The sequence below is a fragment of the Erythrolamprus reginae genome, chromosome 2 (assembly GCF_031021105.1).
Source record: "Erythrolamprus reginae isolate rEryReg1 chromosome 2, rEryReg1.hap1, whole genome shotgun sequence".
NCBI lineage: Eukaryota > Metazoa > Chordata > Lepidosauria > Squamata > Dipsadidae > Erythrolamprus > Erythrolamprus reginae.
Genome location: NC_091951.1, coordinates 117,084,798 through 117,314,570, shown reverse-complemented (window position 1 = coordinate 117,314,570; position 229,773 = coordinate 117,084,798). Strand labels below are relative to the sequence as shown.

At 38.9% G+C, this 229,773-nt stretch overlaps 1 protein-coding gene across 4 annotated transcripts; it reads left to right on the top strand.

The window, feature by feature from the left end:
• Positions 1–39,522: 39,522 nt before the first annotated feature.
• RAPGEF6 (Rap guanine nucleotide exchange factor 6) lies at positions 39,523–220,017 on the top strand. Of its 4 annotated transcripts, none has more exons than XM_070739273.1 (30): positions 39,523–40,417; positions 81,521–81,591; positions 82,104–82,160; positions 82,907–82,990; positions 93,199–93,268; positions 102,952–103,095; positions 148,793–148,924; positions 154,847–155,027; positions 158,477–158,613; positions 159,368–159,526; positions 160,388–160,540; positions 163,458–163,622; positions 167,379–167,486; positions 168,751–168,954; positions 171,412–171,520; positions 172,974–173,217; positions 174,500–174,657; positions 177,797–178,037; positions 179,483–179,866; positions 182,187–182,398; positions 183,295–183,418; positions 184,124–184,147; positions 188,991–189,211; positions 190,428–190,619; positions 192,383–192,517; positions 194,343–194,453; positions 199,600–199,825; positions 203,051–203,568; positions 212,472–212,768; positions 215,040–220,017. In XM_070739273.1, exons 1-30 carry the CDS (start codon positions 40,349–40,351, stop codon positions 215,063–215,065), a joined length of 4,956 nt encoding a protein of 1,651 aa, XP_070595374.1. In that variant the 5' UTR covers positions 39,523–40,348; the 3' UTR covers positions 215,066–220,017. The 4 variants fall into 4 exon arrangements, with proteins under 4 accessions (XP_070595374.1, XP_070595375.1, XP_070595376.1 ...); XM_070739276.1 differs by having other exon boundaries at positions 39,668–40,417; positions 102,956–103,095; XM_070739274.1 differs by lacking the exon at positions 184,124–184,147.
• Positions 220,018–229,773: the final 9,756 nt, after the last annotated feature.

Below are 229,773 nucleotides of genomic sequence, written 5' to 3'. Positions count from 1 at the left end.
TAAATTCAATTATAATAAGAGAACCTCCAATATGAACTTATATCGTTTCCCGTCAGAAGCCAGTGATTGAAAATATTTTTAAAATGTTCTTTAGAAGTTCTAAGCAAGGAAAATAATTTTATTGTAAGTAAATATGTACAAAAAAGATAATTTACCCAGTATGTATCTTCCAAGGAAATGAATAGGATTGTTTATAATAAAAACTTAAAATACTTGTAAGCACTAAAATTATTTCATAATCATTTGCTTCCTTGTACTAAGTAATTAAATCTAAACACTGAAAATTGATTCCTTTAGACTATTCTGAACAACTGCTATATTCGTGACTGGGGACTCTTACCATGATTCTGGGTATGAAAATAATAAGGAATTCCTATAAGTATAAATATATACTGTCCAGATACATTGTACTGGCAAGGAATCTACACAAATACTGACTTGTATGATATCAGGGAGGTAATATTTGTCATGCTTCTTACTTGGACAAAATTACTTATAAGGGTACAGAACTTTAGATTAAAGAAACTCTTGTTCATACTTGGAATTTTTCAGTATGATGAAAGCACACATGAAACACTTAAGCAAAGTTGACACAATGCAACCAAGTTGCAAAATCACAAAAAAATGTCCCATGAACAATAGCTATAAGAATGTAATTTCTTACAGCACGATTCAGAGTTGACACATTTTTGAAGCCTCTCAAATCCCCAGAAACATGAAGAATACAACATCCCATCTGTATTAGATCAAATGCCTTTACCTACCTAATACATTCCATGTGTTTTGAGGCTATTATTCCTAAAATTTCCAGACAAGACAGTCCATGTTGTCCAGCATCCTTGATCCTAAATGGTCTACAAAACGTCTCTTTTTAGATCACAACATAAGGATAATAGTGTTTTCCCAGTAATAATACTCAGAGATATTACCACCATATTGTTTAAATCTGTTAGTCTTTTTTAAAACAAGGTTAATAATAATAATTGCAGCTAGAACTAAGAAAGGTTTTTTTAAATCTGCACGGAATAACAGTAGCAGAGATTAGTAAACTTCCTAGTTTCATTTCATTATTTCATTTTCTGGAATCAACATTTTATTACAGTTATTGACTAGCAAATATTTCCTGTAAAAGAGTTCCATATATAGTACATGTTCTGTCGGGCTCTCTAGTAGACTCCTCCCAAAAATGCACAGGTACAAATTTCAGACACACACACATTTGAAAATTCAAAACAATGTTCTTTATAATGAAAATTCACTTAACCTAAGCCCTCTTTTGGTATAGCAAAGAGCACTCGTCTCCAAACAAACTGGTAATTTGTACAAGTCCCTTATCAGTTCTGTGATACTTAGCTTGCAGCTGTGAGGCAATTCACAGTCCTTCTTCTTTCACAAAGTGAAACACACTTTGCTCTGGTTTAGTTTCAAAGCGGGGGAAAATCAGCACACAAAAGGTCAAAATCAGTAAATCAGTCACGAAACACAACAATCAGATAATCCTCCACAATGGCCAAACCCACAGGCTGCTCTTTATAGCAGCCTCACTAATTACCACAGCCCCACCCAACCACAGGTGGCCTCATTTTCTTTGATAATAATCTCTCAGTTGTTGTTGCCTATGCATCGCTCTCCGCATGCGTGGCTGTATCATTAACTCTTGTTCTGAATCCAAGGAGGAGCTAGATAATTGATCTCCTTCTGAGCTGTCTGCCCCACTCTCCTCCTACCTGTCACTCATGTCTTCTTGGTCAGAGGAGCCTTCATCAGCAGATTCCACCGGGGGGGGGGGGCAAAACAGGCCTGCAGCATGTGGATGTCTCCCCCACATCCACAGTCCTTGGGGCAGGAGCTGGGCCAGAGCTAACCACAACAGTACATATTTGTGAAAAAAGGAAGAAAAATCTTATTTATTTTTTTGTCACTTTTTTCTTTATCCCTTTAAAAATTGTGTTTCCCTTTCGTGGACCAAACAATTTGAAAACTCTGTCAACAAGTGTGGAAAAGTTATAGTCTTATGTAACGAAAAAATATGTGTTCTTTGAATAAAAATCCTGCAGCTGCTTGTGCTAAATAACTCTAAGCTGCTCCCATCCCTTTGTCCTGGCAGCTTCTGAATCTTTAGGCATTTGCCAACTTTTTAATGGGTTGGGATGAAAGGCTGAAATGCTACCTTCACATTACGGAAGCTTGGAATATAATGTTGTTTGGTGCAATCGTTCTTAAAGGCTCTGGGCTAGAAACCAGGAGTGGTCACATCTGAGGCACATAGCCAGTCAGGTGGTCTTGGGTCAAGCCCTCTCTCTCCGCACTAAGCAGTAGGCAAAGGCCACCACTTGTGAAAAAATGTTGCCAAGAAAACTTCATGGATTTGCATGTTGGAATCAAGACTGGCTTGAGGGAATACAGAGAGAGTGAGTGAGTGAGAGAGAGATGAAAGGTAGAATCAATCTTGAGGTCCCTTCAGGATCGAACTTCTAGCTGTGGGCAGAGTTAACCTGAAATACTGCATTTGAACCACTGTGCCACTGTGGCTCTTAAATGAGTGTCAGTTGGTGAAACTAACACATATATCTCAAAAGTATGGAGCTATCTTATCCTTTAATATATTACTAAATCTAGACAATCTGGAGCATCTATTGCTGCATCTTCTTAATTTTGGGACAAGATGATATTTCAACAACACGATGGAGATTTTAATAAGTAAGTTAGTTTATAAACAAAACTTCTATTATAAATCAAACACCTTGATGCAAGCTTATCCTTTCTTTTTCATTTCATCTCCAAAGTTATATTCAGTTTTGAGGAAGAGACAATGCTCTTCAAAGTTTTGAATAAAATTACAATGTACTGTATTAATATCTGAAATTTATATTTAAAAAAGCCCCAATCCCGCTTATGAGCAACCATTTTGAGCAACATGCATCTTGGAAAGTAATACACAGAGGAAAGTTGTTTTAATGTGGTTTTGAGCAGCATGCTGTGGAAATAACACACTGTTGCTATTATTATCTAATCTTGTTACTATTGGTAGCGGGTGGTGGGAAGCCTCTGCCCTGGTGTGAGTTGGCTGCTTCATCAAGTGTTCTTTAATGCAGTGAGTCTCTGGCATCTTAGTAAAACTACATCAGCACATCTGCTACAGAAAATGGGAAATGGCTTGAATCTGCCCACTCAACCATGTGCTCCCACGATACTGGCTCCTCCACTTTTCTGTCAATATGATTTGTAGTTTCATTTCCTATGTTATGAACCACAAGTGTTGTTGGTGAGGTGGATCATCACACTGACTTTCTCCACATCTGATTCATTATCGCTTTCTTAATATTTCCTTTTGTTGTGCTTTTTAACCTCTGTTCCAGAATAGTCACTTCCTTTTTTACTGCTTTGGTTACAGGAATACTAAGCGGAAACTACGTGGAACCACTAGAGGTCAGAAGTTGCATCTAAGATTTGTAAATTGTGGTATCTTTCGTGGTTCAGTTTGGCTCATGCAATATGCTCCAATTCTCCCAGTTCAAAATCAGTTTTGATTGCACGTAGACAGAATGATTGGCAATCTTTATGGTCTTTTTCTGACTTATAGGAAAGTGACTAAAAAAGGAATTTTACTGCTGTAGGAGACTATTCCTGTTTTTTCTCCCTAATGTAAATTCACGTGACTTGAAGTATCTTAGTTGTTTATCACGCTGTTTTCCAGATTCCAGCCCATCTGTTTTTCAAGACTTTGCAATGCATGTTTAATGAAATCAGAACATGCACGCTATTTCTGCAAGGGCATTCTGACATTCCTAACATTTCAGCTGTGGGTGGTATGCTTATTTTGGGGTTGATTGCCTTAACTTAGCTAAAACTGGAAGTTTATTGCAGTTGTCTTGCTCATTGTGCAACTGAACCTGCAAGGATCATAAGTTAACCATAGCTGATGTTCTTTGATGGTTCTTTCACTATTCTCCCAATGAAATGGGAACCTTATTATTTTATTTCTTTATTTCCTTCCTCTAGTGTTATGTTGTCCAAATACCACACTTCACTTCCAAATACTGTACTACACTTCATTTCCTACTATGCTTACAGAGCCCCTGGTGCGACGTCACACATACTAACAAGCTAATCCCATTACTAACATGGGCAGTCTTCTACCCACACCCTTTCATTGGCAATCTCAACCTACCTCATATTAACTGGACCCTAAATGAATTTCAACCGAACCCACACACTCACCTATTTACAATGTTATTACTAATCTTGAGCTTGAACAGTTAGTAACAAACAATACTAGACTCAACAATTGTCTTGATCTCATCTTCTGCAACAGTTCATACTCAATTTATGGACTATAAATAATAGAGCCCTTTTCCAACAGTGATCATAGTATGATTGACTTTTGTCTCAATATACGTCCTTACAAAAATGATCGCAATAACCAATTACAATTTTTAAAAAGCCAACTATGATATCATAGATGCTGCTGACCTCTCATCTCTTGATTGGCAAACATTATAATACTGTAATACTGCTGAAGACTAGTAAAATATCTTTTTGCTCAAAATGCAAAGAGTCATTAAATGATATGTGTTCCGTCCAGCCCAGTTATTTATCAGTAATTAATCCCCAATGAATACTCGAAGGCAAAGCCACTATGTATATTTGTTCTATTTACAAAGAAACATGCTGGAAACAGCAATGAAATTATAGGAATGTCAGTCCGACTGCCAAAAGTCCACCATTATCAGTACAATTAATAACGGGCATCCAACATAAGGTAATAAATTCAAATCATTAGTTTTCGGTGTGGATAGGTACTTACAAATGCCTTCAAAAAGCAAGATTGCAGGGTTGCAGAAGGATTTAAGAGACTCTTCGGCTACTAGTTCTCTCTCTCTATATATAGGAACATTAAACTTCTGCACCAGGGTTTCCCATAATCCTTCCTTTTATATGACCAGTGATGACAAGCTATGCATAGAAGTATTCAATGCCTAGATCTACGTTGCTGAAGATATTCTTGTCTCCCTCGCATTCTTCTTACCCTAGCATCTAATATTGCGTCCACAATATCCCCCTTCTCATCTGACTCAAACATTGCTACAGCTGGGGGTTCTGCAGTCTCTGGGAGTTCCCAGGCCCTAACTCTTCCTCACTCTCACTTTCCGATTCCTCTGGAATGAAACCAGATGGACATTTCTTCCAAAACTATGTACATGGAGATTTTGATTTTAATGGTCAAATGGGCTAGATCGGGGTAGGCAAAGTTGGGTGTTCTATAACATGTGGACTTCAACTCCCAGAATTCCTGAGCTAGCATGATTGGCTCAGGAATTCTAGGAATTGAAGTCCACAAGTCATAGCAGAGCCAACTTTGCCTACCCCTGGGCTAGATTATTGCATTTGATGCTAGTATGAACTACTTTGGTGGTTAAAAACCCCATTCCCTTTTTATCACAGTAGTTGTCGCAATACTGTTTTTTGTTTAGTAGGTTATAAGCTTTTCCTTAACAATAGTATGTACAGTAATGTCAGCTACATATTACCTTCCCTACTAGTTTGGAAGCTTCGCACCAGCTCCTATCAAGCACACTTTTTCTCCCGCCGCGCATGCCCAGAAGGCTTTGCACATGCTCAGAGTGTAAAAAACAAGGAAATGGTGACTTCTGGGAGAGTGGACAGAGCTTGTGTTACTACCACCACCAATTCTCCAAACCAGTGGTGGCTGCCATTAAAGGTACACCGAACCAGGGCATACCGGTAGCATTTCACCACTGGGTAGTGTTGTGGTTAGCTCTGGCCCAGCTCCTGCCCCAAGGACTGTGGATGTGGGGGAGACATCCACATGCTGCAGGCCTGTTTTGCCCCTGGTGGAATCTGCTGATCAAGGCTCCTCTGACCAAGAAGACATGAATGACAGGGAGGAGGAGAGTGTGGCAGACAGCTCAGAAGGAGATCAATTATCTAGCTCCTCCTTGGATTCAGAACAAGAGTTAATGATACAGCCATGCATGCGGAGAGCGATGCATAGGCAACAACAACAACTGAGAGATTATTATCAAAGAAAATGAGGCCACCTGTGGTTGGGTGGGGCTGTGGTAATTAGTGAGGCTGCTATAAAGAGCAGCCTGTGGGTTTGGCCATTGTGGAGGATTATCTGATCGTTGTGTTTCGTGACTGCTTAACTGACTTTGACCTTTTGTGTGCTGATTTCCCCCCGCTTTGAAACTAAACCAGAGCAAAGTGTGTTTCACTTTGTGAAAGAAGAAGGACTGTGAATTGCCTCACACTGCAAGCTAAGTATCACAGAACTGATAAGGGACTTGTACAAATTACCAGTTTGTTTGGAGACGAGTGCTCTTTGCTATACAAAAAGAGTGCTTAGTTTATTTGAATTTTCGATATAAAGAACATTGTTTTGAATTTTCAAACGTGTGTGTGTGTCTGAAATTTGTATCTGTGAATTTTTGGGAGGAGTCTACCAGAGAGCCCGACAGAACAGGTAATATACTAAGCAATGCCTCTTCTATTAGTCTTTCCAATCCCATTCATGGAATTGAATTTTCCTCAGGATACAAAATGCAGTAGATCCTGTGAAATAAACTAGCAGGTTTTAAAGCAGTAGATTTGCTAACAGCGGGGAAGCTGCAAAAACATGTACAACCCGCTTGCTGTTTACAGATGAGAACAAAAGATAAGTAAATGCTCTTTTATTGTATAGATTAGTATGTAAATGCAGATGATTTTTCAGGGAAACATCCAGAGAGAATGCAATAATTACAGCTGTGTGGCTTGGGCTCCTGTTATTAATGAATGTATTCACTTTATTTCAACAATCCACTTTTCTCAAATAGCACAAATAATTTAAATGAAGGCCTTGTGCTTTGTCATTTTAAACTGCATTTCTGGAAAAGTAAACATTCTGCTGAAACTCATCCATCTGCAGTGAACTCTAGGAATATAAATGGAAAATAAATGTGTTAATCACTCCTGGAATTAGAGGTTAATGAAGGGGAAAAACAAAACTCTGAATAAATGTGACATTATTTTATAAAGTTTTAAATCTTTACGGGTAAGGAATCTTCTTTTGCAGCATTAAACTTCTTTGCAATGATTGTGTTTTCTCACTATCTCTATTCCATATAAAATAAAGCACTGACTTGATTACTTGGGCAATGCAGCTGACTAAAGTATAATTAGGATTATATTTGCATACTATATACAGTGCTGAAATGTAATATGGCATAATTCAGTCTCCCAACAGTTGATATCTTCCAGATGTGTAGACTTCAATTTTCAAAATTCTCAGTCAGGGCCACCTCAAAAGTAGCTGAAAGAGGGAAAGTTTTTGTCATGCTAAGTATATGATATCTCTCTAGGATAACCCCCAGAGACATAATCATAATAAATAAAACAAAACATACAGATGTTTTAGAATTTGAATATGTGTACGTGCATGCATGCATGTGTGACATGCGTCATTTGCTACAATTGTCTTTGTTTTATGGGAATTGATCCAACAGTATCTAGATGTTCTGAAATTCTCTAGAGCAGGAATGTCCAACCTTGGCAATTTTAAGACTTATGGATTTGAATTCCTAGAATTCCCCAGCCAGACATGCTAGCTGATGAATTCTGGGAATTGAAGGTCTTACAACCACCAATGTTGAACATTCCTGTTCTATGGTAGAGAATCCTACCTCTTCCAAAGTACTTCCTTTGTGCCCTTTATTTATTCACTCAAACCTGAATGCCCCCTCAGCATATAAATTCCAGACAAAACAAACAAACCATGAACTCTTCAAATACAATCAACCCATTGAATTCAATGAAAAGAGTGTTGCTTTCTTTTGAAATAAATTAACAACTAAAGACAGCTTTTCCCCAAATAGTGCTAATAAAACTATCATTTTGCTTTAGCTACTTGGCTCATTAATTAATTAATTAATTAATTAATTAATTAATTAATTAACTCATTCATTCGTTCAATTTCTATGGCCACCTACGGTATCTCAACAAGTGACTCTGGATGGCAAACATAATTAAAAATGTAATAACGATTACAAAAATAGAAATATTAAAATGCTTTGTAGTCAAAAATAAATCACAGAAGATAATCACTAATATAACCAAGAAGTGGGGCCTTCCACACACTTGGAGCCACAGTCTTGGGTACAAAACCAAGTCTTTAAGTTCCATTACTTTCAAACTGTTTATAATCAAATTATCTTGAAGAAAATAAGATTCAATGCAATGAAGGTCTGGGAGAAGAGTATTATGATCAAACCTCCTTACAAATCAACGCTTTGATTATATTTCTCAGAGCTGCGATCCACATATTACAGAGATTATACATAAAGGCACCAACAAAGTATCTTATCCTTAGCCAGATTTTGTTATTTGAAGAAGCTCTCCTTGAAAACATGTTATTGTTTAAGCATGTCTCCTTACATAAACAGTAGCTCTTCAAGGGAAGCATTCCAAGTGGTTTTTTCCCCCCTAGAGGAACTCATTCGATTGAAAAATTCATTAAATATCAGCTACAATTTTGCAGTATGCCATTTTTGAAACAGGCATGTCAGAAGACTATTTAGTATAAGCAGTCACATGCAAATAATTGCTATTATTACATTTGCTGTTTTTCAAGTTATTATAAAATGCTAAGCCAAGGCCAAGTGCATCACGTTATTACTGAAGACACAGAGATCAACCGTACTTAATGGAATTCCAGGTATCTTTCTCCAGGCATTGACATTTTAACACTTTCCTGCAATGAGGGTGGGATGGGTTAGGGAGAGAGGGAATATGTATAAAAATCAGAAAGGAAGAAGGTCTGTTTCAAATTTGTCCCTCCTACCTAATTTTCCACGGAAAATCCTTGCCCAGTTACCACCACTACATTTTTTTTTAAGGTATGGATATTAGTATACCCCTCCCTGTGGAAATATAACTAAGAAATAAGTTTGCTGAGAATGAGGAAATAGAGAGAAACAAAGAACTTGTACTTTCACACTCCAACATGATATATGGACTTTCCAAACATGAAAACATAGATTCATATCATAAATTATGCTCCCACAGAGACGGATCAGATCAGTCTGCTGGAATTGTTTCCAGAAATATCCTTAATGTTTTATTTTTGTTTCACAAAAGTTGAAATATCTGTCAAGTAAAATATATAAAGGAAGTGGAAGAAGGTAGAAGGAAAGCAGAACAAGCAGAAATACAAGCAGGAGACTAGTTTTGTCTGGAAAATGTTTTTTTTTATTATTAGACTGAGTTTGCCAGTGAATATATACATCTATGTAGACTTCATATGGATCTGGTTTATATGGGTGGGGCACTGAACACTGAATTTGCGAATTATTGTCGGAATATGAGTCATTTAGTCTTATGATCTCCTTCCCATTTTTTTTTTTTGCTGCATGCCCTGTTCTGTTCTTCCATATAAATGACAACTTCATATGCAATATATTTCTATTCTGTACATTTATGTAAAGTGCTACATCTCTTGTTTAGAAATTATGCCATAGGATAGAATTGGTTTACCACCACCATACGAAAGCTCCAGCATTACTTTTTCCTATATAGAAATAGGCTGTGTGAGACCTGAAAGGATTTAAATAGAATAGAATTATTTTTTATTGGCCAAGTGTGATTGGACACACAAGGAATTTGTCTTGGTGCCTCTGCTCTCAGTGTGCATAAAAGAAAATATAGATTTATCAAGAATCACGAGGTACAAAACTTAATGATTGTCATAGGGGGTCAAATAAGCAATGAAGAAACAATCAATATTAATAAAAATCTTAGGATACATGCAGTGAAGGGCTGCCAAATTTTTTACTACCACACTGTGGGTATGGCTTAATGCATTTTCTTTTAACATCTTGCAGTGCAAATTGGGTGCTCTGGGGTGGAGCTCCATTTTTGCTACCCCACTGCGTTCCGCCCCGTCTGGGCAGTAGCCTACCCCTGGATACAAACAATAACTTACAGTCATACAGTCATAAGTGGGAGGAAATTAGTGATAGGAATGATGAGAATGATGAGTAGTAATAGAAGTGCAGACTTAATAAATAGTTTGACAGTTTTGAGGGAATTATTTGTTTAGTAGAGTGATGGCAGCTTTTTCGGGGGAAAACTGTTCTTGTGTTTAGTTGTCTTGGTGTGCAGTGCTCTGTAGCGACGTTTTGAGTGTAGAAGTTGAAACAGTTTGTGTCCATGATGTGAGGGGTCAGTAATATTGTCACTGCCCTCTTTTTGACTCATGCAGGATCTATGTCCTCAATGGAAGGCAGGTTGGCAGCAATTGTTTTATCTGCAGTTCTGATTATCCTTTGAAGTCTGTGTCGGTCTTGTTGGGTTGCAGAATCAAACCAGACAGTTATAGAGGTGGAGATGACAGACTCAATGATTCCTTTGCAGAACTGTATCAGCAGCTCCTTGGGCAGTTTGAGCTTTTTAAGCACATTTTTAAGAACACCTGCCTCAGAAGATAAGACAAGCTGCACCCTAGAAACCAGGGTTCATTGAATGTTTGCCTTCAACAATCTTCCCCTATTAATAATGATGACTGGAAATTGTAATTCTCAACATATAAGAGCCAAAATTTTGCACTGTTCTATAGAGTTGGAAGGTACTGTACCTTGGAGAACATTTAGTCCAATTTTCAACCAAAGCACTGTTACAGCATTTGTGACAGATTTAAAAACCTTCTCTGAATGATATTCTATCATCTCCAAAGACAGTCTGTTGCATCTTTGGACATTTCTTACTGTTAGTGAAATTGTCCTTAGGTCCGGCTAAATTGTACTTCCTTGTAATTTGCACCCATTAGTTCTTGTCCTTTCTTCTGGAACAATGCGGAACAATTCTGCCTTATCTTCTATATGGCTGCTTTTTGAATATTTAAAGACAGTTATCATAGGTAGAAGACCAGATACAGTACTTCTCCAGGCTAAACATATTTAACAATTCCAAAATGTTTTCATATGTTTTCCTTTCTATTCTACGTTTTGTCTAAATAAAGCAGAAGACAGAAGAAAATGACTTGATTTGTGCTTAGTGGCAATAACTTTTAGACACATCCAATAGCACATTCCTACCAGGTGTTAAAGATTTTTTTGCCTCTTCTCAAGAACCATTTTCCACTTAGAAACCTGAGCCTCTGAAACTGTAACCGGAAAAGGCAGGGAGAAGCCTCCGTGGGGCCTTTCTAGGAATCTCCTAGGAGAAGACATGGCTGGAAAAGGCGGGGAGAAGCCTCCGTGGGGCCTCTCTAGGAATCTCCTGGGAGGAAACAGGACCTCTACCTTCCCTGTAGTTTCGCACGCATTACATTGATTCCTTGGGAAAAATTCCTTTGCTTTTACATTAATTCCTATGGGAAAAATTGCTTCTTACAAACTTTTCTACTTAAGAACCTGGTCACGGAACAAATTAAGTTCGTAAGTAGAGGTACCACTGTATGTCCATTGAGTAGAAAGCATTTTTATAAATACATGGAAGTAACCATTCTCTCTAAAGAGAATGTTCCACATTGGAGAGACTAAGTATGCTTTTTTAAAAACACACACATACAGATACACATGACTCATAATCAAATTGATGATTTCATGTCTATCCTTTTGTTTTCCTGTTACGCTTCAGTCACCAGCATTGTTACATCACCCCTAGCTTCCTTCCTCTAGTGCTTCAGTGCAATTGTTTAAACTAGGTTGCCTTCCTATACATGATGCTCCAATTTGTTTTTGGCTTAATCCAACTTTCCCATTTTGGCGGTTCCAGCTGCTTTCAAACTTAAAACTCCTATACTGGCCCAGAAATGCACAAAATATACAGCACATAGTTTAATACATGGTCCCATTTCTTCAAACAAACAAAAAAGCATCCCAATGATTTCCATTCCTCAATAGGGCTTTATACATTCATCCAGTGATGGGATACCAAAATTTTTACTACCACACTGTGGGTGTGGCTTATGCAGATGCCCTGCATTTTTTTTCAACATCTTTCAGTGCAAATTGGGAGCTTTGGGGGGCAGTAGCCCACTCCTGCATTCATCACAATATAAAAAAGATGTTGATCTTAATAAAGGGTGCGGAGAAGAGTAACAAAGTGGATTAGGAGCTGGGAGACCAAAATATATGATGAATGGGGAAAAAAGGGGGGGGGGTTATATGTAATCTAACAAACAGACTGGGGTGAAATGATAGCAATCTTCCCATATTTGAGAGGCTATCATTAAGAAGATTTTTATTACCCAAAGTACCTGAGAACAAACGAAGTAATGGATGGAAACCTACCAAAGAGAGATCGAAGTAAGGAGAGATTTCATGACAGTGAGAACAATTAATCAGTGGAATGGCTTGCCTCCAGAGGTTGTGGGTATTTCATCACTGGAGGTTTTTAAGAAGTGATTAGATAGTCATGTGCCCGGAATGGTATAGGACTGTGATGGCAAACCTTTTTTTGTCCAAGTGCCAAAAAGACATGCATGTACACAATAGCCCACATCCATAATGCAATACCTTCCCCCATGTAGAAACATAGAAAAATAGAAGACTGATGGCAGAAAAAGACCACATGGTCCATCTAGTCTGCCCTTATACTATTTTCTGTATTTTATCTTAGGATGGATATATGTTTATCCCAGGCATATTTAAATTCAGTTACTGTGGATTTACCAAGCACGTCTGCTGGAAGTTTGTTCCAAGGATCTACTACTCTTTCAGTAAAATAATATTTTCTCACGTTGTTTTTGATCTTTCCCCCAACTAACTTCTGATTGTGTCCCCTTGTTCTTGTGTTCACTTTCCTATTAAAAACACTTGTCTCCTGGACCTTATTTAACCCTTTGACATATTTAAATGTTTCGATCATGTCCCCCCTTTTCCTTCTGTCCTCCAGACTATACAGATGGAGTTCATTAAGTCTTTCCTGATACGTTGTATGCTTAAGACCTTCCACCATTCTTGTAGCCTGTCTTTGGACCCGTTCAATTTTGTCAATATCTTTTTGTAGGTGAGGTCTCCAGAACTGAACACAGTATTCCAAATGTGGTCTCACCAGCATTCTATATAGCGGGATCATAATCTGCCTCTTCCTGCTTGTTATACCTCTAGCTATGCAGCCAAGCATCCTACTTGCTTTCCCTACCGCCTGACTGCACTGTTCACCCATTTTGAGACTGTCAGAAATCATCCAGAAATTCATCCAGTGATGGGCTACCAAACTTTTTACTACCACACTGTGGGTGTGGCTTATGCAGATGCCCTGCATTTTCTTTCAACATCTTACATCCATAATGCAATACATTCCCCCATGTATGCACACACAACCATCCCACTCCTCCCTCATGCATGCGTGTAGGTTTCACAGATGAAACCTCTGGACTTCCGGTAGGCTCACTGGACTGTTTTTTGTCCTCCCCAGGCTTCAGAAAAGTCTTCAGAGCCTGGAGAGGGTGAAAAATGGCTCAACAGGCCTACCAGATGTTTGTTTCCAAACTTCTAGTAGGCATGTTGAGTTTGTTTTTTGCGATCCACAGGCTCTGAAGACTTTCCTGAAGCCTGGGGAGGGTGAAAATGACCTCCCCCTGCCTTCCAGAAGGCAGAAAATCAGCTGGAACACAAGCACGCTGGAGGAGACATAAGGCAATATCTCAGATGCCCTAAGATATGGCTCTGCCACTGGTTTGCCATCATGGGTATAGGGTTTCCTATTTGAGCAGAGTGTTGGACTAGAAAACCTCCAAGGTCTCTTCCAACTCTGTTACTGTATTATCTGGAGTCTTCTCAGTCATGAGGCCAGGCTATAGTACTGAGAGTGCATTACTTGCACTTGGAAAACTCAGGATGAAGTGGTGGGTCAATCAAGGTCCTTCTGGATCTCTCAACTCCTTTTGATGTCATCAACCATGTTATTTTGCTGGACCAGCTCCAGTGATTGGCAGTGGGAACACTGTTTTGCAGTGATTTTCCTCTTTTCTCCATGTTCAGTACCAGTCAATACTGGTAGGGAAGAAGAGGTCCAACTGCCCCTATTATGAGTGGCGTGTCCGTGATTTAGTCTCTTTCCCCTTCCATTTAACATCTATATGAAATAACTGGGAGAGGTCATCCATTGGCATGGGGTTCAGAATAATCAAAGGACAGGTGATACCCATTTACACATCTTCACCCCATGTTGGGTATGTGATGGTGTCAGGTGCTATCTCAGTGTCTGAAGGTTATAAAAGCTTGTAAAGGGAGCGGTTGTGCAACTGGTTATGACTCAACGCAAGCAAGATGGAATGATTGTGGGATTACACTTCAAGGTGCTGGTTATCATCTTTAACACAGGGCCAGATGACTTGTGGGATGGCTTGTAGGATGTATTTGCCCATCCTACTAAGTTAGATAGGATGGATATGCATCAGATAGCCTCCCATTCACAGGATCAACAAGCACAGGTGTGGGATCTTACTGCATTTGCCAAACTTTCCCAATCAAGGGCACTGCAGCATTTGTATGTTCAGAGAAAATGATGCATGCATTATCAGTGGAATATTTACTGAATATACAGAGACCAAGAATGCATTTCTACTGATCATGTTCTGTTTTTCGCTTTAGGGTTGCCGTTGGTTTGATTCATGAACTTGCAACACTCCAGAAAACTAGACTTTGAAAATTAGCTTGGGTAGGCCAAGTTGGCTCTTTTATGACTTGTGGACTTCAACTCCCAGAATTCCTGAGCCAATCATGCTAACTCAGGAATTCTGGGAGTTGAAGTCCACAAGTCATAGAAAAGCCAACTTTGCCTACCCCTGCTCTAGCTGAAAGAAAGCAGTGAAAGTATGATTTCATCCTACTTCCTGCTTTTTTCTCCTCTACATTGCCAACTAAAGTACATGCTTCCTTGCATACCAGGTGCATATAACATTTTTGGCTGAGGACCAAATCCCAAGGCAAAGTACAGGAAATCAGAAGGATTTCCATTTAGTGGGTGCTGAGTGAACAGGTCCAAACCTGCTGTATTTGAATTCTGCATCCGAACAAAGCTCCACTTAAAAATCCTTTCTTCAAAGTGCCATCAAGCTGTTAAGCTGTGTCAAAAAGAGGGGGGAAGTACTGAATTGTGAAAGGAAAGTGATAAATGAACAGACAGCACTTTCTTTTTAATTCAGAGGAAGAGTTTTTATCAGACACCATTAGTTGCTCCTAACAGAGCCTTAGGAGAGATCTTGGCATCTTGGAGAGAAAATTCATTGTTTACACCAATTGTCACCAATGTTATTGTTTTGAACAGCTATGCTGTAACATATCCTATAAACTAAATTTTACTAAATTTTAGTATAACTACTTTAACTTTTCATTTCATAGAAAGGATCAGAGAGTTAAGAGGCTTATAGGAAATATCCAAAATACAGTACGTCCAAAATTTGTGTGGGGAACGGAGATTAGTTTTAAACAAATTCTGCTTTGTTCTGGTTTTTCTTAGCAGTCGCTCCACTTAGTTGCAGGGTCTTCTTATTTTGTACTGTGCTCACCTACTGGTAGTTATTATAGCAAAGTTTGTCCCATGTAAAATGCAATGTAGGTTTTTGCTTTTTTCAGCCAGCAGAATTTGAAACTGATCTGAGCAAAAAGAGAGTGAGTGGCACAGGTTCACCCAGCTGACCTCCATGTCAAAGAGAGAACTAGAAACCCAAGTCTTCCTGTTCCTAGTCTAGCAGTTTAACCATTTACCTGCAGCTGAGAATTTGCGAAACATTCATCCTCTTAAATATACACAGACAAGTTCGTGCATCTGATCTATGGCTTCCCAGTCGGAAAGGTGGCCCACTTGGATAGCAATATAAGGCTACAAGCATCTGGAAGACTCTAGCACAAACTAGCAGAGCTGTCAGCTTCATGTGTATGTTTAGAACTAAAAATAATAAGAGTGTAAGCACAGGCCAGAAAGTAATTTATTTTGTCATACTTCAGCCACCAAGTGATTATCTAGAAGGTTTCAGCACCTCAGAACTGAGATGCAGTCTCAGAAATGTAAAAATATTTAAAAACTCCCCAGGGTTGAGATTTTAATAGTCTTACTCTTCCTTTGCTTATTCACATACAGATGCCAGTGCCTGACGAAGTAACCCTCCAGTTAATTACATTATTTTGGCAACAGTTTTAAGCAATGAAAGACAGAGACACAGTTATTACTGAAGAGAATAATGAGGTTGGTTGAAAACAAAGGCAAAGGGTATTAGTTAAGAGTTCAGATGTGTCCATCTGGAACTCCAGAAGGCTGGCTTTTAAAATCACAGAAAAATGCAGTGTGCAAATGGAAGACCCAAGTTTTAGGATTCTAGATTTCATAAATAGTTATTGAAAGGCTTTGGCTCCAAAATGAGAGAATTTGATGTTAAGAATATCAAATATTAAATCTATTCAATCTGGCTCCAAACATGACATTACTCAGCTATGTGATACAACCAAAGATGACTCTAAAATCAAATAATGTATTGTCATAGGCTCACAAACATGCAAAAATATATGCAAAATATTGGTGTAAGCATGCAGAACATATTGAGCATATGACTGTACAATAACATATACAGTTGCTATGAAACCAGGTTATCTTTTCATTAATGTCCTGAAGTAATATTAGCTTTGATTGTACAGTATGTGACTTGCGAATGAAGGGAATTTCCAAGAAAACAAATCCATGAGATAAATACACAAGGAAAAACCATGGCAAAGCATATTGTCTTGGTGACTTGTGTTAATTTGGCCTGAGTTTGCTACAACAGCAGCTGCTATAGCAAATGACAGCAATAATTACAGCAGCAATAAATAAGTCTGAGAGCAATGAGAAGTCTGTTTAGTTGTTTGCTAGAAAATACACAATTAAGGCAAAGTGTATCACATTGGCTAAGGCAAACACATTAACGTCTTACAAAAGTTCTATTCATTCACATTTTACATGACAAATGTTTATAAATGTTATATAAACAGTTATCTGATTCTATCCTTTAACTGGCTCTGCAGAACTTCATCATTTTATCATCAGTTGGCTAAAATAGCATTTGATCCCACAATTTCATTAAATTAAAAATCTACCTGCTAAATTTCTTTGCAACAATCAGAAACATGTTTTTAATAAAGACACTTGCATTGTTATATGACCTAATAGAGGCTTAAGTAAAAAACTAAAGGCACTGGTATTTTAGAGAGCTACAAGGAAATGGAGCACCTCTCTTATGAAACCAGGTCTCTTCAGTCTTGAAAGACGGCGTTTAAGAGTGTTGTGATTCAGCCTGAGGCTCCTCAGGGAACGGCTGGAACTCTGCCGGATCCATGCTCAGAGGGGGAGGACGATGAACAGGAGGGGGAGGACCAGGCGGAAGAGGAGGAGGGAGAGAAGCCTGAGACCCCCGGGGGGGGGGGGCTCTCCCCAGCGAGTAGCCTGGATTCATTAGATGAAGACGCCCAGGCTATCATAGATATGAGACAGAGACGGGCAGCCCAAAGAAGGGGCCAATTAGCAAGGTATTTCCATCCCTGAAATGGTAACAGCTGGGTTTGGGTGTGGTTCTCCTCAGCAGGGTTGAAAAGGCAGGCCCGCCCTTACTGTATTGTGGAGAGTTATCAATTGGGAGTCCTGTGACCTTGCTTCGATTCTTGGCGTCTCTGATCCTGGCTTGTGGCTTCGAAGGCTGAAGACTTGGGGGAGGCATGGGTTTTATTACCTCCAGTGTTGTTTTTGCCAGCAAGAATCCTGTTTTATTGCCTGGCCGTCGTGAAACCTCTGTGAAGCTTCATAACGTTCCTGTCTGTAAGAACAGTTTTTGTTACCTGTGTTTGCTTTCAAATATATAAACTGCCTTTGCTTTGTACCAGTGTGTCTGGCTACTCTTTTTAGTTGGTGTTGGCGTCTGGGGGGACCCAGACAGAACAAAGAGGTGACTTGATTGAAGTATATAAAATCATACATGGGATAGAAAAGGTGGATAGAGAAAAAATATTTTCTCTATCACACAATACTAGGATGAGGGGGTACTCCCTAAAGCTCATTGGTAAGAAAGTGAGGACAAATAAAGGGAAACATTTCTTCACCCAGAGGGTCTTTGGTTTGTGGAATTCACTCCCAGAAGAGGTCGTGGCAACTGTCAGCCTGGATAGCTTCAAGGTAGTATTAGACAGATTCATGGATACCAAGTATATCGATGGTTATTGAAACAGATGTCCAAGTGCCGCTTCTATGTTGGTTGAGGCAGGCAGGATCCCCTTGGGTGCCATTTGTTGGGGGTCAAAGAAAAGGGAGGGTTTTGCTTTCTCTTTCTGCTAAAGATCCCCATGCACAATTGGTGGGACACTGTGTGACACAGAATGCTGGACTCGATTCAGCCTGGCTCGCCTTATGTTCCTTATGTACATTAGCAAAGAGAGGGACCAGGGGAGACATGATAGCAATCTTCCAATACCTCTGGGGCTGCCACAGAGAGGAGGGGTGGTGGTTTCAGGCTATTTTCCAAAGCACCAGAAGGCCAGACAAGGAATACCGGATTGAGAAGCTGACCAAAGAGAAATTCAACCTGGAAATAAGGAGAAACTTTCTGATGGTGAGACTGATCAACCAGTGAAACAGCTTGCCTGCAGAGGTTGCGAGCGCTCCAACGCTTAGGACTTCCAAGGGGAGATTGGACTGCCATTTGTCCGATGTGGTGTAGGATCTCCTGCTTGGGCAGGGAGTTGCACTAGATGACCTACAAGGTCCCTTCCAACTCTAATAAAATTAATGTGCTATCAAGCTTGGGGATCCAGAGAATTGGCAAACAAATAAGATGGCTCTGTTATTAACATCAATTCCACCATTATTTGTTTTGCTGAGTTTTAATGCTTTGAATATTAATAATAACTATCGGCATTGACAAATGCACCATCAGTCAATTGCAAAACATCAAACATCAACATCTGCCTATCCTAGGTCCTTGGGAAGGACTCAATAGGTAGATAAAAACACTCTAAACATCTGGCTGACTGTATGATGAACCTCATATAATTTAGAATTGAAACAGGCAAGACATATAATACCCCAGACTAATGAACTGTTGAGAAAGAAAGACAAAAATAAACAAATAAATAAATCTGAATAGTGGACACTGTAGCCCCTAGAGAGAGCAGAAGAGAAGAGAGAGGAAGATTTGGAGAAAAACCACAAAATAAAAGAGCTGCAAATAGAAGTAGGTGCAATTCCAAAACACCTGAAATACCATTTGAACACCATCATTCAAATACTAAATATCTGGCTGACTGTGCAAGCAGCCATAATAATAAAAATGGATATTTGTGAACTATTGTTTCCAACTTTCTTGCAAACTGCCTGGTGTCATTTGTTCTGTGAGACAGGAGTCTATATAAATTTGAATGAATAAATGAATGAATGAATGAATGAATGAATGAATGAATGAATGAATGAATGCACACACATACACACACACTCTCTCTTGCCTTTAACAGAAGACCCTTTTAAATAATCCAGAACCCAAACTATTTAGAAACTTAGAAGATTGTTCCGGGATGGTAGGAAGCATTAAAAAATGTTGCTCCATTGGCAATTTAGGAGCTGGCTCCAAAATTACCTTTTCCTGGAAATACAGTTTTCCCCAATATACCCAGTGATGGATGATAGACATTTGACTATATGTCTGCTTTCAAAATGTTAAGAGTAAGCAGCTGGAACTTTACAAAGCTAGTGAGGAAACACAAAGTGGCAATTGAAAGAGCAAAACAGACACAGGATGTCCTTCATAAGGAGAAATGCATATGAATCAGGCCTAAAAACCCTTACTGCAGGATAGCAAACAATGCAAAATGAAGACAATAACCTGCTAAGGTTCTAGAAAAAGGATAACTGCTTCCCAGGAGAGAAATTCAGCAGGTTCTGACAGGTGCTGTAGAAACAGTAGTGGAAATTTTGAGTAGTTCAGAGCCATGCCCACAGAAACAGTAGGGGGAAAAAATTGAATTTCACCCCTGCTGCTTCCCAGATAAGCAGGAAAATGTGTGGAAATGCAGTTTATCCAAAGTGTTGGTCAGTCCTGGGAAAAAAGTACAGATTAAAATGCAGTTATTACCTATGAAGCCCTGTATGTCTCAGGGCCAGATTATCTCCTGCCGCATACCTCCCAGAGACCAATTAGAGCAGTGTTTCCCAACCTTGGCGATTTGACGATATCTGGACTTCAACTCCCAGAATTTGCTGGCTGGGGAATTCTGGGAGTTGAAGTCCAAATATCTTCAAGTTGCCAAGGTTGGGAAACACTGAATTAGAGCACACAGAGTAGGCCTCCTCCAGGTCCCGTAAGCTAAACAATGCAGGTTGGCGGGACCGTGGGGGAGGGCCTTCTCTGTTGCTGCCCTGGCTCTATGGAATCAACTCCCCCCTGATGTCCGTACTGCTCCCACCCTGCTGGCTTTTTGTAAAGCCACAAAGGTCTGGCTATGCCGGCAGGCCTGGGGGCCCTAAATCAACCACTAGCTTGACCATGTGTATGAATCTGTATGCAGGGTCGCCATCAGGAATTTTGGGGCCCCATACAGCCGAAGTGTCTGCCCCCCCCCCACCGTTTTAAAACTACTTTATTTTGCGACATACCAATTATGTATTAAATTTACCTTTCAAAAAAAAAAATTAAACCCGGCCACTACAAGGTACACTTGTTTGACAGATTAATAATATGTTAATAATGCAGAAAATATATTCAAGTGACATCAACAGATTACATACATATAAATAAATAAATAACCAGAACAGTGCAAATACACCAAATTAACTAAATATTATTATTTTTGCCATCAACAATATTAAAAGCAGCAATAAGATGGCACAAAGGATAAAGACAAAATACTCCTGCATCACACTAGAAAAATATTTGTTTTCACAATAATACCAATAAATAATAGGTAACCAGAAGATAAATTATATGCAATAACGTTTAAAACTACGTAAACTCCACCATAGGTGTAAAAAGCACAGTGCAAGAAAAAAGAAGAGAAAGAAGAGGGAAGAGCAAAAAACCCTTCCCTCTTCTTTTCATTAACCTCTCCACCTATCTCCTTATAGCATTTTCCAAAGTTTGCAAAATTTTAAAATTGCTTTATAAAAAAGAACATACCCTCAAGTATCATCAAATCCACATTATGAAGCAAATGTGCCAAAAATCCAAGATTTTTTTCTCATACACGTACCTGCTATTGAGTTCCATAACTTAATATATTTAAGCTTTTAAATGTGTAATGTATAATGTCTCTTAACAAATAGCATGTCCGTGGCTCTAAGAGCAACACCTTTTTCCCCCCTCTTTATTATTTATTCTTTTTTTCCTAGGATGTTATCATATCTATTAAACATATGGTGAGATATTACTCTGTATGCGTTTAATATAATTTAGAAGGTACAATGTAAAATAACCAACTCCCGCTTCAGATCTTCTCTGTACAAGTGTCAAAATATGATGGTAGTTTTGTTTTTTTGAAAAGACCATAATAGCATTACCCAGCTCCTCCTTTGCATATTCAAATCATTCCACTTCCCACAATGCTTGCTTCTCGAATCCAGGATGGTGTTTTTGATTCTCAAATCTAAAATGGTGAGACGGCTCCAAAAAACATGTCAACTCCAAAGCAACACATCTTACTCTCACACTTAGAAGGGAACAATTTCGAAAAAAATCTAACGCCATAACCAAAATGTATGCCAAATTAGGTCTGATCCAAACTTCATCTTGAGCAGCTATGAAGCACTTCAGGCAGATTAGAGAAAACTAGGCATTTTTGCTGATCTGTGCTGACTATAACAATTTTGCAACTGAATAATTTTTCAATTTCGCCGGCTCTGTCGGGGCTTCGAGTCCTGCCTCGCGAGGGCCAGAGGGCCCGCCTTTTTTGTTGGTGAGGCCGGCAAGAGAGGGCCGGTACTGCGCATGTGCGATGACGGGCAAAACCGGGGCCCCTCATGGCCGGGCCCGGTACACCACTCCCAGTAGTACCGCCCTATCGGCGGCCCTGTCTGTATGAATGGCAAGTACATGTGTTGCTGAATTTCTTTATGAATTTTAATTAGGGTTTTAGAATTTAGACTGTTTCTTTTTCTTGACTTCTTTTTATTATTGTTGTTATTTGTAATATACATTGTTGTAAACTGCCCTGAGTCCTTTGGGATTGGGTGGCATAGAAGTCAAATAAATAAATTAGTATCAAGGCAGAATTTGATATTGGATGAAGCATCTGGTATTTCCCCCAATCATAGTGTCGCTTAAGAAAAAAAAAAACTTATAGCCCCCAGAATTATGAACAGTGAGTAAGGAGTATTCTATATGTAATTATGGAACATCTGCAGCAGGGGTGAGTTGCTTACCATTTCCTACTGGTACACTGTGTGTGCACCACAACACTGTGCATATGCGCCTGCGTCCCCAGTGCAATTTTCCTTCTATGTGTGCTCAGAGAGCTGAAAATCGTGGGGGAAAAGTATAAAAAGATGGCAGTGCGCACAGACTGGCAAAGACAGATTGGAACTATCATGCTAGAATTGCTCAGTCGGCAGGCTGCTACCAGAGTGGTGCACCCAACCGCATTAGTAAGAACCCACCACTGATCTGCAGATCCTAACAAGCTAATAGGAAGGAAAGAGCTAATCAGTTTCCAATAGCTGAAAGATTATCTCATTCTTAGTTGTCTCAAATAACTAACAAAGGTAAATTTGTATGTTTTCTAACATATACCTCTTTTGCATAGTGAATACAAATTTAACATTCCCTGATATGTGCGTGTGTGTCTCTCTCTGGGTCTGTGTTTGTGTATTTATTTATTTTTCTTGAGCCTTCATTATTTTACTAAATAGCTATTAGCGTTTGCTGCAAAAATCAAAACCAGAAGCACACTCAGATGACTGATTCAGCTGGACTCATAAAACTTCTTTTTAAATGAATTTACAATGCCATTAGCAGATTATTTCTTTAAGTAAATACAAGCAGGAGAGTGAGTTTCGTTTCAGCAGAGAGTACAGAGAGGAGAGTGCAGACTGGAGATGGAGCCACACCCAGCCTTGCTTAAATATTCAGTTTCGATTCTCTGCACAGACTCAGAAGTGGTTAGCTCCCATTGGCTGACTTAATTGCTATGCCTATTCATTGGCTAACCTTGTTGACATGTCTGTCCCAGTTCATAAATACCTTAACAATAACTCATACCTGATATTATTTTCTCTTCCTATTTTCCTCACAACACCACCACGGTGAAGTGAGAGAAAGTGTGATTGGCCCAAACTCAACCAACTGGTTTTCATGCCCAAGGTAGACTAGAACTCACAGTCTCCCAGTTTCTATCCAGTTGCCTTAACTACTTCACCAAACTGGCTCTATCTCTCAGAATGATTTTCATTAGGAAATGTCCCAACATGATATGCTGTATGACCCTTATATTAAAAAAAACCCAACAACAATGTACAAAGTCTATATCTATAGGTGGGGCATGATCCACATACACTCTGATGCATTTGAATAATACTCTTGTGGCAATTCTCCACTGCTGAAAGAAAGCAAATAGGAAATTGGAGAATATGAATTCCTGAATTCTGGAAACAATTTTTTTAATGGCCTGACATCTAACTTGAGCCAGTCCTTCTTCAAAGGATATGTCGCTATAAGGCAAAGGAAAGTTAAAAAAGAAAAAAAAAACTTACATTGATTCCTGTGAAAAGGCATGAGCTTCTTTAGTAGTAACACAAGAGATCAAAGTTATTATTATTATTATTATTTATTATTTATTGGATTTGTATGCCGCCCCTCTCCGCAGACTCGGGGCGGCTAACAACAATGACAAAAACAACATGTAACAATCCAATTTAATAAAACAACTAAAAACCCTTATTATAAAAACCAAACATACACACAAACATACCATACATAACTTGTAATGGCCTAGGGGAAGGAATATCCTAACTCCCCCATGCCTGGCGACAAAGGTGGGTCTTGAGTAATTTGCAAAAGACAAGGATGGTGGGGGCCGTTCTAATCTCTGGAGGGAGTTGATTCCTCCTCCAAGTTCCTCTGAATGTGAAATAATAATATAAAAAAACTGTCCTGAGAGAAAGGGCACTAAGTTCTGGAATTAATACAATGGTGACTTTCCAAGAATTATGCTTAAAGGACAGCAAGCAGAGAGGCTCAAGTAAGGGATGCCCACTGCACATCTCAGGAGGCATAATAATGAATTGTTAGAGATTTTAAACAAAGAAGCTCCTCAGAGAAACTTCTTAGTAAAAGAAAGAGGCAGCAAAGAACACTTGCCACCACAGCATAATATCAAAGATAGCCTGAAGAAATGCCAAAGTCTATGGAAAAGATGTGTCAGGCTTCATTTTAAAGCTGAACTGGAATCACTTAGTTAATCCCACAAGAAGATCGTACAACTGAGAGTAATATTTACTAAGAAATGTTGATAGCAGTTTTCCAAAGAATTTCAGCAGCTATGGTTAATCCTGAATTAGCTGCATGTATAAACTTTTTATTACCGTAGTTCATTCTACCCTATGTAACAGAGAACTTGGCCCTCTCTTTTGAACAGGCTGCCCTTTGCCTTGCTCTTATCTGTTTTCCCCACCTACTGTGAGAATAAATACTGACAAATGCTTTAAGTGAAGTGTTTCTTTAGAGTCCATCTACAAAAATATCTCCATATTGTTTAATGCCTACCACAAAGTGGAAGTTTGAAGACATGTATTCCCCTCATCCATTTATTTGCATGGCCCCTGAAATCATAGCCTACATTGTCACGTAGATATAATTGCCCAATATTCATGTGTGCCGATTGGTTGGGATTATTGTAGGTCTGTGGAGGATGAGTGGGGCAAAGAAGAGCATAAAAATATGCTTGCTTGATTTGAATATCAGGAATCTGAGTTACAAGACAGGACAAATATACCAGCCCTGCTTACTACAGTTAGAGAAAGGAACAAGTCATTGTACTTTTGCCCTCCTTCACTATTAAAAAAAAAACCCATTCAACTCTCCACGGAAACTAGTGTTGCAATCAGATAGATCCAGAATTAGCTTCCAACAGGTTGAACCCTTTGACTTTGTGACCTGTACCTCTTTCAGGCTGTGTCATTCCCGTTATGTGTCATCTTGATAGTTGATTTTCTCTCTACCCCTGAACAGTCCATCCTGATTGCTGCCCAAATTCCATATTTAGCAATGAAATGAAGCAGATTGCTTCCAAAAGAGATGAAGCTGACCACCCATCTTTTGCTAACGCACAGCCAACGGATGATAGTTTATGTTAAGCTAATAACTTCTGCAAAGTGACTTAATGTCTAAAATCCTTACTGAGAAGTGAAGTCTGGGTATAAGTACAGATTTTTTAATTCAATTCTGGGAGAATGGGTGAGAGGTTTAATTTCACTTTTGGTTTGGTCCCAGCAGTATTGTTAATGTGCCTCTCAGAGGTGTTTAGTAGGACTTGATAGGAGAAGGAGTTTCAAAGAGTATGTTTCAAAATGAATATATTTCATTTGCTCTATTTTGATAAGTGAACGTTTAGCCCTATTACCAAGTACAGCTCTGTTGCCCAATTATTTCCCTTTCACTGAGACTGAATTCCAAAATTCTTTCACTGTCTTGTTATTTGACAAGGGCTGCATATGTCTGTATGTTTCAGTAGGGGCAGGAAGCAAGTTCATCTAATGAAACAATCTTTTGCATTTGCCCTTGAGTTATAATGGGCTGCAGAGCAATTCTCTTTTCCCCTCCTCCCTCCTGCTCCCCAATGCAACAAGATGAAAAACCTGATAACAAAGCTAGTAGACTGATTTTCCTTCATTTTACGCTTTTCTCACAGTTTAATCTTATAAAAAATACTGGTATTCTGTGATTTTTTTTTTAAACACCCCCACCTCACCCTCAAAACTTGTTTAGTTTCTGGGGATCAAAAAAAGGGAAACTGTGAAGGAAATGATGGGCTATGAAATACTAGAAGATTACAGGAAGTCCCAAACTACCTTGGGATGAGATTCCTTTTGAGATTCTTCGTAGGGTAGTATTGGCAAGCATCCAGGGCAGACAAATATGTTTATTTCATTTTTAAAAAATAAGAACATAAGAAGAGCCATACTGAATCAGGCCAAAGCTCATCGAGTCCAGGCAGTGAAGGGCTACCAAAATTTTTACTACCACGCTGTGGGAGTGGCTTATGCAGGATGCCCTGCATTTTCTTTCAACATATTTCAGTGCAAATTGGGTGCTCTGAGGTGGAACTCCATTTTCGCTACACCACGGCGTTCCCCCTGTCCAGGCAGTAGCCCACCCGAGTCCAGCATTCTGTGTCACATAGTGGTCCACCAATTGTACATGGGGATCTTGAGAAGAAAGAGAAGGCAAAACCCTCCCTTTCCCTTGACCCCCAACAAATGGTACCCATAAATAAATAAAATTTATTTTAAAAATGTTCTGGTTTCTGGTAGAAAATAACTCTTATTAAATGCATCATTTCATGAATAAAGCAACCCCATTTATTTCTCTGCTCTCCTGTACTTCAAACACATTCCATACAGCCCTCGGTCCGTTATCTCGCTCTTAGCTGCATTTCTCACATTCCTCTTCCTGCTTCACTTAAACAAGATTTATTTTCCTAACCACATAACTTTGAAAAACAGCAGCACTGACTGAATACAATACTAAATACTTTGGCTTACTTTAGCGTGGCAAAAACACATCCATTATTCTTTTCGGCAATGTTGAAACTCCACCCTTCTTCTCCACTGACCCCATGACGTGTCAAATACATCACTACAATATTTAACCCATTCCTCTCCTTAATGTCTTCTTCCAGACCTCTGTTCTCTATGTTTCTGGACCCTTCTGAATTTAGGGTTAATCCAGTGAGCATCTGATTCTCCCTCACTAGATCCTGAACTCATAGCCCCATCCTGTGGCTGGCCTCCTACCTGTTCTACTACCTGTAACCCCAGGCCCCCCACTATTTCATAAACACTATCTGAATCTGAGACCTCAATATCTTCATCATCCTCCAACTGATCAGGAGTATGTACAACAAAAAATATGTTTACTTCAATTTAGAAACTGGTTTTAACAGTGAAACCAAGAAAATAGCAACATGTTTAGGGGAAAAGGAGGATGATTTCTCAGCGAAAATGCAAAGTATTTCTGTGGGTTATACAAAATAATGCCAGCCTCTGAGAAAGGCATGAGGAAACTCATGCACAGCAATTATTTGCATGGTTTCTGTGAATCTTCCATTTAAAAATATGTGACACAATGATTAGGATGCAGTATTACAGGCTAACTCTGCCCACTCTCAGGAATGGATCCTGACCAGTTCAAGGTTGACTCAGCCTTCCATCCTTCCAAATAAAATGAGGACCCAGATTGTTGGGGGCAATATGCTGACATTTGTAAACCATTCAGAGAGTGCTGCAAAGCACTATGGAGCAATACATACGTCTAAGTGCTATTGCTATTTTTACTGGACTACGGCAATTATGCTCAATTATGCTTCTTCCCAAATCAGTTTGCTATCCGAGATGTCATGAACTACTTTGTATGGGTAGAGCTTATAGAAAAAGCAAACACATATGAATCTAAGAATTGCTGTTTACTAGAAAAAAAGTTTATTCTCTTTTTAAGTGAGAAGATGCAGTTCCCACCTGTTATCTACAAAAGGAAACATATATGCCTAATAGTCCTAAAGATACTTTTTCAAGGGGCAACTGGACTTTTTATTTTTTAAAATCTCCATAGACTTTTATACTCATAATATAGTATTTACTACTAGTAGGAGCACATTAGTCAGCGTTCGATCCAGGTACTTAAAATATCCAACAGTCTGAAAATAAAGTCCATATTCCATCTATAGCTCATATAATTTTTAATTTTGAAGATGTCCTCAGGCAGCTATAGTTTGTGTCAACATCTTTTTCAAGAGTAGCCTGAGTGACTGGGATTGAATTCCAAAATATATCGAGGGTACCATATCTTCCATTTTTTGGCTTGGAAACTAAGGGAAATTTCAACTCAGCCATGAAGCTCACCAGGTGACATTGGGCAATCCATCTCTCTTCACTTTTTGAGAAGCTAAAATGAAGCCACTTGAAGTTCCTTAGATAAACAATATAATTGCTATGAAATGAAAAATATGAGATGCAATCATATAGCCACTTCCTGATCTAATGCAACCCAGACAATGAGTTATGAAACAGTACAACTATGAATTGACTATACTGGCTGGCAATTCTGGGTGTTGTCTATATGTACTGTATTTTGGGTGTACAAAGCTGGAGAAATCTGCGATTCACATTTTCTTAAGGGTAATTTTCATTGAACTTATGAGTTTTGAGAACAAATGTACTAAACTGTATTGAAAATGATTTTTAAAAATTAATTTAAATTCTAAACAGGGGAATTGGCTGATGAGTATTGCGTTTTAGAACCAAGATCTGTTTAAATTATAAACTCTGCATTTATAATGAGACGTTTACTTCATGGAATAGTTTTATTATTTTACTGGAACACCACAAATACAAAAAAATATTATCTGCTTCTTGTAAAAGCCGTGCTGAAATTTGGAAGCCTATATAACAGAGGCGGGTTCCTACTGGTTCGGACCGGTTCTATATAATAAGTAGTAACTTGGTGGCCTGGGTCACTAGAACTGGCAGCGACCCGGGTGCCATGCCCCTTAGCCAGTTCTCTTGCCGGCACCATAGGCACCACCATCTTGTTTTTTGCTTCTGGGCATGCACAGAAACATTTTTTTTAGTACTGCATGCCAATGGCACACAATCCACGCACACCCATGCGGCATGCCCATGAGCAAACTGGCAGTAACACAATCTGGAATCCACTCCTGCTATATAAGTATATGAATGTAGCACATAATCTTCTGATGTTCAATTCATTTTTGCCTTACAGCTATGAACATTAAAAAATGTTGTCAACAGAAAACCACATCTAATATCAATAATGGCAAACAATGAGAAACCAGTAGATTCAGCTGCTGTTTCTAAACAGATATTGACCAAATAGAATGTTTCATAGCACAGGAATCACCCCACGATCCTCTTTCAACACATTTTTATTAATCATTCAGAATTGTTGGGGCTGAAACTTTAAAAGAGCAGAAGGAAGTTCATTTTACAAAGAATTCTTTTACCCGCCTTCTGTATTGCTACCGTACTCCATTGTTATCTTCCCATTCTTGTTTGTACATTCCTATGACTGCTGTCATTCATTCATATAAGGATGGTTTATAGCAGACAGTTGCTTGGTTTCAGAATTTGGGGGGTGGGGGAGAAACACTGGTTTGTTTAGGAGCAATTTGCATCATTTCCTCCACATTTGCTTAATTATAACACTGCATTAAGAATTAGCCAATGCTTTTGAGGATGCTACTGATAATGGAGATATCAGATACTGTGGTACCTCTACTTATGAACTTAATTCATTCCGTGACCAGGTTCTTAAGTAGAAGTAGAAACGTTTGTAAGAAGAAGCAATTTTCCCCATAGGTATCAATGTAAAAGCAAATAATGCATGCAGTTGGTGAAACCACAGGGAGGGTGGAGGCCGTTTCCTCCCAAGAGATTACTAGAGAGGCCCCACGGAGGCTTCTCCCTGTCTTTTCCAGTTACAGTTTTGGAGGCTCAGGTTTGTAAGTGGAAAATGGTTATTGAGAAGAGGTAGAAAGGTTCATAAGTAGAGGCATTCGTAGGTAGAGGTACCACTGTATAAGGAAGAGGTGGGTTTTTAAAAAAGATAATAGAACATTTATAAAATAATAGACTAGACTTTTCCATACATATTGGACAAAAGAAGAGTCCAAACTGTGGAGTCCCTGAGGCTATCTGAACTTGGTAGACAATCTTCATTACCAACTGGATTTAAATAAGCACAAATCCCACACTCACTAGACTGATGGTGATTGCTATTTGGGTAACAAAACATCTGCAAGCAAACAACCAAACTCAGAGAACATGAATGTCCCGCATAAAAGAGGAATCATACCAGCTGAAATAAAGTAAAACAAAGTATTCATATTTTAATATGAGGGAAGGGCTTCATATGAAGAGAAATATAACGATGCATATAGAATAAATACTAAGTATTCCATTTATTTAACTAATGTTTACATACTGCCTCAGTCTCAGTGGACAGTGACTTCAAAATTTCAAGACTGTTGCAGTCTTCACAAAATCATATCAGCAAAAACAACCAGATTTTTTAAATGGCTACCCTCCTTTCCCAATAAGCATCCAAAGCAATTTTTCAGAAGCTTACTGAGGAGGTCAAATAAATATTCAGGACATCTTTGAGATAGATCTAGTTCTAATAGATTTGATGCCAGTTGTAACTCCAGGAGGGCTCTCACACGGGATGCACTGCAGTAGAAATCCAGCTGTATGCACTGGAGCATGACTCATTGTTATGAGTGCCTTCTGGTTTAGGTAGGGCCATAACCAGCATACCAGTTAAAGCTGGTTAAAGGCCCCTTGGCTATAGGCTCCATCTGCTGATCCAACAGGAGCTGCAAGCCCATGAGGCTTGCCAAGCCACAAAGCTACTCCTTCAGTGGGAGCATAAACTGGTCTAAAACAACTGGAACCAGTATTTCAGGAGGCTAAGATGCATAGGCATCTATAGGAAGAAGAAAATGATGTGTACTTCAACATCACAATATAAACTCCACCCTTTGGTATTTGTGTTATCTTACACACAACTAAGCAAGATGTAGAGCTTGCATTACAACCTTATGATTCATATGTTATTCTGCTGAAATCTTGGCTTGCTACCAATGCTCCTATAAAGATATCAATGGATGAATAGCAAGTTTACCTTTTGTTTCATCTGAGCTTTTTTCATCCTATCCAATTCCTGACAGTCTCCAGAAACTAGTTCAAGGTCTTCATAGCATCTTCAGCATAGTAACTGAGTGTTCATTGTATTGTATTGTATTTATTAGATTTGTATGCCGCCCCTCTCCGAAGACTCGGGGCAGCTAACAACAATAAAAAAGACAATGTGAACAAATCTAATATTAAAAATAATCTTAAAAACCTGAATTTAAAGAACCAATCATACATACAAGCATACCATGTATAAATTCTATAAGCCTAGGGGGAAGGGAAAATTTCAATTCCCCCATGCCTGACGACAGAGGTGGGTTTTAAGGAGCTTGCAAAAGGCAAGGAGGGTGGGGGCAACTCTGATATCTGGGGGGAGCTGGTTCCAGAGGGTCGGGGCCGCCACAGATAAGACTCTTCTCCTGGGTCCCGACAAATGACATTGTTTAGTTGACGGGACCTGGAGAAGGCCAACTCTGTGGGACCTAACCGGTCGCAGGGATTCGTGCGGCAGAAAGCAGTCCCAGAGATATTCTGGTCCGATGCCATGAAGGGCTTTATATTCATAACTTTGGAACCAACTCCCTCCGGAGATTTGTACTGCCCCCACCCTCCTAGTTTTTCGCAAGGCCCTGAAGACCCATCTTTGCCAGCAGGCATGGAGGGGTCATTAGTGTTAAGAACTAACTCTGGCCAATGTTATCAATGGTTAATTTAATTGAATGAAGGTGAATGATTGTTTCTTAGGAAAATGGTGCTTTATACTTTTTTAATATTAGATTTCTTACATGCTTTGTATTTGTATTTATTTCTCTTGTAAGCCACCCTGAGTTGGTTGAGAAGGGTGGCATAGAAATCTAACAAACAAACAAACAAACAAACAAACAAACAAACAAACAAACTCTTAGCCAATGGATGAACTTTTCTAGGACTTTTACATAGATGTTAAAGAAGAGGAAGAGAGATCTCAGCCCACAGAAAAATTGGGATGCAGGAAGTGTCACAGAAATGGCAGTGGCAAATTAAGGCTTTGTTTGTAACATGACAAGCATGGACTATGCAATTTCAAAAGTATCTCTTTATCTCACAATATCTATTTTTTATATTTCTTCAACCCTTCATTGTTCTTATCTTGGTTTGAGAAAGATTACTGGATTTTTTGGAGTATAAAATGCACCGGAGTATAAGATGTACCTTAGTTTTGGAGGAGGAAAACAAGGGAATTTTTTTTTGCCTCTGCCTCCCAGCAATTTGCCTCCCAGCAAACAGCACAGATGATACACACTGTTTGTTGTGTATTTCTGTGCATGTGTGCAAGACCCATAGAAATAGCAAAGAATTGGAGAAATCTACATTATGGCAGTATATTAAAGCCAGAAAGTTTTCTTAAATGTAGTCACACTATTTCCTCCCAATTATTTAAATAGATCTACTCCAAACATGACTAAATCAGGGTGCCTTATCTTAATACTAAAACAGGACACCATTACATTTCAGACTGTACTTGTACAGATTCTGTTAAAACTGATGTGGCTTTCTGGAAGTATAATTATTCTCTGCTATTTGAAAGAAGATACAAAAGCACTGGGCCTTTTCAGAGCAAGTATTTATTTTTTTTAAAAACTTCTTCATTTTGTTAAGTTGTCTAGAACAATAATAAAGCAGTCTTTAAAAAAGAAAGTCTAATAATTTGAACATTCTATAGACATTTATAGTTATTGACTTACCTCCTTGTATCCAGTCTCAGCACGCTGGTTCTACCTCCCAGAAATTTGCCTTTTTGCAGCATTAGTTTCACTTTTAGTTGTACCATATGGCTGCAGCTTCAATCAGCTGAGGGTCGGGAAGCTGATAATCAGTTTCTTGGCTTAACAGACTCTGTTCTCTTTGCTGCAAGGAGGTAAATTGCTGGAAGGCAGAGTCAAAATAGTGGGGGTAGCTGAGTGGGGCTATATTCTGTGCATAAGATGCATCTAGGTTTTCACTCTCTTTTTGGGGTAAAAAAGTGCGACTTATAGTCTGAAAAATACGGTAATGATATTGAATGTAGACAGCATAATGTAATTATTTAATTAAAAATACATGAAATACTAATCAACCAAAACTATTAACTATCAATAAAGTATTGCTAATAACAAATTAGCATATTTTAGCAAATTAGCATAGTTTACATATATGAAATTTAAAAAGAAAAAAATATCTGTAAAATTATTTTATGCTGCACAAAACTCAAATAAATTTGGCCTTTTTAAAAAAAGTCCCCTTTGTTACTCTTCTTCAAAATTTTAATCTGAACAAAAAACACTCTAAGCCTTGCTAAACTTTAAAAACTAGGGAGCAAGTCAAATACAGGTAGTCCTTGATTTATTTTATTTTATTTATTTTGTCAAGCGTGATTATGATTGCAAAGTATAAACATGATTGTTAATATATAAGATGTACAAGCATGGTTATGAGTACATGCTATTTTATGAATACATGGGGGCGTTAGGACAGGGACGGTAGGCATGCTTGTGCGCTTATGCACGTCCCTTACAGACCTTTTAGGAATGGGGTGAGGTCAACAGTAGAGTGTAAGGTTAAAGTTTTGGGGGTTTGGGAAATAAACTAGAGAGTCAGGTAATCATTGACCACTCTGTTGCTGATGTTGAATTTTTTACAATCAAATTTGGAGTGGTTTAGATTAAGTTTGTGTCTATTGTGAGCTCATGCATTGTTGCAGTTGAAGCTGAAGTAGTCATTGACAGGCAGGACATTATAGCGGGTAATTTTGTGTGCTACATTTAGGTCAGATTGAAGGTGACAAAGTTCTAAATTTTCTAGGTCCAAAATTTCAAGACTGGTGGCATAAGGTATTGTGTTGTAAAGAGAGGAGTGTAGGGCTTTTCTCATGAAATATCCCAGGGCATTCTCAATTGTATTAATGTCCGATATCTAGTTTGGGTTCCAGACAGATAAGCTGTATTCAAGAATTGGTCTAGCAAATATTTTATATGCTCTGGTTAAAAGTACAATATTACCAGAGAAGAAGTTACGCAAGATTAACCACTCTTAATATCTTCTCAGCAATGCTGTTGCAGTGGGCTCTGGCGCTTAGATCATTAGAGATGAGTACTCCAAAGTCCTTAACTGAGTGAAGATCATCAACAAGGTCGTGATCATCTAATTTGTATTTTGTGTTCTGATTATTTTTGCCAATGTGTAAGACTGAACATTTGTTGATTGAGATTTGAAGTTGCCACTTGTTTGACCACTTTGATACACAGTCAAGGTCTTTTTGAAGGGTAGTAGCATTGTTGGAGGTATTACATAGTTTTACATCATCTGCAAAGAGGACACAGTTGCTTTTTATATTTACAGTCCTTTGTTTAGCAACCTTCAAAGTTACAAGTGTGCTGAAAACAGTGACTTATATCCATTGCAGTTCCATGGTTATGTGATCAAAATTTGGGCTTTTGGAAACTGACATGTATTTTGAATGGTTGCAGCATCTCAAGATCACGTGATCACCATTTGCGACTTTCCCACAGGGATTCCAAAAAGCAAAGTCAATGGGGTAAATTAGATTTGCTTAAAAACTCCATGATTCATTTAACAAACATGGCAATTTTTAAAAAGTAAAATTGGGCATGACTCACTTAATGACTGAATTGCTTAGCAATGGAAATTCTGCTAATTAGAGTCTTGAGGACTACCTGTAAAACAGTTATCCTTGGGAAACAGTAATATGAAATGTATAATAGAACTGACTCAAACCATGAGTTAGTGTGCTAAGGTTGAATTTCCAACTAAAGCTTAAAACAATCTAGTTTACCCCATACAAAATTGGGAAAAGTTTAGTCTGTGTTTTCTAGTGTTCAACTGATTTGTTTACTTGTAAATGATGGAAAGTTCTTTTTGCTTTAATTAAGAGTGAAGCTGCCACTGCATGGCTTACACTTCAAGCACGAATTGCATTCAAGCATGAGAGATTGACTAAAGAAACTCATCTGGGACAGACTAATCCATGGACTTGATCAGGGGTCCTCTACCTTAAGAGTGGGGGTTGGCATGTGGGTGGGGTGATGTTGGGCAGGGCAGCCTTGTGTTCCCGCACCTGGGCTGGATTAATTGCTCTTTTCCATATTTATTTATTTATTTATTTATTATTTGGATTTGTATGCCGCCCCTCTCCGAAAACTCGGGGCGGCATATCCAGCCCAGGGGCCAAGATTTCTCCACGGACCACCGAAATTTTCTCGCGGACCACAAGTTGTCCACGGGCCACAGATTGATGACCTGTGCTCTAAACCGCATATGCCCATCTGACTTATTTCAATTGCTGTATTTTGTGTTCATAAATGCTCACAAATAGGTTTACCTTTGTTTGTCTTTGCTCTGGGTCACACATCACACTATACCAGGAGTCCCCAAACTAGGCAACTTTAAGACATGTGGACTTCAACTCCCAGAATTCTCCAGCCAGCTATGTTGGCTGGAGAATTCTGGGAGTTAAAGTCCAGAAATCTTAAAGTTGCCAAGTTTGAAGACCTCTGCACTATACCGTAATGTGGAGTGCTTGGGGCTTGGTTTGACATGCTAACTAAAGCATTAGACAAAAACTCAGACTCTATAGTTTATAGTACAGTATTTAGTTTCTGTCTTTGGGGTGCCTTGTATTTTATGCCAAACCAAGGGAAAATAGAATGTGCTATAGTTATGGAACATTATTGGAAAACAGTAATGTGAAATGCCTAATAGAACAAACTCATACTCTTTTTTCATATTCTTCACTGAAATGGATTCAAATGGCCCTCCAGAAAGGGTACACATTATTCTTCAAGCTTACACTTATCTTTGAAAATACACTGGGCCATACTTTAACTATAGACAGACCCAGGAGATGAGCTGAATTTAATTAAGTAACTATGGCTGTTCCTGTGTATGTTCAAATGTCTTTCTATAACACTGAACATTCAGTTTAAATTAAATTCTGGAGGGAGAGATACACAATATGTTTTGGGGCTCTGGATGAGTCCTAAATACATATGAATTTTTCTGCCCTGTAATAAAGATTTTCTTCCCAGTTCACATGCACATCAGAGAACCAGACTATTAGCACACACCCTTTTTATTTACACTTCATTATCCACATCAAAGCATCAGACTGCTGTTCATATAAATGGAGACACAGCCACAAACACTTCTATCCTTCTCCTGACATCTATGTTACCATCTTTCTCCCACATCTGCATACACTGCAGATTGCAGGAACCCACAGGCTATAAACCAACACACTGTTCTATGTCCCCTGGCCCGTTTGTCCCCGAAATTCATATTATTTCTCGGCAATATAGCTGAAACCTCTGGCATTTGTGGAAAAAAAGAAAACAACTTCAAAACATATTTTTCATCCTGAAGCCATAGGCGCTTCACAGTTCTACCAAATTGTTTTCTTCTTTGAGTCTTTCTTTCTAAAAAGTCTTCCTAGAATGATCACTATTGGCATTCTTTTCTTTTTCATATAAAACTTCTGAAGTCGTGCATATTTTTATTCCTTCCAAAGAACAATGTAACAATGTAATCTTGGTATACAGTACCTATGTGTCAGAGAATTTTTTAATGGGTCTGAAACATTTTTAAATCGTATTTTACAGAGATAATCTATAATGATGAATCAAAAATATATAAGAGCTGATGGATCAGTTCTTTTCAATAAATGGAGGAAAAATTCCTAGAAAGAATTTACAATTTTGAACATTGCTTCTTGCCAATCAATACCAACAGACACCTTCATGTACCATACCAAGGTTGCATCATTAACAGCTATCAGCTATAACCAGTGCTTAAACAGAAAATAATACAAGTTTGAAAAAGCACTTCCTGAACTGCAGGAGGAAAATATGTTTTAAAACTGCAGCATGATCGTTGAATGTAATTTTAGTTGAAAACATTAAGAGATTTTTGTCTCTTCTTGGTTTCATTTGGAAAACTTTATAATAACTCATTGTTCTTTCTCTTGCCATTATTAAAGAACTGCTGTAATTGTGTTTTTTGATATTTTGACAAAGGGATCAGTCTGCCAAGGAAAGTCAAGTATCCCAAATAGGTCCAATGATAAATTTTGAAATGCAGGAGCTTCTCAAGAGTCATTAGATCTTTCTCTGCAGCAACTATTGAATGGCTCTGGAGGTGTCAAAACACCTGCTTCAGTATGGAAAAGTACCCTTACTCAAAAATTTGGTAATGCTCAATCAGGCTCAAGTGGGAATTAATGGACACCACAGATTTCTCTAAAGCACCAACCTTTCAGACCTCAGGGACCACTAAATTCATAATTTTAAATCCTGTGGACCACTAATATGATCTACCTAATGACTGGCTGGGCGGGCGTGGCTAGATGGTCATGTGACTGGGTGGGCATAGCCAACTTAATGTCACTCATATCAACGGGTATATCACCAGCCTCTACTCACCCCTCCCTACCAACCACTCCTCCCCTCACCATCCAAGCTCCTTAGGATCCCCAACAGGAAGCCACCACAAGAAAAAATTGGCAAAAACGCTGTTCAACTTAGATCTGATTGAGAAGGTGGCTTAGTAGAAGCACCTCACTGAGGACTACAAGCATAGGCTTTCCAAGCAGAGGGAAGACCTGTGGGAATGCCCGTCCAGATGCAGGTGCCTGGAGGCTCTGTGAGCTGAGATGGCCAGCCAGTTCCAGGCCATGATGTAGTCCCACTGGAACAAGATCCTCTGGCTCTTAGCCACTAGCAGTGCTTCCCTCCAGCCTTCACACAAAGCCCCCCACCAGGAGACTGAAGCAGACCCCAAGTTGGAATTTCTGTCCTCCTCTGACCCACACAAAAAGACTGAAGGGGGAGACTCTCTGCAGTCACATAAACGTTCATTGCATGTATCTGTCCCAGGGGCCGTAGTTTGAGGACCTCTGATTTACTGCAATATAAAAAATTCATATAGTTTTTCTGTGGACCACCAAAATTTTCTTACGAACCATCTGTTGGTGACCACTGCTCTATAGAAACCCACGCACAGAAACACAATACTTTTTTAAAAAAGACTTGTGTTTTCTAAGAGGAACGAGCTTATTGAAAGAGGCTTCAATAAACCGAAACTCTCCTGAAGATCTACACAATAGTAATAGCCATGCACCCACCACAGTAAGCTCAAAATGCAAATAAGCAGGTTTAATCAGCAAAACAAGATCAGCAGGCTGCTATTGATTTAGTCAGCTGACCCATAGAAAAAAATATTAGGTTTCCTCAACCAGGTGCTTTCCAGATGCATCTGGTCTGCCAGGCCCAGCTATTAATACCGTGCGAACAACCTGAAAAGAAGCGGATGCGTTGGTTAGCCCTTGGGACTCGGAGGGAATCTGCGGTTATCATTTTATTTATTTTATCAAGTATGTATTAGCAATAGCATAGCATTAACAATAGCAATATTGGTAGTATAGATAGATATAACAGGTTATATACATGAGATGGGTATCAATTAGAGGGAAACATTAGGACAGGCACGGTAGGCACACTGGTGCACTTATGCATGCCCCTTACTGACCTCTTAGGAATCGGGTGAGGTCAACAATGAATAGGGTAAAATTTTGGGGGTTTAGTGACATAACTGCAGAGTCAGATAGTAAATTCAAGGCATTAACTACTCTGTTGCTGAAGTCATATTTTCTACAGTCAAGTTTGGAGCAGTTTACTTTGAGTTTGTATCTGTTGTGCGCTTGTGTATTGTTGTGGTTGAAGCTGAAGTAGTCATTGACAGGAAGGCCATTGTAGCAGATGATTTTATGAGACATGCTTAGGTCAGGGGTAGGCAAAGTTGTCTCTTCTAAGACTTGTGGACTTAGAAAACATGCTAGCTCAGGAATTCTGGGAGTTGAAGTCCACATGTCATAGAAGAGACAACTCTGCCTACCCCTGGCTTAGGTCGTTTGGAAGGTGACATAGTTTTAAGCATAGGATTTCAAATCTGGTTGAGTAAGGTATTCTGTTGCGGGTAGGAATGAAGGCCTCTCCTCGTACAGTATCTCTGGCCACTTTCTAATGTATTTATGTTCAAAGTGCGGCGGGTTCCAGACAGATGAGCTGTATTCAAGGACTGGTCTGGAGAAAGTATCATCCTCAAACTTTATTGTTCCGAGTCAATTTCAAACATCAAAGGCTGGGCAACTTCGGAGAAAGTTGCTCCAGCGGATTGCATCACCGCTCCTGCTAGCAAGCCATGCAGGGTTCCCCCATCCCAGGTCCGCCTTCTTCTCACCCCCCTGCTTTTGCAACAATCCCCCCACCTCCAAAGTAACCCTCCTCGCGGGGGCGTGCCCCCCCAAAAGCACAGCCGAGCCCCTTTTACAGAGGCCCACGGCAATCTCGTCCTTCAGGAGGAGCGACTCAAGAAGCGGCAAGACCCCGAACCCCTCACACATTGCCCACCCCTTCCCCCCAACTAACCATCCCTCCCCCTCAGGCGACGCCCCTTCAGGCTATTCGCGCCAACCGAACCTTTTATACCTCTCGCGCTCCTCCCCCCCCCCCCCGCCACAAGGGTCTTGGCGAAAGGGGCGGGGTTCCCGTCAGCCCTGCCTCTCCATCTTAACGACAGCCTGGGCCTAGCCACCCAGCGGCCGTCTTCTGCCTTGCCACGTGACCGCGCAGCCACCGCCTCCCCTTCTCCGACTCCTGCCTGCCGCCCGCCCTTTTGCCCGGCCGTCCCCCCCTCCCCAGTTGAGGCTGGGCTCCTTCCCGAGAGCTCGGCGGTGGGTGGGCGCCTTTGCTAGCCTTTCGGGTGCGGGGAGGCTTGCCGCGAGGTGAGTTTCTCGGCTCCTGAGGAGGTGGTGGCTCCCGGCGGCGTGTTTTTCTAATTTTTTTCCTTCTTTCTCGGTCTCCAGCCGCACCGTCCCAGCCGGCCGGACTTGCAGGCACTTCCTGCAAGTGTGGCCGGCTGGGACGTTGCGGTTAGGGAGGCTGCTTCCCGCGCCCAGCAGAGACGAAGAGGGCGAGTTTGGGACGGAGGAAAGCCGGTGTGCGCCGACGAGGCTTTGGGGGGGGTTCCTCGAGAGTAAAGGAAGAAAGCAAAAGGAGCCGCAAGCCGCCCGCTTGTCGAAGAGAGCGACTGCGGGCGGGACGAGCGGCTGGCGGTGGTGGATCGCTCTCCCAAGTTTCCTCGGCTGGCGACGGCCCTCTTTTCATGAAACCTTTTGAGTTTGCCAGTTGTTTGGGATTAGTTACGAAATTACGAAAGAAGAAGAAGAGGAGGAAGAAGAAGAAGAAGAAAGAAAGCCTTTAAACCAACGTCGTTTTAATTTTTTTAAAACTCGTGAGGTTTGGCTGGACTTGAAAAAAAGGGAGCCAAAAGGAAAAAAAAAATCGCTCCCGAGCTCGTGTGTGTGTTTTTTTCTCCCTCGCTCGCTTTTCACAAACTTAATTCCCAAGAAGTTTTGTAATTGGATAACAAGAGTAATAGGATGACATCCCTTGTAGATCCCAGGATTAAACTAGCTTTGAAGAAGAAACCATCTGAAAGAACACAAGAGGTAACTTACTTTCTTTTCCTGTTGTTTTTTTTTTTGCTTTTATGACTCTTGCCTCTTGGTGTGATAGAAAGAAAAAATTCCAGATATTAATCTGCAGGGGGATTTTATGCCCACATTGTCACAAAACTCAGGACTGTGTGTGTTGTTGGCTGTTGCTGTGTTTCTGACTGTGATATATGGTAAAACATGCATAAATGTTCTGCAATATGGCACGTACTTCAAATTTAGAAAATTGTATTGATAAAAGGCAGAACTTTTGTCATTTTGCAACGGTTGTGATCTTTTTTAAAAAAATAGTGTGCCTGATGCCTTTTTAAAAACGTCGTTTTAACTCTTGAACTTCGTTGGGATTTATAAAAACCGAGGCATGTAAAATCATGTTGCCTTTATGGTCCTCTGATTACTATAGAATGATTGTGTTGTAGAATGACATTTAACAATGGTAGGAAAATTGCATATTTGAATAGGAAGGCACATATATATGTGTGTGTCTGAATTAAGGAGTACAGGATTGCCAGTCAGTAAGAACAATCTAAATGTCTTGTTGCTGCTTCTGATTTGCAGTGTGGAAGAGGGCAGGAGTCTTTCCATCCACTTTGTTTTAAAAAACAAAAAGCTTTTTCTAAGCAGTGGGTGGTAAATTTATTCAGCCCAGCTTGTGAAGTAATCTCTTACTTACTAAGATGTGTGTTTGTTGGAGATTTGAGTTTACGAAAATGGTCTGGTGTCATGCTTTCCCTTTTAGGATTTTGGGGGTTATGTTTCCTAATCTTACAATGAGCAATATTTGAAGAGTGATGATGGTCAGAGAGGGCATTTGCTGTCTGATTCATGCTTCCAATTCAGACTGTCATTGTTATCACTTGAACTTAGAAAATCCTTTCTCTTCTATTGTAAGTTTCATCCATTGGGTTGTAGCATTGGAGTCTTATGATGCCAATATAAATTGTTTGGTAAGTAGATAAATATAACTTAATCAGTATGATTTGGTTAAAAATACCAATGGCCGAACAGCAGAAATTTGCATTTAATGTAAACTATGTTAGGCAAACTACTAATAAGATTTCATATTTTCTTATTAGTATATTTTGTTAACCATTTTGAATTTTTGAATTGTACTAGGCTTTTAGATTACAGTATACTGTATGCAGTAGACTAGATGGAAAACTCAGAATGGGGAGATTTAGCTGGCTCCATGTTATAGTTGTCCTCAACAGGGAAGCTTCTGTTCCTAATAAGCAAAGAATCCTAAATAAAATCCTTTTTTGAAACTCCGATCAAATCGGACACATTAAATACTGAAGTTTCCATGTTTTCCTTTCCTTAATACTTCAATATTCTGATTTCAAAACTTAGCATTATATTCCTTCTTTTTAATTCTTCTTACTGTTTCCAAAACAGTCTTTTTGGAAATGGGAGAAATATTGAAGATCTATCATCTTGCTTGTTTTGATTTTATCATTCTAGATTTTGAGGATGAATGTTACAGAATTTGAATAAAATATATTTGCATGAAATAATCTAGAAATAATTTAGAAGTCCAAACATAGATACTTAAACAAATCAAATCAAACTAAGTTATCATTCTAAAAGCCAGAATTAAAATATTAATCTGTATCTTATTGAAGAAATATACTCTTTGGTAAAAGTTATCTGACTTCATGGCATAAGATCAGACAGTCTTTGGGCCTTTAAAAGTTTCTGGTTTAAGTAAGAATGTTCTAGGAATTTCTGATTTAACACAAGCTAGATATTTCAGGTTAAAATGCAATAAATGAAGAGAGAAGCACACAAGAATTCTCTATTCCTGACACATGTTCATCATTTCATTTTTTTAAAGGAAAGAATTATAAAATATTGTAAATAAAAGTGTAATTTTACCAGTACAGTATTAGTAAGTAGCAGCCATATGCATTGTGATTCATCATTATGAACACCCAGTAATACTTCTGAGAATCAATCCAGAATTGATGTCTCAAATATATTTTAAGAAAAAGAAAATGCTGATTTAGATTCTGAGTATGTTGAGGCAGACTTTTCAAACTCTTTTACCTATATTATTTTCTATCAAAATCACTTTTGTGAAAAAGTTACTTTGAGTAGTATGTAATCCTAGTTTATTAATTTATTGTTTCAAATAAAAAGGCAGTAATCATGTTTGCTTGTTAAAAGGTAAAGATTTCCCCTGTCCAGTCATGAGCTATTTAAAAATTTAAAATATGTGTTTTTCAATGTGCAGAAGCATGAATCAGGTACCTCCTATTTAAAAAAACCTACCATATATCTTTTGCAAGACTTGGGGGTAGCAGTGTTGAAAGTAGTGTCAGTTGTCTCGCATGTGCCTGTGTGTTGTAAAACACCTTTCTAATGGTTTGCAGAGCCCCATAGCTTGCAATAAGGTACACACCCCAGGGCACTTTCTTTCCAACTGGTATCTTAGCCAATTTTAGAGTGCTTTACAGGCATCATTTCAGAGTTTGGATTTAGATGTGAAAATATTGGTCTGTAAACTGATAAGGAATAGAACTATTTTGCCAATATTGCATATCTGTCTTAGTCCCTTTGTCTCTAAAATGAATTTCTCTTACAGAATGGAAAAGAACCACAAAAGTAAAAATGCTGTTACAGAAATGCCTGTACTTTTCCACTTCTCTAACATCATCTCACTTTTCAGAAGAAACTAATCATTGCTTAATTTGCTAATCATTAGAAATGTTGCTCAGACTCTGCAGAGTACTTTATAACATGCAAAAGTGTGCCTAAATTACTCGTTTTAGGATTGTTAAAGCAATTGCATCCTTTCACCACATGATTCTTGACAAATGTATATTTTTCTTTTATGTACGCTGAGAGCATATGCACCAAGACAAATTCCTTGTGTGTCCAATCACACTTGGCCAATAAAATTCTATTCTGTTTTATTCTATTCTAATTCTATTCTATTCTTTCCAAGTTCATGCTTGCTGCTTCAGGAGCAAATCCTGGATGTCATTGTATGCATGTGCATGTACTGACACTTAATTTCATTTATAGATGCTCCCATAAGTTCTGAAAGTTTTATTTCAAAGAACTTGTACATTATTAAGTTATCAGTTTATAATTGCACTTTATGACTAACCCAGGTACACTAACTACTAAACTAAATTGTCCTGGACTTAAAATATTTTATTTAATGATTGTTCAAAGTTAGAACAGCTCTGAAAAGAGTGGCTTTATGATTGTTTTTCACACTTACAGTCATTGCAGCACTTCCATGGTCATGCAAAATGTGGATGATTGGCAGTTGGTCCATATTTATGATGGTTTCATAAATATGAAACCCAGGGTGCCAGAGTCATATTTTTGCAACCTTCTGATAAACAATGTCAATAGGGAAGTCAGATTTACTTAACAACAACCGGGTTACTAATTTAATAGCTGCAATGATTCACTTAATAACCATGGTAAGAAAATAATAAAATGGGGAAAACTCACTTAACAAATGTCTTCCTTAGCAACATAAATTTGGGGGTCTATTGTGGTCATATGTTGAGGACTTGACAGCTGTGCATCTCTAAATGTGCATATACTTCAATACACTTTATATGGATACAAGGTAGTTGTGTTCTGTGTCCTTAATAGGATTGCTGGAAAGAAAGGGAAAACCTATAACCAGGAACTTGCACAATGTAAGAAAACTGATAGCAATGTAAAGCAGTCTAGAATGACCATTGTTTTAACAGAATACAATACAGTGATACCTCGTCTTACAAACCCCTCGTCATACAAACTTTTTGAGATACGAACCCGGGGTTTAAGATTTTTTTGCCTCTTCTTCTGAACTATTTTCACCTTATGAACCCGCCGGCGCCGGTGGGATGCCCCGCCTCTGGACTTCCGTTGCCAGGCAAAGGCTCCCCTCGTTGGGAAACCCCACCTCCGGACTTTCCGTTGCCAGTGAAGCGCCCGTTTGCGCTGCTGGGATTCCCCTGAGGCTCCCTTGCATGGGAAACCCCACCTCTGGACTTCCATGTTTTTGCGATGCTGCAGGGGAATCCCAGCATCGCAAAAATGGATGCTTCGCTGGCAACGGAAGTCTGGAGGTGGGGTTTCCCAGCGAGGGAAGCTTCAGCGAAATTCCAGCATTGCAAAAACACCAAAGTCCTTGAAACCTCACCTCCGGACTTCCGTTGCCAGTGAAACGCCCATTTTTGATTGATGATTGATGATTTATTAGACTTGTATGCCGTCCCGAGTCTCCGGAGACTCGGGACGGCAAACAAGTTTTGCGATGCTGCGATTCTCCTGCAGCATCGCAAAAACATGGAAGTCTGGAGGTGGGGTTTCCCATGGAGGGGAGCCTCAGGGGAATCCCAGCAGCGCAAAAACGGGCGCTTCGGTTGGCAAAAGGGGTGAATTTTGGGCTTGCACACATTAATCCCTTTTCCATTGATTCCTATGGGAAACATTGTTTTGTCTTACAAACTTTGAACCTTATGAACCTCGTCCCGGAACCAATTAAGTTCATAAGACAAGGTATCACTGTAATAGGACCTAAAGTGTAATCATTGGAATACCTATGACACAAGAAGTAATCTCCCTTTTGCTGTTATACAATTATGCATAATCTTAGAAATTTATGGAAAATGTATTAGCAAATCAAATTCAAGCATAGGCTTTTGCATTGTCCTGCACTTCTGTTAAAAATATAAGTTGCTTACATTTTAATTATTTGAGTGTAACCACACAAACGTACTGAAATTAGAATTTCAGAAGCTGTCTGAATTAATTAAGATTTAGTTTTTTATTCTCTTGCCTCTCAATTGCTCCACTAATATTCACTATGGTTAGAGATACTGGAGGCAAGACTTTTGATCACATTAGTTACTACCAATGTAGTATGATTGTCTCTTGTGTAATATAGTAATGGTGGCACGATTCTCGTGGTTTTGCTGTCTCCCAAACCATTGTTTACTATTGAGTTTATCAGTGTTTAAAATGCAGCTTTTAACCCCCCCAAAAGAGGGTGAAAACTTGGGTGCATCTTATACACTGAATGTCCACCCCACCTTTTGGTCCCTGTCTGCCAGCAATTTACCTCCTTGCAGCAAACAGTAGCAGAACCTGCTTAGCACAAGCCACTGATTATCTGCCTCCAGACACTTAGCTGATTGATTGAAGTTGCTGGCAAGGCCACTGTGCTAAAATGAAAGTGAAACAAAAGCTGCATTGAGAGAAATTGCTGGAGGGATCAAACTGCTGAAACTGGCTGTTTGTTTTTTTTATTGATTTTTAGGAAATTTATTATTAATTTTAGGAAATTTAAACATAAAGTGGAGAAAAGATGATGGCTGTTCCTCTGTGATCTGTAGTTGGGGAGGGGAGGGGGAATATTTATTGAATAATTTTTGGTGTTCCCATCTGGATCAGCTAGGAAAGTAATATTTGACTCAAATCAATTTCAAATCAGTTTGCAACTGTTTGTGGAGGGATTAACAAATGAAAATACAGTAGTGAATGTGATCTTAAACTATTCAAGGTTATTTTTTTAATAGATAACCTATGTCATCTTTCTGCTGCAGAACTCTAATAAACATTATTTTGCAGAAACCTTTTTGATGCAGTGCCAATTCTTAACTATGCAGAAATTCATAAAATTGTCCAATGTTAACAGCTGTCCAGTTATTACATCATTGAGCTATTCGACTTGTTATTTGGGATTCTTATTTGTGTTAAAATTTAGGTTCCACCATTTTTAGCATTAGGAGAACTACAGGACAGTTATAGATTAAAGCCTTAGGCTTAGGTGTAGTGGGGTATGGTTCAGACAGGCAAAGGGAGCAAACTGTTTTGTCTTCTTCTGTGTGAATAGGTGCAGCTAGGATAGAAACATCAGATTTTCTGTCTGGGGCTGGGGCTCAATCCTCCTGCCCAGAAGCCTTGGGAAAGCTAATAAGATAAAGTTGGCAGGGAAACGTGGAGAAACATGTTTGATTTTTTTGTTCAATGCTTCTTTCTTTAGTTCTGTGGTTTTACCTTTGCTCCCATTTTATGTCCCTTAAATGTTTTGTTTTGCTGATTACAGATTAATAATACCAATTTTTATATATTATATGTTTTATTTGTTTTGGTGCACTCATGTCAGTCTTCAACCCTCCTGGTGATTCCTTGGATTGTCCTTGCAGTTTTCTTGGGAAGATTTTGGAAGATTTTGCCATTACCTGCTTCCTAGGGCTAGGAGAGAGTGATTGAACTAAGGTCACCTAGTTAGTTTTGTGTCTAAAAGCAGATTAAAACCCATAGTTCCCTTTTTCTACACTGAACTGGTTCCTTATATGTTGGTCTAGCCCAGGGGTCTACAACCTCTGGCTCTGGAGCCCTCTGGGCCCTCTGCGGTGACTCCCTATCAGGTGATCCAATCATTGACTGGCTCTGCCCTTCGCTCTCCCCTCTCAGTCACTCCTTGCTTAACCTGAGAAAGTAAGGGCAATGATAGGGCATGGAGAAGCAACTGGGGCTGATTCTTTGGTGCCTTATTCTTGCTTATTCTTTCCAGCCCTTGTTGATGCTGGGCATACCTTGATCACTTGGGGAGACACGCAACCTGCTCTCTGCCCTGAGACACTGGCCTGACCCAGCCACAATTGAGGCCCATCCCGCTAAGGGCTCGTGGGGTGGGAATGGATCTGAGAGGAGGGGATGACAGAAAGGGGGATGGGCCTGCAGCGCCCAGCTGTGGCTTTAAAACGTGTACAGGGAACTTTCACCGCTGGAGTACACTTTTCAATTAAAGTCGTGTATGTGTGTACCTCTGTGTCTCTTTTCTCTTGGAAAAATTGGGGTGGAGCTTGTGCCCACCATGCTTGGCCGAAGAGTTGCTGGTGTGGGGGGGGCAGAAAGGGGATATGGCAAAGCAATTGTTGGAGCCTTAGTGCAGGAGTAAAGGGGCCCCATATTTGCCTTCGGGTCAAATTTGACTCAAGGCAGCCCTCGCCTCCCGCTGTTTTGGACTCAGAGTTATAAGCTGCATCCTGTTGCTAGGGGCGAGGGGGACAGGGTCACATTGTGGCTTCATGTCATAATGGGCTCCAAGAGGAGAGGACCCCATCTCCCCCATTGTGAAGCACGCTAATGTTCACAGTGCTACGCAAGGCACTGCAAGAGTGCCTCATGGCCTGCTCAATGCCTCATATCAGAATCAGAAAGTAGGGAGAGAGAGAGGTGGGGGAAGAGAGAAATACACACACAGAGAGAAATACTGAGGGGTGAGAGACAGTGAGAGAGATAAAGGTACAGAGAGAGTGGGAGATAGAGAATGAGAGACACACACAGATACAGAAAGAGGGAGGGGGAGAGAGACATAGAGAGAGAGATACACAGAGATACAGAGAGGGGAGAGAGATGGGGGGGAGAGAGACAGATACATAGAGGAAAGGAGAAGGGGAGAGAGAAACAGAGAGGGAGGGAGAGAGGGTAGAAAGAGAAAGTGAGAGAGATGTCAAAAGAGGTTTGTGGCTCTTGGTGTTTTTTAACAACCAGTTATCTACCCTAATGATCGGCTGGGTAGGTGTTTCACGGCTAGGGTCACGTGGTTCCTGATTTTTTCTGTGGGAAACGGGTCCAAATGGCTCTTCGAGTGTTTAAGGTTGGAGATGCCTGGTGTAGCCATTCTATTACTTGGTGAAACTATTTTATTTTATTCCCCAAGTCCTTTTTGTGTAGATATTAAAATAATCCAGTGTTGCATTTGTAGTACTTCTATGGGCTCCAGCACTGTGTGAGTCTAGTAATTCTGGTAAAAAGGGGGAAAAAGTGAAGGTTTAAAAACGGGAAGTTTGGGCCATTAATTTAAAAGCTTGTTATTCTGGCAGCCCAGTACCAGTGCAAGGCCCGTTGGGAACTGGGCCATGCAAGTTGTAGGCAAACATAATAGTGCGCAAAGCTCTATTTGTGTAAGTGGTGGCCATGCCTGTGAAACCATGCCCTGCCCCCTCCCTCACCGATGCCGCTGCCATTCCACAGAGCCAGTTTGGGGACTGCTGAGTCAAGGGAAGCATCCTCCAATTCCAGGAATTGGTAGCGACAACTTCACCAGCTGCCCCAGATGGATTTATTTCACCTAAGCTCCCCCCCCCCCCCCACTCCATAACTTAGGTAGGATAGAGCTCTCAGAAAGGCTTTGGCAGGTCTAGCTTGGAATTACTACCCAATGCTTTATTTTGTATGAATTGCAACTTCCAGATACTTCCTAAATCAGATGTGATTCTCCATGATTCAGAACTCCAGATGTGGTATAACTAAGTCATAGCTAACTGTTGTCAAGTCTGACCAGTTGAGGAAAGGGCTTTAATATAACTGCATAGATCAATGGCCTGAGTTATGATTAATAAACTTTCAGTACTATTTTCCAGACATGGCATCAGCTTTCAAGTGAAATTCAAGGTGTTGATAATTATAATAGGTGTCAAATTCAAGGCCTGGGGACTGGATCTGTTCCAAGGGGTACTTAGATCTGGCCCACGGGGCTGCCCAAAAACAGTGAAGGATTGGCCTGCGGTGCTTCTGTCAGCAAAACGGGCTCTCAAGCTTCATTTTCAGCTGCCACAGCCTCCTGCAATCCTCTGCCAGCGAAAATGGAGCTCCACTGGCAGGTTGTAAACTGCTGTAGGTCTCAGGAGGCCATGGCAGACAAAAATGGAGCCTGTTTCATTGGCAGAGCACTTGAGTTACCACAGGCACCCCCAATATCAGTGATGTTGAATTGGCCATGGCCCCCCCAGCCCCCAGAGGCGAAATACAACCCTGATGCGTCCCTGAATGAAATAGAGTTTAACAGCCCTGATCTATAAAGGCCTTTATGTTTGGTAGCAAGGTATCCCCAGGGCCACTTTCTCTAGCCACCAGGATAAATCATGTCTTCTGTAAAAAAACAAAAATAAAACTGATTGCAAACACTTGTTTATAGATAGTATTCAGACCTTTGTAGCTGCTTCTTCTTTGTGGCAATGCCTATATATTATGGAACAGTCTCCTTCTTGAACCAATTCTAGAGGTCTGTGGTTATGGATGATGCGTTGGTTGGATTTGGAATTATATTATGATGATTAACTATTTTTTTAAATTTTTCCATGAACTTATTTTTCTTACAGTTTACTACTGTGAATTGCTGAAAAACTCTTTGACTGCAGTAAACAAATGAGAGTAAACTTTATGGAACTTAAAAAGATGAGATGCAAAAGAGCTATTTTCATTATTGGAGGTTTTTTATTATTATTGTTGTTGTTATTAATTTGCCACTTACCTGGCCATACAGCTACTCAAGGCAGCTTGTAATAATAAAAAGAAAGAAAAATGAAAGGTGTAAAGAAAAGAGAAGTAAAATAATAGGACAATAAAATATTAACAGAGGAACACAACACGAATAAACACATCAATATGATAACAAAAAAGAGGGATGGGAGGAGAGCAGAGCAGAGAGCAAGAGGAGGCTGGAGGTGGATCTTTTGCCATGGGGCCGCATGAGAAATTGGGGTGGTATTAGAGGGCCGGACTAATATAATTAACTCAGTTCTACCTCTTCCTTGTTTTCTTTCTCCCAAATTACTCCCCCCCCCACACAGACACACACAGAGACACAGACACACACACAAAGAGCGCAAACCTCCTGCCTGTTCCTTATTTATTTATTTGCCCCTCTGCTCTCCTCCCCCTCTCCCTTCACTTCCTCACTCCCGCTGTCCCTCCCCAGCAGCCTACACCCCCACTCCCGGCTGGCCCCATCCCAACATTATCACAATAACACTCACTTATGGCACAATAACCACCTGCCCGCCTTCCTTCCCTCTGTGTCGGCCTGCTGCCGCCTCACCCTGCAGCTCTCTGCCCTTGCATCCTATCCTCTGGGCTGTTGCCCCCCCCCCCCGTCTCGGCTCTCCAGCCTGTTCCTGCCACGGTTGGGCTGCTACTGCTGCCGCCCAGATCCTCTGCAACTGCCCCCCCAACCCGCTGCCTTTTGTCTGGCACTGCAGAGTGGAGAGAGCCATGAGGAAGGAGGGATTGTTGCTTTCCTGCGGCAAAACGGGACTAAAAAGGGCAACCCCTATTTGTCCCGCGACCGTGGGGCTCTAAAAGAGCCTTTTTGGTGAGTGCTTTTTTGCCCTGTTCATTTGAGGCGCTTGTCCCCCCCCATGGCTTCCTCCTCCAGGAAATGGGTCACAGATAGTAGGTGGGCCAGTCACAGACAGCGGGCGGGCCAGATGCGGCTCGCAGCCCGCCCGTTGCCCAGGTCTGCCTTAGAGGGTAACATGGGGGAACTGAAACACCTCCCCCGGGCATGTACAATTTATGTATGGTATGTTTGAGTGTGTGTTTGTTAGCAAAATGGGGTTCTTTTAAATATTTTAAATTATATTTAGATTTGTTATAAATTGTTGTGTTATGCTGTGAGCCGCCCCGAGTCTGAGGAGAGGGGCGGCATACAAATCTAAATAATAAATAAATAATAAATAATAAATGTTCCAAAGAGCAGTACTGCAGCAGAGAAGGCTCTTCTGGAGCCCTTACCATTGGAGTTATTTGATTGACAGGATCAAAAATAGTCCCTGTGAAGCCCAAAGATGTGCGTCTCCTAATGGGACAAGGAGTTCATCAGATATCCTATACTTCTGGCACTAAAGGTGTTAAAGATAATAACTAACACCTTGAACTGCACTTGGAAACAGACGAGATTAGTATTACACTCATTAATATGTGTTTCAGCAACTCTTTTTGGCATGTTGCTGAACTATAACTTGTTGTGGGTTATACCTATTGAAGTTATGAAGAGTTGGAATTTGAAACTGAAGTTTCTTAAGTTCCCCTTATTTACCATATATTAATACAGTCTTAATTCCACATCTTTTTCATGTTTCTGTCCTTGTTTACAAGGGTGTGGTATCAATTTGAACTAAGGGAGGTTTTTTTTTTAAAAAAATAGTTTGTTGTTTGGAACTACTGTACCTTCCCATGCAAAGAAATGCACAGTGACTTTTTGTAACTTTGTTGAATCATAATAATTTCTTGATGAGTAGGGTTGTAAATCCTAATTTGAAAACATATTTCTTTTTTTTATGGGGGAAAAATTGAGGGCAAAAGAAGAAGGGGTTGACAGAGAATCAGGTGGCTCTATGGAGTCACTAAGCAGTAGGCGTGCAATTAAATGGGCTCCAGAGGTTAATAGAGAACAGGAAGGCCTGGAGGAACATCCATGGGGGCACAATGGGTCGAACACGACTTCGCAACTAACATCAACAATTGGGTAAATTGTTCTGATACAAATTTTTGAAAAATATTTTGCATTGGGCTTTTAAAGTAGTTCATGAACAAACCAAACTGAGCCACAGTAAGTAAACCTCTTTTCTATAAATTTCAAAATAAAAGGGAATGCAGTTTTCAAATGTTTAGTTTTTGGAGCAGTCTAGTGGGAATCAAACTCAAATTGCATAATATAATCTGGGATATCCTGGGTCTTGAAACCTTTTTATTATATCCTGTTAAAATATATTTGCTGGTTTGTTACATGTGTATGAGTCTTTTGTCCTTTAAAATCATGGAAGAATATTAATGAAATAGTTCACATTGCAACTGTTCTTTGTCTAAACCATTATGGTTAATTCTCATTTACTATACAGCGTACCACGCACCAGATTCTTTAAGGACAGACATTTTTAAGAAAGGCAGCAATAACATTCTTGCTGACAGCGTAACAAAGGGCCTGTTGTTCTGTTGCACAGTTCAGCCAAACAGAAGAAAACATCTGCTTCTTGTTTCCAGAAATAACTGGTATTTGAAGTAGAATTTTTTAAAAGCTTCCAATAACTTTTGTCCGTATATTTTTGTAGGTGCAGTAAGGCTTAGTCCTTGTTTCCATAAATAAATTTGAGAGCCGCCCTGAGTCTTTGGAGAAAGGCAGCATACAAATCTAATAAATAATAATAATAATAATAATAATAATAATAATAATAATAATAATAATAATAATAATAAATAAATAAATCTTCCCATTGTTGAATAAATCTGATGTACCTTCGTTAACTACCAGTGCAAAGAGAATGTAAACATCTACCTCTGATATTGCATTTCTCTTTTTCACAAAAGGTGAAGGAAAATATGATTTGAAAATTGAGGATAATCTTCCTAGCGTATTCCCACGAGTGCAGGATCCAGTTTTTGGATCATTAAACGCCACTTTGCATAGTCAGCTGTGTCTCCAGGTACAGGCCCATGGCTTGCATATATATGTTGATGGTGTCTTACCATCTCTGTTTTGGCCGGCCACCATGTCATCGGCCATTGGCTTATAGTTAGTAGGCAGTCTTGGCAATGGTGCTGTTCTCAGGACATGTCCATATCAGTGGAGCAGGCCTTCTCTAATCTTCTCTATAATTAGTACCACACATGTTGTCCCAATTGTGTTATTTGTGATTTGTTTAAGAGGGGAGATGCACAATATGAAAATATGCTTGAAATTCAGGATTATTCAACTTTGCCCATGGGAGGCAGGGGGCTGTTTGTTTTGTTATGAGATTTATCTATTTAGGTAATTATTTTCCATGGCTAATGAAGGCTGAGATGTTAGTGAGCTATAACACAGCTTCGTTATGAACATTGCTGTAACTTTCTGACAGTAATTATCCCAATAAGAAACATTGATTTGTGATAATCTTGTGTTTTAGATGTTCTGAACAATTAGCTCTGGAACTTTGTATATATATCCAGAATAATGGAGGCTCTTTAAATCAAGAATACCGAATACATACATGAAAAGTGTTCAGTTGTTGAGGTCATTGTTGAGATAAGAATTTCCCTTACAGAAACTGTAGATTTTACTAGCGATTATTTAAGGTCCAATTTGATTGAAGTCTGCTCCACGTTTTTGAATGGGTTTCCTTTGATTTAGGAGGACTGATGTTCTTGTTAAGGTTTAAAAAGAACCTAAAAAGAGTTTGGAAATGGCTTAGCACTTTTAATTTAATTTAATTTAATTTAAATTGTTTAAATAAATAAATATTTTTGTGATAGGTCCCCTAAATCTATCAGAAGTGGTAAAATTATAATTTTTTAAAATTAAAACTTTCAGTTTGAATTAATTCCAAGATTTACTATACTGTATATCCTACATTTTGTCAGATGACACTGTCCATTCAGCCAATCAGAACTGAGTCTGTCAAATTGTAAATATCCGCCTCTGGCTCTAATTCCCCCTCTTTGACTCAGTCCTCAGAATGAATAGGACACATGTTTTTCTTTTTCCCATTCCCGTGAGATTTATCTTCACCTTCCTCTACTGTCATCGAGATATTTTCTGTGAGTTTCCTCCCCAGCTGACTCCTGTTCGATCTCTGAGTTGCCGGGTCAAGCACAGCACAGAGCTTCGGCTCTAGCCACTCTGCTGAATCTCTAGCTGAGGACCATCTGACAGATGGGGTTCCCCTTCTACCGGGCCTTAGGAGCTTCCACTTCAACCCCCATAAATATTCTGTCTATTTCGTGAGGTGTGGCGGTACTGGCATACGGAGCTTGTGCTCTCTAATATCTGCTCTGAACAGCTGATTGCCTATTGACCTGCGCTTACAATCTGAGCACCATTGGAGCAGAGTTCAGTTGCCTTGTCACAGGAGCCCTGTGTTTGGTTGACCAATAATCAGAGGAGTCTTGCACTCCATTTACTGCTCTTGGCAAGGGATAGACAGCATGGAACTGGAATATCATCGCAGGAACTATCGCACTCGAGCACCTTGCTGTCTGCTCCCTCCAGCACAGGAGTCTCTTGGCTCCATAGGTCAGTAATCCGCCACTTCAAGGCAGAGGATTTTTTCATCACTTTCTGTCGAGCGATTGAGAACCTGGTGTTAACAGACTCTCAGAGCTTCAATAGGGTGAGTTCCCCCTGCTCTAAATTGGTAGATAGTTAAATTGGGCCGTGTAACAATTACCTCAGCAACATCAATTTTGTGAATGCACGAGCCATATTGCCATAGCGGTGGTCATTTTATTGCAGTGGAGGTCATTTTGTGGAGCAATGGCCATTTTGAAATTGAAAGTTAGGTCTTCGTTTCCTGCTCTTTGTTATGAGACAAGATGGTGGACGATTCTCACCCTAATGACACTCTAAAGTCCCATTCTGGGAGACAACAGACTAAGGTTTCAAATCCTCCAGTACAAGAGGCTGTCCTGGGGTTGTCTAGGTCCTCTTATCATAAGGAGAAGGCACATAAGCTTATCCCTCTTCAGGCACCTCAGATCAGCTCAAGATTTCCAGAGACACCCAGCAGGATGAAAGTCGTAGGGACTGGGCACTTGAAAAAAATGTGCTAAATCAAGTCACACTCATTTTGGGGTGCATTTCAGCTGTCAAAATAGCCCTGGCTTATTGTTTACCACTTGCGCTGGTACTAGCCATTCCGACATGGCTCTGCCAGACCAACGTCTGAGATGTTGTCCTTGAACAATCCTGTTCTGGACTCTGACATTTAATAATAATAATAATAACTAATAATTTATTAGATTTGTATGCCGCCCCTCTCCGAAAACTCGGGGCGTCTGACAACAATGTGGGACCAATGGAGCCTCAACCTTGCCAGTTGTTTATATTGGGCTATTGATCATGCGTTAGCTCTCAGCAATCTTTACTCCGACTGCTGCTGGGCTTAGAGCCACTTCCTCTGGGGCACTAGACCCCATTAATATGCAGAGCATCATAAATGAAGCCATCAGGTAAGTCATAAAGGTGCGAATCAAACAGTTGGGCCGACCTCTAGCTTCCTAAATGGGGTAGCCAGGCCATCAGCTCATGCCTTCAGTGAGTGAGGACCCCTGGGGGTGGCGCTATGACAGATATTCCCCTGAATTCTCTCTGGGGTTTCAATCAGAGGTGCCAGTGGAAGAGGGACAGTTAGATCTGGGCCTCTCATCAATCCTGTTTCATCCAGGACTTTTAAAATTGCTTTTGTGCTAAGCAAAAAATACTGCCAACACAGGGTCTTCTACAATGAGCTTTTGGCTATGAAAGATCCTCTTATTTGAGGAACCTACTACTGAAACTGAAATTCTTCTGTCCACTTTTTATAGAAGTGGTTTTCAGTCATTGGAATTCGCCGGTGTCAGGGCCTGTTCCATTGTTGGACAGATGATATAATGTGGTGAATGAACTTGCGCAACATCTCCAGACTCCCTCTGTTGATATAACAATCTCAGCTCTATACTCCACGACCAATATGCCCGGTGAACCTGACTGAGGTGGTGTGGCTGGAGGATAGGCGGCCAGAGGAGGCACTAAAAAAAGCTCACCAGGTGGCTGCCTGGGTGATCTAAGTGTCCACCTCTGTTTCCTGTATCTCTTGTATTTGCTTGAAATGGCTGTGACAAGTCCAGGAGCTGATTCCTGCATCCGACCTCAGGGTTCATCAAGATCTCAATAAGTTGCTCACCGCTGCCTAGTTCTCGGCCGATTTTGTGCTATAGTTGGCTAGATTTGCAGCCAGAGCCATGTTGTCTTATGTGGTGGCGAGAAGGATTGGTTGAGGGACTGGTAAGCAGATATGGGCCATAAATGGTGTCTGTACCTTAAAAGATTAGCTGTTGTTTATGGTTGTGATCCAGTTGTCTTGGGATTGCACCCAAGAGATGCCTGTTACTATTGGAACTATCTTTACTTTCTTTTAGTACAGTTTCTATATTTCTATTTGTAGTTATTTTGTAATTTTCTTCAGTTCTTTCTCTTCTCTTCTGCTATCTTTAGCTATTGCAACATCCACTATTCAGACTATTGGTCATTCTAATCAACGATTCTTACATCTGGAATATTATATGGCAGATGCTTGTCTATTTGTATTTTAAAATTTCCAGAGCACTGTATTGCCTTTATTTTTTATTACTTTGTCTATTTGTGGACACACTAGTTCTTGCTTGCAGGCAAATCATGTTTCTTGCAGTTATTCCAATGCATCATTGTTTGCTACTTTGTCATGCCACTGTTTGTAGTCAGTCTGTGTGATCTTGTAGCAACTAACTAGGTGGTCTATTCTTTCTTCAGCTTCCTTGCAAAGGCGGCATTTGCTGTCTGTTGCTGTCTTCTCAGTTCTGGCTTTGTATGAATTTATTAACTTATTCTTAAGGCTTGGTCTTATGCAGCTTTATTAGCTTCTCTGTCTCATCAACTTTCCAGTTCTTAGCCATTCCCATATATATTTTTTTTATTACTTGATTTGCCTGCTAGTTCTTTCTTTCTTTCTTTCTTTCTTTCTTTCTTTCTTTCTTTCTTTCTTTCTTTCTTTCTTTCTTTCTTTGTCATGTAATATTTTTCCATTCTTCATATGGTCTTTTTTGTTGTCCAGTTTGGTATCTCCAATTCTCAATAAGCTTTCCTAACATTAGCTTCATATCATCTTCACTGTCTTTCAATTATTCAATGTTCTTTCTTCTTCAGTTGTCTGATGTATCTGTAACATTCCATGCCTTGGTAAGTAGAGTCTGTCAATATTCATGGATGAAGGGCAGATTCATTGTTCTTATTATTCTGGCCCAGGGCTTTTATTTCTAATTGAGTCAGGTACACTGTTCCAGCTGTGTATCTAATGACTGAAATTGCCCAGGTGTTAATTGTTTTGGTGGTATTTCCTCCACTGCATCTGTACTTTGAGATGTTTTTCACTCTCATAATGTATTCACTTCTGACTTTCTTCTTGACATCAGTGATGGTGTTACTTGAAGGATGCCTGGGTAGAGATTGTCTTCAACCAGACTCTTGATATTACTTGTTTTATTTGATGTATTTTGTTTCCTTTAGATTTTTCTATTTTCCCCTACAGGTGGTGAGGGCAGCATACTTGCCTAGTCTAAACTCCATTGCAATATCTTGGCTGAACATAAGGACAACATTGAGTAGGGATTTTACTTCAAATGGTGTTTTTTTCTATACGTCTTCAGATCATCTATGTAAACGAGGCGAGATAGCCTGGTAGATGTTTTCGTTGTTTGATAACTATGGACTGACTTGTTCAGTATTATTCACAGAGATATCAGGGCAATACAAACAGTAGTGGTGATAGTGAGAACCTTTGAAAGATTCTTCTCTTGATATTAACTTTTTCCAATCTATTATTATTGACCAACAAGTTTATTTTGCATCATGCCATTGACCTTTGTAAAAAGCCTCTGATGTTCCTTTTGACTCTTGTTATTCATAGGCATCTGATTATCCAATCATGTGGCAGGGAGTCTATTATAATTGACCTGTAATTATCTGGTGCTGCCCTATTTGTTGGATCTTTCATTATTAGGTTTTTTGAAATGTTAACCAATCTTCAATTTCATCTTGAAGTATGTTGTTAAACTGCTTGGCAATGAATCAATCAGATGTTTCAATCAAAAACCATTCATATCTATTACTTCCATACCTCCCATCTCATCTACCTGTCATCTTCAGCTGCTGCTGACCAAAAGGAGCTGCAATGGCTCCAACTGACCATCTGACCCTTGAGCGGAGAGTCCTGAGCGAGGACGATTTTTCCTCCAAGGTAATCCATACCATTCAGACCTCTAGGAAGGCCACCCACCAATAGGATTTTTGACACCGCTTGGAAAGCCTTCTGCCGCTTGTGTTCCATGATTCTAATATTCCTCCAGGATGGGTCGGACAAGGGCCTAGACCCCAATACCGGTATTGTATCACAATCTATACAATATATTTTACTCCCTATGAAATTGAAAAACAATTACCTGCCGTACTGGGTCAGTGTTGTAGATGGTTGTCCATATATTTAAATGAAAAAATCATGCTGTCAGCACTATATACCCAAAAAGTGACAGATCACTTGTATTTACCAAAGAAAATTGGTTTGTTGCAAGTGGAGTTGACAATGAGGATAAAATCAGAGGTGCAAATGATTATGTAAAAGCAAGAAAAGAGACAAGGTTAATAAATATTTTCAAAGAGGCCCTTTTGTATGTTACATAATCAGAGTTGACATATAAAGCTGAACAGTTATAGTGACAAAGGCAAAATTGAAAAGGCAAATCTCTGTATATCTAAAATAAATTGAAGGCACAGTGAATAATAACAAAACTTGAAAATGGTTTCAAATTAGGTTCTTCAGAAAAGAAATGGAAGATTTTATATTTGCAGAGCACGAATGAGCATGAACAACAAATATCATGAAAATTAAAATTTGAAAAACTGGAAAAACAACAGATGCCAAGTATATCAAAAGAAATACAGGATTGTTGACCATATAATCAGCAACATAAATTGCCTGGGCAGATTATAAAACAAGACGACATGATTATGTAGTAAATATGATGCATTGCAGTTTATGCAAAAAAGTATGAATTTATTGTTCTGTTTATAGAGTTTGGGGAAAATGTTCCAGAATGATGACATAAAATGCTTATAGGCTTTCCAAATTCAGATGGGCAGCCATATACACACAGCGTACTGAACATCACTGTAGCTAAAGAAAATGAATTAAAAATATAGACATGTAATATGAAATAACATTTAAAAAGCTCAAAAGGAACTGGAGAACTTTGTAAAATATCAATACTCAATAAGTTTCCCCCATATTTATTGGAACATTAGAAGCTGTTACTGCAAACAAAATCATATAATTTATCTTGCCTTTGTTACTGAGCATTCAAATTGTCAGCCAGCATTACAATATCATTTTTACACAAGTACATCTTGAACCAATGTGCTTTTTAATCACATTCATTATACATTTATCCATAGTTACTTTAAGAGAACCAAGGGAGTGTCACATACCGATCTTCCACTCCTTGCTCGGCATTCAATTTTCATCGTTTACTACTTTCTAAATTCAACCCTCATAATAAATATTTTTAAATTCAAAACCATTCATATTATCATATACTTTACTTTGGTGTTGCAGGTAGATGACAAAATGTCATTTTGTCATTTTCCAGGTGACAAAACATGGACTCATCATTACGGCTCAGGAAGGGTGTCCATAGGATACTATTAAAAAGAATACTGGCCACAGTAGGAAGATTCTTTGGGGACACAGGTGTTATTCACATGGATTTTCTTGAATCTGGCAGCATTGCAACTACATTTGCAATACTTAACACTTTGGAACAAACTTTTTAAATAGAGTTAAATAGAGGAAATGTTGCTATAACATTACTTGGTTGAAAAGACAGTGTGGAATTCTTTTGTGACAGCTTTGAGAAATTTGTCTATCATTGGCAGAGATGTCTAATTATTGATGTTGATTATTTGTGGAAGTAAATATAGGTATATATAAATATATAAGTATAAATAAGTAAATATTATTTGCCTATTTTATTTATTAATCATTTCAAATAAACTTACAAAGTGGCAGTATTTCATTTCTTTTTCTTCATTGAGTGTTTGCCATTTAGTCCTGCTCTCCACTTATTTTTAGTGATGCAGACTTACATGTTTATGTGAAAGATAGCTCACACAGTGGGAAAGCTGGGGTGATGGACTACACTATTTCCCAGGAAGGAGGGAGTACATTCCACGAAGGGAAGGGAGACAAGAGGCAGCACACCCCAGAGCTGGATAGAAGACAGAGGGAGAAAGTACGAGCAACCACTCCCTAGAATCTCCGAGGGATATCCGTTAGGCTGGGAGTAGTAACCTTTTTGTTTGGTCTGGAAAGATGCTGTTTGGTCTGGCAAGATTCTGTCTCATATCTAAGCAGGTAAAAAATCAAACCTCTGGCTGAATTGTTGTACATTGTTCTTGTGCTTAGCTTAACATGTGTGTAATGGGTTGTGAGGATAACCTTGAGTGACAAGGGGAAATTCTGAAGTGTTAGAGAGTAGTCTGATCAAATCAGGATCCATACCAGGAAAGTAATTTCAGTAAATATCCCAGAATTGACCCTACCCAGTTCTCTGAGATGTTTATTATTTATTTATGAAAAATTACTGGTGCCAGGCAACTTACAAGATAAACAATAAAATACACAATCTATACAATATATTTTTTATAAAATGTAAAATATTCAATACATACCCGGAGATTAGAACTGCCCCTACTCTTCCTGCCTTCCGTAAACTCCTTAAAACCCACCTTTGCCGTCAGGCATGGGGGAACTGAAACATCTCCCCCTGGGCACGTTTAATTTATGCATGGTATGTCTGTGTGTGTGACTGTTAGCATATGGGGTTTTTTAAATATTTAAATATTTTAAATTTGTCTGATTGCTTATGATTTGTTTTTTACATGTTGTGAGCCGCCCCGAGTCTTCGGAGAGGGGCGGCATACAAATCTAAGTAATAAATAAATAAATAAATAAATAAATAAACAATATAAAAACTAAAAAACAATAAGAATATAAGGAATACTGGTGGACACGCTTTCAGATGTGTAGGATTATTTTACTTGTAAACTTACAATAAAATAATGGGAGCACTGTGGGACTATTAAAAGTGTTTTGGGGAACTGCCAGACTCGCATTTGTATCTAGGCCTCCGACTTAAGAGGCTGCAATGCTGGAATCTTTGACAGTTTGAAAGCTCCAACACTCATGTGAATCAGACATACATTATATGCAATGTAATGCCTTCTTTAAAGTCTTCAATTATTGGTGGAGGGACTTACCCTTCTTGGATAAACCGTCTTTTTAAAATTAGGGTCTAACATAATCTCAACTAACATCAGTCCAAGGATATCTTCAGAGTTCTGCATATCTGTGCTCACTGTAGCATAGAGCACTAAATAATATGGTTGATCAAGAGCAAAAAGCTATTTAGAACAGAAAAAAATACTTAACTGTGGACTTGGCACAGGCTTTTTGATGTGACATGATGATATTTTGATTTCTCAGTAAAAACCACCACCAGTCCCATTTTTTCCTTTTTGGATTGGATTTAGATTAAGCACAGAAGGCTTCTGGCAGGCAAATTGCCCTTTTTCATTCTTTAAAACTTTCAAATGACCTCTCTGGCCCCCTGTAACATTATTCCCCTGAAATTCAGTGAGAAATTGGCCACATTTTATTGGTGATGACAATTTTTGTCCCAAATTAAGGTGGTTACTTAATTTTTAGGGAACTGCCAGACACTCATTCATATTTAGGCTCATGACTGAAATATTGCAATGTTGGAGTCTTTGGCAGTTTGAAAACTGTTGGTTCTGTCAGTATGTTAGTAAACTTTGGAAACAGATGTGTCCTTATACCCTGAACACCTGCAGATGGTCCTGGCAAGCTTTTGCTTCACTTCATCTGCTGCTTTGAGGAGGATGGGATAACAGTTAAAGTTCTTTCAGCTATCTAGCCTGTAATTCATATCTCTGAATTTATGCATTTATGTATTGATCTTACATATTTTTTTCTGTAGTGACTGCAGTCGTTCTTGACATTTCCTTTCCTTTTTGCATATACAGTGTTCCCACAATTTCCGCAGGGGATGCGTTCTGAGACCACCTGTGAAAGTCGAATTTCCGCGAAGTAGAGATGCGGAAGTAAATACACTATTTTTGGCTATGAACAGTATCACAAGTCTTCCCTTAACACTTTAAGCCCCTAAATTACAATTTCCCATTCCCTTAGCAACCATTTAGATTATTACTCACCATGTTTATTTATTAAAGTTTATTAAAAAATTTTTTTTATTAAAGGTGGATGAAAGTTTGGCGATGACATATGACGTCATCGGGTGGGAAAAACTGTGGTATGGGGGGAAAACCCGCAAAGTATTTTTTAACTAATATTTTTGAAAAACCGTGGTATAGACTTTTCGCGAAGTTCGAACCCGCGAAAATCAAGGGAACACTGTAGTGCACTTTATCTTAACTTTTCATTCATGGCCAGTTGTAAGGCATTTTAATTGTGCTGGTTTGCTGCTGGTTTGGTCTTGCAAATTTCTGGAATAGATATTCTCAAGATAATTGAGCCTTTCTCAGGATAGAATTGTATTTAACATTGAATTGACTACTTTTTGGAATAATGCCATACAATAACACAGGTGGTATGATTCAGGTTTGCTTAACAATTGTAGTTGGGCCTGGTCATCACTAAATAATATGGCTGTAAAATGTTATGTCACATGAGTGAATCCTTTAGCAACGGCAATTGTGGTAGTCTCCATTGCCAAGGAATGTGGATCATATATGTGGCTCTTACATGACCAAGAACTTGAGACTTCTTGCTAGCTTCCAACAAGCAAAGTTAATGGAGAAGCTGGCAGGAAACGTCAAGTCACAATCATGACATGTCTTTCTTTAGGTGGCTTGCAAATGGGCTGGTGAGCAGGTGAGTGCTACAGAGTGCAGATGAGCTGGCTAGTAACGTCCTGGCATAAGTGCAACGGGACATGTACGTGCAGTAGGACAGTGCAACTACAATGGGGTTTGGATACTGTTAAGCTGTGCAAGTGTAACAGGCTGCTTGAGTGGGTGCTGCTATGCAGTGCAAATACATCAAAGACCATAGGTGACTGCTTCAGTTGGAACCATAGAAGAATATTGACAGATACTACAAGGCATGTCAGGAAGTCAGCAGGGAAAATTGCAGGGGATGATCACATGAGTGTTCATTTTATGTAAGGTTTAATGACTCCCTATCTATCAGTATCTAAAGAAACCAGTCTTTACATTTTATTTGTATTACAGTGATCCATCGATTTTCGCGATCTCGATCTTCGCGAAACGCTATATTGCGATTTTTCCCACCCGATGACGTCACTCCCTTCCTTTCTCATCTTTCTTTCTCTCTCTCTTTCTCTATCTTGCTTCTTCCTCTCTCACACTCTCTTCCTCCCTCTCTCATCTTTTTCTTTCCTTCTCTCTCTTTCTCTATCTCTCCCCCTCTTGCTGGCAGGCGGCGGGCGGGCGGGCGGGCGGGCGAGCGGGGGCATCAGCGAGGAGCCGGGGTTTCCCCTTTGCGTGGGCGGCGGGGAAACCTGGATCTTCGTCGGCCGCAGCAGCAGCGAGCAGACAAAGATCCCGGTTTCCCCGCCGCCCACGCAAAGGGGAAAGCCCGATTCAGCTCCTCGCTGCTGCCACCGAGCAGATCAGCTGCTGGGCGGCCGCAGCAGCAGCGAGCAGACGAAGATCCGGGTTTCCCCGCCGCCCACGCAAACTCCACCATCTGCGCATGCGCGGCCATAGAAAAAAGGGCGCGCATGCGCAGATGGTGTTTTTACTTCCGCAACCCTACATCGCGAAAAATCGATTATCGCGAGGGGTCTTGGAACGGAACCCTCGCGATAATCGAGGGATCACTGTATATGTTACTGAGTCATAATCTTTGGTATAGACATAGCTAAATATTTAATGGATTTTGTACACAGTTGATATTCCTTAAATGGATGAATAACAAAATTCACCTAGAGGCATCCTTTCTGATATGTACTAATTAACAGATCATTGTGCTATTTTAATAAGGGCATCAACACTGGGAAGCTAGTATATGGTTTGGAAATAAACAAAAGAATAAAAACAATTTGTGTTCAACCAAGTTCTGTACTACTCTGTAGATCTCCCTATCTTGACCAACAGTGTAAGCCAAGAGTTCCACACAGGTATTAAAAAAATCAAGGGTGACATAGTCAGCAGCATCTTTGTCTAGTTCCTCTAAATAGTGGGAAAGTAGGAAAAAATGGCCAATTAATCTTTACTTTAGAAGCGGGTGACTTATATATTATCTGAATCCATTTTTTGAATTTCAAAGGAATTCAGTATACTGCATATGTATTTTGTCAAAGCTTTTTCATCTTTAATTATTGCATATTGACATTTAATCAAGATTATTAGATCTATGATTAACTAACATCTGTTGCTTGCCTAGTTTTTATAAATCACGCTTGAACTTCTTAATAATGAGCAATATCATTTGCTATAATCCATTTACTAACAACTGTTAAAAACTTTGTTTCATTTATTCATTTATTTATTCATTTATTCATTCATTCATTCACATTCACAACCATTTAGACATAGACAACCTCTGTCTCATGAAGAAATGATAAAAATATGCAACAGACTAGCACTCGATAGAGTATCAATGAAGATCTTGGAAAATAAATTAAGATGTCGTAATGTGCTTTATAGCTACAATTTATCGAAACCATTCACAGATTGGTTTTCTCTGTGACACACTATAAAAGTAAAAGAAGAATATTGATGATTTTTGACCTTTGATGTCAGAGAAGACACCTGAGAATGCCATGAGTGGCCAAGAAAACAAATAAACGGATTTTATAATAAAACAATTCAGGTTCTTACTCAAAGCACAAATGATCTGACACATATGTTGAACCTATTGCAGAAAAATCTATAAGGCTGGTAAGAGTGAAAGAAAGTATTTAATATAGAGGACCCTATAGAATCAGGTGAAAATCTACTAAAGGAGATTACTAAATTTGGTAAAGTAGCAGGGCTAAAAATCAATAAACAAAAAACTAAAATATTAACAAAAAAATTAACAAATATAGAGAAGAAAAATTAGAAGATAAATTAGATCTACAAATAGTAAAAAAAGTCAAATACTTGGGAATAAAACTAACAGCAAAAGCAACTACAATAAAAGAAGATAACTATACCGTCCTAATAAAAGAAATACAAATGAAACTGGAAAAGTGGAATAAATTACCTATTTCACTTATTGGTAGAATATCAACAATTAAGATGTCCATACTACCCAAAATATTGTACCTATTCAGAACAATCCCAATTATGTTAAAAAAAAGCTTTCAAAAATTGAACAGAATAATAACAAAATTTGTTTGGGCTGGGAAAAAACCTAGGATCAAAATTCAATACATGCAAGATAACATCAAACAGGGAGGTTTCGGGTTACCCGACTTTGAAATATATTACAACGCATCGATTATGGATTGGCTGAGGGAATGGTTCAAACTAGAAAACAAAAGATTATTGATATTAGAAGGACATGACTTGAGAATTGGATGGCATGCCTTCTTATGGGAGAACAAAGAAAAAATACACAGCTACTTTAGACAGCATATAATTAGGAATTCACTATACACAACCTGGACAAAAATTTAAAAAATGCATTATCATCAAATTCCAAAATGGTATTCTAGCATGGAGGCGACAATATACCCAAATTCGAGAGAGCTAAATAAAATGCTCAATTATTACCAAATATTGGAAAAAAATGGGGAATTAAAAACAAGAGAACAATTAGAAGAAACTGGAATAAAAAATGATTGGTGGACTTACAATTTAATTAAATCAAAATATCAAGAAGGGAAAAGAAAAGAGATACAAATAAAAGAAATAGAATTGGATAAAATAATCTTAAGCCAAGATAAGAAAATGATTTCAAAATTTTATAGATATATGTTAAATTATAAAATGGAGGATTATATTGTCAAAAATAATATACACAGCTGGGGCAGAAAGTTTGGGCATAGTATAAGCTTGGACAAATGGGAAACAATTTGGTCCAAAAACTACAAATTAACGAGATCAACAGCTTTCAGAGAAAACATATATAAAATGTATTACAGGTGGCATCTCCCCCCGGCGAGACTAGCACAAATGTACAAAGGAATAAATCCAAAATGCTGGAGATGTAAAGGAAAGGGGACTTATTACCACATCTGGTGGACTTGCCCAATAATTAAAATTTTTTGGACTAAAATGCAAAATTGGATAAAAGAAATATTACAAATTAAAATAAACAAAAAGCCCGAAGCATTCCTCCTTGGGATCATAGACCAAAAAATAGATAAAAACAAATACTATCTATTAATTCACATATTGACTGCAATTAGGATAGCAATAGCCCAACAATGGAAACAACCCAAACCTCCGGATGATGATTTGATAATAAAAAAAAATCTAGATTGTGCAGAATCAGACGCATTAACACTCAAATTAAAAAACAAAGAAGAATCCGAACATTATAAAACTTGGAAATGCCTCTATAATTGGTTTAAGAGAAGAAACAAAACTCAAATTGAAATACAAGAATGACAATACTTTATATCCTTTTTATTACATACGGAAAATTATAAAAGATTTATATACAATATTCTTTTTTTAAGAACGATTTGTATGAATTTAAATAAATTAAACATGAATGAAAGAAGGCGGATAGGAAAAAAAATGATTTAAAAAATAAAGATAACCTAAAGGAGAAAACGGTAGATACTGAGGTTATGACACACTTCACCAGAAAATAATTTAAAATTACAAAAATGATTTATAACTTACCCCCTAAAGGGAATTTAAGTACAAATACTATATATTATGCTATATGTTAATTGGTTTTGCTATTATTGTTTAATGCAGTGATTTTCAACCTTTTTTGAGCCGCGGCACATTTTTTACATTTACAAAACCCTGGGGCACATTGAGCGGAGCGGGGCGGGGGGCTAAAAAAAGTTTGGACAAAAAAATTCTCTCTCTCTCTCTTCCTCCCTTTCACTCTATTTCTCTCTCCCTCCTTTTCTCCCTTCCTTCCTCTTTCTTTCTCTCTCTCCATCCCTCTTTCTCTTCCTTCCTTCCTTCCTCTCTTTTTTGCTCTCTTTCTCTCTCCCTCCCTACCTCCCTCTATGTCTTTCTCTCTCCTTCCCTCCCTCTCTTTCTCTCTCTCTCTTGCTTGCTTTCTCTCTCTTGCTCTCTCTCTCTTTCTTTCTCTTGTTCTCTTTCTTTCTCTCTCTTGCTTTCTTTCTCTTTCTCGCTCGCTCTTTCTCTCTCTTGCTTTCTTTCTTTCTCTCTCTCTTGCTTTCTTTCTCTCTCTGAGCTTCGCGGCACACCTGACCATGTCTCACGGCACACCAGTGTGCCGCGGCACACTGGTTGAAAAACACTGGTTTAATGTACTTAAATAAGTAACTATATTATAAGAATTATTTTTGTTTGTTCCTTTTTGTTTGTTTGTTTTGTTTGTCGATATGTGTTGATTTGGCATTGTTTCAATCTACGATGTATACCATTCATTTTGTTTGTGTAAATGTGTATATATGTAATAAAAAACTTTTTCTAAAAAAAAAAAGAAAAGAAAAAAGGGGAGAGGAGAGAGAGAAAGAAAAGAGAAGAGAGAGAGAAGAGAAGACACAGCAAGATTGCTGGACTTGATTACTCCCCTGAAAATCTTCACCCAAACCATCATCCTGCTTTTAATTTCCCTTCCCCTATTTGAATATATTTGGAGAGATGTAGATGGTTAATTAAGAAATCCTACCTTATAATTAGGTCTCACAATAAATTATTACACTTTTGAAGTAAATTAAAACTGGTTTAGCCTGGAAAAGAAGTACACTTGGGCAAGATACGAAATAATTTAGAACAACTGAGGAGGAGTATTTAAAATACAGTACACTTAAAATATATTTTAAGGCAAAGGCAATATTAAAAGCGCAAAGCTTGCTTCATATGCTGCAAGTTTTCTTTTCTCCTGTAACTGAATCAGCCTTCATATTAATTGACAGAAAATGATAATGTACTAGAACTGTTGCCACAGAATATAAATATGCTTTATTATTTCATTTGCATTGGTACAATTGTACCTGGTAGCCTTTTCTATGAACTTAGAATGATATATAAGGTGTTCTCTTATTTTATTCTCGGATGCTTAGGAGGGATGTTACACTGAAACCGAACCTGGAAGTTGTTAATATTTTATATCAGGAAAAAGTTATACATAAACCAAATGCAAATGCCTATTTGAAGTTTATGTAAACATTTTTAAGCTGCCTGGAGTCACTGAATTGGGTGACCATATACATTTTCTTAAATTACAAATAAAAAACGTAGGCTAGTAGAAAGGTGTTGCCTGACTTGCTTGGAAAATGGACTCTTGGTTACAGATTTTGACTTAATCGGCTAAAATGTAAATTCTTTGCGTCTAGCATTAAATATATAGTGTGCTTGTGGAAGATTACATCTTCTCCACTAGATATTTACACTTTTAAGTGTTACACTTCATTAAATCCCACTCAGATTTATTTTCATGTAACGATAGGGTGCTTAGCACATAAGACTATATAATATTAATAATTAAACCAGTGACTTATTAAAAATGGAGATGTAAAGTAGGTTAACTTTAGTGACCCATTCTGTTTATTTATTTAATAATTTATAAACATGACAAGGTTCAAAAGACCAAAATAAAAAATGCAGTACACATGCTTACGTTTTTTGTTTCTTGATAAGCTTCATCATACTTTTTAAAAACTATGATAAAGATAACCTTATATAAGTTACAATGTAGCGCTCTCTCTGTCTCTGTCTCTCTCTGTTTCTCTCTCTGTCTCTGTCTGTCTGTCTGTCTGTCTGTCTCTCTCTCTCTCTCACACACACACATAAAAACACTAGTACTGTATTTCATTCTTTAGAATGTCAGCTTTGAGTGGAGTTACAATGCTTTCCCACTAGATGGCCCACATAATCTGCAGTTCCTTGTACTGTAACAGGAAGTGTATTTTTCTTGGTATCAGGTTACATTTTGTAAAAGACATTGTGGATTATATTTCCTATCCTGTTATACAATGCAAGTATTATTCTTACACAATAGTGGAGCAATTTTGTAATAGATGTTTTCAAAATAGTTATATAATAGCTATGCCAGTAAAGATAAATTTATTTGAATGTTGAAAAGTAAAAAACGTAAGAGTTCTGCTATGAAAAGCATTTATGGAACATGAGCAAGCATGACCAGGTATCCATGAATTTTGGTACTTGCAGAAATGACTGATTTTTCTTCTCCGTTTTTCAAATGAGAGATCTGTGAATGTAGGGGAAAGCAATATTTGAAGCAGAATAACATTGCTTGCTTTCTGTAAGAAATGTTATGATGCTGTTTTTTTAGAGGGGAGCAATTTAAAACAAATAGAACCCAAAATTTCTGTTGCTAAGTGGGACAGCTGTTAGTGGAGTTTTGCCCCATTTTAGGAGCTTTTTTGCCACAGTTGTTTATTTATTTTATTTTATTTATTTGGATTTCTAGGCTGCCCTTCTCCAAAGGACTCAGGGCAGCCTACAGCAAATAAAAACAATACAAATATAGAATTATGAAATCCAGCCGTAAAAACTACGACCTTTTGGGTTTAAAAACCCAAACTTAAAAACCATTCAACGTCTTCATCCAAATCACAGTCATACTGTTGCCCGGAGCAGAAGGTCAACGTTCAATGGCCTCAAGCTTGCCGGCAAAGGTGTGTTTTTAAAATCTTTTGAAAGGCCAGGAGAGTAGGGGACTGCAAATCTCTGGGGAGAGTTGGTTCCAAAGGATCAGAGCTGCCACAGAGAAGGCTCTTCCCCTAGGCCCTTCCAGAAAGCATTGCTTAGCGGATCGGACCTGGAGGAGGCCGACTGTGGGATCTGACTGGCTGCTGGGATACATGTTAAATGAATCACTGCAGTTGTTAAGTCAATCTGTCTTCAGGATAGACTTTGCTTGTCAGAAGGTTGCAAAGGGTGAACACATTACCTTGAGGTCACTGCAACTATCATAACTATGAATCAGTTGCCAAGCATCTGAATTTTGATCACGTGACCATGGTGATGCTGCAATGGTTCTAAGTATGAATTAATTAACTTTTTTGGGAGGTATTGTAATTTTGAAGAATCACTAAATGAACTGTTGTAAGTCAAGGATTATCTTATTCATAATAGCAGGGCCCATTCACAACAAGCACAAGAGAAAATAATTTAATAATTATTAAACTGTGTCCGTGTGTGTATGTGTGTATGTGTATGCGTATAAAAAGAGGTAGAAAAAGAAAAAGGTAGAAGAGGTAGAAAAGCTAGATGTTTAGGAATCTTGGGGTGAAATACTTAAAAGGTGTTAGGCAGTGAGAAAAATAGAATAGAATTTGAAGGAAAGGTGGATTAGAATATGTTTTCAGAGCAAGAGAAAAAGACACAAGAAAACAAGATGATCAAAAAGAGTTCTGAAGAAAAACCTTACTGTGTTTTAGACTAATTGAATACTCTGTGACAGAATGTAGGAATTATATGGAGATAATGTAAAGGGAATTTTTTTAAAAATAAGGTAGACATATTAAGTAGTTTAAAAGTAGGATTTGTGAAATTGGTTAAAAAATGAAAACAAAAATAGGACTTTTGTATAACAAAATGCAGGCCTAATTTATATATAGTTGCTGTATTTTGATCAGGAAGGAAGTGGGCAGGCAAGGCAAAAAAGCTTGCTTTGAGTCTAGACATATAGTCTTTTTTGTTCTATTCTTATTCACATTTATTTTCCTATGGAGCAATCAAAAGTACTGGATTTTCCGAATGAATTTTGCAACTGTCATTTATACGATTAGGCATTAGCCTAGTAAATATTTAAGTTTTTAAAAAATGTGTTGCCTAGATGATGCATTACTTTGGGAGGGGGAAATGCCAGCTTCGAGCCAGTTTTATTTGTAAAAAAAACTTGAATTCTGCAATGAGCATACACACTAGGTGAAGTTCATTTAAAGTTATTGTTTATAAACTTTCCAGAGTTGCTTAGATGAGATGGATAGTGTAGAAATTAAATACATCTCAGAAAGTACAGTTACAATTTGTTGATTGGTGCTAGTCACTGTGATAGTAAATCCATCTTAAAAAATTTGCATTGGTTCTAATGGGTTTTCCAAATATAATTAAATGGTTGTAGTTGAGTAATATAGGCTTGTATTATTTGACACCAGGATACTGCAGGAGTGTGTATTCCCACCCAGTGTCAACCCAGCCAAGGAGTGCCTTGCAGAATAGGTTGATGGTTGGTACCCCTTCTTGTGATGTGAGAACATTGTTTTTAAACTATTTATTTATTGCATTTATATGCCGCTCACTCCGAAATTGACTCCGAGAAGCTAACAATGGTTATAAATACTATTTATTTATTTATTTATTTATTTATTTGATTTGATTTGATTTGATTTGATTTGATTTGATTTGATTTGATTTGATTTGTATGCTGCCCCTCTCCTACGACTCGGGGCGGCTAACAATATAAAAAGACAATGTAAACAAATCTAATATTAAAAACAATCTAAAAAACCCCAATTTAAAGAACCACTCATATATACAAGCATACCATGTATAAATTCTATAAGCCTAGGGGGAAGGGAAATTTCAATTCCCCCATGCCTGACAACAGAGGTGGGTTTTAAGGAGCTTGCGAAAGGCAAGGAGCTTGGGGGCAACTCTGATATCTGGGGGGAGCTGGTTCCAGAGGGTCGGGGCCGCCACAGAGAAGGCTCTTCTCCTGGGTCCTGCCAAACGACATTGCTTAGTCGACGGGACCCGGAGAAGGCCAACTCTGTGGGACCTAACCGGTTGCTGGGATTTGTGTGGCAGAAGGCGGTCCCGGAGATAATACAATACAAGTAAAAACCAGTAAAAAACATCAAAAAAATCACATATCATAAAAAAAAATAACCCATGCATACTAACAATCAATCTTAATTCTAGACCTGCCAGAAAAGCTAGGTTTTGACGGCTTTCTGGAAGACTGGTATGGAGGAGATAATGCGAATCTCTGGGGGCAGTTGATTCTGCAGGGTCTGAGCCACCACAAAAAAGGCTCTTCCTCGAGGTTCTGCCAACAGACTTTGTTTAGCGGATGGGACATGGAGAAGGCCGAATCTGTGGTCCCTTACTGGCTGCAGCGAGGTGGGAGGGAGTAGACGGTCTCGTAAATAGTCTGGCCCTAAGCCATGTAGAACTTTAAAGGTTCTTTGCAATAGATTGCCACTGCCTAGAGCCAAGACAGGTCTTTTGCTGATAGCCTTCAAAAACCTAGCAAAGGCTAAAATGCATATTAATTGGTTGTGAAAATTACATCCTTTGCAGTCAATAATTAAGAATTGTGACAATTGATCCTGGGAGGTCTAATATGTGATGCTTACCTAGTTTCCTTTGGACCAGTAAATAGGTTTTGGCTAACAAGCTCTTTGACAGCTAACATCCAGAATAGATAAATAGCATTTTGAACAGTGAATCTTTAGTAAGATATTGTGTTTTGGTTTAGTTTATTGTAATGCATAACTACATTTCTTATAGCCAGCTATAATTTTGTATTTTGTTTTATCCATATTTCCTCTTTACCAACATTTAGTATTAATTTTTACCTCATTGAATTGGAACCTTCCTCTACTAAGCTTTATTTCAATATAATGCAGTTTTAGGGGATACACGCCCAAAGCATCTTTTGGAGTCATATTCTATGAAGCTGGTGAAGCATGTTCTAACCTATATTTAACTTGCTATTATGAAATGTTTTAAATTTTCATTTTGATTCCAGTTGTTTTATAACTTTTAATTTCTGTGATTTAAACTTTTGTAAAAAAAAATTCCCCATATTCTGGTAGCCACCCAGGGTCTATAGATGTGGATGGGTATATCAGTCTAAGAAATAAGTAGCAGAGTTGACAAAGTTGACAAACCCACAGCAAGGGTTTTCATCCAGTATTTACTCTCAACCCTCTCCCAAGCAAGGGAAATATTAAGCAGAGTGTTTTCGACATCAATTCTAAACTGATATAGTTTTATTGGTTAAAATATTTATTTTGGTTGGCTAAGAACAAAATTGTTGTACCATTTGAAAAATACTTGTCAATGGATTTGACACAATTCTTAAGAAGGGCCTGTGCTAGAGTGAAATTTGAGTTATTGGATTCCCATCTCCAAATATGGAGATCCATCTGCCATCATGAGAGGATGTGTGTATGGGGTATCCCAGCTATCACATATATTGTGCATATTTTGTTTGACTGTCAACAGCATGCCTCTTTTAAGCTTAGATATTTAAAATATTTCAAAGGATAAAGAGCCGGGGTGGCGCAGCAGGTAGAGTGCTGTACTGCAGGCCACTGAAGCTGATTGTAGATCTGAAGGTCAGTGGTTCAAATCTCATCACCGACTCAAGGTTGACTCAGCCTTCCATCCTTCTGAGGTGGGTAAAATGAGGACCTGGATTGTGGGGGCAATATGCTGTCTCTGTTAATAAGTGCTATTGCTAACATGTTGTAAGCCACCCTGAGTCTAAGGAGAAGGGCGGCATAAAAATTGAATGAAAGAATGAAAGAATGAATTAATGAATGAAAGAATGAAAGAATGAATAAATAAATAGCAAATAGACATAAAGCAATTTGAGGAGAGAGTTGGTTTCTAAATTTGATAAATAAAATAAGTGAAACCTCTACTTGAGAGAACAGCAGCCCACTGGGATCTGAATTGCAGATTGCCCTGTTTCCTCCAGGGATATAATGTCTACACTCTGAGCAGAACTGCTAAGTTTATACTTAAGACAGCTAATCTAAGAACCCATTAAACAGAACAGGGCAGGGCATTGTGTTATATTTATCTGAATTTTGTATTTACCACATATCTATTTTATTACTGTATTATTTGTATCTATTTACCCCTGAGTTAAGATCCTGTACAGTGTTTTAATATTTGAATGATAATAAATAAATGGTAGTATTTTTATTTTTTAATATTATTTCCTATTTATTTTTCTTTATTAATAAAAATAAATAAGAAATAATACTAAAAAATAAAAACAATAAGTATATAAATAATAATCTTGATGGCATAGGATTATGCTACTAACTGGATACTTTTTGTTTGACATAATATTATAAGTTGTAAAATTATAAGGTCATTAAAAGTTGATTCTGTCTCTGATTCAACACAGCTGCATGCTTGCGTTGACACTTGCAAAATTCCTTTGTATTGCATTGTTTCTTTTTAAGAGGAAACAGTGTTACAACTCAAGACAGTCTAATTTGAACACCAGAACTCTAGATAAGAGTTTAATGGATTATAGAAGATTGTGGAGTCGTTTCACATTTTCCTCACATACTTGAACAAAAGCTCGTGCACACATTTTTCAAATAGCAGAAAAACAAAAACAAAAAACAGTCCCTTAGCTATTTTTAGATGATGTGTCCTCATGAGGAAGCTTACATTTGTCTTCAGTTGTAGTTCTCACACAATGTCTTTTCTTGTCCAATACCTCATTCACGATCTTGGTGATGAAATGTGAAGGGTTGGTTCTGTACAGGGGAGTATGATCCTGTCAAAACGAATGATGCTTCTTTCTGGGGAACTGGATGGCTTGTGAAGCTAAACCTACTCCCATCTTACTGGGATCAAGCCTTTCCTCTTTAGGCTCTAAGTCTCCAGATGCGATGACAGCACCTTAGTGGGAATCATCTTTTTGCCCAAGGTTAGAAACATAGAAACATAGAAGACTGACGGCAGAAAAAGACCCCATGGTCCATCTAGTCTGCCCTTTTACTATTTCCTGTATTTTATCTTACAATGGATATATGTTTATCCCAGGCATGTTTAAATTCGGTTACTGTGGATTTACCAACCACGTCTGCTGGAAGTTTGTTCCAAGGATCTACTACTCTTTCAGTAAAATAATACTTTCTCATGTTGCCTTTGATCTTTCCCCCAACTAACTTCAGATTGTGTCCCCTTGTTCTTGTGTTCACTTTCCTGTTAAAAACACTTCCCTCCTGAACCCTATTTAACCCTTTAACATATTTAAATGTTTCGATCATGTCCCCCCTTTTCCTTCTGTCTTCCAGACTATACAGATTGAGTTCATTAAGTCTTTCCTGATACGTTTTATACTTCAGACCTTCCACCATTCTTGTAGCCCGTCTTTGGACCCGTTCAATTTTGTCAATATCTTTTTGTAGGTGAGGTCTCCAGAACTGAACACAGTACTCCAAATGTGGTCTCACCAGCGCTCTATATAAGGGGATCACAATCTCCCTCTTCCTGCTTGTTATACCTCTAGCTATGCAGCCAAGCATCCTACTTGCCTTTCCTACTGCCCGACCACACTGCTCACCCATTTTGAGACTGTCAGAAATCACTACCCCTAAATCCTTCTCTTCTGAAGTTTTTGCTAACACAGAACTGCCAATGCAATACTCAGATTTAGGATTCCTTTTCCCCAAGTGCATTATTTTACATTTGGAAACATTAAACTGAAGTTTCCATTGCTTTGACCATTTATCTAGTAACGCTAAATCATTTACCATATTACAGACCCCTCCAGGAATATCAACCCTATTGCACACTTTAGAGTCATCGGCAAATAGGCAAACCTTCCCTACCAAACCTTCCCCTATGTCACTCACAAACATATTAAAAAGAATAGGACCCAGAACAGACCCTTGTGGCACACCGCTTGTAACCTGTCTCTGCTCAGAATACTCGCCATTAACAATAACTCTCTGATGTCTATGCTTCAGCCAGCTTGAAATCCACTGAACTATCCAGGGATTAAGTCCAATCTTCACTAATTTATCTATCAGCTCTTTATGTGGAACCGTATCAAAGGCTTTGCTGAAGTCCAGATAGGCAATATCCACGGCACCACAATATCCACGGCACCACCTTGTTAAAATGTAAAACTGGGTAACGCCAGCAAATTCTGAATTTTTGACCATATTGATTTGCCCAGCAGCTACATGTAGATTTTAAATAGGAACAAGGAGGAAACCAGAAGTGTAATGGCGAGACTGGCTGGAAAATAGTGAAGCTCTGATGAGGTTCATGAAAATCCAGCCAGACATACTGCTGCCTGGAGGTATTTGGACTGAAACCATCCTGGAGGGACAGGGATAGAAGAAGACCCATTTTGGAGATCATGGGGAACAAGGCAAGCTCCCCAGAATTTCAGAAACAAGCTCTTCAAAAACCAGCAGTAGGGGCGGTGGCCATTTTTAATGACTGATTTGAAAGCTGGGGCAACCTGACTAAAGTATTGTGCAGGAGCGGTGATTGAAGGAAGTGTTGGAGCCAGAGAGAAATTGGCCAATTTATGAGAAAAAGAATTTAAAATATGAAATCTAAAAATTTTAAAGATTGAATCAGTGATTGCTGAAATCTGGAGTACAGATTTCTATGGAAAAAAGAAAAGAATGAGTGAAAGCCCAAGTAAAATGCTTGTGGATTAAAAATGGAATTGAAGAAGCTTGAAAAGAATAAAAGAGAAAAGACTTGAAGAACAAAAATAACTTTTTTTGTTTCCCCACAATTAAAAAGGAATTAAAACATCTTGGTACTTTGAAAAGAAATAAAATGAGATGGTACAGAGATTTTAAACAGATATCTACTGGAGGAAAAGGAGTACAACACCTAGAAGAAGTTACAAGAGAATACAGACAAAAGCCGATTTTGGAAAGATGAATTGACTATTGTGAGAATTAAAAAAAAACTACCTGATTCTGGCTCCCCCCCCCCCCCCCCTTGGCTGATGAAGACTTAAGACTTTTGGACTTTTATATTCAAAACTGAATATAAAAGACAAATTCAAAATGGAGTGTTGGGTGTATAAATAATTATTTGGAATGTTAAAAAGTGTGCAAGTAACATTAAAAGAGATTATAGATCCAGAAAAACCAAGGGAGCACATAGAACAAGAGAGAGAAAAATTTGCAAAAAAGGACAAATGCTTTCCAAAAAAGAAACAAATAAAAGATGAAGAGGGAAGCAACGAAAAGAAAAGAAGAAAAGTTCTGGAGAGAGACACACATATACAAAAAAGCTATTGAAAGTTGATTAGAAAGGTCCAGAAGAAAGATCAGGGGTGGTGTGCTCCCGGTTCGGGCGTGCCTGTCGGTGGTCAGGGAATTGGTGGGGGGCAGTGTTGTGGACTTTGCCCTTCTGCCTGAGTGCCACTCTTTGGGTTCTTCTGCCCTGTACACATGCACAGAGGGTTCTGTCTCTGCACATAAGGTGCCCCCCCCCCCGAATGGTATTTTGGTGGGTGGGGCTCACGTTGGCATTACTGCTGGCTCTTTGGCAGTTGGGCATGTCCGGGCCATGACCATTTCACTCTTAGAGAAGATACAATACAGGTAAAGGAAGAAAGAAGCCAAGAGAAAGGGATAGAAGGATAAGCAGAACATTAATACAAAACGGAATAGTAGGGAGACCAAAAGATAATGGTTAAAAAAAGGGAAGATCAAGGAGGGAGAAATAAAACAAGCTTTTGTAGAGGAAGATATAAATAGGATTTAATAGGATTTAATAGTATTAAAAATCCTCGATTGTTAACTATTGGAAAAACGGGTTGTTTTATGTATGTTAAACTGAAAATAGATTAAAATTATGAATGTTATAAACAATAAAATATTTGTAATGATAAAATAGTAAAAAGGAAATGGGATTAATTTTGATTGTAAAATGAAGTAAGCTAATATTGAAAAGTGGGTAAATAAATGGGTTGTTAAAGAAAGTAAGAAATTAAGGATGCATAATGGTAAAATGTTGATTTTGAATATCTATGAGAAGGAAAGGAAGAAAATGTAGTGGACTAGTGCTAAACAATGTAATGGTTTTATATATTCGTAAAAGTGAAAGATGATGAATTAGATGATGGAAAATTTCCTGTCCTAATGTTTCCTCTTTTCAGTATCTATCTTATGTATAAACTATGTTATAGTATCTATGAATATTACCATTCTCCAATGCACTGCTGCGGAGAGTCCAACGTGGGTGATACTTCAGCCTGATTGGTTAGGGACTGAGTTAAATTAGAATATTAATTAGCTCCACCCTGTAGACCCTCCCTTGTAGCTCAGTTTTAAAAACTCAGTCGTAGTGATAGGGACTAGAGTTTTTTCTCTCTCTACCTTTGTTAGGTTAATGAATGTTTTAATGAATATTTTAATAAAGTTTGACTAATGAATTATCTTTTCCCCTTGTCTTTCTCTCCTTTCTACAGAGATTTGAAGAGGACAGAAGACAGAGGACCTCAGGTTGATACCCCCCGTGGGCTAAACCTGCACCCACATACCTCCTAAGGCTTTTTGCCCCCCGTGGGCATAGCCCAGAGGTATAGCTCCCCTAGGCTGGGTCCCTGACCTCCGTGGCCAGACCCCCTTTTATGCCTAGTGATTGGATATGGAGCTGTAAGTAGACTTAAGGTCCCTAGCCTCCGTGGCCAGACCTTAGGAAGTCTAGAGGGGCGAAGGTACATAGCCCCAGAGGCTACCCCTCCTCCTCCTCCTCCTCCACCTTCCCAACGAAAAGGAGAACCTTTGCTTTGGGCTCAGGATCGGCAGCTTCAAAGAACACCGAAGCGGCAAGAAAATCCAACAGCGCTGCCTGCTCCATTCGCGGATCGCCGGAAAGCCGCCGATGCCCAGCTGATTGAGCGGAGGCGTCGCAGGCATTAAAAAAGCTGAGAATGGCGAGCTCAGGGGAGCGAGAGAGCAGATAAGCCCCGCAGGAGAGTTGAGGCTGCAGCCCGCTCTCAGGGGTGCTCGCAGGAAGCGCGGCAGTTGCGCCCGGCATTTTGGGCGCCAACAGAACGCGCCCGGCATTTTTGGGCGCCAAATAAGCCGCCCGCCAATTGGCCGGAAGAGAAGGTGAAGGCTGACCACGCCCCAGGAAATACGAGGCAGCGCCATCTTGGGTGAGACTGCATTTACCTCACCCAGAAACGGCAGGGAGTTTGTCTTCTAATTGAACAGCTGCAGATTTCTAAAGGCAACCTGTGAGTACCGGGATGGCTGAACAATCTTCAATTGCCCCTACTGAAGCCCTGGCCGGGAGGGATGAGGCACCAAAATCAAGTGCCAAATCACACCCCTCTCGTTCTAAGGCAAAGTCTTCCTCTACCCTTAAAGAGGCTGAGAAGAAGATAAAAGCACTAGAGGCGCAGCTAGAGGCAGCCCAAAGGCAGGCATCGCTGATTCTATCGCCTCCAGCCCAGACCACAGCTACCTTTCAAGGCCCAGCGCAATGGGCTCCCATGGGCTCCCCAGGGCCAAGGGGATCAATCAGGTCAGGGCACAGCGCAGAGCTATCTCCTGAAAGACAGGCCTACCAACCTGCTGAGATAACTCAGAGACCTGAGCTCCCACTGCCTCAACCTAGTGCCTGGTTCCAGCTCCCACAGCAGGGCCATGGAGCCCAGGTTCCATCAGCAACATTTACCCCTTCTGCAGCAGGATTGCAAGCCGATGACACCTGGCAATCTATGCCTCAGGCATTACAAGACATGATTACTAATGTCTATACCCAAGGACTGTCCATGGGTGCCCAGCAAAGGCCAGCCACCCAATCCAGACCGGTCAGAAGAGACCTTTGGTCAGTGCCTCTGGATTCCTCATTCCCACAGGAATCAGAGATGGATGAAGGGGAGGTGGATACCGACAACGAGTGCGAGCTATCCGAAGATGAAGGTCCTCCACCAGAGCGACCCATATCTGCTATGTTTTTTAAGCCCGCTCTCTATGACATCATGCTCAGAAAGGCCAAGCAGGTCACCACGGTGACACCCGCTTCTAAACCTGCCGAGGCAGCAGTTGGACTGCAACCGGCAGAGCGACTCTTCACGGAACCTCAACCGGAATCCTACCACATTCCATCATCAAAGATTTTTATGGACAGTGTCAAGCGCCCATGGTAGAATCCAGCTGCGGCTCAGGGACCGTCCATGATGGATCGTAAGTTTTACACCTTTGACCCGGACATTGAAAACTTACTTACCTTCCCAACAATTGATGAACCAGTAGCGAGCCTTGTCTCGAATGCAGTGGTTCCGTCGGAATTGGCTGAAGGCCTAAAACCGGAGGACAGGAGAGCCGAAACCTTGATTCGAAAGACCCATCAAATGGCATCATGGGCTTTCAGGGCGACATCAGCTGCCTCTTACTTCAACAGAGCTTGCATACTCTGGCTGCAGGAAATGCAAACCAGAATTGTTGATGTTTTATTTTAAAACTAATTAAAAATTCAAATGTGGAGGGTTGAAGAATTAGAAGGGAAAGTTAAAACTGTTTAGAAGAACGGACTATAATAATAGGACATATAATGATATGTGTTAAAATATGTATAAAAATGAATAAGGTAACAAATTATGGAAAAAAAGAAGAATATGGCTGAAATTGAAAATATATATTATTGATTTTGTATAAGAAATGATGTAAGAGAAGGGTTCCAGAAAAAATATGTTTTGGGTTAATTTTTTAAACAAAAACTTATTTTTTTAAAAAAAGGAACAAGGAGAGTGTTGAGAATTCATTACTGTCCTGACCCATACCCATAAGCATACAAGGTGTCGGGAAAATCATTAAGCTTGTTATTAATCACATCTTCACTTTCTAAAGTTCAATAGACCAATCTGTAAAAGCATAGGGCTGCAAATTGATTTAAACTGTGAGAGTTGCTTTTCTGGTTTTGTCCCAAGGGACAATAGATATTTTCTTCTGTCTCTGCTGGGATTGGTTTCCCCATGTCTCTTGCTTTTGAAAGTTTTCATTACTTTGAAAATAAAAATAGTTATTTTTTTTTAACATGCTGCTGTCCACCGTCAATATAGATGGCTCTTGACTTTTGGCCACAATTAGGACTGGGATCTCAGTCATTAACCAGTGAAATTTGTTAAGCAGGTCATGGTGACTGGACTCCATTTTATGACCATTTTTATCATAGGCATTAAGCAACCACCATTGTTGTTAAGAGAATCATGCAACCATTAAGTGAATCAGATTTCCACAATTAACTTTATGTGTCAGAGGCCATCTCAGAAGGTCACAAATTGTGATCATGCGACACTGCTAGATATTTCAACCATTGTATATGCGAGCTAGTTGTCAAGCACTCGAAATGCAGCCATGTGACTTCGGAGGTGATTATCTGTAACTGACAGCACTGCCAATTGCTGCAGCAGAAGCTCCTGAAATTGACAGGAATTCTGTAATTGTCCTCTTTTGTCCAAGTGGCAGAAGAATGCGATGCCACTTCACTCCCCTTCAGAAACCAGTCCTAACTAATCACTCAGGCACCCATGCTTTGCACTCATCTAAGGCCACCCCATCACACTTTATTGGGACTTTAAAGGATACAAAATACTTGCGCTACTCTCTTATTATATTACCAACACAATTATTCTGTACTGAGAAACTATCATGATTCAGTTTATTATTGGAAATCAGATTTTTTGGGGGGCTTACATCCTGAAATTGTAGAAAAAGGAAGGAATGGGAAATCAAGTTCAGAAGAACATACCCTTTTCCAGTCTGGTATATGCCTGCTGTAGTAGCAGCAGGAAAAACTGTATTAACCTTTTTGTGTTTCTAGATTGACATTCAATTTCTTACTAAAAATTACATGAATTAATCTGCTGCTGTTTTTTTTTTTAGGAATTAAATACTATCTATTATTATCTTCATGGAATGGATATATTATCTAATCTCAGGGAGCATCAGTTAAGGTAAGGATGGCTAATCAATGAAAATGGGATGTTTAAATATGCTATTACAATGTCCATTTTATACAGTTAGGTTTTCATAGCATAGGTATTTTGATATGTAACTTATTTTAATGGTTACTTTTAAAATATCTCAAGATATACCCTTTTTTCAGTTTTGAAAAATTTTCCAAATCATAGAATAAAGCAGTAACTAATGACAAGAGAAGTTAAAAACAAACAAAATAAAAACCCTTCCTCTCGTTCTGTAACAAATTAGCTGGGGCTGATTCTGGAATCAATGGGGCTGATTTCTGGGCGGTTATAATGTACTTCAGGCCTCACTGCAAAGGTAGAACTTTTGCATTTGCTTTTTGGTGGATTGTTATAATTCTTTTAAGTATAAAATAAGTCTGTATTCTAGATGAGATATTTTGCACGATCCTTTAAGAAATTGAAATATTACAAAACCTAACAGAAATGATGATTTCTAGCAATATGTGAATGTTATATGATGGTTACATTTTTGTTCTCAGAATTATAACTTCCAGTGCTCGGTATAAAAGATATGATGGAAATCAAGTTTTATTTTGGTAAGTACATTTAATTATTACCTGAAATGAAAATATAAGGCAAAACATATAATTGGAATCAGAAGAGTCATATCTATCTCTTTGTAATGCATATACAATTTGTTATCCAAAGTAATTAGACTTAAACTTAAATTTAAATTTCCACAAACTTAAATTTCCAGGTCCTGTCAGCCAAGTCGCCTGGCGGTGCCTAGGGGAAGGGCCTTCTCTGGCAGCTCCGATCCTTTGGTACTAACTCCCCCTGGAGATTCACACTGCTCCCACTCTCTTGGCTTTTTGAAAGCTTTCAAAAACGCACCTTTGCCAGCACGCCTGGAGCCATTGAGCATTGATATTCTGCTCTGGCTGACAGTATGATTGTGGTTGGAATGAATTAGGTTGAATGGTTTTAAATTATTTGGGTTTTAGTCTTAGGTTTATACTTGGGTTTTTAAAACTCTGTATGTAAACCACCCTGAGTCCTTGGAGAAGGGCTTCCTAGAAATCCAAGTAAGTAAGTAAGTAAGTAAGTAAGTAAGTAAGTAAGTAAGTAAGTAAGTAAGTAAGTAAGTAAGTAAATAATTGACACTCAAGATCTAGAACAGAACTCATGTGTTTCACAAGTTTTATCGCTGATTCAGGATTCAAGAGCCTTTCTTCTGCACACGTACATTTGGACAGATAACATAGTCAATAGGAAAACATTCTTGAAGAGCTTCTTGATAGAGGAACCACTTTATGTATATTTGCTTTTTCTTCTTCTTTAGCTCTGATACTATTGCAAGATGCTGGTATATTCTTCTTTCTGGATCTGTGCTTATGAAGGATTCTATGTTTTTGCCACCCTGCAGGTATGTAAGAAATCAGTGTTAACAAGAAAAAATAAGTAACCTTGATAACCCAACTAAATACATATAATTTATGGTGAGAAAATAAGTTTGTTCATTTAAATCTATTTTTTAAAATTCTAGGGAATGTCATAGACAATATTTAGTTGAAAAGAATGAATTATAAAATCAATAGTCACAGTGATAGACCAGGATAGGACTATAATATAGAATAAAACATTCGTGTAAATGTAATGCTGAATTGATGGTATTTGGGGGAAAGTATGTTGCTTGCAAAGTAGTCTCTAGATTAGAGTAAAACACCTAGAATATCATCTAGGTGTACTGGGTAAAACTGACCTTTGATTGGGCTTATGAGATATCAGCAAACTATACCTAAATTTAGTATTATGTCTTGGTTCAGATTAGTAATGGAGTCTATTTATTTCCTATCTTACAAAAAACAACATGAAAATGGAGATTTGCATAATATTGCTTCGCCTCCAAATGAAACAATGTGATTGATATGTATGTTTATATTTCAGTTTTTAAAAAGGAAGAAAATCATTTGATTTAAATTGATATTTTTTCCTGTGGTGTTTTAAAATGAAAACTATGAAAAGATTATAGAAACAGATAATACTTTTGAGCTAAGTCAGTAGAACTAAAATGATTAAGCTTATTAATACAGTGTTCCCTCAATTTTCACGGGGGATGTGTTCCGAGACCGCCCGCGAAAGTCGAATTTCCGCGAAGTAGAGATGCGGAAGTAAATACACCATTTTTGGCTATGGGCAGTATCACAAGCCTTCCCTTAACACTTTAAACCCCTAAATTACCATTTCCCATTCACTTAACAACCATTTACTCACAATTATTACTGGTATTCACCATTAAATAAGACAGTGATCCTGATATTTATAAACATAATTTTTTTTTAACAATAATTCTTTTTTGTGCGATAACACCGATTGGCCTAGATTTCAGCCAATCAACAATGGCAGACGAAAGCTTGGTGATGTCATTGGGAGGGAAAATCCATGGTATAGAAAAAAATCCAGCAAAGTATTTTTTAATTAATATTTTTTGAAAAACTGTGGTATAGGCTATTCGCGAAGTTTGAACCCGCGAAAATCGAGGGAACACTGTACTCTTTTAAAATAGTAACTTAAATACAATTTATAGTAATTATAGAATTATTCTCATTAAGGTAAAGTAAGTTCTTATCTCACTTTGTAAAAAGTTGCTACTATTTGCTAGTGTAATCAGATCATTGGGAGTGATATTTTGTTACTTTCCCGGTTCACAAATTGTGTTAAATCATGGTTTGCTTAATCATGTTTTTTGGATTTTTGGATATGCTAAGTCAAAATCAAGTATATCACATTATGTGTTAGTATAAGTGGTTAACCAATTCTTGGTTTCTTGTTTACATATTCTTCATAAGATTAATCGTCAAGAGGGTTTGCCCCTCTTTGTGTGCAAGTTTATTTTTAAGCTAACATATCTTAGTTTCTCTTTATCACATGGCCCAGAAACTTACTTTATAGCATATCAAAAGGAATGTATTCAAAGGAATTGAGTACAATCCTAAAATAGAATGCCTGCCAAATATAATCGCAAGTAATTAAAAAATATTTATTTAAAAATATTTGTAGAAGCCAGATACCAAAAATGACAGCATTGTTATAACAATCCTGACAATAATTATTTACAAAAAAGATAAGCATGCCTTAAAGTATGTAGCATGTGCTCTCTTCTATTGTAAAGGAAAATAATAATAATAATGATGATAATAATAATAATAATAATAATAATCAGAAATGTCTCCCAGAAATGAAAGACTCAGCATTGTTTCTCTTCTATGATGTCCATGGCGTTTGCAAAATTGACTCTAGCATGAGGTAGTAATGGACTTATACTGTAAATTCACCCCTCCCCAAATTATCTTCATCTAAAACTCTTGGGGATAGCATTGTTCAGTAATAGAATCCATCTAAAATAAGAATGCCCTTATTATTTCTGCCAAAATTTGTTTCAGATAAGCAAAATTTAGAAGGTTATTTTTCTGCTAGCTTGACCTTGGATCTGGTCCAGTGCTTCTTGGCAGGCCATCCGCTCTTTGTATCTTACTTGTCTTAGATATTAGCAGTCATGTTCTTATTTGCCTTGTTCTCAGTTTTGTCTTTTAACTTCTTAAGCTTTCCTTGTTTTATCAATTTTATCAGCATATTTTAAAACAGCATAATTTATTACTTGGATTATCCACAGAATCTCAAAATGCTGGTATATTCAAAAACTGGCTCCAGTTTTTGACTCAGTCTAGCCCAAGAGAGATACAAAAATTGACAGATCGGACGTTAAAGTTTCCATTCTTGGTTTCTATTGCATCTAACAGGTTTTATTTGAGTGTAATATTGGTTCTGAACCAGCTTCCACCTTGCGTTCCCAAGCTGGAGCTTCGGCTCCGTGACTACAGGTTGCACTGGCTAATCCAGCCCTGGCAATGCCACTAACCTATAATTCCCTTAGCTGGGACTCGTGAGGACTGTGTTGGCTACTCCAGTCCGCCTGGTGCAGCCGCTTAACCATGGGATTCGGTTAATTGCGTTTCGCCTCTCTCTCTCTCTCAAAAACACCATTCAGCACTGGCTAGCTGCATTGACTGCCGTCTGTGAGTGTGCTGGCTAGCCCAGTTTGTTTGTTTGTTTGTTTATTTATTTATTTATTTATTTATTTATTTATTTATTTATTTATTTATTTATTTATTTATTTATTTAGTTATTTATTGATTTGATTTGATTTGTATGCCGCCCCTTTCCATAGACTTGGGGCGGCTCACAACATAATAAAACAATTCATAACAAATCTAATAATTTACAATTTAAAGTTCCCCGGCACAGTTGCCACCACCCTCCTGCCATCGACAGCACGAAGGCTGACCATTTATTTGAGCCACTGTCCTTGTTCCAAGGCACACTCCACTGAGGCTGTCTGATTCCAAACCTGTCAAAATGGCGGAGTGCATGCTAGGCGAAAAGAGCGGAGCTGAAAATCGCTCCCCTGTGCCGCAGGAGCCTAGCAACAAAGGCTCAGCCAAACTCAAGTCAGCTTGCAAAAAACAGCCAACTAACTAAAGACCAAGGTGATCCATTCTTCATGGTATACTAGCGCTGAGAAAAATGATGCTAACAGATGTCTGAGAGCCCTAGAATAACTACTCTCAAGGGCTGCTAAAATGTGGGGTCAACAGCCAGTTTCCTTTTGACAGCTCCAAGCAATTTGCACGCTTTACAGCCAGAGTCATTGATTCAGCCTGAAGAGGCAGTTCTGCTGGCATGGCCACTAGAGGAAGCAGGGGAGCTATCTTCTCCTATCTGCTCGCAACTTGACAACAGAGAAGAAAGCCTAGATCTTTTTTCCTTCATGGCAACACCCTGGCAGCCATTAGGCACCAGAAAGTAGCCATTAGCTACTTTCACACCCACTTTGGTGGGGACATGCCTATGGGACAGTCAGGGGCCCGAGATCCCTGAGGACATGAGGCTCATCATTTCTCAGGGTATTGTTGCAGGATTGCAACAAACCTACAACCTGGCACTGGAGATTCCACCCTATTTCCCCCAGCTTCCCTTGCCTTCTGCTGACAGGTCAACTTATCAGGGACCTCGATCCCACAGTCCTTCCTTAGAGAGTCAGGAATCAATCTGGGGAGAAGAAGGGCAGAGGGAGATAGATCTCTCTGAGGATGGGGATCTAGTGCCAGATCCCCCAGTTTTTACTGGCCTCTTCCCTCCAGCCCTCTTCAAACCTCTGTTACAGAAGGCAAGATCTACTACCAAACTGGGAGCATAGTCAGTGCCACCAGAGACTCCCTGGAGTGTTCCCCTCCCCAAGCGGGAATGACAAGAGTTTTTACAATAAGGGTCCTGACCCGATGGAGCTTCTTCAGCTGCCAACAGTAGCCAGACCAGTGGCAGACCTTCCCTCATTCACCTCCACTGTGGCCGGTGACTTAGCTGACAACTTGAGGGCCAAGGACAAGAATACAGAACTAGTTTTACGCAAGATGTACCAAGCAGCAGCCGGGGCGGTAAAGGCTGCCAGGGTTACTTCTTTTTCAACTCCACCTCCTTGCTCTGGCTTAGCCAGTTGTAAGCAAGGATGCCACCACAGGAGCTTCCCTTTCAACAAGATATATACAAATTGGTGGCTGCCACCCAGTTTTCAGCAGACGCCTCATTAAATACTGCTAAGTATGCATCTCCTCAGTCATTTCAAGGAGATTGTTATGCCTCTGCAATTGGCAGATGGATGCCGGGTCTAAATGGAAGCTAGCCTCTCTCCCCTTCAAAGGGGGCACACTGTTTGGGGAGGCGTTAGAACCAATACTCATAGAGAATAAAGATTGGAGGAAGATTATGCCAGTTATGCTCAGGAAAGTGGATCACAAGCCTTCACCCTACTACTACAGGCATTCATTTTAGCCTTCTGAAATGGATATCACTGAACAATAAAGGTTCTTTCCACAACAATCTGATCGCCAGTTGGACAGACCTGGCAACCTTTTCAGACCAGGCAGCCCTTTTTGTGGAGCAGGAAGTCCTCTTTTCCATAGAACCAAATGACTGTCAGATCTCCTCTCCTGTTGGTGGTCAGTTAGTTCTCTTTGTGGATTAATGGCAGATCACCATAACAGACAATTTGGTACTCAATATGGTGAGATTGGGTCTCACCCTAGAATTTCTTTCCAAATCCCTGAATCATTTTGTACGATGCCTTGTTCAAGAACATCGTAAAACAGGGCCTCATAGAGGCAGCTGTCTAGCACCTGCTGGACATTCAGACTATCAAGCTGGTCCCAAGGGACCAAAAGAGACAAGGATTTTATTTAGTTCTGTTCGTTGTTCCAAAGAGTTTGGTGGTGGTGGAGGAGAGATATTGTTGATTGCTCACCATTGGCTCAGATGTCCGTGGTATGCAGACTTTCTGGTGTCTTGGCTATGATGAAACCTCCTGAGAGAGGACAATTACTTCTCCAAGGTCATACAAACTATCCAGGCTTCCAGACCGCCGTCTACTAATCACATTTATGACGCTCCTTGGACGGTTTTCACTGCTTGGTGTTCTAAGAGATCCATTGATCCCATCTTGGCATCTGTGCCACAGGACCTGAACTTCCGTCAGGACAATTTGGATAGAGGGCATTCGCACAACACCATCTGCAGGCATTTGATGTTCCTCTCCATGTTGCCGACAGTTGGGGAATGGGGTTCTCACTCATCATCCAATGATTCAAAGGTTTATTAGAGGTGCAGCTAACTTATACCTGCCTGTGGTCCACAGGTATCCCACCTCAGATTTGCCTATGGTATTGCAGGTGCTTACCTCGGAACTTTTCCAGCTGCTAAGAACAACTACTGTTTTTTGAACCTTAAGGTCGTATTTCTGATGGCCATCACATTGGCCAGATGCATTTTGGAGTTAATGGCTTGATCCATTAGAGAAAACCTCTGCATTTTCCATTTGAACAGGGTGGTCCTTTATATTGAAAGTTATTCCTGGTTTCACTGGGCTCAGAGCCTTCTCATGCTCTGGAGAGAGTATGGCAATACTTTAGATGTGCAGACAGTTCTCCAGATTTACATCCAAAGAACGGCTGAGACCAGGAAAACAGAATCACACTTTGTATCCTTTCAGCAGTCATTGATTGACACTAGAGTGACTCCTTCAACAATAGGCAGATGACTGAGACAGTGCATAGCTAAGGCCTATGAATCCAAGCCCCTGCCACTACCCGAGTAGGTAAAACAGCCCACTCAATAGGAGTGCAGCCATGATGGTAGCTTGGTGATTGCAAGCTCTCATCAAAGATATTTGCAGGGCCCCCTCGCATCCTTCAGGAGAAGGGTCTTACAAAAGGTGTGTTCCACCGTAGGGACACCGGTCTCAATGGCTCCCCGCCCTTAGAATGATCGGCTTTGGTAGATCCCATTCTTGGACACTCCAGCAGCCACACTGGAGAAAGGGCAATGATCTTACTTGACTTGCTCCTTCTCTGTGAGTTGCAGGAGATTCCAAACCCGCCCTGGAGGCTGTGAGGTCTGGAGTCCAAGTGCAACTAATGGGATGAGGAGATGTTTATAGGTAGGCCATTATCAAGGCAACGGGGCATGGCTACAACTTTGATGCCTCAGTCTCTGGGCAGAAAGGACATTGTGAATCCCATCCTTGGACTCTCCTGCAACTCACAGAGAAGGAGGGTGTCAGGTAAGAACAATGCCCCTTCTAATTGTAATTTCTTTGATCAGAAAACTGAGCTCATTTTTTTTTCTTTTAACATTTAAGCAAAATAATATTGCTAATACCATTTTCTGGAAATATCTTGATGCTGAAGTAGATCTTGGTTCATGCAGCTATTTATTATTTTCTTATAATACTTGGAAGGTGATGAGAATTAAATATGGGAGTTAATGTGTGTTCTCCAAAGCAATAGAATGCATACTAGTCCTTTGCAAAGCATGCTGGCACAAGCAGGGACATGTCCTCAAAGTGTTAAGGTAACAGTCTCCTGGAAGACATGGTGCAGCATCTTTTGTAGTTTTTCTTCACATGTTTTTTGGACACAATGCAAGTATGGATACATAAATCATATTTCTGCTGCAACTGCAGTGAAGCACAGCAGCTGGACATGCATGCACATGTGCAGACAGCTGTGGGAAGCCTTCAAAACAGCACACCAAGCCTTTCAGAGGATGTGGCTGGTTTGAGGGGAAACATTTTGCTCATTCCAGTGAGCTTTTTTCTTTAAAAGCAAAGGTACCTTTTTGAATGTTTTATACAAGCCTATTTTTTAGCATTTCTTATTAGTGGAATAATACTTTGTTTTTAATTTAGTGCAATTAATATATGGATGCCATTACTGTTTGTGTTATATTTTAAATTTCCTTATATGCAAAAACTCTTGAGTGATCTGGAACTATAGTAAATGCACTAATCTTGATTGATTGAAAGCAGATTCTACAGGCTAATTCTTCTGTCACACTCCCAATGTCATTCAGTAAATAAGTATTACATGACTTGTTAAAAACCCTTTTCTATAAACCAGTGGTTCCCAACCCTTTTCAGTCTATCACCCCCTTGGTGCTATGAACTCATCCTCAGTGCCCCCGACACTTACCCCCTTCAGGTGGGGGTGGCTTGGTCAGGTGACTGAGTGAGCATGGCCAAATTGTAAAATGTGAAACTCACTTAACAACGCTCTTGCTTAGCAACCAAATTTTTGGGCTTAATTGTAGTCATAAATCTTCCTTCCTTCCTTCCTTCCTTCCTTCCTTCCTTCCTTCCTTCCTTCCTTCCTTCCTTCCTTCCTTCCTTCCTTCCTTCCTTCCTTCCTCCCTCCCTCCCTCCCTCCCTCCCTCCCTCCCTCCCTCCCTCCCTCCCTCTCTTTTCGGTGGCAGGAGAAGGAAGAAAGTGCTCTGGCCAGTGCTCAGCTTACTTTCCTTGCAAGGCTCGGAGACTGCCCGGCATGTCCATCTACCAGCTCTCCAGGGAGCACCTCTTTCTCCCTGCCCCTCCAAGGCCCCCACCAGCCCAGAGGCTGGCAGACCCCTGAGGAGTTCTGTAGGTGAACACCCCAACACTTTCCAGCACACAAAGTTCTCACAGCCGAAGCTGGGAAGGTGAGAGTGGCTAGGCAATAGTAACTGTGCCCTGACCCAGCAGCACCGTGTTCCCTGTCATGTGCTGTCCTGGTGCGCAGTCTCCTGGCTGGTGGGGGCCTTGGGGCAGGGATAAAGTTGCACTGCCTGGAGAGCCGGCGGATGGGCATGCTGAGCGGTCCCTCTCCCCTTTTTGGATCACCCTACAAGGGGAGGGCTTTGTCTTTGCAGTAATGGGGCGGGCACATGCACAGCAGTCCTGGGACATCCACTTGCCCTTCCACTGCCACCCAGGCTGTGTGGAGGGCCGCCAAGCATGGCAGGGCTGCATGGAAGAGAATAGGCTGTTACCTCCCTTCCTCGACGCCCCAGCATGCTTTCGTATCTTCCACATGGCCTCTTGGCATCCCTTGCCACCCCCTTACCTCTTAATGCCCCCCCCCCCAAGTAATCCCACTGCCTCCCAGTGGGCAATACCGCCCACTTTGAGAACCACTGCTATAAAGTGTAAGGTGGTTAATGATATGTCAAAATAGTTCATTTCGTATGGATAGCTGTATTTAAGTGAACGTTGTGCCAAGTCTAATTTAAATAAAAAGTTTTACTATTTTACAGCATCATATATATGAAAGATTCAATAAATAGGACATAGAGGAACTTGTTTAATTTATTTTAGGTTTTAATGGCTCCAAAATTATTTTCAAATAATGTGTTAACATTAATATTGAGCAGAATAGTAGCTTCAACACCCATACAATGTAGTTCTTGCCTTTGTAATTTTTTAGCATTTGTATGCCCAACCTAAATAATTTATTTTAACACAATAATAATTTCCTGCGTTTCACTATGAAGCGAGTAATTTAGTAGCATGTGCAAGTTCAAGACAGTTAATAAATTTAAAGCTATATATTCTACTGCATATGATATCTGATAAAAATGGAAACTTATCCTTTCTGGTTATGTTATTTCTTGTTTTATACACATTATTATAAAGAATTTTCTAAAAAAAAATTGGATTAGTTTCATCAAACCCATTTCTTAAATACTGTATATTAATACCTCTAATAGTCATTTTGGCAACCCCCTCTACCTTTTTTGGATTTTAATGGGCCTATTGAATAAATGGTAGATTCCACCTTTTTTCTTAGAAGTTCGAAAATAATGAACAATATTTAAATATTATAATACAAGATGATTTTTACTCTAAAAGCTAGAATCCTTTATTACTTACTATTAAAAGCTAGAATCCCTTATTACTTTACTATTCTTACAATTATACTTATCAGGTTATTACAATAAATGGTAAAATATTTTCTGTCAGTGTGTGATGTATGCATAATAATTTGTCTTTAGACTTTTTCATATTTCACGTTGTTCCTTAGCATTATTTTTCCTTGATGAAATAAATAATGTAACCTGAGCTGTCAATAGAATTCATTTTTGCCCCAAAATATGTATTATATCAATCTGCACCAGCAAGTCCTTCTCCCTCTCCCGGAATTAAAGAAACCTTTATCTTCTTATGATGCTGTCATTTAAATCCCATGCTTTATCATTGAAATTCTGCTGTAGAAGAAGAGGCAGAGCCTAGGGACCAGCGCCAGTTTGGTGCTGAAGGCTAGACTTAGAGGCTTGAGCAATAAATCTCAACTAGAACTTAACATATGCTCCTGATCCTTTGCACTTGGCATCTGCTCATCCAACTGGAGTCTTCCTTTACCTTGTATCACATCCCTCCGCTAAAATTTTCCCAAAGGTTCTTCAAACTGCTGAAGTGGTTTTACTAGGAATGTACCCAGAGATTATGGGGAAAAGAAGAGAACTTAATTTGCTATTTCGTATTTGCTTTATTTCCCTCTCACCTCATTATACATTCTATTCTACAAGGCATGATTTCTATATCTTTATCTCAAACTAATATTATAGTCATCTAATGCAACTTGTATTGGCATCCTTCAGTCTAGAAAGACCATGGTATCATGCCCGGGATGCAACTATACGACATAGTGAGATTTTCTGTTGGCTTTTCTGCTACATTTTAATATTACTTTTTATGACTCTCTGGATAAGTCCTTGCAGTCTTAGCAAGATTTTGCAAGTGGTTTGTCATTGTTTTCTTTCTTGGGCTAAGACGCCCTGAGTCTACGGAGAGGGGCGGCATACAAATCTAATAAATAAATAAATAAACTTTTGCAAGGTCACTAGCTGGCTTTGTATGTAAGAGTCTCCCAGTTTTTAGCTCAATGCCTTAAAGATACATCAACTACTTGTCATTAATACGATTATCTCTTTATTTTGCTTTCATTTTTTGGTAACTTTTATAGTATATACTGTAGCTCCATTTTGCGTAGCGTACTGGATGCTTTTCTAAATTGATGTCTTAATGAATTGTATAAAACATAGGTGATATATTAAAAAGTTTTGTTGCTCCTTAAAATAGTGATATGGAATATAATGCAAAATGCCCTTTTGTTTTGTACAATGCCTTACTATTACTAATCTTTGTTTCTGTGCTGCCTACTTATTATATACAGTAATGTGGAATTCACACTTTCTCATTTTTTTTCATAGCTTTGGCAAGCAATCTGGAGGAAAACGAGGTTGTGAATGCATTGTGTTGGAACCTTCAGAAATGATCGTGGTAAGGACCATTCTTGGAAATAATTGCTTGAAGAAGAGGGCACTATTCATTTTACCTTCTTGTGGCTATGGCTACAGAAAATTATCTCATGAATCTGTGCTTTTCACTGATTTATTTTATTTTCCATCACTAATTTTCTACATGAGCACTGAATGTTTTTAAAGGAACACATATCTCATACATATAATATCAGTATTCTAAAATATATAATATGCTTGCTTTCTATGAGGCCCATACCTATGTATATACATACATTTATAATACTTGCATGCATACATACATATATAGTTTCATTTTAATGTTATAAGACATCCAGAATTATATTGCAGCGAAATGGGTGGTAAACAAATTTAATGAAAAAATAAAACCTTCCTTCCTTCCTTCCTTCCTTCCTTCCTTCCTTCCTTCCTTCCTTCCTTCCTTCCTTCCTTCCTTCCTTCCTTCCTTCCTTCCTTCCCTCCCGCCCTCCCTCCCTCCCCTCCCCTCCCTCCCTCTCACCCTCCACCATTCTGAGTTCGTTCAAAGACAGACAGACAGACTGACTATTGATTCTTCCATGTATTTAAGTTGTCAAAGATTTGACTTCTTTTTTTAGGTCAGATAGTTTTAAAGCATTTAGCTTTCTGGTCTATGTAAGCTAATCTTGATTCAGCTATTTCATCATGTTTTGAATTTTTGATATTTCTCGGTTACAATGGTACTGGAAAAGCAAGAGTATATATTTTTATGCCTTTTAAGAAATGTGTGTAAGAAAAGTAATGTTTGAATTCATTGGAATTGTAGTGGCAGGGTAGGAAGTACTTAATTCTATCATTTAATCTGAATTTTGAGTTGTTATAGCACAGTGATTAGGATGCAGTACTGCAGGCTACTTCTGTTGACTCCTGGTGCCAACAGTCCAGCAATTCGAATCTCATTGGCTCAAGGTTGACTTAACCTTTTATCCTTCTGAAGTCGATAAAATGAGAACCCAAATTGTTGGGGGCAAGATGCTGACACTTTAAACCACTTAAAGTATATAAGTCTTAAAGTGCTATTGCTAAATTAAAAAACAACTTTAACATTACATTGGTAAAAATTTGAAATTATTTGTTAGTTTTGTATAGCATATGCTATCATGTGCAGTACCTAGAAAACATTATTTTGTAGAATTTAAGGCAGAGATACTATTATAAGACTCTTCTAAACCTTTTTTAAAATTACAGTATGTTTGTAGTTTCATAGTTCTGCCAATATCTGAAGGAAGCAGGTGGACAAACTTCTATAGTTCTTGATAACAATTCATTGTGATTACTTTTCTGGTAACTACCATGCTTAATATTTTGCTTTCAGATTACATAGCTTCTACTTGGAATTTTTCCATGATGTAGTCACATAAGAATCTGAAAACAATGAAGGTTTCTACAAGTGCACAAAATAATAGTGTTTGATTCATGAAGATTCTTTGAGCCCTAATTTTTCACACTCATATTTTGTGGGGTTTAGACAAATAGTTCTCATCAGACTGACTATTAGACGTGAACTTGAATTATATTAAGCAATAGAGTGGTCTTGGGAAAAAGATTTTACATAATATAAAATAGCAAATGATGATGCCTCTGAATGACAGACTGGTATCAGTATATATAAGATGGAGGAATCTCTCTATCTTAAGGAATTAGTACTTATGAAGCAGACAGTGACTGAATTTGTCAGAATTCTGAATATGTGGGGTGAAAAACCTGGAAAGACCTAAGGTTTTGAACTGATATCAAGGACTTAGGTTTGATTCTGATCTCAGTGACAAACGTTCACTTGGTGAATTTGGTCCCTCTTTCTTTGTTCAATCTATCTTCACAGGGATATAGTTACAGTGGTGCTTGAAAGATTATGCACCCTTTTAAAATTTTCAACATTTCTCTATAATATTATCTAACATGAGATCCTAGAACTATATAACACATATTTTTTTAATTTATTCATTTAATTGGATTTATATGCCGCCCCTCTCTGAAGACTCGGGGTGGCTTACAACACACACACACACAAAATTTTTTTTATATATATAAAGAACCCTATTTAGTAAGTTAAAAACATGTGTTCATATATTTATTGAGTAAAATGATCCAAAATTATATATTTGTATATGATAAAATTAGGTAAACCTTTATTTTTACTAACTGGCATGCCTTCATTCAGCAGCTATAATTGCAATTAAACTTTTCCTATTATTGTTGATCAGTTTTGCACATCAACTTGGAAGAATTTTAGTCCATTCCAGCATACAAAACAGCTTCAGTTCAGGGATATTGGTGGACTTCCTCTCACGAATTGCACATTTTAGGTCCTTTCACAACATTTCTGTAGAATTAAGGTCAGGACTTTGATTTGGCCATTTCAAAACGCTAACTTTGTCCTGTTTCAACCATTCACTGGTTGAATGACTGACTTGTAGACTTTGGGTCATAGTCTTGCTGTATGACCCACTTTCCCTTGAGTTTCAGTTCACAAGGCCTTCAGTTCGTACAGAGAAATAACATGACATTTTCCTGTAGAATTTGCTGGTACAATTCATAATTTATAATTCATAATTACATCAATGATGGTAAGCTATCCTGGTCCAGAAACAACAATGCAGGCCCAAACCATGATCCTGCCTTTTCCTCCAGGCCAAAAAGTACTATTTTTTATCTCATCTGTTCACAAAACATTCTTTCATTAGCCTTCAGCTTATCCATGTAGTCCTTCTCATGTGGCATCAATGATTGTTTTTGGAAACTAGTGGCTTTCCTCTTGTAACCCTGACAGATACACCATTTTGTTTAGTAATATCCTGATGGTGGTCACATGAACCCTGACATTTCTCTGTGAAACCTAATAGTGTAAGATTTTGAAACTAACTATATTCTTCTTCTCCTTGTGTCATATCCGTCATCGGATGTTGGCAATCATGTTGGCTATCCTATTTTTGTCAACAGCCACATAAAAAAGTGCTGCTGTGCTTTGTCCAAACAAGTCGCTTAGATTTTAAAGCCATGATCATCATCTTCTGCCTGGACCTTGTTTGCCTTCAATCTTTCCTTGGCGGATTAAAGTGAAGGATGCCATATTTTTCTGGGTGTCTCATCACATGTTGAAAATATTCTAACATTAGCTTTTAAATGGCTTTAATGACTTCCAATTGCTTTCCCAGGCGGCTTATCACCTCATTTATGATTTGATTAATCCAGTTTATACTTAACATCTGTCTATAAATCCACATTTGAAATGCTTCTAGTTTCTTCAAGTGGTTAAAATTAACTATATAGATAAAATAAATAGCTTTTCATGGGAATCAGAATTATTTTTGTGTACTGTCAGTCATGACAAAGTTTAGAATTCTTATGATTTAAGTTGGACACTAGAGAGGGACTAAAGTGGAGGCAAAAAGGAAGAAAAAAACCTGTCTTTGATTTTAATTAGAGGTTTTTAAAATCACACAAAACACTATAACATTTGAAATATTAAAGATGACCTATCATCCCTCCCAGACCTGACAATACTGTTTTATTACAAGGCTACATTAACAGAATCTTGCAACTCTGGAGGTACAAATCTCAATCCACTGCCACTTTTAACTGCTGGATCAATTAAGGCGGGTCCTCCAAATGTTCTTAGGTCTTTGAGGAATTGGGTTGTTGTTATAGCTGCAATAACAAAATCAATAACTGCCTTTGTGAACACATCATTTAAAAAAGATCTAAAATAAGAGATCAAAGACAAAATAATAGAGATCTGCAGAACTGAGTGGAGAGATGAAAGAGTTAAGGTGGAAACTTGGAAAATAGAAATAATAAACACAGGAAGTAGAAATATTAAATCGATGAAAAAGAATAAGATAATTGAGGAGTCTTGCTTGACTTACAGAACAACTTGGAGAAAATTGTAAGGAAATAGGTGTTGAAGCCTTAAGAAAAATTTTTTAAGATGGGAGGAAGAAAAATTCGCAGAATACTACAGAGGAGAGAAGAGTACAAAATTGACCTATTTGATCAGGGATAAGGCAATAAGCACGTTTACAGAATACTGAAAACACTTTATGGACTTTTTGCTGAAAATGGGTAGAATGCAGCTAACGATTTTTGGAGCTACCAATAAAAAAGCATTGAATATGGGAAGAAATACAGGTGAAACTCGAAAAATTAAAATATCGTGCAAACATTCATTTATTTCAGTAACGCAACTTAAAAGGTGAAACTTAATATATGAGAGAAACTAATTACATGCAAGGCAAGATAGTTCAAGCATGTGATTTGTAATAATTATAATGATTATGAGGTACAGCTCATACAAACCCCATATCCACAATTTTAGTAAATTAGAATACTATATGGAATCAATAAAACAAGGATTTTACATAGAACAGTATTAGACCTATGAAAAGTATAAGCATGCATATATATTCAGTATTTAGTTTGGGACTGTTTTGCAGCAATTACAGCCTCATTGCGGCATGTCATGTAAGCTATCAGCCTACACCTCAGTGGCACTACTGAGGTGTTATGAAAGACCAGGATGCTTCAATACGACCTTCAACTCTTCTGCATTGTTTGATCTCATGTCTCTCATCTTTCTCTTGACAATGCCTCACAAATTCTTTTAGGGTTCAGATCAGGCAAGTTTGCTGGCCAATCAAGGACAGAAATACCACAGTCATTGAACCAGTTTTTGGTGCTTTTGGCAGTGTGTGTAGGTGCCAAGCCCTGCTAGAAAATGAAGTCAGTATCCCCATAAAGCACGGTATTCTAATTTTTTGAGTTTCACCTGTATTTTCTATTTTTCTGCATTTTCTCTTTCTTCTGTTTATTTTTTATTTTATTTTTTTTATTTTTAAAATATTCAATAACTTATTTTAAAAACACACATAACAGTTTTGAAACCTTTCCCAGCCTTCAGAGTATCTGTCATAGTTTTCAGAGATCTTCTCAGATAATTTCTTTATTTGAGTCATGACTCATTACAATAGACTTCCATTGTGAAGGTCAGACTTTGATGGTGAATTCCCAAAATTCTATTCTTAATTAAGTCAGCATCTCCCATACTCACTTTTGGTTATTATCTCATTGAAACACCTTAATTTCCCATTTTAACAAACTGAAAATGTTAAGAGGTTTGTGTACTTCTGTGACATGTAGCTTTGGATCATTTCTCTCAATAAAAAAATGAACAAGTATAATGTTTTACTTATTATTTTAAGTAGATTGCCTTTAACTAGTTTTAGGTCATATTTATGCAGAAATATTGAACATTCAAAAGGGCTCATAAACTTTTAAGCACCACTATATATGTGGAAATAGTGCTACATTTTTAATGAATTAAACATGTGCATGGTTGCCCAACTGAAACACAACTCTGGATGTCTCATAACAATAAAATAAATAACTATAAAATCGAAAACAGCATTTCAACCATCCCTTTGGGATTTCCAGCAACCAGCTTTATATATCCCTATTCTGTACTAGAACCAAGGTGAAAAAACCCGAACACTGGGATGAAGGTGTTGCATAAGGTTTCTACTGCCAAGGTCTCACTAGATGGCAAGATTTCATGCAGTGTCCTATCCTTTCTGGTAGGATGGGTAACAGTTCTGCATATATGTTACTTTTTGCTCCTGAAAAAAAATGGAATGGTACCTAATATTTACTTATCTAATAAGTAAATAAGTACTTAAGCAGGAGCTGAAGTAAAGGATAGAAGAATATATGAAATACAAATATACTATTCAAGACACAAATGAAAAAAACATGGAATGAGAATATTGCAGATCAGTTTTCAAGTGTGTCTTGTTTTTTTCATACTGTTTGTTACAAGATTATTATTATTATTATTATTATTATTATTATTTATTAGATTTGTATGCTTGTTGTTTTGATAGTATGAAAATTACAAAGTGGTTATATGGTAAATGCTATATATCATAAAAGAGCAAATACACATACACGTGCAAATTAAGAATTTGCTGGAAAATTTTATGAGTTATTTCATGGTTTTTTTTAACATTGGGGATTTCCCACTAGTCAAAGCATTATTAATTGGAAATTACTACATTTTCACTTTTCGCTAAACGTAGAATCAGAATTGGAAGCAATTTCCTGACTCATATAGTTCAATCTTCTGAAACAGAATTATAGTTCTGATAGTATCTCTGATAATTCCCTAACTATCCTTTCTCAAAGGTTTTGTAAAAGGATGAACAGTGTATGATGTGTGTGATGGGTGGGTTCTATTTTTTTTACTACCAATCTGGGTGTGTGGGTAATTTTGTGGGCATGACTTGATGACCATGTGATGGTGAGCGTGGCTTTGTGGTTATGTGGTTGGGTGGGAGTTGCTGGGTGACCATGGTACAGACAAGCCACCATCAGCAATTAAAGATCACACACATTCCAGAGACAGTATAGCAATGAGATATATTGAGTAAAAAACGTCAAGGCATAAAATGGTTAATAGTCAAAAGTATATCTTAGTCCAAGGCAGGGCAGGGCAGGGCAGGGCAGGGCAGGGCAGGGCAGGGCAGGGCAGGGCAGGGCAGGGCAGGGCAGGGCAGGGCAGGGCAGGGCAGGGCAGGGCAGGGCAGGGCAGGGCAGTTCCCCCATTCAATCCTGCCTGCTTCTGCAGTGGGGCAGCCTCTTCCTCCGTCTCGTGCTGAGCATATTTTATTTATTTATTTATTTGTTGATTGATTGATTGATTGATTGATTGCTTGCTGCCCTTCTCCTTAGACTCAGGGCGGCTTACAACATGTTAGCAATAGCTCTTTTTATCAGAGCCAGCATATTGCCCCAAAAATCCAAGTCCTCATTTTACCCACCTCGGAAGGATGGAAGGCTGAGTCAACCTTGAGCCGCTGATGAGATTTGAAATGCTGACCTACAGATCTACAGTCAGCTTTAGTGCCCTGGCACTCCCGGCGAGGGTACATGGCGCAGCCTCCCCCCCACCTCTCTCTCTCTCCCCCTCCCTCCCTCCCTCTCTCCCTCTCTCTCTCTGCTAGTCCGCAGCCACAGACCCCCATGTAATATCAGCACTTGCTGATTCTGCCTCCATCATCTAAGGCTGCATTACTATTACTATTACTATTAGTCTTTTCATCATTTCTATCATGGATTTACCACTTATGGCTATGACTGTAACGTGTTGCTTCTATCCTTATGATTTATATTGATTGTTTCTTGATTGCTTATTTGACCCCTATGACAATCATTGTTGTACCTCATGATTCTTGGGTGCTCAGGGGTGGAGCCCCATTTTTGCTACCCCACTGCATTCCCTCCCGTCTGGGCAGTAGCCCACCCCTGAATTCAACCATACCTTCTGTACATTAGAACATTACACATGCCTTCCCTAGTTTGCACATAACGGTTAGAGCCAGGAGATGTCATGGATTGAGTAAAATGTGATGAAACTCATTTAACAACACTTGCTAAGCAACCAACATTTTGGACTCAATTGCTCAATCAAGGATAGCTAACAGCACTTTCAATGAGCTCTCAACTCAAGCTCAGTGCACATGAGGATCGTCAAACAGTGATGATAAAGTATGAGTAAAAAAAGTTTACCTGTCCCTCCCTCCATTTCTCCCTTCCTGTAAAGAACCCCATAAGGTCTTTGGTAGCAGGAAGAAAAGCCAGAGAACATGCCCATCGATCATCTGGCATTCTTAGAGCTCCACTGTTGATTATCTTAGTCTTAGAAGGATAGCTTAGCAGCCACTTAATAAACAATAAACAATAAAATGTCAACTCAGACTCTGTGCACATGGGAATGCCCAAACAGTGAGAGTTTCTTTCTTTCTCCCTTGAAGGCCTCCCTGCACCCCTTTTGGGCCTAGCAAACCTTCCTACAGACCCTGGGAACCAAAAGGCATGGGGGGGGGGGGGTGCACTACACCCACTCACACCTTGTTTTGGGCCTAGCAAGCCTCCCTACAGTTCCCTGAGAGCCAAAAGGGGTGGGTGGGGATCCTGGAAGCAGGAGTGAATTCTAAACTCTTTGCCTGTTCGCTTCCTCCTGCACCATGTGGTAAAGAAACAAAGCTACAAAACAGATGGCGGCCACATGCATCATGCCGGAACTTGGCTTCTGCACATCCTCAGAAGAAAAATAATATTTTTTTAAAAAAAAAAATCTAAAAAAAAATAATATTGTGGTGCCCACTGACTGACCGATCTGAATTGGTGATGTTATCGTGATGTCATTAACGGGTGAACCGGTCCGAACTGGGAGGAACCCACCCCTGGTGTATGATGTGTCAAGTACACTAAGATGTATTTTGCAACTTTATTTATATGTTATATTACTTTTGAATTCTGGCCTTTGTTGTAGCAACCAGGATAGCCTCTTGCATTATATTATCACAGCATGTTGTGTAGCATGAAAACTAGCCTGAAGATAATTATAGGCACATCTGCAATGATGTTTAGAATTAAATAAAACAATGAGTAATTTGATGGATAAAAAGTATTTTTTTTAATAAAAGAAATAAGAATATGATTTGCTTGAATAATTTACATAATTAATAGATATTATTTATATTTATAAACTTCTGGAGAAAGCACTTGGATATTGTAGTGTCAGTGTATATTCTCTGATAAATGGATAAATATATTGCTATTGTCATAAATGTATCATTCCTGAAATAACTTATGTTTTATTCAATCTTTTTCATTTGCATTTTTAAAATTCATTAACTTAGTGGAAGTCATTTAGGTGTCTGTTTAATTCACTGTTTGAAATCAGTTGTTTCTGCATATGTTAACTTTGTGACTATCTAATAATGATTTCAAAGATTAAATCATATTGCAATTGCAAGAAAACCATAGAACTCTTATTAAATTCCTGGGTGGAAGACTAGGACATGAAAGGAGTTTTCCCTATTTTCAAATAATCATACAAATATGTTTACTTTTGGCCTTTTAAATCTTCATATTATAGAAAATATATATATCTACATATCTCTTATACATATTTGAATTATCTCATGTGTTCTTTTGTTAGTTCTTTGTATATATGTATTTGTCTCTGCTCTTTCCGGCTGAGAGTTCCAAAGGAAATGTGTATGTAGACTTTCTTTTTATAGCATACATGAACATGAAAAAGAACCAAGTTATCATGATTGCTCAAATTTAGTTCAAAACTTTTTTGTATGTCGTGAAACAAACTAGAGGCAGTACTCTCTCTGTCTCTCTCATCTACCTACCTACCTACCTACCTACCTACCTATCTATCTATCTATCTATCTATCTATCTATCTATCTATCTATAATTTTTTATTTCAACATATTTGGTTTACAAATATAACTTTTTAACAAACAGTAATAACTGTCATAATAGTACAGTTTATTTTTGTCTAGGTAGCCATTTTAAGTTTATAAAACTGTTCAAATACAGTGAATAGTTTTTATAGATACGTAGCGTTACTTAGGTTTTTCTTTTCTTTTTAAACAACACTGCTTCCCGGAAGGAAATTGTGGCCTCTCAGCTCATTGTAGTGAGTAATTGAAGAAGTGTTGCTTTAGTTTCAGGAACTTGTGTAGATTTCTTATGACACAGTCACAGTATTAACTCATGCTGAGCCTGTCTTCATGAATTTTTTAAGCTTACATAGACTTTCAGTGATATGGAAGAACTGGATGTTTAATCAGGATCCTGAACATGTGTTCCAGGTAGATAATTCAAAAGAGAATGAAGACAATATCTTGCAGAGGGAAGTGCCTCTTCGACAATCTCGCCGGAGGTTTCGGAAGATTAATCAGAGGGGAGAACGTCAGACAATTACAGATAATGTGGATGTTAGTAGCTACCTTTCCGTGAGTGTATTTCCTCTTCTGTTAATTATTTACCCATCTGTATTCATCACTCTCTGTGTTTGGTTTTCTGTTGGAACAAATGAAGAGATACGTAAAATTACAAAATAGATTTTATAAAATTGGAATCAAAGAATGTTAGTTAAAACTTCAAAGCAGCCGTAAGTCTCTCCGATTCATTCTAATGCTCTATAAACTCTAAAGATCAACATTGCGACAATTTAGTACTTTTGGACAATGGGAGTTTTTACATTGAAATATGTTTAGAAATATTTTGTGTAAGTTTAGCTACCATGAAGAAAATTCATGCTTAATAAGGTAAGTCATTTGTTTCTGTGAAAAGAGCTATAATTTCAATTTAGTGGTGTATTTCTTTTTGTCCTAGAAAAACAATAACGTCTGACAAATCAAATTGTAATGAACTTCTAAGATTGTTTACCTTCCATCAGTCTCAGAGACACAAAAACTAATTTTATATTTGCTCAGGTTGATCAGGAAATTAGACAGAACTTTATAAACACAATTAACAAAATGTTAAAACTGATTGAAAAAAATCAGGAATTCCCCGTATACTACGACAGACCAGAAATTGAAACTGCCTTCTCTTCCAAGCCATCCCTCCGCCCCTTTCTTGAATTTGCAAGTTGGTTTAAAGAATAAGAAAGCACTTGCATTTAGTCTTTATTGCAGATTTTAGAAGTTTGCTGATTGTTCATATTTCAAGAACATTTCATAAGGGGGAAGTAGTTTTTATTATACATTGATCATTGAAAGATAGTATATTGAAGCTGATGCAAATTTATTCAGTTATTTGTATATTATATTTCAGTCTTTCAGCGGTAGCCGATAATTCCTTTTTTTCCCTGTATATGTTTATATTCCTAATTGCTTCTAATATAGGTCCTCCACCATTTTGGATTATTGGACACTTGTTGCATTTGGAGAATATGTTCTAAATGCTCTGTTGATTTAGCTTGCTTGTTTACAAAAAAAATTCCAAACAAAGCGCTGAGTTTAAGCTGTCAATTCTTTTCTAAAGAAAAGCCATAAGGCTAGTTTAAAATGTAAAGGAATTTTTGGAAGTAAGGTATTGCTGGTTATTGGTTCTTTGCCTTGCAGTATTCCAGCTTCTAAAAACTGGAATACGCATAAAATACACATAAAGTAAGAAACATTCATTGCAAGAGAATTCCAGAATTTTAGAGTTCATTCCAGAAACATCCTTCTTTTATTAGGTACCATACATATTCTAAAAATGGGCACATCTACCATTCAGGCAAAAACAAATTTGAAAATTATCATGTCCCATTTAAAACTGCTTTTGTTTTCAAGCCCTTACATTTCAACTTTGTTCAAGGATCAAAGGAACTGAAAGGATATAAATATGTTTTTCTCAGGCTTCCCAGAGTTCTTTCACATTGCGTCAGGCTATAAATACTATTAAGCAAATAAATAAAAACTCATTTCTTCCAGATATGTTGGAACTGATATTAACCAAATTCGCAGTGACTTGCAGTAATAAACTATATTAAACCTGCTAGGTTAGTTAAAGCTTCTTTACATTATATAGCTAAGATTAATTTAAAATCACATTAGATGAAATATTCCATCATGTGTTATTCAGATATTTTTATAATTTAGACTATAATAAAGGAAGTTATGAGTGCTATTTGGTAAGACATATATATATGTGTGTGTGTGTGTGTGTATGTATGTGTATGGCTAGCTCATGAAAGGAAACAACCTCGAAATAGATCTATACTAGTCTCCCTTCATTTTCAATACAGCAAAATATGTTTTACACACACACACACACACTAATAATCTTTACCTACCAATTAATATATTAAATCAGATATGTATAACACACTAAGATAATTTCAAATCCATCCATCCATCCATCCATCCATCCATCCATCCATCCATCCATCCATCCATCCATCCATCCATCCATCCATGCAAACTGCAACTGTTAGTTTTTTAATGATCATTTTTATATTCTAGCAAAACCTTTATTTTAAAAACAGTAAAAGATGATAAGTTTTAAAAATGCTTTAATATGTTAAGATATAAATGTACCAAGATTTTTTTCCTTGAATGCATTTGATATTTTAAATGTGTTTTTTCAACAGCCCTGTATATGTAGAGCTAGCTTTTTGCTGTTGGTTGTTCTTTTTCTCCTGTTTGTATTAGTACTTATACATTAGATTTATGTTAGGTTTCCTTTAATGGTTAACTTAACCAAACACATCTAATTTTAATAGCATTGCAGGCTTGTAAAAGAAGGATTGTGAAAGTAAATAGAAATTATTCATAGAAGAAGTTAAAAGTGGTTACAGTTTTATGTTTACAAAAAGAGAAGGAGGAGGGGAAAGCGAAAGAAAGTAAGAAATCAAACACAAAAACTTAGGGAGTGATAACGATTATAACATGAATAATGTGTAGAAATGGCGCACTGCATAATCTTTGTGTTATTGTCAGTTTTAAGACATGTTATATAATCATTTTTAAGAAAGGTGATTTTTTTATAATATGGAATAATGCTGTTGAATGTGCTGTATGCTCTTATGATAACTTAGTAATTTCTATGTCGTGGGCAATTTATTTCAGTTTTCTTCATTTCAGTTGACCTATTCTCAGCTTTATTGTTAAAAAATAGCAGTTTTTAACCCACTATCTATTCCTTTGAGAAAGGAAAAATAATGTTCTTTTTGTTATCTTTTCAAAATCTTTTTGTGTCATCTCATGTTTTTGCTCATCTCAACTGAGCTCAACATGTAATTAAAAGCACTTCAGTTGTATACCAATTCAGGCTTTTATTTGTGATTTGTGATAATGTTGCATTAAAATATCTTTCAAATTTGTTTACAACAGAAAGATATAACTCTTATGAAGTAATTTCCTAAACAGCATAAAATGGTTATTTATTTCAGTATGTCATCTCTAAAAAGTCCTTTCTTCCTTCTCTGCCTGCCCATCCCACCCTTCTGAATACCTTTGGCACCCCCCCCAATGTGCACAGGGCCCTCAAAATTTACATTCATAGAACCTGACCTTTTAGAAAAATGGAGGCTCTTCTTGGGGCCTTTCACCCCAGATCCTTGGGGCTTAAGGCATCAGCCACTGTTATAGGGCGATGGATCAGAAGTGTCATTGCCACAGCATACGAGGTGGCTGCTCTCCCGCATCCTCCATGCGTCAAGGCACACACTACAAGTATTGCCACTACTTCAGCAGCTTGGGCAACTCAATGCGGAGTGCTGGCTCAGCAGTTGTAGGCTGTGTTGAAACTTCCTGGTGAGTCAGTGGGGCAACACCTGGGGTCATTGATGTAATTGATGTATGCTGATTAGTTGATGTTTGTGGATTGGGGGTGATATCCTGAGTAGTTGGAGCTTGCAGAGTACTTAGCTGTTTTGTAATGTTTGTCTGGGGTGTAACAAGTTTGTGGTCTGGTCAGCACTCCATACCCACCCACCAGTATTTATATAGGTCTAGTTGTGTTCGCCCTAGCACAAAGACAGAAGCACCAGCCTGAAGATGACGAGTGGGACCTCATCGAAACGTCACCAGAAATCTCTGAAACGTACACGGGAAGAAACCCGAATATGCCAAGACCTTCATACCTGTACCCGTGAAAATCTAGGAAAACAAACAAACAAACAAACACACACACACACACACACACACACACACACATAAATGTAGATAGATAGATATAGATATCTCTATCTATCTATCTATCTATCTATCTATCTATCTATCTATCTATCTATCTCTATATCTACATATATATATACACACACAAATATATTTATATTTGTCACACTTTTTTTGCTGAATTTGAAAATTAAGGGAGACTAGGATAGATCTATTTCGGCCTTATTTTGGCCTTATCAGCTAGCCATACCCACTGGGACTTGAATACATACATACATACATACATACATACATACATACATACATACATACATACAGGAATGCCCAGTAGCAATTGTAAGCAGCATTTAAAATAAAATACACTTGTTTCTGGAATCATGGCATTCTGGAACACAGCTTCTTTCAGGAATGGCCCACATGTTTTACGACTAGCTTTACAAAATTTGACGCATCTTTTCCTCTTTGATTGCAAAGTGCTGCACTGCCCTAATAAAATAATTGCTTCCACATCACATGGAACATTTTCATGACACAAATGGATAGCAGCTCAATTGAAATTCTTTATGTCATGCACAAAAACACTATGTGATGAATTGTCCTAGCATGATGGATGTCTAAAAAAAAAAAGAAATCATTAAAAAAAAAACATATGATAAACATTCTGTTCACAAGTATTGGCTTAAAAACGTATCCACTAATTTTATCTAATAATTTTCCAATCAGCTAGGCAAAAGATAGTTCATACAAAAACAAAACACCCTGTCATATGGACTGTCATCAGAATTTCTTGGAATTTTGCCCTGTAAAAGGGCTTCTTGCAATGTATCACAGATGTAGAATTGCAAATTGATCTAGCAAATGCTAATTTAGACTATCAAAGCATGGAAATGTAATTTCTGTGCAACCAACCAGCCTGTTACAGAAGGCTCCAGCTCTCTCCAAGTATTGGCGTGCTTTTTTTCAAGGCCCAACTGTTGTCATTCTATCTACATTGGTAGAGAATTCAGTAAAGCACCATTTAATGAAAATGGTTGCCCTTGTGGAACAGGACCAGTGAAAACTATTGGACATTGCTCTTTTTGTAAGGAACTTTATATACAACATGATTTAGTGTATTATTTTACCTTTCTGAACACTGGGAAACTTGTTATAATTTTCTCCTTCCACAAATATGAGTTTTTATGCCATCTCCCAAGCAGCCAAATATTATGTTGTGTTTTGTGTAGAATTCTTGATAACATTTTCAAAAAAGAATCTGTTATAAATGATACGTTGCATGATACATCCATTACAGTTTAAATATGCCATATCTATATGATATTTGAAGGATGGTCATATCATATATTTTTAAAATTATTTTTAAATATATGATAAAAGTAATATTTTTACCCAGAAGGAGATTTAGTTCCTTTCACTAGCTAAGTCTTACTCAGAAGTTTGAGAGATTGGTAGTGTTTCAAAAGGAAATGTAGACTTTTCTTCTTTCAGACTTGGAGGGTGTGGGTTATATGCTAATAATTTTTCTTGTCTGTGAAAACGCTCAGTCAACCAGGCCATGGTTGTCCCAAAGGTACTTTTTCAAGAGGCAACTGGACTGTCTTGTTTGTTTGTTTGAAATTGTTTCACTTCTTATCCAAGAAGCTTCTTCGGCTCTGACAGGATGGGGGCTGGGGGTGGGGAATGGAAGGATTTATATTCCTTGCAGACAGCTGGTCATTAGCATCCTTTTAGAGAGTCCTTGAGGCACTTGGAGATTTATCTGTGTCTCAGGGTCATCTGAGTAGTGCAAATGGTTTCTGTAGTCTCCATTCCCCCCCCCCCCCGGGTATACAGTGTTCCCTCGATTTTCGCGGGTTCGAACTTCGCGGATAGCCTACACCATGGTTTTTCAAAAAAGATTAATTAAAAAATACTTCACGGCTTTTCCCGCCCGATGACTTCATACGTCATCACCAAGCTAATTTTGCAAATAAATAACAATTTTTTTTTAATTGTTAATAAATAATTATGTTTATAAATATCAGGATCACTAAGTGTCTTATTCAATGTTGAATACCAGTAATAATGGTAAGTAAATGGTTGTTAAGGGAATGGGAAATGGTAATTTAGGGGTTTAAAGTGTTAAGTGATGGCTTATGATATTGTCCATAGCCAAAAATGGTGTATTTACATCCGCATCTCTACTTCGTGGAAATTCGACTTTTGCGGGTGGTCTCGGAATGCATCCCTCGCGAAAATCGAGGGAACACTGTATTCTAGCACACCATTTAAAGGGTGTTCATCCCAATGTGCATAGCTAAAGGTGTATGGAGATTCTCAGTTATCCTGGTCATGGATGTCCCAAAGGTGTTTTTTCATGAGGTAACTGGACTTTCTTGTTTTTTCTTTAAAGACGTTTTGCTTCTCATCCAAGAAGCTTCTTCTGCCCTGACTGGATGGTGGGAATGGGAGAATTTTCTCTTCTAATGAATTTGCCCGAATAAAAGCAAAGGTTAATCAGTTTTTACTCTAAGCCAGGGAAGCATATTTTTAAGCAGCAATTGAGTTGGTCTGGACAAATTTTGCCCAAAACGACTATATTTTTGAAAAATAGCATGGAACATACTTTATAAGATTTCAAATTATTTTTTTTAAAAATGAGAAGTTGTATCTTGTTCTCTCCTTTGCTTAATCGTCTCTTTCCTATTGCTTTGTTTCATTTGTTTCATTCATTCATTCATTCATTCATTCATTCATTCATTCAAGCATCTATATGATTACAGATAAAGTAAAATCAAAGTATAAACATGATTGTGAATATAGAAGAAGTACAAGCATGGTTATACAAGAAATTTTACGAATACATGGGTACATTAGGACCGTAGGCACAATGGTGTGCTTATACATGCCCCTTACAGTCCTCTTAAGAATGGGGTGAGGTCAATGGTAGACAGTATAAGTTAAAGTTTTGGGGGTTTGGGGAAGAAGCTACAGAATCAGGTAATGTATTCCAGGCATTGACCCCTCTATTGCTGAAGTGGAATTTTTTGCAATCAAGTTTAGTGTGGTTTACATTAAGTTTGCATCTATTGAGAGCTCGTATATTATTGCGGTTGAAGCTGAAGCTGTCTTTTCTTCCCCACTGCCATTCAGTAGTAATTCCTTTGGTGTGTAACGCAGCAGAGGATTGCCTGGCTTTGGCTTAGATCTGGATGAGGAGCCCCTTCTTCCTTTCTCTTTCTTTCTTTCTCCTTCCTTTCTTTTCTGCTTCCACCTTTCTTTGTTGCTGCTGCTCAGTCTTAATCTTTTTAGGTTTTGAATTGAGATTATTTTTGAGCTTTAATCTATTTCCTTCCTTCCTCCCTCCCTCCCTCCCTCCCTCCCTCCCTCTTTCTCTCCCTCCCTCCCAGATGTGTTAATGCCTCATCTTTGACAGTGAGCAGGGAACCCTGTCTCATGACTGGGCATGTGAGGCCATAAACAGTATGCATGCATGCAACTTGGAGGGAACATTGCTGCCCGTATGCTTTTATTCTGTTTATATTTTTATAATTTTGCTATTTTAATTCCTTTGGCTGTGCTCCGCTGAAGCAAACCTTTGAACCTGCAAGTTGTTATTTTAAAATTGATTAAATCATTTTAATTTTCAGTAATATTCTAAAAAGGAATCCAATGTTACTTACAAAAAGATGTAAGCAATGTAAGAAATGACTTGTTTGTTCATATGGCATATGGATATGGTTAATACATGAATCCACAGTGAATGAAGTAAATTAGATGGAATTTATGCAGCTATAAATGTCAAATACTCTAAATAAGAAAAGACTTTTTAAATATATAGTATATTACCTGGGAGAAGAAAAGAAGCTTACAATGCCTAGAGGGAAAATGAATCTTTGGTCCTTTTTTATTGTTCCCTCTGTATCTCCAGTTCTATTTTTAGAAGCTTACATCATTTTTGTTCTAGTGACAGCCTCTTGCTTACATTTCCCCTCCTCTCTCCTCCCCCTCCCCCTTCTCATCCCCTCCCTTAGGATAGGTTGTATGTTTCTACTATTATTGAACTATACCATTATTTTAGTAGGATTTTTAGACTATAGAATGCTGTAACTGCAGTGAAATTGAACACATATTCCTCATTTAATATTGGAACATCATAATATTATAATAAAGAAGAAACTGTGGATAACTCATTGGGATATCTTTAAAAATTGTGATACAAAGCTTTGTAATACTAATAGTATTTTTAAAAATGCAATAATTATAATTATAACCGTTCTTGAAAACAAAATAATTTGAGATAGAGAAGCTTAAATGATGTAGGTGTTTTAACTATTCTAAATCACAGCCGATATAGTGCATGGTGGAGATGCTGCCAGATGTTGTCCCATCTGCCAGTAATAATATTCACCATTGGCCCTTTCTCTTCCAAAATACATTTCAAACTGACACTTGTATATGTTACAATAAACTTTTGATAACCTTCTTCATCATTAAAATGTTAAGCACTTCTGTTTGCCAAACTATAAAGATTTTTACATTGCTTTGTAACCTGCAATTCAGCTAGCGGCTAGCCAATTATCAGGTGCTGTGAGTCTTTAGCTTGTTGAATTCCATTTTGAGCATAATGGCTTACTGAAACTATATTACTATTTACTGTATAGGTCCAGAAATTTCATATATAGTGTGATCTCATTTTTTTGGGAATTGTTTTTTTATATAGGGCATTTGGAGAAATTCTGATGGAAATATTATATGAACAAACATTTGAAATACCTGGAGTTTATTAAAATACAATCTAGTATAAAAATTAATTGCTTGACATCTGTCTTTCTATCTGCATCCATCCAGATCTAATGTAGACTTGAGCTTCTTTTTTAAGTTCATTATATTTTTAAATTAATAAAGTATACTGTTTGCATTTGTAACTCTATTAAGTTATTTGTTTATTCATTGATTGATAGGCATAGCAAAGCACATTGTATCTTTAAAAGTTAGATTTATTTGCTTGAAATAAATTGTACAGAATATTTGTAAAAATATTACTTCCTTTGCAAATGCATATTGATCATTTTATATGTTCTCACAATATACAATTGGCTTAGTAGTGTTGAAAAAATAATTTCTAAAGCTTCTAATCCAGTACAGAATTAGGTTAGCCTTACCCCATGCACATGGCTGTTAGGCTGGCAGTGTTGCATGTAAAATCTTCCCCAGGGAGTTGCAGTAGCTGCAGTCTGATTTGTAAGAAAGGGAAAAGGATGATGTCATCTTCACTTAAAGGGGAAATAGAATTTTCACCCATTATTGGGCTCACAGTTATAGTAGCTGTGAAATGTTGCATTCATGACATACTCTTTAATGGAATGAATAGCACAATATAATGTTTTTAAAAGGCAATTTTAGGCTATACATTCTATTTGCTAATATTTATGTAATAGAAGAAGTTATGTTTTCTTTAACAACAACAACAACAACAACAACAACAACAACAACAACAACAACAACAATAATTTATTAGATTTGTATGCCGCCCCTCTCCGAGGACTCGGAGCAGCAGTTACTCTTAAATTATATTTAGGAGTAACTATATATTGCTAAATACTTACCTTAAGTCATTGGAGTCATGTTACTCTGCTTAGGTGTTCTATGTGCAACTTTGGAACAGTTTCATAAACTCTTTATTTAAGCAGAGTTGCTACTATAGTGATGATGGTTTTGCCTTTTCTTATGAACAATAACATTATTTTAAATGCTGCTCGTCCTATGATATTCTCAATTACTGGAGAGAGAGGAAGTGGGAGAGGGAGGCAGAGATGGAAAGAGGGAAGGAAGGAAGGAAGGAAGGAAGGGGAGAGATAAATAGAGAGAGGTCCCTTGAATGCATTATTTAGACATATATCCCCCCTCAGCAGTCTAAATTAATATGAAGTGGGTATTAGTAAAATAAATAAAAAAACACAGAACTTTTTTCATTCATGAAAATATCTGATTGAAGAGATTCCAAGAGAGATACTATTGAACAAAACTTTTGATATGACAATTTCCTGTTTTTTTGTGCCAGATAATTAAATTTAAAATTTTTTTTTCAATCAGGTTATCAATAATATGTGCATGTTGATCATTGGACAACTGAGAATACTGTTACATTTTTAGAAGATACAAATGAAATTAATCTCAAATTGATATGAATTTGTGCATGAATAGCATTCATTATCAACTATGAAATGTCCTTTTTTGATCATTAAAGCAGTCTCAATCTGTCTTTAGGATTCAGATGAAATATGGACACTTGGTCAATACTTGGAGTTCTGAATAAGAAATTAAAAAAATAACTTGTTTCCATAAATAAAATGCTTATTTTAATGAAAAACTTGGATTTTGTGTTTTTGTAGGCAACAGTTTTTTTAAAACTTGTAACTAGAGTGTTCATGTATTTCCCTCTTAATTGATTGCATAGAAGATATGTATGTTCATTTTGAATCCACATCACTAAATCCTTTAAAGTGTCTGGCTCTTTGCCTTAATGGCTAACAATGTTGTTTCCCATTTTTAATATTAAACTTCAAATATCAAAGCTTTGATATGGTTTAAGGCATGATATATTTTAGTTCTCCAATTTAAAATGGATTTTATTCAAGGTTACACTATTAGGAAAAGTTTGTGCTCTCCAATTTATTTATTTATTTTTAGAGATAATAGGTATGTATGTAATGAAGGAAATATCTTAATCATTTTAAATCACAATAACTGGAAATATTGTTTGCTTATAATACACCATAGGAAAAAAACTCATGTGCATAGATGCACAGATTTCAAGATTAAATGGTTAAAAATAAAACACCCAAAGGAATTGTGTGCAATGTCACATCAGCAGAGTGATATGAAACATACTGCATTTTGCTGAATTGTTGTTGTACAGAGATGTGTTTATACTAGGTCAATAAAGATGCCCTGGCTGCATCTGCAGATACAGTAGCCAATTGATCTAATGCAGTTTCTAAAGGCTTTCTATACAGGTGATGTCATCCTTTTAGCTCCATTCCCCTCCCACACTCTCCCCTCCTTATTAGATATTTCATCTTGCTGCGGAGCATCCAATCGATGTGAGCTTTTCCTGAGGGAGATGCTGAGAAACGAGCAAAGATAGTAGGAATTAGGACTCGACCATTCAGTCTTGCTGTGGATGTTGCTTTTTGCAGTGTATTAGAATTTTTTTAAATTAGAAAATGCTAGATTTGGATTAACCATGGTATCTGGCTGCTGCATTAGAATTCTTAGCTATACTGCAGCATTTTAAACTCTGCATTGGGGGTATGAGGGAAATGGCTTTGATTGCAGAAGCTTTGAGAAATTCTACAAGGCAAACCTGTTAGACCTCATACACACACTCACGTTTTGCCTCTGAAGATACTGGCTGTGTGTGGATTCAGTATTGCGGCTTTGGCGGCAGGAGTATAAAGAAAAAGAAACTTTGATATGAAGAATTCTTTGGTCACCCAAGGTTTAATGAAGAAGACTCTTAACAAAAATGTTCCTGCTTTATAAAATGTGAAGATGGGAAAAGGGAAACTGAAGACTAACCAGCTTTAACTGTGCCTTGAAACAGAAAAAAAAGAATCTTAAGAGGAATTTAATATTCATCTTTTCGTAATTATTGTATGAACTTTCAGCCTGTTCCTAAATTTACTCTATGTGTGCTGTTTCAGGCATATTCTCATTGATATTAATATTTTAAATGAGAAGTATTGCTGAATTTTTTTGAATGTGTGAAATTACCTGCTTGTTGAAATAGGACTGATTTTTTTTTTGCAGTAATCATTGCAAGATGAAAGCTGCTGAATGATAATTTTTAAAAAATCACTGTGAATATAAAATCTGACTAATCATGTGCCTGAAGATCCATATCTTTGATTTATAGTTTATAAAAAGAATCTTCCAAGGATCTTACCTAATTTATTGTTTGTGACTTTTGTTTGCAAGTGGAAGCTTTCCTTTTTAACACAGGAAATGGCTTTTCTTGTTCGTTGTTATGCCAATTGTCTGCAGCCATGGGCCTCTAAAGTAAGTAAGGATTTTAAAGCAGATTTTTCCTCTGATTGATAAATCTTAAAAATATTCACATATGTAATTTCTGTTGATTTTCTTCTGATATTGAAATTCTTTGTACTGTAGATCTGATGTTTTCTGAGTCAGTAGTATGAGAGAAATATCCTTAAATCTAGCAGGGTGCATTAATGTTTAATATTGCTCTTTGACCTAGTTATCAATCTTTGCTGGAATCATGTAGCCTTGTGATTCAGGTTTTGTTGCGACTATAAGTGTTTAAGAGCATCTGTTTGCAATATTATAGAAAAAAACTTGACATAATTTGTATAATCTTATTTGTGAAAAATTATGCCTCCATAAAAGTTTCTTCATTTGCATCTTTGGTGTAATTAATTAATTCTAGAAGTTTTCTCTCTGTTGATGCTAAGCTTAAGCTGCTGCCTAGTGGTAGTAAACCTTCATACAGCTTTTATACCTTAAAAGTATATCTGATATTTTCCCCTTAAGGTTATGAATAATAATAACAATCGAGGTGTGTTCATATATTTTTATGATAGAATTGATTGACATAGGAAATTAGAAATAATGTTTAAAAAATTTGAGTTCTGTTAGCTTGGTTCTTCTATAATACTTTCAAGCATCCACTGATAAGTGACGAGCTATAATTATTTGTTAACTTTGCCCTTTGGTTGATTTTAAGACAGCTGGGGCTATTTCATGTAATTGGCATATTTTCTAATCAATCCAGCGGTATCCTCCTGATCATTTTCTTGCTAAGAGCTTATTTTTTAGCAGCCTTGCCAACCCTTCTAAAAACTCCCTAAAGGTTAAAACATCATTTCAGTGTGGATACTCTGTTATACCCATCCCTTGTCTCCTGCTTCCTCCAGTGGCTATCACAATATTGGGTTTCCTGTGCTATGACAAATGTCAAGATCATCCTACACATTCCTTCTGGCTTTGTCCCTAGAAATGAGAGCAAAGACAGAAAACAGTATATAACTAACATTATTATTGTACTGTTATATATCGCTAGCCAGGTGAAATAAAGTGATGGGAACTGTTATTCCTTTCTGATTTAATCAATCAGTTCTGACCTTGCTCTTTCTGGGAAGAACAAGCCACTAGCCTTGTAAGATGGAAAGATATGGCTGCAGTCACTGAGATACTGAACTGTAGTTCTAAACAGAGACTGAAGACTGGTTAAGCCTATGGTTAGTTTTGAATTAATTATTGTGGATTTGTAAACACTGTTAATATGTTGAGTCCTCGGAGAGGGGCGGCATACAAATCTAATAATAATAATAATAATAATAATAATAATAATAATAATTATTATTATTATTATTATTATGTCAGTACAACACAGCAAACGAGATCACTATGCTGGATTTCGTATTTCATTACCAGTCGGGCGCTTCCCAAGCACCTAGGACTGTGTGATGTAGCGGCGAATTATGTTTGCCGATCCCAGTAAAGCGGCCTTTTGCAATTGACAGGTGGAGATTTTGTCAATTCCAATGGTTTTCAAATGTCCGCTGAGATCCTTTGGTACTGTGCCCAGCGTGCCAAGTACCACTGGGACCACTTTCACGGGCTTATGCCAGAGTCGTTGCAGCTCGATTTTTAGATCTTAGTATTTCACTCATTTCTCTAGCTGCTTCTCCTCAATTCTGCTGTCTCCTGGGATGTCGATGTCGATGATCCATACTTTCTTTTTCTCCACGATCACAGTGTCTGGTGTGTTATGCTTCAGAATTTGGTCAGTCTGAAGTCGGAAGTCCCATAGTAGTTTTGCTTGCTCATTTCCGACCACTTTTTCGGGCTTATGATCCCACCAGTTCTTTGCCACTGGTAAATGGTAGTTCCGGCAGAAGTTCCAGTGGATCATCTGTGCCACAGCATCATGTCTATGCTTGTAGTCAGTCTGTGTGATCTTTTTGCAGCAGCTGAGTATGTGAACAATTGTTTCATCTGTTTCTTTACAGAGTCTGCACTTTTGATCGTCTGTTGATTTTTCAATTCTGGCTTTGACAGTATTTGTTTTAATGGCCTGTTCTTGTGCCGCCAGTATTAGTCCTTCTGTCTGCTTTTTGAGTGTTCCACTTGTAAGCCATGACCAGGTCTTTTCCTTATCCACTTTGCCTTCAATCTTCTCTAAGAACTGGCCATGCAATGCTTTGTTCTGCCAACTGTCCATACGGCATTGAGTTACAGTTTTTCTGTACTGGTCCTTAGTTTGCTTCACCTTGAGAAGCTTCCTATTGTTGACCTCCATCAATGCTGACTCTTTGCTCCCCTTCACATAGTCAGCTAGTGCATGCTTCTCTTCTTCCACTGTCTGCTTATTATTATTATTATTATTATTATTATTATTATTATTATTATTTTGCAGATGAAGATAATTATGATTTATTTAAATTTTGTCAATGTATCGCCATTAGAGTAGTAATGGCAATTTATACTTTTTTTTTACTCTAGAGCTACTTTGTAAAGCACACTGGTGTTTTTTGTTGGTGATGATTATTCGCATAAGGACTTGTTTGGGGCATAAAGTCTTTTCCATTTTCACTTCATATTTTGCTTTCTTCATTGTTACCTCATTTGTTATTGTAAATGGATTAAAAAGTTTTAAAAGCATCCAATATTTTTAGTCTGTGTTAGGGAAGATATATATAGCTGCTTGATAATGTAAAGAAGTCAAAGCAGATTGAGCATTTTTTGAAATAATTCTGAGTGAATATTTATTGACGCCTAAAATGGCAGACTTGTTTTGAATTGGATCTTCTTGAATGTGTAAATATAAGGATTTAATAGTGGAACAGTTTACATTCAGAAGTTGTAGGTGCTCCACCACTGGAGGTTTTTAAGAAAAAAATGGACAGCAGCCACCTGTCTCCTATTTTTTCAAGTCAATATGGTTATTGCTGAGAAATCTGTGTTCCGAATGTCCACATATGTGAATTGCACTGTGGTTGGGAAAAGCTGATTTAGCGTAATATCTGACTCATAGGTATGCTAGGGGCCAGGGATAGACAAGTCTTGAAAGATTCACGGTGATACAAAACCTATGACATAGATACTTGCATCAGATATTAGGACTAAATAGGTAAGGACAGCTTTTGCATCATAATCTCATTATATTGTATCATTATTGTATATAATTTTAGTTAACTCATGACTTTGGTCTGTCTTCCAATCCCATTTTCTCTCTCTCAAGTAGAGAAATCTAAAGTAAAAAAAAGAGAGAGATGATACACTCATATTGAAAGATGCCTGGAGTGATTGAAGGCGGGGTGTGTCTATGAGGAAAACCCAATGGCCCCAGGCTGCTGTGCTTGAATTTAATTATAAATTGCAGTACTGTAATCCTATATTGTCCAGATGCACTCAACATATAGGCTTTACTCCCAGTTTTAGTTTAGTAGTCCTAGTTATTTTATTCTGGTTGATTGCATCTTGCCAAATTGCTCTGAAGTTAAAAACTGCATTTAATTAAAAATTGTTACCTAATAGTTATGGCACATCATTTTTTGTTCTGATTTTCTGTTTAATCATATAGGTACCTTTGGGGATACAGGTTGCTTGCATTTGACATTCAGAATTCCTTCAGCTGTCTGTGCTCATAAGAACTATTAAAAACTCAAATTATGTACATGAAACACCTTTCTTTTGATACATGAGATGAATGTCATAAGAAATGAAATATATTTTAACCCATTTATCTGGATTTTTTTTCTGTAACATTGTACAACAATAATATTTAAATAGTAAATTAAGGAGCTTTCCTTAAGTAATCTGTGTTGATTCCAAGAGCATTGATCACATGAGACATATCACATAGAATTCAATCATGTTCTTTATTTGGAAAGTTATCTTTTTAATATCATAGACCTGATGAAGATAGGAAATTAATATTAATGTTGCCATAGAAATCATTTACACAATCAAAAGCAATATACCGTACCTGTTCTACTAATGAAAGTCTAATATTAATCTTGTAATTTTCACCTGGCACAGTAAAGGTTTTTTGTCACAACATCATTTACCTGTTAAGAGTATGTCTGAAACACTTTACTTAAATACAGTACAGAGGAAAACTTAAGATGAAGCTCAACACTTATTTTTACTAGCAGTAAAAATTCCTGTTGTCAGAATTGGAAAGTGTGAATCTCTTCTTCTACAATCCTATAATATTTTCTCTGGAAGATCCCTGAAACCCCCAAAGCTATTTTTGTGAGTCCACGTTAGGATTAAATAAGGTAGAAAAAAAAGGAGAAGTGTTATTGGGCATGTAATATGATTAGTTTGCTCTGGTTGTTAAGAAAATTTAACAGCTAGGGAATTGGGGAAGACTGTTCAATAATGCTCTACATCAACATCCCATGCTATAGATGACTGCTTTTCAATTATTTTTTTATTATGCCTCCCCCCCCCCCAGGAAGAGGTAAACATTTTATGGGCCCCCAACTCTCTGATCTGGGCCCCAATGGAATTTTAGTGGTAACATTTATTATTTTACTTATTATAAACTGCAAGCAAACTATTGGCTGGAGAAGGCTGCTCTATCCACTTACCAGGGAGTAAGTCACATTGAACACAGTGGAGTCTGTTTTTGGCTAGACAGGCATAGGCTACCATGGTTAGGGCCCTTTTTTGATAGGGGGTTAGGCCAGCTTAAGTTCATGGCTACCGCGGCACCCACTGAGAACTACAAGAACCCATATAACCTCCCCACTCCTGCCTGGCCACCTTCTTTTACGGGCTCGGAGCAGTGTGCAACTGAGAAAACACTCCATGCCCATGGGAATCGATCAAGAGGGACCACGCATGTTCTCTGGGGTCATGCATGCTCCGTGGCATTGCTCCACTATTTGAGAAGCACTGCTGTAGATCAAGGTCCAAGGATACAGTGATGCTAGTAGTATTATAATTATCAACTGATCATAAAACCTTGGCAAGCACCCAGTTTTAATAACTGCTAGACATACAATAAACAAGTGGTTTACTTTTCACATGTCCATAAGTCTCCAGCTAGCATTTGAAGGGGTACCTGCAGTGGCCCTACATTGTCTATTGGTTCTTTATGCTTTGTGGTACAGATGTGAATCACAACAGCTTTTCCATTGGACTTCTTGGTTGGTGAGACAATAAAAAAAGGGGGGGTCAGTTCAGACTAGTAGAGCTCATTCAAAAGAGAGGAGTGGCATGGAAAGTTGTTGGAAGTGGTTGTTATCTAATTTAGATAACATCCCATCTATTTACACATAATTCAATTTCAGAGTGTTATGTTTCCTTTTTGGGGGGGAAAATCATATGGTTTACTTGAGAATAGCCTCACCTACAAAGATCAAAAATAATATGTGCGTCTCTTACTATGTAGATTCCCAATCAGTTTCTCCTTGCCCATAACATCTTTTAAAAAGTAAATTAAAAGAAAAGACACCCTGGCAAGCAATAGAATTCTAATTGAGTTCGTTCTTGTTGTGAATCAAGGTGAATACATTATTATATTTATTATTTGGGACAACTGGCATATTCATGAAAAAAAATCAATAGATACAAGCTCTTTCTTCAAAAATATCGGATGGTTAACAGAAAGGGAGGTGATTTCCCCAAACACTGTCTCCTGTGCTTTACTGTTCATTTTTTATCCTTCAAGCTTTCAAATCTGTCTCTTGAAACTAATTAATCAGACCTGACTAGTGATGCTGGCCCACAAACGCCATTCAATATGTAGCCTGAAAAGAATTGTGTGCTGCTGTTGCAGAATAATTTAATACATGTTAACTCTGTATGTGTTCAGGTGCGTATGCACATTTAAGGACATTCCTAATCACATGATAGACACTGAATATTAGTAAGAGGATTTTAATAACAGCAGAAATCCCCATCAAAGCACCTAACACTAAGAAATAAATTTAAAAATAGCTCTTTTGGTCCATTGGCAAATGCTTATTTTAGTTACTCCCAATTAAAATGTTGCTGAACTCTTGTTAGTATTAATGTGTCTGTAGGGCAGAATAAAGCTTCTCCTGCGATTTGAGGATTGTAGCTCATGATTTTTGTAAGTGTTTGTATGGTTGCAAAATATTAGTTGTAAGTTTTTAAAATTGTCACAGTGTGGAGTTCAGACTGATAACCACCTATTAATTTGTATATTAAAAGTTGAGTTTGTGTCCGGAGATCATAAATTGGGGACTAAACTTCTGATCATTTATAGAATTCATACGTTTATCATAAAGCATTGTGCTACTAATTAAAAATATTTGTGTTTGATTTTTCTGTGCATTGTTTTGTGTTTGATTCAGTGCTTAACTATTATTCCACAAGATTGCAGTAACTAAAAACAAATGGAAGATCTGTGGAAAAGCATAGATGAGTTTATATTGTCATATATTTTACTCTTTTTACTATAATTGGAATGATTTTATCTTTTTAATTTTTTTCTTGAAAAAGATCTTAAAATTTGGTTTGCTTAATTATTTGGATGTTCCATATATTTTAAGTGAAAACTTGTATAGTATTTACTATTGTGAATATTATATATATCTTTATGTTGCTCATATATGTCTCTTGGGATTGTAGAATTGAAAAGCATGTTCAATATGAGAAAGTACTTTTTTTAAAAAAAGTCTAATTATAGCAGCAGAGCGGGAGAAATATTCTCCACGATAGCTCGCATAATTACATTAGGGAGCATATCTATAATAATATGTTCTGTCATTTCTATAGTGGAGTTATATTTAGCACTAGCACTTAGACTTATATACTGTACCTCTTTACAGTGCTTTGCAGTCCTCTCTAATGGTCTTTACAGGGTCAGCCTATTGCTCCCAACAATCTGGTCCTCACTTTACCCACCTTGGAAGGATGGAAGGTTGAGTCAACTTTGAGCCTGATTAGACTTGAACTGTCAAATTGCAGTCAGCTCGCAGTCAGCAGAAGTAGCCTGCAGTACTGCACTCTTAACCACTGCACCACCGTGGCTCATTTAAGTATGAAAGATAACTACTTCTCCATAATTATTAGTAACTCTTGGAAGTGGGCATTCCTGGTGGTTTGTGAATATTGCTGATATAAATCAGTACAGCTGCTGTATAAGTTTCAATAAAACTTTTTTTCTGTGTAGATTATGCTTCCGTGTTTCTATAAAATATATATTATTTTTTGTTGTAGAAATCAAGGAGTTCGTACAAATTTTAATTTGCATTTAATTGAAAGATTATAATTAAGGTAGTGACTTAAGAATTCTTGATTTACTTGCCAATTTACTGAGCAGTACATTTTAGATACCCATAGATAGATAAACCAACTGTCACTAACATCTCAGCCATCCATTTAGATCAGGGGTAGGGAACGTTGGCTCTTCTATGACTTGTGGACTTCAACTCCCAGAATTCCTGAGCCAATCATGCTAGCTCAGGAATTCTGGGAGTTGAAGTCCACAAGTCACAGAAGAGCCAACGTTCCCTACCCCTGATTTAGATAATTGATGATTGACTTGCATCTTCGGAATGTTTATGTAGAAATCAATTCTGAAGTTTCTAAAGAGCTAAATAATTTATCTATAAATATGTTCCCCCTTCTTCATTTCAAGATATTTTATCCTTCAAAATTTTTGTTGTGTTACAAATTGGTATGGACATTACTATCCAGTTAGCCATCTTATAAATATTATCTGATGGATGACAATATTATCTGATGGATGACAATTTTCATTCCTTTCCTTAATACTTCACAATCCAGAGTCCATATGGGATATATAATATCTTTTACATTAGAAGTACAATTCTGAAACAGAAACATTGTTAAAGTTTAGCAATTGTAATATAATTGCTTAAAAGTACCAATGACAAGATGGAAAATCTACTATATGGAATCTGAAATAATGTTAAAGCTAATAGAGGAAATGCAGAACAATACGGATAAGCATCCTTGTAATTCACCCCAAATAATTAATGTTGCATGTAAGACATAAAAGTACACACTTTAGAAAAAAACAAGGCAAATAAAAGTACAGTATACATGTATCTAATATTTTAATTCATTGTAGGTTACAGTGAAATGTTTCCTTACACATTTTGAATGCGCAATTACTTTTTTGTGTTCACAAAATTCTTCATGAAATTCTACATATTTTTTCTACAAATAGTTTTTCAATGACTGTAATTAGAGTCGTCTTTCCTACAAATATGTTATCATGCTATATATAATCTTGTAATTTGCATAAATATATCTTTATTCTGAATGCTAAATAAGTATATTCTTTCTTTCCTAAGAAATTATGTGAAAATATAAAATAAGAAATGGATTGCTGTTGCTAGATTTAGAATTCAATTAAAAAAAGAGTCTTCTTTGTTGTGCAATTTAAAAAATGTTGATAGAAGAATCACACAATTGTGAAGCATTAGACTGAATATAATTATGTGTCAGTGTTAGCTGCACATATTCTATCTGATAGGAAAATAAAAACATACAAACCCAAATCAAAAGCTCTGTTGAAATTTCAGAACTGTCAAGAATTATGACCGGAAATTGATTGGCAACCAATGCAAACTGCAGAGTGTTGGTGTAACATGGGCATACCTGGGAAAGCCCATGATTGCTCTCACAGCTGCATTCTGCACGATCTGAAGTTTCTGAACACTCTTCAAAGATAGCCCCATGTAGAGAGCATTGCAGTAGTCGAACCTCGAGGTGATGAGGGCATGAGTGACTGTGAGCAGTAACTCCCGGTCCAGGTAGAGCCGCAACTGGTGCACCAGGCGAACCTGGGCAAACGCCCCCCTCGCCACAGCTGAAAGATGGTTCTCTAATGTTAGCTGTGGATTGAGGAGGACGCCCAAGTTACGGACCCTCTCTGTGGGGGTCAGTAATTCCCCACCCCCAGGGTAATGGACGGACAGATGGAATTGTCCTTGGGAGGCAAAACCCACAGCCACTCCGTCTTATCAGAATTGAGTTTGAATCTGTTGACACCCATCCAGACCCTAACAACCTCCAGGCACCGGCACATCACTTCCACTGCTTCGTTGACTGGACATGGGGTGGAGATGTACAGCTGTGTATCATCAGCATATTGATGATGCCTCACCCCATGCCCCTGGATGATCTCACCCAGCCATTTTATGTAGATATTAAATAGCAGGGGAGAGAGGACCGAACCCTGCGGCACCCCACAAGGGAGAAACCTAGAGGTTGACCTCTGACCCCCAACTAACACTGACTGCGACCGACCGGAGAGGTAGGAGGAGAACCACTGAAGAACAGTGCCTCCCACTCCCAACCCCTCCAGCTGGTGCAGAAGGATACCATGGTTGATGGTATCGAAAGCCGCTGAGAGGTCAAGAAGCACCAGGACAGAGGATAAATCCCTGTCCCGGGCCTGCCAGAGATCCATCCATCAACGTGATCAAAGCACTTTCCGTGCTGTAGCCAGGCCTGAAACCCGACTGTTGTGGGTCTAGATAATCAGCTTCTTCCAAGGACCACTGGAGTTGGAGCGCCGCCACCTTCTCAACAATCTTCCCCATAAAAGGAAGGCTGGAGACTGGACGATAGTTGTTGAGAATGGCTGGGTCCAGGGAAGGCTTCTTGAGGAGGGGGCGCATGAGTGCCTCCTTGTAGGGAGCCAGGAAGGACCCCCTGCCCAAAGAAGCTTTGACAATCTCCTGGACCCAGCTCCTTGTCACCTCCCAGTGGCCGAAACCAGCCAGGAGGGACACGGATCCAGTAAACAGGTGGTGGAACTCACAGCTCCAATGGCCTTGTCCACTTCATCAGGTGTCACCAGATCAAACTCTTCCCAGACAGATGGACAAGGAAGGACCCCAGTCACCTCGACTGACTCATTGTCAGTCAACTATTATCCAATCGGAGTCAAAGTCCGCCCGGATTCGAGCGACTTTATCAGCAAAAAATGTGTTAAAATCCTCGACACTGCTCTGCAAGGGCTCCCCAACTCCCCCCTGATTAAGAAGGGAGCGGGTCACCCTAAACAGAGTGGCCAGGTGAGATTCTGCTGATGCAATCAAGGCGGCATGATAAGCGCATCTTGCCACCTTGAGCACCACTTTGTAAGTCTTAATATGAGCTCTTACAAGTGTTTGATCGGATTCGAACGTACTCTTCCTCCATCGCTTCTCTAGACGTCTCTTCTGGCGTTTCAACTCCCGGAGCTTCTCCGTAAACCAAGGAGCTCTCTGGAGTCTAGTGCCACAGAGAGGTCGCAACGGCGCAAGCCGGTCAAAAGCCTCCATCGCAGCCTTATTCCAGGCCACGGCAAGAGACTCTGCCGAACTGTGGATGAGTGCATCTGGTATATTACAGACATTTTATGCAGATTAGGCTAATTATGCCAATTGATCACACTTAAATTTTGCAGACATTCATACAAATTTGGACATAATTGCATGGAATGTGAGGAATTATTTGCTTATAGCCCAGACATCTTTACTTACTAAAAGAATGTATAGAAGGAAAAAATATCCCTAGACATGAACTTCAAATTATAAAGTATATCTATACATACATGATATAAATATATATTAAACACTGCGTTCCTGTGTAGAGTATGTGTTGTCTGATTCCCAAGTATATCAGAAGGAATACTGATACAGCAAAATTCTGTATATTAGTGATTTTCAGCACTATTCCTATAGTGGAAGCAAAACCTGGTGTGACTAAGATAAAGATAAGATTATTTGTACAAGGAATATAGAAAAAATTCTTATTGATTCTCAGAACTCTAAAGTCTAAATTACTAAAAAGCATAATAATATAGTCTTCGTTCACTCTATATATTGTAGACATTTTTATGGAGATAGATAACCACACAAAATGCTTTAATTATATACTATAATAGTTTGAGGTTTGCTTTGATTTTCATTGAATTTTTTTATGACAGATGATGGACATTGGAGTCAAACTTCAAAGTTGCAGATAGATTATTGCTGATTTTTATTTTTGTTGAAATAATTATTCCACTTTTCTCCTAAAGCATTTGAGGAACGAACAAGAATAATTAAAATCAGATTTAAATTATATGTGTACATTCACATTATATATAACTATATTCATGTAATTGAAATTATACATACATATCAATTAAAAGGAAAAACGCCTCATCCTTACACTGATTAAGAACCCACAGGCATTGAAAAATAGCAGGTTTTTAACGTATCTGTGAAAGTTGAAAGAGGAAATGTCATATAGTATTTAAGAAGCAGTGAGTTCTATGATATGATTTCCGAGGTGGGAGGTGTTTGAAAAAAAGATTTTTAAATTATTTTTTTCTCTGTAGACCATTTTATAAGAAATATTTAGAGCAACAGCAAATGTGGCAATTTTTTTGCCATGTTTTATGTTGCCTGTGAGAATAAATCCTAAAGCAATGAATTAAAATTGGAAGTGGTTGACAGGGCTGTCTAAAATGTAGAATGAAGGAAAGCATGCACATTTATGCTTTAAATATTGATCCATATAGATGCATTTTTGTGAGTTTCATCTGAAACATCTGTGTGCTGCCATCCTTCAAATACTGGGGATTTTTTAAAATGACATTTTGAATTCTGCCGGGTATTCTATTTCTTTTCATTATAGTATAAGTAGACCTTGGTTTATGACAGCAATTGGGACCAGAATTTCCATTCCTTAGCAATCTAGTTGTAAAGTAAAATCGCTTCACTTCACTTACAGTCCTGGTTGACATCGTTAACCAGGATCTCACAATCATTAGGTGAGGCAACTTCCTACTGGCTTCCCACAACCCAAATCAGTGGAAAATTACAAGTCTCAGTCTAGCAGGCAGCCAAATTCTTCTGCTGATGGAGGAGGTATTTGGGAGCGGGGGTGGGGCAGAGGAGGATCAGAAGATGCATAGAAGATATGGCACATGTTGGGAAGGGGGGTATATGAGATCAGAGAAGTATGGATTGGAGAGAGTTTACAAGAGTGAGAGTATGCACGAGAAGTGCATCATAGGTTGAGGCGAGCATGCATTGTTCTGAGGAAGGCATGGCAGTTGTTGGACGAGAGTCTCGTGGTGTGTGAGTGTTAGGTGTGCTCTAAATGCAGAAAGGCTGGTGGAAAGTACATGAGTGGGGGAGACTCATTCCACCAACTTATATACTTCCCTGCCAGTTTCCCCATTGACTTCCTGGGGCAACTGGCAGGAAACGTTGCAAATGATGATCATGTAATCATACATTAAAATAAGCTTTATTGTAATTTTCCTGTATATACAATAGCACATATTAAAATGAAATTTCAAGGTACCACTCTTGCAAGAAGGACAACACCCATCAACCAAGGTCACCTTTCCAAAGAGAATAATATAATAACATCATCATCATCATCCAAAAATGCCAAGTTATACAAAAATCTCTGTTAACATATTCATGAACTGGGAGAGCCCATGTTAACAATGTCAGACAATGAATAGACATAGCAACTAAGTTGTAAATTCATCTGTTACTATGTTTATAAAGAAGTTTATGAATTTAGCTGAATCAGTCGTCTGTGTGTGCTTCTGGTTTTGAATTTTGTAAGAAACTTTAATAATCTCTATCTTCTTTCCTTCTCTCTCTCCCTCCCTCTCTCCCTCCACAAACCCATTTCTCTCTCTCTCTCTCTCTCTGTCTCTCTCTCTCTCTCTCTCTCTCACACACACACACACGTCCCTCGCCCTTCCAAAGCAGCCACATTCCCTCACTAACTTGCTTTCCAGCTCCGTTTTCCACCATCATATGCAGGGCAAGGAAGGTACTCTGTGGGATTATGGTAAAAACATCTCCCAACTTTGTGAGATTTTTTTTCTTCGTGAGAAGTTGGAAGTTCTGAACTACCAGTATTTTTTTTTTAAGCATAGTCCAACAAACTACTTTTCTTGTCCTACATATGATGCTGGAGAATGGAACTGGAATGCATGTTAATGAAGAGATGTGGCTGCCTAGGGAGGGTTGGGGTAGTAGTATGTGTGTGTGTGAGAGAAAGAGACGGTGAGAGTGGTTTGGTATAGGAGGCCTGGCTGAAGGGCCTTCGGGTAAGCTCTGTATCCCGCCTTGCTTTGTCCTTAGCCCCAGGGCCACCATCAGGAATTTTGGGGCCCCATACAGCCTAAGTGTCTGGGCCCCGCCAGCCATTTTAAAACTACTGCCCCCAAAATCCGGTGCCATGCCCACCATGGCCACACACCCTGGGCAAGCCCTCCCCCGGCCCTCTGAGGTCAAACACAGCCCTGATGTGGCCCTCAATGAAATTGAGTTTGACACCCCTGGCCTAGAGGCTAAATCCTATGAACAAGGGCTAAGAGAATGAGTATGTTTAACTCAATAAATAGAAAACTGAGGGGGAATATAATAGTAGTTTCCCAATCCTTAAAGGGCTGCCACAGAGCAGATGGCATCTATTTATTCTCCATGCCACCTGAAGGTAGTACAAGAAGCAATGGGCGGAACCTCACCAAGAAGAAATGCAATCTGGAAATGTATCATTTCTCTCTTCCTTCCACTCTTCTCTCTCTCTCTTTCTTCCTCTCTTTCACTCTCTTCCTTCCTCTCTCATCTCTTTCTTTCTCTTTCTCTCTCTTGCTTTCTTTCTCTTTCTCTCACTCCCTTCCTCTCTCATCTCTTTCTTTCTCTATCTTGCTTTCTTCCTCTCTCTCACTCTCTTCCTTCCTCTCTCATTTCTCTCTCTTTCTCTCTCTCTATCTTTCTCTATCTTGCTTTCTTCCCCTCTCTCTCTTTCTTTCTTTCTCTCTCTCTCTTTCTCTATCTTGCTTTCTTCCTCTCTCTCTCTTCCTTCCTCTCATCTCTTACTTTCTCTCTCTCTTTCTCTATCTTGCTTTCTTCCTCTCTCTCACTCTTCCTTCCTCTCTGATCTCTCTCTCTTTTCTTTCTCTCTCTTTCTCTATCTCTCCCCCTCTTTCTCTCTCTCTTTTTCTCACTTTCCCTCTCTTGTTTTCTTTCTCTCTCTTGCTTTCTCTCTCACACTCTTTCTCTCTCTCGTTCTCTTTCTCTTGCTATCTCTTTCTCTCCCCCTATTTCTCTCTCTCTCTCTCTCTCTCTCTCTCTCTCTCACTTTCTCTCTATCTTGTTCTGTCATCGCTCTCACTCTCTCTCGTTCTCCGGAGGCTGGCGAAAGTAATTTTCAATTACTTTCAATTGTAATTTTCAATTACAATCAACCTATCTCTCCTTCCTTCCTTTCCCCCTCCCTCTTTTCCTTTCCTTTCTTCCCTTCCCCTTTCTCCTTCTTTCCCTTCTTCCTTCATTCCAACCAACCAACCTATCTCTTCTTCCTGTTTCCTTCTCCTCCCTCTTCCCCTTCCTTCCCCTCCGTCTTTCCCTTCCTTCCCTCCCTATTTTTCCTTCCTTCCTTCCCTTCTGTGTCCTCCTGGCCCTCTCTTCCCCTCCCCTCCCCTCCCTTTCCCCGACGAGGGCAGCCCGTAGAGTCACACCCATCCCGGGCCGAGTTACAAGAGCTGCAGCCGGGCGGGGAGCACCCCACTCGCTTCGTTCCCGCCGCAGGGCTCGGTCGGGACTCGGGAGCCCGCTGGTCAGGGCTCGGTCGGCGCCACCAGGAATCCAGGAAACCGGGGTCAGGGGACGGTGCCTGGAATGTCGGGCGCGTGGGCTGACGCACGTTTTCTCCACCCCCTTGCTGCCAGCAGCCCAACCCGGAAAATTCAAAGTAAGAAAAACCTTTGCTCTTACTTTGAATGCTCCGGGCAGGCTAGCAGGGAGATGGAGAGAGCGCGGTGGCCCCCGCTGTGAGAATGCCTGCAGGGAAGAGAGGCGGAGCGGATGGGCGGGCGAGGGCAGCGGTGAGTAGCCAGGGGGGCGTGAGGGGGCTAGAGGCGCGGGGGTGGGGGTGGGGGCGGCCACGGCTTCGTGCGCGCCCTTGGAAAAGGGTGCGCGGGGGGCCTTTTGGGGGACGCTGGCGCACGCGTGGGAAGCCTACAACTTGCGCTTGTGTTAAATTTTGTTTCTTTCCTAAGCAGCCTTCTGTGTAAAAAAATCCATTTGGGAACGACTCGTTCCCAAATGGATTTTTTTACACTGAAGGCTGCTTAGGAAAGAAACAAAATTTAACACAAGCGCAAGTTGCAACCGCCACCCCGAAGGGGCTCCTACCTTCGCCGCACGCTTTACTCTGGGACTGGAGGACCGCGCTGCCAAAGGCTCCGTCGGGGCTTCTTCGAGTCCTGCCTCGCGAGGGCCAGAGGGCCCGCCTTTTTCGTTGGTGAGGCAGGCAAGAGAGGGCCGGTACTGCGCATGTGCGACGGCGGGCAAAACCGGGTCCCCTCATGGCCGGGCCCGGTACACCAGTACCAGTAGTACCCCCCTATCGGCGGCCCTGCTTAGCCCCACCACCACCTTGCTTTGTTTTCCTTTGCAATGTACAGCCTCTTACAGTAAGGAGAATTGCAGGCAATTCTTGTTACTGTGAGAGGCTGTACATTGCTTCTGGGCAGGGGAGGCTTGGTCCTTTTACCCAGCTCCTTTCCATCGTTTATCTCTTCCTCTCTTTCTGTTGCTAACATAGGTCCCCAGCAGTCGGGTTTCAGGGCCGGTTACAGCACGGAAACCGCTTTGGTCGCGTTGATGGATGATCTCTGGCGGGCCCGGGACAGGGGTTTATCCTCTGTCCTGGTGCTCCTTGACCTCTCAGCGGCTTTCGATACCATCGACCATGGTATCCTTCTGCACCGGCTGGAGGGGTTGGGAGTGGGAGGCACTGTCCTTCAGTGGTTCTCCTCCTACCTCTCTGGCCGGTCGCAGTCGGTGTTAGTGGGGGGCCAGAGGTCGACTCCTAGGTTTCTCCCTTGTGGGGTGCCTCAGGGGTCGGTCCTCTCCCCCCTGCTATTCAACATCTACATGAAACCGCTGGGCGAGATCATCCAAGGACATGGGGTGAGGTATCATCAATATGCGGATGATACCCAGCTTTACATCTCCACCCCATGCCCAGTCAACGAAGCGGTGGAAGTGATGTGCCGGTGCCTGGAGGCTGTTGGGGCCTGGATGGGTGTCAACAGACTCAAGCTCAACCCGGATAAGACGGAGTGGCTGTGGGTTCTGCCTCCCAAGGACAATCCCATCTGTCCGTCCATCACCCTGGGGGGGGAATTATTGACCCCCTCAGAGAGGGTCCGCAACTTGGGCGTCCTCCTCGATCCACAGCTCACATTAGAACAACATCTTTCAGCTGTGGCGAGGGGGGCGTTTGCCCAGGTTCGCCTGGTGCACCAGTTGCGGCCCTATCTGGACCGGGACTCATTGCTCACAGTCACTCATGCCCTCATCACCTCGAGGTTCGACTACTGTAATGCTCTCTACATGGGGCTACCTTTGAAAAGTGTTCGGAAACTTCAGATCGTGCAAAATGCAGCTGCGAGAGCAGTCATGGGCCTACCTAGGTATGCCCATGTTTCACCATCACTCCGCAGTCTGCATTGGTTGCCGATCAATTTCCGGTCACAATTCAAAGTGTTGGTTATGACCTTTAAAGCCCTTCATGGCATCGGACCAGAATATCTCCGAGACCGCCTTCTGCCGCACGAATCCCAGCGACCGATTAGGTCCCACAGAGTGGGTCTTCTCCGGGTCCCGTCAACTAAACAATGTCGGTTGGCGGGCCCCAGGGGAAGAGCCTTCTCTGTGGCGGCCCCGGCCCTCTGGAACCAACTCCCCCCGGAGATTAGAACTGCCCCTACTCTTCCTGCCTTCCGTAAACTCCTGAAAACCCACCTTTGCCGTCAGGCATGGGGGAACTGAAACATCTCCCCCTGGGCATGTTTAATTTATGCATGGTATGTCTGTGTGCGTGACTGTTAGCATTTGGGGTTTTTTAAATATTTAAATTTTAAATTTGTCTGATTGCTTATGATTTGTTTTTACATGTTGTGAGCCGCCCCGAGTCTTCGGAGAGGGGCGGCATACAAATCTAAGTAATAAATAATAAATAAATAAATAATAAATACACACAGTGGTATTGGGTCTCTTGAACAGTCACACACTTTTCACCCAGAGGGAGACAAAGTGGATGAAACATCTTATCAGTCTGGCAGCTCCGCTACTTCTCTCTCTCTCTCTCTCTTGGCTGGTCTATGCTGAGAAACACCTTGCAATGAAAAGAAGAACTTCTCACGAACGCAAGCAATTAACAACTTCTTGTACTTGTACGTTTTTCTTCGTACTTCTGCCATTAAGCGACAGTGGCTACCCTGCTTTCCCGCCGACAATCTTCCCATGCCATCAGTGACTAAAGGGTGCTTCTCTTCCCGCCCTTCTTTAGCTAAAAGGAAGGTGGGATGTGGAAGAGATATCCTCCCCATTGTGCTTACTCACATTTTCATGATTTTCCCGGCACAATCGGACCAGGGAGAGACATATGGCGGAGCTGCCAGAATTGAATAAGATGTGCGTCTCACAGCCCGCCCTGCCCATCCCCCCTCACACCCCCAAATTGTGCCCAAACTCAAGTTGCTGCTGCCCTCACCGCCGCCACCTATGGAGGCCCCAATGTCCCCCTGCAGGCCAAGTTCAGCTGTTTGCAGGGAACACTGGTCATGGCCGGACCGGCCAAGCTGCATCTGTTGGGGCTCCCCTCGGTGTGGCTGCCTGGTGCATCGCCAAAGAATGTGACGAAGCTACAAATCCCAGGTAGAATGTGTGTTTCATGGCTCTCCATCATGAAATGCACAACCTACCTGACACTTGTAGCTCTGTCACTTTCCTCAGTGTTGTGTCTAGGGAAGCCCATTGTAAAAGAAAACGTCTTGATGGTACATAATCAAAATTATTAAAAGCATTATTATATCCTTTATGACCTATAAAGCCCTTCATGGCATCGGGCCAGGATATCTGCGAGACCGCCTTCTGCCGCCCGAATCCCAGTGACCGGTTAGGTCCCACAGAGTTGGCCTTCTACGGGTCCCGTCGACTAAACAATGTCGTCTGGTGGGACCCAGGGGAAGAGCCTTCTCTGTGGTGGCTCCGACCCTCTGGAACCAGCTCCCCCCAGAGATTAGGATTGCCCCCACCCTCCTTGCCTTTCGTAAACTTCTTAAAACCCACCTCTGCCGTCAGGCATGGGGGAATTGAAACATCTCCCCCTTGCCCATGTAGTTTTTGTGTATGATTTGATTGTGTGTTGTTTTTTATATATTGGGGTTTCTTTTTTGGACTTTTAATCTAAAACTGTAATTTAGATTTTTAAATATTAGATTTGTCACTATGTACTGTTCTTCACCATTGTTGTGAGCCGCCCCGAGTCTGCGGAGAGGGGTGGCATATAAATCCAATAAATCTAATCTAATCTTAACTTGCGAGAAGTTTTCTTTTACAATGGAATTCCCAGGCACAATGCCGAGGAATGTGACAGAGCTACAAGGCACAGGTAAAACACGCACCTCGCTGCCCAACACATCCCATCTGCCAGAAATGAGTCTGTGAGACTCATCATGCTGCTGCTGCTTCCTTATGAAGCTGGGCTCTGCAAGGCTTGTGCCATTGCATGTACGAATGGCAGCACTACCGTGGGGTTCGACATACTGGCACAACCACAAATGATAGGATGCCAGTTGTGCCGGTATGATGAAGCTCATTGCAGTCCTGCAGCTCGTGCATGCAATGACACACAAGCCTTGCAGAGTCCTGCCTCCCAAGGCAGTGGCGGTAGGTCAGCCGCTCGGCCAGTGCCAAGAACAGGGAGGGGAGGCAGCAGCGATGGGACATCTAGTCCCATGCTCGCCACCTACTGCACCTCCAAAATAATAAGTGCTCCCTGATAGGTCAAGGCCATATTTCAAAAGAAAATAAGACCCTGTTTTATTTTCAGGGAAACACGGTAGCTCCATGGTTGTCATGGTTACTATGAAATCTGAAGCTGCATAAGATACAGTAGATTCAGCTATGTATGTTGAGATACGTACTTCAGTATAAAAATCGTTGAATTCTCATGATCACTTCTACCAGTTTGGGAAAGCATAATCTTTTCAATTGGGAAAGCACAATCTTTCCATGTAAGCAGCATTGAATTGCAGTGTGAAAATTGCAAATCCTCTTATTTCTTGTATTTAAAAATTATTTATTGAGAAGGTAGAAGATGTAATTCCACTTTTTCTAGATTATTTAAAAGAAACAATAACACTAAGCAGAATATTTGTCATTTTAAATTATCACACTTGTTTTTTAATTTTTTTAATTTTTTTTAAAAAAAATTACAGATGTAAAAAATAAAATCTCCTTCAAAAATAGGTGACTTTACAAAAGCATCTGTATCACCTTCTTGGCAGCAGTACGAAGTAACCCGACTCTGACTTTCAATTATTTTCTTTAGTTTTCCAATCTAGTTTATGATTCCAAGTAAGATTAGCCTGATGTTCTGTATGGAAGAAACAATCTGTTAGATGCAGTAATGGCAAATGCTTGCACTATAATAATATGGTGGCTTTCTCTATTTGATATATATTTGTTTTCCCTAAAGTAATTCAACATACCAAATGATTAACTGTCAGGTTGGTAATATAACCAGGTACACTGCACATGGAAAATGCAGTCATTCTGAACCCTCATTGTACATGAATTAAAAGTTTTTTTCCAGTAGTTCACTTATGCAGATAAAAGATGCTATATTTGCAGTTAGTTGTAAGTATCTGATACTTGAATTATGTATGAAAAAATATAGAAGCTCTAATTGTCTGGAACTCTGTATTATATATGAAAAAAGTGTGTGCATACTTCTGAGTGTCTACTAGAGCATCAGAATTTGAGTATACTGTAGATTATGTCTTGTAGGTTTTTAGCATGATATTTATTTTAGAGATTTTTTTTTCTTATCACTGACTTATAGTTTTTTTGGTTTGATCAATAAATCTGTAAGTATTTGGAGTTTAGAAATTTATATCCCAAGCATCGTAGGCTGTATATATACTTATATTTGTCCTAGTGTACTAATATTCAATTTATGGTTTTTTTATAGTCCTGATGGCAGATATAGATCTTGCACGGCAGATTATATATTTTGTCAACATTAACTAGTTTAGCTATGTAGGGGAAGCCATTATTTGCCTATGTGATTTTTGTAAAGATTCTTTCATAATGGATATAGTGCATCATTCTGCTTTTTGTAGCCTATTAAATTACATAGAGTGGACATGGATTTTGACTTTCAACATAATTATTCAGTTGCTAAGCAATGCAGTCATAAAATCTGATTTCATATGACTTTATTGCTTAGCAATGGCAGTAGTTGTTTCTATCATTAAGTGAGGCTCGTAGATATTAAGCTATGACCTCCTCACAACTTCCTGCTGGCTTCCAATAAACGAAGTCAGTGGGGACACTGGCAGGAAGTTGGAAGTCCCAGGTAGCTTGCAAGCAGGCCAATAGTGAAGTAAATGGCTGCTGCCTGGTAGGTCAAGGTTGTGTTGTAGTGGAGCTCATCGCTTTTGGGCCTAGGAATGGTGGAGCAGACTATGCAGGTGGGTTCAATGGCATGTGTGAGCAATGAGTTGAAGGATGACTACTGCTGTATGGGGCAGGCACATGGGTAGGTGGAATAGATGCATGTGAGCAATTCCAGGCTGGGCAATATTGCTGCTGGGTGAGGGAGCATGGATGGGTAATCAATCGACTAAATCAATAATTGACTAAACAATGTTGTTTGGCGGATCCCAGGGGAAGAGCCTTCTCTGTGGCGGCCCTGACCTTCTGGAACCACCTCCCCCCTGAGATTAGAACTTCCCCCACCCTCCTCGCCTTTCGTAAACTTCTTAAAACCCACCTCTGCCGTCAGGCATGGGGGAATTGAGACATCTCTCCCGGACCTATACAATTCATGTATGATATGTTTGTGTGTATGTCTCGAGGTTTGATTACTGTAATGCTCTCTACATGGAGCTACCTTTGAAAACTTCAGATCGGAAACTTCAGATCGTGCAGAATGCAGCTGCGAGAGCAATCATGGGCTTCCCTAGGTATGCCCATGTTACACCAGCACTCCGCAGTCTGCATTGGTTGCCGATCAGTTTCCGGTCACAATTCAAAGTGTTGGTTATGACCTATAAATTCCTTCATGGCATCGGGCCAGAATATCTCCGGGACCACCTTCTGCCGCACGAATCCCAGCGACCGATTAAGTCCCACAGAGTTGGCCTTCTCCGGGTCCCGTCAACTAAACAATGCCGTTTGGCAGGACCAGGGGAAGAGCCTTCTCTGTGGCAGCCCCAACCCTCTGGAACCAGCTCCCCCCAGAGATTAGAACTGCCCCCACCCTCCCTGCCTTTCGTAAACTCCTTAAAACCCAACCTTTGCCATCAGGCATGGGGAAATTGAAACATCTCCCCCAGGCCTATACAGTTTATGTATGGTATGCTTGTGTGTATGTTTGTTTTTAATAATGGGGCTTTTAGTGTTTCTTTTAAATTATTAGATTTGTTATATATTGTTTATTATTGCTGTAAGCCGCCTCGAGTCTACGGAGAGGGGCGGCATACAAATCTAATAAATGAATGAATGAATGAATGAATGAATGTCTGCTTTAATAACGGGTTTTTAAAAAAATGTTTTAAATTATTAGGTTTGTCTTGAATTGTTTTATTGTTGTTGTGAGCCACCCCAAATCTACGGAGAGGGGCGGCATACAAATATAATAAATAAATGAATAATCAATGAGATGTGGCAGAATTGGGCATGCCTGTTGCTAGGCAGGAGAGCTTTACTGGAGGGACTAGCAGCTTGCTGCCCTATTGACTTTTCTTGTGCGAAGCTGGCAGGCAAGTCACAAATGACGACCACATGACTGTGGAGTGCTGGATTTCTTGTATGTGCAAGCAAATTGCCAAAAGCTCCTAGATTGCAAAGACATGACTGCATGGTGATGTGGAGGCCAGAACTTCAAGGACTGGCCATAAGTACCACTTGTTCAGCGTCGTGACAATTTCAAATTGACACTGAATGTGTTGTTGCTAAGCAATGTATATTATATAATACAAGGGTATGTTCCTACTATTTTCTAGATAATTTTATACATTGGATCAAATAGAATGTAGAATAATATTTTATTCAATACAAAACAAATCTGATTGTATAAATACTATTTGGTTAGAAAAAGAAACATTTCATAGTTAATGTATTTCTAAAAAGTGAAAATTCTTGCTTGTGGATCTCTTTTTAAAGAATTTCATAATAAACCTTTGAGATAGGTCAGTGATATAGTTCATTAGAGACCCTTGAATTTAAAGTCAATGTTGACTGATTAATTTAACAAATTAAATAAATCAATACATACATACATACACACACACACAAATAACTCTTACTAAATGCAGTGTTTCGTAAACAAAGAAACCCCATCTTTATTTCTCTTCCCTTCCAGTTCATACTAGCACATTCTTCTTCCTCCCGTTATCTTTCTTAATTGCATTCCTCATACATTCCTCCCAGCCTTCTCCGTTTAACAAGATTTATGTACTCACAGCATGATTCAAAAACAGCAGAAATGACTGTAAAATAACACAGAAATCATTTGCTTGCTTGGGAGCTGAACGAAATATCTTTCATTTTAGCCCTACAACATTGAAATTCCACCCTTCTTCCCCACTGACCCCCTGACGTACCAAATACATCACTACAGTATTTAACCCATTCCTCCCCTTAATATCTTCTTCCAAACACCTGTTCCTTACGTTTTTGGACCCTTCTGAATTTAGGATTGACCCAGCGAACGTCTGATTCTTCCTCGCTAGATTCTGGACTCATAGCCACATCCTGTGACTGGCCTCCCACCTGTTCTACTACCTGTAACCCCGGGCCCACCACTAATTCATAAACACTATCTGTATCAGAGTCCTCAATTTCTTCATCCTCCTCCAACTGACCAGGAGTATGTACATCAAATAATAGACATTGTTACTTCTAAACATCTAATTAAAATGTTATTCCCTTTCAGATATAAGAGGCATTTATTTCATTAAAATAACCAGGAATCTTAACTTTCAAAACTAACACATCTACAATTCAGTGTATAATTTTAGATACTTCTATTAGATTATTTTTGTTTTTACTTGGAGTTTTGATGGATCATCATATGTTTACTTAATGATAACATATGTGTAGTAACTTTCATTATGCTAGAATTATTAATGCATTTGCTCACGCATCCCTGCATGATTTCCCACAATGATTTTATGAGTTTTTAGTATTTAGGCACATCCGAAGATAATAGTTAGGATGTTGTACTATATACAAGACATTATGGTTCTGAATTGACGTTGTGATTCCGTAAAGAGGTCATATCAATGCATATCAGATAGTCATCTGATGAGAGGTCTAAAATCCAATTCTCAGTCAGGGAAATGATCACCTTCCAACCCCCAGCTTGCTTGCTTGTTATTTTAAGTAGGCTGACATTCTGCCCAATCTGTTGGAAGCTGATTTTACTTTTACTATTCAAATTTGGAAACTTCCTAATGTCCTTGGAACAATTTCACTAATTAGCATCTGTTGTTCCTTAGCAGAAATATTCTAGAAAAGACTGTTTTGGAGATTTTTGGTCTGAGCTCAATTTTCTTTTTTAAAAAAGTTCACACTTTTCATTTATTATTTATTTATTTTATTTATTCAATTTTTATGCCGCCCTTCTCCTTAGACTCAGGGCGGCTTACAACATGTTAGCAATAGCGCTTCTTAACAGAGCCAGCCTATTTGATTTTGAAATGAGCTAAACTGAAGAACTCCAAATGCATTTAATTTTTTTTCATAGGAAAAGAAGTTTTGTACTACCTCATTTTAGAAAGAGGCATCTTAAAATGGAAATTTTAATAGCAAACATGCAGAACACTGTTTCTGAACCAGATATTTTAATTTTATATTAAAGTATGGGAAATATTTCAAAATTTAGATGACCTCTCCAGATTAGAACTGCCCCCACCCTCCTTGCCTTTCGTAAACAACTTAAAACCCACCTCTGCCGCCAGGCATGGGGGAATTGAGATCCTCTTTCCCCCTAGGCCTTTACAATTCTATGCATGGTATGTATGTATGTATGTTTGGTTTTTATATTAATTGATTTTTAATCATCAATACCAAATTACTATTGTACACTGTTTTATTGTCGCTGTTAGCCGCCCCGAGTCTCTGGAGAGGGGCGGCATACAAATCCAATAAATAAATAAATAAATAAAATATATTGTCTTAAGGATATAATAATGGTTTTAATGATTTTGATTATGTGCCATCATTTCTTAGAGACTATAAAGGTAGTTTTCTTCGTGACAGTTTGTCCCATTCAGATCTACTGGTGATATTATGTTTTCTTCCTTCCAACTTTGTGAGCATTAGAATCCATAGTTCCCTCTAAGCTGAGCAGTGAGCAATCGCTCACTTAAAAATCATCATCAACTCAGAGTTTTCCAAAGCTGCCCAGAAGCTGAGAGGGAAAGAGTGAGAGGGAAGGAGAGAGAGAGGAAGAGAGAGAAACAGATAGAAAAAAGAGAGGAAGGAAAAGAGAAAGAAAAAGAATGGGAGTAAGGAAGAGAGAAAGAAAATCAAAATCTAGTTTGAAACTAGCTCAACTATTTAAGTGGCATTTTGATATTGATAGAGTTGCCCTATTATGAGCTCACTGTTATAGACACACAGTACAGTATTTTATTTTGAAATTATCTGAGACAACAGGGTGGGTTTTTTATTTGTTTGTTTGTTTGGTTTTTATTTATTTATTTATTTATTTATTTATTTATTTATTTATTTATTTATTTATTTATTTATTATTTTTGTGCCGCCCAGTCCCAAAGGGACTGCCGCTCAGACACTATACTTTTCCGCCCCCCCCCAAAAAAAAAAAATTAGAGGGAACACTGTAACCTCCAGACTGCTAGGCCTTCACATGATTGACTCAAAGTAAGATAATTTGAGTTAGAATTCTGGTTAGAAATATGATTTGTTTAATGATCCATTAAACAAATGTTAGTTGGTGTCCACAGTACTCGCAAGAGTTTTCTACAACACTTGAACAGCGTTAATACTCTTCCTATACTGCTCTTTTAAATACCAAATTTTATTTGTGTCAGAGAAAACATTGTTTCACTATTCTGAAATTTGTAGGTATAGTAGAAACTGAAATGCAGAAACTGTCGACCAGTTTGCCATCTTCTATATAATGGTTGATATTTATATATTTATTAATTAATTAATTTCTATGCCTCTAAGGACTCTAGGCGGCTCACAGCAAAAATATAAAACATCAGTAATAGTACTAAAATCTCAAAAAACAGTTAAAAACAATTTACAATACAGCAATTAAACCTCTACATACCGTTCATGGGCGGATCTTGCTGGTTACCACCACAGGATCAATGGCCACAGGCCTGCTGGAAAAGCCAGGTCTTTACCGCTTTCTGGAAAACCAATAAGGTGAGGGTAGTCTGAATCTCAGGAGGTAACTGGTTCCAGAGAGCCAGGGCAGCCACAAAGAAGGCTCTCCCCCGCGGACTGCCAGCCGACACTGTTTAGCTGGTGGGACCCGGAGAAGAACAAGTCTGTGGGCCCTTACCGATTGCTGGGAGCTATGTGGTAGAAGGCAGTCTTGAAAATAGTTTGGTCCTGAGCCATGTAGGACTTTAAACGTAATAACCAACACCTTGAATTGTGTCTGGAGACCAATTGGGAGCCAGTGCAGTTTGTGCACCCACAACAACTTGTGCAGCTACATTCTGGACCTACTATAGTCTCCAAACACTCTTCAGGGGTAGCCCCATGTAGAGTGTGTTGCATATCTAATCATGAGGTGACAAGGGCATGAGTGACCGTGATAAGACCCTCCTGATCCAAGTAGGGTCACAACTGGTGCAGTAGACGGACCTGTGTAAAGATCCCCCTAGTTACAGCTGTCAAATGTTGGTCTAATCTTAGCTGAGAGTCTACGAGGATATCCAAATTGCGAACCCGTTCTAAGGGGAACAATTTCTCCCCCTACCTCGAACCAATACCACAGGCATTTGGTCTTGTCAGGGTTAGGTCTGAGCCTGTTAACTCCCATCCAGACCCTCACAGCCTCCAGGCACCGGCACATCATATCTATTGTTTCACTGAACTGATACGGGGTGGAGCTCTATAACTGGGTGTTATCAGCATACTGTTGATACCTCACTCCGTGTTAGATTAGATTAGATTTATTGGATTTATATGCCGCCCCTCTCCGCAAACTCGGGGCGGCTCACAACAATAATAAAAAACAGTACATAATAAAAATCCAATGCCCACCAATCTAATTACAATTTAAAATTAGTAATTTCATAAAACAATCCCAATATATATAAAAAACAGGCACACGGTCAATCAATCAACAAAACAACATGGGCAAGGGGGAGGTGTTTTAGTTCCCCCATGCCTGACGGCAGAGGTGGGTCTTAAGGAGTTTACGAAAGGCAGGGAGGGTGGGGGCAATCCTAATCTCAGGGGGGAGCTGGTTCCAGAGAGTCGGCCCCCCCACAGAGAAGGCTCTTCCCCTGGGTCCCGCCAGATGACATTGTTTAGTCGACGGGACCCGAAGAAGGCCGACTCTGTGGGACCTAACCGGTCGCTGGGATTCGTGCGGCAGGAGGCAGTCCCGAAGATATTCTGGTCCGGTGCCATGAAGGGCTTTATAGGTCATAACCAACACTTTGAATTGTGACCGGAAACTGATCGGCAACCAATGCAGACTGCGGAGTGTTGGAGTAATATGGGCATACTTAGAGAATCCCATAATTGCTCTCGCAGCTGCATTCTGCACGATCTGAAGTTTCCGAACACTTTTCAAAGGTAGCCCCATGTAGAGAGCGTTACAGTAGTCGAGCCTCGAGGTGATGAGGGCATGAGTGACTGTGAGCAATGACTCCCAGTCCAAATAGGGCCGCAACTGGCGTACCAGGCGAACCTGGGCAAACGCCCCCCTCTCCACAGCTGAAAGGTGTTTCTCAAATGTGAGCTGTGGATCGAGGAGGACGCCCAAGTTGCGGACCCTCTCTGAGGGGGTCAATAATTCCCCCCCCCCCCAGGGTAATGGACGGACAGATAGAATTGTCCTTGGGAGGCAAAACCCACAGCCACTCCATCTTGTCTGGGTTGAGTTTGAGTTTGTTGACACCCATCCAGGCCCCAACAGCCTCCAGGCACCGGCACATCACTTCCACTGCTTCGTTGACTGGACATGGGGTATCATCGGCATATTGATGATACCTCACCCCATGCCCTTGGATGATCTCACCCAGCGGTTTCATGTAGATATTAAATAGCAGGGGGGAGAGGACTGACCCCTGAGGCACCCCACAAGGGAGAAACCTCGGGGTCGACCTCTGACCCCCCACTAACACCGACTGCGACCGACCGGAGAGGTCGGAGGAGAACCACTGAAGAACAGTGCCTCCCACTCCCAACCCCTCCAGCCGGCGCAGAAGGATACCATGGTCGATGGTATCGAAAGCCGCTGAGAGGTCAAGGAGCACCAGGACAGAGGACAGGCCCCTGTCCCGGGCCCGCCAGAGATCATCCATCAATGCGACCAAAGCAGTTTCCATGCTGTAGCCGGGCCTGAATCCAGACTGTTGAGGACCTAGATAATTGGCTTCTTCCAAGGACCGCTGGAGTTGAAGTGCCACCACCTTCTCAACAACCTTCCCCATGAAGGGAAGGTTGGAGACTGGACGGTAGTTATTAAGCATGGCTGGGTCCAGGGAAGGCTTCTTGAGGAGGGGGCGCACAAGTGCCTCCTTATAAAGGGGCAGAAAGGACCCCCTCCCCAAGGAGGCGTTGACAATCTCCTGGACCCAGCTCCGTGTCACCCCTCGACTGGCCGAAACCAGCCAAGAGGGACACGGATCCAGTAAACAGGTGGCGGAACTCACAGCTCCAATGGCCTTGTCCACTTCATCAAGTGTCACCAAGTCAAACTCCTCCCAGATAGATGGACAAAGATGTTTAGCTCCAGTCACCTCGACTGACTCATTGTCAGTCGACTCTGTTTTACAATTGGAGTCGAGGTCCGCTCGGATCCGAGCGATTTTATCAGCGAAAAACGTGTTAAAATCCTCGGCACTACTCTGCAAGGGCTCCCCAACTCCCCTCTGATTAAGAAGGGAGCGGGTTACCCTAAACAGAGCGGCCGGGCAGGATTCCACTGATGCAATCAAGGCGGCATGATACGCGCATCTTGCCGCCTTGAGCGCCACTTTGTAAGTCTTAATATGAGCTCTTACAAGTGTTCGATCGGATTCGGACTTACTCTTCCTCCATCGCTTCTCCAGACGTCTCTTCTGGCGCTTCAACACCCGGAGCTCCTCGTTGAACCATGGAGCTCTACGGGGTCTAGTGCCGCGGAGAGGTCGCAATGGCGCAATCCGATCAAGAGCCTCCACTGCAGCCTTGTTCCAGGCCTCAGCAAGAGACTCTGCCGAACTGTGGACGAGTGTATCTGGAATAACCCCAAGCGCCATCTGGAAACCTTCTGGATCCATCAGGCGTCTGGGGCGGAACCTCCTAATTGGTTTCGCCTCCGTGCGGGGAAGGATTGGACCCAGGAAGTTAAGCCGCAGTAGGAAATGATCTGACCACGACAAAGGCAACACTTCTAAGCCCCTTAATCTCAGATCATTACTCAATTGCTCAGAGAGGAATATCATATCGGGTGCGTGTCCACCCTCGTGAGTCGGACCCTGAACTACTTGAGTCAGGTCCATGGCTGTCATGGTGGCCATCAACTCCTGTGCCAGTCCAGAGGAACCACCGAGCGACGGCAGATTGAAGTCCCCCAGGAGGATAAGTCCGGGGAACTCCACCACCAACCCGGCCACCTCCTCGAGTAGCACAGGCAGGGCTGTTGACACGCAGCTGGGAGGCAGGTACGTGAGTAACAAGCCCACCGGAACCCCTAAGTCCAACTTCACCAGGAGGGACTCGCAACCCGCAACCTCTGGAGCAATGAGCCTACGCAGGCCAAGACTCTCTCTGGCTATAATAGCTACTCCTCCCCCCCTTCCCTGGGGTCGAGGTTGGTGCCATACCCGAAACCCAGCTGGGCAAATTTCAGAGAGAGGAACTCCTCCCTCCAGGCCCAGCCAGGTTTCGGTCACACACGCCAGGTCGGCCTCCTCATTCAGGATCAAATCCCGGATGAGGAGAGCTTTATTTACCACCGACTTGGCATTGAGTAGCAACAGCTTGATCTCAGGGCCAGAATTACACTCATCACCAGTGCCTTGAGTTAAGCTCATGGAGCCGGAAGAAGGGATCGCTGCTAAGCGGCTGATCTCACCCAGTGGTTGAGATTTTACTCATAAGCTGCTGTGAAGGTGAGAGTACAAACTTTCATGAAATTTAGAAAAAGAAAATGCTTTGCAAAGAAGCACTTTAAAGATGATTCCACACTTTGGCTTGACTTCAAATGATGATGTATTCTCTGAGAATGATTTTTTAAAAATAACTTTTGCTTAAGCATCTCTCTCCCCCTCCCCCCCTGTCTGTGTGTGTGTGTTGGAATCTGTGATAAGATCATAAGAAGAGCCATGCTGAATCAGGCCAAAGCCCATTGAATCCAGCATTCTGTATCACACAGTGCCCCACCAATTGTACATCTGGATTTGAGCAGAAAGAGAAGGCAAAACCCTCCCTTTCCCTTGACCCCAAACAAATGGTACTCAAGGGAATCCTGCCTGCTTCAACCAACATAGAGGCGGCACATGGACATCCATATCAATAACCACCAATACACTTGGCATTATAGAGGATGATGAATCATAGTTTTTTTGTTATTTCCAATTGTAGCCAAAAGGGCTTAAAAGGTATTGTAGTGAATATCCACTTTGTCTACTAAACAGATAAATGAAATATCTCAATACATTCAGTGCTTTAAGTAAGATAAGTAGCCCAACAAAAGGCAACTTGGTGTTTTTTGTGACTAAAGTACTCCTATATCTTTCTACCCAATGTGTATTACTTTTTTTAAAAAAGTGTTCTGATATGCTGAAAAGTAAACCATTATTGTAATAATGATCACATTTGTAAATTTATTAAAATCTATGATTTTTTAAAATTTATGTAGGCTAGAACCAACGGTTCTTATAAACAATTGAATTATGAGCAACTCTTTTAAGAATTTCAATATGAAATGATACTGCTACCACATTTAAGGATTTGGATTAGCAATTATTTAAAAACTGAGGCTGAAGCCACTAAAGGGCCGCTTTCATATCAAGTTCTAAAGGTCCATTTGTAACATATTGGTTCTATAGGCATATAGTTCACATTATTTGTCTGGATAAAGCTCAAAATAAAAGTAAACATTGGAAATAAAATAAAAATTTATTTGTACATGTAAAATTGTATCAATATTAAAATGTTCAAGCTTTTAATATTAATAAACTATAAACTATGCTTTATAGTATAAACTATACATATGTATATATTGTATACATATAAATGAAATACATAAAAATGGAAATACAGCGTTCCCTCGATTTTCGCGGGTTCAAACTTTGCAAAAAGTCTATACCACGGTTTTTCTAAAATATTAATTTAAAAATACTTCATGGGTTTTTTCCCTATACCACGGTTTTTCCCGCCCGATGACGTCATATGTCATTGCCATACTTTTGTTTGCCTTTAATAAATATTTTTTTAAATAAACTTTAATAAATAAACAGGGTGAGTAATAATCTAAATGGTTGCTAAGGGAATGGGAAATTGCAATTTAGCGGTTTAAAGTGCTAAGGGAAGGCTTATGGTACTGTTCATAGCCAAAAGTAGTGTATTTACTTCCGCATCTCTACTTATGCGGAAATTCGACTTTCGCGGGCGGTCTCGGAACGCATCCCCGCGAAAATCGAGGGAACACTGTAATAATTAAATATTTTTGTGCTAACCATTGAAAGAAATACACATTGTTTCTCAAAGCTCATTTTTATAAGCAGGTATTCATTCCTAAAAACAAAGTAATCCTTGTATTTAAAATTTATTTCCAATTATGTTATTTAGAATTTTCCCTAAAATGCTAAATATCCTGAAATGTCTAATATTTATTTATTTATTTATTTATTTATTTATTTATTTATTTATTTATTTATTTATTTATTTATTTATTTATTTATTACTTAGATTTGTATGCCGCCCCTCTCCGAAGACTCGGGGCGGCTCACAACATGTGGAAACAAATCATAAATAATCTAACAAATTTAAAATTAAAAGATTTAAAAGACCCCATATACTAACAGACATACACACAAGCATACCATATATAAATTAAACATGCCCAGGGGAAGATGTTTCAGTTCCCCCATGCCTGACGGCAAAGGTGGGTTTTAAGGAGTTTACGGAAGGCAGGAAGAGTAGGAGCAGTTCTAATCTCCGGGGGGAGTTGGTTCCAGAGGGCCGGTGCCGCCACAGAGAAAGCTCTTCCCCTGGGGCCCGCCAACCGACATTGTTTAGTTGACGGGACCCGGAGAAGGCCCACTCTGTGGGACCTGATCGGTCGCTGGGATTCGTGCGGCAGGAGGCGGTCTCGGAGATATTCTGGTCCAATGCCATGAAGGGCTTTAAAGGTCATAACCAACACTTTGAATTGCGACCGGAAACTGATCGGCAACCAATGCAGACTGCGGAGTGATGGTGAAACATGGGCATACCTAGGTAAGCCCATGACTGCTCTCGCAGCTGCATTCTGCACGATCTGAAGTTTCCGAACACTTTTCAAAGGTAGCCCCATGTAGAGAGCATTACAGTAGTCGAACCTCGAGGTGATGAGGGCATGAGTGACTGTGAGTAATGAGTCCCGGTCCAGATAGGGCCGCAACTGGTGCACCAGGCGAACCTGGGCAAACGCCCCCCTCGCCACAGCTGAGAGATGTTTTTCTAATGTGAGCTGTGGATCGAGGAGGACGCCCAAGTTGCGGACCCTCTCTGAGGGGGTCAATAATTCCCCCCCCCAGGGTAATGGACGGACAGATGGGATTGTCCTTGGGAGGCAAAACCCACAGCCACTCCGTCTTATCCGGGTTGAGCTTGAGTCTGTTGACACCCATCCAGGCCCCAACAGCCTCCAGGCACCGGCACATCACTTCCACCGCTTCGTTGACTGGGCATGGGGTGGAGATGTAAAGCTGGGTATCATCCGCATATTGATGATACCTCACCCCATGTCCTTGGATGATCTCGCCCAGCGGTTTCATGTAGATGTTGAATAGCAGGGGGGAGAGGACCGACCCCTGAGGCACCCCACAAGGGAGAGACCTAGGAGTCGACCTCTGACCCCCCACTAACACCGACTGCGACCAGCCAGAGAGGTAGGAGGAGAACCACTGAAGAACAGTGCCTCCCACCCCCAACCCCTCCAGCCGGTGCAGAAGGATACCATGGTCGATGGTATCGAAAGCCGCTGAGAGGTCAAGGAGCACCAGGACAGAGGATAAACCCCTGTCCCGGGCCCGCCAGAGGTCATCCATCAACGCGACCAAAGCGGTTTCCGTGCTGTAACCGGGCCTGAAACCCGACTGCTGGGGACCTAGAGAATCGGCTTCTTCCAAGGACCGCTGGAGCTGGAGCGCCACCACCTTCTCGACAACCTTCCCCATAAAGGGAAGGTTGGAGACTGGACGATAGTTGTTAAGCACATCTGGGTCCAGGGAGGGCTTCTTGAGGAGGGGGCGCACGAGCGCTTCTTTATAGAGTGATGGAAAAACTCCCCTCCCCAAGGAAGCGTTGGTAATCTCCTGGGCCCAGCTCCGCGTCACCTCCCTGCTGGCCGAAACCAGCCAGGAGGGACACGGATCCAGTAAACAGGTGGCGGAACTCACAGCTCCAATGGCCTTGTCCACTTCATCAGGTGTCACCAGATCAAACTCTTCCCAGACAGGTGGACAAGTACGTGCCCCAGTCACCTCGACTGACTCATTGTCAGTCGACTCTGTTTTACAATTGGAGTCGAGGTCGGCCCGGATCCGAGCGACTTTATCAGCGAAAAACGTGTTAAAATCCTCGGCACTACTCTGTAAGGGCTCCCCAACTCCCCCCTGGTTAAGAAGGGAGCGGGTCACCCTAAACAGAGCGGCCGGGCGGGATTCCGCTGATGCAATCAAGGCGGCATGATACGCGCATCTTGCCGCCTTGAGCGCCACTTTGTAAGTCTTAATAAAAGCTCTTACAAGTGTTCGGTCGGATTCAGACCTACTCTAAACTAATAGACAGCAAATGACTCAACTATTTATCTCTTAGTAGTAAAAGAACATACAATACATCCACAAATCTCCAACCACACAAATATCCTTTATAAAGACTTACTGAACTGCAAACTAAGCCACTTAACTACCAGTGGCAAAGGAGCAATAGGAACCAATCTATAAAGATAAAGAAATACACCTTTCCAGCCAATCCTTTTAAAAATACCAACATGGACAGTATCTCTTAGTTGTTGGTTCTTTTTGCTGCTGTTTCATCACCTACTTATTTTCTAAAAATAGTTTACGAATTAATTTGTGTCCAGTATCAATTTGGGAAAGATTCACAAGTCTTAGCAAACTTACAAAACAAAAGAATAGGCCTGAGTGAATGAGAAAGTGAACTCCATTTGGTAAGAGGTTTTGCATTCACTCACATTCAATTGTAATTCTACTTATACTTGATGATTTCAGTCAAATGGCAATAATGCTTATTCAAATCTTTAATTTACAACAACATTTTATTTTGAAAATGTCTCTCTCTCTCTCTCTTGTTTTCCTCAGTTGCTAATCTTTTAAACCTGTTGGGAAAGTGCAACCCAGTATTCTTATCTACAGAAGTTTGTCATTCAGAGATAAATTTATATATGGACAGTAAATAAATTCTTCTCACTGAAAAGATACTTTCTAGAATAAGTTGTTTACCTGTGTTTTTTAAATTACTGTCAAATTATTTCCAGGGAGAATATTAATTGGTAGAATTTGCCACTCTATTTAATACTAATATCCCCCCTCCCTTTTTCCCCTCTCTCTTTCCAGCTGCCAGCAGACCTTACCAAGATGCATCTCACAGATAATCAACATCCGCAGGTGACACATGTCCCTTCAAGTCAGTCTGGCTGCAGCATTGCCAGTGATTCTGGGAGTAGCAGTTTATCAGACATCTATCAGGTAAATTTAAAGCTCTTTTATTTTCATAACAATATGTGTAGTTTATTGAAATATTCCACAGAATAGAGAAAGTGTAGCATTGTTGTTGTTGTTGCTTGTTACATGTGACCTCTCCTCCCCAACAGCCAACACAGGGACAAGCAGGGATTAACACAGTGCAATCAATTATCAATCAATCAGAACACAATAGTCCAATCAAGGTATACAGTGATCCCCCGATCATTGCGAGGGTTCCGTTCCAGGACCCCTAGCAATGATCGGGTTTTCGCGAAGTAGCGCTGCGGAAGTAAAAACACCATCTGGGCATGCGCAGATGGTGTTTTTACTTCCGCAGCGCTAGCGAGGAGCCGAAGATTGGGGTTCCTGGGAAGGGGACTCAGCTGGGAAGCGGCGCGGCTGTTTTAAAACGTCGCCGCCGGCATGGGGGGCTTGCCAGCACCCCTCCGGACCCCCAACCCGGGTTTGGGGGGCTGCTAGGAAGCCCCCCATGCCGGCGGCGACGTTTTAAAACAGCCGCGCGGCTTTGCAACTGAGTCCCGAAGACAAACGTCAAAGGCGAACTTCCGCGTTTGTCTTCGGGACTCATTGGGAAGCCGCGCGGCTGTTTTAAAACGTCGCCGCCGGCATGGGGGGCTTGCCAGCACCCCCCTGAACCCGGGTTGGGGATCCGGGGGGTGCTGGCAAGCCCCCCATGCCGGCGGCGACGTTTTAAAACAGCCGCGCGGCTTCCCAATGAGTCCCGAAGACAAACGCGGAAGTTCGCCTTTGATGTTTGTCTTCGGGACTCAGTTGCGAAGCCGCGCGGCTGTTTTAAAACGTCGCCGCCGGCATGGGGGGCTTCCTAGCAGCCCCCCAAACCCGGGTTGGGGGTCCGGGGGGGTGCTGGCAAGCCCCCCATGCCGGCGGCGACGTTTTAAAACAGCCGTGCGGCTTCGCAACTGAGTCCCGAAGACAAACGTCAAAGGCGAATTTCTGCGTTTGTCTTCGGGACTCATTGGGAAGCCGCGCGGCTGTTTTAAAACGTCGCCGCCGGCATGGGGGGCTTGCCAGCACCCCCCCGAACCCGGGTGGCCGGGCGAGCAGCGAGCGAACGGCGGGTGGCCGGGCGAAGAGCGGGCGAGCGGTGAAGGGCGGGCGAGCGGGTGCTGGGGGGGGCTTCTCGCCCTCCCGCCAGCAAGAGGGGGAGCGAACGGCGTGGGCGGGCGAAGGGCGGGCGAGCGGCAGCGAGGAGTTTGCGTGGGCGGTGGGGAAACTCCTCGCTGATGCTCGCCCTCCCGCCAGCAAGAGGGGGAAGACCCAGGGAAGCCGCCCAGCAGCTGATCTGCCCGGCGCCATCTACGCATGCGTGGCCATAAAAAAGGGCGCGCATGCGCAGATGGTGTTTTGACTTCCGGGTTTAAAAATCGCGATTTAGCCCGTTCGCAATGATCGGGGTCGCGATACCCGGGGGATCACTGTATTACCAAGGAGAAAAATACACTCACACCAAAAGTGGCAGGGCAAGTTGCTATATATAAACAAAATGTCCACACAATAACACTGATTGGTGATGTTACCTAATTGGAAAAAGAAACATCTACAACCAAACAATGAGGCTCAAGGAACACTTTCTGTTTTTGCAAGTAACTTTAACTGAAAACTAAATCTCACAAGTTTTTACCATGGAATTAATGAGGAAATAGTTTAAATGGAGAAGATTTTATTGATCCATTAGTGCTGACAATTTAGTAACGCATATGCTATTTGCATTATAACAAGGAAAGATAAGGTTATTTAAATAAAATAGGTCTTTAAAAATGTGTAATGCTATAATTGCTAAAAAATTGAATCTGTAAAGATGAAGTAGCTGGAATCTCTTAGTCAGTTGACTATTAGGAAGAAGCTAGACTAAGCTAAAATAGAGAGTAGTAGTTACCATTTCATTGTATTGTGGAAATGTGTGAACTATGATTGTTAACTCAGGCATAGGAATTTGGTTAATCCAACCAAGATTCATTTGACTTTATACAGTATTTGGTTTCTTATTCACAACTCCTTCTCCCCATGCTTCTGGGACAGAAGTGGTAAGATTAGAATATAAGCTATAAGCAAAACCAAACCAAATTTTATTTAGGAACATATATAGCTCATTGATAGAATATTGTTCATGTCATGTAGAAGAATATTAAATTTTATTTTTTTGTATCTCTTAAAAAAACCTGGAAGGAAATCACAGAGTAGGAATAGATACAATTGTATTTTAATACACAGTTGGGTATATTGATTACAGAGTGAACTTTTAACACATCTTGTGAACCACAGATTGTATATCAGTGCCAGACAATATATGTAATACTGAGCTACACAGACTAATGTATAGTATCCTATAACAATCACTAAGTGTTGTATCTTATGATTCATGATAAATGTATTTATGATGACTATGATGATTTATCACTTACATCTTTTATGTACACTGAGAGCTTATGCACGGAAGACAAATTCCTTATGTGTCCAATCACACTTGGCCAATAAAGTTTTTTCTTTTCTTTTCTTCTTTTCTTTTCTTTCTTTTTCTGTTCCGTTCCCCTTCCCCTCCTCTTCCCCTTGTAAAAGTCAATTTCAAGTATTCCTTGTCACTTTTGATTATTTTTTTCCTTTTGTGTGGGTTGAAAAAAATATATTTTAAAATGACAATGATGGCACTAGATATGTGAAACAATAGCTTCTTTTAGTAAGTTAGTAATAGCTTCTATGCAGTAAGTTACTAGTTGCTTTATTAGACTAAATCAGCAGTGCTGATAATGGTACTGGTGGTAAGAGTCAGATTGCAGAAAAACTTATATATTTTGAAAACCTTTTTTAAACATCAGGTTTATGCATGTGAATAAATTCTTTACAGGGTATGTGTTTCACATTATTAAACTATGAGATGCGTGGACTATTACCTGCTCATCTATTACTTAATAACCTATAAACATTCATATGGTGAATGAAAAATGCCAAATCAGCTTGGAGCTCTTTGAAGTTGGATGGCATTAAAATACCATAAATAAATCTGTTCACCCACAGTTAGTAACATTAACAGTGGGCCAGTGTATGTTATTTGGAGTTAGTTTACATGTACTCAGCCTTACTTTTTTTAATTTGAAGACCTTATTAAGGCTAATGCAATAATATTATGGCAGAAACCCAATGCATGCATTGGTTACATATGCACTCAATTTGCCTACATAGATTGCAATATAAACCTGTGTTCAACAGAGATCATTTGTCTTTTTTATGTTATGTTTATATTTCTATAATTATTTTGGGCATAATTCAGTAAGTGTTTAAGCATCTTTAGTTTCATGGATTTCCAGTGGACAGATTTATATACAGCTATGTGCTTAAGTTTTCAATTGAAATGGATGGGACATAAAATTTTAATTCTTAACTTGGGCTGCTAATTTATAATAATTTTATTGTATTCTACCATATGAGATTTGCACCTTAATTAAATTTAATAGCAAATTACTTCCAGCTGTTGATGTGAAAATCTCACTAACCCTTTCTAAATGTCTGTGTCACAAGATAATCCTTCTAGTATTTTTATTATGAAGAATCTTACTGTTGGTATGTGAATTTTGAATTTGGGGATCTGATTTAAACAAAGAAGCAGGCAGAGGGATGCTTAATTTTTCCCTTATATTCTCTTTTACTTTTCTGGTATGTTTCACCAAGCACACAGATTTTAATTTTTATAGACTGGGAGGAAAATCTACTGAACTCTGTCAGGTATTCAGATGAAAAAGTATTAAGTTTGGGAAGAGTTCTGTACTTACTTAGCACTTACTTACTTACTTACTTACTTACTTACTTACTTACTTACTTACTTACTTACTTACTTACTTACTTACTGGATTTGTATGCCACCCCTCTCCGAGGACCTGGGGCGGCTCACAACATATCAAAACAATATACAATATACATATCTAAAAGACATCCTAATTTTGAAAGGACTTCTGCCAAATTGTCTTTAAATGAATTGCGTTAAGTGAACTTGGTAATGTACTGCAGCAGAGATGTAATATTTGTACTTCTGTACTGACTCTGAAGACACGTTATTTGTTTGTATTGCAACCTGATCCTTGGATGAGGTAGATTCTAAAAATGATAAATCATGACGTGACTGCACTGCATTGTGTAAGCTTACTCATATTTATTGGAACAAGTTGTGATATAAATCAAATTTCCTCTGATCAATAAATATGAGGAGCAGCTTCCACAGAATCTGTCCCTTGGAATAGAATTAAAGGCTCATTGTAAGCCAATAAATACAACATATAAGGGCTGTTATCCATGTGTGTACAGTATTTATATTACAAATTGCATAATGTGATACTGACCTAAATGTGGGACAGAGACAGCACCTGTCACCCTTTTGTGCAACACTTGGAGTAAGCTGGGTGTAGAGTAGCGCACCTGGCTTTTTTTTGATCCCTTGGCAGCCTATAATACACTATTGACTATAGTGACCTTCTAGATCAGCTGAAGTGATTGGAAGTGAATGGCACTGTATTGTGCTGACTCTCTTCCTCTGAACCAGTTTCAATTGATCATAGTAAGAGGTTCTATCTTGACCCCTACTTCCTGGTGCTCTGCAGGGTTTGGAGCTCTCTTGGCCTCCAGTTTAAATTATCTTAAACTGGAGACTTAGAGGGCACTGGTTAATGTCATCCATCACCATATCTATGGAGATTCTCAGTCATCTAGATCATGAAGATCATGATTGTCCCAAAGCTACTTTTTCAAGAGGCAACTGAACTTAGTGATTTTTCTTTGAAGACATTTCATCCAACAAGCTTCTTCAGATCTGACTGGATGGTGGGGAACGGAAGGATTTATATTCCTTGCAGACAGCTGGTCATTTGCATTTTTTAAGATAGTTGTAGAGGCCATTTGGAGGTTTATTTGTGTCCTTAGGATCACCTGAGTAGTGCAAATGAGTGTGGAGTATTCTGGAATGGCTGAAAGCACTGTGTTGTAGACTGGAGATAGATGATGTCGTATCCCTCCCCCTCTGTTGAGAGATGGCTGTACAATTTGAATTTTGAATTAATTTGAAGTGATTGTTTCGCCAATGTACAGAGCTGCACAATGTGGTATATGCAGTACAATGCAGTGAGACATGTGCAGATCTGTACATTGGGGAAACAAAACCACCACTTCTTAAACTCATGGCACAACATAGGAGAACAAACCCATCGGGAGAAGATTCAGCAGGCCATCTACATTTAAAAGACAAAGACCACTCTTTTGAAGACAGCAAAGTCCATATTTTGGACAAAGAAGACTGCTGATTTGAAAGAGGGCTCAAAGAGACCATCTATGTCATAAGTACTACTCATAAGTACCATTCTTTCAGTAACATTCTAAATTTGAATGGTTGCTGAATGAATGGTTGTTAAACAGTGTTCACTTGTACAATATTTGAACATATAGTTTTTCTTATCGCCATATTAATATTTTTTTTCCTTCTGGCAAGTTATGTGATCCAGTTAAAATTCGTTGTGTTAAGAATTTCTGTGTTTAATATCACTCATGCTATTAATAAAGCCCTTTTGGGATGAACCAATATTTTTTAAAATCACTTTTTCCTGTTGTTGAGTAGGTTTTAATTATTTGATTTCAGAGTTATACAGTGGTGAAATAACTTTTAAAAGCAAATAATGTAGAATTCAGTAAGTTACTCAGATATTCTTATGTAAGATACAGGTTCATAACTGTTTGTGTTGGTATTTGTTTAACTAATGGTAATGGGTTTTACTTGATTTCCCTAAGAGTGGCTGGATCATAGGATTAATTGCCTTGGGAAATAAAAGACAGACAATCAGCCAGCATCACATGCATACACATTTAACTTTCAGAAACTTAAATATCATTTATTGCTTGTATGTTTAGGCTACAGAAAGTGAGATGGGAGATGTAGATTTAACTGGTCTCCCAGAAGCGCCTGTAGATTCTGAAGATGAAGAAGAAGAAGATGAAGACATTGATAGAACATCTGATCCTCTGCTAGGGCGAGATGTTGTTCGGGAGTGTCTTGAAAAAGAACCTGCTGACAAAACAGATGATGATATTGGTGAGAAATAAAAACATTGCCTCCATAAATAAATCTGTTATACTGTTGTACAAGCTATTACAATTAATACATAGAGATATAGTAATGAATTACCGGTACCCAAATTGTAATCATTATAAAAGTTAAAAGAAATCATGCTTATCAATAGGCATTAGCCAACTAAAGAGGCTGTAAAAGTACAACTGTGAAGGAAAAAAAGTTGGACCAACCAATGACTTAAGATACAATTTGTTATTGTTAATAGTTTAGTTGAGATCTGAAAGTTGATTCTGGCCAGTCACAGCAGAATGTTGGAGGGTTAGGGAGAGAACATTGGCTAACCCTCTGGTACCTCTTATTAATGCCTCAAAGAATTTATGACTAGAAAATTCTTGGATACTCCTCAGTATTAGGAACAAAAAAAAAATCTTGCGTTTTTCTCTAAAGAACAAATTAGTATTTTATAAAACAAAACAAATCCTCCTGTGGTGAAAAATTGTCGAAATGCTAAAGCTCCTAATTTTTAAGTTATTTGATCCCTCTTCCTCAGTTTTATAATGATATGAATGATGTGGTAGGAAGGAGTTGTCCAAAATGTGTTTTACTGGAGCTCTGGCAGTTTGTTTAGAGCTATCTCATTTATTTATTTATTTGTTTGTTTGTTTGTTTTGTCCAATACACAATAATACTCAATGAGGGTTGTAGAGTTAGTTGGTTGGATGGATAGATCCCCACAACTTTGGAATGGAAATGAAATAAATTATGTAGGAGAAAGAGAGCAGGGAGAATAGTTCATTTGTCTTGGGAACCTGAAGGTATGGTGGGAGGTATGATGGATTATGCCCTAAAGGAAAATGGCTTAAGGGTCCAAGACCAATTCTACATTCTAGTCTCTTGTATATAGTCCCAAGATCTGGTTCCTGAAGATATAGGAGCTCTTGATTCTGACTGTTGCTACTTAACCTTAGATTTCTTTGTAATAAAGTTCATCTCATTGATGACTTGATTATGGACCAAAGGCCTGGCATGTATCATTCAAACCTGATTGAGTATGGGATGTGCTGCTTTCACTCACAAATGTATCTTCCTAGGTTTTGGGTTTTGCATCATTTGTAAGACTGGGGCAGGAGGTGAAATGTGGCTGTTATCATTTAGAGGTCCTGATGGGCTTTAGAGGTACTACCCCAGACATACCCAGACCCGGGTGTGTGTTTATGAAACTGGGTTATAGGAATTACTTGGGACTGTTGCTTGTCTATCTTCCTACCTACTCAAATTTCTCAAACTTTCTCACTAATTTGGAGATATATTTCTCCAGGCTTATGTTTATGAAGGATTTCTACCCGCCTTCTCTGGACCTGGAGTCAGAGATGGCTTGGGAGTTCATGATCACCTTGGCAACTCTGGTGGCCTCACACACTGTTGTATCTGGAGTTCTGAGCAATTATCCCCTATTGCGGGAACATGGGTTGTATTCAATCATCTCACTGCAACTGGGTTATTAAAGGAATTTGGAAATTTTACCAGGACTATAACACACTATCCAGCTGAAATCCAGGTTGCTGCTTGAGATAGGCATGTGATAATGGCTTGTTTGGATCATGCTATGCAGAATCTCTGAGTGTGGATCCTATATAGCATTCTGTTTTATGGAAATGCTGTGGGAGATGAAGCAATGGAAAGCACCCCAAGATTGTGTCAGCCATGACTGGATGGCCATTGCACAAATTCATCTTGAGCACCAATTCAACCTGGAAGCTCTGCTCACTGTTGTCCATGCTTTGCTCACTTCCTGATTGGATTACTGCAACACTTAATACACAGACCTACTATGCCTGTATTATATACCATTGCTTTGTAAGCTGCACCAGAACCCAGTTTCTTTCTAGACGAAATTTAGTATGTTTGTTATTATCTTTAAAGCCCTGAATGGCTAGTTTATTTATGAAATACTTCTCTCAAAGGGCATCTGTCAGTTAAACCAGATAGGATAGAGTGGTCATGTTCCTGGATATTTCCCTTAAATGTTGTCATCTGATGGGACTAGGCAATGAACCTTCTCTTTAACTGTTTCTGTCCTATGAAACACCATTCTTCAATGTTTCTGGCTTAGGACAGTGATGGCGAACCTTTTTTCTCTTGGGTGCCAAAAATGCATACACCTGTGCGAGTGCCCACACCCTTAATTCAATGCCTGGGGAGGGTGAAAATTGCCTCCCCTGCCCCCCCCCCGAGGCCCTCTAGAGGCCAGAAACAATCTATTTCCCTACTTCTGGTGGGCCCAGTAGGCCTGTTTTTCACACCCCCCCAGGCCCAGAGGCTTCCTTGGAACCTGGGGAGGGCAAAAACGCCCTCCCTCATCCTCTTAGAGGCCCTCCAGAAGCTGAAAATGCCCTTCCAGGGGCTGCATGTGAGCCGAAAATCATCTGCCAGTGAGCACATGTGTGCTGAAGCTGAGTTAGGGCAATGTGCCGAGCTAGGGCTTGCGTGCCATCATTGCCTTAGGAAGTTAGCTTTTCTCCCCAAGGACTGACTGGGTTTGTGTGTGGTTAGAGCCTACTAAATGTGAATGTGCAATGGTGGAGAATTTGTTTTGGGTCGCTGGGAATTGTTTTTATGTTTTATGGTGTCCTTGTTTGCTGCTCAGTTTTATTGTATATTAGATGGGCGGTTGTATAAGTCTTTTTAAATCAATGCATACATGCATGAATGCATACAAATAAATGCTAATGTAGGAAAATTGTTGTTACAAGTTTTTTTGCATAGTGTTTAATACTAATCTTATGCATTTAATCTCTTCCTCTCTCTCTCTTCAGTGTAACCTGTGTCAGGGTTCCAAATAGCATTCAATATATCAGAGCCTGAGGCAAATTATTCCTCAAAGTTCCAATTTATTAGCAGAACAATGTTGGCACATCTGGGGGAAACTGAAATCTGAAGTCCCAGGGTTTCTATACTCAGTTGAAAGTTCAAGTCTTTGCTCCCACACCTTGAAAGTCCATCACGTTGACCAATCTTCACCTTCCAATTTGGCAGAAACTCCCATCTCCTTCCATGCAGGTGCATGAGTGCAAAGACAAAGGATGACCTTGATGATATAGAAAGAATTTGTTATGGCTACATGCAAACAACCCTCATGCAATTCCCCTTCCAAATTCCCACAGCAAAAAATACATTTTAAAATAGCATAAAGTATGGTAGGCCAAAGACCTCAACTAAAATGGCTTCGGCCTGACAACCTGTAGTACATAATAACCTTCTATATGATTAAAATACATTTTCAATGTAGAAAGCCAGCATTGAATTCAAGACATTGAAGTTACCTTTGTTAATTATCTTTAATTGATGGATGATACAGATAGAAATTCAGTCTTGTTATAAAAATTAAATAACATTTGACAAATGTACATGAGGGTTTTAGCTTATAAAGTATATCTTTTAGATTTAACATGAAACTTTTGTTCATCTAGAACAATTATTGGAATTTATGCATCAGCTTCCAGCATTTGCAAACATGACTATGTCAGTAAGAAGAGAACTTTGTTCAGTCATGATATTTGAAGTGGTAGAGCAAGCAGGAGCCATCATCCTTGAAGATGGGCAAGAAGTAAGTAGGTCATGTTGCTATGGAAATGTTACTGTGTTATACTTGAGATACATATATTTTTGAGTTTCTCTATTGAGCAAATAAGATGACCATTTGAATAATGTTTGCTAAAACGTACCATTCTTTGGCATTATTTCATATATAATGAGAAGTTCTCAATGTTAGTATTCCCTAATGGATCAAATTAGGTAGAGATATTCTTTTTTGGCGGACAAGCATATTAAAATATCCATGAGGATAGCAAAGCTCTTGCCATTGTTTTGAGGTGAATATTTAGATTTTACAGCTGTCAAATATGCAAATACTCTTTTATCACTGAACAAGTTGACTCTATTAACATTTATTTAGGTAACTTTATTATACTTTTTAATTTTATGTACTTTCTATTTTACATATTCTTACTCTGGAAATATTATATTCATATTTACAAACCTTATGTTTAGTTTCTCAAATACTTCTGCTATATATTTTTTAACCACAATAATATGCCCATTATCTATTTGCAACTATCCGTTGTGTTAGGTGTTGTATAAGAACAGCCTGTTTACCAGAAGATAATATTTTGTAAGGTGTAATCGACAGAAATTCTTAAGTGTTCATTGATTTTTGTTTTTGTGTAATAAAGGCAATTATCATTAACATAACTCAGAATTTAATCTATTTATTGTTTTCTTGTCATATTTACCCATTGAGTGAAAATTTTTGATTCATAGCAAGATAACTGAGATTGCATTATGTTTTTTTTTAACTTTAGCTTGACTCTTGGTATGTTATTTTAAATGGCACTGTGGAAATTAGCTATCCTGATGGGAAAACAGAAAGTCTTTGTATGGGAAATAGTTTTGGAATTACCCCATCTCTGGAAAAGCAACACATGAACGGTGTGGTTAGGACCAAAGTAGATGATTGCCAGGTAAGATAGATGATGTAAAAGTAAAATATTTTACCTTTGTGAAGCTTGTTATAAACAGTCATAATATATTATCCTTTAAAATAAAGAGTTTATCCAACTTTGACAGGCCTAATAATAGTCAAATTGCTGGTACTTTCTTGTCCATTACCAATTTTATGTGACTAGAAGTCCATTTACCTGATGCTGGATATAGCACTTATTAGACAACTCAAGACCCACTGCAAATATAACTTTTGTAAAGATAATTGAAGTTTCAATTCCACAAGAGACTAGAATTTGAAAAAGTTTTTTAAGTGGGCCATGCCCTTGGATGATCTCACCCAGCGGTTTCATGTAGATATTAAATAGCAGGGGGGAGAGGACCGACCCCTGGGGCACCCCACAAGGGAGAGACCTCGGAGTCGACCTCTGGCCCCCCACTAACACCGACTGTGACCGACCGGAGAGGTAGGAGGAGAACCACTGGAGATACATTGATTTAGAAAATGGTTCCAGTATGTTTTCATTTTGGCTAATTGAAGGTTACAAACAGAAAGGCAGGAGAGTTTTATAGTACAGATAGATTCTAGAAACAGATTTCATGTTTTTAACTCATAACACTACTTTTTCCAGTAACTATTATATTTAATCTTTGATTAATTGACAGAAATGTGAATAGGACTATTTTCTTTTTAAAAATCCAGTTCTCAATCAGATATATTCTGTTGAATGTATTATTTTTGATTGAACATAAAACATAGTTATGTTTAAGAAATAAGCTCGAAATGACCTGATTTTTATTCATTGTACTAACAGAATTTTTGGCAATAGATTTTTACATAATATTGCTGTTTTTTAAAAAATGTCCTTCTTTTGGAACAGTTTGTATGTATAGCCCAGCAGGACTACTGGCGTATATTGAACCATGTTGAAAAAAATACACATAAAGTGGAGGAAGAAGGAGAAATTGTTATGGTGAAAGAACATAGAGAATTAGACCGCAGTGGAACCAGAAAGGGACACATTGTCATTAAGGTAATCAAAAATGATATCTTACTAAGGATTCATTAATCTCCAGCTTTTGTGAAATCGTAAGATTGATTTTCAGGATAAATCTTGTTTCTTATCATAAAGGATTATTAAATAACTAAAAGAACCATATTACTAGATTTTATTTATTTATGTAAACTACTTAAGGGCTGCCAAATATTTAATAACTCTGAGTTTACAATTAAAAAATAAAAATACTGAGAAAGAAAAAGATGTACAAGTGGCCTAAAACAGACATTTAAACAACAATAACAACAGAATCACACAACAGGGGCTTCACACACCTGTGTGAATAGTCAGTCTTTAATATTAATATTAAATTAAATATTTAATATTAATATTTAATATTAATATTAATTGGATTTCTATGCCGCCCCTCTCCGAAGACTTAATAATTTCCTGAATATGGTGGGAGCTATCCAAATTTCTTGGAGGATATTATTCTAGAAGCAGGCACACAATAGAGAAGACACATTTCTTGAGTTGCCCTACATCAGTGGTCCCCAACGTTTTTTCCACCAGGGACCAGTTTCAGCAAGACAATTTTGCTATGGCCCGGTGGGAGCGGAAAGGGGTGTGGTTGGGGGCGGGATTAAGCATGGGGGTGCTGGTCCTCCCCACCCCTCTTTACCGCCATCGCTCTATGGCTGGCAGAACCTGCCTCCCAAGCCCTCGTGCCCAGCGGGAGCTAAGCGCTGGAGAGAGGGGGTCAGGCTGGCCCTCCTGCCTCTCCCCAGCCAAAAACGCAAAAGCGCCCCGCGGCAGAAGCCAAAAGAGGCTTGAGCCTCTCGGTCCTTCCCGACCCTCTGTCCCGTCCATCGTCCTGTGGCTGGCAGAACCTGCCTCCTGAAGCCTCTTGCCCGGCGGGAGGCGAAGCGCTGGAGGGAGGGGGTGGCGGCATGAGGGCCGGCAGCTGCTGACTCCACGGACCGGTGCAACATGCCCCGCGGCCCGGTACTGGTCCGCGGCCCGGTGGTTGGGGACCCCTGCCCTACATGACACTGCTTGATCAATGGAACCCCTGATCTACTGTGTACAGTCTCACCAGTTTGCAGGAGATTGGGTAGGTGGTTTATTAGATAGGTGGTTTATCCGGAGATACTGTAGTTGGTTTTTCAGATAAACCACCTATGCCTTGAATGACTTTATAGAAGATAACGAGTATCTTGAATTGTATACATAAGCTTACAGTTAACCAGTGCAGCTTTACCTGTACTCACTCCTGCATTCAAGAGCAGCTTTAACTTCCTAGAAGTTTTCAAGAGCAGTCCCATAGAAAGTGCATTAAACTGGTCCATTCACGAGGGGACTATGGTGACTATTTGAAGGGTCTCCATTCCAGGAAAGAGTGGAACTAATATACTGGGTGTACATGTGCAAAAGCCCTTTGGCCAATGCTGTCATTTGAAATGCGAGTCCAGGATGACCTCCAGTTCATACAGCAGTCTTGAATCGGGAAATGCAATCCCATGGGGTATTCTCATATCTAAGGAGACTCAAATAACCAGAGCCATATAGTCTTGTAAGATCGAGTCTGAAATCTATTTGCTTCAAAAACTCACACAGACAGGACTTCAGTAGCATTACTTGCTTGGTCCAGAATCAAGACCTAACGTAAGCCAATGGATATAAACCAATGTGTGATTTACATCTTTCTTTAAACATTTATATAGCCACCTGATATCTAACTCTGGATTACGCAACAGTTTCATGTAAAAAAAGAGGCAAGAGTATTGAAATGTATTGTTGCACTCCATAAGTGAGGGTCTCTGGCCTCAGTCACTTCCCCTCTATCAATAGTGATTTGACACTGTCTTCCAAAGAGAGACCCCTGGAAAATGGGGTCCCTCAATCTCAAACTCCACAGCCAGCCCAAAACGATATCATGGTTGATTCTATCCAAAGCAGCTGAAAAATGATCAGTAGTCTAATGGTAATATCTTCAAAACCAGATCACATTGCAATTGCCCTGAGACTAAAGGCAAATGCAATTGTTTGACACACATACCCCAAGTAATGCATTCAGCCTTCTATTGTTTGGGACAATCCGTGATTACCATAAAGGCCATAAATTTCTAACATGACTGTAACTCAACATGACAGGGTAATAAATTGAAGTCTCCAAGGATAAGCAGTTTTGGAGTTGCCTATACCAGCCTGACAAAGGAATTATTTGATTCATTGATATATAAAAGGAATTTAGTATTTGACTGTAGAAATGGTATGAATTATAATGCTAAATAAATATCTAGAAAACTTGTACAATTAAATGTTTATTTCTAGTATTTATTAGTAAGATTTAGGAATAAAATGAGTTATTATAACTTATTATATTGACGTGGTCTTTGGCTAAGTTTCTAATATCTTGCTGATGTTAAATAAGACATCCCTGTTGTTACCTGGGCACTTGAAAAAAAATAACAGCGAGTATATTTCTTTTCCCAAAAAGGAAGATAATATAGGTTTTCTGTTCTGATCCCTCCAAACTCTCCATTTTGTATCTTCTTACAGTGAGTGCTAGGTTAAGAATCTTGCTTCTCATACCCAGCTATTAAAAAATAATTGTGGCTAGGTTAGAAATGCATTAGTGATGCATCAGAAATTGAAATGTGGTAGTTACCACATTTAAGTGCACGGGTGAGAAAATAATGGTAGAGTGGCAGGCCAAAGTCTCTAACGAAATGATGGTTTATCATGAAGTAGTAACAAAGGAAAGCAAATATTTATAAGGAAGGATTTTAATATGAAAAAATTGGAGGATAGGTGGTAAATGTTGTTTTAGCATAAAAATTTATGAATTACACTTAGGAATCGAATTTATGTGTCACTATCTCTTATTGTATCATGGTTGATAATACTACAGAATTGTCAGGAGATTGACTGCAATCTCTTTGTTTTTAAGGCTACACCTGAACGCCTCATTACGCATTTAATAGAAGAGCACTCTATTGTGGATCCAACTTACATTGAAGACTTTTTATTAACATTCAGAACATTTTTGTCAAGCCCTCTGGAAGTTGGAGACAAACTTTTAGAGTGGTTTCAGGTTGACAGTCTCAGGGACAAGGTTGGTTCCTAAATTAGACATTACTGATTTGATTTTTCTAATTGTCATATGTTTGAAATAAATGTTACTTTTACTGTTGAAAACTAGTTGAACTTTTTGCTGCACCTTATTGTATGTGTTCTCCGAAGTACAGTGATACCTCAAGATACGAACCCCTCGTCTTACGAACAACTCGTGATACGAACCCGGGGTTCAGAAAATTTTTGCCTCTTCTTACGAACTTTTTTCTAGTTACGAACCGGTGTTCGGAGACTGCTGGGAAGCCGCGCGGCTGTTTTAAAAGGTGACAGCCGGGCGGCGGGGTTTCCCAGCACCTCCCCAACCCCGAACCCGGACGTTCGGCACAAGTTCGGGGTTGGGGGGGGTGCTTGGAAGCCCCCCAGGCCGGCTGCGACCTTTTAAAACAGCCGCGCGGCTTCCTAGCTGTCTCCTGAAGCCGAACGTGGAAGTTCGGCTTTGGCGTTCGGCTTCAGGAGACAGCTGGGAAGCGGCGCGGCTGTTTGAAAAGGTCGCAGCCGGCCTGGGGGGCTTCCCAGCACCCCCCCAAATCCCGAACCCGGGTTCGGGGTTCGGGAGGTTGCTGGGAAGCCCCCCAGCCCGGCGGTCACCTTTTAAAACAGCCGGGCGGCTTTCCAGCAGCCTCCCGAAGCCGAACAAACCCGAACTTCCGCGTTCGGCGTTCGGAGGCTGCTGGAAAGTCCTACTCCCCCCCCCAGCCAAAACCCCAAAGCCTGTTTGCTGCCACACGATTTAGCCAGGACAGGAGCGAAGTGACGTGGAGGAATGGGGAGCTGAAACCGGGCGGTTTCAGCTTTCCATCCCTTCACGTCACTTCGCCGCTAAATCGTGTGGCAGCAAACATGCTTTGGGGTTTTGGCTGGGGGGGAGAAGTAGGACCTTCCTAACTCCCTCCTCCCCAGCCAAACCCCCAAAGCATGTTTGCTGCCACACGATTTAGCGGCGAAGTGACGTGGATGGATGGAAAGCTGAAACCGGGCTGTTTCAGCTTTCCATCCCTTCACGTCCCTTCGCCGCTAAATCGTGTGGCAGCAAACATGCTTTGGGGATTTAGCTGGGGGGGAGAAGAAGTAGGACCTTCCTAACTCCCTCCCCCCCAGCCAAACCCCCAAAGCATGTTTGCTGCCACACGATTTAGCGGCGAAGTGACGTGGATGGATGGAAAGCTGAAACCGCCCGGTTTCAGCTTTCCATCCCTTCACGTCCCTTCGCCGCTAAATCGTGTGGCAGCAAACATGCTTTGGGGATTTGGCTGGGGGGGAGAAGAAGTAGGACCTTCCTAACTCCCTCTCCCCCAGCCAAACCCCGAAAGCATGTTTGCTGCCACACGATTTAGCGGCGAAGTGACGTGGATGGATGGAAAGCTGAAACTGCCCGGTTTCAGCTCCCCATTCCTCCACGTCACTTCGCTCCTGTCCTGGCTAAATCGTGTGGCAGCAAACAGGCTTTGGGGTTTTGGCTGGGGGGGAGGGAGTTAGGAAGGTCCTACTGCTTCCTCCCCCAGCCAAAAACACAAAGCCAAGCAGCCTCCAGCCGCCAAAGGAGCCTCCTGATTCTCCCCGCTTCTCTGTCCCGCTCATTACCCGTGTCCGGCAGAAGCTGCTGCCTGATTGCTCTTAGCCGGCGGGATGCAAAGTGCTGGGGTGGGGGGGTGTCCTGACAGCCCCCCCACCCCAATGCGAGCGGCGGGGAGTCACCCATGGCTGGCAGAAGATCGCTCTTGCTGACCTGATGCCTCGCGGTGAAGCCGGGCAAGAGCGATCTTCTGCCGGCCATGGGCGACTCCCCGCCGCTTGCCCATGGCCGGCAGAAGATCGCTGTTGCCCGGCTTCCCCGCGAGGCATCAGGTCAGCATTCTGGATGGGTGGGCGGTGGGCGAGGATGGGGGAAGCCTCGTGGGGAAGCCGGGCAAGAGCGATCTTCTGCCGGCCATGGGCGAGCGGCGGGGAGTCGCCCATGGCCGGCAGAAGATCGCTCTTGCTGACCTGCTGCCTCGCGGGGAAGCCGGGCAAGAGCGATCTTCTGCCGGCCATGGGCGACTCCCCGCCGCTCGCCCATGGCCGGCAGAAGATCGCTCTTGCCCGGCTTCCCCGCGAGGCAGCAGGTCAGCATCCTCGGCGGGCAAGCGGCGGGGAAGCTGGCGGCTGTGGCAGCTGCTGCAAGAGGCTTCCCCGCCTCCTCAAAGCAGCCTCCCAAACCCGAACTTTCGCTGAGAAGCCCCGCCGCCCGGCTGTCACCTTTTAAAACACCCAGGGGGCTTCTCAGCAGCCTCCCAACGCCGAAGCCCCCAGGCTGTTTTAAAAGGTGACAGCCGGGCGGCAGCGTTTTTTTGCGGGTTTTTTTTGTTGTTGCACGGATTAATTGACTTTACATTGTTTCCTATGGGAAACAATGTTTCGTCTTACGAACCTTTCGTCTTACGAACCTCCTCCTTGCACCAATTAAGTTCGTATCATGAGGTATTACTGTATATTGAGAGATTTTAACAGAAACAAATTCTATGCAATTATTCATGCTATGCTATCAAAAAGTATCATCCCAAATTAAGTTTATTCTGGCTGGTCTTAATTTAAATAAACATATTTCAATCTAATTGGAGGGTTGGAGTTGTTTTAAAAAATATGAACATTCAAAGTGGACATACAGTATTTTGTATTGTAAAAAAAACAAGCAATGAATAATAGATTGGTTGGATTTCCTTCTGATCTTTGTAATAGGCTATACCAATCCTGGATAGAAAAAAAGTAGTTCATTGTCCCTCATTTACATCAGATGGACACTATATGTATAAACATTGTTTTAAAAGGTGGAAGGTCTTAAGCATAAAACGTATCAGGAAAGACTTAATGAACTCAATCTGTATAGTCTGGAGGACAGAAGGAAAAGGGGGGACATGATCGAAACATTTAAATATGTCAAAGGGTTAAATAAGGTTCAGGAGGGAAGTGTTTTTAATAGGAAAGTGAACACAAGAACAAGGGGACACAATCTGAAGTTAGTTGGAGGAAAGATCAAAAGCAACATGAGAAAGTATTATTTTACTGAAAGAGTAGTAGATCCTTGGAACAAACTTCCAGCAGACGTGGTTGGTAAATCCACAGTAACTGAATTTAAACATGCCTGGGATAAACATATATCCATCCTAAGATAAAAATACAGGAAATAGATCATGAGGTCTTTTTCTGCCATCAGTCTTCTATGTTTCTAAAAATTTACTAGTTGATGTACTTGAGAAATTGTAAAGACATAAATAATGTTGATTTTGTGTACAAAGCTATTGTAGTTCAAAATCTGCAGGAACATTTTATGACTGGGTATTTTTTGCTATTGAAGAATGTTTTCCTAGCCTTTGAACTCATTATCAGGATCACGGCATTTGGAAGTTTGGGTATTTAAAATGTTTGAAAGTTGCAAGAAAACATCCATAAATCTACAATATTTTCAATTTGAAATAATATTTATTTACAATTTTTCTGTTTAATTTATGTATTTAATCTTTTCCCGGAGTGTCATAAATTATAATTTTTAAATTCTGTGAGGGCTGCTCTCAAACCCTTTTGAGACTACATGGATCCTTAGGTCTCTAGGGGTTACTGTATTGATTTTTTTCCTTTTTTAAAATTTGTAATTTAAAGATTTGATAAACTCATAAAATGAAATGTTAAACAATTTAAGCATTGTTTTATTTAGAAATATCAGTAGAATTATACTGAAATGTCAACTTACATTTGTTCCTAGGTTACCCGAGTTGTACTGCTATGGGTGAATAACCATTTTAATGATTTTGAAGGAGATCCAGCCATGACAAGATTTTTGGAAGAATTTGAAAAAAATTTGGAAAATGCGGTAGGACCCGATATAAACTATTATATATTTTATATCTTCTGAGACTTCTTTAAAAATAAAAAAACCCTGTTCAAAACATTTTTAGAAGGGTGTCCTACAAGTTAATCATATTTGTGTTTTGAATGTCATTCAGGAAAGTATATATATTTAAGCCCAAATTGTTGGAATTTACATCACAGTTTTGGCAAATAACCCAGAATCAAGGTCATCAGTCCTGTTCAATCCGAGTATTACACTGAATAATTTGACTGTTCTTCACTATGGTCTGATTCACAATGTGGTATTTTATGCCTATACAAAGCTGCATTCCAATTCTTTTTAAGAGCAGACAGATTTTTGGTGGGAATCTTGTGGTTCATGAGTACTACAGGATGGTGGACAGGGCTCCACTCTTCTTAATGTTTCTTCAATTGATCATTTGCTCATTTGTTAATTTTGGGTATTGAAAGATCTCTCCAATCTTTTAATCTGTATAGAGCTGTTTAATTCCAAAGAAACTGACCATTGTTCTTGATATTCCAAGGCGGGTGGGAATCTTTACCCATTGTTTTTCTAAATTACTATGAGCCAATTAAGCAGTTCCTACTTTAAATATTGTAATCAGTCCACAAGAACCATGGGGCTGAAGTTACACAAGGCAGCTACCTGGGCTCAGACTTCAATTTGTATTCAACACTATTTATGGGCCCCCAGTCCCAAAGAGCTGTAGACTTTGGAACAGCTGTTTTTAATTCATGTAATAAGATAGATATTTATCCATAAATCTGGATGACAAAGACCAATGAGAATTGGTTCCTTATTGGAGTAGCTTATGTTTGCCCTCCCCCCCTGCCTACTTGCTATTAAAATTTCTTCCAAGGGTTCTGTCATTCTTAGAAATTGGCAAGAATAGTCAGAGTTCTGCCTAATCATGATTGATATCCAGAATTCCTATCAAAAATCTAGAACACAGGTGTCAAACTTTAGGAGTCATGTTGCTTTCATGTGATGTTTTGTGAACTTTTTCTTATATGCAGAGGTGGGGTGGGTGTGGCCTGTATGAGATGCATCCAGCCCGTGGGCTCCCAGTTTGACACCCCTGATCTAGAAAGTTTTGAAACTGCAAATTTAAAACTCCTATTTGTTAATTCACTAATCTCCCATCAGAGAATTTCAATCACAGTTGAGTATTAATGGTTATATAAGCTCCTACTTCATAATTAGGCTTTCATGTTGTTTAGATGTAAGAACAAACATTCATGTTTGCTTGTCTGACCATTTACAGAAAATGAAAGGACATCTCAGGTTATTAAATATTGCCTGTGCCGCAAAAGCAAAGTGGAGACAAGTCACCTTGCAAAAGCCTTCTAGAGATTCACCACTTTTCTTCAGTCTTCTTGGAGGGAGCGAAAAAGGTTTTGGTATTTTTGTAGAGTCAGTGGAATCAGGAAGCAAAGCAGCAGAAGCTGGGCTTAAACGTGGTGATCAGGTGAGTTTAAATTTTAAGTTACATTTTTAATCTATTTTGTTAAGTGACACATGGATAGGCATATACATTCAGCTGAATATACTGACCAAGACATTTTCTGTTGGTTTCAGAATGCCCCTGTCCCCCACAATACATTATTATCCTTCCAATCATAACTAGAAAACTTCGTTAAACTGTGGCTTTCATTTCTTAGCAAAGCCAGACTATTAGATCTCTTTCTTATGTGTACTGATCAGGAACGTGCAAATATACAGCAACAACAAATCCTGGTTCACAGCTAGACATAAACAGTTATGTCATTTCAGCGAGGAAGCCTATAGAAAAGGTGATAAAATGCTGTACAATCAAACCAGAAATGTATTAACAAGGGTGATCAGAGCAGCAAAAAGAAGGTACTCTGAAAAGCTAAAGAATCAGTTCTCAACAAATGAGCCAGCAAACATTTGTAAAACTCTTAAAAACATTACTGGTTATGGCACACCATCTTTCCAGGCTGAAAGAAATCAACAACTGGCAGATGACCTGAACATGTTTTATTGCAGGTTTGAAAGGAAACTACAGCCACCTATCTCCACAACTTCCATCCTAGATACACCAACAACACCCAAGCCTCCTGCAACTCCTGACCCTATCTCAGATACATTAACAACAGACAAAACTCCTATACCTGACCCCAAACCATTGGGTTCACAATCCCTAGTGATCACCGAAAAGGAAGTGCATGACCTATTTCACAGACAAAATCCAGGAAAAGTTCCAAGCCCAGACAAGATAACTCATTCTTGCTTAAAAGTCTGTGCTGAACAAGTGGCCCCCATCTTTACCCGAATCTTCAATAAATTGCTAGAGATGTGCTATTTTCCTTCTTGCTTCAAATGCTCTACTACCACCCCAGTACCGAAAATGCCCACCATCAAGGAACTGAACAAATACAGACTAGTTGCTCTAACACCTGTAGTTATGAAAACCTTTCAAATGCTAGTATTGTCCTATTTGAAGACTATCACGGATCCACTGTTAGACCCCCTGCAGTTTGCATACTGAACAAACAGATCAACTGATGATGCTATTAATATGGCTCTGCACTACATCCTAAAACATCTTGAATCTCCAAAGACCTATGCAAGAGTCCCCTTTCTAGACTTTAGTTCAGCATTCAATACTATCATTCCAGACACTCTTCTAACTAAACTGAACTAGCTAGTGGTAGCATAAGTTTCCTAACAAACAGGGAGCAACAGATGAAGCTAAGCAGAATCACATCAGATACCTATACAGTAAGCAACCCTCAAAGGATGTGTGCTCTCTCCACTTCTCTCAATGGCTGCATCTCTAACGATCAGTTAGAGATGCAGTCTGTTAAACTACAGAAGTTTGCAGATGACACAACAATGATCAGCCTGAGACAATGATGAATCCACATCAGTTGGGAGCTTGGACAACTAACCTTGTGGTGCGACCGGAACAATCTGGAACTGCATATACTCAAAACCATAGAAATAATGGTAGACTTTAGCAGAAACCCGCCCACACTTCTACCTCTTACAGTACCGGACAACATAAGTATCAACAATAGAGACCTTCAAATTTCTAGATTCGACCATATCGCAAGATCTAAATGATCACCTAACATTAAAAATGTCATCAAAGAATATTCTTTCTGTGCCAACTCAGAAAGCTCAAACTGCCCAAGGAGCTGCTGATATAGTTCTACAAAGGAATTATTGAGTCTGTCATCTGCACCTCTATAACTGTCTGGTTTGGTTCTACAACCTAACAAGACAGACACAGATTTCAGAGGATAATTAGAACTGCAGAAAAAATAATTGCTACCAACCTGCCTTCCGCTGAGGACCTGTATAGTGCATGAGTCAAAAAGTGGGCTGTGAAAATATTTACAGACACCTCACATCCTAGATACAAACTGCTTCAACTCCTGTCCTCAAAACGATGCTATAGAGTACTGCACACCAGAACAGCTAGACACAAGAACAGTTTTTCCCGAATGCCATCATTCTGCTAAACAAATAATTTGCTCAACTATTTATTAATTCTGCATTACTATTAATCTTCTCATTGTTCTCTTCACCCATCTCCTCCCACAAATGACCATGACTGTAACTTTGTTGCTTGTACCCTTACAATTTATATTGACTTGTTCCTAATATGATTTGATTGCTCATTTGTACCCAGACTATCATTAAGTGTTATATCTTATCATTCTTGATGAATGTATCTTTTCTTTTATGTACAATGAGAGCATATGCACCAAGACAAATTCCGTGTGTATCCAATCGCACTTTTGCCAAAAAAAAATTCTATTCTATTCTGTTCTGAGAAAAAAATAAAGAAAGAACAGAATCTGATGATGTTTAAGATGAATAAAAGTTATCAAGTACTAAAGTATTTGAGAAGAATGGTGTCTTACAGGCTTAACTTGTTTATGTTATTCTATAGGTAATGGAAGTAAATGGGCAAAACTTTGAGAACATTACATTTTCAAAAGCTACTGAAATCTTGAGAAACAATACTCATCTTTCCATCACTGTAAAAACAAATATTTTTGGTGAGTATCTTGCAGAGATGTTGACCAAGATCCTAAGTGCAGTTAATTTTTTTTTTTTTTAAATTCCTTGGAAGAAAGGGACTCAGTTTTTAAATGATAAAATATATGTAGGGAACTTTCTAATCCAATACAATAGATATCATAGCAGTAAAGACTGCAAGCTGTAAACAGCCTAATTCACAGGCTTGCTGTGATAAGGACCACACTTTTTAAAAAAACTGGACTGGCATACAGTAATTTGAGCATGAGTTCAGAAATATATTTTTCCTTTATGTACTTCCATTATAGATGTGTACTGTATACATTTCACATTGTATACACGGCTCATCTGCATCATCTTCATCATTGTCTAGAGCAGAGGGTGTCAAAATCAATTTCATTGGGCCACATCCGGGTTGTGTTTGACATCAGGGAGCCAGAGTGGGCATGGTCAGGGTGGGCATGACCAGCTTGATGTCAGGGGTACCTGTGGTGGCCTGGTCACTCTGCCAGTGAAAATAGGCTGGCAAGCTGTTTTTGGCTGCAACGGCATCCTGCAACCCTCTGCCAGTGAAAACAGCTTGGGAGGGCCCTCTTAATCTTTTTTGCTGGCAGAAGATTGCAGGAAGCAATCGCAGCTGAAAACGGATCTTGCTAACCAGTTTTCTCTTGCAGAGGCATCATGGGCGGGTCCTTTGCTGCTTCTAGGGCAGCCATGCGAGCCAGATCTAAGCACCCCATGGGCTGGAAACCCCCCCCCCCCCCCCCGGTTCTTGAGTTTGACATCCCTGGTCTAGAGCAGTGGTCACCAACATTTCTGGCACTGTGAACTGGCAGTGGTGGCAGAAAAGCGGCAGGAGGGTGGAAAGGGGGATTGTTCCATGCACATGTATGCCACTTTCACAAATGCAGCTTTGGACACCATTTCTGCGGCTCAGTTTCAAACTGGCTATGGCCTGGCATAGGGCTGCAGAGTGGGGGTTAGGGACCCTTGGCCTAGAACACTTTTAGGGAGGGCAGAACTAAAGCATTGTGGAAAGAATTTAAAGTATGAGGTTTAAGACACCTATTTCACTCCTTCAGTCTCCCTCTTCAAAATTATGAATTCTCTCGTGGTTCTGTAAGCTATGAAGTTACTACTACTATTATAATAATAATAACATCTTAATTTTTTTGACTAATCTAATCTAGCTTAATATAACATCATTAGCTCTAACTTCTGGGACAGGTGGGTGCTTAAATATTTAAAAGTAAATGGGTGGTCATCAGCTTTGAAAAGTTGAATAAAATTGTCATCATGCTGCACATCATCAAATTGGCATTAATGCACAGCAAAATTTCTATAGAGATAATTTGATAAGTTTTACTTCTGTTCTCTTTGAATTACTATGAATTTTAAATACCTTTAATACTAAATACAGTTTTAAACAATTCTGTATTCTGATAAAGGAATATATTTTCTACATTTTTACAGTATTCAAAGAACTACTTAGTAGGATAGGACAGGAGAAGAATGGAGTTCCACACATTCCCAAAATAGCAGAAAAGAAAAATAATCGTTACTCCATCCCAGATATTCCTGGAGACGTGGAACAAATGTTTCCACGTGAGAAAGCAAACAAGAAAATGAAAGCGAACACTGTGTCTGGAGGAAGAAACAGAATCAAGAAAATTTTAGATAAGACACGATTCAGTATCTTGCCTCCAAAACTATTCAGGTATGATAAAATATTACACTTTTTTTCCTCAAGGGAACTGAAAACATTTTGAGATATGGTAAAAGGAGTACTACAATGATTCAATTTTGTACAATGTTTTATCTAGTCGACCCTTTTATTTAGTTCTCTAGATTTTTAAAAGAAATCCCTGTTTATCAAATTCTTCTGTAGTGCTAATAAAAAATAGAATGTATACACTAAAGAACCCATTTTCACTATTCCAAGTAGGATAGTATCAATAAATATGCAAGAACATAATGTCTAGATTTAGAAACTGAATTTAAAAGTTATCTTTGTGTTAGGATCTTATTAGCATTCGGGGGAAGGTTTCAATTCAGTGTTGTAGAAAAGGAATTTGCACTTTCAGGTTACAGGTAATGATGGTATATGGGATAAATGTTCTGTTGCTAAGCACCGTGGTCATAAAGCACAAGGTCTCATGACTACGCCACTTAGCAACAGCAGCTCTGACAGTCCCTGGTTAAACAAGAAACATGTGGATCATTAATGAGGAACTCAAATGAAATTCAGCTCCCTGCTAGCTTCATTCATCTCCATTGACTTATAGAGAAGGTCACAAACTCTGGTCATATGCCTATGGGGCACTGCAGTGGTTGAAAATCTTGACCAAATGCTGAAGGCACAGATCAGAGTTATATGGGGTGCTGCTCTGGCTAGAACTTCAAGAACTTATAATTGCCCTTGTTCAGTGCCATTGCAAACATACATGGTTGCTGAATGAGTAGTTATTAAATAAATCCCTCCTGTATCATAGTCTTGTTTTTTATGCCAACACTATGGGGTGGGTTCTAACTTATCTCGCTGCTGGCTTGCTTCCTCCTGTGCTGCGTGGTTTGTGCATGTGCGGACACGCAGTGGTGACAAAAAAAAGAAGAAGACAAAACCAAGATGACAACCACACATGTGTAGAAGAAAAAAAGAGAGGGAAAAATCCAAAAAATAATTTTAAAAAAAATTACAGTGAGGGGCAGGAGATGGTGGCACTCATGGACCGGCATCAACGGAACCGGTTCCGTGACATCACCAGTGGGTTGCTACTGATGTTACTACTTAATCCAGAGTTCAATGAATAATCTATTTCTTCATTTATATCAACAATATGAGTGTTTCTATACAAGGAATATTTCCATCTATGGGCTCTAATTTCCAGACTTATAGTACTTCTAAGTATCTTTGGAGTTTGTCCATCACTTATGTCTTTATTAAAACAATTTCTTTTCTGGGTCATCTATATTGACAGCTTTCTAATATTCTCTTACAGTGATGGCAGTGTAAGCCAGTCACAAGATGACAGCATTGTGGGAACAAGACAGTGCAGACACAGTTTGGCAATTATGCCTATTCCTGGCACTCTTTCATCTAGCAGCCCTGATCTCCTGCAACCCACGACGAGCATGTTGGATTTTTCGAACCCTTCAGGTGAAATAAGACTCTTTTTATTGTGATATGTGTTTAGAGTTCATCTTCTATTGAAAAAAAAGGCCTTAGATATTACTGATTGTTTGTAAATCAGTATTATGAGTAATATTATGAGTTCATTAATGGCGTATTTTGCCAAGATTATAATTAAAATTAATGGACTCTGGGCAGTGCAATCAAGTCAGTTATAAAAGAGAAGAATGAAAATAAAAGTATAACAATAATATTAAAAACCACTAATAAATTTCAACATAGATATCCTTGTCTTTTAAGATATCCTTAGGGCCAACTATGCTAGTTGTAAGGGACAAACTCACAGTAGAGCAAAATTGCTTTAATGTTTATAAAATATCATCAGGATTGGATGCATTTAGAGAGGGATATTTGATAATATAAAATGCATGTTAAGAATGCCTGATCTTTAAGCAGAGAGATGCTGCAACAAGCCTCCTTCTCTTGATCATAGGATTGAGTGGGTTTAATTCTGGCATAGTATTTTTTGACATGTCCTGGAGTTGCTCCATTTAGGACTTCCCAGGTAAATATCAACAGTTTGGAAACTGGGTACAGAAGCCAAAGAACCTAGAATTCACACACTAATTTGGGGAGTTGTGTGATTCAGTCAAGAATAACTACCACAGTTGATGTTGCTGTTCAGATATTGATGGCTGTAAATTCTGATCCAATAGGCTTGGCCAGGATGTCACTGGGCAAAAAGATGACATTAATATATTGATCAAGCTACTCTCCCAGCAATTTCATATATATGTTCAGTGAACTTGATATAATCTTTTCATCCATTCTTGTGTATCTGGTTAAACTGTAGCTATTGAGTATTTTCTAGCATTTTTAGATAAATGCCAATACTCTTGTAGTTAAGTAAGAACAAAAATAAAATGCGCCAATATTTAAACAGAATTTATTTAAATGTATGCATTTTTAGGAAAAGTGAATCATACTTACATGATTACTAATACCTTTATGGATTGTACTAAAAGTCAGGTCCCATGGTCGAGATACAATACAATATGTTTATTAATACTTTATACTTTAATAATCTATAATATAATTTGTAGAATATGGAGAATATGAAATACTGAGAATTAGGTGTCTGCTAACTCCATTACAGGCAAAGTTATGTAAAATGTTTTCTTAAAAGAAAGTGAAATGCCTAAACGGGAAAGGAAGAACCTATGGCCTTTTAGACACTGCTGATCTACTGTGCCTTGTCATGTATTTTGGAAGTTCTATTTCACCAATATCAGAAGGCTACAGATTCTCTGCCATACAGCAATCTAGGACCCTAGGGAGTTCACCAAGACACTGCCAGCATCTGTGAAATCAAAATAATTTGCCAGCCTATGTTGAAAATAAATAAAATTCCAAAATCCTATCAAATAATTGTGAGAATGGTAGTAATTTGAGGGAGGGGAAGTTCTTTTGAGGTCCCCCATAATGATTAAAAGAAGAAACGGAGAGAAACATGGATTATGGTATTTTTTGGGTGTGTGTGTGTGTCTTTAAACAGACAAATCATTCAATTTAATTTATAATTATTTGTTTATTACCAGCCACATGAGTTAGATAATTTCTGCTGCTCTTCAATAATTTGCAAGCTTGTGAGCTCCTATTTAAACTCATTCCCAAGTGTAAATCAAATTTTTAAAAATCTCATATCTATTTTCATATTAATTCCTGACAAGTTTATGAGAGAGAGAGAGAGAGTTAGCTGCATAAAAAAGCCTGTGACCTGCTTGTGTTTCTGTATATTGTTTACATTTTTATCTTTAAATATCATTTCACCATCATTTGTGTGCATAAGAGAACCAGTCTGGTATATAGTTAAGACAACAGATTAGACACCAAGAGACTGGGAGTTCCTAGTCCAGCTTTGAGCATGAAGCCAGTTGGGTGACCTTTGGCCAGTCACTTCTTTCTCAGCCCTTGTAGGGAGGCAATGGCAAACCACTTCTGAAATCTTTACAAGAAAACAGCAGAGACATAATCAACTCAATGGGAGACTCAAACAGTTGCTTGACTTGTACAAAACATTTAGATTTTTATTACAGGAAATTATGTAAATGTTATCATGGCATAACATCTAAATTCTGACTTTTCCCCTTTTTTAATTCTGCAGCAGTTGGCTTTTACTGTAAGTATCCCAACATCCCAATGGGTATTTCTTAAAATGTGAATATTTTAATAGTAGCATTTATTGTTTGTCGCCCACCTCATCTCAAGGCTTCATTGATTACACTGTTTCAGATGGTAGATTTCTATGTGTTGCTCTATGTATTTTCATATAAAGCTATCATACAAAACCCCCAAACATTTAGACAGATCTTCTAATTTTTTTTCTGTATGTAGGAATTTTTTTTTATATGAATAGAGATTATGACTATGATTCTTTTTTAAAAAATCTGCAACTGAAATACAGTGAGAAAGTTTTCATCCTTATATTTTCTTTGCATATTTGAATCAGATTTTAAATTGGAACTGTGTTTGGCTGTTGTGTATCATTCTTTAAAGGTTATTTTATAAATTCAGTCTTTTGCAGAGAGTTTGTATATTTATTCAGAGTAGAAACATTAGAAGAAAATAAATGTCAGTCCATTTAAATTATATGCTCTTGCCCTCTCTTTGTTGGCTTTTCCAAACCAGAAGATATATCATGTAGCAAAGCTGTTTAACAAAGAATGAATTATCCATAAGAAAAAAGCAATCAATACACTATACTTGAAGTTTAGTAAGCTTTATTGATTTATGAGACACTTATTTCTTCTCATAATCTGCATCAGGTTAACAATTACAGTTCTTTCATTGGTAACACTATAAAGCAAAGTATCAGATAAACAATAACCTAGTTGATAGCTATTAGAAGGAGTAAAACATCCAAAATAATTACAGGCTTTTAAAAGGGTTTTTAAAAAGGGTTTAGATCTCAGAGAAATGATGTACAGAACCAAGTGTGCTTTCCTTATCCAAGAACAAAATAATAAATAAATATTTTTGTCAAGTATTTTATTGCAAGTCAGTTTTCCATAAAGGCTAAAAAAAGAAATATCTATGATTAAAAATAGAAATAATACATTATCCATGGAAATAAGTTAACATGTTAACTCTTCTGTTTTATTCTCAGATATTCCTGATCAGGTTATAAGAGTCTTCAAAGCTGATCAACAGAGTTGTTACATTATCATCAGCAAAGACACTACAGCAAAAGAAGTTGTAAGTCATGCAGTACATGAATTCAATTTGACAGGAACTCCAGAGACCTATTCTCTGTGTGAAGTTTCTGTGAGCACTGAAGGAGTCATCAAACAGAGAAGGCTTCCCGACCAGTTCTCAAAGTTAGCAGACCGAATTCAGCTCAATGGGAGGTAAATATTTCATTTTGTAATTGAGATAGAGAAGAAAATACTAAAAAGAGGCAGCATTTTATTTGCTTTTCATTTAATACATAGTTGCCAGATTATGTTAAGTAAACCAAAGTAAAAATGATATGTTACATCAAAATATATTTTATAATTAAAATATAGATAGCTCACAACATGAAGCCCCGAGTCTTCGGAGAGGGGTGACATACAAATCTAAATAATAATAATAATAATAATAATAATAATAATAATAATAATAATAATAATAATAATAGCAACAAAATAATGGCTAAGCAATACTATACCAGAGATAAAAATATTGACTTAACCTAGCTTCCAACCTTAAAATTGTACACTAATGCACTCCAAAAAGGAATATAGTTTCTGGGAAAATGAAAAATCTGCTTTAGAAGTACAGGCGATGGACAAAAAAATGGAAACACCTTGAAAAATCATCAAAATATCTTTTAATATGGTGTTGGCCCACCTTTTGCGGCAAATACAGCCTCAATTCTCCAAGTATTGATTCATACAAATTATGAATTGTTTCCAAAGGGTGTAGCCCATTCTTCAGTTAAAGCACCCTCCAGTTGTTTTAGAGACGATGGTGGTGGAAATCGACTTCTTACTTGAATCTCTAAAATCGACCATAAATGCTCAATAATGTTGCGATCCGCTCTAACAATTCGCTTTAGAGTACGACGGTCTCTCTCAGACAACTTCGACTTTCGACCAGACTTGTGCTTGGCTGAGGACGTTTTCCCTTCTCTTTCAAAAGCAGTCATTACTTTTGAGACATTACCGCTTGAAACGCCAAACATTCGGGCACTTTCTGTTACATTAGCGCCTGCCATTTGAGCACCAACAATTTGGCCTCTTTGAAAGCCTGAGAGGTCTGCCATTTCTAGAAGGTTGTAACCAATTTCCTTAAATTTATGTTAAAAAAAAGATAGTTGAAAAAAACATATCAAATAACAGAATTTAAAAAAATATTAAAATATGTCAAGTTTTGATTGATTTGAACATGTTCAAATATTACGATGCCAAAAAGTCAAGTTTTTCCATTTTTTTGTCCACCCCCTGTAACTCCTGAAGAATAGATTTAGCCATGGCAAAATAGTGTAGACATTTAATAATGTTTTTGTGGAAAATCAATTACTTTATATATAATTTATATAAAAGCCTTGTGATTGGTAATGAAAAATAATGGGCAAGAATACCTAATCTCTCAATTTTTATTAATGAACTTTTATCCTATTCTTTCCTTCATTCTACAATCTAACCACAGTAGCTTTAAAGGGATATTGAAGACAGTAGGGTGAAAAGGGAATATTTTGTCTTTGATAGAAGCAGTTTCTTCAGTATTATTTAGCTCATTACATTGGACTAGAATTCTGCAAAGTGATTAACTGTATTAAATTTCTATATGTTTCTCACTGTATTTTTAGGTATTATTTGAAAAATAATATGGAAACGGAGACACTCTGCTCAGATGAAGATGCTCAAGAATTGCTAAGAGAGAGCCAAATCTCACTTTTACAGCTGAGTACTATTGAAGTGGCTACTCAACTTTCAATGAGAGACTTTGAATTGTTTCGAAACATTGAGCCTACGGAGTATATTGATGAATTATATAAGCTGTATTCCAAAACAGGAAATACTAACCTGAAACAATTCGAGGATGTTATTAATCAAGAAACATTTTGGGTTGCCACGGAAATTCTATCTGAAACAAATCAGCTAAAAAGGATGAAGATTGTAAAACATTTCATAAAAATCTCTCTCCATTGCAGAGAATGCAAGAACTTCAACTCTATGTTTGCTGTTATTAGGTTGGTTATTTTCTTTTTAAAAAATAAAAGAGGAGCAAGAAACCGCAAGTGGAATATACGTGGATTTGAAGATCACAGACTTTACCCAACAAACTGAAAAATTATTTGCAGATTTAAGATGAACGTGATATCTAAATATTTATTTATTATTAGTGATATTAATGAAATTTTGGATTTAGCTTTTTTTTAAAAAAAATAGTTATGGGTACTTAGATGTATGGAGTAAAAATCCCTTTGCAGGCTTCTAACAGTTTCTGTTTCTCAAGCAGTAATAGCCCCAAGAGGTTGACTGATCTTGAAAATTAATGCTTGCTCGCAGCTCCTGTTGGAGTGATTGTGCTCTATGATGTCGGTCTGCGACCCCTGAAACCCTGCCCCCACTCCTTAGCATCCACCTGTGGCACCCACACATATTGTTATCTTCCTAGGGCTCCTTGCATAGGACTCCCTTCTTGTTTAATGATTGATGTACTCCTGGCGTTATGACAGCAACTGGGAATGTTAGGATTTCCATCGCTGGAAGTCATGCGACATTGCAGTCATGTGACATTGTACTTTACAGTGGCATCAATTGGCAATAGAAATTCCAGTCCCAATTGCCGTGGCAATGCAAGCACTTTCTATAGTGGGGTTGTAGGCTAGATTTGGAAACAGGTTACGGGTGAAGTGGGGAAATCCCTGAACAACTTACACATTTTTGTCCATGTAGTCCTCAAAAAAGTTGAGCTTGACTCAAAAGGACTTTTCTGTTTGAAAATGTTAACAATCAGATCTACCTAGCTTTTCATTATGGTAGAAATTATTTATACATAAATGCTGCCAATATGATTTAAGTCTTCCAGAGATTACAAGCCACAGTTCTGTCACTATTTTTAATTTTAAAAAAGCCAATTTGATGTAGTGGTTAAGGCATCAGGCTAGAAATTGGGAGACTGTAAATTCTAGTTCTTGTCTTAGGCACAAAGCTTGCCAAGAAACCTCAGGGCTTGTCCAGACAATTGCCAAGAGTCCAAACTGACATAACATTATAAAATAATAACAATACCTTGGCAAGAATTTTAAGGCTATCCAGAATATCTGCTTAATACAATATTGCCATAGCTATTATTTATCATGTCCAGTGTAATATTAACTACAGTTTGATGTGGGAATCTATCTTCCACTACCGAGATGTAAGGAAAAAAGAGGATGGATTTGTTACATTATGGTGGTGCTCCATCACATTGCAAGATCTAAGATTGCAAAATCATGTCTAAAAGTAAGATGCTGATGTGCAAGAGGTAGTTTTCTCAAAGCTCAGAGGGATTTCTTTAAGTAGTTTTGTAGGAAATTCTTTCTTCCCTAACAGAAAGTAGTTAGAGCACCTCTGTCCGTGATGGCAAACCTATGGCACGCATGCCATGGGTAGCATGTGGAGACGTCTCTGTCAGTATATCTGAGCTCCACCGTGCGTATCCGTGCATGCTTCCCTCTGGCTGGTTGATTTTCGGTCCTATGCAGGGCTGTTGTTTAATCAAAATGCAGTTAAAACGCTATACAAGCCATCAAAAATATAACTATATGCAACAGGAACTGGAAGTGCCTCACAGGAGCAGTTAGAGGTAAATCTTAGAGAGGCAGGAAATACATCACTGAACAATGGAGATGAATTTATTTATTTATTTTATTTATTTATTCGATTTTTATGCCGCCCTTCTCCTTAGACTCAGGGCGGCTTACAACATGTTAGCAATAGCACTTTTTAAATAGAGCTAGGCTATTGCCCCCACAATCCGGGTCCTCATTTTACCCACCTCGGAAGGATGGAAGGCTGAGTCAACCTTGAGCCGGTGATGAGATTTGAACAGCTGGCCTTCAGATCTACAAGTCATCTTCAGTGGCCTGCAGTACAGCACTCTACCTGCTGCGCCACCCCGGCTCATGCTGGAGAGGAACAAAGCTGCAAATAAGGCCGACATAACATCTGTAACAAAGTAGGCATATGCAGGGGGGAGGGGGTACGGCGGCCCCACACCTATTTTCTTTTGTTACAGGAGGCTTCTGGGAGGCCTGCTAGGCCCAAAAAAGGGGTGTTGGTAGATTGCATGCTCAGGGGGTGGGTCGTACATTTTATTACGGTGTTGGCACATGCATTGTCATGTGCATGTGCACGCTTTTGGCACGCCAGGACAAAAAGGTTCGCCATCACTGACCTATGCTTTTGTTAACATTTTGCTGTTTTAAAAGTGTATGTTTTCGATACAGCACATCAGTCTTTAAAAATATATGTTTTTGGTAAATCACATTAGTACAATGCTAACTTTTAAATTATTTCTTGCAGTGGTCTTAATCTAGCACCAGTGGCTCGACTCAGAAGTACATGGGAAAAGTTACCAAGCAAGTATGAAAAACACCTTAGAGATCTTCAGGATCTTTTTGATCCATCTAGGAACATGGCAAAGTATCGCAATATCCTGAGCAGTCAGAGCATGCAGCCTCCCATTATTCCACTGTTCCCAGTGGTCAAGAAAGATATTACATTTCTACATGAAGGCAAGTATTGGACATCACACATTAAAAATATAATGCATTCAGTTATTTTTATTTTAAAGCTCTCTGGGCCCCCAAAAATGAATTTCACCTTTCTACTATGAGTAGAGGCCTACCTTATCTATGGAATATATTATACTTAGTAGCATAATCAGGTAGTTTAGATTAGATTTGTCATTTTTGTATATTGATTGAGTCTTGGGATAGGCAGATGTTTTAGTAGAAACATAGAAACATAGAAGACTGACGGCAGAAAAAGACCTCATGGTCCATCTAGTCTGCCCTTATACTATTTCCTGTATTTTATCTTAGGATGGATATATGTTTATCCCAGGCATGTTTAAATTCAATTACTGTGGATTTACCAACCACGTCTGCTGGAAGTTTGTTCCAAGGATCTACTACTCTTTCAGTGAAATAATATTTTCTCACATTGCTTTTGATCTTTCCCTCAACTAACTTCAGATTGTGTCTGAAATAAACTATTATTTATTAAACTTGTATTCCGACTGGCTTCCAAATGTTATGAGGAATAAAGTATGTGTGCTTAAAAAAATATATATCTCGGATTTGGATCTGTATTTAAGAATAGATTCTCAGACTGAAAAAGTTGAAAATTCTGGAAAAAATAATCATCCCTTTCCCAAACTAACAAATAGCATTGGAAATTAAGATAACCCCTTTGCTATCAGTTCCTTTTATTGTTGAAAATTTTGCTGACAACTGCTAATGTTAAAAAAAGGGGTGTGGGATTATGATTGGCACCTCTCCCTTGTTCTAAAGCGTCTTGTGACTTCTTGCTTGCATTCAAGGCTATTTACATAAAAGAAGCAACTTGACAGCCTCACAAGTATGTTCAACAATCTTAAATGTTTTCCATATATATTTTAACTGTACAGGAAATGATTCAAAGGTGGATGGTTTGGTAAATTTTGAGAAACTGAGAATGATTGCCAAAGAGATACGCCAGGTGGTCAGAATGACTTCTGCTAATATGGATCCTGCTGTGATGTTCAGACAAAGGTATGGCATTAGAAATAGAAAAAGTATAGAATATAAATAATTGCATGTTTGTACTTCCATGTTTATCTTTCATTTAATTTCATTGTTATGTAAATGTGAATGGAAAGCAAACATATATGTTAATTTTCAATACTTGTGTCGAGGTCTTAAATGCTTATATAGCTAGTAAATCTTTTTATGTTTGATATATTGCAGTGCATAAAATTTTAGTAGGCTATCTTGCACAAACTAGATCATAACACAACAAGTCTAAATTAAATCACTTTTAAATTAATACATTTATAACTCAATATATATTTAAAATAGTACTGTTGGTTCTAAATTTACGTTAAACAGATAGTGTTCATTACCTTCAAACGCTCTACATATGAAAATAGATGAAAAAGGGACTATTTATAGAAAACTATATCCACATTTAGCTGGAAGCTCCTCTGCCTGTTGTCCTGTTCCCCAAACATGGTCCTCAAAGCCCAGATCTTTGTTTTTTGTGTGTTCTGTGTTCACCATATATTCTAACAAGTTTTGTCTCTGTATTCCATTGTAAAAAATTGTTTTACTGGTTTGAAAAGTGTTTGTACCTGATCAAAATTTTCATTTATTTTTCCTGTCTACATGTTTTTCCTTTCTGACTCTCAACTGTGATTTCCCCCCCTTTGCTTTCTTTTTTTAAATACATGCTTCATTGTATATGGCTCTTGGTTACAGGAAGAAGAGGTGGAGGAGTTTGGGGTAAGTGCAGAGATTAATGCAACTACGACTTAAAGCAAAATTATGCAACTTTAACATTCTGCATCATCATTAATGCATGCACCTCAACAGCAGCATGCATTTTATTAACCCTGCAATACTCTGTTCTAACTATTTCCAAATTTAAGATAACACAGGTTTATGATGACTAATTGGAACCTGCACATTAATAAATTCAAAATTATATGCAAATTATAATGATTTTATTTATTTTTAAGTCCTTAAATTTACCCAGTTTAGGTGCAGATAAAATGTTTTTATTGACAGCTGATTTATTCTAAGTGTTGGTTGAAAATTTTAAAAAATGTGGACCACACATTTATGAATATCTATTAATAGATATCTAGCATATATACACATGCCAGACCTTTAGAGAAATTCCATAGCTTATTATTTATTTGAAAAATAAGCTTGTTTAATGTTTAGGAATGAAAAAAGAATGACTAAATGTTGTTGCCAAGGGATGTGCCAAGAACAGCCTGTATTGAAGTTGAGAAATGCCCAGTTCCCACAGATTAGGTCAAGTATCTTCAGAAGCCATGTGTGGCTACGGGTTCATCAGTATTACAAGTTTCTGTAGAAGTTTAGTTACAGCTTATCCATGGCCATTATGGAAGTGATCCTGCTAAAACAAGTGAATTCCAATAAGATACAAGGAATTTCTTTCCTAATGCATTTACACTTTCCTAATATATCTGAAAAGCCATATTCATATACATAGAATTTGGCATTATTTATGAAATTCAGCTGTGTTACTTTCATGGAAACAGAATCAGCTCCAGCCTAATATATATGTGAATTTAGTGTCTATGATTCATTTTCTTTCCATCTTTGTATAAGTAGCAAAAACATAATGTAATCCACATCTTGAAGTCATATTTAGTGATGCAGTGACCAGACCAATATACTGTAGTCTTTTTTCTATTCTGACACAATAGTATGTAACGAATCCTGTACTAAGATCATCTGGATGTATATGCCCTGAGAGTCTCAGGAGAAGGGCAGCCTAGAAATCAAACAGACAAACAAATATAATAATAATAATAATAATAATAATAATAATAATAATAATAATAATAATAATATAACAACAACAACAACAACAACAACAACAATAATAAAAATTTGGTCTAGTGCTTAAGGTAACAAGCTAGAAACCCTGACACTGTGATTTGTACTTCTGCCTTAGTTTTGCAAACCAGCTGGATGACTCTGAGCCAGTTACTCCCTCTTTCAACCCAACCCCTCTCATATGTTGTGAGGAAAATAGGAGGATGAAACTATGTTGGAAAAGTTTGCCACCTTGAGTTATTTATAAAAATAATAAAGGTGGGATACAAATATATAAATAATAAGAAATAATGTACAGTGGTACCTCTACTTATGAACTTAATTCATTCCGTGACCAGGTTCTTAAGTAGAAAAGTTTGTAAGAAGAACAATTTTTCCCATAGGAATCAATGTACAGTGTTCCCTTGATTTACACGGGAGATGCGTTCCGAGACCGCCCGCGAAAGTCGAATTTCCGCAAAGTGGCGATGCGAAAGTAAATACACCATTTTTGGCTATGGACAGTATCACAAGCCTTCTCTTAACACTTTAAGCCCCTAAATTACCATTTCCCATTCCCTTAACAACCATTTACTCACCATTATTACTGGTACTCACCATTGAATAAGACACTTAGTGATCCTGATATTTATAAACATAATTATTTATTAACAATAATTATTTTTTTTGTTATTTATTTGCAAAAATTATTAGTTTGGCGATGACATATGACATCATTGGGTGGGAAAAACCGTGGTATAGGAAAAAAACCGCGAAGTATTTTTTAATTAATATTTTTTGAAAAACCGTGGTATGGGCTATTCGCGAAGTTTGAACCCGCGAAAATCGAGGGAACACTGTAAAAGCAAATAATGCATACAATTTGGGAAACCACAAGGAGGCCCTGTTTCCTCCCAGAAGATTCCTAGAGAGGCCCTACAGAGGCTTCTCCCTGCCTTTTCCAGCCCTGTTTCCTCCCAGGAGATTCCTAGAGAGGCCCCACAGAGGCTTCTCCCTACCTTTTCCGGTTACAGTTTCGGAGGCTCAGGTTTGTAAGTGGAAAATAGTTCTTGAGAAGGGGCAAAAAAATCTTGAACACCCGGTTCTTATCTAGAAAAGTTTGTAAGTAGAGGTCTTCCTATGTAGAGGTACCACTGTATAATATAGTGAGAACTTCGTTCAGATTATTTGTATTGTAAACTTGGAACTTTGTGTTCCCACAGAGTCAAGTGAAGGTGTTGCAGACAATGAATAGTTATTATTCTTGATTGCTTAGAGTAGGAAAACAAGGAACAAAATCCCATTTCCTTCCAACTAGTATAAAAGTTTACTTTGCAAAAATCAAACAATGTGAGCTTAATAGTATGATTGCTTTAAGAAAAATATGCATGCCAGTTTCCAGTTGGCAAGATGTTAAAATATGTCTGTAATGTATCAATATCATTCAGGTAAATTGATTTATAATCTTGAATGTTATTATTTAGTTGTTTCACCTTTCAGCTTGTGATTTGTGAAATTCCTTAAGAAAAATGTGTGCAACATTATAAGCCTGTTGCTTTTTCTAATGTTAATAAATTAGCAATCAGATTTCATTATGTTACAACTTTGCATTTATTTAATCCCATTTCTCCATTATGTGTATTAACTTAACTTTGTATGGCTTATTAATTCAATATCCCTTTTTCCTAACCATAGTTCAGATTCCTATATATTATACCTTTACAAAATCTTCCAGCATTTATTGTTCAGCACAAGTATGGATAGCAAAAACAAGGATATGACATTGCAATAATACTGTGCTGGAATAAATGCTTCCAAAGTTTGAAAATCTCTTTCATGCAGATAAGATATTTTGGTTAATGAATTTACACTCTGTATTTAATGTTATGTTTTTTTTAACTTTAAATTGTATAAGCATATCGGAAAGTAATACATGATGATCTACTAAAGAAGATTTTGAAGCACATGTTGTACATAGCATCAGCTTGAAATAATTGTAGCTTTGAAATTAGTAATTTTTTTGTTTTCAGAAATCATAAGGAATCTGAATACATTGGAAACATTAATAGCTTTTATCAAAATGAAAAAGAAATCTTTCTGATTTGATCTAAGCCTCACATTTTAGAATCTGATATTATTCCTCACTTTTTTCATCTTTCCCAGCTTTACATTCTAGAAATCAATCATTATTTAGTTTACTTCTCTCCTTCTATTGCATCGTATGACAGAGGTCCTAAATAATTCTTCATACCTACGGTATATTATAATTTAGAGGTCTTCGACAGCTCATCAGAACATCTATTATTGATTCTTTTTCTTTTAAAAAAAGGAAAGAAAACTTCAGATTAATCTTTTTTTATTGTAAAATGTGTGTATCAATGCCCTCTTTAAAATATATGTTGGTAGTTTTCAATTATTGTTTATTTGACATCTTGGAATAGATGACTTTATTTAATAATGAACTTTTTTTCAAACTCTTGCTAGAAAAATATAAAGAACATTCAACATAAATAGGCTAGAATATTAAACATTAAATATTTGCCATATTTGGGACCTGTTGCCCTCTTCTGCAAGTACCATACTAGCAATGCCCTTTGCCCAATGCTGAATTTTAGGATGTTGTTGAAGAAGTTTCATGTTGTATAGTTGATTTTTAAAGGATATAGGGGTTGGTGGTAAATAATCAGTGGTTACTACAGCTCATGCCAAGTATTATTATTTTATTTAATGTTAATCTTATTGTTTAAACTGATTAAAGTGAAATCTCTGTTGTACTTTATAATTAAAAAAGTGGAGGATTGGGAATTGTGAAAGTACATGACTTGAAAAGTAATACAACTTGTTTATATTCACAGTTGTTCATATTATATTTTAGATACAATGAGAATAAGTAAAATTGTTCATGTCAAAACATGTTCTGATTATTCAGGCATAAATCATAAATCCATACATGTAGCTGAGGGCATGTTTTTACTTTCTCTCCAGCATTTTCCTCCATTGAACTTCAACACATAGGCTTCAGTTACAAGCTTGACAATTGACATAAAATAACAAAGAAGATTGTCCAGTAGTAAACATAGGTCTTTCATACATAAATCTGTTCATCCCAGGAAATATGTTTGCTCCCTTTGAGAAATAGAGTAGTAAATTATAGTACCATAAGTCTTAGGAAACTCTCAAATTAATCTTTCTTGACAGCGATATCATTCAGTTGGTTCATAAAGATGTTAAAAATACTGAACCAATGTTCTGTTATGCAGAATATTCTTAAAAACATCTGAATATAAAAAGAAGTTTCTCCTTATTTTTTGAAATGATTATGTTTTATAGAATATTGGTCTTTCAATTTCTCAAGCTCAGAAATAGAATGGAAAATAAACATAGTTAATAATCATTTTGTACTTACTTCAGACTTCTGGGCCAGATTACTTTTAATATCAATGAATTTAGAAAAAAAATCATCTTCCATTACAAACCTAACTCCATATTTAGGTTTTCAGTTCAATTCAGAAGGACCCAGGCTTCATTCACTAGAAGGAACCTATGTCGTATTTTGCCCAGTTTTTGTTTATTACACTCTTTATTTAAATATGTTTTTCTGAATTCTGTTACTGGTTTTGCAAGTTACTTTGGAACAAATGTGTTAACATTCCATCTCTCTTTAACTTGACATCAGCATGCGCTTTTAATAGAAGAACATTTTGCCTCAGTGTTTTTGGCTTTGATTCCTCGTAATCAAAGCAAAGTTAAACATAATGGCTGTCTTATTTTTCAGGTCACTGAGTCAGGGTAGCACAAATTCAAACATGTTGGATGTTCAAGGAGGGGCTCACAAAAAACGTGCTCGGCGCAGCTCTCTTTTAAATGCAAAGAAGTTGTATGAAGATGCTCAGATGGCCAGGAAAGTCAAACAGTACCTATCTAACCTAAATGTGGAAACAGATGAAGAAAAAATCCAGATAATGTCACTTCAGTGTGAGCCTACATACAGCACTTGTAAGTTTTAAAAAAAAAACGTTTGAAAGGGGGCAATGTTTTCACTAAATAAATATGCAAGTCATTTACAACAGAATGTTCTACAGAATTTTCTGAAAAGACTTGATCTGTATTATCATGTCATTATTTGACTTTTGATTGAGTTTGCATAAAATTGAAAAGGTTCTTTTTACTAGTAATCTTGGTGTTTGCCAAAATTCTCTTAGTACATTGGACTGTTGCCAAGTTAGCACTTTGCAGAATTAAGGATTAATAAAAGTAACATAGTATGAATGCCAAGAAAAAGAAAGGATGAAATACCATAATAAAAGAACATTAATTATACCATTATAATTGAAAATGGGAAAAATTTAGATTTCTCATTTATGTAGATTTAATATGTAAATAGTATTACAATAAGACATTGAGAATGCATTCATATATATTACAATAATAATAAAGCTTACACACATTTTGGTAATTAATTTCAAAATGTAGGAAAGCAAAAATAATGTTTGAATGCACAATTGATACTTAATTTTAGAAATTATTTAATTTTATAAAAATGAGAGACCATCAATCATTATGAGGCATATAACCATTTTCTTGGAAATGGACCTTGCTTGATACTGTTCTTTTGGTATAAAGTTCGGTAAAGTGTGAATATATTCTATATTTCATTGTAGTTATTCCATTTATTCTCCATATTTATTAGTAACTTCATAATTTGCAGTAACATCAGGTTTTCAATTTGCTGAGCACTTAGCATTATATTTTTATTTTTCTAATGTTAAAACCTTAGTCTCTCGGGAATAAGAAGGATATGAGGAATGTATTGTTCCTGATAGCATAGCAATAAATGTAGAATTGAATATGTATTCGTACTTGTGCAAATCAGTAATGAAAAATGAAATGCAATTGTTAGTTGTGAGTTGAGTGTGCCATCTAGTGGAAATATGGGTACACCTTTTGAGGAATAAGTATATTCCTTAGTTTTGTGTTCAGATCAGGAAACTGGATTTAGATTTAGCTATAGGAGAGTGGAACTATAGCCATCACTGGGACTCAATTTAATCATAGTTGTGTTATATTCTCCTGATTTTGATGGCACAGCTTGGTGTATAATTGACTCCAGAGGTATTCCACTCAACATGTCATTTGCTATTTCAGTAGCATCCCATTTAATATTTTAATTGTGATGCTTGGTGTGTGTTATTCCTTTTCTTTGCAATATCAGTGACAAAAAATTTAAGTGAAAGACGAGGTACAAAAGCATCAGAGATGTCTCCGATGCCATTGAGATCCGTTGGCCAAACCACAAAAGCCCACTTGCATCAGCAAAACAGAATGAGTCAAGTTCTTCAAGTTCCAGCAGTTAATCTGTATCCCATTCGGAAAAAAGGACCAGCGAAAGATCATGTTGCTTTTTGTGAGTATTTTTTTCTACACTGTTATCTTTGGTGGCTCATACACACAATACAATACTGTATATATTTATAAAAACCTAATATCAAAACATAACATAGCATTAAAAAAAAGTCTTTCTAAAACTCTGATCAAAGTTGAATCTAAACTTGCAGTTTGTTAGTCTTAACCTCTGCAGTTTTAATCTGCATTGCATTTTCTGATTTCTTGGACTTGAAATGCATCTTGATTCTAGGAAAAGAGGTTTACAGATCATGTCTAGGAGTAATCATCAAATCACTTTGAATATCTACGAAGATTGTCAATCATCCCAGTCATGGTTGTCCCAAAAGGTGTTCTTTCAAAAGGCAATTGTACTTTGTTCTTCATTGATACATTTCAAGGAAACTGAACAAGCTTCTTGAATGGGAAGCAAAACGTTTTCAGAGAAAAACAAAGTCCAATTGTTTTTTGAAAAAAGCACCTTTGGGAAAATCACCTTGAGCTTTCCTGGATGGAGATATCATCTTGTCCTCATAACCCAAAATCATTAATTTATCTAACCAGTAAATAGACAAATCTGTTTCTTTTTTTTCAATAGTATTTTTTTTTTTAAAATAAAAACAAAATAAATACATTTTTTTATGGTCAAAGTGTTGTCTGTATCCCTTCTCTTACATCATTTCTAATACATAGCCAATAATACATCTTAATTCCTTTTCATTCATTCATTCATTCATTCATTCATTCATTCATTCATTCATTCATTCATTCATTCATATGACTTCTATGCCGCCCAATCCTGAAGGACTCAGGGCAGCTTACAATAATAATAAAAAATACAATATAAATAGATACAAAGGGATAAAAAAAGAAGTCGAATGTTATCTAAAACTAAAACATCTAAAACTAAAACTCCATAAAAAGGTTATTTTAAAAAAAGGCAGTCACAGTCATACACATGCACACCATTCATAGAGTTGGCCATCAAGGATGTAAATTTATGACATAATTTCAGACATAATGTTCTTTTTCAATAATTCTTTATCCTTATTTTTTTCTTATACATGCTTATTATCACATATCAATGTACGCCCTTGATTTCTAATATATTAGCCTCAATTATTTACCATAGTTTCATTTCTTGAAAACACATTTTAAATTCCCCCTCTAGTTCTTTTAGCTATCTAAATTTACATCTTAATTTAATATATGATCAAAATCAATCCAAATTTTAGTTCAAGTTTCATCTACTAAAGTATTTTGCTATATATAACATAGTTTATCTTATTTCAATTTTACATATATGAAGAACCATTTATTTTCCATCTTTCCATCTTTTCACCTTGTCCTCTGGTTTTTGGCATGCACACACACGTGAAGACCAGCTAGCCAGTGAGCATGCGCACTCCGGAAACTGGAAGATCAAATATACGTGGGGTGGCTGCTCTTCCAGTTTTCAGTGCTACGTGCATGTGAATACCAGCTGGCTGGCACCCTAGGACCCAGAAGACCAGTGAGCGATGGCTCGCGTGCCACAGGTTTACCATCACGATAATAGGCTCTTAGTACTAAAATGAATATGACTAATTTATCTTGTGTGTTTTGCAATTTTGTAAATATATAAATATATTTTGCTCCCCCCACCCCCAAAATATTTTGATCAGATTTACTTGATGAAAGAGTTCAAAAATCATTGAGGGTATCTCGAGAAAACAAAATGAAACAAAACGGTCATTAGTAGGAAAATTCCAGGCTGAATTATAAGCGTAAATATTTAATCCACAGATGCAGGTTCTCCTCAAAAGTCACTTAGTTTATCTGAAGAACCGAGCAGTAAAAAGCACACAGAAGATGACATGTCTGTGGCATCGTATTTGCATTCCAGCCCTCCTGCTTCCCCTCAGGAATCTCCACGCAAAGGTAAGAGTGGTCTCAGTCTTGAGGCTGCGTCATAGTTAATCTGACTTTGCCTTCTTCACTACATTCAAGATATTTTAGGCATTTAGATTGGGCCATATTTTAACTGTGGAGAACAAGATAAGCTTAATAAATTTATGAAAATCTTATTGTGTATGGCAGTGTTTCCCAATCTTGGCAACTTGAAGACATTTGGACTTCAGCTCACAGAATTCCCCAGCCAGCATTCACTGGCTGGGGAATTCTGTGAGTTGAAGTCCAAATATCTTCAAGTTACCAAGGTTGGGAAACACTGGTGTATGGTATCTAAATGTGTTTAAAGTATTTTAAAATGTTGCCCAAGATATTTTATGATTGGGCTCAGAGCTTAATGCCTTGGATAAATTCCTAATTACAGATACATTTGTTATTGATTGCAGTATCCTTCCAAACCTTCTGTGTTCTTTAAAAATGAATACGTTTAGTAAAAGGCAGAGAACTTTGTGAATATTTTTTGGTTGAATATTTATTTATTTATTATTTATATTTATTTATTTAGTTGGCAGGTTTCATTTCATTGCAACTCTCCAAACTTTACTTCTGCTGGAATTTGTCTCCATAAACACGTGTTTTAGTTTACTTTCTGTTAGCAATACTGTATTTAAAACAGAGTTTATGTGGCAGTGGTGGTTGTCCAGTCAATGGTAAAGGTATTATTTACAAATATATACAGTATAATTAATATTACACACTACTCATGATACAATTCATAATACATAATACACACACAGCAATATCATTTAACACACAGCAAATACATACAATAATATTTATCACAAAGCAATATAGTAATATTATTAGCACACAACAATATGCTATATTATTAGCACACAGCAATATAGTATATTATTAGCACACATCATATTCTCTTATTAGCACACAGCAAATACCTTTACAACTTAGCACATAGCAGTATAGTATATTCCCTTATTAGCACACAGCATATACATATACCATTTAGCACACAGCGATATAGTATATTCTCTTATTAGCACACAGCTTTAGGACACAGCAGTCTAATATGTTCCTGTATTTGCACACAGCAGGTACATATCCTATTTGGCAGACAGCAATATAATATATTCTCTTATTCGCATACAGCATATACATATACCGTTAGCACACAGCAATATAGTATATTCCCTTATTAGCATACAGCATTTAAATGTACCATTTAGCACACAGCAGGATTAGCACATAGCTATATCTCAGTACACATCAATAACTTAGCATCTATACTAACCAGCATATATACACTAACAACCAATAATACAATGCCATGCAATACAAAGCAACAGGAACAAAGCCCAACAGAATGCAACAGAGAGCAGCTGTCTTCCTTATATGGATAATTGAGGCCTAGCTCTTACTTTAATACCACTATTACTTTAATACCACTATTTTCTCCTAACATACAATGCTGGTTTATCTTCATATATTGAAAACCCAACCAATACAGTACGTGGTACTAACATTTTCTTATGCTTCTAAAGAGGTTACTATTTTATATTTGTTGACTGATTATCATTTTTACATAGTAACCTCTTTAGGATTTTCTCCTTTAAGAATAGACTTGGTTTGACAAAAGTAGCCCCTGCACTGATTAGCATCTCATTACAGAACTAAAAGTAGACGATCTGTCCTTTAACTAATGAAACATCCACAGTTTTGTCACTATCTCTTTAACTTCAGGATGGGGTATCTTTCTTTCCTGTATCCAAGTGTAACGTTATGCATATTGAAGAAAAGCAGTTTGTGTGATTTATTTTATATCTTCTTTTCTTTATAGTTAGTAACTCGCAGAGGTCTGAAAACTGCCAGGTTAATCTGTCTGGTTCGTCTTCTTCTCTTGCAAGTGAAACGAGCAACAAGAACAGTGGACATCGCAGCTATGGAATAGGTGGGGCTTATTTGCAAAAGAAAATCCAGCAGATGACTAGCAAGACAGCAGAAAGATCAGTCAGTATCGAAGAGCGAGAAAGTGAGGAGGATAGAGGCAAGCCGGAGCCTTTGTACAAAGCCAGGAAAAGAATGGGGTCACCCTTTGGAAGATTCAGGGAAAGAAGTAACTCCAGGGAAAGATCAGCGTTCACCTTTCGTATGGAGGCAGCATGCATGCGAGAGAGGGATAGACGCGAGAAGCAAAAGGACAGGCCCAGTATCGAGGGGCATAAAGACAGTGACCATGGAAACAGTAGCTCACTGATGTGGTTTTGTCCACAATTGAAATCAAAAAGAAGGAAGACACTATGATACGTTATGTCATTCAGCTCACGGCATTGCTGTGCCCTGGTTTTTATAGATGTTAAATATTTTGTGTTTATGGTTCTCATTCTTCCCCCTCCCCTTTGAGATGGAAATGGCCAGATGCTAAATATTTTTATCTCTCTCTTGTTTACTTTGAATATCAATATAAATGTATTAGTAGAAGTGTGGGGCATTTGCTTCTCTTTAGATGATTTAGAAAAAAAGATGCCACAAGTTCTGATGGCGATCTCTGAGCACTGATTATTCCAGCTATCTTTTAGGAAACCAAGCTTAGCCCTTCTTAAGTATCAGGTTATGACTTTATTTCCATGGAGCTTGGTTAGCTTTGTATTTCAGGCAAAAAGTCAGTACATAAATAATAGGCTACATAAAATTCTGGTTTAAATATGCTTTTACTATCATTCTTTCTAGCCCTTGAGTCAGTCACATGGTACCATATGCAATTAATTCACCTGTGCTAATAAGGGTGTGACTGCTTGTCACATAGCTGGTTTCTGTTCTGTCCATCTCAGTGTCATATTTGACCCTCATATTCTATATCAGGGGTGTCAAACTCAAGACCGGGGCTGGATTCGGCACATGAGGTGCTTAGATCTGGCCCATGGGACAACCCTGGCAACAGTGAAGGACTGGCCCGCAGTGCCTCTGCTAACAAAAATGGATCTCAGGAGGGCTGCATGTTCTGATTTTGGTCTTAAAGGGTTGCAGCAGGCCGTCCCAGCCAAAAATATTTTCACTGGCAGAGTGCTCGGACCCTCACAGGCACCCCCGACACGAGTAATGTAAAGCTGGCCTATCATTCTTTCCAGCCCTTGAGTCAGTCATGGTACCATATGCAATTAATTCACTTGTGCTAATAAGGGTGTGGCTGCTTGTCACATAGCTGGTTACTTCCATGAAACAGGTTTTTAAAAATATACTTACGGTTCTGTTAGTGAAGGTAATTTATGCAGATTGCAGTTATATTAGCAAAATAAATAAAACAATGCAGAAAAAGCTTGCTAAGCTACTTGAAATATTCAAAGATATGTAAACATAAAATTTGAGTAAAGAATTCCAATGTTACTGTTTTCTTGTATCTATATTTAGTTAGAAAGAAGTCCAAAGGAAGCCCAAGGAACTTTCAAAAAACTTCAACAAAATATTTTTCATAGTTTGTTTAGAATCCCAGTTAGTTATAATATACAGATTCAGATTGTGCTTTGCAGTTTACTGTCTAAGAGGGGGAAAAAATCAGTTGTGTATATTTAAAAACTTCGTAAACTATACTTGCTATTACAACATCAGTATGGTATGCTAAACATATACGGTATACATTTATTTATCTTTGAAGTAACATGTATAGAGCATAATTTATACAGCTGTATATTTTTTACTTTCAAATAATATTTTAAATAATTTACATTATCAGAGGATTTAATTTCATGTCCTAAATATGATTTTAATGGATACATACAAATATTAGTTATAGAAATATTAAACTGTATAGCGTAACAGCCAAATAACTATTGTAAATGTATCTATTTCCCTTTAAGTAATTTATTTTATTTATTTATTTATTTGATTTTTATGCCGCCCTTCTCCTTAGACTCAGGGCAGTTTACAACATGTTAGCAATTGCACTTTTTTTAACAGAGCCAGCATATGGCCCCCATAATCCGGGTCCTCATGTTACTAATGTTACTCTCACTTGTATAGCTCAGTCATGATCAATCAATGTTTTACTTCTCTTTCATAAACATTCTTAAAATTAGAAGATTTTGATATTTGGCTGTAATAAATTAATAATTTAATTTAATTTTTGAGATTACCAGAGCATTGTATATAGTTATTAAGTCCTTCAGAGACAGCAAATGAAATATTATACAAATGTTTATTGCCTTGGTAGTGGCAGCATATAGTTGAGCTTGGTTGATTGAGCTCAACTGTTGAAAAGAGTTGGTCTTGGTTAATAGTTAGACTCAGGAATTGAAAATTCAGCCCAAAGAATATGGAAACAAATGAACTCTTTTGATACTGTCAAGAAAATTCTGAATTTAACCATAAGGAGGTGAGATTAACTTGAGAACCCATTTACTTTTTAATGAGGGAACAGATCTCATCTATAAGCATCAGAAGTACAGTATATTAGAGAAGAACTTAGTTTAGTGGTTGATTTCACTTAATCTTCAAACTCATTATATACCCCAATTTAAAAAGAACCTTTTGAAGAAGAATATTTGGCAGCCTTCCCTTCCCCATTGCTTTATTACAACCATTGGTCAGGTTGATGGGAGTTCCATGATAAAAGGCATTAAGGGGAAATAATGTAAATATTGTGGAGAATGTTTTCTACAATCACCAAGCCTGCAAGATGTTTTTAAAACATAGTACTATTCAGTAGGAGAAACACTGGAAGATGTTGTGTATATTTTTTCTTTTCACAGCTAGTTTTGTTAAATGAGCTAGTGTCTTTTAAATACAAAACTGGAAATAGAGTCATTCCGTGTGAAATGGACCAATTTTAAAGATCATCCCCACCTTCTCAGATTTTGATGAAATTTGGCACATAGTTTCTTTATGATATAAAACTATGCTGTACAAAATGTTAGTTCAACAGACTAAAAATTGGGAGTTCTAGGAGACCTGAAATAAAGTTTGCAAAATGCTGAGTTGGCAAAAATGACATTTTGGCCCAACTTATAGAAGCTGTAAATGCAGCAGTTTCAGTAGTATGTTGGTGATATTTGGGGAACCTGCGCACCTTGTAAGGTTTTATAAACTGGCAAAACCCCATGTACCTAGTCCTCTTACTTTTTTCATGGTTCAGGCTCAAACATTGCAAAAAAATCCTGAAAAATGAATTTACAGCAATCTACAGGCTGCTGTAGTTTCAAAACTACTTGGCATTTCAGGTTGATTTTTGGCAGGTGTAATAAGTACACAGCTGCAATGAGGATTTCCAATTTGCAGCACTTTCTGTTAAGTTGTTGAAAAAATATAAGAGTTCAAAGTTGTTACTTAACTGGGTTTTGCCAAATTTTGGCTATCTATGATGCCCTGTTTCATCCTGTGGGACAGCTTCAATCCTCTTCACTTTAGCACCATTAGAAAGAGCAGATTACCTTCTTTAAGAACATATTGTTTTCATTTTGGTGTCTCTTCATATAAGGATTGAAAAAAATTCCTCAACTGTTTGTGGGTAGCCTGTGATTTCTGTACTGTACCCTTGATACAAGTGCAGTAAAAGTGATTCTTTTTTCAATAAGTAGCATTTTTTTAAAAAAATAAAGAACACAAGATATTATAAGACTGTGTTCAAAAATATTAAAAAACAGGAATGTTTGTTAGGAAATGGAAGGGTGAGGCCAGGTTTCAAATAAGGGTCCGAAAAAGTGGGATTTTTGTCAGTATTGTTGCATAGTAGAGGAAACAGGCCCATTGATGATTCTAATGGCTGTATAAGTCAATTAGTGCTTTAAACATGCGTTGGTCCATAGTGGCTTGTCGCCAAGAGGTCATGCCTGATGGTGGGCATCTTACACGAGGTTCCCAAGCCTCTTTGGGGTGTCTTTGCCTAGGTTCCCAAGCCTAAAGGAGGTATCTTAATGGTTCCCAAGCCATAGTAAAACATTAGTGCTGCAGAGATAAGAATTTTTCACTGATAATTTTTGCTGGATTTTTTGGTAATTTATACTGTTGTCTAAGTGCTGTAGTTGCTGCTACTGGAAGAACTGCTAGAATATGCTGTTCAGGAATCCAACAGGAATCTCTTCTGCTAGGCCAATCTGCACATGAGAAAAGAATTAGTAAAGCAACTAGCAGCTCAGGCTAGCTTGCAACGAGCATTAAAAAAAAAAGCCAAATTTTCACAGCAAAAGGCTTGTTTGAATTTTGCAAACAAATAAATAAATAAAATCAAGTTCATTTTTGTTTCCAGTGATGAAATTGAATCTTCATAATCTGCGCAAGAGAAACGATTCAGTAAAGCTTCCGCAGTTGCTGGAACTCATGAAAATCACCAGTTTATTCCAATTGACTTGAACTAAATATCATTAAGTAGAGTGTCAAATGATTCTTCCTCATTTGTTGCCAAGCTTTGTAAGTCAGAGGACGCAGTGAGTGTACCGTCCATAGCAGAAAATAGATAGTTGCAGACAATTCACCACAAATAAGACGTTAGACTAATATTCCCATCATGTGCTACATGAGAAATAAAATTTAAATTCAATATAATCAGATATTTTCTTAAATATCTAGTCTTTCAGAAAACAAAGGCACTTTTACCGTGTTTGCAAATGCAGTGAAACAAAAATTGGAGGGAATTGAAACAACTTGCACAGCTAAATCAATATATCCTTATTTAATATGTTGAAAAAGCATATGCACTTGATTCTATGGAGTCTAGCTGGCTCATTGCTTTTGATTGCAGTATCCTTGTACTTGATTAGCTGGAAAGCAAAATTTCTCCAGGTTTGTCTAGCTTTGAAGAAGCCGTACTTGCTGCACTTGAAAGTCCTGGTTGGTTTAGCATATAACAGCCTCTTTGAAACAGATCCGTGAAAGAAGTTACATAGTTTTTGTCCCTTAAATTAAAGGTCAAATTAATTCATAAAGGAATTATTCCATTCTGTTGCATTTTATTGTTTTCCATTGAGCAAAAGGAACTCGCATGAAACAAACGATGAAAAGTCTTTAAGAAAACAGATAAAACGGTGAAAAACTATTTCTGAAGCAAAACTATGAATGGCGGTGTGAATACATTTTCTCTCAATGCTGTCTTCTCATGTCATGTTTAGGCTATGCTCTGATCCCGTCTGCCAAATCTGAGAATTTTTCCGATTCCAGCCATAGTGAGATCTCTTCACGATCCAGCATTGTCAGCAACTGTTCTGCTGACTCCATGTCTGCAGCCCTTCAAGATGAGAGATGTCTGCCTCAGACGATGGTGATGGATGCAGTTGGGGCAGGGGAACGGAGGGAGCCTTTTCAGCCACCACTTGAATACAACCAGTCTTGCCCTGGGTAAGAATCATCTTTTTTCGTCCAGGATGGTTATTGATAGTCTATCTTTTAGGACAAAAACAAAAAGGCACCTCATAAGCTATTTGAAGAATTATACATTTGAAAATCTCACAGCAGATGTTTAAGATCTCCGGGACCACCTTCTGCCGCTCGAATCCCAGTGACCAGTCATGTCCCACAGAGTTGGCCTTCTCCGGGTCCCGTCAACTAAACAATGCCGTTTGGCGGGACCCAGGGGAAGAGCCTTCTCTGTGGCGGCCCCGACCCTTTGGAACCAACTCCCCCCAGATATCAGAGTGGCCCCCACCCTCCTTGCCTTTCGTAAGCTCCTTAGAACCCACCTCTGTTGTCAGGCATGGGGAAATTGACATTTCCCTCCCCCTAGGCTTATAAAATTTATGCATGGTATGCTAGTATGTATGATTGGTTTCTAAACTGGGGTTTTTTAAATTAACTTAAATATTAGATTTGTTTACATTGTATTGTTGTTGCTGTGAGCCACCCCGAGTCTGCGGAGAGAGGCGGCATACAAATCTGATAAATAAATAAATAAATAAATAAATAAATAAATAAATAAATAAATAAATAAATAAATAAATAAATAAATAAATAAATAAATAAATAAATAAATAAAGAAAGAAAGAAAGAAAGAAAGAAAGAAAGATAAATTAACAAATCTCTAGGGTGTTTCCCAAGGACCTTGGTTTAATGGCTCTGTGGGAGGATAAGAAAAGATCCAGCTGAATTAGCTTCTGGACTGGTCTTTGCCTGTTTCTTCCCTGCCTCCTTTCCTCTTAAGAGACTCTTCCCACGGGGCAGGTGGTGATAATTGACTGGTATGCCATAACATTGAGATGTTGCATTCAAGTCATTTGCTGCTTGTGGTGTCATCACACTCAAGGGGATTATTAGCCTGCTGAAAAACCATTTAGCATTTCACAGAAGGACAAGCCGTAGTTTCTGTTGAAAGAATCTCAAGATTTAGAATTCTCCCCATTTTGGAAAAGCTTAAGTTGGTGTAAGTGGGAGAAAATGTATGGAAGTGAGATTTAAATAAATTCCCTCTGGTATATCATGCTTCAAATGCATTAAAAAGACAAAAGAGGTAGGATTTTTTTGTTGTTGTTTAAGATACAACATGATGTGATAGTTGTTTCATGGTTCTGCCATGCAGGGAGGAGATGCATTTCCAGGCAAGTGCCCATTATATGTAGTCACCCTTCTGGTTATTTCTGTTACTGCTGCCAGCAAAAGGCTAAAGAATTGCTGTTGTTTTAAAAGTATTTTTGGTGGCCCTAGTTTCTTAAGAAAATCTTGGACACATTCACACAATATTCTTGAATATAGCAGCACAATTTCTACTGTTTTGTTTTCTACTGATTATTCCCTGCCAAATTTTTTATTTTTTTATTTATCAAATTTACATACCACCCATTTCACTAAGTGACAGCAGTTTATAAGTAAAAAACAAATAATAATCCTTACCAAAGGATTTTACAAAATAAAGATCCCAATGTTTAATCCCCTAATGGGATGTTTAATAATACAGTGGAACCCCGACATAAGAGCTGCTCTACTTAAGAGCAACTCGAGATAAGAGCTGGGAGGGGAGAGATATTTTTGTTCTACTTACAAGCCCAAATTCGAGATACAAGCGCCAAGGAGCTGTCTCCTGAAGCCAAACGCTAACTTCCGCGTTCGGCTTCAGGAGACAGCTGCGAAGCGGCGCGCATGTTTTAAAAGGTTGCAGCCGGCCTGGGGGGCTCGGGGGGGTGCTTGCAGCTTTCTTTCTTGCTCTTTTTCTTTCTCTCTTTTACCTTCCCTTCCTCTATTTCTTCTTTTCTTTCTCCTTCCCACCTTCTTCCCTCCCTCCCTCCCTTCACTCATTCCTCTCTTACTCTCCCCTTTCATAAGTTTCCTTGCTTCCTTCGTCATTTCATGTCCCTTCCCCCTTTCTTTCTTTCTTTCTTTCTTTCTTTCTTGCTCTTTTTCTTTCTCTCTTTTACCTTCCCTTCCTCTATTTCTTCTTTTCTTTCTCCTTCCCACCTTCTTCCCTCCCTCCCTCCCTTCACTCATTCCTCTCTTACTCTCCCCTTTCATAAGTTTCCTTGCTTCCTTCCTCTGTTCCTGTCCCTTCCCCCTTTCTTTCTTTCTTTCTTTCTTTCTTTCTTTCTTTCTTTCTTTCTTTCTTTCTTTCTTTCTTTCTTGCTCTTTTTCTTTCTCTCTTTTACCTTCCCTTCCTCTATTTCTTCTTTTCTTTCTCCTTCCCACCTTCTTCCCTCCCTCCCTCCCTTCACTCATTCCTCTCTTACTCTCCCCTTTCATAAGTTTCCTTGCTTCCTTCCTCTGTTCCTGTCCCTTCCCTCTTTCCTTCCTTCCTTCCCACCCTCCGTCCATTCATTCACCCATTCCTCTCTTGATCGCTTAAAGCCGGTCCCTGGTGCAAAAAGGGTTGGGGACCTCTGTCCTACAGGATTGGGTGGCAGAGAAGTTGAACATATGTAAATTTAAAAGTTTAAGAAAGTTTACAAGTTAAGTGAAAGAAACTTCATTATTCATTTATATGTACATGTACATTTCTTCATTAAAAACATGTCTTTCTGCATAATTTAGACTAACTTTGTGAGTTTTTTGAGGGCTGGAACCAATTAAAATTATTTACATTAATTCCTATGGGGAAAAGTCGTTCGAGATAAGAGCTGCTCGACTTAAGAGCCCAGGTCCGGAACGAATTAAACTCGTATCTCGAGGTACCACTGTAGTTTGCTTCTAATATCTTTTAAATGCAAAGATGAGTTTGTAAGTATGTTGAAATTTCTGTAATTTACAAGCAAAAACATATGAATATTACTGGTCAGTAGTCGCTGGAAAAAGAGAAACAAAGATAAACTATATTTAGAGTCTGAAAGGAATTGGCCAGCTCATAAATCTAATAAATAATAATAATAAGATAATATTTGCTGATTTTAGAAAAATGTGGCAGAAAGGGACAATTATTTTATTCAGAAAAAAATCATAGATCAAGCTTTGTTATTTATTAGATGTATCTGGGCAAACAATAATTAAGACTATTGCCACATTCAGTTAATAATTTTAAAACGTTGAAGAGCAAAATATATTTTCTTACTCTTTTGAACTATAAAACTTAGCAATTTTAACCCTGATTTGCTTGCATGGTCATTTCAACACCAGTTTTATTTTCCTTCCAATTTGTGCTGTCTTCAGTTTAAGCTGGCCTCTGCCTAGACCTCCAGTGATCCGAGGGCTGCCTGTCCCATCATCCATGAGCACCGAGGAGATTTCTCATGAGCACCTCACCATAGAAGCAGCAGATAGCGGCCGTGGAAGCTGGACCTCTTGTTCGAGTAACTCTCATGATAATTTTCAAAACATACAGAACCAAAAGGGGTGGGACCTATTAAACTCTTACCGCCAGGCTCATTTAGAAAGGGCCATTGCTGAAGTGGACCCACCCAGCTGCTGTTCTGAAGAGACTCATTTGCAGTCACATAGCCATTCAGACGGTAGTCGGCAACCCAAAACTGGCATGGACTTCGACCAGTCCAGACACAGCTGGGCTTCATCTACTTCTCTGTCAGACATGCACGAAACGAACTATGGGACCGTAAAACGAAGAGGACTGGAGAGCTTAACAGCACAGCAAGCTGAAGTTTTGGACGCTAAAACAGGCAGTGATGCAGCTTACAAAACTGTCACTTCGAGTACAGAACATGGCCTCATAGGTAAGTGTGATGAAAAGCCAGTGAATGTTTCCACAGCTGTTGTGTATTATCTAGTTGAGCTGTTAAGGAATGGTTTCAACAGCCCTCATGGCCAATTTGCATGTAAAAAGTAGTTCTTGTACACATGTCTTCAATCAACTCAAGTGACAGCCCTCTGCTGGAGTGTCTCCAGACTTCCTTAGGGTTAGGGTGGGATTTAAAATAATAGGCAGCATGTTTTATTGACTGGTAGGGGAGAGAGACAGCTTGTGTAGCTATTTGAAATTTTTTGTATATTTTCTGATAAGAAATTTCTTGCACTTCTTTTTTAAGAATTAGATTTCTTTTTTGACCATTCACACTAAGTATCACCAATCTGGGGGGAAAATTTGTGATGGACAAATCCAATTGAGATATTTTTATCTCCAGCAATTTGTCAGTGCATGCATTTTCGCTTTGCCTTCAAGGCAGGAAGGAAATCTTCTTCATGTATCATTTCCCAAGCTTGTCATATTGACCGTCAATCAAATACCTATTATTGTAGGAAACAACTATTTTGAGAAGCAGCAGAGACTCCATGCCAAATTCAATTAAACTGAAGTTGAAAGATGTCTCATAAAATATTCTTTTGTGCCATTTGTAGCATTGCTTTCATACAAAAGGGTACTTTTTTGTAAGGGTACTTTTTTGTAAAGAAATTATTGTTCTTGCACTGAATCAAAATTTCCTTGGATATTAACATCATGTGCATCCTTCAGTCTTGAAAGACTGTGATATCGTGCTCTTGAAAGAGTTCTTAAAGTGCCATATGCAAAACTAGAGTAACCTTTCCAGAGCACAAGGCCTAGGTAGGTTAGTATGGAGGGTTGACTGTTACCCAATCAGCAGATCCCCCTTCTCCACATCTCTAAAATAATCCAATGAAATGGCAAACCAATATGATTGGTTCCAGCTACGTCGCAGGAATACACAGTCATGAACTGCTTCCGGGACTCTGGCTCTGGATTTTGCCTCAAGGTTTACTCCTGAAGCCTTTTCCAATTATGGAAGGCAGTGGAGGTTTGCAGTCAGAGTTTCCCTTATGTAGACATTAAAAGATTAACTGTGGCAAGGGTATTTATTTCTCTTTGCAGATTAAGAAAGCACAGTATTATTACATGTACATAAAAATTGCCCCCTAGTTCTTTTGAACACCCTTTCTTAAAGGGCATATGTGGAATGCTGCATTCTGGAAGGTGACACTGCTTCTATAGCCACATAAGCCATGCCCATGTACTGTGGAAAGGAATGTGAAAGCAATATTTTAAAAAGCCAGATATAATGGGAAGAATGCATAGAAAGGAACAGTAGCTTTTGCTCAGTGGTTAAGAAAAAAAAAGTGTTTTTTTCAGTGTCCAGTGGTTTCTGTTCCTTAATGCTGTCTTCGCATCTATATTTATTTCAGATTTCAATTCATGTTTAAATGAATCATATGCTGCAGACTATCATAACCACTATACTAAAGTGTATCTTGCACATTCTGTGTTTGCCTAACTTAATCAGCTACCCATCCATTTATTACTCTCCAGTTTCCCAATACCATGACTATGGGGAAAGCAATTTAGGTATTTAAAAAAAAATATTCTAGAGTTCTGTTTGTTGAAAGTTTAGGGTCCAGCCCCTGAAACCCAATGCCTTTCTTTTCCAAGTACTTTTGAAAAGCATGTCTTCTGTGTGCTGCTGGGATCAAACTCTGGTCGTTTGTTAGGGACCGGGTTTAGATTTAGCTTGAACTACGCCCTCTGTTTACTTTAGTAGCCAGTTTTCAAAATTTGAAAACGACTGATCTCTCTCCAGTTTGGACTTTCCTTCAGCCTGAATTTCTCCTCCACCTTATTGAGGGCGTTTTTGAGAATGCCTTGTTGTCCTAGAGCTGCTATTGCTGCTAGCAATATGCAGGTTACCGTGCTTCCCTGAAAATAATGCATGTCCCCATAATGAGGCCAATTAGGCTTTTCAGCACATACACTGAAATAAGCTCGCCCACCCCCAAAATAAGCTCCCTCAACTACTTTTGTGGGGAAAAGGGAAGAAATGCTGGAAGACTCTCTTTTTGTGTTGGGCACTCTTAGCTGGGAGAGCAAGAGCAAGCGAGAGGCGGGTACAGGTAGAGCAGCATGTGGAAACATGCTCCTGCCTGCGAGGAGGTGGAGGCTGGTCAGGTACAGGAAGCCCACAAGCATAGGGCTTGAGCAGCAGACAGGTGCATTCAGCCTGTCCCTGTCACTGGGCATGAAGCAGCCAAGCTTTCCAGGTATCTGCTGGTGGAGCCATGTGCTGGCCTGCAGCTGCTGCCACTGTTTCCTGCAGCAGTGGTATGCTGCAACTCTTGGGCACTCGCAGCTTGTGCCTCTATAGCTACTGACGTTGCAGAGCGATGCAGACAGTTAGAGTGCTGGGCCAAGGCCATATTTCAGGGTTCAAAAAATACAAGGCCCTGTCTTATTTTCAGGGAGTCTGGTATACTGGCAAAAACCGCCTCTGCCTAGCTTCAGAGGCAGTCGGAGTCCCTGCCCCATGTGGGCTAAACTTGTTAGACATGGAGTAGAGCGTTTGGCAGCAGTGAGGATTTGCCTCTCCTCTGTAGCCTGTTTGATGTGCTGTCACTTTGGCCAGTTCCAGCACTCAATTTCGGATGTTCCCCTTAGGGCCATTATTTAAAGCCGCGATGCTCATTTCACCTCAGTTTCTATCAGTGGTCATTTTTCTTCAGCAGAGTGCTGTTTTCAGGCAGAATTTGCAGTGGGTATTTGACCGTCATAGAGCTGATTCCTGGGCACTGAGTGTGCCGGTGACCAATTTGAAAATGGCTTCCACAGTGAGGCTTCCCATCACCATTTTGCAAGAGGATTTGCTCACAGTAAATTACATTGTTTCACCTTGCTGCCAATTCAGAGCCTCTGTCCGCTATTTAAAGTGAAGAAGTATGGGTGAGTATTGCCTTTGGGGATCCATGGCCCTACCATCACCCAGCCCAATTTGGCTATTGATATTAACTTCGGTGTCCCTGGCCTATGGCTATACTCCTCATGGACCCTTGAGGTCTACCCCTTCATTGAGGTCGACCTGTTGTCCGTTGGGGTTCCAGTACCTTGCCAACTTTGACTATCTTAATGGCTGGCAAATCTGATAAACCGACAAGGGAGGAGGCATCCACTTCTGCTGTCTCCCAGAAGGCCACATCTAAAAGCCATACCTCTAGGGAGAAGGGCAAGGTTTCTGTCATCATCAGCAGTGCCCGTTAAAGATAGGGGGAGCTTTGGGCTTTTGAGAAGCCTCAAAAGCAGGCTGCCATGTCTCAGGCACCTCAACCTTTGACTGAGCTGCCACTCCAGGCACCACTGTCTGCACAGCCCTTGCTTCCTTCCCCATCTCAAGTAGCTCCTCCACTTCAGCTCACTTGTGCCTACAGGAACTGCAACTGAGAGGGATTGGATCATCCTTCCATAGTTCAGGTCATTGACCTTGAGACCCCTTTGCAAGAGATTCCAGGCCAAGGGGCCAATCTTACCCGACTCCACCCCTCTCTATTTCAAGAGCACCTCCTTTGACTACCTTTACCCCCACAGTGGCAGCTCTGCCTCAGGGTTGGTGCCTGGCAACATCTTCTGCCAAAATTACAAGACATGATTGCCAATGCCTACTCACAGGGCATTGCTATAAGTCTCCATCAAAGGTCTATTTACCCTGCCATTCTTGCCCCTATGCAGGAAGTTTAGTCTAGTGTTGATGAGGCTTACTCTTGCCACTCATTGGAATTCAGTGAGGCTTCCATGCAGGGTGAAGGGAGCGTGATAGATGAAAATATGTCTGATGACGAAGGTCTGATTCCAGACCAACCGGCTTTCACCGGGCTTTTCAAACTGGCCCTGTTCCAGACACTGCTCCACAAACCCAAGCTCAAAGTGAACCTTGGTGTAGCTGCGAAGTCTTCAGAACCATCTGTTGGCATTGACCCAGCTGCCGGTCTGTTCTCTGAGCCTGAACGAGAGACCAAATTTCTTCCATTGTCAAAAATTTTCATTTGATGCCATCAAAAGATCTTGGTGTCATCCCTTCAACACCCCTGGCCTGACAAGCTGTTGCAGCTTCCCTCTGCGGACACTCCTGTGGCCAATCTGGTGTCTTCGGCTGTTTTTCCATCTAAAGTATCGGAAGGCCTTAAGCCTGACAACTGGAAAGCCGAGTCTATGCTGCAGAAGTCTCACCAAGCGGCTGCTTGGTCTTGGAGGCAAGCTACGGCTGCAGCATTCTTTAACCGGACCTCAATCATGTTAATCAGGGAGATGCAGTCTAAATTGGGTCCAGAGGATTTGTGGCTGAGTTCTGTGGATGCGATTCTCAACTCCGCCAAATTCAGATCCTGAGCTAGTGTCACATCTCACCAAATTCTTTCGCTCTGCATTTGGCAGGCGGATACACATTTTAAATGGCGCCTAACGGCTGCCCCCTTCACAGGGGATTGTTTATTTGGCAACTCCCTCAACTCGATCCTGGTGAAGGATAGGGACAAGCGCAAGGTTTTGCTCAGAGTACATAGAAGGGTGGATAGACACTCCATTCCATTCTTTTTTCGGCAGCCCTTTCAGCCCGACTCTTCCTTTGGTGGCTCCCAGTTCCAGAAGTCATATTTTCAGGGGGGTGACAGACCCAGTTGAGATGCCTCTTTAGGGAATCTGGGTCTCGGGGCTTTCAGTGATCTAAATGACTTCAGAGAGGCTATTCCCATTGGTGGCAGGCTTCAACATTTTGCCACCCAATGGGAGTTCATGTCTTCGGACATCTGGGCATTACAAGCCATCCAACTCAGCCATCCAACTCTGGATGTGTGGCAGGCCAGTAATGGATATGTTTGGGACTCGTCTCACTATGCCACTCCCCAGATTCTTCCCCTGCTTCACATCATAAGGAGCAGAAAGGGTCAATGCCCTCTGCAGTCCATGGCCGACAGGGTCTTGTATGCCTTTTCTTCCCCTCATTCTGAGGATGATTCAGAAGATGCTAGCTGATGTTGTTCATTGGCCCTGATGCCCTTGGTTTGCAGATCTGGTGGAACTTTCTGCGTCAGTCATGGGGTCCTGTTATCAAGTACAGTGGTGCCTCGTGATACGAACCCCTCGTGATATGAACCCCTCGTGATATGAACCCGGGGTTCGGAAATTTTTTGCCTCTTCTTACGAACTTTTTTCGGCTTACGAACCCACCGCAGATCGCAAAATGGTGCTCCGCTGGGCGCCGCCACCCAGCTATCACCTTTTAAAACAGCCCGGGGGGGGGGTTCTCGGCGTTCCCCCGAACCCGAACTTTTTGGGTTCGGGTTCGGGAGGCTGCCGAGAAGCGCCGCCGCCTGGCTGTCACCTTCTGAAACAGCCAGGGGGCTTCTCGGCGTTCTCCTGAACGCCGAACCTGGAAATTCGGGTTCAGGTTCCGGAGTCCGCCGAGAAGCGCCTGGCTGTTTCAGAAGGTTACAGACGGGCGGTGCCGCCCGGTGGAGCGCCGTTTGTGCAATCGTCAGCGGCGTTTTTGGCCGATCTGGAGGCTGGAAAGGAGGTGGGGAATCCCAATAGGGAATTCCATGGGCGGAGCTTAGACGTCACGAAGACGTCCTTCCTGGAGGCTGAAACGTGGCCTCCAGGAAGGACCTCTTCGTGACGTCAAAGCTCTGCCCATGGAATTCCCTATTGGGATTCCCCTGCTCCTCTCCAGCCTCCAGATCGGCTGAAAACGCCGCCGCTGATCGCAAAAATGGTGCTTTGCCGGGCGGCGCCACCCATCTGTAACCTTCTGAAACAGCCGTGCGCTTCTCAGCGGACTCTGGAACCTGAACTTCCAGGTTCGGCGTTCGGGAGAACGCCGAGAAGCCCCCCGGCGGTTTTAAAAGGTGACAGCTGGGTGGCGGCGCCCAGCGGAGCGCCATTTTGCGATTTCCCCCCCCCCTTTGCACACATTAATCGCTTTTACATTGTTTCCTATGGGAAACAAATGTTTCGTCTTACGAACCTTTTGCCTTACGAACCCACTTCTGGAACCAATTAAGTTTGTAAGATGAGGTATTACTGTATGTTCACTGCCTTGAGTTGATCAAAATATATTTTTTAAAAGTGGGATAACAAATAAATAGAATGAAATCCAGTTCATAAACAATTTGCTTGTACCATTACTTTCATGTTCAAAAACAAGAGGCCCATGTATTAACATTTCATTTTTAAAGACAAAACTAACTACTGAAAGTTTGTGCAGGATTATAACTGACCTCCACAAATCCAGTATTGACTTCCCAATCAAATTTACCATTTCACAGCTTTGACCCTGTTATTTCCTTACTAATTTTTGCAGCTGCCTTTTTTTGTTTTCCGAAGGATGCAGAATTAAGCCACATTTTAAAAAGAATTTCTCAGATTCATAGTACAGCTGAGAATTAAACACGATATGCAGTCAACCACTTTCTGCTTAAATCAAAATACCTATTTATAATGTTATTTTTTATTTTATAATCCCAAAAGAGGCTTACTCCATTCCAATAAAATAATGATTTCTGTAAAATGAAGACTGTCCTTTGGTAGTCTTTTTTCTTTTTTTTACTATTTTTAAAAACCAGCAGTTTTAGAATTGAAATGGCTGCAAATTGCATGCTTTGTCACAGTAAATAATCTTGATTTGGAAACTTCAGGAAACTTCAGCTTTAGCAATGCACCCCGATTTGTCTTTTGTAGAGTAGAAAGTGTAAGATAGATCATAATATTTCAGTGTTCTTTTTTGCTCCTCCTACCCCATTAATAGATTCTTCAAGATTTCAGACTGCAATTATTGCCCTTTTTTAAATACAGGTAGTCCTCCACTTACCACCACAATTGAGCCCAAACATGCTGTTGTTAAATGAGACATTTGTTAAGTGAATTTTGCCTCATTTCGCAACCTTTCTTGCCACAGTTGTTAAGTGAATATCTGCAGTTGATATGCTAGTAGTCCAGTTGTTAAGTGCATTTAGCTTCCCCATTGACTTTGCTTGTCAGAAGGTCTCAGAAGTTGATCACATGATCTTGGGACACAGCAACGTTAATCATTATGACTAGTTGCCAAGCATCCAAATTTTTATTATGTGATCATGGGAATGCTACAACGATCCTGTGAAAAACGGTCATAGGTTTGAATGGCCGTTAAATGAACAGTTATAAGTGGAGGGCAACCAGTATGCATATGTAGGTGACAGCCAGAGATGACTGACAATTATATAATATTGGAATTTACTTGGAAAATTTTGCAATAGATAGGGAAGTGTTCAGTGTTCAGAATAGCATTACAGTGTGGTGCTACAAACCTAGTAATCTCTTACCCCTACTCCAGGATCCATGGAAATGTTTGATTATTTTTTCTCCCAAGATCAGTCCTTCCTACCTGTCTCCAAAGGGAAGAAATACATATCATTTTAGGGCCCTGAATTACCTTTTCAAAAAAAGCAAGTTTGCAAATCTAAATTTGTAAAAGAGATCACGCTCAGGGGCATCAAAAAAGCAAGTCTGGCAGGTGGGCACATTCAGTTGAAACCAGAGGTGGGCTGCCAAGGTGGAATGGTGACATAGCAAAATCACACGTGGAGATTCAGGTGTGCCCGTGTTTCAGCGTGTTTTTTTTTCTTCTGCACGCAAAAAATGTTATAATAAAAATTAAAAAGAAATTCTGCACATGCGGAAGCAAAAACATGCTCCAAAACACGGCCACACCTGCATCTCCGTTCACGATTTTGCTTCCTGCACAGGTGCAGTTGCAAAATCGCGCTGGACTCCATTACCACTCAAAGCCACAGGGGCCAGCACATGTCGCCGTTCCACCTTGGCAACCCACCTCTGGTTGAAAACCTTTTCCTTTTTTAATGTGCAATGCAGATGAGGATGCCTCTTACAGTAAGAATGAGATAGCTTTAAAGTTCAGGACAAATAAATGACAAGAAGTTTTGCCAACAAAACCACATCGAAATTCTATGAAGGCAAACAATGATTTTAATTGTATTTGTGTATTTTAATTGCATGGACTCTTATAAATGTTGCTGGAATTAAAATATAGGCCATATTAAATATATGAAGTATAATTAATTTTTGGATGGGAAAAGGACGAATTAAATTGTATTTGGTTGCACTATGTGCTGTTTATTTTTATTTTTTAAAGTACTTTGATCAGTAAATTCTAGATTGTTGGGAATCAAGTAACTTATAAAAATCATCTGTAATTCATTGGTGCTTGAAGAAGTTGGGTTTTGAAAAATAATTTCCACTCATCAAATAGTTCGGGTCAATATTGATGATTTAATGCCATCTGCCTTGTTTTTGGTACCATTCACTTAAAAATACAACTCCAAAAACAGAGACACCTATTAATCCAACTTTCCCCTTTATAAACAGTTTGCCTAAACAAAAATGATACTGAAGACTCATTAGAGCAAGGCTTTTCTAGGTGGTATCTCGGTACCTTATTTAGAAGAATGTTTGCGACACATATATCATGTGTGACTATGTCATCAAACACTACAATTTACCTACTTGCATTCAGTTTTTGACTCAAGTATGTAAGGATGGTATCTCTGTGATGACATCACCACACCTGCGCCATCACTTTGGTGTCATTGTGCCTTGCTATTGATATATTAATAGATCGGCCGATATGAGAAAATTTTCAAAATAATAGTTTTTTTTAAAAGACCGGGGCAGTTCATCTAATATCTGAACGTTTTTTAGAAAAATGGTGTTTTAGGAATGATTTTCATTTACCTTTTGTTTAATCAGTTTTTGATTAAGTCATTATAACATTTCACTGGTTTTTTTTAAGAAAAATGCTTTTATTTTGTCTTTGTTTCTTTCATTAACATTTCCATTGCTTATTTCTTGTGCTAGTGTACTGTGTCACCTCATCTAAGGAAGACACTAGATATAGGGAGCCACCGCCCACCCCACCAGGATATATGGGGATTTCTTTAGCGGATATAAAAGAAGGATCCCACCACCCACACCTAAAGCCTCCAGACTATAGTGTGGCGGTGCAGAGGTCAAAGATGCTGTCTAAGCTCTCCTCCACTCCTCTGAGTAGCGAACCAGTGGCCTGTTTTCCAAAGAAGATGCCTAAGTGGCATGGCCGGCAACCGTCCCATCCTAAGCTAGCAGATATGACTGGCGCAAATAGTGAAGAGGATGGTATGTTAAAAGATCTCCTTTAATAGCTGTTGAGTAAAGTCGTATGTGATTTATTTTAAGTTTGGGGAAGTGCACAATCTGTCTTACACCCCTCTCCATGAATGTGCCTCAGTGATTCTTTTCTCCCCTCTTCTCCCCTCTTCGTTCATTTGTATATGCTTTACATATGCTTATGTGAGAATAAAGCGATCCTAAAGAAAAACAACAACAGAAAATATATTAGGCATTAATTATTAGCTAGCATATTTGGAAGAAACAGGTCCAAAATGCCTTATTTTATCCACTATAGAAAGAAGAAAACAATTGTTCTCGACAATTTAAAAGGCTGTAACTGATGCAACAGAAATTATTTTGAAAATAGTTACATTAGCTATGCTTTTACATTAGCTAAACAGAATTATGATTAGCAGTGTCTTATCTCTGCTACATGGGATTCCATGAAGCAATTGTAACCAAGGGCAGAATCTATCAGATACGGGTTCCTGTTGTGCAGGAAGCTGAGCATTTTCTAACATGTTACTCAACAGAGCATTATTAAACCTAGCTAGAATCTCAATGGGATGCCTCTCCCTGCAATTAAGTTGTAGGTGTATATACTGGGCAGCCAAGCAGTAGATGAGTATTAGCTTCCACAAATAAGGTTCTAAGAGAACACTGTTAGGTCAAAAAGAGCTGAACAGCCGAGGCTTTAAGTTGCAGTTTCAATTATTTATAAGACTTGAAATTGGACAAAATCAAATCCACAAAGACCCACTAATTGTATCACATTGATGTTTTATACTTGACCTCTGTTCTGAACCATTTAAACCTCAACAGCAATATTTAAACAAACAAACAAACATTTATAAAATTAAGACTTAAAAAAAACCCTTGAATCTGGTGTTTTCATATTTCTCGTCATTACTCATTTACCCATTGGAAATAAGCAATTTTGACTTCCATGACATTTGCATTCCATTTTCTGTTGTCTGCCATTATTTGTGCTTTGTCTGGCTCTGTTTTTAATTGAATCCATGAATCTGAATGCTTTCACTGATTTTGCTTTTATAAAACTGGAATTTTAGTATCTTCTCCAGTTTGCTTTGAAATCATTTTGTTGTTTTGTACAAAAGCAGCTTGTAAGTCGCATTATAAAGCACAATGTTTTTTTAAAAATGGGTGGGTCCAATGTGTGTATTTCTCTATAAATATATATTGCTAAACCTAGACAAGCCTTTGATTAAATAAGTGTTAGGTTTCTATGAAATATTCTAAGTATCAGTTCATCAGGCTCCCCCCCCCCCGTAGAATAGTCAATTTTTCTGACCTACATGCTAGAGAGCTAAAAAAAAAAAAAGATTAAGATGGAATTTACTTTTATATTTTGTGTTTTTGAGTCAGTTCTGATTCCTGACAACCACCTGAAGAAGTGCCCTGTAGTTTTCTTGGAAATGTTTTGGGGGAAGAGGTTTTGCCATTGCCTCCTTCTTAGAAAATAAAAGTGACTGGACCAGGGTCACGCTGTTAAACTCACAATCTCCTGTGAGTTCCTAGATTGATGAGTTAACCACAAACTAGACACTTAGGATAGATTATATAGCCACTAGTACAAAATTGTAATTTAATTTCATCTTGCATTACGTGCACTTAAGAGCGGAGAATCAAATGATTCTCTTCCGATTCTGTTCGAGTAACTATGACTAATAACAGGGTTACTCAATGACTGACTGGTCCTCCCCAATCCTAGATGTTGAACTTTACATTCCCACACTGTCTCATTCTGTGAGAATTTTGTCAACTCACTTGCAGAGTGTGACTAAGAATCAACACAGTTCAATTTACCACATTTTACTTTTTTTTTTTTTTGAAAGTGCCCAAATGTCATGTTGGCATTTCAGTATGAAAGGCACAAGCCAAGCCAACTATCTTTAAGGCCTCAGAATGGTATTACCCCAAATTACAACATTATGAGCTATACCGTATTAAATTGCCATCATGATTTAGAATTAGAGAAGTTTTAGAAATTTTTTTTTTAAAAAAAACATTCATCATTCTTTGCATGAGCTACAGTGATAGCAGTAAAGAAAGGTTTTTAATATTTTAAAAATGAGGTCTATTTTAACTCAGGAAAAAAAATTCCTAGGTTTTTGACAGTAGATATGACACGGCTTTAATTGAAATATATTGTATGTCTGCGGAGAGGGGTGGCATACAAATCTAATAAATTATTATCATTAATTATTATTATGTTCATGAAACAAAGAGTTCATGTTGTTTTTTCTTATTTCACAGAAGATGAACAAGTATCAGCAGTCTAGTCTCTTTGTTTCCTGTGAAACTTGTTTCAAAATTTACCAACATTGGAGGAAGGAATTTTACAGTATTGTCAGCTATAGCTGACAGCTCGCTGCTATTGACTTCAAAGAATTGTGTTTGCTCTCTTCAACTAGTAGGATGAACTATCTGGATTGTAATTTTGAATTTGCTTCAGCCCACCGCAATCATTTCGATGGAGTCTTATGTTGGAAAGAGAAAATACTCATTCTAAGAAATACTGACCATGTATTGCATATCAAGAAGGACCTAATATATGATGCGTTGGGGCCACCTTGGGAACAATCTTCACTAGGAGAACTATAGAATCTTTTAAGTAGACTTTGTTCAGATATTTTCTCTATAACTATTACGGCTCTCGGTTGAAGAAAGTTATTTTATGTACTTATCTGAATTGGAAAACTACATCAAAACTAAAGAAACTTCTGCAACAATCTGAAGAATAATTTATTAATTTGGAATTTATATAAAGTTCTTTTTTTGTAAAGTATCGGAATGCTCTGGTTGGCTAATGTGAATGCTTTTTCAAAGAAAATAAGGAAGCAAATTGTTTTGGTGTTAGTGTGATGTCTTATGCTAAGCAAAACACTTGATTTCTGAGGAACTGAATGTTCATGATGCAACTAGAGGTTTACACACAGCGCAACATCGGTCACGTCAAACTGTAAAATATCAAGCCCTCAGAAGTATATATTGTGATTTGATGGGCATATGCAGTAGTGAAATACTGCCATCTACTGATTCTATATTTTAAAAGTAGTGAAATACACACAGTTTCTTTCAGCTGCCAAATGATTATAAGGGAGTAGGTTTTTTTTCTTTCCCACATTCCATTTTCTTCCTCCTTGTCTATAAACAGTTTCATGGCATATTGGTATCATTACAAATGTTTTATTTTTTTCTTCTACAATACTTTCATTGGAAAAGTATCCAACAGGTTCCATTTTCCAACATTTTAAGCCATTGATAACTTTACTACTGGCATTTGGACTACTGTTCTTGTTGCCAAAAATAATGTATAACAGCTTCTATGTCAAATTTTATCTTCCTATTGTCCTCTCATTGTATTTGGGTAGAAACTCCTTGCATTCCAACCAGCAAGTTAAAAATTATGAAAAATGAATATCTAAAATGTGATTACAAATCTGAACATAGAAGGGAGTGGACAACCCATCTAATTCAATAATTATTAATGGAATATATTTTACTAATTAACCTTAATGTTTAGAATGAGTAGCTAAGTTATTGAAAGTTTTCTTTTATTTCTCCCAAGAGCAACCAAACAATGAGAATATACACAAGCTTGACCTCTATGATTTCAACATTTAAAACAATGTTATTTCATGAACACAATTGAGAGTTAAACTTCCCTACATACGCCATCTACAAAATCCCAAGTAATAGATTCCCACCGATTCAGTGACTTTAAAGTACAACAGAGATGAATAATCTCCCAGATCCCCATGTGACATCCCAATAAATTGCCCTGTTTAGGAAAATCGCTCCGGATCATCCAAGATTTTACCACAAGCATATTGAATGCTTCAAATATAGTTGTAAAATCTGAGAACTTGTAAATGAAGCATATTATCTGTTGCCACCACAGTCACCTACCGGGGGTCACTTACTCGGTAAGCACATTTTTTAAAAAAGAAAGAGGCAAGGCTTAGATGTGCTGTTGCTCTAAGCTTTTTGTGTGGTGGTGTGTGGGGGGGGGGGGGGTGGAGAGTGAAACTTCAATACTACTTATTCTCAAGTGCCTGGTATAATTGCAAGATGGAATTTACTCTCTTATCTCAAGCTCGTATGCTGGATTTTGGAAATGCCCAACAAATGTGACTTCAAATTACACTTTAAAATCCATTGAAGCTGCAGGTTTTTCTAGCTCCACACCACATGTCTGTGGAAGAGATGCTGTCTTGCAGGGTGGGGTGATTACAAAGGTGCTATTTAAAGAGAAAGATGATTCCCTGACTCATATGTATAATGTGTGTATTATGCAAAACAATTTTTTTTAAAAGACTGGGATGACATGACAGCTTTACTTAGCCAACCAGAGTACATAGCAAAAACTGGAGTTATTATTTGTATTTATATTCTTCCCCTACTGCATATTGGGTTGCCTAGTCAAACATAATCAGTGGACATGAATGTCTCAATGTATATTTAAAGTTTACTTGTAAACCTTAATATCATAAATGTTTACAGTCTAGGGTAGAAGGAAGGATGTCTGTCTGTCTTAAAGGTGCCTCAAATCAATTATATATTTTACACTTCAAGTTATAAAGAGTTTTCAGATTTACATTTGTGTGCAAGGTGAATGTTGCTTGTATGTACAAGAATCAAAATTTTCTATTTGCATATGAGATCAGTGATAGCTTTCTCAGAAAGCCTATGTAAAATATGTTTGTTTGGAAAGTTCTAAATTTAATGGAGAACTCCTTCAATGCCTTGTAACACGAAGTTGCAAATCTGAACATAGAACTGATAGCCTAATTCAACAATTAATTACAGATATGTTACTACTTAAATGTCTGAAATAAATAGCTGAGACATCAGGGCTCTCTCTCTCTCCCTCCCTCCCCCTCTTTCTCTCTCAGTCTCTCTCTCTCTCTCACTCTCCCACCCCCTCTTCACCCCCCCCAAGACTTTAAGGAAACCAACAATGATAAAATACTGAAGCTTGGTTTCCATGAGTTTAGCATTCATAATAATATTATGAATAATGGCACAACAGAGTTGAAATTTTCCTGCACACAAACCACCACATACTCCATAGTAGTACAGTTCCCATTGTTTCATAGGTTTATGAAAAATGTCTTTTTTTTAATCAATTGTTTCCTAGAAACCCATAACAGAGATAGGAAGGCATTTGTATAGCACCTGTTAAAGTTTTTACTGGAACTGATGTCCAACCAAATAGATGTGCTGTTATTCTGTTTAAAAGTGTTTGATGAACATGGATAAAATATGTGGTCTGGACATGCCTTCTGCCAGATACTCCTGGGCTGTCAAAAAAGGAAGTTACTCTTGTCAAAAATAAAGTTTTAAATCTGAGTCTTGAGCACAAGTCCAGTTCACACAATGTTTCATGCAGTTTATAAGTGCAAATTTAACTTTAAACTTTCTTGATGATATAGTGCTAAGGGCCAACAAAATAGCATTTAAATTTCAAATATTTCAGTTTATAGATACAAAACATTTTTTACGCCTTTTCCCTTTGGTAGTAATTTTTGTTAAATTGCCAACCCACCTCGAGGTCTTTCCTTGTTGAAAATCTCATGAGCCAAAAACCGCCCTCTTAAATTTGATGTATTTGTATCAATGGCATTGAAAATATTTGCTTTTTAAATTACATTATTTTTAAAATCACTGGGCGTCTTTTAATACTTTTTTTTAAAAAAAATGCAGAGCCTGGAGTGTGTACATATGCAGTGGGTGAGCAAGCCCTTTTAACTGCTTCCTCTTTGCACAGTGCAAACTGCCTCAGCCTGCCCTTGCTCTGATCCTTTGGAGTTTTGGTTTGGTTTTTGCCAGATAAATAATCAGGGACAGTAGCCAAACTGAAATAGAGCTTGGGTGGTGAACCCAAGGAGATAGATTTCTTTTTCATTTTTTTAAGCCATTCATTATAAAACTGCTTAACCCCATTTTGTGCTGTTTACATAATGCTTATTTGTTATATAACAACATATTACTAGCATGTGCTGCCTCCCCCTCCATACACATTACGTGTCAATTGTTTTCAAGTTCTTGAAAGGGCCAATGCTTCTCTGTATATAACATTTATTCTTTTTCAATTGTCTTGTGAAGAAGTTGGCCTTATGCTAAAAACGCCATAGGAATGTTTAAAAATCTCAACCTGTGGAACGAGCACCAGATTTTAATTTACATAAATAGGAGGAAAAGGAAACCCTGTATCGCAGATATGTAAGTAGACCTATACACAATTTGCCATTTGGTTCCTCCTTGAGACAGGATTTATATTGAAGATAAATGAAGTTGTGAAAGGAGGCATAATACTGAGCTACGTTTTCCAAAGCGGTGATTTGTAAGGTGCACTTCAGTTACCTTGACACACAGTGTCGTCTGAGGTAAATTAAAAAGGTTTTGATTTCACTTGAATAAGTACACGGCCAGCCTTTGTCTTCTAAAGTTAAGATAATTTTGCACTAATGCTAAAAAAGCTGAGTCTCACTTCAGCTTTTGAAAACACTTCTTGAGATATGATCCTGCTGCATAGCTGAGGCGATTCCAAATGATGAGTAATGGATTTTCAATAAGAATCCATTATGTCAATGTATCTCAGGAGGTAAATGAAAGAAGCTTGATCTGGTTAGCCTTGCGTTCATACAAATAATGTATAGGAAAGAGTGCTACAGGTCTATGTAATGCATATTAACCTGAAATACAATTTTAAAAACATTGCACTTGCCTTCTAAAAACTGATCAGGAAAAAAAAAATACTACTTCGTTGATTGAAATGTTTTTAATGCCAACAATTAAAAACTCTGAGGAGCAAATGAAATTCACCTCCAGTTCATTCCCTTTTCCTCCAGTTGTACTTGTCATTGTTGTGTCTTCAGTTTCTTTATATATACATGGAATGCAGTTTAGCTTGGTAATTCATGACATTTTGCGTATGTGAGCATATGGGCGAAAACTGCACAGTTGTAATGGTATTCCAATGGCAATTGTAAAACTGCACAAATCAGTGATTGTAAAGTATTCTGTAACAAGCAATGTTTGTCTTCTATTTTTTTATACCTCTTACACTTATGTCTTTTAGAAAGACAGTGCCTCTGTATGCTTTTTTGTATTTTTACTGGGTGATTGTAAATATTTGTTATATTTTTGGTTAAGAGAATGTTTAAAAGTATTGTTTAATATCCAATCTACTAATGATGTTGGAACCAATAAACAAACTTATCATGGATTATGGGTGGGTTAATTTTTATTTAACATTTCTCTCCGCCCCTCCCCCATAAACATTTGGATCACGTCTATACTTTAGTCCTAGGACTCTTGACCAAGAAGTGAGTCTCATTTAATTAAAATGAGGCTTATTTACAAGTGCTTGTGACAGGATTCTGATTGTGAGATCAGCTTATTAATGCAGTTATAGCAATAGCATTTCAATAGCATTTAGACTTATATACCGCTTCATAGTGCTTTACAGCCCTCTCTAAGCGGTTTACTGAGTAAGCATATCGCCCCCAACAATCTGTCCTCATTTTATCCACCTTGGAAGGATGGAAGACTGAGTCAACCTTGAGCCTACTGAGATTCGAACTGGGGAACTACAGCCAGCAAGCAGCAGAAGCAGCTTGTAGTACTGCACTCTAACCACTATGCCATCAAGGCTCATAAGTTTATTTATTTGTAAAATTTATATGCCACCCAACTCCATTTGTGTTCTGGGCGGCTAAGTTAGCAATGATATTCTAAGAGTTCTGTTTTGCATTGGTTTATTAACTAAGTACAGTGGAACCCCGACATAAGAGCTGCTCTACTTAAGAGCAACTCGAGATAAGAGCTGGGAGGGGAGAGATATTTTTGTTCTACTTACAAGCCCAAATTCAAGATACAAGCGCCAAGGAGCTGTCTCCTGAAGCCAAACGCTAACTTCCGCTTTCGGCTTCAGGAGACAGCTGCGAAGCGGCGCGCGTGTTTTAAAAGGTTGCAGCCGGCCTGGGGGGCTCGGGGGGGTGCTTGCAGCTTTCTTTCTTGCTCTTTTTCTTTCTCTCTTTTACCTTCCCTTCCTCTATTTCTTCTTTTCTTTCTCCTTCCCACCTTCTTCCCTCCCTCCCTCCCTTCACTCATTCCTCTCTTACTCTCCCCTTTCATAAGTTTCCTTGCTTCCTTCCTCTGTTCCTGTCCCTTCCCCCTTTCTTTCTTTCTTTCTTTCTTTCTTTCTTTCTTTCTTGCTCTTTTTCTTTCTCTCTTTTACCTTCCATTCCTCTATTTCTTCTTTTCTTTCTCCTTTCCACCTTCTTCCCTCCCTCCCTCCCTTCACTCATTCCTCTCTTACTCTCCCCTTTCATAAGTTTCCTTGCTTCCTTCCTCTGTTCCTGTCCCTTCCCCCTTTCTTTCTTTCTTTCTTTCTTTCTTTCTTTCTTTCTTTCTTTCTTTCTTTCTTTCTTGCTTGCTTGCTTGCTTGCTTGCTTGCTTGCTTGCTTGCTCTTTTTCTTTCTCTCTTTTACCTTCCCTTCCTCTATTTCTTCTTTTCTTTCTCCTTCCCACCTTCTTCCCTCCCTCCCTCCCTTCACTCATTCCTCTCTTACTCTCCCCTTTCATAAGTTTCCTTGCTTCCTTCCTCTGTTCCTGTCCCTTCCCTCTTTCCTTCCTTCCTTCCCACCCTCCGTCCATTCATTCACCCATCCCTCTCTTGATCGCTTAAAGCCGGTCCCTGGTGCAAAAAGGGTTGGGGACCTCTGTCCTACAGGATTGGGTGGCAGAGAAGTTGAACATATGTAAATTTAAAAGTTTAAGAAAGTTTACAAGTTAAGTGAAAGAAACTTCATTATTCATTTATATGTACATGTACATTTCTTCATTAAAAACATGTCTTTCTGCATAATTTAGACTAACTTTGTGAGTTTTTTGAGGGCTGGAACCAATTAAAATTATTTACATTAATTCCTATGGGGAAAAGTCGTTCGAGATAAGAGCTGCTCGACTTAAGAGCCCAGGTCCGGAACGAATTAAACTCGTATCTCGAGGTACCACTGTAATCTCATTTCAGTGTGAAAACAAAAACAATTTTAACACTGCATAGGTGATCCTCGACTTACAACAGTTTGTTAAGTGACAATTCAAAGTTTCAATGGCACTGAAAAAAGCGACATGACCATTTTTTCACAGTTAACGACCTCTGTAGCATCCCCATGATCACGTGATCAAAATTCAGATGCTTGGCAACTGGTTCATACTTATGACCATTGCTGTGTTCCAAGGTCATGTGATCACTTGCAACCTGACCAGCAAAGTCAATGAGGAAGTTGGATTCACTTAAAAACTGGGTTACTAATATATCAGCTGCAGCAATTCACTTAACTGTGGCAGGAAAGGTTGTAAAATGGTAGTAAATCAAGAATTATCTGTAGATAGAAACTGAAGGACAATAAAGAATCTGATTTCTCTTTGTAAAAAAAGAAGTGATCAAACCAAACATTTTAAAAGGGCACCATCAACTTAGGCTTAATTAGAGCAGACTGACTGCCACCTAACTTGAAAGGAAGCCTCAGGAGTTCTAGTTAAGTGGATAGGGCGTTGAGATGGGCGGCACAGATAATAAATAGCTGTCACATAATGTGTTACATTTTAGTACAAAAATTTTGTCAATTGTATGATGAGGTGTTTGCTAAGGGAATTTTATCTGCAGCATCAATCAGATGTGTTGCTAGACGCCATACATGCTGGCGTTGCGCTGGGCATGGGCGCGGGGCTAGAGCCTCCGTCCCGGCCCAGCCAGCAGGCCAGTGCCAGCCCCTCAGTGCCAGCATGTACGGCGTACAGCAATATGTCCAGCTGTCGCTGTCGGTGCCTCTGTCCTGGAGCTCTGGCTCGCAGCCAACCACCCTGCCACCGCCCCACGGCTACTGCCCGGTGCCGCTGCTGCCAGTGCCCTCCTGCCGGGTCCCAAAGCTCACCCGCTGCCACCGCCAGGGAAGCTCCAGCCGGGCGGGGGGCTGCAGCTGCTGGAAAACTTGGAAGGCGCGAAGAAGGAAGCTCAGCTTCCGGTCTCGCAACTTTTTGCTCTTCGCACCCTCAGCAAAAAGTTGCGAGATCGGAAGCTGAGCTTCTTTGCGGCACACCTGATCATGTAGTGTGCCGCAGCACACCTGATCATGTAGTGTGCCGCGGCACACTGGTTGGAAAGCACTGGCCTAGACTACGCAAAGATGTCTTAACTTCTATAGCAAGATCTTAAACTATGACAATACACAACAAAAAATAATACTTAAAATTTATTGGACTCCATTATGTTTATATAGAAAAGGACTCTGTTGGAGATATAATATGGACAGTGCTTCTTTAAAACACGCATTTTTACGATGTCCTTTTTACTTACTTAATTTTGAGAGAAAATGTTGGACTATTTGTGAAAAAAGCTAAATTTTTGAAAGGTAATGTTCTCCATAGAGGTTGGAGCTAGATAAGGGTTGTCCTTGTCCAATAACATGGAATTTAATTGATCCGGTCCACAATTGCCAAAGCATATCTCATTGCAGGTCATCCAGTTCCTTCGAACATCATGGCCCATTCTATGCACAGTGCATCCACTTTGTTGGCTTGGAAAGACCCAAGCTTCTTTGGAAGATGTTTGTCGAGCGACGACTTGAGCGTCTCCTATGCAGTTCATTTGACACTATAAGATTCACTCCTTTGCATCGACAAGGGCCGCTTTTGGCCAAAGTGTGTTACAACAGGTTGTGGAGGCAGCTTCTTGACTCAAGGGGTTTTTTATGCTGGATTAGCCCTCCCTTGGAACTTGCTTAAGCTTTGGTATGTTCCATATTTGAATGCCAGCTTCAACCTCTGCAGAGAAGGGGCGTTGACTTACCTGATACACCTTTTCTCGTAAGTTGGACCTAGCATCCAGTCCCTCCTGCTTGGTTTCTACTAGCGGTCTGTTGATAGGTATATTTTACTGATCTTGTAGCAGTCAGGCTGTTCCTGGATCCATGATTTTCCTCTGGTTCCGTTGAATAAAGTTTAAGTTCCAGGCTATTGTTCCAAGTTGAGTCTGTCTGGCTTTGTCTAAAGTGGGGATATAGTAAAGATGGTAGATGGAGCTACAAGGGAATTTGATTGACAGATTCAGTCCTCAATATGATTGGACGAGGACAACCCTTATTTGAATGCTACCTTCAACTTACGAAAAAGGACATATCAGGTAAGTCAATGACCCTTTTTTTGAATTACATACCTAATATGTTAATTGGACAATGTAGATTCTTTACTATGGCCCAAAGATTAGTATAGCAGCATTAGAAAGATAAATGTATGTCCCCAATTATTCAGTGGACTCCTGACTTCATTTGCCGGCTATTGAATTGCCTGTAGATTTTGCATGGATAAATATAATGATATATGTAACTCATTTTTACAAAATACAATAGGCTAAAAACAAATGACAATTATACCAATGTATTCTAAAGGTATATGCACCTAAATAATAATTATATTAGATAAAAAGATACCCAATTTTACTAACTCATAATATCCTTTGCTTTATTTTTGTTATTTATTTCATTTTTAAGCACTTTTAGATTTTTTTTCTTTCTGAATAATTTTTAAAAATTATAAACTGCTCAAAGTTACTGAGGGTTGGGAAGCGTGCATATTTAATAAATAATAGTAATTTTTCTTTGCAAATGGACCAGATTGTAATTGTCAGCCATTAATTATGCTTACATGAATATTTAAAGAAAGTACTCTTTTACTTAATATGTTTTTCACAACTGGCAAGAATACTTTCCTGGACTTGCTAATTGTAAAAGAGACTGACCATTCTACTTAACAAACATCTTAACCAACTCCTTCCTGTCCTATTGTATCAGAAAGTACCCTTTCTCTAGTGTAAAAAGCCCTTCAACCTTTTTCTTAAATTTGTTCTGCCGGACTCTCTGGTAGGAGCCTCCCAAAAATTCAAAGGTACAAATTTCAGATACATACACGTTTGAAAATTCAAAACAATGTTCTTTATCACAAAATTCAAAATAAACTAAGCACTCTTTTTGTATTGCAAAGAGCACTCGTCCCAAAACAACCTGGTAATTTGTACGAGTCCCTTATCAGTTCGTAAGTACTTAGCTTGCAGCTGTGAAGAAAGTCACAGCCGTTCTTCTTCCACGAAGTGAAACACACTTTGCTCTGCTTTGGTTTCAAAGTGGTGAAAAGTCAACAAACAAAGGCCGGAGTCAGCAAGACATTCATGAAACACAACGATCAGATAATTCTCCACAACGGCCAAAGCCACATGCTGCTATTTATAGCAGCAGCACTAATTACAGCAGCCCCTCCCAACCACAGGTGGCCTCATTTACTTTTGTAATAATCTTTTAGTTGTTGCTTCCTATGCATCACTCTATGCATGCGTGGATGTGTCATTAATTCTTGTTCAGAGTCCAGAGATGATACAGATGATTGATTTCCTCCTGGGCTGTCTGCCAAACTCTCCTCCTCCCTGTCACTCAGGCCTCCTTGGTCAGAGGAGACTTTGTCGGCAGATTCCACTGGGAGCAAAACAGGCCTGCAGTATGTGGATGTCTCCCCCACATCCACTTGCACATTCCTTGGGGCAGGAGCTGGGGCAGAGCTAACTACAACAAAATTCATGCTCAACATTTTTTTATTCAGGTCTCTGTCACATTCTGTGTCTGCCATTCCAGGGAATAACCCTCCCTTTATTGCTGTAGCTTCTCTTGCTCTGAGTATCCATCTCTTCATCCTGACTAACGCAGGGCTACCAACTGCTTCTACTTCCTTGGTAAAACATAATTTTGCTTGTTGAAGCACTAGCACCAACAGCATTGGAATGAGGACCTGCAGAAGAGCAAACATTTTTTTCCTAGTTTCTGTCTAACGTTGGGATTTAACTTGAAACTTCTGTGGACAGTATCAATATTGAAACAGTACGCCCATTACGTGCTCAGTTAAACAATTTAGGTAGCATTGTAACAGCAGCAAAAATAATCTACCAGCAGAGGGCAGCATGGCATACTTTTTTATCCTTTTTTTCTCCACAGCAGCTTCTTTTATAATTTACTCAGGGCTAAAATTCAAAATTATAGGAAAAGGTAGTATATCTCTTCTTTTATCTCTAAGCCACAAAACTATACATTTTTAATTTGACCATCATACCAGGCCTATTACTGCTTTTGTTTTTGCTGTTAGGGTGTTCAAAATTTATCTTTATTGTATTACCTTGCTATGTCACTTGCATGGAAAGGAATTGCTCTTGAGGATTGTTCCTTCCTAGATTTTAGGTAAAATGTCCCCCTTCCCCCACAAATCATGAGTGAAGGGCAGGCAGGGGTTGACGCTCTCACTGCTCCCGGTGTGCTGTGCATGCACCTTCTCATCTCTGACATTTGCGTGCACATATCCTGGTGACAATTTGTTTCTGCGTATGCCCAGGAAGCAAAATCTCACGAGGGGACGCACACATGAGATTTTGGTTAAAATCTTACTCGTGTGTGTTTTCCCTCACAAAATCTGGCTTGGATGAGGGTGCACGCCGACAGCTCGATTTTCACTATTGGTATGGCATCCTATTCTGTACCGGTAGCATCCCATTACTGGTGAAGGGGAGAATAATTACAAAGGAAATTCCATGGACACAAATGCTACATGTTCATTGTCCATCAGCTGCAAAGAAGACAGCTAACTTGGTTGTGGAGGACACGTCAATCAATAAAAGCCCGTTTGTGTAGTGATTTATTTATTTGTTTGTTTGTTTATTTATTTATTTATTTATTTTTTACTTACTTGCTCACTCACTCACTCACTTATTTATTATTTATTTATTTTTTACTTACTTACTTAATTTGCTCACTCACTCATTTATTTATTTATTATTTTTTACTTACTCACTCACTCACTCATTTATTTATTATTTCTTTTTTACTTACTTACTCATTTATTTATTTATTATTTATTTATTTTTACTTACTCACTCACTCACTCATTCACTTATTTATTTATTTATTATTATTTATTTTTTACTTACTCACTTATTTATTTATTATTTATTTTTTACTTACTCACTCACTCACTCATTTATTTATTTATTATTATTTATTTTTTACTTACTCACTCACTTATTTATTTATTATTTATTTTTTACTTACTCACTCACTCACTTATTTATTTATTTATTTATTATTTTTTACTTACTCACTCACTCACTCACTCATTTATTTATTTATTATTTATTTTTTACTTACTTAATTACTTACTCACTCACTCACTCACTTATTTATTATTTATTTTTTACTTACTCACTCACTCACTCACTTATTTATTTATTTTTACTTAGTTACTTACTTACTCACTCACTCATTCACTTATTTATTTATTATTTATTTTTTACTTACTTACTTACTCACTCACTCATTTATTTATTTATTTATTTATTTTACTTACTTACTCACTCACTCACTCACTCACTTATTTATTTATTATTTATTTTTTACTTACTTATTCACTCACTCACTCATTTATTTATTTCTTATTTTTTACTTACTTACTCACTCACTCACTCACTTATTTATTCATTTGATTTTTATGCCGCCCTTCTCCTTAGATTCAGGGCGGCTTACAACATGTTAGCAATAGCATTTTTTTAACAGAGCTAGGCTATTGCCACACAATCCGGGTCCTTATTTTACCCACCTCAGAAGGATGGAAGGCTGAGTCAACCTTTTGAACCACTGACCGTCAGATCTACAAATCAGCTGAAGTCCACTATGGAAGTTCAGTAGATGATTGAGCCAATCTCCCTGTCTTGTTTTAACCTAATCAACAGGTTTGTCGTTATGTCAAATTAAAAAAAAACATGGAGGTCTAAGTATTTGGATGACACTTCAGGTTCAAAGACAAAAAGTTTCCCCAGAGAATGTGAGATGCCTACATAGCACTTCTGAAACTCCTTAAATTAACTGTGACTTCTGCAGCTGCAGCACAATTCCAGGAAAAGACACAATTGGTTTAAAAAGAAGATGGACTAAATTGGATTAATGATCATTCATAGATTTGGCAGCTGTTTTGAATTAGCTGATTCAGGCTTTTTCCAATGACACCATGTAGATGGAGGATTGGTAAAGTAGCTGCCATCCCATCAATTGCCTTATGTTGTGCAGCAATCCACTGGAAAGGAACAATTTAATGGCTCATTGGGAGTACTTTGTCAACTAATGACTCAGGCTACATTCTTCATGTTCTGATTTGAGTTAATGGGGAAATAATTCAGTGAATGTTTGATCTAGAGAGTCTAGTCAAAGAGGCTGTAGGTACATCCTTCTTTGCCATTCACCCATAATACTTTCCTCCTGCTGAATGGAATATAAATCTTCAATTTATAGGTTTTAACTAAGAATGTGCCTTTAACTTCTTAAGCTAAGCATATATTATTCTTCACCTACTGTAAAAATAATACATTATGTGCAGGAATGGGTTCTCGCCGCCAGTTTGCTTCCTCATGCGCTGCATGGGCACGCCTGCCTACGCGGTGCTTAAAACCCAGTTTCTGTGCATGCGCAGAAGCAAAAAACAAGATGGCGACGCCTATGATGCCGCCGAGAAAGTCAGTTTGGGGGCATGTCCAGCCAGCCATCACTGCCAATTTGGCAGGTAGGGGGAAATTTCAGCTACCAGTTCTATAGAACTGGTCTGAACTGGCAGGAACCCACCTCTGGTACATGCTCTCTAGAATTGAATGTGCTGTTTCAAAATACTGGATTTGTGATACAAAAGCAAAGTACCATTCATATGCTTAGGAAAGGAAACATTTTGGTAATCCCTTTTTAAAAAAATATGATTGCCAAATAGAAAAGAAAAATTGAGAAGTGGTAGATGTAGATATATCAGAGAAAATAGATGGGAACATAGATAAGAACAAGGGAATGAAATCCAATGCACACACAAGCAGCTAACAAGTGAAGACAGTGCAGTTTATTAGTATAAAATAGTGTAACGTGTATTTGCACGACTTTATGTGCATATGTTTATAAACACACAAAAACACACATGCATATATATATATATGTCCATTTAGCATGAAAAAGTATAAATATGTAGTAAAATCTAACTTCATACTTAGAATGTAACTGAATGACTTACAAACTGTCCTATTGTGCTTGGATACAAAAAAAATGCTTTGTTGCTAGTTTCTTCCTTTTCCCATTTTTATTTATCCACAGACTTAGAAATGCCAAAAGCTTCTCTCCTTAATACTCCCAGTGATCCAGTCCTTGAATAAAGTGGAATTTGCTCTTCTATAGTCTCAAAACCACAGCTGCATTTTCTTTCTGCTGGCCCTTTTCTATGAATTCTTCTCCCTAGTAGTGGACCCTCTGGCTTGTTTCTCTCCCAGCTGCTGATACATCTGCTCCATGCCTCATCCAGTGACCTCTCCCTCCAGCAGCACCTCTTAGCAAACTTAGAAGATTTCCCCCTCCAACCTTCTGGCCACCTGCTCTGACTTCTTTAATAGTTTTTTTTAAAAAAAATCTGTGGTCCAGTACTTCTAAGAAATTTTAAACTGTTTTGCCCTTTAAATTTTTGAGACTGTATGCTTGTTCTCAGAACTTTAGATTTTGTGTCTGGTTGCATATATAATTATTTTTAAAAGAGATTGATTGACATAAGAGACAAAGTCTACATTTTCTAATAATTTTGATGAGCTAAAAGCAAAGTACAAAGATATAGCTAAATCTTGAGTCTTAGCAATATTTGCTCTACTCTTTCTTCTAGGGTTAGGGTTCTTCTAGGTATATCATAAGGGCTGTATTCAAATGGAATGCTGTGTCAAAATTTCAAAGCAATCGGTGAAGTACTTTTCGAGATTAGCCTTGCCTAACAAAGATACATTTACATTTTTATTAATATAGATGACACTAATGTCCCAGCTGATGTATCCCTGGTTTTCTCAGCAGAAAGGTCACATCCAGAAGGAAAACAAACA

Excerpts from the sequence above, each read along its gene's own strand:
- RAPGEF6 (XM_070739273.1), top strand. The coding sequence starts at position 40,349 with ATGACATCCCTTGTAGATCCCAGGATTAAACTAGCTTTGAAGAAGAAA. Across the intron at positions 174,658-177,796 it reads GGATTTTTCGAACCCTTCAG|ATATTCCTGATCAGGTTATA; the intron begins GTGAAATAAGAC and ends TTTTATTCTCAG. Across the intron at positions 190,620-192,382 it reads GAAAGATCATGTTGCTTTTT|ATGCAGGTTCTCCTCAAAAG; the intron begins GTGAGTATTTTT and ends TTTAATCCACAG.